General features: G+C 50.9%; 6 protein-coding genes and 1 non-coding gene across 18 annotated transcripts in view; 5 read left to right on the forward strand and 2 right to left on the reverse strand.

Moving 5' to 3' along the window:
- Positions 1–20,854: 20,854 nt before the first annotated feature.
- CAPZB (capping actin protein of muscle Z-line subunit beta) lies at positions 20,855–126,284 on the forward strand. 2 transcript variants are annotated; one of them, XM_055137530.1, is made up of 10 exons: positions 20,855–20,996; positions 73,586–73,675; positions 96,282–96,403; positions 100,469–100,582; positions 113,742–113,883; positions 114,399–114,515; positions 121,619–121,684; positions 122,173–122,249; positions 123,510–123,621; positions 125,442–126,284. In XM_055137530.1, the coding sequence occupies exons 1-9, from the start codon at positions 20,994–20,996 to the stop codon at positions 123,610–123,612; spliced, it is 834 nt and encodes a 277-aa protein (XP_054993505.1). In that variant the 5' UTR covers positions 20,855–20,993; the 3' UTR covers positions 123,613–123,621; positions 125,442–126,284. The 2 variants fall into 2 exon arrangements, with proteins under 2 accessions (XP_054993505.1, XP_054993506.1); XM_055137531.1 differs by lacking the exon at positions 123,510–123,621.
- Positions 126,285–127,490: 1,206 nt separating this feature from the next.
- SLC66A1 (solute carrier family 66 member 1) lies at positions 127,491–142,430 on the reverse strand. 2 transcript variants are annotated; one of them, XM_055137529.1, is made up of 8 exons: positions 142,330–142,430; positions 139,237–139,448; positions 134,891–135,020; positions 134,318–134,405; positions 133,564–133,706; positions 133,359–133,451; positions 132,791–132,976; positions 127,491–131,798 (listed from the first exon to the last, which is right to left on the reverse strand). In XM_055137529.1, the coding sequence occupies exons 2-8, from the start codon at positions 139,398–139,400 to the stop codon at positions 131,718–131,720; spliced, it is 885 nt and encodes a 294-aa protein (XP_054993504.1). In that variant the 5' UTR covers positions 139,401–139,448; positions 142,330–142,430; the 3' UTR covers positions 127,491–131,717. The 2 variants fall into 2 exon arrangements, with proteins under 2 accessions (XP_054993504.1, XP_004603730.2); XM_004603673.2 differs by lacking the exon at positions 142,330–142,430 and adding an exon at positions 141,742–142,008.
- A 147-nt stretch (positions 142,431–142,577) lies between these two features.
- On the forward strand, positions 142,578–149,257 carry AKR7A2 (aldo-keto reductase family 7 member A2). The gene is made up of 7 exons (XM_004603387.2): positions 142,578–142,952; positions 145,649–145,836; positions 145,977–146,081; positions 146,717–146,813; positions 147,040–147,139; positions 147,874–148,003; positions 149,021–149,257. Exons 1-7 carry the CDS (start codon positions 142,628–142,630, stop codon positions 149,180–149,182), a joined length of 1,107 nt encoding a protein of 368 aa, XP_004603444.1. The 5' UTR covers positions 142,578–142,627; the 3' UTR covers positions 149,183–149,257.
- A 1,065-nt stretch (positions 149,258–150,322) lies between these two features.
- Positions 150,323–156,387, reverse strand: MRTO4 (MRT4 homolog, ribosome maturation factor). 2 transcript variants are annotated; one of them, XM_004603386.2, is made up of 8 exons: positions 156,222–156,387; positions 153,963–154,021; positions 153,151–153,254; positions 152,513–152,594; positions 152,345–152,412; positions 152,022–152,173; positions 151,592–151,668; positions 150,323–151,491 (listed from the first exon to the last, which is right to left on the reverse strand). In XM_004603386.2, exons 1-8 carry the CDS (start codon positions 156,247–156,249, stop codon positions 151,336–151,338), a joined length of 726 nt encoding a protein of 241 aa, XP_004603443.1. In that variant the 5' UTR covers positions 156,250–156,387; the 3' UTR covers positions 150,323–151,335. The 2 variants fall into 2 exon arrangements, with proteins under 2 accessions (XP_004603443.1, XP_054994216.1); XM_055138241.1 differs by having other exon boundaries at positions 153,151–153,318; positions 156,222–156,386.
- Positions 156,388–156,522: 135 nt separating this feature from the next.
- EMC1 (ER membrane protein complex subunit 1) lies at positions 156,523–181,607 on the forward strand. Its single transcript, XM_055138240.1, has 23 exons — positions 156,523–156,674; positions 159,082–159,206; positions 160,461–160,526; positions 160,767–160,860; positions 161,434–161,562; positions 163,567–163,693; positions 164,139–164,288; positions 164,745–164,912; positions 165,498–165,569; positions 166,354–166,413; positions 167,356–167,478; positions 168,666–168,762; positions 169,133–169,255; positions 170,977–171,176; positions 171,522–171,671; positions 172,754–172,915; positions 173,362–173,481; positions 174,307–174,444; positions 175,129–175,302; positions 176,057–176,267; positions 177,989–178,073; positions 179,993–180,122; positions 180,303–181,607. The coding sequence occupies exons 1-23, from the start codon at positions 156,574–156,576 to the stop codon at positions 180,480–180,482; spliced, it is 2,985 nt and encodes a 994-aa protein (XP_054994215.1). The 5' UTR covers positions 156,523–156,573; the 3' UTR covers positions 180,483–181,607.
- Positions 181,608–189,346: 7,739 nt separating this feature from the next.
- UBR4 (ubiquitin protein ligase E3 component n-recognin 4) overlaps positions 189,347–279,096 on the forward strand; it is a 141,478-nt gene continuing 51,728 nt past the window's right edge. Inside the window, exons 1-67 of one of the 9 annotated variants that reach the window (XM_055140939.1) lie at positions 189,347–189,569; positions 199,499–199,596; positions 201,194–201,297; positions 201,876–202,005; positions 202,102–202,241; positions 203,060–203,162; positions 203,585–203,726; positions 203,883–204,007; positions 205,298–205,422; positions 206,308–206,367; positions 206,483–206,673; positions 209,175–209,274; positions 209,631–209,768; positions 210,724–210,841; positions 212,351–212,538; positions 214,968–215,127; positions 215,245–215,330; positions 219,495–219,664; positions 221,207–221,489; positions 222,920–223,055; positions 224,720–224,799; positions 225,418–225,546; positions 226,474–226,656; positions 228,604–228,726; positions 228,813–229,042; positions 230,255–230,376; positions 232,180–232,277; positions 233,401–233,558; positions 235,156–235,365; positions 237,449–237,550; positions 237,892–237,992; positions 238,234–238,432; positions 239,053–239,241; positions 240,315–240,378; positions 241,317–241,508; positions 242,392–242,462; positions 242,553–242,700; positions 243,335–243,562; positions 244,086–244,256; positions 246,240–246,422; positions 246,761–246,919; positions 247,441–247,593; positions 248,091–248,318; positions 248,651–248,808; positions 249,822–249,993; positions 250,345–250,546; positions 251,615–251,778; positions 252,220–252,436; positions 253,280–253,496; positions 254,209–254,241; positions 255,375–255,438; positions 255,865–255,999; positions 257,015–257,189; positions 257,865–257,948; positions 258,041–258,181; positions 259,378–259,499; positions 260,526–260,637; positions 262,648–262,778; positions 262,900–263,077; positions 263,538–263,642; positions 265,124–265,261; positions 266,006–266,180; positions 273,336–273,432; positions 274,089–274,196; positions 274,922–275,038; positions 275,968–276,177; positions 278,858–279,007. In XM_055140939.1, the coding sequence (XP_054996914.1) occupies positions 189,400–189,569; positions 199,499–199,596; positions 201,194–201,297; positions 201,876–202,005; positions 202,102–202,241; positions 203,060–203,162; positions 203,585–203,726; positions 203,883–204,007; positions 205,298–205,422; positions 206,308–206,367; positions 206,483–206,673; positions 209,175–209,274; positions 209,631–209,768; positions 210,724–210,841; positions 212,351–212,538; positions 214,968–215,127; positions 215,245–215,330; positions 219,495–219,664; positions 221,207–221,489; positions 222,920–223,055; positions 224,720–224,799; positions 225,418–225,546; positions 226,474–226,656; positions 228,604–228,726; positions 228,813–229,042; positions 230,255–230,376; positions 232,180–232,277; positions 233,401–233,558; positions 235,156–235,365; positions 237,449–237,550; positions 237,892–237,992; positions 238,234–238,432; positions 239,053–239,241; positions 240,315–240,378; positions 241,317–241,508; positions 242,392–242,462; positions 242,553–242,700; positions 243,335–243,562; positions 244,086–244,256; positions 246,240–246,422; positions 246,761–246,919; positions 247,441–247,593; positions 248,091–248,318; positions 248,651–248,808; positions 249,822–249,993; positions 250,345–250,546; positions 251,615–251,778; positions 252,220–252,436; positions 253,280–253,496; positions 254,209–254,241; positions 255,375–255,438; positions 255,865–255,999; positions 257,015–257,189; positions 257,865–257,948; positions 258,041–258,181; positions 259,378–259,499; positions 260,526–260,637; positions 262,648–262,778; positions 262,900–263,077; positions 263,538–263,642; positions 265,124–265,261; positions 266,006–266,180; positions 273,336–273,432; positions 274,089–274,196; positions 274,922–275,038; positions 275,968–276,177; positions 278,858–279,007 (9,693 nt within the window). In that variant the 5' untranslated portion in view covers positions 189,347–189,399. The remainder of the gene's footprint in view (positions 189,570–199,498; positions 199,597–201,193; positions 201,298–201,875; positions 202,006–202,101; positions 202,242–203,059; positions 203,163–203,584; positions 203,727–203,882; positions 204,008–205,297; positions 205,423–206,307; positions 206,368–206,482; positions 206,674–209,174; positions 209,275–209,630; positions 209,769–210,723; positions 210,842–212,350; positions 212,539–214,967; positions 215,128–215,244; positions 215,331–219,494; positions 219,665–221,206; positions 221,490–222,919; positions 223,056–224,719; positions 224,800–225,417; positions 225,547–226,473; positions 226,657–228,603; positions 228,727–228,812; positions 229,043–230,254; positions 230,377–232,179; positions 232,278–233,400; positions 233,559–235,155; positions 235,366–237,448; positions 237,551–237,891; positions 237,993–238,233; positions 238,433–239,052; positions 239,242–240,314; positions 240,379–241,316; positions 241,509–242,391; positions 242,463–242,552; positions 242,701–243,334; positions 243,563–244,085; positions 244,257–246,239; positions 246,423–246,760; positions 246,920–247,440; positions 247,594–248,090; positions 248,319–248,650; positions 248,809–249,821; positions 249,994–250,344; positions 250,547–251,614; positions 251,779–252,219; positions 252,437–253,279; positions 253,497–254,208; positions 254,242–255,374; positions 255,439–255,864; positions 256,000–257,014; positions 257,190–257,864; positions 257,949–258,040; positions 258,182–259,377; positions 259,500–260,525; positions 260,638–262,647; positions 262,779–262,899; positions 263,078–263,537; positions 263,643–265,123; positions 265,262–266,005; positions 266,181–273,335; positions 273,433–274,088; positions 274,197–274,921; positions 275,039–275,967; positions 276,178–278,857; positions 279,008–279,096) is intronic. The other 8 variants (XM_055140942.1, XM_055140940.1, XM_055140941.1 and 5 more) reach the window with 8 other exon arrangements.
- Positions 199,071–199,201, forward strand: LOC129405400 (small nucleolar RNA SNORA38). Its single transcript, XR_008630552.1, has one exon. It is a non-coding gene; the product is annotated as a small nucleolar RNA SNORA38 (small nucleolar RNA).

Raw genomic sequence — 279,096 nt, forward strand, 5'->3', positions numbered from 1 at the left:
CAGGCTCCACCCCTGAGACATGAATCTTTCAGTCCCGTGATACATCTACCAACTTCCTGGTAGAATCCTTATAGTTCGCCACCTAGAGCCAATCTCTCCAGGACCAGCTTGAATGATATTCAAATATTTTCATCTCTTCTTGATTGGTTCTTGCGTCTTCCTCCCTAATTGCCCTGATTCAAGCAGGAAAAAAATGACAAAATTATTTATTGGATTTTACTCATCCCTAACATCTCCGTAGGGACACATCTAACCAGCTTATAATCCAATTAAAGAGTTGGACCTCCCAATAAATAAAAATAACACATCATTCATTTCAACTCTAACAACAGAGACGACACACAATCCATTATAAGTCAAGCAATGAAGTGATGGGATTAAAAAAAAAAGTTGCGTTCTTCCAATTTGTAGCTAAAATATTTACATGGGGCACTGGTGCTCTGAGGCTGTGGTTTACAGAGCACAGTCTGTTCAAACCAAACAGTTCCTCTGTTCCTGATTTTGGAAACTCGTCAAGGAATCAGTGTTTACTTAGACAACTTGGGTCCCTAGAGGCTCTTGTACAGGCTGGATGCAGTCCAAGGAGAAGCCAGGGACCGGGAACATTCTTCTTTCTCCCCTGACCATTGAAAGGCAGACCTCTCCTCTCCCGGAGGACCTCTAGAGGGTATCCGGCCCGGCCTCCAGTCAATCCTCCAGCTCTGGAGCTGGACTGCGTAGACTCGGTTCTGTTCTAATATTGGCCCCTTGGCGCCCAAGCTAATGAGTAATCCTGTGTGTGAATGTCTTATTCATTGAACCCCCAAAGAGAGAAGGTAGGCTTCAGCGCAAAGGATTTGGTGTGCCGTAAGCGAATAAGTGACTGGAATTAGGCTGGAACCTAGTGCCGGGGGTGAGCCAGCTGTGGGAAAACAGAGAGCCTAGGAAGGTCAAGTCTGAGAGTTCAGGAAAACAAAATCAGCTGCTTTGACCCGCAGAGAGAAAACCCGGCCAACAGTATTGAAGAGCAGTATGAGGAGCAACAGGAACGCAGGGAGAAAGCACAGACCTGCCCTCTCTGTAAAAGAAATTGCTATCAGGGCTCTCCCTGAGGTCACCTGAAGTGGAGTGAGCTCAGTATGTGGGTGGGCCAGTGGGGATCAGCCTACAGAGGCTTAAGAGCCAACAGCCTTGATTCCCCCACTGTCACCTTCCTCTGCGGCTTTTCCCTGACGTTAGGTGGCTCTAGGGAGCCAGTCACCATCCCTGCCAGTGCTGTGGCTACAGTGACTTAGATCTTGCCTTCGAGGTACCGATCTTTCCTTCCAATGGGGTAGGTGAATCCCGACAGAGGCTTGTGATCAAACTGCACTGAAGTCTGCTGAGAGATTTGGCCTCCCGGGGCAATATATTGCAAGAGCATGGCTTTTGGGGTCTAGCGATGTGGATCCTGGCTCATAAAGTTTTGGACGACTTCCTTTACTTCTTTTTCTTTTGCTTTTTTGGGTCATACCCAGCGCTGCTTAGGGGTTTCTCCTGGCTCTGCACTCAGGAATTATTCCTGGCAGTGTTTGGGGGACAATATGGGATGCTGGGGATCGAACCCAGGTTGGCCCCGTGCAGAGAAAATGCCCAACCCGCTGTACTATCACTCCGGATTCTTCCTTTACTTCTTTAAGTCTTTGTCTTCCCCCATTCTGCCTTCCCTTGTTGCTGCTGTTGTGATGACTGGGGCTGGCACACGCTCCACTGTGTAGCTCGCACATGTGCTCCAACTCCAGAAGCACAAATGGACAACCACTGGCCAGCAAAGCAATGGATAAAGGGAAGGGAAGAAGGGGGGAAGGGAACCTCAAAAAAATCTGAAAAAAATAGATGATTTCTAAAGTTACATTATTTTGTTAGGAAGTTCAATTACTATTAGTCTTTGTCATGTAGTCAGTGAATTGCAAGGCTCTTTATGATCTGTGCATGCTAAAGAATGGTAGAGCCAATCCCTGTCAGCTTAGATGCTGGATTTAAAATCTAAAGTCGGGGCTGGAGTGATAGCACATCGGGGAAGGGCGTTTGCCTTGCACGCGGTCGACCCGGGTTCAATTCCCAGCATCCCATATGGTCCCCTGAGCATCGCCAGGAGTGATTCCTGAGTGCAGAGCCAGGACTAACCCCAGTGCATTGCCGGGTGTGACCCAAAAAGAAAAATAAACAAATAAAATCTAAAGTGCTGTTAGCCTAGAGTTCCTCAGCCTTTCGCCAACTGTGGCTCCCTTCCAAACTTCTTTCCTTCCTAAGAACCCCTGTTCTGGCCCCTTGTTTCATGCCATATTCCCTCCACTCCTCTTGATTTGATTTTCACCCATGTCCCCCTTTGAATATCCTGGGGGCCCTTAAGGCATCATATGGATCCCAGTTGAGAAACCATTTAGACATTAGAGAAAAGGGGCATTTGTATTGAAGGAAGCTGAAGAAAGGAATGTGGAAAAGGGCAGGGATGGGAGTGAGGGTGGGTGGGCTCTACCTATGCATGATCTTCCCCTTGGGCTAGCTTCTCTCCATCTTGCAGTGCTGGGAGATGGGGCCCTCCTGAAATGGAGAGTGCCAAAGGGAAGGCCCAGGAAGAATGAGGAGGCTCTCAAACAAAGTGCTTTCTTGACCATGGTGACAGCTGAGGGGTGGCAGATAAGGTACTGGAATTAGAATTTGGCCCCTTGGATATTTCTGCCTGACCCTGAATAAAGTATAAGCCCACATGAGCTCTGTTTTTCCTGTGACTTAAATGGGAAATATAAGAATGCCCACACAGGGCCAGACAGATAGTATAGTGGGTAGGGTGCTTGCCTTGCTTGCAACCAACCCAGTTCAATCCGCGGCACCCCATATGGTCTCCTGAGCATCACCAGGAGTAATTCCTGAGCGCAGAGCCAGGTGTAACCCTTGAGCATCACAGAGTGTGGCCCCAAGACAAAACAAAAAACAAAACCCAAATAAGCAAAATGAGAATGTCCACACAGAACTAAGCTCAAATAACAAAGAAACAAGCATAGAAGACCTGCTACATACCAGGCCCTGTGTCAGGCAATTCCCATGCCTGGCCTTATTTATTTATTTAGGTCTTTGGGACAAACCTGGGCCATGAGCAAGGCAAATGCCCTAGCCACTGTATGACTACTCCGGCCCCCATCCTGGCCTTATTTAATGGGCCACACAATCCCCCAAAGTGGGAATTTGTGGTTTCCATTTGATAAGGAAGAAGAGGGTGCTAGGGGGTAGAGGGCATGGTTCATGCTCACCCCTCCACATCTCTCTGCTTTGGAACTGTGAAATCCTGGAGAGCTATAAAGTATTTGTGATGAACTGAAGTTCTTCTCAGCTCATTACCTGTAGGCTTCTGCGAAAATTCTTTCAGCAGAAAAATTCTTTTAGAAAGGATTTCAGAGGGGCCGGAGCGATAGCACAGCGGGTAGGGCATTTGCCTTGCATGCGGCCGACCCGGGTTCGATCCTCGGCATCCCATATGGTCCCCCAAGCACTGCCAGGAGCAGTTCCTGAGTGCAAAGCCAGGACTAACCCCTGAGCATCGCTGGGTGTGACCCCAAAATCAAAAAAATAAAAAAAATAAAGAAAGGATTTCAGAGTTCATTGAAAAAATAGATTGGGGGCTTGGGCTGGAGCAATAGCACAGCGGGTAGGGCATTTACCTTGCACGTGGCTAACCCAGGTTCGATTCCCAGAATCCCATATAGTCCCCTGAGCACCACCAGAAGTAATTCTTGAGTGCATGAGCCAGGAGCAACCCCTGTGAATCACCAGTTGTGACCAAAAAGAAAAAAAAAATAGATTGGGGGCTGAAGCAATAGCACAGCGAGTAGGGCGTTTGCCTTGCATGCGGCTGACCCGGGTTCAATTCCTAGCACCCCATATGGTTCCCTGTGCACTGCCAGGAGTAATTTTTGAGTGCATGAGCCAGCAGTAATCCCTGTGCATCGCCAGGTGTGACCCAAAAAAGTAAAAAAAAAAAAAAGATTGAACATGTATTCCTTGTGCTGGGCATGGAGCTAGAGACTGAGCAGTGAATACCGCAGACAATTTCCCTTAAAGAAAACATATTCTCGTGTGGGAAGACTGGCAGATAAACCAAAAATAGGTAAATGTATATGGGGGCTGAGAGATAGTACTGGGTTAAGGTGCTTATCTTGCATACGGCCAACCCCAGTTCTATCCCCAGCACCACATATGGTTCCCCAAGTACTACCAGAAATGATCCCTGAGCAATGTTGGATGTGGCCAAAAGTATTAAAACAATTTAAAACCCATAAACAAGCAAATAAGTGTATAATACTTTTTTTTTCTTGGCTTGCCTTGGGGCCACACCAGGTAGTGCTCAATCAGGGCTTACTCCTGATCCTATGCTCAAGGATTACCCCTAAAGGGACTCAGGGGATAATATGTCATGCTGAGATCGAACTGGGCTTAGCCACATGCAAGGCAAGAATCCTACCTGCTGTACTCTCTCACCAGCCCTGCTTTTTTTGGATTGTAAGTGGTGGGAGAAAAACTCAAACAGAAGGGGATTGAGTCCGACATCATGTCCAACAGTCAGAGAAGGCTCTGTGATAAGGTTCTATAACTATGCTCACACTGATTTTTTTATTTTGCTTTTTGGGTCACTTGCGGCGATGCACAGGGGTTACTCCTGGCTCTGCACTCAGGAATTAATCCTGGTGGTGCTCAGGGGGACCATATGGGATGCTGGGAATTGAACCTGGTTGGCCGAGTGCAAGGCAAGCGCCCTACCTGCTGTGCTATTGCTCCCGCCCCTCACACTCAGATTTTAGGGTATTTGGGCTAGGCTGGAGAGATAGCCAAAAAGGCTGGGTATCTGCTTTGAATGCAGGAAACCTTAGCTCAAACCCAACACGATGTGGTCCCCCACCACTGCTGGGAGCAACACCCTGAACATGTAATCAGAAGCAGACTGCATACGCCACCGGTGTGGCCCCAACACCCCCACAAACGTAGAAAAAACCCAAACCAACCTGAGGGTCTACAAAAATATTCCCTCCTAAGGAGAGAGCTCTGGGATTGGGTTCAGCCCTATAGCGTGGGTCACTCACAGAAATTCTGGCTCCCAGGAATTGTCCATAAATATTTGCTGAATGAGTGAATGAACAATGTGGGCTCAGACCTGCTAGAGAAATGTCCATGTTCGGGCAGGCAGGGGAGTCTGGATTCAGTCCCCAGCAAGCTGGCTCTTCTGGAGAACCTTCTGGGTGCCAGGCACAGTTCCAGCCTCCCCGGTTGCAGAGCGGCACCCCCCCTTCCCCTGAGGATCCCCACTGGAGACTAGGGTTCAATGCAACAACTTGCATGGCTGGGCGAGAGGAAAGCGGAGAGAGCAAGAGTGAGCAAAGACTAAGTGTCAGGGTCGAAGGAGGGGGTTAGCAAGTGAACTGCCTGACGTTTTTCTTGGTACAGAAAGTAGTTCTGCTTGAGGACTGGGGCTCGCTGAGTCAGGGCTTCAAATAGAACACAGCAGGATAGGAGTAGCAGAAGTCATCTGAAGCAGATGGCGATGCCCCGGAGACAGACTGTGACCTGGAGGATGCTTCTCTCCCCGCCCTCTGGCCCAGGCATCAAGAGCAGGGGCAGCCAACCAAGTTCAGTTCTCTGGGGTCCCAATCCCCACCCCTCATCCAGGCCATTCTCTCCAGGATCTCCTCATAGTCCCACCCTCAGACTCCATGCCAGGCTCACGGTTTCCACTACCAAGGGTGTGAGAAGAACCATCCAGAATTTGCTCTGCAGCATTATTTCCATGCTTTTGGCCACACTTCTCCCTCAGCCCTCGAGACAAGACGCTGGGTCAGAACTGCCCTCGGGAGAATATGAAAGATTTGCCGGGGCTTTGTTCAGCCTCACAAAAGAAGGGGATGATTATTAAAAAGAAGAGATTCCGTATTCCATATTTACCCCAGATGACATTGCTGTGATCCCTAAAATAACTTGAGATCGCCTGGGTGGAACTTGCTCTTTCCTTTTCATCTTGCGATTTTGCAACTGTTTGTGGAGCTCATCACCATAGTGATATTATCAGAGCAGGTGGAATAAAAGGCAAGGCAAACCCTTAGGATGTGATTGGTTTTTCCCTTTGTACCTCAGAACATGACTTTTTCACCCCAAACCAGCTCTTTTATTTCTCACAAACACTTCAGTTCGCAGCTCCAAATCAGCAGCTTCTTGACTGAGTCCCAGATGCTAAAACCGCAGAAGTGGTCCACACTGGGAGGAGCGCTAGAAGGCCTTGCTGGGACTGAATTTCTCAATTAAAAACCGTATTTACCAGAAATCTCCTTGACTTCGGTGGAAACTTGGGCCAAAGTTTCAGGGTGTTGAAAGAGTCACCAAATAAGCGATGAGTATAAAGAAATGTCAGCGTTTGGTCCAAGGAATATGGCTATAGAGTTAGTTCAACAAATAAACACAGCTGGTGGGGGGAGGGGGCGGGGGTGAGCCTTTAGCAAACACTTAATCTTCTTGATTATTTTTTTCCGTAATCATCATCTTGACCCAAAGTCTTTGTCATAGCATTCTCATAGACTAGCTGCTGGGATTGTGAGTTTGTATGGCTCTTTTAATAGGAAATTTTGCAATAGGTGACAAAAGCCTTGACAAAATGATATTCCTGTAACCCCAAGATTCCCCCTTGTGGATTCTCAGACAATGACGAGGGATTTGAGCAGAGGAAGAGATACAAATAATTTAGTTACTAACTATGGTGAACGTTTCAAGGATCTGAACTTACATCATTAAGGAACTGTACTAAATAAAATATGGTCTTTCCATACAGGAGAGAGATACCAGGCTTCCATTAACATAACATAAGAAAGTATGTTTGCTCTTTTAAAATATGTAAGTAGAGAATGGAGAGATAGTATAGTGGGTAGGACACTTGCCTTGAAAGTGGCAGATCCAGGTTCTATCCCCAGCCCTGCAGATAATTTCCAAGCACTGCCAGGAGTCATTCCTGAACACAGAGCCAGGAATAGCTTCTGGGAACTACCAGGTTGTGGCTCCAAAAATTCTATCCCCCCATAAATAAAATGAATTAACCCTCTGATGGTCTTTGTGGACAGAAGTTCTCAGCTATTTCTTATTATCAGAAAGTTTTCAGGGCTATTTTGACATCTAAATGTCTTTCAGTGGGCCAGAGAGGTAGAGCAGCAGGTAAGGCACTTTCCTTGTATGTGCCCAACATACGTTTGATCCCTGGCACCACATACGGTCCCCACCTGGAGGGATTTCTGGGAACAGAGTGATAGTACAGTGGGTAGGGCATTTGTCTTGCATGCAGCCAACCTGGGTTCAATCCCTGGCACTCCATATGATCCCCTGAGCCAGTCAGGAGTAATTACTGAGCACTAAAGCCAGGAGGCAGCCCTGAGCCCTGCCACGTGGTGTGCATCCCAAACCAAACCAAACTGGAGTGATCCCTGAGCACAGAACTAGGAATAAGTCTGAGCATCACAGGGTGTAGTCAGAAACCTAAATAAATAAATAAGTAAACCTATTTGTTTGGGGTAGATGGAAAATAGTGAAGGAATAGTATGCTGCATGGAACCAATATTTAGCAAACACAGATTTCTAGCCACTTTAGAGTTTAAGGTCAAGGACATCCAGACTGTATATAATACATACCAAGAATCACTTGATACTTGGTAACCATGGTGAGTTTTGCTGGAAGGTCCGGAAGGGGGTTGTCCATAAGAATGAATGATACATGAGATGCTGCCAGGCTTTGGGTTATCTCACCGAAATCACAGCTGTATGTAAAGCTGTGCTGTCTCACTTTGAGGAAGCGAGGGCCTGGAGGTCTGCAGTTTCAGCATTGTGGAGGTAATGACAATGCTGTGGTTCATCAGAGATGCAGGGAGTCCGGTTGATCATGAGATTGGCTGAGATAGGAAGGAGAGCATGGGGATGGAACAACTGCACATTTATGGTCCCAAAAATCTTCAACCAGACTGGTAAACATTTAGGTTGCAGGCTGGAGAAAATGATAATGATTTTAACTACCTTCTGAGCACTTGAGGATGATGTTGATATGAAAATGAGGATTACAGGGTGTTATTATATTCAACCTCGTGGACTTGTGGGAAGAAGTGGTAGAGGTTCTGCAGTAATATGTAGCATAAATGTGCCGGAGAGAAAATTACACAGAACTCTAGAGTCTAGCATCATTGTGATCATCACTCAAACATCTAAATACCTCTTTGTTTGGGGTAATGTAGGGAAGTTAAAAAAAAAAAAAAGCACTGGCTTTGGACTCAGACTGGTCTCTATTCAAATCCACATTGCTACCATCTGGAGAGTTTGTGCACTTTGCTAGCCCAGCAACACTCGCTGGAGCTACCCATGGACTCTTACAGGTTTAAGCTCTCTCTCTTAAATGGACCATCTTATATTGAAGGTTAAAATGGGAACTCTCTTTTATAGGGGGACCACACCTAGCAGTGCTCAGGGCCTACTCCTGGCTGAGCTCAGGGCTCACTCCTGCTGAGACTTGTGAGGGATCATACATGGTGCCAGGGATCAAACCTGAGTCAGCCACGTGAGAGGCAAATGTCCTACATCTTGCATTTTCTCTTCAGGTTCAAGATTTTTAAAAAAATTTTAATCAAATGTGATGCATCCATTTCCCCAGCCTTTTTAACCTAATATTTTTGTTGTGCTTTGCTACTGTTCAGTGCTGTGAATTGTTTTCTGATGTTTTCTTTGGATCTTCTTTTATAGCGTTAGCAATTTCAGTTAATGTTTATGTATGGTATAAGGGCAAGATTTTTTTTTTCCTTCCTAAATGAATCTTCAATTGTTCTAGCACCATTAGTTGAAACCATATATTTGGGTTTTGGGCCACACCCTTCTGTGCTTAGGGTTTACTCCTAGCTCTGTGCTCAGGGATCACACCTTCTGGTGCTCAGGGGACCACATGTGGCTCTGGGGAGTGAACCCGAGTCAGCTGTATACAAGGCAAGAACTTCAACTGCCGTATTATCTCTCCAGACCAGGATGAGATTTCGGAAGGAGTTGAGGATGACTCCAGTTTATCTCCTCAGTGACTCGGCGGCTTGAAGTTTCTCTGCTCCCCATTTGACAGGCTTCACCCCTGGAGGGCCACACCCCAGGTACAATGGTAGTTGTGGACATTTTGACTCACAGTCCCTGCTCCAAGGTGTCCAGAGAGCATCGGAGCAGATTATAAGTGAAAAGGTGATTTGTTAAGGTTTACTGAGTACAGGGCTTCCTGGAGAATAAAGAACAGGATGACACACAACTTTTGGGGGGGGCGTCAGAAAATATGACGTGGAGGGGCCATGTTTAGCCTTGGACACATTGGGTAGGGCAGCTGAAGCCTGGCGAGAGGCAATAACCTAAACATGAATTTCTCTGAATATGCGTATAAAAACTCTGACAGCTGGGCAACATATGAGAGGTTTTCCTATCATTCCCAGCAAGATACTGCAGATGGTCAGGATACAGATACTTAGGCCCAGCCGAAGGCAGCTGTGAGTTCTTCTAGGTACCTACTGTAAAACACAAAAACAAGGCCCCAAGCTGGTGGTGTTTAAGCTCAGTCTAAAGCATCCTCGTCACCCCGGAGGTTTGGGAGACGGCGTTCGAAATCAGTGGCTTGCTAGTGGTCTGGCTACCTTCCTGTTTCTTTTTACATGTTCTTTCAAGATGCTGAGAATGGAAAAAGTTGATCTGAGCTGTCAAGTGTGTTCCTCTACAAGCCACCCAGTTCTGTCTCAAAGCAAATAGTGATTTTTCCCCCCTCTACTCAGTCCTGCTGGGGTTACAATCAGTAGAAATTTCTGAGGTTCTTCACCCCCACGCCTCACCCTCCAGGAGCCTGTTTTATTCACTTGCATGAGCTTACCCAGCATATTTGCTGCTTTCTTCTTTTCTGTTTTTACTCATTAGCATCCCTTCCTCCTTCTAAATCTCTTCTCCCCCTCTCCCCCATTAGCAGGGAAAGGTCCCCTCCCTCATTGGGTCTCTGTATCTGCCTGCCTTGGGGATGGGGGTAGGTTCATGGTGAAGCCTGATGGTGACTGAAACCATGAACTTGGATGCATTGTGTAAGGCTGCAGCAGAGAGAGAGAGACAGACAGACAGACAGAGACATAGAAACAGAGACCGAGAGAGAGCAGGAGAAGCCTCAGAGGAGCTCATGCGTTATTGCTACTGAGCAGAATGACTTTGTTCTCACAGCAGCCAGAGAAGCTCAGTTCCAGAGGCAGTGTTCTGTCAGGAGAGGCAAGCAATGGCAAGGAAGCAGTAGCAGAGGGTTTCTGGGAAGGGAGAGTGGGAAAGTGCTGGACGCTCCTGAGGAGTCAAAGACAGTGAGTGAGAAAACGGTCTTTGACATGAATATAGGACTGACTAGTAGAGGGACAATGGGTGAGAAGGGGTAGTTAAGAAAAGGTAGGAAATACAATTCTGTGAAAGGCAGGAGAGGGGCAGCTGGCCAGGGGCAGGGGTGTTTCCTTTTCTAATTTTTTTTTTTTGTAGGAGGGAGCCCACACCCAGTGGTGTTCAGGGCTTACTCCTGGCTTTGTGCTCAAGGATCACTCGTGCTGGGACTCAGAGGACCATATATAGTGCTAGAGATTGAACCCCCGGTGAGCTGTGTGCAAGGCTAGTGTCCTACTTGCCATACTATCTCTCCAGCCCCATTGTTTTCTCTTCTTAAAGGGTACATTGGCATATTTAAAACTATAGCAATTGTCTAGTGGAAATAGTTGAAAAAATTGGGGAGAGATGGGATACTTAGAAGTAAGTTTCTTCAGAGAAATAGGAGCCACAGAGGGACTATTGCTTACACGATTTCCCAAAAGTCCCAACTGTTCCCTTCATACAGAGTTTATTTTGATGAGTTTCCTCAGGGAGTACCGCCCAGGGTTAGAATTAGATCGCAGGCCCATCTTAAACCAATGACTACGGCCAAAGTAATACTTCAAGCTTTGATCATGAGTCTGGGGGTGGGGGTGGAGCCATTTCCATCAGAGAGGAATGTCTGGGGAGAAATGGTTAAGTCGTGAGAAAGAGAGGTCAGGCACTTGTGGGAGGTACCTCAGAGAGCTGTGCAAAACCAGCTGAAGGGTGGAGGAGATGGAGTGACCACGGGCATCCTTTCTTCCCAATACTCTTGGAAACAAAGACCTCGGGGCTGATTGCAATAGACTTTAGAATACAATGTTAGAATATTCAAGAAATATGTAGGGGCTGGAGCGATAGCACAGCGGGGAGGGCGTTTGCCTTGCATGCAGCAGACCCGGGTTCGATTCCCAGTATCCCATATGGTCCCCCAAGCACCGCCAGGAGTAATTCCTGAGTGCATGAGCCAGGAGTAATCCCTGTGCAATGCTGGGTGTGACTCAAAAAGAAAAAAAAATAAGATGTAAAACTCCTTGCTGATAGACTTTAGTGTAGCAATGGGTTAAATGCAGCTAATTGGAGAGTTCTCTTGTATCTGCAAAGACAGTAAAACATCTAAGACCAGTTACTAATCCCTGGAGATCCCCCAACTCAGGAAACAGGCCCAGACCTGTGAAATCAGATGTGATTTTTAAGGCAAGGCCAGCCTCAGCCTCCTGGGATCATTGTGCATTTACTAACCCAATAGTTCCAGCTGTAGGAACCTAGTTGCAGGAGGAAAGATAGAAACCGTGTCGGGCAGCTTCTGGGTCGAGCCTGCTTTAAGGTGTCCGGTGACGGCCAGTGGATGAACTGCATCAAAGATTCAGCCGATCATGGAAGCTGCCTTTTTCCCTCAAGTCACCTTCTTTCCTCGGGTGTTGGGGCTCCTTGGCTTGAGGCTTTGGCACCCCACTGCCTCAAAGCAGCAAGCACAGATGGACACCTACTGTGTGCAAGGTTCCATGCTCTGTGCTGGGGTGAGCAGAAGTGTCTAGTGTCTTTTGCTATTAACCAAATATTTTCCTACATATGGTCCCAATTTATTGTGAGACAGGGCTGGTCCCCATCCCCCCCTCCCCCATCGCTTTTGGACACACCTGGCAGTACTCAGGGGCTATTCCTGGCTTTATGCTCAGGAGTGACCCCTGGTGGTGTTTGGAGGACCATATGTAGTGCCTTACCTCCCATATTAACTTTCCAGCCCCCAGAGAACAAACTTTAAAAAATTTTATTTATCATTATTGGGAATGGGAGACTTCGGTAACATCCAACAATGCTCAGAGATCACTCCTTGGAGGTGCGTGGGGGGGACTCACGCAGTGCCAGGAATCAATCCAGGGTCAGCCATGTACAAGATGCCTTGCCCCCCACCCTCACCCAGCCCCCATACTCCCTCTCAAGCCCCCTGAGAACAGACTGACTGAGAAAGATCTAAGGGAGGGTGTTCCCACCACTTACTATCTGGGTGACCTCAGAAAAGCCATTTTTATCTAAGGCTCCACTTCCTCTTCTATGAGAAGTTCCTAGTTCAATGAATTGCTGTGAGGAATAGATAATACACAAAATAGCACATAATAAACATTCAATTCTGGGCCTGGAGCAATAGCACAGTGGGTAGGGTGTTTGCCTTGCATGCGGCCAACCCAGGTTTGATTCCCGACATCCCATATGGTCCCCTGAGCACTGCCAGGAGTAATTCCTGAGTGCAGAGCTGGGAGTAACTCCTGAGCAGTGCCAGGTGTGGCCCAGAAAATCAAATACTCAACCAAAGGAGCGATTACCTTTTCTGTGTTGGTTCACTTACACAATAATCCCTATGCTAGTGATACCTTAGTTCACAGACCTTTACTGAGCAACTGTTATGTTCTAGTTGGCTAAGATCCATAATGGCCTAAGGCATATATATTTTGGTTTTGGGGCCACGTCCAGTGAAGCTCATGGGTTCCCCCTAGCTCAGCACTCAGGAATTACCTCTGCCGGGCTCAGGAGACCATCTGGGATGCTGGGGATCGAACCTGGATCCACTGTGCAAGACAAGTGCCCTGTCAGCTGAACCCTCTCTCCAGCCCCTGAGCAGACTGGTTGGGCAAGGAGAGGGTTCCTGTGTGATTTTATTATCTCTGAGGCAAAGAGCCAGCTCCGCTGCTTAATGTGAAGACTGAGAAGGGGAATGAGGAGGAAGATTGGAAGATCATCCTGTTTAGGGGGATTGTCGATAGCAGCGAAACCTTTTTTTTTTTTTTGCTTTTTGGGTCACACTCAGCAGTGCACAGGGGTTACTCCTGGCTCTGCACTCAGGAATTAACTCCTGGCAGTGCTCGGGGGACCATGTGGGATGCTGGGAATCGAACCCCGGTCGGCTGCGTGCAAGGCAAACACCCTACCCACTGTGCTACTGCTCCAGCCCCAAAACCTAGTATTTCAACCTAAAGTAACACGAGTCACTTTTAATTTCCCAGCAGGGCTCAGACATCCTGATGCTGGTAGGGAGGGGAGAGTTGGGCTTAACTGGGCTTGGACCTGTATGAAGGCAATGGAGGAGCAAAGGAGTCAAGGTGTGGTATTGCAGGAAGTGAGTAAAGTGAGCATGACAAAGCTGGGTAAGGGGAGATGTGAAGGGCCCAGGAGGTAGCTCAGGGGGCTGGAGCACAGGCTTTGCAGGTGGGCTGGAGAAGCGAGCGGGGCTGGTGAGTAAGCCTGTGGGTCAGCAATTAGAGGCGGCCTCCCAGGCACCGCTGGCCTCTCCAAGAAGGAACTCTAGGCCCTGAGCAGGAAGATGAATGTGAAAATCTGGCAGGTTTGCTGGTGTCGGAGAGGTTGAAGAACTTCTGTGAGACTGTAATCAGGTTCAAGTCAGCTTTGAAATCTTAAGTCTGTTTTCTGAGTGAGTGCAGGGCCAGGCTGGGACATGGAAGTGGGCACCTGGGAAGGGGGGAGAAGAACCTTATTGGCAGGAAGAAGCCATGTGAGAAATTAAGATTGATGGACCCCGCTGAGGGAGGAAGTGAGTTCATGAGAGCAAAAGGGAAAAGTTAACGGTGGCTGGTGAGAGTGGGGGGTGGGGAAGGCACCTGCCTTGTCTACGGCTGATCCTGGCTCAACCCCCATGGTACTGCCAGGAGTGAGCCTTGAGCAGAGTCATGAGCCCTGAGCATCAAGTTCCATGGAAACCCTTCCCCGCACCCCCTAAAAAAGATCAGTCATCCCGTTGCTCATCGATTTGCTCAAGCGGGCACCAGTACTGTCTCCATGGTGAGACTTGTTACTGTTTTTGGCATATCGAATACACCACTTGCCAGGCTCTGCTGTGTGGGTGGGATACTCTCGGTAGCTTGCCGGGCTCTCTGAGAGGAGCGGAGGAATTGAACCCGGGTCGGCTGCGTGCAAGGCAAAGGCCCTATCTGCTGTCCTATCGCTCCAGCCCATACCCTAAAAAGATGGCAGATGAAATAATAGTATATATATACATATGTGTATATATGTATATATTTTGTTTCTCGGGTCACATCCGGTGATGCACAGGGGTTACTCCTGGCTCTGCACTCAGGAATTACTCCTGGAGGTGCTGGGGGACCATATGAAATGTTGGGAATTGAACCCGGGTTGGCTGCGTGCAAGGCAAACGCCCTACCACTCCAGCCCCAAACAGTATATATTTTAAGGGGGTTGACTTTTGAAAGGAGAAGGAGAAAGAGCCCTAAAAATCTTTATGGTCCTTACCTGTCTATTTAGTCCTGAGTATTTTGCTATGACTAATATTGGACTGGAGCAGTAACACAGTGGGTAGGGCATTTGCCTTGCATGTGGCCAACCTGGTTTCAATCCCCAATATCCCATATGGTTTCCCGTGCACTGCCAGGAGTAATTCCTGAGCATTGCTGACGACCTCCCTCCCCCCCAAAAAAAAACCTCTTGTGCACAGCCAGGAGTGTCCCCAAAACAAATTATCAAATGAGTGGGGTCAATCAGACTTAATTTGAGAAATGAACCATAAAACATTTTTAAAAACTAAGTGACTGGAGTAGACTGAAGAGAAAAAGATGGGGAAAGGGCCACCAGGATGGACTCCACGCAGGCTGGAATGTTGAGGGGGAATGCAGCTGCAAGCAGCAGGGTGCTGTCGGGAAGAATGAAGCTGATACACACAAAGCAGCTCAAACAGGGAGGTGGGACAGCTTGCTCTGGTTATGTGTTAGTTTTGAGTGCCCCCCTGATCCCTGCCTTTAAAAAAATTTTGTTTTCTTTATGGCCCACACCTGATAGTGCTCGGGCATCACTCCTTGGAGGTACTTGGAAGACCAGATGTGGTGTTGGGGGTTGTACCAGGAACAGCAGCATGCAAGGCAAGTGTCTTAGGCCCTGTACTCTCTCTCTCTCCCTTCGCAATGCTCTTAGAATGATGGGTTTTTATTTACTTTTTTGGCTTTTTGGGTCACACCCAGCAGTGCTCAAAAGTTACTCCTAGTTCTGCACTCAGCAACTACTCCTGGCGGTGCTCAGGGACCCATATGGGGTGGCGGGGATCGAACCCGGGTCCACCACATGCAAGGCAAATGCCCTTCCCGCTGTACTATGGCTCCAGCCCCTGTTTTCAAAGGGTCTTGAGGTGGAAAATGAAATGATGCAAGCTGAGAGTATGTGTGTGGGCTCCAGTCCCAGACAATCTGGCTTGAACCTGTTAGCTCCGTGTTCTCAAGCAGGTTACCAAATGGCTCCAATGCCTCAGTTCCCTCATCTGTCAAGTGGGAATAACAGTCCTACTGTCATCCGGTTTATCATTGGGATTAAATGAGCACACATGAGCTGTGACATGCTGTGACCAAGGTTTCTCTTCAGCCGTATTTATTGCAGTCAACAGATCAAGTACTACCTCTTCTGTAAAACTTACGCTCATGCCTTTGTGCCTTGGATCCTGGAAGGACAGCAGCCATTTTTGGCCTTCTTTCCCCCTTCTGATTCTCTCTGGTATTCTTGCTGGTTGCTCTTTATTTTTTGGCCTCCCCTCGCTGTGCTCAGGGCTTACCCCTGGCTCCCTGTTCGGGAATCACTCCTGGAAGTGTTCAGGGAGCCTATATGGCGCTGGGAATCAGACCCAGGTCAGCTGTGTGCAAAGCAGGCGCCCTCCCCACTGTACTATCTCTCCGGGCCCTGCTGGTTGCGACTTTCTTGGCCTTGTCTCTCCACATTCAGTCCTTGAGTGAGCTCCCCCAGAAGTCTTGGGCTTTTCAGAACCCCTATATATCCTTTACTAGCTGATGGTTGTGTTTGTTACCAGCTCCAGCTTCCACCCCTAACCCCAGTTACTAACGGGACATCCTCATTTATGTCCCCACTCGGCCTCTCAAACAGAACTTGATCTCACAGACACTCTAAGTCTCCCCACAATATTCCAGAGAGTCTCTTGCCCCTGTGCCTGGCTGTCTTCCCCGCGGCCCCTCGGAGGCGGTGGGCTTCAGTTTCCCTCCCTGCCCGTAGCAGAGCTCTCAGCAGCCAAAGACCTCCGGAGCCTAGCCACAGCCATGCTCAAGGCCCCTCTCCACACATTCGGACGAGCCTCACGCATGAAGGTACTGGCAGAGGAAGCCAGGTGTGTGGGAACCGGGGCTGACACCTCCAAGCCTGCTTGGATCAGGATTGGGCCTCTTCCGCCCAGATTCCCCATCTTCCGATAGCTGGCGGTCACACCCAGGGACTGCCCCCAGTGCCGTGTAATCCCACCAATGGCCAACATCTAGAGACTTTAAAACCAAGCTCCCGCCGGGGCTGGAGCAATAGCACAGTGGGTAGGGTGTTTGCCTTGCACGCGGCCGACCCAGGTTCGATTCCCAGCATCCCATATGGTCCCCTGAGCACCACCGGGGTAATTCCTGAGTGCAGAGCCAGGAGTGACTCCTGTGCATTTCCAGGTGTGACCCAAAAAGAAAAAACAAATAAATTAAAAAAAAAATAAAACCTAGCTCCCGGAAGCGCTCTTATGGCCTAGTTCTCCCTCTGGGGGAGCCTGGCAAGCTACAGAGAGTTTCCTGCTCACATGGGAGAGCCTCACAAACTCCCCATGGTGTATTCATATGCCAAAACCAGTAACAACAATGGGTCTCATTCCCCTGACCCTGAAAGAGCCTCCAATGAGGCATTATTGGAAAGGACAGTAGAGAGAGGCTTCTAAAATCTCAGGGTTATGACGAATGGAGACATTACTGAGACTGCTTGAGAAATTTGACAATCAAAGGGATGATGATGATGATGATTAACCAAACTACCCATAATCACTTCACTTCAATAACCACTTCACTTCACCCAAGTGAAGCTGTCCAGTAAGTGCCCAAAGTGCTCTCATGAGGTTTTCCTGATTGAACAGTGGAGGCCATGATGGCAGAAAAGTTTGCGTTTCATTTTGAAGAGAAATCCAGGTTTAGGGCAAGATTGCAAGATGTTTTAGGGGACGCAAAGCTGACAGGAAAATGCTTGAAGCTCTGCGTAGTCAAGCCAGCAAGGTCCTTGCAAGCATTCCTCACCAGCCACCCCACCTAGAGCAAAGAACTTCAACCAGAACAGACACAGAAGGAAGGGTGCTAGCGCTTGGCCTGCCCTAGGGGGCTGGGACCAGGACGTTAACCCTCGTTCTCTCTCCATACCCCAATCTGACCACTGGACATCACTCTCCAGATGCGCGGCATCTCGGAGAACTGTGTGCTCCTGTCTTTCTGGTTCTGGGATGGGCTGGACTACATCTTGTGTACTCAGAAGACTGCTTCTGGCTCCGTATTCCTGGCAGTGTTTGAAGGACTGTATGGGGTCAAGTTTGGGGCCTCTACATGCAAGAGCCCTGGCAGCCAAAAACCTCCATGCTCAAGGCCACTCTCCACACGCTTGGGTGAGCCTCACACATGAAGGAATCTACAGAGGAACCGAGGTATGCAGGACCCGTGGCTGATATCTCAAAACCTGCTCGGACTGGGACTGGGCCTCCTCCACCCAGATCCCCAGTTTTCCAGTAGCTTGGCAGTCACAACCACAAACTGCCCCCGGCACCATGTAATCTCATCAACGGCCAAGATCCAGAGACTAAAAAACAAAGCTCTGGGAAGAGAGTGATGCAGAATCTCGCACGGCAGAGCCTGGCAAGCTACCCGTGGTGTATTTGATATGCCAAAAACAGTAACAATAATGGGCCTCATTCCCCTAAATGCAACAGAGATGAATGGAAATGTTACTGGTGCCCCCTCAAGCAAATCAATGAGCAACGGGACAACAGTGATACAGTGATACCAATAATTAATCTGTATCAATAATCAAACTATCATTAACCAAATTATACCAATAACCAAACTATACTCTCCCTCCAATATTCCAGATCAATAAATGGCAACTCCTTCTATTGTGGAAACTAAAACAACAAAACCCCCGATAAGCATCATTCTGGACTCCTTTCTCCTCCTCATGGCCTCCATCAGGAGCCAAGTATCCAGAACAGGGATGTCTGGTAGCTGCCTGCAAGGTCGCTGGCCTGGTTAAGCCCCTGCACCTCCCTGCTGTGTCCTTGGGCTTGGACTTCTTGACCCACATTAAATGACTGACTGAGATCCTGGCACCTAGGGAGGCTCCATCCCTACCTGTAAGGTGCTTAAGAACATCCACCAAGTAGGAACTTTTTTCCCCTTGTTTTATTGGGGTCTATACCCAGCGAAGCTTAGGGCTTAGTTCTGGCTCTCTGCTTAGGAGTGAACCTTGGCAGGCCATGGGGGGACCTTATGTGGTGCAGTGATTCAAACCAGGGTCAGTCACAGAAAGGGAAGCATCATGGATCATGAACTAGCTCTCTAGCTCTTCTATCCAAGAGAAGAGCTTTTTTTTTTTTCCTTTTTGGTTCACATCCAGTGTGACCCAAAATGCTCAAGGGTTATTCCTAACTCTGCACTCAGGAATCACTCCTGGTGGTGCTTGGGGGACCATATGGGATGCCGGGGATCGAACCCAGGTCAGCTGCATGCAGGGTGACCGCCCTACCCACTGTACTATCAGTCTGGCCAAAGAGAAGAGCTTTGCTTTTTCCTTTTCCCCTTCTTTTTTGGGAAGGCAGCCAGGAAGGAAGGGAGGAAAAGAATAAAGGAGGGAGAGAGGGAGGGAAAGAAAAAAGAAGGGAGAGAGGGAGGGAAAGAAGAAAGGAAGAAAGCAGAGAGAGAAGGAGAGGAGGAAGGGAGAGGGAAGTTTTAGAACTGTTTAAATAAATTAAAAAAAAATACCTTGAGTACCGGAAGAACTCAGCAGCCCTAGTCCCCCTACAGTCCATTTGGAACACAGCAGCCTACACATCCTTCTGAAGAGCTGGGGCCAGGCCCTGTGACAGCTGCCGGGTGGGTCTCTAACTTTTGATCCCAGGGCTCCTCTGGCTCAACCTGGGCCTCCTGAACTCCTGTCCTCTGTTCCCTTTCCCCCTTTCTGGTCAGAAGTCAGTTATTTGGCCGCCTTCCCACCTGCTTATTGACTCCCCCCTGATTCTCCACCACATCTGGTCACCACTGGGCACTATTTCCTAGCAGCTGATTGTTTTCCTTCCAGGGTTCAAGATTTGCCACAGCATGATCTGTTTTGCTCACTCCCTGTCAACCGCACGTGGTACATAGTAGGTGCTGAATAAATACCAAGTGGAAAGACCAAGTGCCAATCTTTTGTCTGGATTCCTGAAATGCAGTGTCAGCTCAGCCATTCTTGTAAGTCTCACCTAAAAGGTTTTTGAGCAGGGAGCCACTTTCCTTGGTGCTCCACTGAAGCCTGGATCCAGGACCGGATCAGATTTGCACAGTGCTTTGCAGGTTACCAGGAGACCCAGGGAGGGCAGGCATTAATAGCAAGTCTCGTTTTTTTTTTTTTTTTTTTTTTTAACTTTTAGGGTCACACCCGATGATGCACAGGGGTTACTCCTGGCCTGGCTCTGCACTCAGGAACTATTCCTGGCGGTGCTCTGGGGACCCTATGGGCTGCTGGGGATCGAACCCGGGTCGGTTGCGTGGAAGGCAAACGCCCTACCCGCTGTACTATATCGCTCCAGGCCCAACTCTCCTGTTTTTGGACCGAGCTCCACAAATATTTGTTGAATGGAGAAGCTGGGGGGAGGGAGGCAGCCTCACTGGGCAGATAGGCCGATCCTCTGTAACATCTAGAAACACTCGTGGCACCTTTCATCCATGGGCCGAGATTCTGATGTCTACCTGGGTCGTCCCCAGCTTTTTAGCAGCGGTCAGGCTGGTTCGCCTGGGTTTTATCGTTTTTCTTTCCTGGTGTCCCCAAACCAGGCCTGGTGGACAGTTAGGTGCTCAATAAACGAAGCGGCCGGCGGCCTTCTACATGCGCCACCAGGCAGAGCTGCAGCAGGACCCGGCCGCGGGTGCCGCCGGCTGCAAGTGGCAGCGTTGGGCTTCCGTCCCCAGGTCCGCAGGGCGGGCCGCCCCAGTTCCGGGCGCGCGGCGGGGCGGGGGAGGGCGCTGGCCGGGTGGGGCGCGCAGGGCCCGACCCCTCCCTCCCGGCCTGCCTGCCTGCCTGGTGCCTCCCGCAGCCGCGCGCCGAGGTCGGCGAGCACGACCCGGCGGGCGGGCGTGCAGGCGGGCGGGCTGACGGGGATGCGCGCCCACCTGTGCGCAGCGCGCCCACCCGCGCCGGCCGCCGCGCCCCGCCCCACCCACCCGCGCCCGGCGGCCCCGCCCACAGACCCCGCCCCCGCGAGGCCCCGCCCCGCGCCACCGGGCCCGCCCCCGTGAGGCCCCTCCCCTCCGGGCCCGCCCCCCGCGCCGCGCTCCATACTTGGCGATGGCCGCGGCGGCGCGCGTTCATTGGCCGAGCGCGGGCTGCGTGCGGGGCGGGCCGGGCCCGGCCGGGGCGGGGAAGGAAGGTGGCGGCGGCCCGGCGCGGGGGGAGGGGGGCGCTGACCCGGATGTTCACTCCTGGGCACCGGGGGAAGTGGAAGCGCCGGGCCGAGCTGCGGGGGGGGAAGAGCCACAGACGCCGGGACCGGGACCGCCGCCGCCGCCGCCGCCACCATGGTAAGGGCCGCCGCCCCCGGACCCCCGGGCCCGGCCCCGGGCGCCCCCCGCCGGGGCTTCCCGCGGGTGGGGGCGGGGCGGGGTCCGGGCGCCCAGGTGGGCTGCATCCCTGCCCTCCTCGCCCGGCTGCCCCTCCCCGGCCCCCGCCCGCGCCGCGCCGGCCCCCGCGTCCCCTCCGGGCGCCAGGCGTGGGTGCCCCTGCCTCCCCCCCAGGACCCGGCTGGGGCCCCCGGTCCTGCTAGGCCGCGTTCCTCGCTCCCGGGCTCCCCGCCCCGCGGTCCAGGCCAGGCCTGCCCCGGGCTCCGGCCGGAATGCTCCGTCCCCGCGCCCTGCCCCGGCGCGGACCCCTCCCCCGGCGCCCCTCTCCCCGCACTGCTCACGGCTCCGCGGGGCCTGCCCGCTGCCCTCGGCCGGTGCACCCCGCGGCGGTGGCCGTGGCGGCCCGGGGCGCGGGCGGGGTGCGGGGCAGGGTGGTCCCCCCAGCCGGGCCGGCCCCGTGTGCCCGGAAGGCAGCGCCGCCCGCCCGCGCCCCCGCCCCGGGGCTGAGGGTGGGGACCCGCGCGCGGCGGCCCCGGGATGAGCGCACAATCGGGCCCTGTGTGGCCTCACGCCTCTGGGCGCGGGGGCACTAGGCCCCGAGTCCAACATCTGGCCCGGGCACGATGAACAGGCGCAGCCTCCCTTTTCCCCTGAACTGTCAGCTGGTGAGGGTCGGAACTGCTGATTATGGAGGATGTGCCGCGGATCAGGTGAGCCGGCACCTGCACCCCCCACCCCCGCCTGGCCTGCGCTCCCCGGGGCTCTCGGGGAGTCGGAGGGGTGGTCCAGGGGACCCCCATACCGGACCCCACCCCAGCCTCCCCCTGTCCTGCCTCCTCCACTTTGGAACCTTCTGCCCCGTAGACCTCTCAGGTTGCAAGGGCCAGGGAGCCCTGGAGGGTGAAGTGAGGCCCTCCACCCAGTGCCCAGCGCCGCAGATGCTGGTGTGTGGACTTTGGGCCGCCGGGGTTTGGAGGATCTGGGTTCCTTGTTTAATGAAGGGATGTTGCCCGGAAGGAGGGTGACTAATTCCGGCTTGCAAAGTTCTTTCCCGGGTGCCTCTCTGTGTATTGATTTAAAGCAGCTGAGCAGCTTCTGGAGAGAACTGACTGCATGGGGTGGGGGGGGGGGGGGGTTGACCTGGTTCCTGGAAGGGGAAGGACTTCTCAAAGGCAGCTTGGGGTGAGGACTTGAAAGGGAACTCAAGTTTTTAAATATACTCTTAGGGGGAGGGAGGTGGCTGGGCCGAAGGGATTGCTCCAAGTCTGCCAGGGAGAGGTGCCTTGCCTTGATCCCTTGGTGCCCGATCTTCCCCACGGGGTAGGAAGAGGAAGTGACCCAGGAGAGTCCTGCATTCACGTCCTATGTGGATGGTCGGAAAGAACCGCGGTAGGAGAGAAGGGCTTGCGTTTCTTGAGAAGGCGCCCTGCATGCTGCCTGCCCTGTCTGACGCCAGTGAGCTCACAGGAGCCTTCTGGGCAGTTGCTGTCCCCGTTGGGGGGGAGTGGAGGGTGCAGGGGTTGGGGTGCTTTGGAGTGTTCCCCTGGAAGGATGTCCAGCGGACCCTAAGCTTGTCCCAGGCTGCTTTGTGTCAGGTGTCAGTGACAGTGTTTACAAGGCATGATAATGGGGTACCCAGACATGGCAGCTTCTTATTGTCTGCAGTCCTGGGAGGCCCTTTGCCTAGGCGAGCTGGTGGGGTGAACTGTCCCAGTGCGGCGGGCATGGGCAATGTGGGCCGGAGCCCGGCGCTTCTCTTCTCTCCTCGACTGGCCCTCACCTAGAGCAGCACCTGGCCGGGAAGGAGATGGCCTGGAGTGTTCTCTTACGGGACGTGTCCTGCCCATGAACTCAACGACACTTGGATTTTGTACTCATCTCGGTAGTCCCCTCTTAGTAGTCAGTCGTTTTTCACATTAGTTGTGAGTGCTTCTCGTCAGACAGTTTGGATGTGTTAGACCAGCGTAAGCCCTGGGAGGAGGGCAGTACTGGCGTGGGTTCTTAACTCATTGGCAAATGCGTTGGGAAAAGGGCGGGTTATAGTGTATTTAATGGGTGAAAAGGGAACAGCTAGATCTATCACCCATTGATGGAAATAGTGGTTTGGGATTGAAAATTATAGGGGTAAATTTCACGAATATTGATGATATAAATTAAGAATGCATTGGGTTGGAGAAATAGTACAGGAGGTAAGGCCCTTGCTTGCCTTGCATGTCACCAAGCAAGTTCCACCCCAGGCACTGCCATTGGATCCACAGAGCGCCACCAGGGATAACCCCTGAACTCAGCCAGAGTCAGGAGCAGCCACTGAGCCTCTGGGTATGCACCTCCCTTCCCCAGGCATGGGCAACTGGCACTGATTAAAAATGGAATTATTTGCATTTCTTATCAGGTAATAATCTTATCCCGTCTTCAGTACTTTAGTTCCAACATACTTTTCCTAACATAGCTGTTAGGAAAGTTTCTAACTTGGGAATTTTCTTCCATCTTAAGAGTTAGAATTCTGAGGCCGGAGAGAGAGTGTAGAGGGTAGGGCACTTGCTTTGCATGCGGCTATCCCAGGCTCCGTCCTGGGCATCCCACATAGTCCCCTGAGCACTGCCAGAAGTGACCCCTGAGCATTACCAAGTGTGGCCCAAACACTTGGAAAAAAAATTAGGATTCTGGTACTGTACCTTGTAGCAATAAAGGGCTGGGGAGGTACCCTACTGGCTGTGCCCTCTAATTCATAGATGATTTTGTTAGAGGCTGATGGCAGAAGTTGTAATATTGTTGCAAGGTAAAACAGTATGGCTGGTTCTCCTGTGTCTTGTCTGGTCTCCTGGTGTGGGTGAGGTACTTAGCTCTGACCCCTCATGTGTATCATACAACCTGCTCATCTAAACCCAGCCGGCTGCTCTTTGTGGAATGCTCAGGAAAGAAGTAATCAGTTGTTTGAGATTAAGGTTCGAGAACGCATACGCTGGAAAGCAAATATTCCTATTAATAACTTCTTTCACATTCCATAGGGAAGGAATAAGGACAGATGAGGGAAGTCCTGGTGACTGGGCAGGCTTACTTTGGAGATTCCCGCTTCCCAGGCCGGGGCTGCCTCCGGCAGGCAGAGCCGCTGCCGCAGCAGCTCAGCCTCTCTCTGCTGCCCTGCCTGCATGGACATTGGGTCAGCTCTCACCGCTAGCCGGAGCACAGCTCGTGGGTGGGGCTCGGGGGCGGGTGTCACTTTCCCTAGCGTCCAAGGTGGAGAAGCCGTGTGTGATATGGCCCGAGAGACAGTCGGCACTCGTGCCCGCTTCCTCCCTGACATTTGGACGTGTGCTGTGCTTGTCTCCACGGCCACGTCAGAAGCCCGCCCCCAGGCAGGCAGCCTGTGAGGGTCGCAAGCTCATCTGGGCTGCCACCTGGACTGAGGAGCCTCTCCTGTGGTCCCGGGCCACGGAGGCTGAGGCTCCTGCCGCCTTTGCTGCACGTGCTGGGTCTCAGGGAGCACTGAGACTCTTTCCCCCATTCTCCTGCAACCGCGTCCCCCAGTGGGAGGGAGGGTGGCATCGCAGGGTGACTTACCTCGGGAGCAGCTCGAGCAGGGCCAGATTCGGTCAGGTTTTGAACCCAGGGCCTCACACAGATAAGTTAAGCTCTCTATGGCTGAGCCACTTCTTTGGCCCAGCAGTGCCATTTCTAAACTTGACTGTCCACAGATGTTGTCTGTGGCGGGCTTTGGACTTTAAGGGGCATCAGCCATGTGCCATGCACTCTGCCGGGAGCTTTAGTCTCTTGAACACTCCAGACAGCCTGTCCAGGGAGCTGAGCAGGCCACACAGGGAGGGAAGCAAGCCACACTGCCCAAGAAGTTAGGCCTTCAGAGCCTTGCTGCCTTGGGGTAACAACAGTACTTCCTCCTAAGGCCTTTGTGAGGATTAGGGGAGGTAATACACGTCAAGTGCTTTGAGCAGCACCTGGCACATAATTATGTCAATACTACAGTTATCACTATTCTCACTGGGGTACATGCTTAGTTCCACTGTAGCTGCTAAGTGGAAGAACTGGGTTTCCTGACTCCGAAGCTAAACCCTTTGCTCTTCGTGTCTGCTGCAGGGTTATTTGCAGTTTCTTTGCCTTTGGCCAACACCTTGAATGAAGAATGTCCCTAATAGAGCCTACAGCTCTATTTGCCCACAAAAAGACAGGCTTCTCTGTGTTTGGGGCTCCACACATTGCCCAGACCAGATGCCATATCTCATGCCTTGTCTGTGCCTGGCAGAGTCTCTTATGAACTGAGAGTTCCTAAGCTCGTCTAGGTTTGGGAGAGGGCAGGACTGGGGATGGGGCATTGAACCCTGTCACTTTGCCACTGCCCCCTGCCTTATGCCTGGCATTTAGAGGTGCTTCTGGAGCATAAGGGCAATGATTGGTGAGAACCCAGAGAGGTCTCTGATTGGTCTGAGAGGTAGGTAGAGGTGGGACGAGTTGGTGTATTAGGAAGAGTCATCTGGCTGCTCAAAATATGGACCTGGGTTGGAGTCCATCTGCCCTTAAGCATGTATCCTACGCTCCCTGGGCCTCATCTCATTATCTGGTGGGGTGATGGGAAAGAAGGCGTAAAGGAATTTGTGACATAGTACTTGACATACAAGTCATAGCCATGATTAGTATTTATCTTCATTCTTTTTTTTTTTTCATCTTTTTTCTGACCGTTACTCTTTCCAACCTTATTTCCTTCCCCCGCCTTACTGGTTGGCCTCCTGATTTCAAACCAGGACCCCCCATTTATGTGATTTTTACCTGTGGGCCCCTTGGAACAACCTTGGAGCCCACAGGGTCCACAAAGTCCCTGATTAAGAAATGACTAAGGGTCACAAAAGCTATAATCTCTGTCCTCGCACAGGGGAAGGGAGGCCAGTGAAGCTACGAATTCCAGTGTGATAGGAAGGAAGTCGTCAGAAAAGACCGAACAAGGGCCACGCATGTGTGTGGCTGGCATTCCACAGTTGGCCTGGAGGCAGCGCCTGAGGAGACCTTGCCCAGGGAAGGGGGTGGATGGGGTGCCGCATCAGTCTTGGGAGCTAGGGACCAGCCGTGGAACGGAGATGGTGGGATGCCGTGTCTTGGGAGTGAGGCCCCGTGCACCACCGTGTGCCCGAATCGCTTAGTGATGTTGGAGTTGGAGCTGAAGTTTGCTCTTTGTGCTGTGGAGCCAGTCAGGGTAGGGTAGGTGAGGGGGTAGGTGGAGATGGGATGGGCTGGCACCACGGTGGTATTTTAGGAAGAGTCACCTGTCCAGGGTGTGCGGGAAGGACCCATGAGGTTAAAGAGGTGGGCGTGGAGCCTTCCCAGGCATCAGCTGCGAGGCCAGTCTGCCCCACTGCCGCCATTGGTGTGGGAATGCCAGCGGGGTAAGAGAAAGGAAGGCAGAGTGCGGCCAGGGATCACCGGGGCTTTCCCACGGGGCAGTAGTTCAGACTGTTTTTGCTGTCTAAATCCTGCGTAGTGGTGGGACTGGAGAGATAGCACAGTACTTGCTTTATTTACACATGGCTGATCTGGGTTTATCCCTGGCACTCTATGTGGTCTCCTGGGCACCTCCGGGAACGATCCCTGAAGCACAGAAACAGGAATAAGTCCCGAGAACCACTTGAATATGGCCCCCAAAACAAAAAACAAACAAACAAACAAAATGAATCCTAGATAGTGGTGCTGGGGTGGTGCTTCTGCCGGGGATTTCCACCCTCGCCCCGTGACCCGCTGCCTGCCCAGCCGGTCTGTGTCTGCAGGCCGGCCCTATGTTCTCAGCTTGGACTTGACGGGGCTCTGGGCAGGGGAATTTCCAGGACACACAGCCTCCTGAGATCTGCAGGGACTGTCACCAACTCTTCAGTACCCAAGTGACCCTGTGATGCCCGCTTAACGCAGACAAGGAGACTGAGGCTTGAGCTCTGGACCCTACATGCTCCCGCCACTAGTGTTTCACTCCCTCGTATCAAACTGATGCCAGCATGCTCCCAGAGAGGTCTGTAAGAATTAGAGTCTTAAGGGGGGTAGGTGTGGAGCAGTAGCATGTAAGCACAAAATTAAGAATCTTAAGCTTAAATGGGGCAGTTGGGGGGGGGGGTCGGGGGAGGTCCTGGGGACCCTTGGGTAGCTCCTTGGGTTCAATCCTGGCACTGTCCAAAATAGTTCGGTGGAGGAATCAGGTGGGAACGTGGGAACAGGTGCATCTGTGGTTCCCGTGGCCTCCCGTGTAGCATGAATGTGGGACCAGAGTGGCAGAATGTCAGAGCGCAACCAGATTTGGGGTGGGAGGGATGGAGGACTGCTGCTCTTCCCCTTTTCCTGCTTCCTTCTGTTCCAGCCCACATTTCCAGCTTCTCTGGGAAACTGAAAAGGAGCTGTCTGCTTTGGTCTGCTGTGACTTTCTAGTGATAAAACTTCTGGCTCTGATGACTTCTTTCAAGGCCGAAGCTCCTGGAGTGAGTGAGCCCCGCACCCGATCACGAGAGGGTGTTGTGAGGCTTGAGTGAGTGTATATGCGCGAAGTGGGGGTGGTGCCAGGTGCTTGGTTTTCTAAAATTTTATTATTTTTTCTTTTTTTAAAATTTTATTTCTTTTGGAGGGACCACACTTGGCAATGCTTAGGGCTTACTCCTAGCTCCACAATCCGGACTCACTCCTGGAGGTGCTTAGGGACCACATGTGGTGCCAGGAATTGAATGCGGATTGGCCGTGTGCAAGGCAAGTGCCCTCCCCACTGTGCTATCTCTCCAGCCCTGATGCCAGGCACTTTGTCAGTGCACCATGGGTGTTGGCCATTCTTGCAGGTATTTTATTCTTGCGGACGGTTGGTGTTTCATTGAGCTGTCCCACTGGCCTGGAAGTGAGGGGTGCCAGCCAGGCTCGCGAGACCGCAGAGGGAGAGTCCCTTGCCCAATCTGTTGGCCATCTCAAGGGCTCACAGCCCAGTGTGTTATGGCCGTGGAGCTCTTACCACACTGGCTCAGACCCTGAACTTCTCCACCCACTGCCGAGCTTGTGACGCTTCCTCTTCTTGCCTGAACTCAACAGGACCCCTCTGCCTTGGGCTCTGCCCCGAAACCACCGTGGATTTCCTGTCTCGGGTTTCTGTCAGAAGACTCAGGCAGAGGACTCGTTAATTTGCCAAGTGAAATAACGAATGAAAATAAGGCTCTGAAGCGATGCCTGTGCACGTACTCTCTGCTGAGGAAGTGGATCTCAAGTAGCTTCCTGTTGGCATCGTGTTGCCACCCCTTCCCTTCTCCCTCTCGGCCAGGCCCTGCGGGTAGACAGGCAGACCGACAGACCGACGGGGGAGTTCAGCCCTGGGCTTGACGCATCTGATGTGGCTGTTCAGGCTTGTCCATCCTTCTGTTTGTCCATCAGTCTATCTGATCCTCAGTTCCATCCTCAGTCTCCAGGTTTCGCCCTGAGGTGGGATCTGGTTTCACAAGCGTGGACTTCCTGCTTGTAGTTTTGTGCGTAGAGCTGAGGGGATGTTTTGCACCCCTGCTGGTTGCCTTTCCTGGTGCAGAGGCTGGTCTGGCTGGGCCCCGTGGCCCCTGAAGGAACTTTTCTGGACTCTCTCGGCTCTGGCTTTGTGTTTCCGAGGGCTTGGCTTCTCCACTGGTCAGTTGTTTGCCTGGGAGCTTCGTGGTCAGTACATGGTCACGGGGCCTGGGTATGGGCCTAGCCCTGGTTCTCACACAGAGCTGTGTGACGGTAATCTTCACTATTATTATTGACGTTTTTAGTGTCACTAGGTTCCTAACAAGAGGGATGCTCATGTGGAAGTCTCTGCTTCTTATTGGAAGGCTCCTGGACTCTGGACTGCTGTGTTGTGTCCCGGGGCTGCACTGCTTCCCTCGAGTGCCTGGGAACTTTGCTAGTTACAGGCTCTGCAGACCTTGCACCTGCCTCTCTGGAATTAGTTGTTTGAAATGGTACCTTGGTGATCCGGGTTATAATAAAAGTCACTTCTGGAAAATGGCTTACTTTCCCCTCTCTGGCATGAGCGGCCAACCCTGGAGTACCAGCTAACATTTGGTCGCCAGAACCTTAAAGGGAGCGGGGCATGGTGCCTACCGCTGAGGCCTGTTAACCTTCCCCTCCCCTCTTCAGTCTCCCTTCCGCCACCCTCAAAGGCCACCTGTTCCCCAAGAATGCTTAATTTTTTTTATCTTTTTTTTTTCTGAAGGTAGTTTTTCAGAGATCCTCTCAGCTTTTACTAATCATTGTTGCCCTTGTGAAATGTTCATAAGGGGTTTAAGTTTTAGGGTACCTATTTAATTTTAAGCATATAGAATTTGGGGGCTTCGGAGTATAAGAAGTAGGCAAGTTAATGGAAAATGTGGAGGTACCAGTTGTGGAAAGGCATCTGGTCGAGGATATTGGAGTGGGATTCCTGGATCAGTCCCTCATGGCTGCTTAGGAACTGGGTAAGAATATGCTAGTTGCCTGATTTCTCTGAGCCTCAACTTCCTGGTCAGTAAAGTGGACATAAAATCTTCCTCTTCGCAGGGTAGGTTGAGAGGATTAAATAATATTCATGAAGTGCAGTTCAGGCCTCAAAGATTGGCACTTGATACAGGCTTATGATCTGCAGGAATTTCATCATTTGTGATGCAGATTAGCACTTTCACATGGAAGAAAATGAAATTGAATCTGAAAGTCTCCGTATTAAGGTATCCTTAAGTCTAAAATGCGGACAGGACAGGATCATCATACTGAGATCGTGGCCTTCCCAGGTCAGGTGCTTGCTCCGGGGCCTCTCCTTAAAGCTGAGCAGGCCTCTGTTGACCAGCATGAAGGACGGGTCATGCTCGAGAACTTGGCCTTGGCCAGACACAGCTTGTCACCCTCACTCTAGCCCTGGTTATGTCCCAGACCACTTGCAGATGAGGCAGTGGAGGTCTGCAGGTTTTAAAGTCTCATAGCTTTGTACAAGTCTCATAGCTCATTAGGGACAGAGGTGGTCGCTGACTCAGCCCTGGTCCCTAAGTTTTGATGTTAGTACACGCTGGAGGTTGATCCAAGGGTGTCATTTGTAAGGACAGGGGAAAGTACTGTATATTATGCGTTTTGTTTTGGTTTGGGGGCCACACTCAGACTATTCCTATCTCAGTACTGGGGTCACTCGTGGGCACCCTGGTAGAGGATGTGGTTAGAGATAACATGTATTCCATTCCTGGCAGTGCTTGGGGGTCATGCAATGCTGTTGCTTGTCTCCAGCTCTTTAAGCCCTCTCCCTGGCCTGCATGTATGTGTACGTGTGCATGTGCGTGTGCGTGTGTGTGTGTGTGTGTGTGTGTGTGTGTGTGTGTGTCACTCACCTGGCACACCCAGATCTTGAACCCAAAGATCGAGCCATAGATGCTTCCTGAGGTGACGCTGCTGAGAATGCGGGTCTGGGTGACAGCTATCCAGGGGAGCTACTGTGCATGGCAGCCTCTGGCTTTTCCTCTGGTCTGATTAGGTGATGTTCCTGGGAAATAAGTCCTGGCTTCACTTTTTATTTTTTCTTCTTTTTTTTAAATTAAAAAAATTAGGCCAGGGTTCATACACATCTCATATGTGAAGGAATACATTATCTCTAGGCACATCCTCAGCCGCTCTTCGTCATTCTTTCCTCCCAAATTTTGGAGTTGTTTTGGGGAGGCCTTTCCAATGGTGCTACCCCGGCCATGTTTGGGAGGCCATGCAGTTCTGAGGATGAACTTGGCCCCTCATAACATTTTCTTAACCACTCTGATCTCCTCATCCCTTTCTTTACAGAAAGAAGTTCTAGGCTGCTGAGATAGTATAAGGGTTAAGGTGTTTGCCGCGGGTCACCTCGCATCCTGCTAACCCTAATTCAGTCTCTGGCACTACAGTACAGTATGAACACCAGGGTGTGGGTCCAACCTGCCTGTTTCAAAGGTGGGGACTTTTTAAACAGATAACTTCTGGAGATGTTTAACTGCCAGCCAGAATTCTCATATTCTTTTGTGTACCATAAAACTGGCCCTGTTGGCCTTCTCTCCTGTGGCTGGAATCCGATTTCCAAGCTTGTTGGGTCTCAGACGGAGAACCCTCAGAAATAGCCAGAGTTTCCTCAGGATCCTGCTTCTGTCTTGATTCCTTATTACCTGGTGCATACTGACTGCTGAGGAAGATTCTCTTGAAATGACAGACAGTTACCAGGTTGCTCTGGCCACAGCAGCAAGGCCCTTCCGTAATGTGGCTGATGGCAGAAGATAGACCCAGAGGAGGTCCTGGGCACTGGTGTAGCACATACTGCTGCGAGTGCTTTAAGGGACTTGAGTCCTTCCAGCATCCTCTGAGGCATAGGATTAGCTGATAAAGCTCTAGGAGTTGAAGTGATTTGCATGTCACTGTCCAAGGAAAGGGAAAAAGTAATTTCCAAGCCTCAGGTGATGGAACCAGTAGAGTCGGTTCTGAATCAACAGGCACTTAGTTAATAAGGAAAGATGCTACACTTGCTGCTTGTTGCTTCACACATCCATCATTCTATGTCATTCCCAGAATTCTCAGTACAGGGTCCCATGAATTAGGGGTATAATTACTTTATGTAAATTGTTGATAAATGTAAGGCTGAAACTTTAAAATTAAAGCCTTTGTCTTTAATCTCTGCCATGTCATGTGATTTTATCGCTCACATGGTACTGTAGCTTGTTATGACCCAAGAGTAAGTCATGCCTGCATCTGGGTTGTGTGCATTTCAGAATCTGGACTCTACCCTCTTGGACAGTCTGTTGTCTCTTTAATTGTAGTAAACTTGGGCCTATTTGAAAATGGATCTTTGGGGCCAGAGATATAGTACAGTGGGTTCAATCCCCAGCAATCCATATGGCCCCCTGAGCACTGCCTGGATTGATGCCTGAATGCGGAGCCCGGAGTAAGCCCTGAGCACTGCTGAATGTGGCCCCAAAACTAAAACAAACAAACAAACAAAAATAATGAAGAAGAAAATGCATCTTTGAACATGGTTTCCCTGTGATGCATAAAGTGTAGAAGTGCGTCTGCACTTTTCACATGACCGTGTGAGAGAGCTTCGTGGTGGGTGTATTCCAGTCCCCCAGGAAGCTGGTAGGGACTGGTCCTCTTCAAGTCCTCTGGTCCTCTTGCAATGGCAGGTCCATAGGAGATGTGATGTACATTAGAGAGACACCGGAAAAAGTGAATGTCCAACTGTACATTGAAAATGGTGAGGCCTGTAGAGCTCAACAGGCTGAGCACACGTGACATTCTCGGTTGGAGCAGCTCCCTTCTCTGCATCCACCCACCCACCACCCATCCATCCATCCATCCATCCATCATCTACGTGCGCCAGTGTGCTCGCGTGCTCATGTCCACGTTCCCCTTCCTGTTTACCCCCGAGCATCTGTTCCTCAGGGATAGGCAGGGGAGTGTGGGCTGAGGGGGCAAGCAGTTTTCTCTCATGCCTCTCCCCATCTCTTTGTGGTCTCAGTGCTGTCTCTGGAACCAGGGGCTCACTGCCTGCCTTGGGCCCTTCCTGTCTGACCCCATCCTCGGTCTGCCCCTCTCTTCTGACCAGACCGAGAGACCTCCTTGCTTTCTTATAAAAATGGCCTGGTTTGTGGCTTAGCCTTTGTTCTTTTAGGGTTGGGAGTGGGGCATGTTCATCTTTATTCCAGAACCATTCATCCCTTTTTCTTTAAATCGTCTCACTTTTCAACTTATTTTAAGGAAAAAAAACTTAGTCATTGCCAGAAATGAAAAGCCCCACTCCCATTGTCGTCAGTAGAAAAGGCACATTGAAACCTACACAGGCTCCTGTCGAGGGCCGAGCGGGCTCCCCTGTAATTGCCTCCACAGGATTGGGAAGCCTCATTCTCTGGCTTCTTCCAGTACCCCTCCTGGCCTGACCCCTTCCCTGTCTCAGGGTCCCCTTGGACTTGACAGTATTGTAAATAAGTCTATTGTGTTTTATCTCGTTCACTGTATCACTGTCATCCCGTTGTTCATCGATTTACTCGAGCAGGCACCAGTAACGTCTCTATTACACTCAGCCCTGAGATTTTAGCAGCCTCCTTATTTGTCTTTCCCAACGATTGGAGGCTCTTTCAGGGTCAGGGGAATGAGACCTATTGTTGCTGTTTTTGGCATATTGAATACGCTATGCGTAGCTTGCCAGGCTCCGCCATGCAGAGGGATACTCTCTGTAGCTTGCCGGGCTCTCCGAGAGGTATGTATATACCTTTTGTATATACCTTTTACTGTGTTTGGGATATGAATACGCTATGGGAGCTTGCAAGGCTCTCCCATGTGGGCACTAGACTCTTGATAGCTTATCAGGTTCTCCAAGAGGGAGAACAAGGCTACTAGATATCGCGGCCACTTTGCGGCTGCACACTTTTGGGAGCTTGTTTTATCTTGTTAGAAAATGTAATATGTTCATCACAGAAAAGTTGGAGGAGATCAAAAAGGAAGAGGAAAACTGATCACCTGTGACCTTTGGCGTATGGCCCTTTGTCTGGGCATGTGTCAGAGCTGCTGTGTGTGATTGAGTTCAGTGCTAGCTGCTGTGTTTGTATTGTTTCCACAAGAATTTTTGTTGTTATAAGCGCTTCATAAACACTTTAAATGAGGGTTATTTCCTCAGGCTCATTGTAATTTGCTTTGCCTGCCCCGTCATTGGACAGATAGGAGATTCTTGGTTTCCTTGCCCAAGTCACTGCATCACACCTTTTCTGTGGCCTGACTCTGCTTGTCACACATTATGACTTGGCTCCTGAAGGTCTAGTTCTTGAGGGTCTAAGCACTTTCCCAGCGCACGTCTATGTCATTTGGTTGCTGCCCAACCTGAGTGAGCAAGTAGTGAACCATTGTTTCCAGGGGAAAGGGGGAAAGGTTCCCAGGATCAGCCAGTTGTGTTTAGACATCTGACAAACACATAACGGGACCAGAGAAAGGCATAGTATCAGCTCTGTGAAACGGAATGGCAAGGTCGGCGGTCAGAGAGACAGTACAGCACCTAGGGGTGTTTGCCTTGCATGTGGCTGGCTGACCCAGGTTCAGTCCCCGGCATCCCAGATGGTCCCCTGAGCCTGGCAGGAGTGATCCCTGAGCACAGACTCAGGAGTCTGCTCTGAGCACCGCCGGGTATCACCCGAAAACAGACAGATGAAAAAAACCAAAAGACAAAGTCAGATTTAGAGGAACAGTAGAAAAGTGGCTTTCAGCGTCAGTCGGGGAAGTAGGGAGAAGCTGATACGTGGATACGCACTTTGAGGTAACTTGAAGTCTGAGGGTCTAATGGGAAACAAGCAATGAGGTTGGCTTTTGTTTTAGGATTCCTTAGTGAACGAACATTGATGCAGTCAGTCCCGTGAAGTCAGAGCGGCAGCATGACTGAGCAGAGCTTCCGAAAGGCCTGTCCTCCTCAGGCAGCTCCCAGCACTGCTTGTGAGCAAGGGTCCACACTGCAGCCGGGGCGGTGTCAGAAGATGGGGCGTTCCTGGGCGGTCCCCCATGCACTCCGGGGCTAACTGCCAGAAGGATCTGGACAGCGGGACTGGCCATGCTGCAGGCATGTGACGGTCAGGTTTTCTCTGGGAAGGGCATGCATGTTCACACGGGTGGCTGAAACAGGCGGGACTGTGCTCCCTGCGACTCACCCTTTCTGCTCCACACTTTGGCACATGGCCCAGAGGTGCTGTGAGTGTTGGTTCCAGGCAGTTGAATGTGCAGCTTGGGAACCGCCGGTGGTGGGACTGTCTGCCTGGCTGTGGCCCTGTTTTACCTGCCGCATGAGGTAGAGCTGTTCACTGCGCTGATGCACACAAAGAAAAGGTTTCTTGGGCCAGATTGGTAGTATAGCAGGTAGGGCACTTGCCTACATGTAGCTCCTGGAGCACTGCTAGGAGTGATCCCTGAGCTCAGAGCCAGGAAGAAGCCCTGAGCACTGCCAGGTATGGCACAAGACCAGAGGAAAAAAATGAATTAAAAAAATTTTTTTTAAAGACGTTTTATTGGATCACCGTGAGATACAATTACAAACTTGAATGATTGTGTTTCAGTCAGACAGTGCACGAGCATCCATCCCTCCACCAGTGCACATTTTCCACCACCAAAAATGAATACATTTTAACGCACTCTCCATGCAAGATTTGTTTTTTCTTTTATGGGGGGGTGGATGTGAGGAGAAACATGATTCTTCTAAGAGTTTGTCCCATAATTTTCTTTTAAGTCGGTGTTTGTTGATCGGAGTTTGATAGGAGGGAGGGTTTGGGGAGTGACATTTTTATTCTGCCTGAGAGCAGGTGCTTCAGCCTCTCTGGAATCTCAGCTGTGATCGTCACCCTTCGGGGGCTTCCTGGGGTGGGGAGGGGGTCAGCCCTCCCGAGGGCCGGTGTTTGAGCATTTCCACAGCACTTCCAGCTCCGGGCACAGTATCTGAGCTGGTTAGAAAACACGTGGGAAAGCGTCAGGAGGTTTACCATGAGTCCTGAAAGCACACAGCTGGTAGTGCGGGCTCTTGTGAGCTGGGGGGCTCTGACAGGTACTGGAGGTCACATGTGGCGTCTGAGATTGAGCCTGGACCAGCTGCATGCAGAGCAAGCACCTTGTCCCTGTGTCGTCTCTCTGGTCCCTTGGCTCTTCCCCGCTTCCTGGCCGAGGTGGTAGCTTGGGTGCGTAGGGAGAGTAAGACGCCTCCATCCTTCCTCCTCCCCTGCCCTGATGTGTGGATGTCGTTGTCCCAGCAGGGCTCTTGCTCTGGGCAGGAGACTGGAAGCACACGTCTCTCACGCCTTGCTCCCAGCACTGACCGTGGGGGTGGTCATGCTGCCTCTGCTCTCCAACATCAGACTCCGGGGGCTAAAGCCTGGCTCCTGCATTGGCGGCTTCAGTGGCCTCTCGGGGCCTGACTCCGGGGAGGTTAATGGAGCAGGTCAATGCCTGCCCTGTACCTTCCTGGCTTGTGATGGTGTCGTCCTTATTAATGAGGTAACACGGATCGGATGGATCGGAGTGCCTGGAATAGAGTTTAGCATTCAGCAAATGTGAAGTGGTGGCAGGGGGCCTGGGACAGGGAGTGCTGGCTTGTGGAAGGAGAAAGACGGATGGTTCTCTGTGTTCGCTTCCGTTACTTCTGGAGGCTTTCCATTTCTGTCTCTTTCCGTAGCTTTTCAGGCCTGGAACTTCCCAACAGGCTTCTGGCATTGAACCACACTGCCCCAGCTGAGCCAGTAAACAGATGCTCCCCTGGAGCATGGCTTTGGGCGAAATGCAGCTCAGTTTAGAACAGGTAATGCTCACATTTGGCAAGTGAAAATAATGAGGACTGTATGTTCGGTCCTCACCCCTGTATGCATGGTCTTCTAAGTTTATCACTTACCCAGCTTTTGTTGTTGTTGTTGTTGTCTTTGTTTTGGGGCCACACCTGGTGATGCTGAAGGGTTATTCCTGGCTCTGCACTCAAGGATCACACCACCTGGGTCGGCCGCATGTAAGGCAGACACCCTACCTGCTGTACTGATTCTCCCAACTTACCTAGGTCCCAACTTACCCAGCTCTTAAAAGCTGTTTCAGGTAAAACATGATAATAATGTTAATGTTTATGGTATCAGTGTACAAAATTACCACCACCTCACACCACCAAAGTGTACAAGACACCCCACCACTACCTTGATAGTACTTCTGGTCCACTCCCCCTCCCCCCCTCTCTGTAATCTTGAATTTTATAATCCGAGACTAAGGGTTTATCATCTTTATTTTAATGTAGGAGTACTGCTATTTATTCAGCAACTGATTAAGCTAACTGAATAGGCAGGAACTCCACATTACTTTAAAAAAATTTTTAATTGAGGGGCTGGAGCAATAGCACAGCGGGTAGGGCATTTGCCTTGCATACGGCCAGCCCGGGTTCAATTCCCAGCATCCCATATGGTCCCCTGAGCACCGCCAGGAGTGACCCCTGTGCATCGTCAGGTGTGACCATAAAGCAAAAAAGAAAAAAAAAATTACTGAATATCCATGAGATAGATCATTACAAAGCTGTTGACAATTGGGTTTCAGTCATACAGTGATCCAACACGTGTTCCTCCATCAGCGTACATTTCCCACCACCAATGTCCCCCTTTTCTCTCCCACCATCCCCATATACCCCACACTGCACGAGGCACACCCCACACCAGCCTTCCTCTAAGGGTTTATCATCTTTAGATGCCATCTATTCCCTCTTAAAATTTTATTTATTTATGGCTTTTGGTCCACACCCTGCGGTGTTCAGGGTTTACTTCTGACTGCGCTCAGAAATAACTCCTGGTGGACTTTGGGGGACTATATGGGATGCTGGGAATTGAACCTGGACTGCTAGATGTAAGACCTTACCTGCTATGTTCTCTCCAGCCCTATCTTCCCTTGTTTTGGTAATCTGTATACCACAGGTGAGTGAGATCATCCAATATTTGTCCTCCCTGATTTATTTTGCTTAAACCTCATCCAGTTCTGTCAAAGTTTCAGAGAGCTGCATGACTTTATCTTCCCCTACAGCTAGTAGTAGTTCATCATGTACGTAAACTGCTTCTCCTTTTCGTCCTCTTCCTTCTCCTCCTTCCCTTTCATCTGAAGCAAGATTTTATTGAATGAAACTTGCTTAGAAAAATGTGACAAGAGAGAAAAAGAGGAAATTCTTGATCCCTAGGTAACGAGTGTTGTTATTTCTGGAGTGTCTTTGTTTATATATTTTTACATGCTGAATGTTCATTGTGAGCACAATTTAATGAGTTTTGGGAATCCTGTACCAAACACCATAATTAATAGTTACTACTTAGGAAAGTTCCCTTGTGCCCTTTTGCACTTATCCCACCCTCCCTTAGCGGCTCCATCTCTTGACACCACTAACCTGCTTTGCCACTGGTTTTGCCTTTTTTGTTTAACTTTGCAGAAATGGGACCACTCAGTCATCATTGGTGGCTTTTATCACTTCGGTTTGGTTTTGTTTGAGGGACATTCATGTTGCAAGTGTTGATTCTTTTTCCTGCTGTGTAGGACTCCACAGTTTAGGCATGCCACGGTCTGTGCTCCAGTTGGTGGACTTTGAGTTGCTTCCTCACTCTACTTATTTTTTAAAAATTCCTCTCCCCTCTCCCTTCACTGTTGTCGATTGTTGCAGTGACTGGTAATGCATGCCCTCCTGGCTGCATTGTGTGTGCATCTTTAGCAGTGCTCATGAGGGCATTGCACATTAAACTGTGTTGCTTGCATTCTGCCGTGGGAGTCACTGAGATTTGCTCCTCCCCATCTTTTTTGGTGAGGTGCCAGGGATCGAACCCAGACTTCACACATACATGCAAGTCAAAAGGTGCTCCACTGCTGAGCTATATCCTGACATGCATTTTTGAATGTTACGAATAATTGTGCATAAATCCCTATGAATAAGTTTTCTGTAAATATCCATGTGTAGCAAACTTTGTTTTCCTTTCATTTTTTATATAAAGGATGGGAAAGTATACAAATGTTTTTGCACCCTGTGATTTCTTTTAAAAGAATTTGATAATACAGGTGTGAAGTTTTTTGGGGGGGAGGGGGCATACCAGGTAGAACCAGGGCTTACTCCCGACTCTGTGCTCAGGAGACAAAATGTCATTCTGGGGATTCGAACCAGGGTTGGTTGCAAGACTAGCACATTAGCCCCTGTCCTATCTCACCTGCTCCTGTTCTGGGTCTTGACCTAATGGGTTCTTGTTCTGTGAACTTTGGAGGGGGCCAGAAAGAGGCTGGACTGGGCTTAGGTGGGGTCATACAAGTGCTCTGGCATCGTAATGAAATGTCCAGGAAATTAGCTGTGCACTGCTCATATCCTGTTGCAGAAACCACAGCTCCTTCCGAGGAGGGAGGCTGCAGGGCCCTGACCCGCCCTGGAGAGCGCTGTGGGGCAGCATTGTGAGTTGGGTGTTGCCACACTCCCCATGTCTCCAGCACCCCCTCATGATCTGGGGTCCTGAACTTCAGGAGGAAATTTAAACTTGGCCTTAAAAAGGAAGGCTAATGAGGTAGTTCCCTTATTCGTCTGGTGTTGGCTGTTATCAGGGGGAAAAAAGTGGATCAGGAAACTAAGTCTGCAGTTGAATAGAAATTACATTGTTTGCGTCTATCTTTGCTTCTACGCCTGTGCTGTCTGCTAGCTCCTAAGCCCTAGAGATGTGACCAGTGTGATCATGGAACTATTAATTTTGTTGTTGTCTTTGGGCCACTCCTGGTGGTGCGTGGAGCTTACTCCTGGCTCTGTGCTCAGGGATCACTTCCGGTAGTGCTGGCGGACCATATGGGGTGCTAGGGATGGAACCTGGGTTAGTAGCATGCAAAGACCGGCCCACTATCCTATCACCTTGACCCCATCAGAAGTTATCTAACTTACCTTTCTCAGGCCTGGATTTCCCTAATCTGAAATGAGGATGATGTGCTAGATGGGCTTATTTTTTATATTTAAAAAATGTTTTGACTTTTAGACCACGCCCATTAGTGCTCAGGGATCAATCCTGGTAGGGCACAGGGATCACTCCTGGTGGGGATCGGATTGGTATGTGGTGCCGGGAACCAAACGGGTTGGCTGTATACAGTTAGCTGCTGTACTGTCTCTGGCCCTTAGGTGAGTAAAGGGGATCTGTAGCCCAAGACCAGGGGCCCTGGTTGGACAAAGGTTCAGAAACAGCTCTCAGCCACTGGCTGAATAGTAGTTCTGGTTGAAGATAAAGGAGGCACTGGAAGGTTGGACTGAGCTGGGAGGGACATCCAGTAGCCATCGAACTCGGCCACACCCTCCTACAAAGCTCCAGTGTTCGACTCTGCGTCCTAGGTTTCCTGGTGTGGCGAAAGGTTTCTGCCTTTTGAATTTGTGGTGCAAAGTGCTCTAGCCACCGAGGGGTGGATGTGTTTCAGAAACTCAGGCCTGACTTTCACCGCTCGAATTTTTTCTCTTTTTTTCGGAGTTTCGTGTTTTGGGGTCACACTCATTCATGCTCAGGGGTTGCTCCTCGTTTGGGGTCTGTGTTGCATGAGGAATACAGCCTTGGCCTCCCACTTGTAGAAGCATGCCTCTTAGTTCTGGGAGCTGTCTCCCTGCCCACGTGGGCTGTGTTGCCTATCAGATATCTAAGTACATTTCTCTACTATGGATCTAGAATTCTGAAGGCTTTTAGACTGGTTGGCTTGTATGCACACGTTGGGGTGGAGGTATTTTGATATGTCAAAAAGTAGGTGGTATATAGATAGGGAGGGCTGGAGCGATAGCACGGCAGGGAGGGCATTTGCCTCGCACACGGCTGACCCGGGTTCAATTCTTCCATCCCTCTCAGAGAGCCTGGCAAGCTACCGAGAATATCCCTCCCTCACGGCAGAGCCTGGCAAGCTCCCCGTGGTGTACTCGATATGCCAAAAACAGTAACAACAAGTCTCACCGTGGACTTACTGGTGCCCACTCGAGCTAATCCATGAACAATATAGGATAGGGATGAACTCTGTAAATACATGAAGTTACTAAAAACATTTTGATTATGAAAATATTTTTTTACATGAACCTGCCATTTTTATAGACAACTCGTAAAAATTGGTTGTTTAATAAGAGCTCATTGTGGGAAGTTTGGATCATAAAAGGAAAAAATAACTTGTAGCAATTTTGTTTTTGGGGATTTTACTTTGTTATTTATTTATTTATTTAGAGCCATACCTGTGGTGCTTAAGGGTTACTCTGGTTTGCACACAGGAATCACTCCTGGCAGTGTTTGGGGGAGCATACGGGATGCCGGGGTCAGCCCTGGGTTGGCCACATGCAAAGCAAGCGCCCTCCCTGCCCCACTGTCATTCCAGCCCCAAATTCACTTTTTTTTTTTTTTTTTTTTGCTTTTTGGGTCACACCTGGCGATGCACAGGGGTTACTCCTGGCTCTGCACTCAGGAATTACTCCTGGCCGTGCTCAGGGGACCATATGGGATGCTGGGATTTGAACCCGGGTCGGCCGCGTGCAAGGCAAACGCCCTACCCGCTGTGCTATCTCTCCAGCCCCCCAAATTCACTTTTTATATCTTCGTTTCATACATACTTGTGACTTTGGATTGCTTATAGACTACGTGTAATTTTATCTTATTTTCTAAAGATTATTTAACTGTACAGTGAATTTTTATTCCACATCTATTGGAATGGCCAGCCTCCAGCACGCGAACAGTTCCAGATGAGGAGGACAGCTGGAGCCGCGGGCCTGTGATTCCGAGTGGTGGCTATCCTGGAAAGGTTTGGCAGGTTCTTAAAAAACTGTGTTTAGGGGCCGGACCGATGGTACAGTGGCTAGGGTGTTTGCCCCACACATAGCCAACCTCGGTTCGATCCCCTGCATCCCATATGGTACCCTGAGCACTGCCAGCAATAATTCCTGAGTGCAGGGCCAGGAGTAACCCCTGAGCATTGCCGGGTGTGGCCTCAAAACCAAAAAGACCCCCAAAAACCAAAGCCACAAAACTTAAGTATGCACACTCTCAGCATGATCCAGCAATTGTATTCTTCAGATTTACCAGAGGAGTTGAAAACTGATAATTCGCAACAACCTGCACTCAAATAATATATTAATCTTCATTATAACTTTCACTCTAAAACTTAGAGGCAGCCAAGATGATCAGTAGATGAAGTAGGTAGGTAAACAAAACATTACAGCATTAATGTACAACACTAATAGGAAACGAGCTGATTTATGCATGTTATTCAGTGAAATAATTCCACCTGAAAAGTCCATGCGCAGCAGTGTAACTTCAGTTATATGAGATTCTGGACCAGGCACACGTAGTCAGTTAAGAGACCAGTGTTTGGGGGCAAGGATGCATAGGTAGAGGACAGAGGTCTTCTCAGTGAGCATGTTTGTGTGATGCTTGGGTGGCTCGGTGTCACCCATGGGTCTGAACCCAGAAAGTAAGCAAGAGTGGACCCTCACGAACTCTGTGGGCTTTGGGGAACAATGTGGTGTAGATGTATCAGTCATAACCAAGTTATGTCTCTGTTATTGTATAGTTAAACACACACATAGATCAAGCTAAAACTGCGCTTAAGGAGGCTATTACGGTGATTAATAACACCTAAGGGTTTTTCTTACAAGGTGACAGCCACCGTCATTTCCGACTGGCCTCTCAGAACTGAGACAGGATCGGCACAGCAGTGGCCCCCTCGTGCTCTGCCGTGAGCTGCTTCCCGAACAGCGCGCTGTGATTATGGTCTTTGATAAAAGTTTCCTTATTGGGATTCTTTTGTCGCTCACCCAAGAATAAAACTTTGCCAGAGTTTGAACACTTTCAGATCTCTTGACAAATACCATCCCAAGTTGTTTCCTAATTACAATGCCACCGTGATTCCTGGTCATAATGCCACTACAACACAGATGGCTGAGTATTGCTTCCTTCTCAACCTTGGGGGTTTTCTCATTTAATTTGTAACTTAATAAGCAATAATTGGGGCCGAAGAAAGAGGAAGGCACTTGTCTTACACGCAGCTGACCTGGTTTGCACCTCTGGGTAACACACCTGGTCCACTAGGCCTAAGCCCTGAGCACTGCCGGGTGTGGCCCCAAGGCCAAAATAATAATAGTAATGGTTATAGCTGATGCCTTGTTTTCCACTGGGAGGTTCACAAGGATCAAGATTTCTGTCCCTATTTGTGTTTGCCAGTTGTACTTCATGTCATTTCTGTACACTTATTGAGCCTCTGTGTATATGTGCTTGTAGCAGATGAGGAGATTCTAAGTGGAATTGTGAGAACAGCACTCCCCAAGCACACGCAGTGGATTACACAGTGCCCCCTGAGCCGGCCTCTGAGCCATTGTTTGGGGAATTAGCAGTGCCTCATTAGTGCCCATCAAGGCGGGAAGCAAGTGCTGCGGACCTTGTCTGCGGTCCCCAGGGCTCCGGGGTGATTTCAGTGCCATCTTCTACCTACTGCAGCTCCCTGAGTTCTGCTGAAATTTGATCACATTGCTGTATGGCTAAAGGGCCTAATTAGCCATAAACCTCAGGAAATTCAAAAATTAAAGAGTCCATTAATCTCAAGCCCCCGCCCTTGGTGAGAGACTTTAATTCCCCTTTGGTTTTGCTTTGTTCCAACAAGACTTGGATAAAGTAACAGCATTTTTTGCTGGAGATGCCTGTTTTAAAGTATCTCTTTAAGCCTGACCCTCTGCTTTTCCCACTTACTGAGCCTGACTGTGTCTGGAATGCTGGTCCTTACTCCCACTTCCCAGATTTATCTGGCTATGCTCAGGGCTTACTCCTGGCTCTGCGCTCAGGAATCACTCCTGGCAGGGCTTGGGGGTGGCATGGAGTGCCTGCGAGGCAAGCACCGTACCCACTGTTGTATCTTTCCAGTCCTTCCTGTTTCCCGAATGAAATCCTAATTCATTCGGGAGAGTATAATGACCCCTACAGGTGCCTCTTGCACCGTCTGACCACGGGGAACAGTTTCCTTGTGCCATCACATGTTGCTGAAGTTGGAGACGAAGCATCCCCTGCCTTGGCCCTGCATTAGTGGTTTTGTACGCAGTGTCTTGGATTCTTGTGGTCTGGGAGATTCTTATTGTAGACTCTTCTTTTTCCCCTTCCCAGGTCACCTATGTGGGTAGCCCAAGGGAAGCAGTCTGAGCATGACACATGGTTAGACTGTTGACACTTAGTGACAGCCAGGGCCTGGGGCCCTGCAGTTCAGTACGGCACAGGCACGCAGATGGGGGCGGTTCTGCGTTCCATCAAAAGTAGTTTGCTTGTGACCTGGGGCACCTGTGTGGAAGGGCACTCAAGACTGGGACTTGAGCGGGTGGTGTTGGGAAGCCCTTTTTCCTGTGTTCCAGGGAACACAGAGACCTAGCTTGCTTGCGTGCTTTATCAGTGTATCCCGGAATGCCTGATCTGCCTTGGGTTTGCTTCTGAGAGGTTTCATTAGGAGCCAGAGATTCTTTTTATATTCCTTTTATGTCTTAGAACCCTTGCTCTCTCTGTTTGTTCCATTTACGGCTATGGGCTGCTCTTAAAATTGAATCCTGCTTATGAGAACCCTATAAAAGGCAGGAAATTGGTCTTTAATTTTTCTTGTAAGTAACTGGTTTTGCGATTGTGACCTCTTGAGGTTTGGAAAGAAAGCGTCTGCAAAAGCCTGAGTCCATGCATCTCAGGCTCCCAGCTCTTCTGGAAGGACTTAAGCTGAATGGCACGTGGGGTGTCATCGTCATCAGAGCCATCTTGTTCTCTGAACAACTTTCCTAGGACTGGTTGCAAATCCAGAGGTCCATTGTGAGAAGTGACCTGGCCAGAGAGGCCTGTGACGTGGTGGCTAGGACAGACGGGAGGGCACTTGGAACTTTGATGACCCTGAATGGACTCAGCCCTGTGGGTTGGAGATGAGGAGTGGGGATGGTGAGGGGTTCCTGCTTGTCTGCAGGGAACGACCCACCAGAGGGACACGCCGAGATCCTCTCAGAGCTGTCTTAGAGATGGAAGCTGTTGGTGCAGCCCTTGGAAATAGAAATGGAAACCGACCATCGTCACCAGAGTCAGCGCAGTCCTGACCGCTTTGGGCCCTTGGATGTCCCGTGCCGCTTTAGCCATGGCTGGTGTCTTGTTAATACATTCAGCTCTCGGCCATACTCAGCACAACTTGACCTTTTTCTACCTCCTAGGTGGACCCTTTGTCTCCGCCTGGCAGGGGTACCCTGGCCTGCCCAGCAGGCTTTAGCCTAATCCTCCTCTGGTGGGAGCTGAGCTCACCTCCTGCTTCTCCCCTGCTGGGCGGCTGTCCTTGGCTGAGGCCTGGAGCTCTCTGCCCCCGGGGCCCCTCGACTTCCTTGCTGCTTGGTTTGCAGTTTGGCTTCCTCTTTGCGGAACATTTGAACTCCCTCGTGCAGCCCCTGCTCCCCACCCTTCTCTGTGCCCAGAGCTGATCTTTCCCTGTGGTTCCTGCTGACACGCGCACTTTCTGTCCTTTCCGACCAGTGGAGCTCCTGGCGGAGGGGGCGCTTCCAGAACCCACTTTGAAGAAAGAAGGGTAGCTCTCTGGGCCCCCGTGCTTCCCCTTTTGCCTCCAGCTCTGAGCGCAGCTCCTTGAATGTGTCCTTGGAAGGAATGTGGGAGTCGGGACAGCTCCAAGCTGAGGGGTGCAGCTCTGGGTTCCCTCTCGGGCCTTTGTCAGCCAAGACGATCCTGTGTGCCTCACAGGGCTGCTCGGGACGTGCAGGTGTGAAGGTGCTTTCTGAGCGGGGGAGGCCGCCCAGGCAGGGACACTCCCCGCCATCCGCAGTGCTCAGGCCCAGAGTGCTCGGCAGCAGCAGGCCACGGCGCTGTCGCTGTGGGGAAGGGCCGGTTTACGCACCAAGCCCGAGTTCCCTGACCCTGAGCTCTCCGGCCTTTTGCAGTAATTCCCAGTGACCCATATCTGATAGTGCAGAAAATAGCATGGGGAAAAGCCCTCAAGTAACAGTTGCTTGACCTACTGTGGTCTTTTCATTTCTGCAGGGCCTCCCCCTTGCCCAGCGAGTGCTCCTACTACCAGCCACGTCCCCAGCCCTGTGGGGGAGCTTCAGAATGTGGCGCTGTTCCTGGGGGAAATTGGCACAGACTTGCTCTCTGCCCTCGTACCCACCTGAGGGGCCCGCCTCACGCTGGCAGTGCTGGTGTGGCTGGCAGATGTGGCAGAGGACGGTGGGCCTGGCAGCCTCACCTGGCTGCTCTTTGGCTGTCCCAGCCAGGGCTGCCAGGCCCTGTCGCTGACCACTGACCTGCCCTGCCCTGCCATCCTCACAGCTCAGCGAGGACCTGACCCTCGCAGGGTGCCACACAGATGTGTGGCCTGTCCTGACGGCACCCCTGGGTGACAGCCCAGTGCTGCATTTGGATCCTGCATGCTCCATTTCTCACTTTTAGATCTGTGAAATGGGAGGGGGTGAGCTCCTGCTCTGAGCCCCCAGGAAGAGGCCCAGGAATCGTTGGCTGCTAACGCTTCAGCGACATGGGTTCAGCCCCGACTCCCCAGAGTGGACGGGACAGGTCCCTGCTTCCCTGGGACAAGGTCATCAGCAGGTAGTTTCCGGGAGTGAGTGCTCCAGGGAGAGACCAAGTAGGAGGATGTGCTCAGGCCAGGCACAGAAAGGAGGCCCTCCCTGGGAGCGTGGTGCCAGGCCACGGGGCACGTCATGCCAGGACCATGACCCGGGCTGCAGGTGTCCAGCCGTTCCAGTCGTCAGCAGCTACAGGGCTTTCAGAGGGTGTGCGAACTCTCGGTGGTGCAGACCGGGCTCCTCTCCTGCCATGCATGCAGGTGGGGCGGCCGGAGAGTGAGGCTGCCCAGTGAGAGAGGGTGGTGGACAGACAGGCCGCCCTGTGTGCAGGCTGGCCTGGCTCCCCCCAGCACCGGCCATCTGTGTGCAGCTGAGGGGTGTCTCCCACAGGGGCAGCTGCTGCCGGCCTCCTGACCCTGACCTACCCCCACACCTGTGCTTTTTTCATCCCTGCAACCCTGGGCCTGCCTTCTGCCTTGCAGTGTCCTTCTGGTGGTGGATGGCCTGCCAGGACCAGGAGCCGGTTTGCAGCCCCTTCTCATTCTACATGCAGTTTCACTGTTGCATTTTGGGGGGTCACACCCAGTGGTGTTTAGGGGCTGCTCCTGACTCGCTTCTGGGGGCACCGTTGGCGATTGGAGTTCAAACTTGGGACCTCCTCCCTGCCAACCTGTTGGGCGTCCCTCCTGGCCTCCTTTTCTCCTCTCGATGCTCATGTGTTCTCTGGGTATTTGTTCCAGCAGGCCCAGGAGCCCCCAAGAGGACAGCACACCCATGCTCCTGGGACCTGCAGTCTTGTGGGAGAGGTGGACAGACTCCAGCCAGGGAGAAGTGGAGACAGTAGCCATCGGTGATTTCCTGCTGTGCCCAGACTGCCCAGGGCAGAGACTGCTCTCCCTCCTGTCCCAGCCTGTCCTGGGAGGGAGTGCTGTGGTCCTGGGGCCTCTCCGTCCTTCCACCACATATTGGGAGAGGGAAACAGCTTTCAGGTTTTGCCAACTCTGAGATTGTTCAGTTCCATTTGTAAAAGACCTCTTTTATGCCACCCTGTGGCCTTTTCATTTTTTCCCCCTTTTTTTCTTTAATTTCTTTTTCTCTTGCCTCCAGTCTTCCTGGTTTCTCTGTTTTTTTTTTTTTTTTGTATCCTTTGCTCCTTTTTCCACCCCCCCCCCCACCCTTGTCCCACCATGGTGCTCGGGTTCTACCTTGCTCGGGGGACCATGCGTCCTTGTGGGTGGAGCCTTCTCTTAGCTTGATGAGTGCTCTGTCCGGCTCTGTCCTCTCCTTGCTGGTGCCGTGACCCAAACCCAGAATCTGTGGATAGTTCTCTGGGAACTCATGCTGACTCTGTGGGCACTTCTGAGCTTTTCAGTTGCTGTGTTTGATGAATTCTTGGATTAAAAACACGGTTAAGGCCAGAAAGTAACCTGGAACAGCTGGCACTAATGAGGACCAGCAGAACTCCCGGCTCAGAGCCGGGCGGGTGCATATCAGTTTGCCCTGCAGTGGGACATGTATCCAGCAGTGATAACTTTTGCAAACTTTCTAATTCACCAGTCTTTCCTTGGCACCAGATGAGAGTAGGTCTAGCATGCAGGAATGAGTCATGTAATAGCAAAGATAATCTTTATGAATAATAAACATCCCTTTCTATTATTCCAAAGACAAATATTGGTGGTGTCGCTGGGTTTTTCATAACCTTTTGTGGGCTTTTCCAAAACAAACGTGGTATCTGTATTTTAGATACTTTTCCCTCCCTTGACCCTTTATGCTTTGGAAGTACGAGATTTTTCCAACACAGGCCTAAATATCAACTGACATCGGAAAAGTAGAGAATAATGTTCAAAAAAGGTTTTTCCTTCAAGTCTTCTTGTGCCAGTTTCTCTCTCTGGATCCAGCTCTCTTGCTCGTGAATCTTCTTAATCTGCAAGTGCAGTTCTTCCTTTAACAAGTCAAATGGACTTACTCATTTATAAACCCATCCTGTAAAGCAGCATTTCTCACCTGGGGACCGTATGGCACCTTGTGGGTTCCCAGGATATTATAGAGAGTCATATTGTGTAAATGGGGTTGGGGGCGTCATGGCATTAGGGGACTGATCTGAAGGTCAGGGTGGCCGCAGGAGAGAAGCAAGGTCAGAGGTGGCCTTGGTGAGGAGAAGGCTGAGGACCACTGTTCCTAAAGACCCACCGTCTAATTGATTGAAAATTTTTAGAGTGAAAGTTATTTCTGCTGCATGGATTGACCCTGGCAGGAAGTCCGTTTTTTTTTTGGGGGGGGGGCGGAGAGAGTCTTGGAAAACTGGGTATGCCACTCCTTGCGTGCCAGGAGGCATCCACAGAGCTTGCTCCTGCTTTGAGGTGGCTGTGGGTGGGTGCCTTGGCTGGCAGGGTCTTGTGGGACCTGTGCCCCTGACCTGTATGTAAATGTGCCCTTGTTCTGTGCCGTCCAGACTGAAACGCATGGGGATGCTGCCCCTGGCCCATCTGAGCCTTCTCTCTGGGATACAGGGACAGTGTCCCCTGGAGAAGCGCAAGCTGGAGCACACCCCTCTCCCCACCTGTGCATGGCTGTGCAGGGGAACAGCAGCACCTGCTCCAGGTCTGTCAGCATCACTCTGAGTCAGAGGCCGTTGGGTGATGGCACCCAGTGGCCCCAGTCTCAAGTACGAGCAGTACTGAGAACCGCCTTGGAAGTGCTGTGGTGTGAAATGCCCCTCCCCTCCCCTCCCCTCCAGACAGACTTCCTGCCTGTCAGTCCACACAGCAGTGTGCTGCAGTACGCGTACCCCTTCCCTCGCTTTGGGGGTCTGGACGCATTGGAAAGGAGACGGTGATGAGGAGTGTCCGAGTGGTGGTGTTCTCCTCAGTGGTTGTCCTGGTCTGAGGGAGGTTGGTAGGGAAAGTAGCAGCCGAGTTAATGGTACCCATAGAGATTAAACTTAAACAGCACGGCCCTCAAAACCCCAGTGTGTTGACCAAGTGACAGCTTGTTGCAGACTAGAGAGTTATGCTGGTATGCTGGGTAGGTGTCCTTGAAGGGGGATGAATGAAGGGGGATCATTTGTAGTGAATGGAGAACAAAAAACTGTTTTAGGCAAGAACCTGGGAAGCTCTTGGCATCTTTCTTTGGTTTGAATTGTCACAACTTGTCACTGAGTCTGATTTTTGTGGTTTTGTAAGCAAAAAATTTTTGACTTTTTTTTCTACTGGGATTTGGGGATTTAAGAAGTTGCTGGAGTGGGAATTTAGCCTCTAAAACCCCTTCAATTTAGGACAGTAAAAGTAGAAAAATATTAATCAGGGGCCCCCGGTGCAAGCTAGAAGTAGAGGAAGCAGACATACTGCTTTCAAATTGATTTTGCAACTGGGAGTAAAAGGTTGAGCTGTTTTGAATATAACCTCTTTTTCCATAGCCTCAATGAAGCAGTGGGGATTTATTTTAAAAATAATAAGTGGAGGGGCTGGAGTGATAGCACAGCGAGTAGAGCGTTTGCCTTGCACGTGGCTGACCCGGTTCGGTTTCCAGCATCCCCTATGGTCTCCCGAGCACTACCAGGAGTAACCCCTGAGCATCGCCGGGTGTGACTCAAAAAAAAGTGGATAGTTATTATTTTAATAATTGCTAATATTAATGCTGCTAATATTATCTAGCAATTCCATTCCAAGACATCACTTTAAAGAACATAAATGCTGGGGCTGGAGAGATAGCACAGCGGGTAGGGCGTTTGCCTTGCACGCGGCCGACCCGGGTTCGGATCCCAGCATCCCATATGGTCCCCTGAGCACGGCCAGGAGTAATTCCTGAGTGCAGAGCCAGGAGTAACCCCTGTGCATCGCCAGGTGTGACCCAAAAAGCAAAAAAAAAAAAAAAAAAAAAGAACATAAATGCTAATTTGAAAAGAGAGATATAGATCTTTGTTCCTTGTAGCACTGTTTCCATCAGCCAGGATATATAACAGCCCAGGACCCACTAACAGATGAGTGAAGAAGATATATATGCACAGTGGATTGTTATGCAGCTATAAAGATGGACTCTTTCCTTTGGTGCAACATGGATGGAGCCGGAGGAGGTCCTGCTAAGTAAAATGAGTCAGAAATAGGAAGATAAATAGCTGATTGTCTCAGTCCTATGTCGTATATAAAAAGACAAAGCAAGAGGACAGTGTCCAATAAAAATAAACCCACAGAGATTGGAGTGACAGTACAGCGGGTAGGGTGCTTGCTATGCATGGGCTGACTTGGATTTGAGCCCCACCACCACATATGGAACCCGAGCCCCTCTATGTGTGCACACTAAGTCCTGAGAACAGCCAGCTGTGGCTCAAAAACCAGGAGAAAGTGAAAGAAAAGAAGCCAGAGTGATAGTACAGTGGTGGGGTGTTTGCCTAGCATGTGGCTGACCCAGGTTCGGATCCCCATGTGGTCCCTCGAACCAGCCAGGAGTAGGCCTCGAGCACAGCCAAATGTGGCCCCAAAGCAACAACAAAAGAAAAGAAACTCTCAGACTTCAGCTGTAGCCCCGAGAATACCAAAAGGGAGGGAAGAGGCTGGGAGGGGAGAGGGAATGTGGTGGTGGCGGTGGAACATGCTGTGAAAATACACTCCTAAAACAATTTTTACCAAAATGGCTGTCTAGCTTGCAAAGCATGTACACCGAGCCCTTGGGCTATCTCCCATGCCCTGCTCCCATTCTTAAGGGAGAGTGTTCAGACCTGATAACTAATCGCACCGGCTTGGGGCAGTGGTGCATCAGCATGGTGCAGGGTCTGGCAGAGGCCACCGCGCAGACACCTCGCAGAGGGCATTCGAGTCCCTGGACTCCTCGGGCCTGTGCCAGTTAGTCGTACCTGCCTCTGCCAGTTTTCAGCTGTGCTCTGGCCCGAGTGCATGGACCCTGACCTTAGGGTGCTGATCCTGGGCCATGTCTGTTAAATTGACCTTCCAGCTGGATTGCTGAGTCCACAAAAATCTTTACTGAGACCAAAAAAAAAACCACCTGTGTTTCCTTGCCCTTCTGTGAGTACTTGGTTCCTTCAAGGATTACTTGGTCCTGCTCAAAGATTTTATTTTAAATTCAGTGTTTTTTCTGCCCTACTTTAAACCCAAATAGTGGATGATCCTTACTCTTTGAAAGAATAAAATTTTATTTGCTCACAGTAGGAGTAAGTTTTAGTGAGGATTAATGTAGGGGGGCACACTTTGTGTGTGTAGGTAGTGGCAGACACACACCATAATATGTAGCAGTTGTGACCTTTTTAAGAACACATTCAGAATTACCATGTTAAATCTGAAAAATAAAGTGAGATGATTTTTGCGTAATTCAGGCCTTACTGAGAAGTGCTAACGAAATCAAGCTACTAGGTATGTAGCTCAGTGGTAGAATGTGTGAGGGTGACACAGTCAGGCCTCAGCACCCTGTATGGCCCCGGGTGCCCCACCAGGAGTGACCTCTGAGCACAGAACCAGGTAGCCCTGAGCACAGCTGGGTGTGGCCCCAAAACCAAAAAATCAAAACAAAACAAAAAAATGCTGAGAAATGTTATGGCCAGAGATAGTGCAAGGATGAAAGCACCTGCCTTGCATGTGGCTGGCCCTGCTTCAGGTCCCAGGGTCCCCAAGTACTGCTGGGAGTAGCCCCTGACTCGAATGCTCTGCCCCTCAGAACAGGAACCTCGGGCATCTTCATTCTTAGTTTTCTTCTTATAGTGTAGGGCTTTTCAAAAATTGGTTATCTTCTATACCCAGTTAGCTAAGTTCACACACAGCCATTCTGCCTTTAAGGACTTAGAACGTAAGGTTGAGACTCCTCACCTTCCTGTGGTTGGCCCCCACCCGACCCCAGGTGTCTGCCACGCAGTGGCTGCGTGCGTGCGTGTTTGTGGTAACGTGAAGGGGATGGCTTTAGGAAATCACGTAGGCTTTTAGGAACACTGGGTTTCCAGTACAGAATTGCAGTTCTTCCCGAGGGAGTCTCACTCAGGGCCTTTCCCACCGCAGAAGGCACTCCGCTCTGGCTCAGGCTGCCCCTTTCTTCCCCTGCTGGCTGTCATTTTACCTTTGATATGCCCATTTGGCTTTTTTTTTCTTTTTTCCATTTCTGAGTCACACCTAAAAGTGCTTGGGTGGGGGCGGGGACGAATCCAACCCAGGACGCCCTGATGCGGAGTGCGTGCTGCTCTCCCTCCGTGCCTTCTCCCCGGCCACGAGCCCCGGGCCATTTGCTTTGCACCCCTGAGGCCCTCCAGGTTGCCAGGGTCGGCTTTGAAGTTTGCTGAATGAGAGCAGTGTTCTTCCTTTCCCTGCCCACGGCACACCTTGAATGCCCCAAGATGTCTGGGCACTTGATCTTTGTTTATTTTTTTAAAAACCAAATCCATCACAGGGTGGAGAAACATCCCTCGGCCAGATTCCCCTTGGACCAGCCAGGCCTACGGTAGCCTTTGGGGAAGGCTTGAACACTTAGGAGGGAGCCAGTCTCTGAAGGGGGAGGGCTCGGGGAGTGCCCTGCCCCGTGCCTGTCCCCGTCCCCCTCCCAGGGCCGAGGGCTTTACAGACATGCCAGGAAGAAAAGCAGCCCTCTAGCTGGCCCAGGCCGGTGCTGTCTCTGAGCCTTTGACAGGCTCGGCCCTGGGCTGAGTGTCTTGTCAGGCTCCTGCTGTCCTGTATCCGTGCCGTCCACCTCCCGCCCCCACGCCCTCGCAGTGTCTGGTGGTCCTCCCGTGCGCTCTCGAGAGCAGCAGGGCACCGAGCCCGGCAAGCGTGGTGCTGGCCTGCCCGGGACCAGCAGCACCTTCCCGGCCCGCCGGCTGTGAAGCTGTGCCGCATCCCTGCCGCGAAACCCCGCGGGGGCGCGTGGAGCGGCCTTTCCGTGGCCCAAAGACCAGTGTGCCCTCTTCCTGCTGCCCCTTCCCGCCTCCCACTGAGCAGGCGTCCATCAGCACGTGGGACCCAGCGTGTGGATGAGTTTCTGGTCTCTAGTGATCAAGATTGGACCCCAGGGCCTCTAGACGTGCACAGCATACGCCACTCCGGGGAGCCACATTCCTGATCCCCAAATGCATTTTTTTAAATTTTAATAAGGAAAAAGTTCATTTTGTAAGTCTTGCTTCTTAGAAGTCACCTAGGAGAACAGACACCACGTAGCAGTTGTGGTGCCTGTGAGCCGTTTTCCTGGGTGGTGGGATGGTGCCAGGGTGCCTGCACTTTCTGTAATGTTGGAGCTTTCTACAGACAACCCGGGTTGAAATCGGAAGGAAGGAATAAAGTGGGGTCATTTTTTATTTATGGAAAAAGCAAAACTGTTTAGAGAAGATTTAAAAAAAAATAAAAAATAGTCACTCAAAATTTCCTTGTCTTCTAAGTGATTTTATTTTTATAATTTTTATTTTGTTTTTCTTGGATTTTTTTTTTTTTCTTTTTGGGTCACACCTGGCGATGCACAGGGGTTACTCCTGGCTCTGCACTCAGGAATTACCCCTGGCGGTGCTCAGGGGACCATATGGGATGCTGGGATTCGAACCTGGGTTGCCCCAGTGCAAGGCAAACGCCCTGCTGTGCTATCGCTCCAGCCCTGGAATATATTTTTTAAAATAACTTTTGCACCTTAATTTTGCATCCTGTTTTTTCTTGTTGGTATCTTGTGTTTTTCCCAATTTAAAATGCTTTTGCCTGGGGCTGGAGCAAAAGCTGTGTAGCCCCCTATGCTGAAATTTTTTTAGTCATTTTTTTTCTGCAAAAGTTTTGTGTAAGGTTTTGTAGAATTCCTTAAAAATTCTAAGGGGGGGGTTATATCTGAAACATTGGGACTGTTTTGGGAAAGTTGCTTCCTTGATTTCATCTCTGAATTTCATCTCCTCCTCACAATTCCTTATCATGGTGCTAGCCTTGGGTCTGGATTTCCAGGCACAGACTGCTTTTGTCAGGCTAGAAGTCCGGCAGAGGGAGAGTCAAGCCCTGACCCCGGCCGTGACCCTGCCCTGGAGCCCTCTGAAGTTTATCTGCATCTTCTTCATCCAGAGAGGAGAGGCATTGTTGTATTTCCCCCCAAAACACTACTCTTTGGGGGTCAGGAGAGGTACCAATGGGGGCTAAGGCACTAGCCACGGAGGTGGCTGACCCTCGTTCAATCCCTGGTTACTCATATGGTTCCCTGAGAACCGCCAGGAAGGAATCCTGAGCACAGAGCCAGGAGTAAGCCCTGAGCACTGCCAGTGGGGCCAGACCCTCTTGTCTCTCCCCACCTCCCCAGTAGTTTCCTTTTGTTCTGCTTTTGTGACAGCTCAGATGGGTGAGAAAATTCTGTTGTCTTGTCTGCCTACAGAGATTTTGGGGGTCAGATTTAAACCAGAGTTGCCACGGGCTAGGAGCATTGGCAGTGTGCAGACAAACTGGGGGTTGGGGGGACACGCAGGCTACCAGGGAGCAAGGTGAGGCTTGCTCTCTCGCACACGCACACGCACCCACCCACATCCACGCACGCACGCCATCCAGGGTTCTTCAGTGGTCAGAAATCTGGATGGGAGTTTTCTTGCAGGTGGGACGTGTGGGCCTGAAGATGCTTTGCTGGGGCCCAGCTGTGCTTGGGGGTCTCTCACACCACATCTGGCCTGGCAGTGAATTCTCTGGGCAGCCATGTGAGTGCCCGGGCTTGAATCTGGGTTGGGTGCCTGCAGGATCCATCTCTGTGGCTCCTCAGCTCGGTTGGGGTTTGTTTTGCTTTGTTTTATAATGCGGAGTAGTTTTATTGAAATTCAGTTAGAAAGGTGTGAGGGGAGAGAGGGAAAGAAGCACATGTTCCCGCGAGAACAGTCTTACCCCGAGAAGAAAGAAGCAAGCAAAGAAGCAAGCAAGTGACAGCCGTTCAAGGCTTCAGGAGCGAGCCACAGAGTTCTTCTTGGAAGGTGTGGCGGGCGGGGGATGGGCACACCTGCTTGTTCTCGGTCAGGACTTACTCCTGGCTCTGTACTCAGGGATTGACCCATGCCATGCAAGCTCCAGACTTGCTGTTGTTATTGTTGATTTTTTGTTTTCTGCTTGTGTGTGGTGGTGTTGGTTTTTCAGTAATGCCTGAGCACAGATGGGAGAGGGGGACACCCATCTGTGCTCAGGCGTTACTCCTGGCTCTGGGCTTCGCGAGCCCTGCTGGCAGGCCCGGGAACCATGTAGGTGGCCAGGGATCAAACCTGGGTCGGCTGCGTGCGAGGGAAATGCAGACTGTTGGTCTAGCCCCGGATCAGAGATGTTTAAACCGGGATGTTATAAACAGGGCTGGAAGGGGTCTGAACCTACCACGTATTTCCTTCAAACTGTAGTGCCTGTGACCATTTCCCTGGGGAGGTGGCACTTCCTGTCCTCCTGGAAGGTCAGAACCATGGCAGATCCCCACCCTGCCCACTATAAAAAGTTTGTATTGAAATTTATTTAGAAACATGTGAGGTGAGAGAGAAAGAAGCGCACGTTCCAGAGAGACCACAGGCTTTAAGATCTTGTGTCTTCCTTAGATAGGAAGGTCCGCAGCCCTTGCTGAAGTCTGCCCCTCGCCCGGTGGCCTGACTGCTCTCTGTACCTGTCTCCACGTGTGGCTTGCTCAGATTCAGTTTGAAGTTTGACTCGTGAAGTTCTGACGGTACTGTGGATCAGAAACTCGTATGAGCAGTTTTGTATTGCTATCTTGCTGGCCCAGAGTGGGGCGTACTAAAGTGACTCTTGTCTTGCTTATTCTAAAACTAAGGAATAGATTGGGTGCCCCAGGCAGGGTTCAGTGACTGACCGCGCCTCTCCTGCAAGTGTGTGACCTTGAGTTTGGTCCCCAGGGCAGCTGGTGTGCGCCGACGGTGCTGTGCTGTCAGTACCCAGTACTGTGTATGGAGTCCAGCGTGTGACCCCTGAGCATCACGAGAGGAAGGGGGCGGGGCAGGGCAGGGAGGGGAATGGCTTTTTAAATCTTTCAGTAAAATTAGACCTGCTCATTGTAGAGAAGGGCATAATTATTAGTGGGAGAGGGAGGGTCCTGACACCAAGGCAGTGCTGGACATTCACCCTCAGGTCGCTGGAAGAATGAGCGCAGGTGGTGAGGACTCCTTCTGTTGGTGTCGCTGGTGTGGCCGTAGCCACCCGAGAACAAAGGGCCTTTTTGGGTTCTGTGGAGAAGGCTGCCAAACTAAAGCCAGAGAAGCGAGACTTTCCTTAAACAAACCCGAGGGGTAGATGCTCGAGGGCTGGGTGGCATCCTTACAGGAAACCAGTGAGAGCAGAGGCGGGGGGTGGGGGGGAGTGGAGGACCCTGAGTGTTTCCAGTTCTAAGCACCCGGCTGCTGCCCAGCTTCGTAGAGCGTTTCCTTTCTTCTGGAAGGGATTCCCTGGCTGGAGTGCCAGTGGAGAAGACTGCCCAGTGTCTGTCAACATCAGACTCGTTCAGATGGGAAGTTCTGCACAGCCTGGCATCAGACGGCATCTGGAGCATAATGCACGGGGTGGTGCCTCATTGATGCTGTTTTCCACTTTCTTGTGGCCGCACTCGGTGCTCAGGGGCTAGCGGTTCCCTCTCGGTGCTTGAGGATGGCTCCCGGCGGGGCTCGGGAAACAGCACTGTATGGGATCAGACTGGCCTCTTGCCTGCCAGCCAAGCTCTCAGACCCCTGAGCTCTCGCTTTGCCTTTACTGTGGCGGAGGGAGGCGGGCGTGGGCAGCACACCTGGCCACGCTCTGGGTGCTATTCCTGGTCTCCTGACGGGGTTTTCTCCCAGTGGTGCTCAGGAGACCGTGCAGGGCTGGGGATGAAACCCGGCCAACTGCGAACAAGGCAGTGGCTTTACCCTTTCACTCTCTGTGGCCCCCTGGAAAACAGACTGTGGGGAATTCAGGCGTACAGCAGACCTGTAGCCCAGCCTCGGCAGTCACCCTCCCGACCAGTCGTATTTCCTCTCTACCCACCTACCCCGTCTTCTCCTGGCTTAAGTGAGTCTGAAGCCTCTCATCTGGTTTCGTTTTAATGAGCAGTGGATCACCCTGTTCTGAGAACAGTTTTCTTCCACATTCCGTACTTTGCTGAGGTCTAAACCACAAGAGCGACTGCTGACTTTTGTGTTTTAAAAATTGTCGGTTTAAAAATTCCCTAGCCTTTCTCATGATTAAAAAGAATAATGCGTGCCTGTCCTTAACTAAAAGTCACAACAAGTTTTAAAGATAATAAAGCCCCCCCAGGCTTGTCCTCCCGAGGCTACCCCGAGTGTCCTGTCTGTCGCACAGTTCCAAGACTGCTGTGATTGTGCTAGTGTGAGCTCTGTTGTGTGGAGCCGGGCGGATCTGACACTGGCCCCTCTTGGCTCTAGGGCTCTGGTGCGTGCTAAGCCCCTCCAGCCAGCCGTGCGTGGTAGGGCCTCTGCGGGGGGTGCAGGGAGGGCGCTGTGTTGCCGGCCCACCAAGCCAGAGGGGCGTGTCTGCCTCAGCACCTCCTTTCCCGCACATTGCCCGCCAGACTCTAAGGAGAGGCTCAGGCAGACGCACCCGTGTGCGCCCGTGTGTGCCACACGTCCCTGCTGCTGCATGCAGGAAGGGGTGCACTCCAGACCCCAGCTGGACACAGACCGCACAGCGCAGAGTACGAGCTGCTGGCCAGAGAGCTCCGAGGGGAGGCTCCCAGTTAAGAGTTCCCAGTCCTGCTTTTCAGTTGTTCCTTTTGTTTTCTAAGTACATTACTCATGGAGTACATGGCTTTCAGTGTAGTGGTCTCCCTCTAGGACATAGCTCAGTAGAGCTGGATGCCGTCATGCTATCTAGAGTCTACTTCTGTGTCCCCCCCCACTCCCCGACCCAGGGGACTTGAGTTTGGACGTTTGAACTGTGCCTTCTCACATGTCTGTTGGTCCAAGAAGCACACAGACCAGCACAGGGCAGCACGTTGACTTTGAATCTGGTGCTTGCCGTCAGCACAGGTGGCCTCTAGCCTCTGGCCAAGCGGAGATAGACCCTTTCACCGTGAGGGAGGGGTGGGTTGAGGTGGAGGAGTGACATTTGGAAAGGCACAGCTCAGTCTGCACCAAGAGCAGGCTGTTTTTACACCATCTCTCCCCGCACCTAAAGCACGGTCATTGCAGGGGTATCTTTCAGTGAGGTGTTTGCTGAATGATTGCAACTCGCAGCATTTTTCTGTGCTCTTCCGGTACTGTCAGTAACTGCAGATGCTGACGTTCTCCGTGTCCCAGACCCGACAAAGGATGTGTAGGGCAACCAGAGAATCTGCCGAAGTACTGGTGTCAGGACTTGAATCCTTCCAAAATTCACTTCAGAAACAAGTGGAGGCTCCTTCCCCTCCCCAACATTCCCCTGGCCGAGTCTAACAGGAGTAAGATCTAAAATTAGCAGTGTTGTGTCAGCTCTGCTCACCTCCACACCAGCGTGATGGTGCGTTGTCCGGGAATTGCACACGGTAGCCTGCAGGGCAGAGGTGGAACTTGAGTGTTCAGCCAGGAGGTGCGGGCCAGCTGCAGGCATTTGAAGGGCTGTTGCATGGACAAGAGCTGCCCCTCTCGGCAGGGTTCTGGCTCTGCACGGGGGAGAGCATGCTGTGTAGTCGTCAGGGAAAAAGGTGCCTTGGGACATGCTGGTTGTGACCAAACAGTCGAGTTTGTGTCTCTGTAATGACCGGAAAGCCCAAGGGTTTAGGGAGTTTGCAAGGTGGAAGTGGAACTCTGGGGTCAGGCCTGCAGCCTCTGGTGGGGAGTGGGTACCGGGGTGCTGTGACATTATCGTCATCATCGTCTAACAGCGTCATGTGTTTGAGCAGGACCCCTCACTTGGGCAGTGTCCTGTCACCACATCTGCCTGGACAGTGTGGTACACGCAGCAGCACCCACGCAGTGGAGGGGGTCATCGGGCCCGGGGTCTGAGTGTGGCTGACTCAGCAGCACCAGCACACAGTGAGGGGGGTTATTGGGCCTGGGTTCTGAGTGTGGTGCATGCAGCAGTGCCCGTGTGGTAGAGGGGCTATCATCCGGGTCTGGGGTGTGCAGTCTCGGGGTGATTCCCACAGCCTCTCTAAACGCCGTCGTGGACATGGGACGTCTCAGTATTCACACGTCCACGGGCCTTGCTGTGCTGCTGAGCACTGACACGCCTCGGGATGACCCCTCTTCCCCCTCAGCACCCCTCACTTCCGGATCGAATTCTCCCCCTACCTCCGCTTTCCCAGGGCCGGGGGCTGAAGTGGCGGGCGCTCTCAGATTCCCGTCCTCTCTCCAGCTGGACTGAGCTCTGTGGCCTTCACACGGAGGTTTAAAGTGGACGCTTCAGTCCTTTCAGTCTGATGCTGTCACAGAGCATCTCCCTCCCGGCACGCCCTTCTGCCCGAGCTCCCTGGTCCCCAGCCTGTGTTCGGCCGTGGTTCCAGCTGGCAGGGCTGGAGCAAGCGTTTCCGTAAGCATTCCCACGGCCCTTTCAGTGAGGGGCGTGACCTTGGAACCCGGTGCCCATCCCCTCCCCTGACATGGGAGCGGGTGGGAGGTAAGAACAATACCGGGGTGGGTGGCTTCCCTATCTGTCACTGCTGGACGCTGAGCACATGTCGCCATCCAAACACTGGTGCTCTCTGGGGATCCAGGGGTTGAAAGGGGAGAGTCAATGGAGTTCTGCCTTCCTGTCTGAGTGGGCTTTCCCAAAGGGGGTGGGAGCCTTGGGAGTGTGTGTGGGGGGGGGGGGCGGGGGTGTTTGCTTAAAGAAGGTAGATTTCTGGGGGTTGCTGGGTGATTTTTTTTTTTCCACAAAGGGTGGTGATAGGCTAGATAAATTTTAGAACTCCTGTTAGAGGAAGGAGCCTCGCGTTCAGCCCCTCTGCTCTTTGAGTGCTCCTGGACCGCCTCTCCTTCGTTTTGGTCACGGAGTGTATAAGCTCAGTCTAAGAAAATTGGCAGACTCAAGCAAGGATGGTTTTTTGGTTTTTTTTTTGTGTCATGAGCTCTCCCGCTAGTGTCCTGAGGCTGTGCAGAGGTCTCTGGTGAACAGTTGACTTGGCTTCTTTGGGCTGTTGGGAGAGCAGGGGATGACGGACCCTTCCTAGCTCTGGAATCCAGAAGTGTCTTCTGTGACCTGACCTAGAAGGCGCTCACTGCCCTCCTTGTCGTTCCCTGGTCACTTCCCCAGCTGTTGATTTCTCGTTTCCTACCAGGTCTCGAGCCTGTGCAGAAGCCGCCCAGGTTTCCCAGGCTGGCTGGTGTCTCTATATTCACGTGATCTTGAGGCAGGAAATCTCTGATGTTACCTTTTCTTTCCCTGTTTGGCATTGAGCAAACATCCCACTCAAAAGCTCATTTAGGAGCGTGTTCGGGGCTCCCTTGCGTACTGCCTAGCCTCGGCCAGTTTCCATCTGTAGGTGAGGACTGTGCCAGCTGGGTGTGACTAGGGTATAGCGGCCCTGCCCTGTGCTTCCGTGCTAGCATCTTTTCCTCCAGTGTTTTTCCTGACCTATTCTCAGAAGCAGGTCACAAAGCCCTTTGACCTGAGCCAGAGTGATATTTCCTGTGGGGGTGGGGGGGTGGGGGTACACCCAGCAGTGCTCAGGGCTGACTCCTGGCTATGCACTCAGGGATCACTCCTGGTGGGGCTAGAAGGACCGTATCAGGTGCCCAGGATAGAACCTGGGCCAGCGCCCTGTCTGCTGCTCTATCTTCCACCCCTCAAATGTATTTCTCTGACTGAAGTTCGCAGAGGACTGTTCCTCGCCATCCATCAGAGCAGTAGCAGAGAGTTTGCAGGCTGGAAGAGGTTTCTCTTCCATGGTCAAGGAAGCCACTGTTCTGGGAAGCTGGGAAACCGAGCGCCCAGAGTCTGAAGCAGTGGTCAGAGAAGGTATCCTTTCATGGCCGCTTTGCCCAGGACAAGCCTCCTGCCTCACCTGGCCGCTGTAGACCAGCTGTACGCTCCCGGGCCTGATGGGCTCCCAGTTACCCGTGTGGTGGACTTACGTGTCCTGCATTGTTTCTTGCACTTGGCAGGTGACTAGCAAGCCTTTGTTTTGGAATTCTAGATGGTAAGAGTTTTACCTTCTCCTCTCCCCTCTGCTCTCCCTCTTCTCTGTTAACATGCAGAATTTATGAAGCAGTGACTCATGTCCTTAGCTGTGCTAAGGTGCTAAGTGCTCCATCAGGATAACTCTGTCTTGATTCTCAGAATACCAGTACAAAGTATGTGCTGTTTGACTTTTAAGTTTTTTTTTTTAGGCTGGGCAAGCCAAGAATCAGAATAGCTCAGAACAGCTAGAACTTGGTGGAGTTAAGGTAGTTAAGGTTTGGATACAGACTAGCTATCTCAAAACCATCTCTTTAGCATGGGCCAGGTTTAAACTTCTCCTTGCAACCCCTTTTTTACCTGGGATTTTGTTATACATACCACAGCTATATAGGTACATAAAAATATACAAATCAAAGCGTGTACTGATAGTAAATTGCAAAGAAATTTATTTTAGAACAAAATGTTCATGACCCCCATCCTCAGCCATGATCTAGGGTCAAGAAGCTGGGTTTTGGATGTGGCCAGAAAGGTAGTACAGTGGGTAGGGCATTTTGCCTCATCTGCGGCACACTCAAGTTCGGTCCTGGCATCCCATATGGTCCTTAAGCACCGCCAGAAGTAATTCCTGAGTGCATAGCCAGGAATTACCCCAGAGCATCGCAGGGTGTGGCCCCCAAACAAGAGCAAAACTAAAGAAGTCAGGTTCTTGAGCAATGGTCTTCAAGCTGTGCTAGCTTGCAGGAAGGCTGATAGCCACTGGGCTCTGCATTGGTTCTGGCTGCGGACCCTTGGGGTGCTGTGCTGGGCAGCTAATAGGCAGGAGGACACATACAGCCTCATCTTGTTTTCGGTGTCTTCATTCCCACCTTGAGAAGGATCGGAACACTGTCTAGGAATACATTTTTGCCTTTTTGGTATTGCCAGGGGTTGAACCTTTGGCCGTGTGTGTGTGTGTGTGTGTGTGTGTGTGTGTGTGTGTGTGTGTGTGTGAGAGAGAGAGACAGACAGACAGACAGACAGACAGACAGACAGACAGACAGACAGACTGCTTGCTGTCCACCTACTGGCAGGGTGGTTTGTCTTCATTTTCAGTGTTAGAAATGTCATTCTTTGACATCTGTCTACCCGTCGGTCCTGTAAACTGGAAGTGGGCTGAGGGAGGGTGTTGGGTTAGACCTGCAGCCGCTTCCCAACTCCTTCAGTTGAACCAAGCACTGTGGCTCCTCCTGTGCCAGACTGTTAGCGCTTCGCCACAAGTGAGGGCAGGAGAGTCCGCCTGTTGCGGGGCGCGATGCCCTCTGGTGTGCCCTGAAGGGCGTCAGCATGGGAAAGGGCTGCCCTCCAGTGGGCTGGGGAGTCTTCCTCTGCTCAGACACTGCTGTCCCGATGTTTATGCTTGGAAGCCTGGGAAGAAGCATGCCGAGTGCTTGGCTGGATGCATGAGCACTGTGCTTTCACTCCTCCAGTCTCCCTCTGGACACAAGAGACAGTACGGCCCATAGGAAGCTCTCGGCCCCTTCTCAGCACAGTGCTCGTCTCCCCAGAGTCCCGTCCCCCTCCCATCCAGCCCCGTTCTTTGTTTGTGTGCGCTGTTTGCATGTTGGGCCCAAGATCTCCCCACATGCCGCTAGGAGCTATGTACACAATGTCATTGGCATGTATTTGTGGTGAAGTGTTAGAGATTTTATCCAGGCTGTTTAATAACTCAGATTGGGAGAAGGTTTATGTGAATTGGCTGCCTCCGCTTTGAATAAGGGAGTTTACTTTTTTTTAACTTTCATCAGTGATCATGTGGGCAGTTTTTTTCTAAGCCTTTATTTTTTAAACTCCTAGTTAGAAGACAGCTTTAATTATCTTTGACTTTCACAAAAGATTCACTGAATTTCTTGTGCCATCAAAATAGGAATGGGCTGATGGTGTGTTGGGCATCCTGAGGGCTCTCGAGATTGCCCCTAATTATGTGTCTAGCTGGTTGACAAAGTGGAGGGATTATTTGCTTGTTACATGAAACCAGCCAGGTTCATGCATGGGCGGCAGCAGCTACAGACATCTGTGAGACTTCGTGATCAGACACTAGGTAATAGTGCTTTTGATCTTCTGAAGGGGGCCAGAGAGGCTGTCCGAGAAGGCCTTAGTGTCCGGGGCCCTCCACACGCCAGCGCCGGTGTTTCTGGGACTCCGCTGCAGGGCCCAGAGTGACAGGAGATCTGCTGGTAGATAGGATTCCTGGAATTTGTCCCGCTTGCAGGAGAGATTTGCTTCTCCCTCCTGATTTTGTGACCTAGCAAGTTGTTCTCTCACAGTCATTTGAAGTTCCTTTATTTGACTGGGATGGTTTCACCTTCCCTAGAGAATGGTCGAGGGCTGCAGACCTGTGTATCGTGTAGTGACCTCTAAGTCCTCTTCTGGCTCTGGGCTGAGTCATTTAACTCTCCGGGCCTCGGCTTACTTCTCTGAGCAACAGGAGCTCTCCCGGAGCCCCTGGCCGGCTCCCTAGCACCCACACTGGCGGGCCTTGCTTCTGGGCCCTTGCGAAGCCCCGAGCAGGTGTTCATTTTCCTCCCCTGTGCTAAATGAAGAATGATCAGTTTGGAAAATAAACTTTTTTGGGTGATATTTAAGTATACTTAAAAGTGACATTGTTGCACACTTAACAAGTGTCATTGTTAAGTCTACTAATAGAGGATTTCTTTTAAAATGTCAATGGAAATAAATAGAAAATTTCTTTTCAAGTTTAAAAACATTCTTGGGGCTGGAGCGATAGCACAGCAGATAGGGCATTTGCCTTGCACGTGGCCGACCGGGTTCCCAGCATCCCATATAGTCCCCCAAGCACCGCCAGGAGTAATTCCTGAGTGCAGAGCCAGGAGTAACCCCTGTGCATCGCTGGGCATGACCCAAAAAGCAAATAAATAAATAAATAAATAAATGAATAAATAATTCTTGAATTTTGATTACCTGCTGTCGGCAGATACAGAACACTAGAATATAGAATAGATTTGTTTTCTGGTCCCAGTTTACTTGCTCTTTACTTAAATCCTAATTAGTTATGGCTAAGCCTGGGCCTTACTTCCTCATCTTAGAAGAGCTGGCTGATCAGATGGTTTCTGAGGTCAGTCTGAGCGTTAACAGGCCTGTGACACTGTTTTGAAATCTGGAGAGGTGAAGGGAGGCACGCCCAAGATAACGCGCTCCAGTTCCCCCAGCTGGCCCCGAGCAGGGCCAGGAACAGTGCGTGAGAAATGTGGGCAGAGATCGGAGCATTGTATTTGCCAGTTGTCAGATGATGGGCCTGGTGGGGGTCCCCGCCAGGGCCCCCTCTGCTCTGCTGTAGGTGGCAGCAGACAAAGGCTGCCTTTGCCTTTAGGTTTAGAGCTGGTTGGGAACCACGTTTCAGTGCCTAAAGCAGGGATGAATAGAGTTGGGGTGTGGGCGGCAGCGGGTACCTGCCTTGTCGGGGCAGCAGGAAGCGCCAGAACAGCCTGTCGGAAAATGTTCTGTGATCTGCAGTTTGCAGTTCGGGGGTGGAAACATTGAATCTCAGAGACCTGAAACCTTTCTGTTTTTCTTCCTTTTTTTCTTTTTTCTTTTTTTCCCCCATTTTTTTGTGGGGACATACACGACAGTGCTCAGGGATCCGCCCTGGCAAGCGTGAGGGGGGTTATATGGTGTCAGCTGTGTGCAAGGCAAGTGCCCTCATCTGCCTGAACGATAACCTTGGGCCCCCAAACATTTTTTTTTTTAACCCACTCTGTGGCAAAGATAGAACTTTATTTTCTGAGAATGATTCATTTTGGGTTTTTCTTTCTCTGGAGTGATGTGTAAGGGAAAAGTCAGCTGGTGGCTGTGTGTAGTATTTGACCCAGAGCCCACATGTATGTTGCTAAGTTTTGTTCCGAAATAAATGCACCAGGGAGACGGGCAGTTGAAAATCCCGTTGCTGGTTGGGACGCGAGGGTGGCTTAGGCACTGAGGCCTGCCCCGTGTGTCAGTTTGACGGCCTTAGAGGGGGCTGGGGATACGAACAGAGAGACGGTTAAATGGCTGAACTATTTCCTGGTCAGGAGAGCACTGAGTCCGGGAGTGCTTCAGAAAGGAAGCCAGCCAGAAGGTGACAGTAGCGTCCCGAGCAGAAGCAGGAGGGGCACAGCCTGTGAGGGTGGGCGTGGAGGGGTTGCCTGAAGGCGCTCTCGCCAGGGCTTTGGGGGAGACGCCTCCTGCTGGGGAGGCCAGGGCGGGGCCCGGGGACTGCTGCCTTCCTGGAGGCAGAAGTGCTCCTCGCCCATCTTTCTCGAGACTTCATGGCAGCCTGAACAGAAAACCGGGGTCAGCTGAGCCACCATCAGTAGGAAAGGCCCAAGGGCAGGCGCCCAGAGCCTGGCATTGGAAGCCCGCAGATAGGGCACACACGCCTGCCGCTCGGGCTCCAGCAGGCAGTGAGGGCACGCCTCACAGCGCAGTGCAGCGCTTCCCCGGGCAGTGCGGCCTGGGTAGCCCCCTGCAGGTTAGGGGGAGCAGAGGAATGGTTATTCCTTTCTCCGTGCTTTCATGGTTAAGCCTCTGTGAAGTGGTGAAGCGGTGACCTTTATCTGAGAAGCGTGTCCATGCTGTCCACCCCTACCTCTGAATGTCACTACAGGTGTCCATGGACCCCACACATGACCCAGCCTGGTTTTCCTGCTGAGCCTCCCCTCCCTCCCTCCCTCCCTCCCTCCCTCCCTCCCTCCCTCCCTCCCTCTCCCCCTCCCTCCCTCCCTCCCTCCCTCCCTCCCTCCCTCCCTCCCTCCCTTCCTTCCTTCCTTCCTTCCTTCCTTCCTTCCTTCCTTCCTTCCTTCCTTCCTTCCTTCCTTCCTTCCTTCCTTCCTTCCTTCCACAAGAATCAGTTTTCTCTTTCCCTAATCCATAATAGATGAGAAAGCAGCATGTTAGATGAGGAGGTGTAGCCGACCGGCTGGCAGAGTGGAACCTTGTAGAACAGGCCGAGGGCTTCTAGTGGCCTCCCTTCCCTGGGAGAGACGTACCCAGAGCCCCTGGCTTTGTCTCCTCGTATAAACACCCACTGTGGACACATCTTAGTGGACCTTTCAGGATTTAAAATGCTGCTTTGGTACTTGGGAAGCGCCCATGCCCTCCTGCATGATAGTGGGGGCCCGGCTGCACTGGGACTTCCCAGGCGTGGAGCAGGCTGGGTCCTGTGTGTCTGGCCCCTGCCAGAAGCTCCTTGAGGACAGGACCCTGTGTCGGGTCGCTGTGCTCGCCCGTGATGCACACAGACGCTCGGTGGCAGAGTTACGTGGAAAGAGAATTGGGGCCATACAGAACACCTCTCAGCGGGCATGGAGGGTTCCGGTGCAGATGGTGCCTGGGCCGTGCCCTTGGAAGACTCAGCGCTCCGCAGTTAGATGGGGCAGAACCTGAGTATATTCAGGGTCTGTCCAGAACCACATTTCTGTGATCTTGACAGTGTTTTTCTTCCAGATTAAAAAGGCATGTAAAGTGATGGTTTTCACAGTGATCAAAATAACACTGACCCAGTCTCAGTTTTTAGAAGCCCACTGGACTGCCGTGGTGCTAGGCAGAGGTCCACAAGCCATGCAGGCTGGATCTTCCAAGTGGACCGTCCCTGGGGCTCCGACCACTTGGTAATAGGTACCGGGGTTTCCCGTGGGAATAGAAAGCTGGGGCGAGGGGGGGTACTCGGCTGGTTGGGAACCATCTTCTGCACATCATCCTTGTGTCCCCCACCCCCCACCCAGGCCCCTCCACCGAGGAGAGGCTTTTTTATGAGCAAAATGTGCAGTTTTCCAGAGTGACCTACAGATAAATTGTTGGCAGGCAGGACTGGTGAATCTTTCTGCAAATAGCCCCCAGCACGAATTGTTCCTGAGCCCACATGGCAGAAAACAGATCCAACTTTTAAACAAAGTTGCTTGTTGAGTCACAGATTATACAAGACAAGCTGTAGTTAAATGAGACTCCATAAATTGTGATAAATCAGACTGGGCTCCAGTGAAGTTTACCTTTGTGCTGTCTCAGAATTAAGTATTTGCTAAGCCTCTCGGGAATGTAAACGAGTCTTGATGAACTTAAGGCAAACTCGAAAGGCCTTGGAGCTCTGGCCGGTTGTTTATGTCTAAAGGGATGCCATTAAGAACAGATCTGCCTTAACTAGTCCCTGCAGCAGCCAAGCACGACTTCTGCTTGGAAATCTGAGCAGTTTGAGTTACTGCTTGTCCTTGAAATTGCAAATACCGTGTAGTAAACGGACCCGCGCCCCGGACAAACCTTCTGTACTCCGGTGGGGCCTTGGCACCAGCCTCTCTCTCTGTGACCCCTCCTGTGACCCCGTGCTTCCCTCCTGATTCCCGGGAGGCACCTGGCTCTGTCTGTCCGCCATGGAACGGTCTTGGGAACTGCCCCCGCTCCCCAGGCAGACATGCATCCTCAGTCTGGCTGCGCTGGCGGCCGCCTGCTCCGTCCTGCCTGCCTCTGGTCCGACTCTCCGGCCCCTGGAGGCCTTTCAGGACACCCCTGGTACTTGCCACGTGCCCAGCGGCCTGAACTCAGTGGCTTTCCTCTCTCACAGGCGCTCTGTGTGTGTCAGAGAGGCGGGAGGGCTCTGGGGCTCAGGTTCAGGGTGAGATCACTGAGCCTGGACTCGGGGGCCTGCAGCACGGGGGAGGGGCTCCTCCCTGTCGCAGGGTCTCTCGGTGTGGCTTTCTTCAGCATGTGGCCTGCAGGTGGCCACACTTCGGCTTGGGGGACCCCAAGAGTATCTGTGGGGGTCAGAGGAAGGGGACAGGAGGTGAGCAGAGGCACGTGGCTTTGTTGCCAGTCCGGCAGGGAGCGTGGGGAACTCGGGAGGTAGACTGGAGAAGAGTGTCGGCGCTGCTCTGCGCGACCCACCCCAGCCACCAGCGCCCAGGGAGGCACTGTGGCCCCATCCCCTCTCACAGAAAAGGCATTTCAGGAGGAGGTAAGGTGACGAAGCAAGGTCGTTCCAATTTAAGTTTATGTAGAAAGATGTGGGGGGAGAGAGAGAGGGGGGGAGAAGTACAAGAGAAAACAGGCTTCTCCATAATGGAGACAAGCAGGCCAAGAAACACAGAGACAAACATGGGTTTGGAGAGCAAGCTCCGTTGCTGGGGAAGAGCTCTTATTCTATCTTCTGCTTTTGTTTTGGGCCACACCTGGTGGGGTTACTCCTGGCTCTGCCTTCAGGAGTCACTCCTGGACGTGCTCAATGTCCAAATGGGATGCCGGGGTTGGAACCCAGGTCGGCCGCATGCAACCCCCCTCAGGAGGAGCTTTTATACAATTCTTCCATATGATTTTTTTCCCCCTGGAGTTTTGTGTACATGAAATTAAAAATTAACCAGGGCGTTGTCACAGGAAAGCACTGCCCTGTTGATCTCCTAATCTCGTCCCTTGCACTGTAATGGTCTTTCCATGGTCTCGGGTTCTTCTATAGCTTCTCCTTTTCCAAGAATTCCACCCTGCCACACCTGGTGATGCTGGGACACCCATGGAGTTGCAGGGGCAGGGGTTGGTGTTGAACCCAGGTAGACTGTGCGCAAGACAAGTTCCCTACCTGCCTTACTATCTCCCGCGCCCTCCTCCTCCATATTTTGACGCCCTAAGACTTAGTGATTTTTTCCCCATGTTGCTTTTGATTCCTCCTTAAATTCCAAAAGACAGGGACTTTGTTATGTTCACTATTCAAAAATAGTGCTTGTCACCTAGGAAACATCCGTGTAATTATGGGATGACTAATTGAATGGGCAGAGAATTCTGGAGTGCGAAGTGGTCATTTTACTGTTTACCTTTCAACCCAGAACCCCCTGCAGTGCTGGTAAAGCTCAGTTTTCAGAGGAAGTGGGTCCTTTGAGTTTTCAGGAGCCCAGCATGTAAGTGCCCTTTGTCCTGGGATGACAGTGTGCAGACTGCAGGGAAATGTGAAGAAGTCACTTGGTAGAAGAGCTTGGAAAACTGCCACGTGCAGAAGAGCAAATGGGTGTAAGTGCAGCTTGGCCACACTCACTTCTCTGCTTGCACGCATCTCGCTGCCTTGGGATTGTTTGCTATTTTGTGGGTGGTTCTTTGCGATTTGCAGAGATGTGTCATTCATTTGGCCTCGTTCAGGGCCCTGCCCACGGTTGCTCTCTGACCCCAGCTGTAGAGTTGACACCCAGCTTCAGGCCTCTCATGGGCTGGGCTGGCTGAGCACAGGGCAGGGACTCCCACTGACCGCACCTGCCTCTGTGACAGGACCAGGGCCTTGTCCTCCTAGGAGGGACGTCTCAGGAGCGTCTAGGCCAGATGCGCCCCTGTGGGGTTGCTGAGCAGCTTGTTTCACTGACATCCAGCGATGGGCCAGACCTGGAGCCCTGAATCCCAGCTCCTGCTCTCCTGCCCCTGGGCTTGTTTTGTTTCTAAGACCCTTAAGAAATAATTTAGTAAACAATGATAGTGGAACAGAACAGAAAGTCCAGGAATAAACCCAGGTTATCAATAAACTAGGTCAGTTAATTTACATCAGGGGATCCAAGAATGTACCACAGGCTGAGGATAATCTCTTCCATAAATGATCTTGGGGAAAACTGGACAACCCATATGTGAAAACTAAAAACGATTTATCTCATACTACCAAGGAATATAGTGACCTAGACACAGCATCATCATGCAAAGACTATGCCTTTACATCCCCACTTCATGCAAGTTTGGTGAACATCAACTTTCATCTTCTCTTAAAACTACTCTACTGAATTTTGGAACAACCATCCTCTTATCTCAACCAAGAAAATGTGAAAAAACCTTCCTATCTTGGTTTGAAGTTGGCACCTGCACTCCCACCCACCCTCCACATTCCTGTCTGTGTCGCGGGGCCAGTGGCACTAATTACGGAGCTTGACAGTGGTGGCAGTGAGCTCGGTGTCCTGCAGCGTGCTGCCTCACCCCATCATCGCCCTGTTCTACAGTCTCGGGCTGTGGCTCTCAGCTGTGACTCGCCCAGGGTTTCTCTTTCTCTGGTGCTGTTTGCTCCTGGAGCCCGCCGGGTTCCTGTTAGCTCTGATTGCACCAGCAGCTGCAGGTAAACTCTGCTCTGCCTCACTCGGTGAGGTCGGCTCATCACAGGTTGGCCTGTGTTCTGCCTTAGCCTGTAGCTTTGTGTCTCTTGGCTCGTTCAAGCTTGTGTTGCCCCGACACACATTTCTTTTCCTTCTTCCCTACTCACATCTTTCTAAGGAAACTTTGTTCAATAAAAAATATCTTGCTTCACTAAAACAAAACAGAAAAACCCAAGTTGAATGGTAGAGATCTAGTTCCTTGAGATTAGCAGTGAAGATTTCCGATGACAAATATCTTCAGTTACAATTGATTGAGATTGATGCAAATGTGGGTTTAAACTTTTTTATTTATTTATTTATTTATTTATTTTTGTATTTTGGTAGTGGCCTCAGCTACAAGTAGAGGTCTGGAGGAGACCCTGTATATGGGCAGTGCGGGCCTGAGCAGGCTCCAGGGAAGGGTTGAAATACCGACTTCCCATGTTGACCTTCTCGGGTCACTTTCAGCTTTTCCCTTCCTGAGCAGTGATATGCTCTTCAGCCTGTAGTCAGCTCCGAGCCCCAGGGTGTTCTGGGCTCAAGCTGCAGTGTGGGTAGGCTTTCTAATATTGAAGTGTGTTTTCCTGTTCTCAGAAAATTGTTACTGTCCCACTGAGTATACTACAAAGACCAGAGGATTTGTGCTATTGGGCGTAATCTCCCACTTGGAACTGTCTCTGAAATGTCTCTCTGCCTGGGCGGTTTTCTGGGGTTAGGTCAGAGTCTAGGAGTCTGCAGTTGCCAGAAATGAAACTTATTTATTTATTTTACTTATGGGGAAGTGTTTGGGGCCACTCTTGGTGGTGCTCAGGGGCTGCTCGAGAACAAGCTCTCTGCGCTTGCCAGGGATCAAACTGGGGTCGGCTGTATGCGAGGCCAGAGCCTTACCTGATACTGTGTCTCTGGCCCAGGTAATTGGAAACCAGGGTTTCTTGAACTCAATGTAGTGATGCTTTGGGCCACATAACTCGATTCTGTACTTTGTATTGTAGGAAATGTGGCCTCTCACATTAGACGTTCATAGTTTCCCCTCCCCAGATTCGGACAAAAATGTCCAAAAGATGCGTCTGTACATTTCCAGATGTCTCCTGGGGGTTTGTGGGGAGGGCAGCCTCAACCTCTGTTGAGAAGCCCTAGTTCACAGTTACAGGCTCACGGCAGATTGAGCAGAAGGTACAGAGACCTTGAATGATCCCTGTCTCCTTGCAGTATAGCCTCCATGCTATTAACTTCTCCCACCAGAGGGAATCAGTGACTCGACATGCAAAGTCCATAGTGTTATGAGGGTTCTCTCTTGGTCTCCTATATCTCATGGGTTTGGACAGATTGATGACACAGATCCACCGTTATGATGTCATGCTGAGTAGTGAAAGTAAATGTTCTGCCTATTTGTCCCTCCAATAAATGAACTTTATGTTCTGCCTATTTGTCCCTCCAGTTCACGCACACTCGCGCGTGCTCACACATACACACAGAGATTCATTCACATTCTAAAAGTCGTCTTGGTTGCTTCCGAATTTTATGAATAAAACTGCTAAACACATCACATGCAGGTTTGTTGTGTGAATGTGTCTCCAACCCCTTTGGGCAATACACCACGGAGTCCAGTGGCTAGACTGTTGCAGAATAACCTGTTTTGTCTTAGAAGAAGCTTCCAAACTGTCTGAAAGTGGCTAGACTGTTCATTCCACCCGTCCACTAATAATGAGCGTTTCCTTGCTTCTCTTTTCCACACCCTGCTTCAGCACTTGGTGTTTTGGCCACAAGGCCTGAGAGCCCAAGGGTGGGGATGGCCTGAGTGATCCCTGGCAGGACATGAAACAGTTCCACCCCCACCCCCTGCACAGTGCCAGGACTAGCCCTGAGCACGGCGGGGTGTTTCCCCCCAAAAAAGTTATTGCTCCAGAGTTGGCCAGAGTCAACTGTTGGAATCGGCCTGTGATGTGACCTGGTTGTTGCTTTATTTTGTTTGGTTTTGGGCCACACTCAGTGGCGCCCAGGACTGAACCTGGGTCGACTGTGTGCAAGGCAAACATCCTACCTGCTCTGTTACTGCTCCAGCCTGCCCATTGTTGCCTTAACGTGCGTTTCTTTGCTGGCCTATGAAGTGAAGAATTTTCCTATGCTTGTGTGTATCTTCATTGTTGAGGGTTGTGTGATACGGTTTTGGCCCATTTTTAAGTATTTGTTAACTAGATTCACCTGAGTTTTCCCTTTTTGTACAGCCAGCATGGAGCTATTCATGGAGATGGACACTGAGCTTCAGTCTAGAGCAGCAGGGGAGACTGCAGGACTGCATTGGGTGGGGCCAGTGCTGTAAAATACTTGTATCTTAAACTTTATTAAACATGTATTTACACACACCCACATACAGAGAAATATTGCAAGTCAAATACAGGTACTCTAGTAGCCCTGTGAAATGAAAACTGCCTCTGTTAGAGGCTAAGCACTTGCCCGAGGTATCCGTCTGGGCCGATTATCTGCAGAATAGCCGTCAGAGAGGCCTCCTGGTGGGCAGTGTTGGCCCCGTAGTGTTCCTCCTTGGTGCTCCAACACGGAGCATCCTCCCTGGCACTACTCTTTGTGCTTTCCAGCCTTATCCCTGCTCGGTTCTGCCATCATAAGCGGTTGCACACTTACAATGACCTGTGCTTGTGGCTCTCAGTTTATATTTGCAGGGAGAGAATTATCAGTACATAGCATGCAGTTTAAAGAGAGTGTTGAGGGGCCGGAGTGATAGTGCTGCCGGCAAGGCATTTGTCTTGCATGAGGCCAACCTGGGTTTGATCTCAGCATCCCAAATGCTTCCCTGAGCACCGCCAGTAAATTCTTCAATGCACAAACCAAGAGTAACCACTGCGCATTAGCGGATGTGGCCCCAACCCACGCCCAGCCGCCATACCCTCGCAGACCCCTGTGGCAGGATATTGCCCTGGTAGCCCCCTTTCTACAAATGTGGTTCTGCTCTTGGGTTCCTAGGTGAGGACCTGGCACCAGGGAAATGTGCCACCCCTGGCTGATGCACTGGAGCCCAAGAGTGTGTTTGAACCTGCTCTTTGTCTTTCTGTGCCTGACTTGGGACACATCGAGACTCGTCGCCTGCTCTTTGCATCCAGGTGACACAGGTTAAGCCCGACATGATGCCGGGCCATGCTCAGTATGGAAGCTGCGTGGAGTCTGTGGCTTAGCCTCTGCCGCCTGGCAAGATGTGTTTGGAACAGAGCAGCTCTGAGCTCTCTGCCCACGTCACCCTGGGCCGTCTGGTTTCTCCGCACTGGAGGAGAAGGCTGCAGACACCCTGGGCAAGCGGAAACCTCGTGGATGCTTTCTACAGGGGTGTTTAGGTGCTGGCTGTTGGCAAAATGACTCAGACACTTTTTCTCCTTTCAGAGTGACCAGCAGCTGGACTGTGCCTTGGACTTAATGAGGCGCCTGCCTCCTCAGCAAATTGAGAAAAACCTCAGCGACCTGATTGACCTGGTAAGTACTGTGTTCCAGTACTTTCCTGTGGCCTATGTCTCGTTTTCTGTGAAGAATTCAGAACCCACGGAAAACTTCCTCTCTGCGGCCAGGCACCACACCTGAGTCCAGTGTGCTTGCTGTGGCTGTGGTTGTCTTCCAGAGCTGCCTGTTGCTCAGGAGCTCAGGCTGGTCAGGCAGTCTGGCTCCTGGGACCCGGCTGGCTTGGTGGTGGTTTCCAGCAGCTCCACTTGGGCCTGGCCCTGCTGCCACGCAGGAGTGTGTGTGTGTGTGTGTGTGTGTGTGTGTGTACCTCTGTGTGTGTCTGTGTGTGTTGGGAGGGAGTGGGGTGGTGGAGTTTGGTGGTTTCCAACAGCTCCACTTGGGCTTGGCCCTGCTGCCATGCCTGAGTGTGTGTGTGTGTGTGTGTGTGTGTGTGTGTGTGTGTGTGTGTGTGTGTGTGTGTGTCCAACAGCTCCACTTGGGCTTGGCCCTGCTGCCATGCCTGAGTGTGTGTGTGTGTGTGTGTGTGTGTGTGTGTGTGTGTGGTGGCGAGGTGGGATGGTGGAGGTGGCCCTGTCTGGAACTTCGGCAGCTTCCCCTCAGGTGGGAAATGACACAAAATGCTAATGTTGGCTTTTAGAAAACTTGCTGCCTGAGAGTAACTCGCTCCATAGTATTATTTGAGAATGCTCAGAGTATTCCCCCCAAAATCCATGAAACTGGGAGAAGTATTGAGAATTCAAAGAAAATCAGTCCCCAAGCACCCTCCCGAGTTCCTGGGTCAGTGTGCCAGTGTTTCTGGTGGTTCTGGATCATGAACCCGGGCCCTCCCTTTTCACCATGTCCCCTGGCTGCTTGGGTGGTAATTATCAGGTGGTTTGGGAGCTTATGTGTTCCCGATGGCTTTATCCCTTGATAAAGGAATAAGGGGAAGGTGGAAGATGACTGCAGGTGAGTGGTGTTACTCCCGGGTCCGCCTCCATACAGCAGCCTAGAAAGGTCTGTTGTTTCTGTGCCAGAGTCCAGCCTGCTGGAGTTGTGAACTCGCTCTCACCTATGGTGATTTGGGAGGTTTCGTGGGCTGGAGGGCCCTCACGACAAATGCTTCTGATGGAAGTGCCTAGAAGAGTGGGGTAGAGCCTTGGTCCAGTTCAGGGGGCACTTAGTGTTGGCTTATTTAAAGAAGGCGTATTTCGTGAAGGTGGAGGTATATGCTAGGTTTTGCTTGGTTTTTCTAAAAAGAGGGCAATAGTGGGTAGGGCGTTTGCCTTCCATGCAGCCCACTTGAGTTCGATCCTCGGCATTCCACATGGTCCTTGAGCACTGCCAGGAATGATTCCTGAGTGCAGAGTCAGAAGTAACCCCTGACCATAGCCGGGTATGACCCCAAACACAAAACCAAAAAAAAAAAACAAAACCGAGCAGTAGGCAAGTAAGTTTGGGGCCCTCTGGAGTTGAAGGTAACTGTTAGATGGCGGGTATTTCACCTGAGTATTAAGGCGCAGCAGGTGGGGTGATGCCGACCATTCTGCTGTGCGCTCAGCCTGTCACGAGCAAGGCCTGGAGGGACCTCAACCCCTGCAGGGAACTGGGTGCAGGAAGGGGCTTTGGCAGGCAGACTACACTTGGACGTTGTCTCTGTTCTTGTAACTTTCCCATGGTTTGGTAGAAAGGATTGTGTATAGAGTCAGGGCACGAGCATATGAAACTTGGTCTGGGGGGGAGGGGAGGAGGCGGAAATTTGCTCTTTGTTGGCAAAGTGACTTTCTGGGACGGCCCTCGGGGAGTGAGTGAAGGTGAGAAAGCGGCCGGTTGAGTGAGACCAGCCCTCTCTCCTGCTCTCTGTGCTGCTCGAAGCCTCTCGGCAATAGGGCTGACTTCTGGTTTTCAGCTGGTGACCCCAGCCTGTCACAGAGGACTTGGAACGATGTCTGGAACTAGGTAGGCTGGAGGCTGCCGTCAGAGTCAGAAGGAGCCCGGATCTGATGTGGTCACTGTGGGCACCAGCCCACTTGCTGACCTTGGAGTGCAGCGTGTTGGGCTGAGCACTCGATGGAGTGGCCTTGTTTTACCTCCCAGCACTCCCGCAGGGCCAGGCTCCAAGGTCTGGTCTGGGGCCCGCTCGAGTCTTTGTAAATTTCTCCTCCAGAGCTTTTGGGTGTAGGTGGAAGAGGTGGGCAGAGTTGAAGGTCTGACCACCTTCCTGTCAGGTGCTGAGGCTGCGGCTGCTTTTCACGGCAGTGTGGAAGTGTGCTTGGCTGAGTTTAAGCTCGGTTTGCCAATTCAGTTATTACTCTGTTTTAGAAATAAACCAAACCTGGAAGTAAGAAATGATGAGTAAATTTTTCTCAGTAGACTCATGGTGTTTAACAGGCTATTTTGTTCTTATGGCAACTGGCGTGATCCACTGCAGCTGTGTGCTGGCTCTGGGGTTCCCTCCTTACTCTCTCTCCCCGAGTTGAGCACAGAGCTGTTTTCATGGCAACCCGGTCAGCTGGGTCTCTGGCCACATACGCCGCGTGTCCCTGGGCTCCTCGTGAACTCAGAGGGTGGCTGGTGAGGGGAGCCTCAAGAGCCAGCCTTCACCTTTGCCAGATTCTGGGTGTGGCAGGTGCAGGTTTGGTTTGGCACCAGTTGAAGTGCTACACCGTATCTCCCCCAGAATATGTTGTGGGTCCTGGGGAGCAGTGTCAGCACCGTCTTGTGTGGGGGTGGGGAGGGGCTGCCGGCCCACGCTGGGTACCTGCTGGGCTGAATACCCCTGCGTGCCCAGGTCTGAGCTGGGTGCTTCTAGCCGCACTATTAGTCTTTGCAGCACCCTTTCACCTGAACACGGGTTTAGACTCGGGAAAGTCGGGGCTCTTGTGTGCCCAGGGTCCCAAGGCTCGCTGTGTGCCGTGAGCCCAGTCGCTGGGACCTTCTAGGGGAAAGGGTCCCGTGCCCCGCCGAGGACGTTTCACCCAGCGCGACACAGTCCAGCCGGTTCATCCTTCCCAGACGTCACTCCGACCTGCATGGGGAGAAGTCGATTTATCAACGTTACCAATGCAAGTAGATGTTTTTCTAGTTTTAACTTAAAAGTCACACAGTTTTTCAAACAGTTTGAGACTGGAAACACTTTTCTTTCTCCAAATGGAGCCTCTTGGGACTATTCCTGTGGGTTGCTTCAGGGGAGCTGGAAGAGAGCTGCCTTCTGGGTGAGGTGGAGGCCAGTCACGGGCCTCTGCCCTTTACCCTAGACGTGCAGTTCCGCCTCCTCCAGACTCACAGTGCTGCACCTGGCGGTGGAGGGGGTTAAACTCCTCCGGGTCATAAGGAACCTGTGTTCTGCCCTTTCAGTCAGTCCCGTGACCACCAGCCACCTCCTAAGGCTGCAGGAGGCAGGAACGATCCCCGTGTTCCTGAATGGGCTGAGGAACCAGTATTCTCATTAGTCTTTTAGTTTGAGGACTAAAAGTATGAGGACTGTCAGAAAGGCAATGAAGCATGGCTTTTCAGTAATCAGCACCTCCCAAAATGTGACTCATTAAAACGATACTGTCATGCTAGGGTCGACTCCTGGCTTGGTGCTTGGGGTGGGGGAGTCTTTCCTGGTGTGTGGTGGACCATGTAATGATGGTCTTGCATGCAGCCCATGTGCTCAACCCTTTGAGCTGTCCCTGCCTCCCTCCCTAGGCCACTTTTAGATGAATGATCTTGCCCTGAGGATTTTGCTTCTTTGCCCTATGTCATAGGAGAAACAGTTAGACTGGATTTGTCCTGGATTCTTTTTCTTTTTCTTTTGAGGGAGGGGCAGTTTAGCCACACTGATGGTGCTCAGAGCTTACTTCTGGCTCTGCACTCAGGAATTACTCCTGGTGGGTTTGGGGGACCATAGAGACACCTGGAATTGAACCCGGTTGGCGGCATGCAAGGCAAGTACCCTACCCACTGTAGTGTCTCTCCGGCCTCTTGTCCTGGACTCTTGACCAGCCCTGGAAGTTTTTACTGTTTTCCCTGTGAGTGGCCACTTGTCATCTTCTCTCATTTGCTGGATATGCAAAGTCCTTCCATTCATGTAGGTCGGTCAGTGCCGAGTCCACTGCTGGGCCTCAGAAGTCCACCTGCAGTTTCTCTTTCCTCCAAGCTGTGTTCTCAGGAAACTCACACTGTCCATGTGAGCCTGGGGGTCTGTCTCCAGGTGCTCAGTTCATGTAATGTGTGATCAGTTCCCATATTTTGAAAGTAACAGAAGCACTGCTCAGTGCAAATTGCAGTCATTCCTACAATGTTTGCTTGCCTGCCTGCCAGCCTGCCTGAAATAATGGAGAAGTGGTTGCTTTCAAGAGAAGTATCCAATTTTAAGGACAAGAATGTTAGGATTTCTCCACATTCCCCTTAAAGGGACTTGCCTTGCTTAGATGTTGCGGCCAGAGGGCCCGAGGGGAGTTGATCCCGCCCTTCAGTGGTCTGATCTCAGGGACTCTATAAAAAGAGGCGTGGTGCATGCTTGGCCGCCAGATTTATCATGTCGGATCAGCTTTCATTTTCCTTTCCAGCATCAGAGCTTTTGCTGCATTGGGACTATGATGCATATTCCAGTTGGTGGGAAATGACCTTCCTTTGCAGATGGCGAAAACATCACTTTATTATATATTAATCTAATTGTCCTAGAGCGAAGCCAGCTGAAATGCGTTATTAAGCGGTTTCAGAAATACCCACATGTCCATGTGGGCCAAGAATCACATGCGGCTAAGATGCTCCCTCGGCTTCCGGACTTGGCCCCCCTCTGGCTGTACTCTGCACACCAGCAGCACCCATTTGGAACCTCTCTGCTTGGGGGGTGGGTGCGAGTATATTGCGAGTATTATATATTCCCGGGCTGAGGAAGGAGTTTGTCTCTACAGATTGTCTCTACAAATCTCTGAGAAAACCCATCGTTCCTTCCCCTTTTATAAGAGCAAACCAAACATATCCTAAGATCTGCTTAACGAGACCAGAGTTTCTTGGCTTGTAAATGCCGACCACTTTGTATTTAATTCCTTCTCTCTTCTTTGTGATCAGCCTCCAGAGATCCAGAGGCTCTTGGTTGTCCCTGGCTTGACTCAAGTGAGGGAGTGAGGCGGTATCAGCTCCGGGAGAGCACCCAAGCCTTCCCGGCCATATCTGTGAGTTGGAAGAGCCAGAGACATCCTGATGCTTGATCGGTCTTCATTTCAGCACATTTTTCTTTCTAGCAGCCAGAGTTGCCCTCCAAAAATAGATGGGACTTCTAGCAGCCTCTTGCCCCGCTGGCGTCAGCAGTGCCTGTACTAGAAGCAGCTTGCAGAAGTTGTCTGTTCTGGACAGCGTGAGGAGCTTGAGGCCTGTGCTGACACTTTGTCCTTTGGTGTATTGAGGTCCTGCGTGCACCCAGGGGCCCAGGAAAGGAGGTGGTGGGGAACCCGTGGCATGGTGTGCTTCTGACCGTGAGGCAGGCATCCTGCGGGGCCGGCACCAGGCCCGCTTTGTGAAATGATGGCTTGTTGATAGCTCCTTGATAGCATTGCCTGGTTTCTACTGAGCATTGCCACACAGGCTTCTAATTGCTGGGCCAGTGAAAGCAGGAGATTATTTCGCCAGTGACAGCTGTGACTGAGCCGTCAGTTTCAGTTCTGTTCCTGGGTGATGAAATCTGGATCCTGTAGCCCCGGGAGCAGATCCACCCTGCCCTCAGGAATCTGCAGGCAGGTAGATCCAGAGATTGGCATTTCGTTCTTGTCCTCTCGTGCCAGTATTTTTTCCTTCCTTTATTTTTTTATTTTGTTACCATGAATTCCAGAGTTACTCTCCTAGGGTACAGCATACAATGTTCCAACACCAGTTCCTTCACCAGTGTCTACTTCCTGTCACCAATGTCCCTAGTTCCTTCCCGCCCATCTACCTGCCTCTGGGACAGGCATGATTTGTTTTGTGGCCACACCTGGTGGTGCTCAGGGATCACTCCTGGCGGGACTGGGTACCATATGTGGTTTTGGGGATTGAACCCGGGCTGTGTGCAAAGATAGATGCCTTACCCGTGGTACCATCTCTCTGGTATGACAGGCACTTTTTAAAATAAATTTTAGGCTCTGTGGTTTGCAGCCCTGTTAACTGATAGGGTTTCATGCATAGCACTGCGTCGCATTTCAGCACCTTCCCCACCCTCCGAGTGATCACTTCCTCCCACCATGGTAGTGATCTCTTTCCTGTCCCGTCCCACCCCCTTCCTCCTGCAGTTGAGAGGCGGTATTTAACTTGCCCTCTCCCTGGGCAGCAGTGTAGCCAGCCCAGCCTCATGTGCATGGTCCCTGGATTTGCGTCCCAGCATCACACACAGTCAGTCAGCCAAATAGCTGAGTACCTCCTCTGTACTTGACACTGTGATCAGCCCTGGGGGGAACATAACCTGCATTCCTCAGCCCTCTTTCCACATAGAAGAATACAGGACCCTAAAACTGGGTCTTTCACAGAGGAAACTGTGATTGGCTTCTCCCACCCCTGCTGGTCCACTGTGAGGAGCTGTGGAAATGAGGGATTCTTCCAGCAGTGTTTGACGTCTGCTGGGGGCCGGACCCCTGGCATCCAGGCTGAGGCCCTGTGCCCTGCTGACACTTAGTGGGGGGTTCAGGAGTTTTCAGAAGGACCAGGGACCTCTTCATACTCCGTATGTATGATTTTCTTAATTTTCAGTTTTAGGGGTCGCCCCCTCAGTGGTTGCCCGTGGTCTGGGCAGGAGGGTCGGGATCCGGTCAGGCTCCAGCACGCACTGCAGCCCTGTGGGCGTCCCTGCACCAGGCTCACTCTTGGGCAGCGCTGAGTTTCTGCCCTCCTTTGACGTGTGGTGACTGCCTTCACCTGGCATTCTTCTTCTTCTTTTTTTTTTTTAAACCCAACAATGCTCGGGCTGTTCCTGACTCTGCACTCAGGGGTTATCCTGGTGGTGCTGGGGAACCATATGGGATGCCGGGGATCAAACCCAGGTTGACTGTATGCAAGGCAAACGCCCTCCCTGCTGTTCCGTTGCTCCAGCCTCACCTGGCGTCTTTCACTGCTTTTCAGGTTCTTTCCTTGAAGTGCTCCTGACTGTAGGGGAGAGCAAAGACCTATCTCTGTAGTTTCAAAGACAAATTCAGAAGTGATTTTCTCAAGTAGAGTGTCTTTTTGTCCTAAAAAAAAAAAAAAAAGTATTTCAATTCATAACCTGTTCAGTTGCAAGAATTCTGACTGGAGTGCTTTCTTAGCAGAGCCCTAAGTCGGGTTTATGCCCCTGGACAGTGGGCCCTAACTTCCTGGGGCTGTGTCTGTGGCATCTGGTGTGGACAGGCCCCTTGGGGCAGGGCTCTTGTCAGAGTCTCTCCCTTGCTCCCTTGCTGCATGCAGAACGCCCAGAAGCTGCGCTTACTGGCTCCCACGGGGATGGATGCAGTGCTCAGAGCCAGTGCAGTTCGGAGATGTGGTTCCATCACTGGTCCCTGTGGGTTCCTGCCCCGACTTGCGGGGGGGACGTGGCTTCCACTCTCGTTAGTTACAGGGTCTGCAGAGTTTTCTGGGCAGGGCATTGTCTCTGAAGCCAGGGTAGGGGGATGGCTCCCACAGTTGGTGATTGGACAACCCCCCTGCACGGGCTCTGCTGTCTGGATGTCTCGAGGCTTATTCGGAGCTTTCCTGCAGGCGACACTGCTGCAGTTTTCCATTTACAAGGGGGAGAAGCATTTCAGCCAAGGCCTCCAGCAGTATTTTAATGAACTCCATTCCTTGGAAAGTTGTGGTGAGCCTTTTCATGCAAGCCTTTTGCTCTGACTGGTCTGCAGCTGTGGAGACTAAAGCAGCCCCCTAACCCCCAACTCTGTTCCCTCCTGGCACCGCCTCTGCAGAGGGAGGGGTTCTCTCACGCTGCCAGCTGAGGTGGACGCCTGAACCGGGTCCTCTTCTGGGTCAGGGAGGCCCTGCGCCATCCTTCTGAAGCGCCACCAGTGTGATTTGCCTGGAGAGGAAGGGGGAGCCGCCATGGGCCCCCCCTTCATCCTGACCTCCTTTTCCAGATGAGGCTGGAGCTCTTTGGAATTCTGATGAGGTCTTTCATATGCAGAATAGCGAGCTCTTTATGGTCCAGTTAGGAGTGAGATGAATTAATTGCCTCCTCCGAAGCAGGGAGAGAGTTAAATCTCAGGGAAGCAGATGAATGAAGGGAAAGGTACGGAGCCCGTGGGCTTGTTCCTTGGGGAGCACACGGTCCCAGAGACTGGCCTGACGGTTCTCCAGCAGCTACTGTAGACCTCCTAGGACTTCCTGGGCTTGGAACTCTGCACCGACAGGTCACGGAAGATTACCTGTGTCTGTCACCTTCAGTGTCAGCCACCTGGGGGACTTGGAGGGGCTTTGCAGAGGAGATTAAAAGTTTGAAATAGGGCCAGAGCAACAGTATGGCAAGCAAGGTGCTTGCCTTGTATGTGGCCAACCCAGGTTTGATCCTCCACACCCCTGATGGTCCCCCAAGCATTGCCAGGAGTGAGCCCCTGCGGGCAGAGCCAGAAAACAGGTCTTGAGCACCACTTATGTACAGTTCAAAATAGAAGTTGTTTGCTCTCAGCTTTAGAATTTGGCTTTCCCCTCTTTTCACTGTCCATAAAACTTCTTTTCACAAGGAGCCAAGTGAGAGAACAGGGCATAAGGTGCCTGCCTGTGTGCCGCCAACCCCACTGCCATCCTTGGCCTGGCATATGGCCCTGAGTACAGAACCAGGAGTGAGAGCTCAGCAGCACTGGGTGTGCCCCAGTCTTCTTTTCTTTTCTCTCCCAAATGTGTACCAGAACAAAATTAAAGCTCTCTGAAGCTTCATGAGCTGTGAGAAGCACTTCCGGCCACGGGCCTTGTTAGTGCTACATTCTGTCTTACACCCTTCCATCCTCACGGGCACTTACGGGGTCCTCTGGGAAGCAACCGGGAACGTTCCCAGTTAGAGAAGTGGCGAGTAAACTTCCAGAGCCACACCTTGTACCTGACCGGCAGAGTCTGAGCCTGCCTTTGCTCCGCTCAGAGTTGTCTGCCGGATTGTTCTCACAGTTGCACACTGCTGTGTGGGGCCTGCAAGGCTCAGGGCCCTGGAGGGGGAAAGCAGGAGAGGTTTGTGGGCTGGGCAGGATAGTGGCATGAAGCTTTCAAATACTTTGGATTTTCCGCCTACTTCCGGAAATGAAACACCAGCAGAGCTCATCTTGAACAGGAAAAAGCTAGCTGTAACACAGTGTGTACTAGCTCCTAACGAACTAACTTGAACGTACATGTAAGCATCAGAAGGAAGGACGTTGGTGTTTGATATTGAGATGGAAGCTTTCTTTTCTTTTTGGTGGCCGGGGTAGGGAGGCACACTTGGCAGTGCTCAGGGGTTACTCCCGGCTCTGCACTCAGGGATTACCCCTGGTGGTGCTCCAGGGGCCAGATGGGATGCTGGGGATCCAACCTGGGACGGCTGTGTACAAGGCCGTGCTCTGTCTGCTAGACTGTTGCTCCGACCTTGAAATACAAGTTTTCTTAAAGCATAGAAGCTCAGTGCCAAAGCAATGCTTTTTGACCATATACATATTCAGCTTAAAATTTTCTTTTCTTTTTTCTTTTTTTGGGGAGGGGTTTGGGTCACACCTGGCGATGCACAGGGGTTACTCCTGGCTCATGCACTCAGGAATTACTCCTGGTGGTGCCCGGGGGAGCATATGGGATGCTGGGAATTGAACCCGGGTCAGCTGCGTGTAAGGCAAACACCCTACCCGCTGTGCTATTGCTCCAGCCCCCAAATTTTATTTTCTTTTTAATTGACTTGAGAAATGAAACCAGAAGGGGTGACTCTGAGTCTCCTTCCCTGCGAGCCCCTCTCAAAGGCGCTGAGTCCTACCCCGTTCAAGACATAGAAAAACAAAGCCCAGGGTTTCTTTGAACCAAATGTTTCTCTCACTCTCATGGAATTCACTTTGGAAATTTTGGTTTCCTGGAAAGGTTTGTGACTTACACATCAGATGACCTGGATACTGGTCTCTCTTTTGGCACTAACCATCAGTATGGTGTTGGCCAGGTTTCAAAGTTTCATAACCTTTCGGGGGAAATGGCATAGAAAAGGGCATCTTGACCCTTTTTGCTAATGATGTAAGATGGGACAGGTTGGGAGGAGAAAGCATGGTGTGTGAAGCAAGTGTTGCTGGGATGAGAAAGCCGGGGTCTAGCTGTGGCCTGCCGTGACTGCCAGGTCTCTCTGGGTCACAGGCTTCTCCTCTGTGAGGACCAGATGGTCTCTATCTCAGTGACGAGTCTGTTGCTGGAACAGAAAGATCATCACCATGGATACACTCGTGTTGATGTCAGGACTTTTAGGATCCCCTTCCACAAGGAGGGACTTCTGTTTCTCCGTGTCAGATCCTAAGTGGCCTTTTGGATGTTCCTGAAAGTCCTCCCTGAACAGAACGCACCCAAGCCTCAGGGCCTCCGACCGCCTCCATGGCTGAATGACACTCCTTTTCTCGCACATCAGTTGTCTCACACCAGCCCCCGTTCTTCCCTCTGCCATAGGGCTCTTGGCTCCCTGTCTCAGCCCCGAATGCATCACTGCCCTCATCCTGCAACCCTGAGTGCATCTCTGTCCCATCCTTCCAGCCCTGAGTGCATCTCTGCCCCTATTCTCCATCCTCCAACCCTGAGTGCATCTCTGTCCCATCCTCCAGCCCTGAGTGCATCTCTGTCCCAGCCTCCAGCCCTGAGTACATCTCTGCCCCTTCCTCCATCCTTCCAGCCCTGAGTACATCTCTGCCCCTATCCTCCATCCTCCAACCCTGAGTGCATCTGTCTCCATCTTCCAGCCCTGAGTGCATCTCTGCCCCATCCTCCAGCCCTGAGTGCATCTCTGCCCCATCCTCCAGCCTCCAGCCCTGAGTGTATCTCTGCCCCATCCTCCATTCTGCAACCCTGAGTGCATCTCTGCCCCATCCTCCAGCCTCCAGCCCTGAGTGCATCTCTGTCCCATCCTCCATCCTTCCAACCCTGAGTGCATCTCTGCCCCATCCTCCAGCCTCCAGCCCCTCCATCCTTCCAACCCTGAGTGCATCTCTGCCCCATCCTCCAGCCTCCAGCCCCTCCATCCTTCCAACCCTGAGTGCATCTCTGCCCCATCCTCCAGCCTCCAGCCCTGAGTGCATCTCTGCCCCATCCTCCATTCTGCAACCCTGAGTGCATCTCTGCCCCATCCTCCAGCCTGCAGCCCTGAGTGCATTTCTGTCCCATCCTCCAGTCTTGAACTGGAGTCCATGTAATGCTGACAGCCATTCCCTGGTGGCCTTCTGAAGCCACGTCAAAGTTGGCATTAGTTGTGCAGATCAAGCAAATGGATGCTTTCCTGCTGGGGTTTCTTGTTCGTTTGTTTTTGGTTTGGCACCACACCCAGTGATGCTCAGGGGCGAATCCTGGCTCTGCACTCAGGAATTACTCCTGGGGTGCTCAGGGATTCTGGAGATCTAATCTGGGTTTGCCGTGTGCAGCGCAGGCGCCCTACCCATTGTACTGTCTCTGCGGCCCCTTGGCTCCTGATTGCTGAATGGGGCCTCTCAGGTGCCAGATACGGTTTTAGATCGTTTGCATAATTTAAATTGCACACTGCAAGCTTAATTTTCCAACCCATGTTATTGATGAGACAGGTTTAATGAGTTGGTCGGAGTCTCTGGTACCAAGTAGTAGCAGAGTCAGGGTCTACCTTGGGTCTACCTTCTCACCGAGGCCCTTTCATCTCCCACCCTTCTGGGTGTGCCCACAACCTCCAGGCACAGGTTTTGCCTTGTCACTGTACGATTGCCTTGTCACTGTACGGTTGCAACAGACAGCAGTACAAGAACCACTAGTGCCAGGGAGAGGTTAGACCGTCTTTGTTGGCTGCCGCTTTCCGTAGCCCACATAGCTGGGATGGTGATGGAGGTGGAAATGCCCCTGGTGGCGGTGGAGGTAATGTGCCTTCCCGTTGCTGTAGGAAGAAGTCAGGGCGAATGGTTCGCTCTCTGCCTTTTGGGCGTCATTGGCACTCATCGTGCCAGACATCAGAATTCTGTAGTCCAGTGGTTGAGGGGTTGCCCTTTGGTACCGTTGTTGCTGCCTTCTTGAGCCTGTCATGCCCACTGTTCAGGCTCCTTACCAGGACCCTGTCAACCGGCTTGTGCACAGAGCCTGTCCCCGAGAGGCCTGCCCCCGCCTTGTGAACCATTGCCGACCACGTTCTCGATGCTTCGTGAATAGAAGAGGCAGGAGCAGCCCCTGGCCGGCTCCAGACCTGCGGGTCCCAGTGGGCCCGTTATCTTTTATATCATTGAAACCTTCACGCTTAGACGGAATTGATGTTCCAGATGGTGGTGGTAGGAGTTCTGTCAGATGGAGGCTTTGGAGTAAGTACCTGACAGCAGGCTACTCGAGGACAGCTCCAGAGCCAAACCCAGAAGAGATTTAATTATCGTTAATCTCCCTCTCCCTCTTCATGGAATGTAGAGGCACGCTTAATTACGATTGAGTGGCAGCTACAGCAGCGCTCCAGGTTAGTGGGGAACGAAACCCTTGAGATTTGCTGCAGGCTGGGAATGATTATCTTTCATGCAAGGTTTTCCTTCCTCCTGACTGTGCTGAATCTCGGGGGGCTGCAGAGAAGGGCATGCTCACTTGAGGCCTGCTTTCTGCTGCTTTCCCATCATCCTCAGTCCTCAGACCTGCTGGACCAGCGTTCTATTTCCAAACCTTGCCACAGCTCTACACCGAGACGCTCACCAGGGCTTGGCTTAGAGAGCACTCCTTGTTCCATGTGTGTGGTGGTTTCGTTTGTGTGTGACTAGCATTGCCAGGCCATGTGCCCTGTGAGCACCTGTGGAGGGTGGCGGTGCTCACTCAGGTCCCCGGACCCTGGCCCTAAGGCAGATGATCAGCATTAGTTAATGTTCTCACAAGCCTGCCCAGCTTACTGACTCCAAGGAGCGACTCTTGAGACTGGGAGGACAGTCTCTGAAGGCGGACAGAGCGAAGGCAGCTTCCTCCAGGGATCGAGTACTTGGAGAGCCCTGACGGCCTTTGGAGTCTCAGGAGGTGTGAATCAGCTGGATGTGGATACAGCGCAGTCACCCTGAGCGAACCACATAGGTTCTGCCTCTGTTTGCACATCAGTGCGGTGGCGAGGAAAACAGCCTGCCTTCTCCAGGAGGGCTGTGGAGACCCTGGCATTGAACCGCCTGCCCGTTTAGCCAAGAATTGCCAGTGGGGCTGGGTCCAGGGACGTGGATGAGCACTGTCACTCCCCACAGGACCTGGCAATGCTAGTCACTGGATACTGTTTTGGTGGCACCTCAAAATAAACAATACAAAACACAGTCACGGGGCACTGCCAGGGCCACTCACTATCTCTTACTGCACTGGACATCTGTGTCCGAGGCCTTCTGAATCATCCTGAAGTCAGTCTGCCAGGTCCTGGTGCCTCGGCAGATGTTCAAACTTCCTGCCTTGTTTCCTTTCTGTGCCCACCCCACCCCCATGTCCGATTAGTGGGCCCTAGTCATATCATGCGCCCCCCCCCACACACACACGGTTCACACCTGTAGCCCCTTGTGCCACCCCACCGTCCCCGACCGAGAACCACTTGGTTTCCCGAAGGAGTGAGAGCGGGGTGTCCTAGCTCTTCTCATCACAGAGTAGAGAACTGTTCAAGAGGGCTCCCCGGGGGCTGCCCTGAGCGTCTTCAAGGAAGAGAAGAGGCGTGGTGTGGGTGTGGCTGCAGGGGAAGCCGCTGTCCCGCCTCAGACAGTGCTCCACAGAGTCCCTCTGTGGAGCTGGGCCCTGATTTTTTTTTTTTAATTTTCAATTTATTGAATCACTGTGAATTCCAAAGTTATTCATAATTGAGTTTCAGGGGAACAAAGTTCCCAACACCAATTCCTTTGACAGTGTCCATCCACTTCCCTTCATTTTCCCACTGGATTAGAGATCACCTCTGCAACGTGCAGGATTCTTAGACCCACTGGAAATGTGAGTGTCCTGTAATACGCACACAGGCTAAAAATACGGTCCCTAAATCCAGGGCGTATGTGCGGCGGGTGGTGTGAGGAATGCCTGCCACTTATGTTTCTGCCTGAAAGCACCTTTGACAGGAGTGCGTGCCTGGGTACTGGCACTGTGACTGCCCGAGGAAATGGGGGTTCCAGCCCATCTGCTTCCAGGCGGGGAGGGCTTGGAGTGGCTGTTGGCTCAGGACAGACCAGGTGCTTTATCCTTGGTGGGCGTGTTAGGCCAGATTGGAACGTGCCGATGACTCCATCACTTCCACATTCTTGCCATTCCCGAGACCGCGGGGAGCTTTGCTGATGCTCCGCAGGCCTGGCGCGTCTCCCCTAACTCGAGGGCCTTCCAGCTGCACACACGGCTCCGCCTGAGCGCCGCCCCTTGTGTTTGTGTCCAACATTCCGTCTTTCCAAGATGTCTGCCACTCAGCGGATCTCCTTGAAAACCCCACTTTAGTTTGGGGGGAGATTTATTTTCTTCCCCATTTTCTTCTGCCAAAGTGCAAGCGAGAAGACAGATCTTTGGGACTGTTTGTGCAAATGCTTGTTGGTCTTGTGGTCTTCGTGGTTTGTGGGCCACGCTCAGAGTGCTCAGGGGCCTTAGCTGTGTTCGGGAGTGACCCCCGGTGAGCTTGGGGACCGCCCAAGGTACTGGGGGTTGAGCCAGGGTCAGCTGCCTGTGCCGCTCGTGCCCTCTGTGTTGCGCTGTCTCCCCGGCCCCTACCCTCTTGCCTGTGGAGCCCCCAGCAGCTTTGGGAGACAAGTCGGTGTCTGGACTCGGGTGGCCTCCAGAGGGGTGAGCGACTTGAGGAACGTTTGGAGGAAAGGAACAGAAGGGCTCAGTGCCCGGTGGTTCAGTTTAATGAGCAGCAATCCTGCAACCCCTGGACTGGGAATCAGAGCTGAGGCTCAGGGGTGGTGGCAGGGGCTGAGCTCTGCAGAGTGGGGAGGACACTGGGTTCCTCCCTTGGAGCTGGAAGCGCAGTGTGAAGCGCACGCAGACCCTCTCTCGGCCCGGCCCTAGCAGAGCTTTGCCTTCGGTGATCCGCGCGCCCTTGCATCTCAGTGCATCTCAGACACCGGGCCGCGGCCTCGCCTCTTGCTGGTGCACCGGGGAGCAGAGTCTGCAGAAAAGTCTCGGGGAGCCCAGGCGTCCCCGTTAGACCCCAGGAGGCGGAGACGTGAACGTCGGTCGGAAAGAGAGTCCCCTTGTCCAGCACAGAGGAGCAGTGAACATTCCCTTTCCCAGAGCTGCCCTGGAGCCTGCCGCTCTGGGCTGGCAGGCCGTGGGCCCGGGTCACCGCCTCAGCACACATCTGGTTTTGGAAGCAGATGAAAACGCTGGCGGGGAGGGGAGCCTGCCCGGCCTGCTCGTCCCTGACATTTGAAACAGGCCAGGAATGTGGGCCAGACAGGGAGGAGCCGGAGCGCCCCGCGGGGCTCTGTCATGGAGGCCGCCTAGGCCCATACCGCCCACTTGAAAGCCTGCTGAGGGGCCTGGCCGGGCCTGGCCTGGCGGAGCTCCAGGTGCCCCTGCTCACTGCTGGGCCCACTGAGGTGCCGTGCTCCCCTCCTGAGGATTCTCTCTCCCTCTCCAAGTTAGCATTTCAATTTGCGTGAGCTTAACTCTTTTCTTGGGGAGGGGGATGCACCCAGTGGTGTTCAGGGATCACCCCGGTGGGCTCAGGGGATAAGTGGTTCCGAGGATCAAACCCAGGACAGCCCTGTGTAAGGCAAGCGCATTACCAGCTGTACCATCTCTCCTGGCCCCATTTGAAAAATAATTTTTTTTTATTGAATCACAATAAGTTACAAGCTATCATGTTTGAGTTTCCATCATACAATGATCAAACACCCATTCCTCCACCAGTGCACATTCTCCACCACCAATTCCCCAGTGTACTCCCCTTTCCAACCCTCCCTCTGCCTCCATGGCAGACAATTTCTCCCATACTCTCTCTCTACTTTGGGCATTATGGTTTGAGAGATACTGAGAGGCCATCACGTTTGGTCCTTTATCTACTTTCAGCACACATTTCCCATCCCGAACTATCCCTCCAACCATCATTGTCTTAATGATTTCTTCTCTGTCCCAGGTGCCTTCTCTCCCAGCTCATGAGGCAGGCTTCCAACTGTGGGGCAGTATTCCTGTCTGGCCCCATTTTGTATGAGCTTCCCTTTTCACCCTGGTCCTCTGTCCGTTTTGGTGGATAGTGTTCTGATGGGGACATGGTGGGGGCGTATTTAGTCACGTGCCCTCTGATGGGGCGGGGGTGTCTCTCTGATGGGGGGGTTAGTATTTTGTCACGTGCTCTCTGATGGGGGCTTGGTATTTAGTCAGGTGCTCTCTCACGTACTCTTGGTCACAGTGGCTGGACTTGTGTCCTGGGGTGCTTGCTGGGGTCATACTCGGCATGTGGGTGGCCAGGGATCAGACTTGCAGGCCCCGACATAGACAGCAAAGCATGCTCCACACTAAGCCATCCCATGCTCACTGAAGTGGATTTCATTGAGAGCCGTCACATTGGTTTTCCTTCCTAACGGGCCAGAGTGGAGAGGCAGAAGCCCTTGACCCTGGAAGGCCTCGTCAGCAGAGGGGACGTCAGTGACTTGGGAGAAACTGACCCCTTCCCCAGTGGGAAGAAACACAGATTTTTGTCTGTGTGTGGCATGTTCTGTAGCAGGCTGGCTCAGTGAGGTCCTGACAAGTGCTGATAGAGGCAGGCCGGCGAGAAGCCTGGTAGCTAGCCAGCAAGACTGTTGAACCCACGGAGGAAAGAACGCCTCCTCCTCTCCTGTAAGGCCGTGTGGGTGCTGGCCCCACCCGCACTCAGATGCAGGGACCAGCATTTTCACATGGCAGGTGCCCGTGGTGGCCTGGGGCTTGGTTGCCTGTGGTCCAGGCACTTTGGAGGGGCTGTGTGGTGGAAGGAACTGGCCACAGGCCTCCTGGGCAGCTGGAGTGGACCCTGGTGGTGCCCAGCGCTGGGCGAGGGCTCCGTAGGTGGTCATGAGATGTTGGTGCCCAGGGTCTGGAAGGCTGCTCGTCTTCCGGGAAGTTCTCTCTTCCTCCTAGATCAGGGCCCATCCCCCGTGTCGGTGGCATGGCTGTCCCCTCGGCTCAGCCTGACGCATGCCAGGCTGCAGCTCCCCCTGGAGGAGTGCAGAGCACAGTCGGTGCAACTTCCCGGCCAGGTGGCCTGTGCCCCCGCGGAAGCTCATCTGCTACAGCCGCCTGTCCTGGTTCTCGGAGTTCCCTTCTGCAGTTTCCCACACGTCTCAGCCACGGCACAGCCTGTGCCGAACCTCAGTGATGGGGAAGCGGCCGCATGTGTCCACCCCGACACTCCTGCAGGCCTAAGAGAGGGCCTGTCTCGGGCTCCTGGTGCAGAGACGCCTACACCGTGCACTGCTGGGGAACTTTTTTCTTCCTGGGTCTAGAAATGCCTCCTTATGTTGGGGTCAGGTACTGGGGGTCAGGGGTGGGCAGCAGCGTGCCAGGAGAGTGGCACTGACTCAGGGGTGGGACCCTGTGGGCCTCATTGCATGAGGTTCTGTAACTCACGGGGGCCTGTGTCTTCGTCACTATGTTGGAGTCATCTGGATTCTCGTGGACACGGCAGGCTCAGGTGTCAGTCTCGCTGTCATCCCTTCACGTGAGCTGCTGGCCTCGTGCTTGGACTCTGCTCCAGTAGCTCCCCGGGCCCCATCGAGCAGTTGCTGTCGCCAAGATCATGGCAGTGCCTAACAGAAAGACCCTCTTAGTCACATGGATTTTACCTGAGGAGTCTGAGGATGCAGCCAGTGCAGCCCGGAAGCACATATGAGGGGTGACCCCGGAGACGCCCCGGCTCGTGGTCCACACTGGGCTTCAGCAGGCACCCTGAGGACCCGCAGCAAAGGGAGAGCACTCCGGAACCTCCAGGTCATTGCCCCGCTCACGCTAGCCTTCTTCCTGTCCACGGGAAGCAAGCCTTTCTACAGGACTAAAAAGAGGACTTTGCAGGAGAGTTCTGCCACCCTGGGAGAAGTAAGGGGTGTTTCCCCCGCCTCCCACATTTATACCGGCACACAGGAGAGATCTGTGGAGAACCTGATGTGTCTTGGAGGGCCTCTGGCAGCCCCCCATATCCTGGCTGAACAAGAGCTGCATTTGGACTCTGGAGGTCTTGGCTGGAAGTACTCTAGGTGTGAGGAGGTGCAGTTCCAGAGATCACAAGCCAGCATTCATCCAGCATGTCCGAAGGCCAGCAGGAGGCTGCTGGCCAGGAAGGCGTCCACGGGCTGGATGTAGATTGCGGGTGGGGGGGTGGTGAACTGGTTTTCAGAGCTGAGGGCGGGCTCCCCAGGAAGAATGCTTTGGGGGAGCTCAGCCTGACAGCGGGCACCTTCCCCACCAGCCCGCCCTGCCGGCTCCTCCCCCGTGGGGCACGCAGGGCATTGTGGGAGTTTGTGTCCCACCTGTGCTGGCAGGCCCACTGGCCTCGTGGGCTTTACAGGGCTGAGGGTCGTGGGGACAGCGGAACCTTCTTGGGGTTTTAGTGTCTTTCCACTTGGTCTTGTCTTCTGTCCTTCCCACCCTCCGTAGAGTCAAGCGCTCTGGGCCCTTGTTCCGAAAGGTGAGGTCTCCGTGACCGTGCCTCCCGCCTCCCAGGCGTGCAGGCGGTGTTTGGACTTAGAGCTGAGTGCAGAGGCCTTGAGTTTGTCCCGTGTCAGTGCTCAGAACCTGCCCTGCTCTGGGCGGGGTGACAGGCACAGTTGCCCACTGGCATATTCTGGGAAAAGCCTTCATAGGCTACTTGGTTAGCCGGTGCTGAGCAGCTGCCATCTCGGGGGAGTGCGGGCCGGGCACCACCGTCCTGCGTGCCGCCTTAGGAGGCCCAGGGGTCACTCTCACCCATGCCTACGCTGCGTGCGGTGGACCTGGAGAAGGGTCAGCAAGAGCTGCCTGGCTCCTGCTGCCGCGGGGGCTGTAGCCCCTTTCCGCGTGCTCAGCTCCTGGTCTGTGCAAATGGGGGTCCTCCCTGTTCCCCTCTCCCCTCTCCCTTCTCCCGGGCCCTGGGGTTCTGTGCTTCTGGAAGAGCTGGCTCGGAGCTTTGGGTTTTAGATCCTCGTTCCGTGCCGCCCTCAGTAGCAGCAGGCGCCGGGCAGCTTCCCCAGAGAGGCGATGGCACCACCGCCCAGGTTCTGGGTCAGCTGTGGGGGTCCTGCATGTCGTCTGCAGGGGCTCTGTGAGTCGGTGGCTCGTGGCTCCCCCGGGTAGCGTGTGCATGTGGTACTTGCGGAGTGGAAGGGATTTCTTGGGAGGCATCCCTGTCGGAAGACTTGGAGCTGCAGACCCGGTGGGGCTGAGGCGGCAGCTGATTTTCAGGTGGGTGTTCTCCAGGGCACCGTGCTACAGATGATGTTTCAGGCCCCATCAGGTGTATCTCAAGATCGGTGTTCTCGAGTGTTCCCCTCACCCCCCAGCCCCAAGAAAATAGGGGAAGTTTGGGGCTTTGGGAAAATACTGGGAATTGTAAGCATGGCCCCCTGCTGGCCACCTGGATTCCTTTGCTGCCGGAGTTGATTCCACCCGCGTGACCCAGGAGGGTGCAGCCTGCACAGGGCCTGTTTCCACTCTTATCTCTCCGGTGGTGGGCTCGAGGCCAGCGGGCACATCAAAAGGTGGAATGTGTTCGTTTGGCCATTTTTTAAAAACTGAGGTACAAGAGTGCATTTCTTACAGGCTGGAGCCGTGGATTAGATTATCCGTGGAGCCGTGGCGTTGAACTGGTCTGGTTTTTGTGATGTGTTTTTTTCAGGGTTCATCTCAAGTTTCTTTTTCTGGTTGAACAGTTTTTTTCAACATTAATAACTAATGGAGAAGGGGAAGAGGCAAAGTAGAACCATATGGCGGCACAAGCACGATCCTCACTTGTGGCCGGAAACTTCTGATTTGTATCTGTTTTCATGTGATCAGCTGCTGGGTTAGATAGTAGAAAAGTTCTCAGTTTGGGCCAATAACAGGAGTGGATAGACGTTTTTCGAACTGAGTTGCGCTGTATCTCACATGTGCTTTCTTGGCCATTGGCAAGTATCTCGGAGGCCCTGATGACCCCTTCTTTATTTTTATTTTTTGTTCTTTTTTGTTTTGGGGCTACATCTGCAGTGCTCAGGGCTCTGCACTCCTGGTCACTCCTGGCTCTGCACTCAGGGATCACACCTGACTGCGCTTGGTCCCCCGTGTGGGATGTCCGGGTCGGACGTGTGCAAAACAAAGGCCCTATCCATTGTACTGTTGCTCCATCCCTGTGACCCCGTCCTTAAATGGGAGTGGCGACCCTCTCCGAAGCTGGGGTGCTGCAGGCAGAGAAGCAGGTGGTACCGGGAGCTGTTGCTCGGGGTGCTGGCAGGGCCCCACCCTGGCTGCTCCCCTCCGCCAGGCCCTTGCTGGTGCCCTCCTGGTCACTCTCACCTCTGCCTTCTGGGGACTTTCTCCTCCCCGCCGTCCTTCCCTCTTCCCTCTGACCTACCTGTGCACCGGGTGGGAGCGCCCGTGGCAGAGGGTACAGAGGAGAAATGGATGGGGCCTCTGAGTGTCCTGGCCAGGGCCGCTGCTCATTGTTCCAGGTCACTGAGAATGAAACTGGAACCCCACAACTGGGGTCAAAGGCTGCAGGGCAGTTTGGACAGGAGCCATCGGATTTGGGTTGTCAGCAGTCCTGTGTTCTGGCAAGAGGATGTCTGTGGCTGTGGAAGGAGCTGAGCCCATGACACTTGTCCCCCAAAGTGAATTCTAGGGCCTGTCGTGCATTCAGATCCCCGTGCATGGTCACGACCCACAGATGGTGCGCTGTCTTCCTGTGTGTCCAGCTCTTTCCTGGGAGGTCTGCTCCCAGAGTGCGCCTTCCTCCCAGCCCTCTCTGCAGCCAGGTGCGGGGCACAGGGGCGTCTTCTCTCTGCCAGCTTTTTTATTGTTGTTTTGACGATGCTCAGGGGTTACTCCTGGCTCTGCACCCAGAAATTATTCCTGCCAGTGCTCAGGGGACCACATGGGATGCTGGGGACCAAACCCAGGTCAGTTGCATGCGAGACAAGCACCCTACCTGCTGTATTGTCGCTCCAGCCCCTTCTGCCTGCTTCTTGGACCTTGGCCTGCGTTATGATTCCAGGCTCAGTATGGAAACTGTGAGGTGAGAGTGATACCTAAGCACCTGCACGGTGCCCCTGAACTTCATGAGGGCAGTGTTCAGCAAGGCTCAGCAGAATGCACGGTCTGTGGGAGACACTTGGAAATGGTGGGACGCAGGGAATGTCAACAGTGTCAACAGAGGCAGCTTTGAAATGTGTGTGTGTGTGTGTGTGTGTGTGTGTGTGTGTGTGTGTGTTCACAGGCTGTTGTGGCATGGAGATTGAACTCTGAAGTAAGCAGGTGTGGAGACAGTTTCTGCAAGCTGCAGTGCAGAGTAGCAGCTATAGTTGGGCCAGGGAGGGCCTTACTGGCATCGCAGGCGCCTCAGGTGCCAGCAGAAGTGACTTGGATGGCTGGCGCAGGCCACTGTGGCCTGAGGTGGGGTTATCCTTGCCTCTGTCTTTGTGGTGGTCGGGGGTATCCTGCTGTTGCTGTGGGCTCTCTGCTGAGCTGCTCTCCTGCGTGCCTTTGCCTCATGATTTAACTTTTCCATTTGGAAGGGTTATTGGTGTGGTTGGCAGCCAGCTGCCTGGTAAACGATACGGTGAGGTCTCTGTAGCCCAGGCAAGTGAAATGAGTAAGTCAGCACATTGGAAATGCAACACGGAAGTGACTCAAGCCCTGAGGAATCCTTCGCTGAAAGCCCTGCCATCCCTTCCTGGAATATTTCGGTGGAAATTGATGTTTCGCAGGGAGCAGTGTGGGCAGTGGCCAGGTTCCTGGCAGGGCCAGGTGGCGCATGGAATGACTTTGCCCTGGGATTCCGCTTGTCCATCCCGGGCCATGGGGCCCTTTCCTCCTGAGGCCACCCCGTACGGGACGCCCTGTGAGAGGCCCGCTGAGGCTGGTGCGGGGCTGCTGCAGTGAAGTTACCTTTGCAGCAGGTAGGGTCAGTTCTTCGGGCCAGGGCGGTGACGCTTGGCCAGGAGCCTGGAAAGTGTCGGAAACACCACCCAGCCCGGGAGCCTGTGGGAGTTCTCTGGCACGGACGGGTTATTCTCGGAGTTCTTTGCATTCCTATGTATTTAAAATGTTTACCTTCTTCTTGGGACTTCAGCTTGTACTTTGCCCACCAGAGACCAATACCAGGCATACAGATACTTAAATGTGCTGGACCACCCTGGTGGCCAGGTAATTAACGCTGCACACGGATTTGGAAGGAAGGCTGGCTTGGAAGTCACGCTCCGCTGTAATTCAAGAGCAGGTTCCTTTGTAAAGGGACACGGTTGGTGTCAGACACACGTGGAGGGAACAGAATGGACTCGTGGTCCTGGCAGTGGGCCATGGACCAGATGTAGAAGATGCTGACCATGATCTGGCTGCACTCACCAGCCTCAAGGGGGCTGTTGTCTTAACCCTGTCTCTGTTCTCCCTCCCGTCTTGCCGCCAGGTCCCCAGTCTGTGTGAAGATCTCCTGTCTTCTGTTGACCAGCCACTGAAAATCGCCAGAGACAAGGTGGTGGGGAAGGATTACCTGCTGTGTGACTACAACAGAGACGGCGACTCCTACCGGTGAGTTCTGCCTCCCAGGCAGGGGCAGCTGGCCTGGTGCCTTTGAGGGAGACCCCGGGCAAATTGCACTGGGGTCTCGTCACACTCCTATAAGCTCTGTGAGGGGCTGGACACTGGGTGTGCATGTACCAGGCAGGGATCCTGGGCGAAGGGCGGGCCTCTGGCCCGGGGACATTTGAATGCTGCGCAGTCCAGAGAATTACCGATATTTATAAGGAAGACTCTCCTGTGGCCGCTGTGCTGAGCACGGTCAGTCCTGGGCCATTGCATCAGTGATGGCTGGCCTAGAACAGCAGACCAGGCCACCAGGCGGCTCCTGGGAGTAGCTGCATGCCCCCTGCCTGTTTTCGGTCTGAGGGGAGCATGGCAGAGACTGGACTGGGCTCTGGGAGGACCTACTGACGGAGGTGTGATGTCTGAGCCAGGTTCTTAAGGGGCTCTGGGAATTTCACTTTTTAAAAAGACGGAATTCCTCAGCCAGTCTGGAGTTTGGTGATGGATTGCCGGAGTCGGTGCCTGGCGTGTGGTAGAGGAACGTGGTCTGCTTTAGGCCTCAGAGGCCGCAGACCCAGGGCAGGGGCTGAGGAGAAGAAGCAGGAAAAATTACCTGGAGAGAAAAAGTAATGCCCTACCTGGATTTCCAACCAGTCCTGCCGGTTGAGGCAGGGAGACTTTGCCAGGGCGCTTACGCTGCCAGGTTTCCCCGTGGGTAAGCTCCTGTGCTCTCGAGGCGGCCAGAGGGTCAGCGAGTGTGTGCTCCTGCAGGCCGAGAGGGGGCAGAGGGAGAGGGAGAGGCTGGCCCTTTGGCCTTGAGACTGGGGGCTGGAGGCTGAGGGGACTGGGAGGGCCCGGGCAGGGCAGAGGTGGTCCTGCAGGGCCTTGAAGGCCAGGGCGAGGGGACTAGGGCTTGGCAGCAGGATTGAGTGTGTGCTCAAGGAACTGGCGTGTGGCACTGAACAGCACGGAACCTGGGAGAAACCGCCAAGATCTCACGCCTCCTTGTACGAGCCGGGAGCGCTGCTGTAGCATGTTCCGTTCTAGCGTCACAGGAAAAATGGACTGGAGACCACTTTGTCCTTCTCTGTGGACTGTGGGTGAGCAGGCCGGGCTGGGGCCTGAGCGGTTTGTCCAGGTGAGGAGGTCTCCAGCTGCTGGCTGCAGGTGCCTGTGAGGTGGACACGGAGCTGTCTCGGGGGCTGTGGTTCCGCCCAGAGCTCCTGGAGGTGGTCTCGGGAGAGATGGACATACAGCTGTGGGAGCTGCCGTGCGGAGGTGGTGGAGGGTCAACCTGGGCTCCGGTTTCTGCTGGGGTAGTCGTGGGAGATACCCACATCCAGCCCTCGCCAGGGGCCAAGGCCCTGCATGGTCAGACCGGGGACACCGCACCGGAAGATAGGCACTCTCATGGAACGCTCAGGAGCGGCTTCCTAAGGTGGAGGGGTCCCGAGAGGAGTCTTGTTTAGCCTCTTTAGGACACTTCTTTTCTCGCCTGAAAACTCCGGCTTGCTGAGCACAGCAGCTGTCGCTGCAGTCTGTAGAAGGCTGGGGTCATTGCCATATCCACGCCAAGGCCAGGCTTCCCCCAGGACTCGGTACCTACAGCCCCTTCAGGTCACGTCCCCCACCCCCCTGCTCCTGCCCGGGGGTCCCCAGCCAGAGAGGAGCCCGAGCGTCACAGTGCAGGCCTGCCTTTCCTTTTCCCTTCTCGGTATAAAACTTCAAGGTCTTTTGATTTTCTGCACACATTTCCATCCTAACTGTGTTTGATCATTCACTTAAATAAGGTCCTTATGGTGCAGCCGTTGCCAGCAGCGCTGTTTGAGACCTGTTAGCTGAAACAAAAAGCATTCTCGGAGGGGAATGAAAGGCCTGACTTTTGAAATCTAAGCGTTCCTGTCCATCTGTCTTTTTTCAAATAGCCTCCATTTAAGCTCTTAAATGTGTTCTGAGTGCCCCTTCCACTAAGAATATTCTGGCTAATGTTATGATTTTTCCCTCAGCTACAATTACCCCGGCTCCAGTACGAACAGCTTGAAATGCTGTCGTCTGAGCCAGGAGAACTGTGAGTTACGGGCTTCTTGAGCATTCCAGACCGTGGGTCTGCAGGGGAGATGGGCCCTTGTTTGTGATCTGGTCGTCCGGGGCCAGTGGTCGGGGTGGTCCCTTCAGACCGCAGGCAAGCAGTGCAGTTCCCTGTGGAAGGAGCATCAGACCCGGGACTGCTGTGGAGAGCTGGGGAGTCTGGGTGGGGGCCTGGGACCCCCAGATACCGCCAAGGAAAGGTGCCAGCACCCCTCACCCACGTCTGTTTTCCCTCTGGCAGAGGCCCTCACGAGTGTTGGATGCTTCAGCATCCTTCTGCAGGGCAGGCGGGATGACGTCCTGCCGGGGTCGTTGCAGCACCGCCAGCAGAGTTCCTGCGGCCCTTTCTTTTATCCCCAGCATTCATTGTGCCGGGACGTGAGGGCTGAGGCGCAGTGGGGAGGGGGCACCGTGCCATCTGCGTGATTCGGTGTCTGTTGGGGAAGGGGATGCTCTTCTTTGGGGGTTGGGGCAAGAGTCAGTCTCATGTCCTGACCACATTCTCATGCTTAATGAGCGTGTATGTAGTTGTGCGCCAGCGAAAACAAGACAGAGAAGGCTCTTACCCACTTGGTGGTGCCTGTATGCTGGGGGTAGCCGTTTGACTTGTTCGTAGGGCAAGTGAAATCAAATGCGAAAGGTGGTCCCTGCGTCCCAGCAGCCCCTGGAGCTGGTGGCGGCAGTTTGAATGGCTCTGGTGCAGCCCTCTGTCTGCAGGAGAGCCCTGTGAGGCGGCCCTGCTTGGCACTGGGATGGACATGCCAGCCGAGCCCGATGGTAGAGGCACCCCAGGTGGTCTCTTCCCACCTGCCCTCCCCCAGCTGGCAGTCCGGGAACTGTGTGGTCCAGTGTGAGTGGAGAGCTGACCGTTGGTCAGGGGCCGAAGGAAGAAGCCCGTCCCTCAGCCCTCTTAGAGCGTTGGCCGCAGTGCACTGCAGGTGGGGCAGTCTGGTGGGAGGAGAGGTCCCCAGCTGAAGGCACCGGGACTCCCTTCCCTGTGGACCAGTGGCCGAGCCAGAGCCCCTCTCTGAGGGTGGCTGGAGACCAGGGTGCCAAGCATCAGCGCCCACGAAGGTGAATGTGCACGTGGTGTGTTACTCCTGGCATAGAGGGGCGCAGAACCCAAAGCACGTGCCCGACAGGCGTGCGGCCACATGTGAGGCCCCAGTGCTGCCGTGCCTCCGGGGGTAGGAGCCAGGGAGAACATCCTTCACAGCAGCCCCATGCACACATTTCCGTGGGTCCCTGCCAGGAGGGTGGGGTGCGGGCAGAGGACAGGCTTCTCTCCATCCTGTGTCACCCTCTCTGTCCTCTCCCATTCTGGGAGCCACCTGCTGGCGCTGGGACCCTCCCCTCATTAGCCCTGCTCGGGCGCTGACGCAGTGCTTTCCTGGTGGTGCAGCAGACAGGGAAGCCTGCAAGTCTCTCCTGGGAGCGAGAGGCCACTCCTCCTCCTCGGCCCTGCACGTGGGAGGCCTCCGCGGCTCAAGCGTCCCCATGCTGAGTCTGGGGCCTGCTCTTAGGCCAGCAGCGCTCGGCTTAGCCCTCGCTGCGTGAGAAAGTCTGAGCAGTGGGAGGCTACCCGGAGGAGAGGGGCAGCTGACCAGCACGTTAGAAACGGGCGTACTAACAGAGTCTAGGGGAGGAAGGGAGGGACGTGGACCGAAAGCCTACCCAGCCATACTCACTTCGGTGCTCGGTGGGTTTCTGTCCTGGGCCCTGTGCGTCGCACGCGGAAACCTCACTGTGCCGAAGGCGCTGAGGTGCAGTGATACCGGAACACTTGCTGGAAGTGCCAGCGAGAGGCGGAACCGGGGCTTCTGGAGCTGTGCTCCACACATAGGGAGAAGGTCGAGTTGGAGCCTGGGAAACTCCTGTGGGCTGGCCGGGGGCTCTTCTCTGAAACTGCAGGCAGCGTGGGCTCCCAGCTCTCCGGCCCCGTCCCCCCGGAATGATTGACATTCTTTCCTGTCCCTCCTGCAGGTCACCGTGGAGTAACAAGTATGACCCTCCGCTGGAAGACGGCGCCATGCCTTCCGCGCGGCTGAGAAAGCTGGAGGTGGAGGCCAACAACGCCTTTGACCAGTATCGAGACCTGTGAGTCACTCCCTCCCTGTACACCTGGGTTCAGAGTTCTGATGTTTTGATAAGTAGGTTCTGGGAGTTTGATAAGTCCAGGCCAGGCCCTCTCTCGAGCCTGTCAGCCGCCAGGCGCTCCAGACGGAGACGCTGCACTCCCAGCACCGGACCGCGACGGCTGACGGGTCAGGGACCAGGCGCCAAGGTGACGGGGTGCAGCCACACACACACTGAGCACACGCATGCCCCGCGTCCAGAGCAGACCAGCGCGGGGCTGTGGAGATGCCCCAGCGGGGAGCCACGTGCTTTCTGCATCACCTTAGAGCCCCACCAGCCTGGTGGCCAGCTGTCCTGGCCGTGTTTCCGACGGAGAAGTCAGGTGTTTGAGGCAAGAGCCCGAGCCAGGAGTCTTTTCTGGCCCCACACCTGGACTCTCCTGGAGCGCAGGCCAGTCACTGGGCGGGTCACAGTGAGCGCCTTCCCCAGTGGCGCACATGGCCTGGCCTGTCTGAGCTATCTGTGCTGGACTCCTGTGCCCTGGACCTTGGTCCTGCTGTGGCCAAGCCTTTGGCTCTGTCAGCCTTGAGTTCCCCTCTCTCTTGCTCCCTCCACCCCTCCATAAGGAGGGCCACTGCACTGATGACCCTTGCCGCGAATGCCCCTGATGGCTCTCCTTGGACATATTTCTGGTCAGTCCGGTTCTGTAGTTAAAACCTGGCGAGCCTGCGAGGACACAGCTGCCCTAAGAACACAGTTGTCTAGGAGGGTTGGAGCACTTGGACATAAAGGACCAGGGAGTAATCATCATAGGCTTCCTGGGCTCTCCGTCTCAGCCTTTTTTTTTTTTTTTTGGCTTTTCCTTCTTTATTTTTCTCCTATCATTATTTTTTAAATGTATTTATTGAATCACCGTGAGAACAGTTACAAAGCTTTCATGTTTGAGTTTCGGTCATACCGTGATCAAACACCCATCCCTTCACCAGTGCACATTTTCCACCACCAAAATCCCCAGCATACCTTCCCCGATTCCACCCCTACTGCTGCCTGTATGGCAGATAATTTCCACATTACTCTCTCTACTTTGATTACATTCAATATTTTGACACTAGTCCCTCCGTAATTATTTGGAATTTTCCCCCAACACTCAGACCCACCGAAAAGGCAACGTTAGACAGTTTGCTTTCTATTGCTGGTTATGAGTAGCATATGATGTCATGTGGCCGCACAGTCTTAGAATTCTAAAATTTTAATAATTAGGGTCTGGAGAGTTTTCTGCCAAGAGCCGCTCGGTTCTGAGATTTGTGTGTCTCTGGGGTCGTGGCCGTTAAGGAGTTTAATAAGTCGCCAGGAACTGTGGGACCGTTCGTGGGTGTCATCTCAGGGTCCCATTGGGGCGGGGGAGAAGGACCAGCTCCTCCCCTATCCTGTGAGGCGTGGCGTGTGCCATCCCTGCTGGCCCATACCTGGGTTTTCCAATGGGTTCTGGAAGATGGTGGCCGCCAGGATTCCTGGGGAACAGGCGGAGGGACAGCACCTGCTCCTGTCTGGAATGGCCCAGAGAAGTTGCCCAGTGCGAGTTCAGAAGCATTTCTGCCAAGAGCCACTTGGTTCTGAGATTTGTTTGTGTGTCCTGCTTTTCATTCTTTTTCAAAAACTTAAAAAAAAAAAATTAGGGGGGGGTCACACCCAATGGTGCTCTCAGGGGTTAGTCCTGATTCTGCACTCAAGGATTGTTACCGGCAGCCTCAGGGGACCATATAGGATGCTGGGGATCGAACCCGGGTTGGGTTACACACTGTGCTATTGTTCTGGCCGTGCTTTTCAGCTTCTTTTATTCTACCCATTCTTACGTTGCCCTTTGAAAGTGCACATTTTGAGGTTCGGAGGTTGGGGTTCCGCCTCAGGCTGTAGTTCCCCACTCCCAATCTGGGATCACCTGGGAAAATGGGAGTCAGAGAAGCGGTATTGTAGCTCTGGACTGCTGCGGGTGTGGTCGGACGCAGGGGAAGACTCACTGTGAGGATTCCAGGCCTGGGACCTGCAGGGAGTGGAGAAGGTTCTGGTACCTCAACACTGAGGCCAGCGCAGCCCTGGGGGCCTCCGAGCATGGCCCAGAGTGGCCCCCGTGGAAGGAAGGGAAGACTCTGAGGGCCCTGCTTTGCAGACGGCTGGAATGGCATTTCCGTTCACGGCAGATTTGCTCTATTAATTCAATAGTCAAGACGTTTTCTTGGAGCCTGTATTATTATTATTATTTTTTTTTAATTTATTTTTTCTTTTTGGGTCACACTCAGCGATGCACAGGGGTTACTACTGGCTCTGCACTCAGAAATTACTCCTAGCGGTGCTCAGGGGACCATATGGGATGCTGGAAATCAAACCCGGGTTGGCTGCATGCAAGGCAAACGCCCTACCCGCTGTGCTATTGCTCCAGCCCCAGAGTGGCCTGTTTTAAATCTGACACTCAGACCACAAATACCTCCACTTGAGCAGATGCGTGAAATACAAAAGCATGGCTCTAAGGAAACCTCAAACAGATAGCTTGACGTGCTCCTATCACCCCGGAAAATATAACTTTTTAATTCTGTATCTAGGACCAGAGAGATGGTTAGTTCAGCGGACAAAGCATGTGCTAGGCCCAGGTTTAATCCCCAGCACGGCAGGTCCCCTTGGCACTTCCACGTGTGGCCCCCAAAAATTCAGTGTCTCTGACTTTCAGTGTCTGATATAATTATCTTATAATTATATTTAGGGGGTGGGCCGGGCCACACTTGGCAGTGCTTTGGGCTGCTGCTTGCTCTGTCCTGGGGGCATAGGTTGGAGCCCTCAAGCGGGGTGGGAGGGACGGGCCCTGCCTCCTACATTTGTGGCATGTGTTCTTGCCTTTGAGTTGTGTCCAGAGCCCACCGGGGTCCAAATCATATTTAGGCTTTTCCTCTGGGGATGCTGCCTGAGCATTCGCAGGTGGGGCTGGGGTGGGAAGGGAGGGGACTCGAACACAGGACAGTGGGGAAAGAACTGGTGCTGTGTCCGTATTTGCCTGAAGGTCCCGCAGACCACCCCTGACGCCCACTGTGCGTGAACTATACCCAGAGCAGCCCGCTCGGGTACCGCTGGGAAGTTGAACCGTGCGATAGCATAGTTTACTTGTGATTGTTTTTGCGATTTTTCACCCAGCCATGTGGCAAGAGGCCAATCTAGCAGTGAACCCGGAATTCCTAAGTGGAATCAGTTCATGTCGGTATGGTAATACTGATAATAAAACAGCAGTGATGATAGCATCAGTCACCCGCCCGTGACTCTGTGGGCTCTGTGTATTGCCCCAACGCCTCGCTCTTGTGGGCTCTTCCAGACGGCCTGCGAGAGAGGTGGCGGCTTCACCAGAGCTAGAGGCACCAGCCTTGACACACAGCTCTGAGTGGTGGCACTAGGGGAGCAAACCGCCCTTCTCTGCCCGGAACCCACTCGTTCCTTCACTGCACCAGCGCTGAGCATTGCCATGGGGAGGTGCCCCTAAGGCACGGAGGGGACCTGGTCCCAGCCCTTGGGCCCTCTGTGGACACGCCCCTCGCTCCCCCACGTGCCTTGCCGACTAAGCCCTCCAAGGCCTGTGTTTCCGGGTGCCTTGTCCTCCGCCTCTCAGACAGGAGCTGCTGGCGTGTAGAGTGCGTGCTGGTGTCGCTTCCTGCCTGTGGGGAGAGCAGTGGACAGGCCCAGACCCCGAGGGTCGGGACAAGCTTGTGGGGATCCCAGCAGCGTCGGTGAACTGTGCCCCACCGAGGAGGGCAAGGGTGTCCCGTGTGCCCTGCATTACGGCAGCCACAGACCACCAGGGTGGTGGACAGAGCTGGTACCGGCCAGCCCTCGCATTAGAGCTGACTGAGGCTTAGCTTCGCCGAGATGGACTATGAGGGATGAACACCTTCACGCTGACCACACGCCATGGTGCTGGTATCCCAAGGCTGTAGCTCCTCCCTCTTTCTCCTCCCTCCCTCCCTCTCTCCTTTCCTCTCTCTCCTCCTTCCCTCCCCCACCCTCTCTCTCTCTCCCTCCCTCTGTCCCTCTTGTGGGTGAAGAAGCCCTGGGAGCAGGACCCGTGGCCCCAGGTGGCAGCAAGTGGAGACCGTGGGAAGAGGAGCTTTTGTGCCCTGCGTGTTCTAACACACTCCCTCCTGACACCTTTATCGAGCACCTGTTGAGGGTGTGACCCAAAACATCCCTGTTTGTAGGTTAGAATAGCAGTTTGCTGAACATACTTAGAGGATGGGCCCAGGTTGCCGGGGTGGGGCGCCTGCGGGAGCGTCTCTGCCCTGCCCTTCCACAGCCCCTCCCTGTTCCAGCTCAGCTCAGACTTCACGCTGGGCGCTGGGCGCGGCGTGTCTTGCCATAGCTGACCCTGCCCGCTTCAGGCCCTGCCCACGCTGGCTCATCAGTCGTCAGTCGGTCAGTCTCACAGCCTCGTGGCTTTTGAGAAGAGCCTGTGGCCCAGCGTGGCCCTCGGTGGGGCCCTTGCAGCCGCCAGAGCAGCTTCCTGCCTCGGGCCTGAGCCCAGGCGGGGGCTGTGACCCCGAAGGTCATTGCTCTAGTCTCATCTCCCAGGGAGGATGAGCAGCCGTCCCTACTCTTGCTCGTGGGGTCTCACCGGTGCCTCTGGGCCCGGGTTCTGCCAAGACCAGATGTTGTAACCGAAGGGGCTGGCACCGCTCTTCCCCGAAGATGATTGCTCCCATCTGGCCCCGACGCCTGCCCCTGCTCTTGGCTCGCAGCGGATCTTACCTTCGAACATGCGGTTGCAATTTATTGGCCTTATAAGTTAATTTTAGTGGGTGTGCGATTGATTGAAATCAAAGCTTAATGAAGGCCAGAGTTGGAGGAAGGAGGGAGGGAGGAGCCGGTGGGAAGCATTTGGAGTTCTTCCTTGCTTCGGGTCCGAGATAATCTTCAAATGCTCTAATTAGCTTCTCTAATCAACCCTTCTGTCTGGAAGAAGTTTGCAGAATGAAAGGAGGCTGGCAGGTCCTCCGGGAGTGACCGTGGTCCCTAGGGCCTGGGCCGTTCCTTGGCTCCCTCCCCTCTCTCCCCTTGCTGGGCTCCTGTAGGATGCGGCTGATTCTGCTTCCGTTGTGACATTTGAGCAGCCAGCAGTGGCCTGGGAAGGACAGGGCATCCTCATTCACGTGAGAAGGAGTGTGACCCTGCTTCCCTGGGCCCTGAAGCCCTTCTCCCAGGACCCCAGCCGCCAGCGGGGTGGTTGCAGGCCTTCATCCTGAGGGATCTTGTGAATCTCCCGATGAAGCAGTCACGGGCGGGGGTGTGGCCCAGTAGAGGCCTTGGGTTCCGGAACTCAGTCTGCTTCCCTCCTTCCCCCCTTCCTTCTCTCCCTCTCCCTGCCCTTGCCCCTCTCCTGCCACAGCTGGCCTGCAGGACGGGGAGGAGTGGGCTCTCCAAGGGAGCGCCTGGGCAGGCCAGCTGCGGCCAAGACCGCGACTCCTGGACACCTTGGAACATCCTTTCCAAGACAGCCTGGTTCTCTCTGCAGTGATGGGGGCAAATCCTTCATTCTCAGAGTGTCAACTGAGAACACACCAGGTGGTGAAACTGCGGGTCTAGGCCTCTGAGGGGTGGCGTCTGTGTAGACGGGGCGTGTGAGATGCACTTGGCAGAGAGCCCAGGGGCAAAGTACGTGCACAAGCCAGTAAGTGCTGTGCCGGACCGGAAACCAGGAGCTGGTGCAGGGGAGTGGGGCGAGAGGCGTTTCTGACCTTGGGTGGGCACTGGGGAGGGCATGTGCTTGCAGGACAGTGGCTGCCTGGCCAGAGGAGACACCCTTGGCTGGCAGCTGCTGCCCTGTAGGGGAGGCTCTGGTGCAGCCGCTCCAGCGTCCTGCTTATGGGCGACACATCGGCAGTGTCCCGCTTACAGCGATGAGCCCCTGGGCGCCCGGCCAGCGAGCCTCCCGGGTGACAGCTTTGGACATGTGCTGTCTCACCGGCCGGCCCCGGTGCGCCTGGCGGGTGCCTTTCCCTGGCCGCCCTGCACTCCTCCTCCTGGCAGAGCCACGGCCTGCTGAGAGCCCTGAGTGCTGAGCCATAGTGCACTGGCCTGACTGAGGTGGCCTGGTCAGTGAGTGCGGCCAGAGCAGCCGGCCAAGGTTCACGTGGCTTTGGGAGCACAGGCACGTGGGTCAGCCTGATGTCGCCTGAGGAAAGGGTCCCCTTTGGCTGAGTGAAACTCGTGGTTGGGGTCCCCTGGTGCTTCCCACTGCCGGGCCCAGCTGTGCCGAGCCCCTGGCCGGGAGCCAGACCTGCTGCAGACGGGTGAAAGCAGCACGGCGGGAGTGGGAGAGCTGCTCGGAAGGTTCTGGAGTCGAATGAAACCCGGACCCTCTGTGTTGGCCCATGGCTCTCACCCTGCCCAACGCGACAGTCCCCAGGAGGGTTCTGCAGCTGCCCCCGCAATGCACTTTGTGTGCCTGGGGCAGCCTTTCAGCACGGAGCCAGGCCTGGGGGCGCTGCACAGGCTTTCTCAGAGAAGCCCCGCTGCCTCCTGCTGGAGACTCGGCTCAGCGTGGGGGACCCAAGTTGGCCTATGTCGAGCTGCGGTTTTTATTCCTGCTCGGTGGTGGGGACGCTCTGCAGTGCTGGGCATCAACAGAGGTCGCGCGCGAGGTCTGCACGCCAGCCGTGTGCCGTCTCCCTGCTGCCTCTTCGGAGGCCTGAGCAGAGAGGCCCCATCAGCCTCCCTGAGCCGAGGCCCCCGTCTGGGCAGGACCCCGTCTGCCCCAGGACCGCTTCCAGTTCTTGCAGCCGCCCCTCGTAGTGGGCTTCCCAGGGCCTCCCCTGCAGGCCTTGGTCCTGGCGCCCGCGGTCCTGCTGTCCAGGCTGCGGCGCCCGGCCTGCGCTGTCTGGCTTTCATCTGCGAAGGGAAGTTCAATGGAAAACAGGAGTGTGTGGAAAGCGAGTTCTCTGCAGGCGTGACCCCCACCCCACCCCACCCCCAGTCAGCAGCGTTAGGTACTCTGATTTGCTCTGACGTTCTTGAGTGGCTGGAACCAGATGGTGCAGCGTCACGCTTTGAGCCCCCGAGGGCCAGGGTGAAGACGCCCACCGAAAGGGGAGAGCCCTGTTTCCCGGGGAAGCTGCCCCCTCGCCGCCGCTCCGGGTCTGCCCCTCTGACTTGCCCCTCGAGGACAGTGGCCTGGCTACACCTTCCTCTCTCTTTCCCAAACCCAGCCACCTCGGCCGACCCCGGGGAGGCCCGCCCTGCCCGCCTGCGTTCCACGGGGTCTGCCCCGCCACTGCAGGCTGTACGGTGGGAGGACGGGCTGTGAGGTGCAGCCAGGAGGGCCGAGGTTCCCGTCTCGGCCACATGTCAGCATCCTCCTGCCTCTGTCCGGGACCCAAGTTGTGGTACGTGACATGCCCCACCCTGGCACTGAGCACTCGCAGAAACGGCAGCTCTTGAGCAGTGGGGGTGGCACTGGGAGTCCAGAGGCCTTGGTTGTCACCATCCTCCGGAGCTGAGGCAGGGGCCAGCCCAGTCCGGGTGGACAGCCTGGCAGCGCACCCACCTGCCAGAAGCCTCGTGTTTCTCCTCGGTAGGGAGCTCCATGGGGCGCTCAGGCCAAAGCTCTTCACTGCCTGCTCGGGACACCGCCGGACACCGCTGTGTCCACTGGCCGACTCGAGCACACGTTCTCTAGACCGTGGGGTGGGCAGGGGAACAGTGGGTCTCAGCCCCCAAACAGGCGGGTTTCGGCAGTGAATCTGGATGTGACGCCCAGGTGCAATGTGGTGAGGCGGTGACGAGCCCTTCCCGGCCCTGTGCCTGCGGGAGGAGCTCCCAGAGGGGCTGGCAGGGAGGCTGACCCCGCTCCCCAGCGCCCCCTGCAGACGCCGGGCCCTGGGGCAGCACCGTGACCTAATGTTGACGCTTAGCTTCTCAGTGGGCCAAGTGGGGGTGTGCACCCTGCAAGGAAAGAGGCCGAGTTCCAGGTGCCTTTCATCCTGGGGCGGGGCTGCCTTGTTCCCACCCGTGGGCCCAGGTGCTGTCTCCTTCGAGGTGTGAATGTCAGATGACTGAAGCACAGCCCTGCCGCTTCCCTGTGGCCGGGACAGAGCAGGGAGGCCCGTGGGGAACAGCCTCAGGCTCCACGTTTACACTCCTCGTCTCTGTTCTGGGATCACTCGTCAAGCACGGGGCACCTGTATGAATCTCCTTGTTTAATTGCACTCTCACCCCAAACTATTCTTTCCCGTCTAACTGGTCATTTCCGGGGCTGGAGCAGTAGCACAGTGGCTGGGCTCTTGCTGTGCACGGGGCTGATCTGGGTTTGATCCCCGGCACCCCATAGAGTCCCCTGAGCACTACTGGGATCAAAAGTGAAACGAAAAAACAAACTGTCATTTGAGCTGGCGCCACGTGCAAATTCTCTTCTCTTCCTCTCCCCCCTCCCCCCCACCCTAACGGTGTCTCCAGCCCCGGAGTTGAGACCACGCATGGTCTCCCCACAGCACCTCATTCGGCCTCCAGCACGCTCCTCGGAGTCTGAGTCCTGTGGTTTGGAGAGTCGGCCCACATAGTTTGGGATTTGATTCTTTACTCGCTTGGCTTCTGCCCTGCTTTGATGTGTGTTTCCACTGCAAGGCACGAGCTCCTGGCTGCGATACAGGTACTAATGGCATTCAGCACCGCCAGGACGCATGGAAGATGCTGGAGCCTTGCTGACCGCAAATAAAGATTTGAGTGGAAAGTGACATTCTTTGGGGCAGTTTCATAACAGCACCCAAGAGGAACTATTTTGTCTGTGACCCTCATGAGCTCAGCGGGTGTCCCTCTGACTGCCCGTGGCCAGGTAGCCCAGATGCCTCTGCTCTCTCTCAGCCTGAGGAGTGGTGAGCTGGGCCCTGGCAAGGAAGTAGAACCACGTGTGGTGACTGAGTCGTCCTGGGAGGACTCGTAGGAGCCTGAGAAAGCCAGGAAAGGGGAATCTGGGTCCCCCTGAGCCATCTGTCACTGTTAACCAGAACACGTAGAGAAGGGACAGTAAGTTGTTTCCCTCTAATCGCAGAGGCCGAAGGAAGTCGTCCTTGGGGTCTATAGGGATCTCTCAGCTGCTGGGAGCTGAGCCTTCTGCCTGCTCCTTCCCTGCAGTGCTCACAGCTGCCCCCGGAGCAGAGAGCAGGCGGTGGGGCACTGGCGTAAATGAAAGTCACTTTGATGTCACGGTGGTATTTTTCAGCCCCTGCTTATGTCAGCGTTTAGGGGGCAGTCCCGAGTTGTCTGGGTTGGGGGTGGCTGCCTGTCTCAGCACTGTCAGTGTCATGCCCGATGCCCGAGATCATGTGTGGCCACCGTTATGACCACTTGAAGTGGGGCCAGCTCACTGAAACAACATCTCAGGGACCTGGGGCCTTGCTTTCCTTCCCCAGGACGCTTCTGTAGAGTGTCGTTGGCCCCCCTTACCTGCGCGCGCGTGCATGTGGTGCCTGGCTTATTCCCCGGGAAATGATGGGAAGGAACTCAGGGAAAGCCCGTCTCAGACCTGCTCCATACTGTTTGCCCAGGCCAGCTGCAGCCCCCAGGTGGCGTGACTGGAGATGGGTCTCTCCTGGTGGCGCCTCAGGCTCCATCCACCTCAGCTTCTGACAGGCCTGTGTCTTCTCTTCTTTTCTGAATGTGAAGTCGTGTATTTCCTGTTGTCTCTCCCCTGCACCCTCCACCCCAGGCCTGTGTGTGCAGTTACCGAGTTAAGTATCTGAGCGGACGCTGATACTTTGAGCTGGAGCGTGGTTTCAGGGAGGAATAACAGCTCCAAGGGGAGGAGGGTTGCTGACATGCTGAGCTTTCCTCTTCGTTGGTCCAGGCGTAAGGGTCTGGCAGTGGAGGGCAGACGTGAGCCGGTGCCGGAGTGAGTGGGAGCTTATAAGGACCGGCCCCGCCCCACCAGTGGATCTGCTTTTGCTCCTTTGTACCCAGGGCCGAGGGTCCCGGGTCAACCAGTCCTAGGCAGTCTCTGAGACTTGCACTTGCCTCGGCATCCCCTTCCTTCTGCAGGTGCCGGCACCCACCCCGTGGGCCCTGCGGACACAGGGAGGGGCAGTTCAGACGCTCTCCGTGAGAACTCGCTCCTGGGCCGAGCACACTGGCCCACCTCCCTTGACCCTTGGGGGCCTTGGACTCTGAGATGCAAGGCGGAGGCCCAGGCCAGGCCAGGTTAATTCCACCAGAGACACTCAGCCACGCGTGATTGTTCATTCACAGCGACGGGCAAGGCCCACGAGCTAGGCGCTGGCGCTGGCAGAGCCACCTTATTGAAATAGCATGTTAGCATTTAAACAATATTAATACTATTTGACTCATTAAATACACAAAGGCCAGTTAAAGTGTTTCCATGTGTGTGCTGTTAGTTCTGGCCGGCGACTCTTCAGATGGCTTTATGTGGTTTCAGACAACATTTTAGCACATTCTTAAAATACCCACAAAAGCCTTTATGTAAAAACTCATAAATGTGAACCACATAAAAATTATTTTTTCCTGTTTCATGTCGTTATGATCAAAGTACAGTAGGTAAGAATAAATTTTCAGAAACTGGTCGAGGTCCCTCTGTAATGAATGCTTCACGCGCAGAGCACAGCTGTAAACCGGGGTGGGGGACACGTTGGTCTGTGCCCCGCAGTCACCTTGCAGGCTCGTGTTTCTGAGACATTCTAAGCGGCCCTTTCTGATCACTCAGCCCCTTTGTCCTAGAACGCCAGGCGGAGGCGTGTGGCCCTCCAGGCCCTGGAGATGCTTTGGGTGAGTGGGACATGAGTTTGTTCTTGAACCGCAGTGGTGCTGCAGCCAGGCCCGTGGGGGCCAAGTTCCTGCTGGTCTGATCCCTCGGTGGGAGCGGCCCCAGGTGAGGGCCAAAGCGCGCTGTGGGCTGCTGCTGCCACCGGGTCCCGGCATGGGGGGTGCCGGGGATTGAACCTGGGTTGACTAGGTGCAAGGCAAGCGCATTACCTGCTGTAGGAGCTCTCCAGCCCCAGTAAAAGTCAGACTCTGAACTTGGGGTCTGCACGAGGGAATGCCACCCCCGCTGCTAATACAGTCACGGAGCACGGATGGGGGCAGGCAGGAGTGCCTCAGTGCCAGGGAGAGGGCTGAACTTTCCCCCGCTGCTGCTGTGCGGACCGCCACAGGGAGGCGGAGCCCCTGGACAGAGATGGGAAGGGAGTTTGGAAAATTGGGCTTATGGACTAGGTTGATTTATGAAGTAATGGGCTAGTTGAAGACTTTCTCCTTTTCACATGTTCTTGCAGTAATTTCTTTAATCTGAGGGCAAAGAATAGTGAGCCACATGGGAATATGACTTGAGCTGGCGTCTTGGCCTTTTCTGTGTCAGGCACTTAATGGGTCTCTGGGCCTGGTACACGTAGCCCTGGAGGATGCCAGGGAGGAGCTGCCCAGAGCTGGGCCCTAGGGGAGGGGTGCCGGAGTGGACACGGGCCCATCTTCTGAAAATGTCGGTGCCCTGGTTTCCTTCCTCTGAAGAACAGGGAGTGATCTCAAGGGGAGGGACTAGAGGGGCCCACTGTGGCCACTCTTGCTCCCTCCGGGACATCTAGGGACAGAGATGAGCCTGTCTGGATCAGGCCCCTGCATGGCTCCTGCTGTCTGACCCATGCTGGGCCCAGGGACTGGCACCGGGTGTGTCCCGCCAGCAGGATGCTGTAGGCCTGAGCAGGGCTGTGCGGGCTCCAGGAGAGTGGGGCGTGGCGGCCGCGGGACAAGCGCAGGGCAGCAGGCCTCGGGAGGGACTGGGGGCACCCGGGGTCGCAGTGGGCCCAAGCAAGGGAACCCAGAGCTCGTGGCGGAGGGTGCAGGCTCTGTACAAAAGCTTGTCGGTCTGAAGCAGCTCCACATTTAGAAATTGCCCCGAGAGGAGGACATGGGGTCTGGAGTACCCTTCACCGCGTCCTCTCAGCGTTGGCCTTGCCTCTCTTTGGTGCTTCTGGTCCCGAGAGCAGGACTGTGGCCCCAGGGGGAGTGTGTGTCTCTCAGAGAAGAGCAGAGACGCGCAGGAGAGAAGGGTTATGTTTGCTGCATTTGTTCTTTCCCGAGTCGCCTCTGAGTTTCATCGGGCTGGGAAAGGTAGATTGTCCCTGTCCTATAAAGTCGCAGGAGCCACAGCGCTGTGGGCAGCACCTCCCAGTGGTTGCTGGAGGCCAGGGGTGTGGCTCAGAGAGGAGGGCTGAGCCCGCACAGGGCCACTGGGTTCACCCGAGTGCCGGGCATGGGTCTGGCAGGACGACCCTTGCCTGTGACTCCCAGGGCCCCTCTCTCTCCACCTTCCACGGGCTCCTGCCTCATTGCCTTTTCTCTTCTGGCCCCTCCCCTCTACTTCTCTCCCCTCTCCTCCGGCCTCTCTTCTCATCCACTCTCTCTTCCCCTCTCCTGTATTTGTGTGTGTGTTTGTGTTTCGAGGCACACCCTGCTCAGTACTCAGGGCTGACTCCTGTCTCTGTGCTTAGGGATCACTCCTGATGGTGCTCAGGGCTGACTCCTGGCTGTGCGCTCAGGGATCACTCCTGGCGATGCTCCGGAAACCATTTGGGTTGCCTGGGTTGGCCACCTTGCAAGGCAAGCGCCCTACCCAATGTCCTGTGGCTCCCACTCTCCCCCGGCGGCTTCTTTCCCTCTTGCATTTGATCTTGATGAGGGAGTTTCCGGTGTTGCTGCAGACCTGCGGACAAGGTTCCGTCTCAGGCACAGCCCCGTAGTGTGGCTGGTGCAGGCCGGACTCGAACCCTCCTGTGCCTGGGCTCCGGGGGACTGGGCCGGGGAGGGCTGGTCACGTCGCTTTAGTCCCCAGGAGAGGGTGCCCGGGAGTGGGACCCGCTGAGTGTGCCGCATGCTGCACGCTCTGCCTAGGTCTGGAGGAAGCAGAAGTAGCCTCAGGTCAGTCAGCGCGCCCCAGGCCACAGAGCCAGAGGCAGAGCTCAGACGCACAGGCATCTCGAGGCCTCCAAAGCCCAGGTTCTCTCTGTGACCCTGGGAGATGCTGCAGCCCCCTAGCCAGCCACAGCAGATGAGGACACACCTAAGGCCTGCAGCCGTGCTGGGGAGGGTGCTGAACCCGAGGTGGCTGGCCCGTCACTGACGCGCTAACGGGCTCGAGCTTTGTCTCCTGCAGGTATTTTGAAGGCGGCGTCTCATCTGTCTACCTCTGGGATCTGGATCATGGCTTTGCTGGAGTGATCCTCATAAAGAAGGCTGGAGATGGATCAAAGAAGATCAAAGGCTGCTGGGATTCCATCCACGTGGTGGAAGTGCAGGTGCTGCTCCAGCAGCTGGTAGCCAGGCCCCGCTGTGTGACCGTTGCCTGTTCGATGCTTCCTGGAATGGGAATACTGAGATACATTACCCCCTGCTAATTCCTCACTTGCCCCAGACCTCTTTGGATAAAAGTCCTCCTAGCAAAGTAGTCATTGAGATAAAGATCCCGCAAGAGCCCATTAGACGCGATCGCAGGCTCGCCCCCGTGACAGCCAGTCGGGACTTTAGAAGCAGGGGAATGTGGGTACAGTGGGTAGGGCCTTGCACGTGGCCAATCCGGGTTGAGTCCCTGACACCACATACCATCCCCAGAGTGATCCCCGAGTTCAGAGCCAGGAGTAAGCCCTGAGCATCACCGGGTGTGGCCCCAAAACAAAGCACAAAAAACGAAGAAGCGGGGGTGGGCTGGTAACGTCTTCAGAAGGGGCGTAGGGTGATGCTGGCTTCAGGCCCGTGTCATGAGGTGGGCTGGGGAGGTGCCACTCAAGTTCCCGTCTCTGGCCTTGTCTCCCAGGAGAAGTCCAGTGGCCGCACTGCCCACTACAAACTGACCTCCACAGTGATGCTGTGGCTGCAGACCAACAAATCTGGCTCGGGCACCATGAACCTCGGCGGCAGCCTTACCAGACAGGTGAGTAGCCTGTGCGCAGCGGCCACGGAGGGCGTGGCTGCAGGATTCTGTCCCACAGGTCTGTGGCTCCTTGTGCCTGAGACGCCGTGGGGCGGTGGGGGCAGAGCACCCCCCCCCCCAGTGTGTCTGGAGGGGGTCTGAGGACGCCGGGTTGCCAGTGACTGGCAGAAGCGTAACTCAGACTTGAAGAGGAGTGGGGGTGTCCACTCTGACTAGGTCAGACTGCTCCGTGGCGTCTCTGCCAGGCTCTTGTCTCCATGCGCGCCTCCTGGCTGTTCTTGGCCGATGTCTTCCTGCCTCCAGTCCTGGAACAAAACTGTTCTTTCTCAGGGGACTGCCCCTGACCCAGGCGTCACACTCGCCAGGCTGGGCATCTTGTCCACCCAGAGTTCATTCCTGGCGTTAGGTAGTGTGCTGGTGTCGGCGTCAGGCTGCTGGACCCTGGGGTGGTGTGTCCCCAGAGGTTGCCGAGGCCGCGTCTGACTTTGGAAGGGAGGAGGCAGAGTGGTGGTCGAACCCCTGAGGTGGCCTTTGGCTGGAGGGGGGAGCGGGATAGCCAGAAGGAGCAGAATCTTGAAAAGGGGAGATCCCGCTAAAACAGGCTTACGAGTGGGCAGGTGGCCAGCTCGCCAGCTCAGTCTGCACCCCTCCCCGCCCCACAGCAGCCTGGCACCAAAATTCTCCGTGCAGGCCCTGACACACACATACACACACAGCAGCCTGGCCCCCTCCCCGCCCCCTACACCAACACCCATACACAGAGCAGCCTGGCACCAGAATCCGTTCGGGCCCTGGCACGTCCCTGTCCAAAGCTCTGGACCCTCAGCTGCTTCAAGGAAAAATGAAGTCTGGGACAGAGAGATACGGCGGGCAGGGCGCTTCCCTTGCACTTGGCCAGCTCAGGTTGATCCCTGCCGCCACATCTGGTCCCTGAGTACTGTCAGGAGTGATCCCTGGACACAGAGTCCAGAGCACTGCCAGGTGTGGCCCCAAAGCCAAAAAGAAAGAAAAGAATGTGAAGTCAGGCTTGAGCCCCGGGGTCTTGGCCCTGAAAGGGCCCGGCAGTCCCCTTGGCCCGCCTCCTGCCCTGACAGAATCCTGCCACTGTGCCTGCAAGGGAGCACGTGCAGCTCGGGATGCCGCCCACCCTTCCACACGCACAGGTGCCCCTCGCTGCCCGTTGGCACCCAGGCCCTTTCAGGAGTGCTTATGTCTCTCCTGAGTCTGCTTTTACTGGTTTCACCCTTGACCGTTTCTCTGCACTCTGGGCTCCCAGACCCCGGTGTTTGCATTCCTTCTGGCTTTGTGACTTGCACATTTGCTAAGGTGACAGTGGCTGGATGGGTGGTCGCTCAGAGCCGCGTTCAGAGCTCTCTAGCATGATTTCCGCAGGGCAGAGCATTGGCCAGGCAGACAGACTCCTCTCGCTCCCACAGGCCTCTCTCCGCGATCGGTGTACTGCGTGTAACGCCTGGGCGGAGTGGGAGTGTCCCTGCCCAGGGCCCTGTGTCCTTATCCCCTGTCAGGGCTCCCTCCAGCCCAGGCCTCGGGTCCTCTGATGCTGGAAGCAGGGCTTTACTCCGTCCTCCTCCTGTCCCCGTCTGTGGTGCCCAGCAGCCCGCTCGGCCCCGCCAGAGACCTGGGGCCCTGTCCAGAGGCAGATTCCCCACGCGATTTCTGCGCACATCCCTGGAACGGAGGGGCTGGAGGTGCGGCCCAGCGAGGAGCAGGTGTCCTGTATGTGTGCGGCCCGGGCTGACCCCACCCACCAGAACAGAACAGAGACAGTGGCTGTGTCCTGACCAGTGCTCCTGCGCACCTCGATCTTGCTCACCTGTGCCCACTGTTGGCAGCGTCTCGGGCGGGCCCTGGAGGTGGCCCGAAGGCCAAAAGTGGAGCTTGAATAGGAAGAGCTGCGTTCAGCAGAGAGCTGTCAGCGTGCTTTGACCCCTGTGAAGGAGGAGGTCAGAGGCAGAGTCCAGGGGGCTGGGTGTTTTCTTTGCACTCGGCAGACCCTGGTTTCATCCCTGGCACCCAGTATGGTTGCCCTGAGCACTTTTGGGTGTGGTCCCCAAACAAATAAACAGACCCTGTGTAGGAGTCACGTTTAAGACCCTTGAGCTCACCTGGGGGAAGGCCTCGACCTTAGCTTATAAGAAAGGACAGGGGCCAGAGAGCTGGTGTAGCAGGTCAGGCGCGTGCCTCGCACACAGCTGGCCCAGGTTCAGTCCCTGACACCACATACGTCTCCCAGGCCCCGCCAGGAGTAAGCCCTGATTTGCCCCCACCCCCAAAAGAAAGAGCTCAGGGGAGCTCCCACCTCCTTCCCTATTACGGCTGCACATGTGCCTGGTTTCTCAAAATAAGGCCCTCAGGAAAACTGGCAGGAAGTGTCAGCTCAGGGGCCAGACACTGCTCACCCTCAAGTGCCCTTTGTGTGGGAGGCCCTGAGTCAGACCCCCCAGGATTGGCGGGGCGGGGGGATCTGTTTAGGAGTGCCTCCTTTCAGTGAGCTTGTTAGATTCTAGCAGTCGCAGAAGCATCTGCGCGTATTTGAAGAAGAGCCAGTGGGGAACCCAAAGTTTCCCCTCTGTGTCGGGGGCCTGAGGGGACTCCGGCTCCCTGGGGCAGAGCCCGCCGTCCCGCAGGGAGAGGGCCCTTGTTTTCCAGGAACCACTGAGCCCGCAGGAGCCGCCCTACCACAGCCTGCCTCCCCCGCACCCCGCCACCTGGGCAGCGGTGGAAAATCCTAAATCCGTATCCGGAGAATGTTTCCTGCACACTTACCCTCCCAACTGTTTATAGTTCCACCCGGTCTATGGTGACCTGGACGAATACTGAACCCACAGCCTTCCGAATAGTCTAAATCAGAGCTGTCATCCCAGGGCCGGGCCCTGGTTCCGGCTCGCTGGGAGCCGTGCCTCCTGCCCAGCCAGGCGCAGGCCTGACGCGCGGCTGCCCTCGGCGCCCGGCCGGGCCCGGCCTTGTTTGGACGGCCTTGTGCTCTCGGGCTTTCACGAGGAGATCCATGCTTCTGTCATCATCCCCGCGGCCTCTCCCATAACTCATCTGAGGCGCATTAGAGCCGGGGCCGGTTTCCAACGTAAGTAACTGCAAAGGGAGGGCGGGGGAGGGGGACAGATCTAAGTTAATGATGCGCAGCTTCTGAGCAAAACGGGAAGTGAGGGCTGCGGGCTCAGTTATGTGTCCCAGATGAGCCCTGGAAAACTCTGTGGTTGCCTTGGATGGGAGATGAAGGGGTTCCCGGAAAGTGGAGCAAATCAGCGATAAAGAGTGAACATTCAGGGCCGCGCCAGCTGTCTCCTTGGATTAGACTGCGAGCGTGTGAGTTGCTGCTCCCATTGCACAGGTGAGGGCACGGAGGCTCAAGCCCCGAGAGGGTTCAAACCCAGACTTGCGTGTCGGCCTCAGGAAACAGGCTGCTTTCTGCCACGCCTGCATTTCAGGATTTACTCCCCCAGGCCTGGCCTTTAGTCGACGCCAAAACTGCTCACTGTCCCGGTGATCTCTGGAGAGCCTTTCTTCCCTTAAGGCTGGGGCAGTACAGGGACCTGTGGCCCCAGAAACAGGCAGAGGGAGTGAGGCCGAGCAGTGGAGGCCCCTGGAGGGGGTCCGGCCACCCCTGGGGTGCACTCAGCATTGCCTCTGCGGTGCCTCTGCTTGGCTTGAAGGTTCACTCTCCTGCGGGAAGCACAGCGTGAGCTGTGTCTGGGCTGTTGAGAGGTGCGCTCTGCCCGGCCGGCGAGAGGGCTCGATGGGACGGGCCTGGGCTGGGAGTCCAGGCTAGCAGGTGATGGCCTCGGGCCAGGAGTAGAGAGGGAGGGACACCCGCAGGCTGCGGGCGCTGTGTGCCAGGCTAGAGGGTCCCCCGTGGCCAGCACCGCTCCAGACCATTGCTCGGGTTCAGACCACAGCAAGCAGAGCACCAGGCTCTGCCCCCTCGGCACCCACCCCATCCCTTGCCATCTGTGGGGTGTTTTTGTTCGTTTGTTTTGGTTTGGGGGTCACACCTGGCAGTGCTCAGGACTCACTCCTGACTGTCGGTCTGCTTGGGGGGCTTGGGAGACCGTATTGGGGTACCTGAGATCAAACCCAGGTCAGCACTGTTGCCCCGGCCCTCCTGTGCCGTCTGGCCCAGGCTCGCCTCCCGGTGGCCGTCGGGGCCCTCCCGCTTCACACTTGCCTCAGCAGCCGGTGTCTTCTCGCGGTGAGCTCAGCCTGGAGCCCCCACGGCCTGATCATGGGGGTGTCGGGGGCAGGACTGCAGATAAGACGGGGCCCCAGGAGCGGGTCCCGCGCAGGGAGGAGGGCGGGAGATGCCCTTGGCAGGCGGCCAGGCCGCCCCGCGGGAGGTCGGGAGCGGGGAGCATCGTGCGAGCCAAGTACCAGAATGTGGAGAGGAGGTGGCTTTGAGGTCACTGCTCTGGGGGGACAGCTGGAGACGTGGGAAAGAGGCGAGACCGTGAATCTCGGGAGCGAGATCCAAGGTTTCCCATCCGGCCGGGCCTGCAGATGTTCCTGGGATTTCCCCCCTCGCATTTGGAGCTTTTATAAATGAAGGTGGAATGTGTTGTCGAGTGGTGGGTGAGGCCGAGCACTTCGGAGTGGCTGGAAGGAGGTGCTGCCGGCTCGGCCGCCAGCCCAAGCACCCAGAGACCACAGGGCTGCGAATCCCAGCGCCGCAGAGCGTAGATGGTGGGGGGTAGAGGGAGCCCCGCCCAGCCCACGCCGCTCCAAGCATGCTTTCCCGGGTGGACCTGCAGCTCCTGCCACACCCACAGTCCTGTGCTCCGGGGCCACCTTTGGAAAGAAAGGGGGTGTGAAAACAGTGCCCCCTCCCACTGCGGCCACCCCGTCAGGAAGGCAGGCTGGAGTGGGTGGGGGCCAGAGCTCCTGGGGACAGGGCGGAGGGTGGGCGAGGCACCGAATTTCCAAGCCCGGCCTTGTGGTTTGTCCTTGGTTTTCATAGTAAAAAACAGGGATGAAGTTGAGCAAACGGAGAGGTCTCATGGAAGAAAACAGGTTTTGGAATGTTCCAGACCTTGGTCCTGATCCTAGCCTAGTCACTTTCCAGCTGTGTGACCTGGACAGGCCACTTCCCTCTCTGAGACCCAGTATTCTCACCCTGCATCCTGACGCTGCTTTGGCGAGGCTGTCGAGCGCAGTAGAGACCCATTTTGGCACGTGGTTTCTGCTCAGTAGATAGTGGTCACAGCCACGGCCATGGGCTAAGTGTCCAGGAGCACACATGGTTCTAGGCGCAACCAGACTCCTAAACTGGGCCAAGAGATGACTGACTGCCTCCCTCAGGATGGGCAGCAGGGTCCCCGCCGCCGACCCCCGGCCCCGCTCAGCAGCTGGGAGGCGCCACCCTGCGGGGGGAGCCGTCGTCCCCGCCAGCCCACACTGCAGTGTGGGTGTCCGTGCAGTGGGCCCGGAGGGGCCTTCGGGGCCCTGGGAGGTTTGGACAGAGAGACCTGCTTGCCATTGCTGTGTGGCGTTGTCGTCATTCTTGCCCCCGCTCCCAGCTCCAGGCCACCGAGGGGAGGAGCTTAATGGGGACCAGCAGGCTGGGCGCTGACTTCAGTCTCATTTGGAACCTCCTGGTGGAACATCTGTGCAGCCACAGCACATAAAAATGTTTGCCTTCTGGCAGCCACTTTTATAAGGATGTAATAATATATGCATTGCAAAAATAGTTTTGTTTGTGGCGGGTCAGCCTTGCCAGTGGGCTGACCCTGACCAGGTGTGGGGGTTGCCGGCAGGGGTGTGGGTGAGGAGGGCTGTGGAAACAGGCTGTGCTATGCCAAGTCCTCCTGCCCCTCCAGCCAGCTTCCTTCCCTCCCACATCCCTGCTCGGCCCGAGCGCCCCGTGTCGGGCTCTCCGCTCTCTCAGTTTCCCCCCTCCACCCCCTCAGCCGCCTTGGCCCTTCGCCTCATTCTGACGGGGCCCATCAGAGCGCGGCGGGACGTCACTTCCCCCGTGGGCCCAGCTTGGCTTCCCCGGGGCTGTTGCCGCTCCTTCAGTGCAGGGGTGGGTCCCATCGGAGTACACTCTACGTGCCCCGATGCTCTGCCCATGAGCGGCTCCTTCGAAGGACACAGTGCCCTCTCCGTTCGGGGGTCTGTGGAGCCCACTGCTCCGGCATGCAGGGGCAGGCGGCGCGCACGGCTCCCCGAGTATGCTCCTGGTTGGCCGGGAGGGCCTGGGGCAGCCAGCAACCCCTCCCCAAGTGGGGCAGCCTGCCACAGGGCACGAGCACTGTCCTGAACTCGCCGGGAGTGCGGGACTCTGCTCATACTCTTCCTGCTACCTCCGCGGGCAGCAGATCACCTGACAGCTTTGCCGTAGCTCGGGTCAGAGGTGGGGGCGTCCCTATGAAGACTGAGTGGGAGCGCTCTGAACCCGGCAGCAGTGGCCGGTCTGTCGGTTAGCCCCGTGTCTGGTGACCCTTACGGCCAGGTGTGCCCTGGGGCTGTCAGCCGGTGCTGACGACCCTTAGTGTGTCGGAGTTGGAATCCCCGGAGGCTGGTGTCTGCTTCCGAGAAGGGCGGGTGAGAGGCTCTGTTCTCGACATGTGCCCGTCGGGACCTGCCACGGTCCCCGTGAGGCTCGAGGTGAATCTCCAGCTCTGATCTTCCTGCTGTTACGGAAACTGGGTTCTCAGTGGGACTGGACTAGCGGGGGGAGGGGCACAGGGGGGCGGGTTTGTTGGGAGTCAGACCTGACCTGGCTCGGGTTTGGGGGGAGGGGACTGGGGCCCCAGCCCTCTGGGCTCCTTTTCCCTGACTCCCGCCAACGTCTGAGGCTGCACTGCGGTGGCTCCTGGCCGCACAGCATGGCGCAGCCGAGTCCCCTGGCCGCCCTGTCCCTCCAGCGCCATGGCAGACTCCAGGGGGCACCTGGAAGGGGACCCTCTGGCTGCTGGCCAGCACTCCGTGGCCTGTACCTTCCGCAGTTTGTTGCCTTAGTTCGCCGTGCAGGGGCACTGGCCCCGCGGGCAGCGGGCTCCGACCTGCCAGCCAGAAGGCTCCTGCCCCTGACGGCGGCCCTGACTGGGGAATCTCTTCATCTTTCGCAGATGGAGAAGGATGAAACTGTGAGCGACAGCTCCCCACACATAGCCAACATCGGGCGTCTGGTAGAGGTGAGTGGGGACAGTCCCCTGGAAGCCAGATGAAGCCCGCTGACCTCTCGGATCACGTTCCCGTCCAGCCCAGCCAGTGACCACATGCTTATCCCCATCCCCCGCCTGGTGCACTCAGTCGGAAAGCCTTCCCTCCGTCGCCTTTCTGGAGGCCTGGGAGCCTTGAACGTGGGGGCCTTTGCAGGGGTGTCTGGGCAGCTCCTTTGGGCTCCGTTTGGGGGGAAGGAGGTGCTCTCGGGTTTCACGGCGAGGGGTGAGGCCCCACAGGGTGATGCGGTGTAGACCACCTTCCAGTAACGGGCAGCCCCGGGTTGGCTTCCGCCCTGCCCCGAGAGGAGCCTGGGCGAGAGGCTGGGCCACACCGGGCTTCCCGGGCTGTGGTGCAGGCGCGTGCCTCCCCCCTGTGGTGGCGGTGGGCACTGCAGGGGCCGCTGGCGTGGCTGGACCCTGCGCCCTGGCGGCCTGCTCTGACTGAGCTTCCTTCCCAGGACATGGAGAATAAAATCAGGAGTACGCTGAATGAGATCTACTTCGGGAAAACAAAGGACATCGTGAACGGGCTGAGGTAACGTATCCAGAAAGGACAAGGATTGGATGGATCCCTGGGTGACGCGACAGAGTGGCCAGAGCCTCCGAGTGCTTGCTGGCGAAACAGCCCAGTGCCTGCTGCAGGGGGCGTGGCCTGTTGGGGTGGTCACCCCTGGACTCGACTCCTGCTCTCAGGATGGCTTCGTCTTGTGTGGGAGCCCCCTCCTGCTGCTCTCCCCTTCCCCTGGAGCCACTGAGGCAGGGCACGGGCCCCAAAGTCAGGGCTGGGCTCCCGTGCCTCTCGGTCACCTGAACTCTGACCCCTGGGAGACCTCCTTGTCCAGGGCGGCTGAGCCAGACATTGCCCACAGAGTCCAGTGTGCACCCTCTGGGTCCCCCTGACCTACTCCCCCCACCCCCACCCCCCTACCCCTGTGCCTCATCCGCATCCCTGGAGGCGACCTGGGGTTCGTTGCTGTTGTTTTTTTGTTTTTGTTTTGTTATTTGTCGTTTTGGGTCACACCTGGCGATGCTCAGGGGTTACTCCCGGCAGTGCTCAGGGGACCGTGTGGGATGCAGGGATCAAATCCGCGTCAGCCGCATGCAAGACCTACCCTGCAGCTCCTGCCCCCAGGGGCTCGTTTGTTTGCTCAGTAGACAAGTCTGCTTCCTTTTCACTACTGCTGGTCAGCACCATGCTGGCCTCACCTGCTCCTGTGTTTGTTTCGGGGCTGCAGCGTAGTGCCCAGGTGCCCCTCCCCCCTGAGCCCCCTTCAGCACCCACCTCTCCTTGACATCTTAAAAACGGCTCAGGGAGCCCTTGTTGGACTCTCCCTTTCTGCTTGTCCTGCATGGGGCTGGTGGCCCCGGGGCTCAGCATTCTTTGGCCTCTACTTTTCTTGGTGGGCGTTTGTGCTTGGCCAGTGATGCTTGCAGGGCGTTCCCGGAGCCCTGAGGTGCTGGGGGTGGCCCCAGCGCCAGCATGTAGCTCCAGCCCTTGGCTCTACGCCCAGTGCCTCTGGGAGGGATGGGAAGAGCCCCTTGGGCCCACTGCACTGTCCCCCACCAGAACCCTCCCCCGCAGCGGTTCCCCCCACCCTCTCGTGCTGGGGCTGATGGGGGAGAGGGGTCCAACCCTGGGGGTGGGCGTGAGCTCCCCGCCCGCGCGGCAGCCCGGCCGTGGCCTGGGTGACGTTGCCCTCTCTCTCCTGCCTGTGTGTGCCTTGTATCTCCTCTCAGCTGTCACCTCACCCTGTGCCCTCCCCTCGCTGCTCTCATCTCTGAACACTCTCTGTAGATCTGTTGACGTTATCCCCGACAACCCCAAGTTTCAGCAATTGCAGAGGGAGCTTTCCCAAGTGCTGACCCAGCGCCAGATCCACATCCAGCCTGATAATTAGCCGACCCAGGTACCCTGCCCGAGAGGCGCCAGTGCCACCACTAAACAGGACTCACCAACCGGCCGAGACCCCGCCAGTCTGGCGCGTACCGTGTGGCTCCCTAAACCACCACTAACCCGTGGGGCTAACGGCTGTGGGCAGCCATGTAACCCTTAGGCTCAGCCCCACATGACATGGCACGTGTGTGGGGCGTGTGCTTTACCCGGGGGTGGGGGGGCTTTGCTCCCGAAGCAGCTGCTCGTCTGTGCCGCTCTGGCCCGCCTCCGAGCCAGGGCCCTGCTCGGGCTCCCGCCCCCCACAGCCGGTGGCTGCTGCCAGGTCCTCCCTGCTTGCCCACGAGGACCCCAGACGCCAGATGGCCCCCTTCTCAATGGGAAAGGGACCGTTTGGAGTGTGCCACTCCGAGTCTGAATGGCTGAGCGGCGCCTGGAACCCCCGGGCCGGGCCGGGTGCAGCCCAGACTGGTCGCTGCTGGAGCTCTGGGGATCAGCCTGACTGGAGCCTCTGACGAGCTGCGGCTGTGCCCCTACTCACCTTGTGCTGGTTGATCCTGGCTGACGGCCCCGGCTGCAGCTGTGGCAGGGACAGATGTTACGCAGGCAGCAGCCTGGGGAGGAGGGGGGAACTGACTTTAAAAAAAAAAAAAGGTGTCTGGCAGCCCCGGGCTAGGCCAGACCCAGAGAGGCCTGGTCTTTGGGTGCCAGCCAGACCCAAGGGAGCGGTTGGCCTGGGACCCTCCTGCTTCCATCAGCACGGGGGGGGGGGCGGGGAAGCCCCCTCCTTCTTTCAGGGGTGAGGGTGCCATTTGGGACACACAGTGGTGTCGGGGGCTAGTCCTGGCTCTGCACTCCTGGCCGTTGTTGGCCGTCCTTGAACTCCAGGGAGCAAGCCAAGATTGGCACAAGCAAGGCAAGTGCCTGAGCCCCCCTCCACCATCTCTCTGCCCAGGAGACCCCCTTCTTCAGGTACTCGGGATGGTGCTGTGTGTGCTCCCACCCCTCTGCCTTTCGGATGGGTCTGAGGTCTTGATCCTTGGCCTTGGGCCTCTGCAGCAGACCCCGGTGCCGACTCGTGGTTGCTTGGCTGTGACCGTCCCGAGCTCAGCCCTCAAGGGCCCTGCTCCTCGCCCCCTCGCTGCCCCAGCCTCTTGCTCTGACTCAGAAACTTTCTCCTGGGGCGGGCCGGGGTCCTGCGCTGCTTCTGTCCGAGGGGCGAGGTCATGTTCCTCTCCTGGGGAGGCTCTCTGGAGCACTGCAGTGGATTCAGGACACCTGGAGACTCAGCCCAGAGCACTTCTCAGAAATGGGAATTTTGCAAGCATCAACCATGTATCTTAGGGAGATTATTTTAGTTCCGAGGATTCTTTCAAAGTCTTGTCTCTTGCTCCTTCCTCTTGCCACTTTGCAGATAACTTTCCACTGATTGTTCTCTAATTTGGTACAGGGGTTGGCCTGGAGGGGCCAGAGAGATGGTACAGTGGGTAAGGCACTTGCCTTGCACGTAGCTGACCTGGTTTGATCCCTGGCACCACAAATGGCCCCTGGAGCACTGCTGGGTGGGACCCAAAGGAAAGAAAAGAAAGGTAGCCTGGAAAGCTGTGGACTTTTTCACTCCTGACTCCTTTCGTTCTCTGATTTTTCTCTCTCTTTTATTTGGGGGCCGATTCCCTGGTGCCCGGTTTTCATTACCGGTAGTGCTTAGAGAACCCCTGGTGCCAGGAATGGAACCCCAGCCTCCCACTCCACCAGCACCAGCACCCTCCCTGCGGTGTGGCACCCGCTGCCACCCTCTCCCCGGGAGCCTGCCAACCATTCTTCTCCCCCCGACAGGTCTGTGCAGACTTTTGCTGACAAATCAAAACAAGAAGCTCTCAAGAACGACCTGGTGGAGGCTTTGAAGAGAAAGCAGCAGTGTTAGACCTCTGCTTCCCGCTAACCGGACACCATGCACTCGTTAGAGTCCTTTCTTAGAAACTCGTTTTCTGCTCCCTCTCCTCGCCCCGCTCTCCCCACAGGTCACGTAACAGCTCGCATCACGATGCACAGCCAGCGCCTTGGCTCCCCAATAAAGCCTGAGCACCCTCCTGTCTCTGAGGCCATACTCGCCACCACGTTCGCTATCGAGGCTCGCGGTTTCTGTAGAGACCATGTGTTTTTCGTTTGCCTCCCGTCCCTCCCCGGCCCCATTTATAGGCATCAAAACACTGTCTGCCGCCCCTCCCCGCTCCCGCCTTTTTGTTACATTGGTGTAAAAAATGTAAAACAAAAAAATTTTATGAACTGTGGTGTGTGAAAGATAGAAGAAAAAACTGGAAACCTGATTCCATGTGTGCTTGGGAGTTGCTTGGGGCGGGGGGCTGTGGGGGACGGGGCGGCCTGGAGCGGGGAGGCCCCCAGCATCGCCCGCACACTCTGGCCCTTGTCCCACGGAGACCAGCGGGGGGCGGGAGGGGGGCGGGGACCTGCCGACCGTTCTGCTCTTCTGGCCAGGTGCTTTTCTGTCGATTTTTATGGAATGCAAAGGAGTTTTTTTTTGTTTGTTTCGTTTCGTTTTATTTTGGTTTTTTTTGTAAAGCTTAAAAAAAAAATCTACATCTTATACTTGAGCTTCCATACTTAAAAAAAAAAAAGAAAAAAACACACAAAAAAAATAAAAACAAACTGGGACGCAAATAGCGTTGGTCTCGTGTTTTTCCTCGCCCACCAAGCACGTACACCCAGACTGCCGCCTCGTGGGACACTGCCCCACCCCCAACCTCTGGGGTTGTGGTGGCCCAAGCGGGGCTTCATGCAGAGGTGCTGGGTGAGGTGTCGCATCCAGTCCTGTGGCCAGAGGTCACAGCCTAACCCTGAGGGGGATGGGTGCCAGGCCGAAGCATACTCTTTGTAGAACATGTTTTGAGGCTGTGCCGTCCATGGGGGCAATGGGTTGCCCTCACCTGAGGTGAGCGGTGGTAGGTGCCCCGCCCTGAGGCTCGCAAGACATTCCCTCAAAGTGCCCTTTGGTGCCATCGGCAGAACGGGAAGAAGCTGTGGAATAGGTGGGTGGCAGGAGCCTTCAGCCACGCTCGCTGGGCACCCCGGGCCAACGGTGGTCTTCATCCTGCAGAGTGGCCCCCTGGAAGCTTGCCCTAGGCGTGGCCTTCCCAGGCAGCCTGCTGGGACCCCGCCTGAGGGGCTGCTGGGGCTGCCATCCCTAGGGGCCATGTCTCTGTCATTGGTCCCCACCACCAAGCACCGCTGGGTGCAGAGCAGGCACCGTGGCATGCACCCGTGAGCTGCCTCCGTGCCGCCCCCTCAATGCAGTGCCGTCAGGGTACCCCTCTCGGTGGCCCTCGGCACCCCTTGATGTTTCTTCCAGAAGGATATCCGAGCAGACAAAACTCCTTCCTGCTGACTCCCCCTCCTTTCCGAGTACCTCCACCTGCCCGTAGCTTCCTCTCTGACCGGCATACAGAGTGGGCAGCTCCTGGCCACCAGTGACTCAAGGAGGCAGGTCAAGCACAGGTCAGCATTCACCTTGAACCCTCATGGCCAACGCAAGTGGCCTGCAGGTCTCCCACTGGTCACTGCAAGAGCCCAGGAGGACCAGCCCCGGCGCCAGACTTCACCAGGGCCCCAGAGACAGTACAGGGATGAAGGCACAGGTCTCACATGGAACAGATCCAATTCTGGTCCTCAGTGCCACACAAGGTCCCCCAAGCACCCCCGGGAGTGACCCCTGAGTGCAGGTCCAGGAATAGCCCCTCAGTACCACCGATGCAGCCCGACAACCAAACCACCCTCTCCCAAAATGTTCATTTTCACTTTCACTCATTTCTTAGCCTTCAAAAGGTAAAATTCAGACTATAAGGAACCAGGAACTCAAGAAAAATGCAGTTTCTGAAGTTTGTGCTCTACTTAGGTTTTATTTGAACTGGTTTTTACTAGTTTATTTTTGGTCGCTATTTCGGGAAATGACACTCCGGGTCTCACACATGCCAAACCTGTGCTCTCACTTGTCTTTCACATTGTCTGTTCGGTAGGGTTTGTTTGGGGGCCACACCCAGTGGTACTCAGGGCTTACTAGGTGACCCACATTAAAGGCAAGGGCTTGACCTTACATTATCTCTCTGGCCCATGTATGTTCAGTAAGTCTAATAAACATTTCCAATTAGAGGGTGTCTGTAGGACAAGGAAGCGCCTTTCATGGGGTGTCTCTTCCTGAATGACCCATCCATTTTGAGGGTCCTATATACTAAGACATTAAAGTATTTTTCACGGGGTTGGAGCAATAGCACAGCAGGTAGGGCATTTGCCTTGCATGCGGCCAACCTGGGTTTGATTCCCAGCATCCCATATGGTCTCTGAGCACCGCCAGGAGTAATTCCTGAGTTCATGAGCCAGGAGTAACCCCTGAACATGGACAGGTGTGACCCAAAAAGCAAAAATACATTTCTCACACAGCTCCTGACAATACATTCCATGCATTCTGGATTCTTCCCATGATTTTCACTTTTATTTTTGTGTGCCAGGCAGAGTCAGATAGCAGAATTGCCAAGACCACACTGGCTGCATTTGACCAGGAGCTGGGAGCTGTTCTTAGCCAATGCTATTCCTCCAGGACGTGGCCTGACTCTTAAATATAACGTCACAGGCAGGAGCAATAGTACAGCAGGTAGGGCACTTGCTTTGCACACAGCCTACCCATAAGATTCCCGGAGCACCTCTAGGATGACCTCTGAGCATTGCCAGGTTTGGCCCAACTATGCTACAGAGCTCTCGATCCCTGTCTCTGATGGGAGAACCTTTTCAGTCTGGAGTCCGTGCTCTGTTGAACGAACAGACCACGCCTTATGTTTATCTCATCTAGACTCATCCAGTGGATAAAATACTTTCTCTCGTACCTAATCACTCTTCCTGACAGATCACACCCTTTATAATAGTGGTAAATGCCCACAGGTTGTGGAAGGCCTACAAAATCACACGGCCTGGCCCTGGTACACGGGGACAGATACGGATGCTTCCCATTGACTGCCCATGACCCCTCCGCCTGTATGTCTGGCCTGCAAATGATATTACAGATATGCAAATGGGCTTGGCAAAATAAGGCTCCCCACGCCTGCTGTAGAAGGACTGTCCTTCAGGTACAAGTGACTGGAGGAAACTCCAACAACTGGAAGATGTGATGGATGTGTTTTCAGGACCAAATAATTTCCTGTTCACATTTTAATGGCTAGTTCGGTGTTCAAATACTTTTGCTGAACTGTAATCCACACACAATTCGCCCATTTAAAAGTGTACAGATTTGGGAGCCAGAGATAGGGTGGTTGCCTTGCATGTGGTCAACCCCAGTTCAATCCCCAGCACCATGTATGTTTCCTGAGCACCATCAGAAAAGACAGCTGAGCTCTGAGCCAGGAGTGGCCCCTGAGCACAGCTGGTGGTGGACTAAAACCCCCAATAGAGTGCCTACTTAGGGTTTGAGATGAGTTCAAGAGCTATTGCATGCTTTGCATGTGGGAGGCCCTGGGTTTGGTCCCCTGACACCGCATGGTCCCTTGAGCATCGCCGGGACCAACCCCCAAGCACGGAGCCGGAAGCAGCCCAAGTGCACTTCCTGAAGCCCCCAAAGCAAAAATAGAACGGTAAGAAGCTGCTGCTTGCGTGCCCATCCCCTCAGCCTGAGACATGTTTCTGGCATCCACTGTTTGCCTTTCCCAAACATTTACTGCACGCTCCCTGTGTACCAGGGGTGTGAAGACAAAGGGGCCTGGCCAGCGCATTCGGGAAATGGTGCGGGGGCGGGGAGCATTTATTACGAGCAGCGGCCTGTGGAGCAGGCGCAGGTGCTGGGCAGAGCTGCTGGGAGGCGGCTGTGTCCTTGGGGCGGTCACAGGGCTGGGACTCTGGGCCCCAGGTAACGGCTGACCGGGTCCACTGCAGCCTTGGGCAGCTCTGCCCCGCCTGCCTCTGCTCCCGGGGGCCTTCTGAGAAGCCGCCCACAAAGAAGCAGTGGACTAGCTGGGAAGCACAGCACCCTGAGAACGGAAACTGGTCTGCGGGGTGCGGGCGGGGGTTCCCTACTTCATGCAGAGGAAGGGTCTAAGGTGGGTTTCATTCCTCCACGCCACACCTAGAGAAAACCACCCCTCTCCCGGGGTGGGGGACAGAGGGGAAACTCCCTGCCAGATCCCAGGAAAGCCTGGTTCCTTCACTGCAGGCAGGCCCCACCTGCAGCAGACAGGGTGCTGCCAGCTGGACTCTCCTGCTCTCCAGGCGGCCCCGGCAGCTGTGGGGTCTGGGGTGCCTAAGGGCTGCGCTCATTCGGCCCCACAAATAGGCTTCCCGGCCGCCATCCGCACACCCCCTGGCAGGGCCTGTCTCCCCGGTAGATGGGGCTGCAGCCTGCATGACGAGAGGCTGAGCCTGAATGTTCCCGCCGGGCAAGAACTCCCCCAGAGCAGGGAGGCTCCCCCAGAGAAGGGAGGCTCTCCCACCCCCTGAATCCTCCCGGGATCTCCAAGCGGGGAAGGGAGTCTGCCACCTGGCCGCAGGTGCCCGGCCTGGAGCACGGACACAGATTAGCCATGCAGCGGAACCAGGCAGGCCTGGGCCCCACCAGCTGGGGGTCGACTCTGGGGCGGGCACCTTCTGCTGAAAATTCTGAAACAAAGGCCCACGCTGGGCTGGAGAGACGGTGCAGAACAGGGAGCCCAGGTTCTGCACGTAGGAAGCATCCTGTCTCTGGAGCCACCAGACCAGCATCAAGTGTGTCCCCAAAACCAACCAAGAAAGGCTCACCCTGCCGCTGGGTGGTGCATGCACACACCCACACCCGCCCGCCCAGCCCAGACGCTCCGGCCCTGGGGTGGTGGGTCAGGCTGGCAGAGGGGAGCTGGGCCCTTTGTCCTCAGGGCACTCAAGGTCAAAGCCCACGGGGGCAGCGGACTCAGACTGGGTCAGGAGAGAAACTAAGTTGGAAGCCAGGAAAGAGAGCTCCGGGCTAAGTCCCGCCCTCCACTTCCTGGTGTCTAGACACTTCCCTTTCTCTGCAGCCATCTCCCACTCACCCTACACCATGCCACCTCCCCTGGGAAGCTCTCCCTGGTCCTCGGGGAGATCTGAACACCCCTCTCTCCTTCGATTTTTTTTTAGATTTTCAAATTTTGGTTTTGGGACCACACTCGGAAATGCTCAGGGGTTACTCCTGGTTCTGTACTCAGGGACCACTCACTCCTGGGTGGTGCTTGAGGGGATCATACGGGATGCTAGGAATCGAACCCAGGTTGGCCACCTTCAAGGCAAGCACCCTGCCCACTGTACTATTGTTCCAGGCCTCCTCTGATCATTCTGATGATGACCAAATAAAAAAGAAAGGTCTGGTGATGACCTTTATTGAGCTCTCACTCCGTGACAGACCCTAGGGTTGAGCTCTGCAATACCACCATCTTATTACAGGAATGAAGGAAGCGGTTGCGATGCCATCCCATTATACAGATGGGAAAAGTGAGGCCCAGAGCAGCTGAGACTCACGAACCCAGTTCTGAGCCCCGTCTCCCAGAGCACAACAACATAGGGGCCTGATGGGTGGCCTCACTGTCACCAGGGGTGGAGCCGTCATAGAGACACACACTGGGGAGGCGGCAGGGACCAGGCAGAGCTGCCGGGCCGACTCTGTGCCCTCCTGCTCAGCACCCCACCTGGGACCTAGCGTGCAGACCAGATCCCTCCCCGCTGCTGTGTCCCTGGCAGCTGGGGGAAGGAGCGAGAGAGGCTGGTCACAGGTACCCTTTACTAGTCGTCCGGAGTCCGTGGGGCCGAGCAGGGCACCAGCCGCGCCATCCCGGGCAAGCGGGCGGAGTGAGGTAGGTGAGCCGGGGGGCACATGCTTGGGCTCCTGCAGCGGCCCCTCTGGGAGGCCCCCAACAGTGGAGACTGAGCCTGAATCCCTGGAGCTGAAGGTTCTCAGGGGCAACAGGGGACGCGCTGGCCTGCCGGGCGGGGGGCAGGCGGCACAGGGCCTGCCCGGTACTTGGCCCCCGCAGCACCTCTCTGGTCCACGCCGCGTCCTTCCTGGAGTGGCCTCTGGGAGCTGCTGTCCTCCTGGGCCAGCCTGGGTCCTGGTCAGCTCTGGAGGAGAGGCCGGCGCTCCGAGGAGGTGGCGGTGGGGTCTGTGTTCCTGTATATCAGGAACTGGATGGAGATCTGGGGGAGCCGTGTCAAGGTCACGGTGAGCAGAGGTGGTGGGGCCCGGCCCGCACTGCCTCCCTCCTCGTCTCTCAGCCCGCTCGGGCAGGGAACGGGCAGCTGTGCCCTCTGCTCACTGGCGCCCTCCGTGAAAGCTGCCCCGGGGCTCCACCCGTGCCAACCTCCACTCACCTTCCACGGTCAGAGTCTGGGCTTCCTCCCCCCGGCCCTGAGCCCACGGCTTCTCCTTCCTCCCTGCAGCCTGGGTATCCAGCATAGCACTCAGGCTGTCCGGGGGCACGCGCCAGAGCGTCAGTCTTTCTCTGCGGGCACCCGGCACACGAGGGACGAAGGAGATCCCCGAATACTGGCCTGGTCAGTCAAACCTTTCCTGAGTGCCCACTGGGTGCCGGTCAAAAGGCTTTGGCGACACCTTTGCTTAGGTGGTCATCCCACCATCTTGGTGGGACAGTGGCTGTAGGGGCCCCACACAGATGAAGATGCAGGAGCACAGAGAAGTGAATAGTTTGTCCCGTGTTGCAGAGCTCGGAGGCAGAATTCGAACCCACTGCATGAGCTAGGTCTAGAACATGCCTCCCTTTCTGAGTGGGTGGACTGATGCATGCATGGATGGGTGGGTGAGAGGGTGGGTAGATGGATGGGTGTGTGGATAGATGGGTGGGTGGGTAGGCAGAAGGTGGGTGAATGGGTGGACAGACGGATGCACGGATGGGTGGCTGGGTGGGTGGGTGCAGGGGTCGCTGGCTGACGGGTGGGTGGGTGGGTGGGTGCAGGGGTCGCTGGCTGGCTGGCTGGCTGGATGATGGGTGGGTGGGTGGATAAAGGAGTGGATAGAGGGGTGGGTGGGTAGCCGGATAACAAGCAGATGGGCAGGATGACGGAAGGGACAGGAAGATGCACGACGGAGGCGGGAGGGACAGGTGGACGGGCGGGGGGCCAGGCGGACCCTGCGTGGGAGAGGCCCCACCCCGGGCCCTCCTGAAGGATACGACGGTGTCCAGCAGCAGCACGCCCAGGCTGCCCACGAGCCAGGGCAGGTGGTGCAGCAGGTAGCTGCCCTCGCTCTCGTCCTCCTCGGGGTTCTTGAGCAGCACGCTCAGCCCGTACAGCGTGTTGCCCAGCATGACCAGGGCGAACAGCGAGTAGGAGACGCCCTGGGTCGACTGCCGCAGGAACTGCAGGGGGGAGGGCCGGCACGTCAGGCGGGACCCTGCGGGCCCTCGAGCCTCCGCGTGCCTGGGCTCCTGCTGGGGCTTGGCTCACGCCCGCCCTTCTGCAGCCGGAACCGCATCCCTGCCACCGCTGCCACGCCCAGGACCCTGCCGGCCACCACTCCCCACCCCCCCTTATCTGCCTCACAGGTGCCTCTCAGGGCATAACAAATGCATGCCCATTTTCCAGAGACAGAAACTGAGGCATGGAGGGAGGTCAGCTGAACTTGCCCGCAGTGGGTGCAGACATCCAGACTCCACTGCTCCTTAACCCCAACACCCACCTCCCCTTCTTCCACAGAACTTCCCCCAGCTCCCCCCATCCTGCCCCTGCCCCGGGGCTCACATTGGTACGGATCTGGGGCAGCCTGGACAGCAGGTACAGCACGCTGGACACGGAGCCAATGACGAAGCCAATGATCTCCTTCCGGGTGAAGGGCTGAGGGCACGGTGGGGGGTGCTCAGTGCAGGGGCTGAGGAGGGGCCCCGAGCAGGGTGAGTGCCCTCCACCCTGTGCCTGGGCTTCTCCCCGCATCCCGCCCCACGCTCACCTTATTTCCCGGCTCCACCGACAGGAGCGTGCGGCCCCGGAAGACCTCCGCCGGCGCAGTCCTGGGGTGCGGGACACTCAGCAGTGGGGCAGCACAGGCCATGGCCAGCGTGAACAGGAGCACAACGTTGATGGGGGTGGACACTGGACACGGGCAGGAGGAAGCTGGGGTTAGTGTCTCAGCCGCCACCTAGAACCTGGGCCCCGAGTCCCAGCCAAAAAAAAAAAAACCCAGGTGGCTGAGTCACTGTGTGATCCTGGGCAAATGACCTAACCTCTCTGAGCTGGGCCCCTCCTCTGTCAATAGACTGAGCAGCAGGATCCCTCTCCTGAGCTGGAGAGGTGAAGCCAGGAGGGTGAGGGCCAGGGGAAGGTCAGGAGGGAGCTTCTTTGGAGCAGAAATGCAGATGGGTGGGACACCCCCGCTTTAGGCACCAGCTCCTCGCGGTCCTGTGAGGCTGCGGGGCCGGCATGCGGCCCCCTGCTCGGGGCGCACGGGAGGGGCCACAGCAGCAGGCAGGAAGCTGCCCCTGCGGTGCGGCCCAGATGTGGTCCGGCCCGGATGCCTCACTGCCCTCGCGACCCTATCGTGGCGACGGGCTGATACACTGATGGGGCTCAGGCTTCCAGATAAGGCCTGTCTGAGGTTTGGCTCACCGCCAGCAGGGGGGGAATCCTTCCCCCTCCCCGGGGCCCGGCTGCCTCCCAGCCCTGCCCTGTCCCCTGAGCGCCTGGCGGGGGGCCAGCACACTCACGCACAGACGGGCGTTTCTTAAACTTGTAGTGGAAGTACAGCGACAGCATCAGCAGGTCGGCCAGGACGTAGTACACCGCCGTGTAGGTCTGCAAGGGAAGCGGAGAATCGGGGCTGCGGCTCCGCTGCACCGCCAGGCCTGGGGACACGGCAGGCACGGGCGCTGCGCTGAGTCCCAGGACTGTCCCCCCTCACCCTCCCTCCATTTCCACGTCTGGAAAGGAGGGAACCAGAATTGGGGGGATCCAAGTGCCCACCCAGGGCAGGTAAGGGGGCTGCAGTGCCCGCCAGCAACTCAGCGGGTAAGTGGCCCGAGGGGCAGCGGGGCATCAGGACCGCCTAGCGGGCATCAAGCCAAAGGTGCCCGGCTGCTGCCACAGCTCCAGCCACAGGCGTTTCCTCCCCCCGAGTCCCTGGGCCTCCCACCCTACCCCAGGCTCCTTTTGCTGATGGGGAAACTGAGACCCAGGGAAAGGCCCGGCAAGGGAGAAAGCGCTGCAGTGTGGCACCCTCAGACGCCAGACGGATAAGTTGGGATCAGGGAGCCCCCCCACACCCCCTGCCTGGGGACCACCTGCAACGGCAGCTGATCCGCGAGGAAAGAGCCGATGAGATTGCAGGAGTCGCCTCCGATCCAGCCCAGCAGGAACCACAGCGACAGGGCCTGGTCCATGTTGCCGGCCTTGCAGGCCTTGATGTACTGGCTGCAGCAGAGGGGCGGGAGGTGATGTTCAGGGGAGGTGATGTTCAGGGTCAGGGCGGGGAGGCCACCCTGCAGAGACACCCAGAAGAAGCCACCAGGGCAGGCAGAGCCAGCAGCGGGTCACAGGAGCCAACCCTTCCAGCAGCCAATCTTCAGGAACCTTTCTTTGCCCTTTGCCCTTTGCCCTGAGGAGGAGTCCTGCCAGGGCTCTTGTCCCACCTGGGCCGGGCGCCTTTCCAGAAAGTTCCTCAGCAGCACTCAGGCTCTCCCACACACCTGAGGAAACCTGGGTTCTTCTGGTGGTTTGGGAGCTTCTGGGCCTGCTGGAGGCTGCCCTCCACCCCCCGCCATGGTGCCTGGGGACTGCCCCTCCCACTGTCCAGGGACCGGGCAGTGCCAGGGACTGACCGAGGGCCCCAGAAGCACGGCACTACTCCAGCCCGCTGAACGCCCCCCCTTGGCCTGGAAACTTGGGGGTTGTAGAGGGTCTCTGAAGGTCTATCTCGAGGCCTAAGAACGACATCATGGGCACACTGGGGTCTCTCCCCTGTGGAGGACACGGCGGGTGGCAGAGCCCGGCACACCCAGCCTGTCTCTGGGAGGGGGATGATAAAATGGGTCACCTCTGCCCAGAGAAAGAGCGCCGCGGGCAGGTCCAGGCACTCGCCTTGTGTGCAGCTGGGTCAGCATTTTTTTTTCTTTTCTTTTTTTTTTTTTTTTTACTGTCTAGGATTAGGCCAGTTAATAGTTCTGGCAGAAATAATTTTCATGAGATAAAGTTGGATTTTCCATGTAACATGTAATTTTACATACACAATGTGAACATTTTACATCATTTTGACAAATGTGGGTCAGCATTTTGTAAGGTCCCTGACCCCTCCGGGTGGGATCCCTGGTGCCGGGCCAAGGGTGAGTCCTCAGCACTGCCAGGTGTGGCCCCCAAACAACAACAACAACAACAACAACAACAACAACAACAACAAACCACCGAAGGCAAATGCTCCGGAACCCAGCCCTCCCGCTCTGGACTTCTGGACTCTCATGGGTGCCCATGCGGGACCCAAAGTGGTGGCAGGGTCTTGGGCATGGCCCTGAGGGCTGCGGGTGACGTTGACAGTGCCACACGCCACCTTGCCAGGTGTGCTCGGCTGAGGCCAGGCCAGCGCTAGGGCCTCGGGCCAGGACCCAAAGACCCTCAACTCAGACACAACTGCCATTTTCTACTCTAACTTCTTTTTCCCTCTTTTGGTTTCTGGGCGACACCTGGCTGTGCTCTGGGATCACCCCGGGCGGTGCTGGGGTCTCTCAGCCGAGTCGGCCACATTCAAGGCAAGTGCTGTACCCGCGGCACCATCTCTCCGGCTATGTTCAAATTTCTTTCTAAAATCACCTACCTGTGCTTCCCCTCCCACCCACTTTTGGCCATACCAGGTGCTCATGCTCAGGGAACCATACGGAGTGCTGGGGGCCAAGCCGGGTGGGCCACATACAAGGCAAACACGCCTCCTGCTGCGTCATTTCTCCTGCCCCTGCCTGAGCTGTCTCTAGTTGGAGCTACGTAGTAAAGCTGGGGTGGGGTGAGGGGGCGCTTGGTGTCGCACCCAGTACGGCTGAGGATGGATCCCGGATGCTAGGCAAGTGTCCCACCACCTGAGCGGTCTCCCCAGCTCTCATCACGTGACTTTAAAAATCAGCCGCTCCTAAATGGCACTGACCCAAACGACCACCTGAGCCAGGAATGAAGACAGATGGGCCCCCGCCCCCGACTGCTCCCTTGGGAGTGTTCCCCGTCTCAAGGCCCCCCTCCCAGGTCTGGCTGCTCGGGAGTCACTCGACCCTCTGAGGGCCCTTCCCAACCTCCACCTTGCCAGTCTCCCGCAGCCTTACTGCGCCCCTCAGTGAGACCCCTTGCCCTCCTGAGCTGCCCCTAGTTCTGCGCCCTCTCGGCCCCTGCCCCCTCCAGGCCCACTTTCCCTTCCTCCACCCCAGACACTTCTATTCCCACCCCGCTCAGCAAGGATCACTTCCTCCTCGGTGCCTTCCTCTCCTTCCAACGGACACCCCGGACACCCCGTCAGCCCCTTCAGCAAAGCTGGCGACCTTCAGCCTCCAAGGTTCTTGTTTGTTGGGGTTGGTTGTTTTTGTTTGGGGGCCACACCCAGCGCTGCTCAGGGCTTACTCTGGGCTCCGTGCCCAGCAATCACTCCCAGCAGGACTCGGGAGACTGTATATAGAGATCGAACCTGGTTGGCACATGCAAGGTCAGGACCCTACCCTCTGTACGGTCGCTCTGCCCACCTTCGGACGCTTCTAAAGAAAGACAAGTTACCTTTATAACTGACTTGAAAGACTTGGCTGTCAAACGAACAGAAGTATACATCTGACTTTTCCCAGAGGAGGAAGAAGAAATAGAGGATTTGGATCAACTCTGTCCACGAGGGGTTGGATCCGAACACTTAATAGACGGAATTGCATAATATAGAAGGCAAGAGATCTGGAGAAGATCGTGAGGTGGGGCCAGTGCCCAGGACAGACCTGGCACCAAGAAGGCCCTTAAGGGAGGGTTCTCCCATCACCGACTCCCCCCCAACCCCCGCGACTGGGCCTGGGGCGCACGCTCCCTCTAAGGAGGTGGCATCACCCTGCAGGTGGCTGACCTGGGTTGGATCCCCAGTCTCCCGAGCACTGCCAAGAACGATCCCTGAGCTCAGAGCTGGGAGGAAGCCCTGAGCACCGTGGGGTGTCACCCCCAAACCAAATATATATATAAATAAACACAAAACCCCACGGAGCTGGAAGGTTATACCCACTAGGGCAGTGATAATGGAACCACAAGTGTTCTAGAGGAAGGAGAGCTGACTCGTTGCTTCTGGGGGATCTGAAACATGTTCTGAAACTGGCTGTGGGGATTTTCAAATGACTCCAGAGACTGACACCACGGCCACACAGTCCAATGGGCTCAATGCATAGCCTGTAAAGCAACTCAATAACACTTTTTTTTTTTTAGGGGGGTTTTGGGGCAGTGGGTAGGGCTCACAGCTGACTCACATCACTCCTGGTGATGCTCTCGGGACCCAGTTGGAGTCGGCTGGGTCTGAGACTAGTTCCTGAATCCATGTACTATTTCTCTAGCCCAAGAGATTAGGGGGCGGGGGGATACACCCAGCCGTCCTCAGGGGTTACTCCTGGCTCTGCACTTAGGGATCACTCCTGCAGGGTTTGGGGGACCAGATGAGATGCTGGGGATCCAACCTGACTCAGATGCATGCAAGGCAAATTTGCTATACTATTGCTCTGACCCTAATGCTTTTTTTTTTTTTTTGCTTTGTTTTTGTTTTGCCATACCTGGCAGTGCGCAGGACTGACTCCTGGTCCTGCACTCAGGAACTGCTCCTGGCTGTGCTTGGGGGACCATACAGGATCAAGCCTGTGTGCATGGCAAAAGCCCGACCTGCTGTACTATTGCTCCAGCCCCAAGACATTTTTTTAAAAAATTATTGCCAGAATATATTTCCTAACCTATTACAAGGCTTGGTGACCTCTGTGACCTCCCCTTTGCTGGCCCCCCGATGGCCCCCAACCCTGTCTGTCCACAAGCCTGGCAGACACTGTGGCCAGCCCCCTGAGCTGACACCCATCCCTCCTCATGCCAGCCTCAACTCTGTGAGACCGGCAACAGTCCCCTTCACAGTGGAGAAAACCGGGTGCAAAGACCCCTACTTACGACTGACTATTGAACTCACGTCTATCTGAATCCAGAACTCAGACCCTGACCACATGCTGTGGAGTGGGCTGTGTTCCCTGGTCCCCCCCTCACACTGGGCCTCCACTGGACTGTCCCGGGACAGAGGCCAGATGTGCTGCATCCAGCCCACACCACCTTGCACCCCTCTCTGATGAGCTATGCAGCCTAGAGTGGCTGCTTAGATTCTCTGGGCTCCATCGTCTCCTGAAGTAGGAATCATCATTGTACCCATTTCACAGGACCTTCTTGATCATTAAACAAAGCAAAGACATGTCGAGTGCTTAGTTCACGGTGTTTTGTAAACAGGAGCTAGTGATACTCTTGCTGTGTCTCTGTATTAGCTGACACAAGCCAGGCGCAGGGTGGGGCAGGGCCCTCCCTGGTGAGTAGAGGGTAGGAGGAAGCACCCAGGCCCTTGCAGGCTCCTGGCCACACAGCCAGTCCTTCCCCTCCCACCCTGGCCGCAACTCACGGAAAGGTAGATGCCGCGAAGCAGAGGATGGAGATCAAGCCCAGGCCCACACTGGCCTCATCCCAGCCGTCCTTAGCACACTCGCCGAACACGTCCCATATCCACTGGCGGGATCCATTGGGGCAGCTGGAGAAATTGCTGGAGCCCAGCTTCTTCCAGCCCATGGCCACAGCTGACCGAAGGGCACTGCTGCAGGGAGGCGGGCGAGGGACCTGCAGGTACAAAGGCCTTCAGCCTTGGGGGGCTGGATCCCAAGCCTGTCGCCAACCTCCTCACCGGGCACTGACCAGGGTGCAGGAGCAGAGGAGACAGTCACTATCGAGCACATGGACAAAAGCAAACTCTGCCCAGCACTGCAGCAAGGGCGCCAGCTCTGCACCCGGGACCAAGAGCCTTCTCCCAGCCCAACCACTTGTGAAAGCCATCACTCGGGCCAAGGACTCAGCCCCTCTGTGCCTCAGTTTCCTCAGCTGTAAAAAGGCGATGATGAGAGTTAGCCCTCCCCTGGGGTCCCCTGGGTTAGAATGAAGGGACAAGGAGCTGGGCCAGTGTTTTATAACTGGGAGTCACTCTGCCGAGGCCAGGAGCATCACGGACACTATCTGCTTCCTTATGTTGACTCACACTTGCATGGGGCTTAATTAACACGAATGGCAGTGCCAGCGTCAATGTGTTATTAAGGGAGGGTTGGCCCCAGTGTAGATCCCATGGCGAGTGAACACTCAGGGCTGCCGGCCACCTCCCCGTTGTCACCTCACAGCTAGCAGTGGCTCGGACAGAGCTGTTCCTGGGGCCTCTGCAGAGTGGCTGGAGCGTGGCCACCGCAGAGGAAGGACTCAAAGGGAGCATGGCTGGAGTGGCCACTGCCAGGTGGGCAGCAGCTCCTGCAAGTTCTCAGCTCTGTGCCAGGCATCGGGCATGCCCCTGTGCATCCGGGTGGCACATCAGCTCCCTGACATGGAGGTCCTGATCCGCCCAGGGACCCACAGAGGTGACACTTGCCCATAAGAAAGTGGCAGAGCCACACGTCAAACCCCCACCTGGATGCACACGCGGGTTCCCAGAAGTCCCACATGACTGAGCGCTCCTGAGTGTGGCCCCGTGGCCACACACACACACACGCAAGAAGCAGGCTTCCCCTTGCCCTGGGGCGCCGAGCTGCGGCTCTCTCCAGCCATGTCCAGGGTAGGCTCAGGTGGGAGGCCCAGGATCACCACTAAGCCACGCCCTGTGCTCCGCACTGGGAATGTGTGTGAAACGTGACCCCCCCAGCATGACTGGAAGCCCCTCGGTAAACAAGGCTTCATCACCTCTCTCACCCCTTCTGCCAGCTGGGCACACTGCCACTCTGTCTCCGGAGAACTACCTCTCCCCACCCTGAACCTGCTGGTCCCTGGCCCCTGGACCTGCAGCCTGTGGACTGAGCACATGTGTGCTGCCAGAAGCCCCCCGTGTCCCCGCCCATGGTACTTCGCTGGAGCTGTCCCAATGGACCGTCGCTCTGGCCCGCCCCTGCTTGGCTGTGGTGGCAGCAAGCAGTGAGCCAGGAACCTCCCCGAAGGAAAGGAAGCAAGTCAGCATCTTTGCTCAGGAAGCTCTCCTCTCAAACATAATGGGGGGTTGTTTGTGTCTGGGGGAGCAGAGAGGGGGGTGAGAGCACCTCAGGTCACAGCAGTAGCTCCAGGGTGGCTGAGAGCCTCCTTCTGCATGTGCCCTCCCACCTGGATGACCTTCAGCACAGCTGAGGTGGGAACCGTGGGCTCATGTCGTGTCCAGGGGCCACTGCAGGGGAAACGTGGGGTGCAGGAAAGAGCCGAGTCTTGGCCACCCCAGGCTGGGGAAGTGGCTCCAAGGGCTGGAGCACACGCATAGTATGGAGGAGCCGTGGGTTTCCTCATCAGCCCTGCATGGTCCCCAAGCACCACGGGGAGCAAGCCCCGAGCACCGAAGCTGGGAATAGTCCCAAAGCACTGCCAAGTGTAATCCACATCCCCTGTCCCCAAAATACCAACATCACTTCCGACGAAGTTCTTTGGTCCCCGGGCCCCTAGACTGTGTTCTGCACCTCTGTCTTCTTATAAACTTTGAACGCGTCCCTGCAGCTCCTCACCTCAGTACACTGCCACCCTCACAATCCCCTGTGTGTGGGGGACGCTGTCCCCACTTCCAGAGACGGCTGAGGGCACTTGGGCAGGCGAGGAACCTGGACCCAACCACGGATAAAATGAGGACAGGGCCAGAGAGCACCAGCGAAGGCGCATGACTGGCATGCAGATGGCCCCAGGTCAGCCCCCGGTACTGGTGACCCCTTCCCTCCCTCCCATTCCTCTTCCTGCAAAGTTAGACGAGATCAGCCAGTCCAAAAGGTTAGAATTATGCTTGGCTGGCACTGAAGCACTATCCAGGTGTGACTGTTCTGTTCTGGGGAAATCAACCCTCCCGCAACTCCCTTACCTCCACCCCGTCCCTGGTACGCAGCAGCCAGTGTTACATGGTCAGTGTTACCTGGACCAGCCTAGTGACACGCTCCTGTCCTCATTACACCTCCAGTCTGCTCCCACCAGGGTCTCCAGCGGGGAGCAGGTGATCTGAGACCCGGGAAGGGAGGAGCATCCGGGCTGGGTCCCTGGCGCCGCCTCCAGACCTCCCGAGCTGTGGCCACACTCCGTGCCTGTGACTCAGCCCAGCGCCCGCAGCCTGTTTGGCGGGATAATGACAGGGCAGCGGCAGGGAGCAAGCGTCTGGATCCCGGGAAGTCCCTCCTCCAGCGTCCACCCGGGGAAAACTAAACCCCTCAGAAGCAAAAAGGACGGAACCAGGAGATGAAAAGGGAGCCCAGACCCCAATCCCTGGTCAGGCCCGACGGAGAGGCCGTGCTGAAGGTCCCTGGGGAGGGTGGGGGGACGCCGAGGACACGCGCCCTCGGGGCATTCCCAGCCGGGCCCAGACCCTCGCGACGGAACCTTGCACGGCTAGACAGGCAGATTCTCCCCAGGCCAGTCTGCGGGCTGGAGGCGAGTGCTGGAAAGAGGTGGGCGGGAGAGCCCCTGCCCGCAGCCGCCGCGATTGCCCCTAGCCTCAAAGCCGGCTCACCAAGTGCAGGTCCACCGCAGCGGTCGGGCTTCTGGGTTCTGCCTCCACCGCCTGGGTCAGCTGACCCGAGGCCCCGCCCCACCCCGCCCCGCCGCGGCGAGTCCCCGCCTCTTGCGCCTCGCTCTCTGCCGACCGCCCCCGGGGGCGTGGCGAGCGGGCTGCGCGTGCGCGGGGCGGAGCCGCCGCTCCCCGGCTCCCAGCTGCCCAGCGCGGCTGGTGGGCGTGACCCGCGACGAGTGGGCGTGACCCGAGGCCGGTGGGCGGAGTCCGGTCGCCGCAGCGCGCAGGCGTCGACCTCATGTTGCGCGCCGCATCCCGTGCCGTTGCCCGTGCAGCTGCCCGCAGTGCCAGTCGTCCCGGGCCGTCCGACGTTCGCGCCGCTCCCTCCGTCGCCATGTCCCGGCCATCGCGGGCCGCCTCGGGCGGCCCAGCGCTGCCTGGCACCGTGCTGGGCACCATGGAGATGGGGCGCCGCATGGACGCCCCGGCCAGCGCCGCGGCCGTGCGCGCCTTCCTGGAGCGCGGCTACACCGAGCTGGACACGGCCTTCATGTACAGCGACGGGCAGTCTGAGAGCATCGTGGGCGGCCTGGGGCTCGGGCTGGGCGGCGGCGACTGCAAAGGTAACACCTGGCGGCGTCCTCGGCCAGCCCTTGGGACCGACCCGGCGGGGCGCAGCGCCCGTGCGCCTGCAGCTGGTGAAGCTCTGGAAACCCTCAGAGTCTCAGGCCTCGTCCTGTCCAGCCTCCACAGTGCTTTGTCCTGGGTACCACCCTCTGCGCTTCCTTTTGGGGGGTTGCTGCCCCGAGCCGAGTGCATGGCTTTCCAACCCCCGCCCCCCAACCCCGTTCCATCCTGGGCCCCCACTCCGCTCTCCAGAGAGCTCTGTGTCCTGCCTGATACTGTGGCCCGGTACTGTGCCCCTGTACTCTCCCCTTTTTGCACACCGCCTGTGCGCTCCCTGGTCACCTATTCCTCATCATCTTAGTCTTTATCAGAACTTAGACTTTGCTCGGATCACTTGGCAGTACTCTTGACTCTCGGGAGTGGTGTAGACAACCGCGGAGGTGGGCAGGCTGTATGCTAGGAGGCTAACTTCACTATTCACTCTGGTTTTGGTTTTTAGGTCCCACCTGGTGGTGCTCAGGTTTTACTCCTGGCTCTGTTCTCAGGGGATCGCATTCCAATAGGGCCGTTTTACTGGCTGTATTATCTCTGCAGCCCTTGGTCCACTCCTATGGCCCTGGGGCAGCTTTGTTCTGGGCTGTAGGAGGGAGGGGGCCGAAAGGCCCTCGGGGAACTCAGTCTGGTGGTGTTGGGGTGGGGGCAGTGTTGAATGTAAGAAATGATTGCTGGACAGCCCAGAAGAAGAGGGAGTTGGAGGGACACTCGGAGAGGGCTGGCACTGGGGCAGCCACATAGGGAAGGTCAGAGAACCCAGAGCTGGGCCTCCATGAACCAGTCGTGGTTTGCCAGGCAGAGCATGACAAAATGGGACGTTGGGGTTTAGAGGGCTGGGCTTGGAAATGCCAGGTGTGTGGGCGCGTGATGGAGTGTGAGGGACAGTCTGTTCCCCATGGCCTGATGCCTTTGGAGCACCTGAGGAACGTGGCTGGCATGTTGGGGGGGAGGGAGAGGGGAGTCCGTAAATGTTAGCTTTCTGTTGCACTCGGCCTCCTTTTCCACTCTCAGCTCTTCTTTCCCAGCCCACAGGGTGGCCACGGGGTGTTGTGGTCTGACTCGAGTTCTCCAAGATGCATAGCCGGGGATGTCTCGAGGCCGAGAGTGACCCTGTGGAATTTGGAATTTGGAGCCCTGGACAGCTCACCGGGCTGCCTGATTTTGTTTCTCAGTTAGATTTCCCCCTTCCTGGGAGCTGAGCATTCGCAGGGTCTAAGTCCCCGTGTTGGACTTGAGACCAGGCTCACACCAAGAATGTTGTGGGTGGAGAGACGAGGAGATAACGGGGGAAACCCAGCGGAGCAACAGTGCCTGTTTGCTTCCATGTCCCAGTGGTCGGCCGGCTCCACCTCTGGCTCGGCTGGTCCCGCTGGCTTTAGCAAGTAGGAAAGCTAGAGTCTGGTTGTGCCCATCGTTCCAGACAGCTGGGACTCCTGTGAACACCCCCACAGCGACCTTGGACAGTGTGTTTCTGCTGCGGGCCTGTGCTTCTGTGACATGGGAGGATCAGGGAAACCGAAGTTACCTTCTGCTCCTTTGGCCTTTGTGCCGTCTCTCCAATTGGTGTCTGGCTGGCCCAGATTCATGCAGCTGAATTGTTTCCTGAATTCTTACGACAGCCTCTTGTCTTGCCTGCCTAGTCCCGTGCCTACCCCCAGAGTTCTTTTTCTATAATGCATCCAGGTCGGCTTCAAACCTTTGCAGGTTTGAGAAAACTCTTGGGGACTGGGTCTGTGCCCCCCTTTCTCCCCACGCCTCCTGGCCGGGGGCTGTTGCCCGGATAACTTAAAATTGCAGGGACAGACTCTCCTCCACCTGTGTTTCCTTATCTTTGTGACTTTGCCGGTGTTCTCATTTTACTCATTCTTGGAGATTCAGCTTTCCAGGATGTCACCTAGTCTAGACTCCTCCCCTGGAGTTCCCAGGCTGGCTGCACACTTCTCTTCAGCACTATTCTGTGTGACACTTAGCCTGTCAGCAGCACCTAGATTGTGACATCAGTAGCACGTGAGTTCCTTGAGGGCAGAAAGCGCTTGTGTCTAGCTCAACCTGAGAGTGCCACCTCTGATGTGAGGCGGGCCTGATCTGGAGGCTGATCACAGCATCCCCTGGAGATCTCATGTGGGTTAACCTTCCTGACAGCGCTGTGAGGACAGCTTATGCCTGTTTTGTAGATTAGGGAACTGAGACCCAGAGAACTGAAGTAATGTAGTCAGGGTCACAATGCTAGGGTCACATGGCTTGTAAGACATCTCTTAGTGGGGCAGAGAGACCGTATAGTGGGTCTTGCATTGCACATGGCTGACTTGAGTTCTCTCCCTGGCACCCCTTATGATCCCCCATTCCCCACCAGGAGTGATCCCGAGCAGAGCCAGAAGTATGCCCTGAAGATTGCTGGGTGTGACCCAGAGACTGAAAAAAAAGTCCAAGGGGAGGGAAGTGACCCAATGGGCTAAGCACCTGCTTTGCGTGTGGGACCCCCAGGTTTGATCACCTGCACTGCATGGTCCCCTGAGCACTGCCAGGAGCACCCTCCCAACACTGAACTGGGAGTAGCCTCTGAGCACTGCCGGGTGTGGCCAAGACACTGGAACTAAAGAAGAAGTTGTCTCTCAACCGTTTCATTCTCCCTTCAAAGTGAAGATCGCCACCAAAGCCAACCCCTGGGACGGGAAGTCGCTGAAGCCAGACAGTCTCCGGGCCCAGCTCGAGACGTCGCTGAAGCGACTGCAGTGCCCGCGGGTGGACCTCTTCTACCTCCACGCGCCCGACCACAACACCCCTGTGGAGGAGACGCTGCGCGCCTGTCACCAGCTGCACCAGGAGGTGAGCAGGGGCCTGGACTCTGCCCTTCCCACCCGCAGAGAGCATCGACAGCCGGGCACGGACCCTGCTCCCGGGACCCGGCCCCCTCCTCCCTTCCTGAACGCCTGTGAGAGGTTCTAGCCTTGGCTTCTCCCCTGCAGGGTAAGTTCGTGGAGCTTGGCCTCTCTAACTATGCTGCCTGGGAGGTTGCTGAGATCTGTACCCTCTGCAAGAGCAATGGCTGGATCCTGCCCACGGTGTACCAGGTGAGGGCCAGGGCTGCGGGGCCCTCATCTCTGTCTCTCTGCCTCCTGCCTGCTCCAGTTCTCCTGGCCCCATCCTCCCTCGGCCTCCAGTTTCTCTCCCCCGCAGACCCTCCCCTGCTCGCAGCCTGTCGATGGCCCCCGGTGCCTCGAGAGTGTTGCTCAAACCTCTCCCCAGGGAAGGGTGAGCTCCTGGGCACTGCTCATCCTGGCCCCGCAGAGTTCCCTCCTTCCTGCCCGTCAGCCTGGCGCACGCCTCCTGGGTCTCATCCCGTGAAAGCCGTCCCCGCAGCCCAGCAGGGCCTGCAGATCTCGGAGCACTCGGCACGTCCCCCTCCGAGCTGCTGCCGTGGCCACAGGGCCCGCATGACCGTTTCCACTTGAGCCTCTTCCCTTGGAGCCGGACTCCCTGTTGGACTGCTCCTAATTTGGAACCCGGTGTCCAGCCCATAGTCAGCCCCGCGACAGTCTGTCCATTTGGTTTCCCTTGCGTCCCACCACGACGCCCCCATCCCTGGCACCATCCTCTGGGCCATTGTGGTCCAAGTCCTGGGTGTTTTTTGACGGAGGTTTTGAGTGAAGACAGCTCTCCCTTCCCTGGACATGTGCACCTGTCCAGCTGGCCCTTCTACCTGCAGGGCATGTACAACGCCACCACCCGGCAGGTGGAAACGGAGCTCTTCCCCTGCCTCAGACACTTTGGATTGAGGTTCTACGCCTACAACCCCTTGGCTGGTACGGGCTGCAGTGGGGTTCCCTCCCACCCCCTCCCCACCACCAGTGGGAGGCATTCCTGACCCAGGAGATTTCTGTGGGAGATCTGGGAGGTGAGGAGGGCTTTGACAAGAGGCTGGGCTGTCTCCCCCTCCCCTCCTGGGTTGTCCCCACCCCCACATCTGCCACAGCACAGAGCAGCCTCGGAAGCAGTGTGGGGGAGGGGTCTGATGGCTGCCCTCCGCAGGGGGCCTGCTGACCGGCAAGTACAAGTATGAGGACAAGGACGGGAAACAGCCTGTGGGCCGCTTCTTTGGGAATAACTGGGCGGAGACCTACAGGAACCGGTGAGTTGGGGTGTGCCAGGATGGGCGGGCTGGAATGGAGGGCCCCTCTGTTGTGAAAGTGAGGCATGCCAGACACTTCCCGGGGCTCAGGCCCGCTTGACTGCCTGGAACCTTCTGTCTTGATTCCTGTGGGCCTCACCTATCCGGTGGTGTTTCTTGCTTTTTTGTGGCCTCCATGAGGAAATGAAGGTCCCAGGACCTTGGGCCAGGTCAGTCTCTCAAGAGAAGTGCTCCTTGGATGTCCCAAAGGGGAAGAAAGGCAGGCAGGCTCAAGGGATAAGGTGCTTATCGTACATGTGGCTGACTCTGGTTTGATCCCCCACATCCAGCGTGGCATATGACCCTGAGCAGCCCCAGGAAGGACCCCTGAGCGCAAAGCCAGGAGTAGCCCCTGGGCACTACCAGGTGTGCCCCCAAACCAATGCCATGAGCAAACCTTGAGTTAGGACTTGGGGGCTGGGCTGAGTCCTGCTCCAGTTCTAGTGCCTTTTGATATACTAGGGGAAGGCAGGCATATTTGATGTTTCTCAGAGTAAAGATGCCGTTAGGGTCTGGCATGACAGCATCTGCGTGGTTTTGCTACCCCAGATGGCGGGACACTCTCCCCTCCTTGCCGTATTTGAGGTGGACACAGCTTTTCCAGTTACTTGGCTAGGGGCCCTGTAACCCCACGGTGGGGTGGTGCCTGTCTCAGTGCCCCACTAGCTACCTCTCCCCCCACCCCATCCACCCAGTTTCTGGAAGGAGCACCACTTCGAGGCCATCGCCCTGGTGGAGAAAGCCCTGCAGGCCGCCTACGGCTCCAGCACGCCTGGCATGACCTCGGCCTCTTTCCGCTGGATGTACCACCACTCCCAGCTGCAGGTGAGCCCTGCCCCGGAGTGAGTCGAGGCCACACTGAAGGGCGGGCACATGGTGGATCTTGTGTGTGGCGCATGCAAGACCCTGGGTTTAATCCCTGGCATCACGGAACAGCGGGGTTGGGGGAGTGGTAGTATAGTGGGTAGGGTGCTTGCCTGGCATCCCATGGTCCCTTGAGCACTGCCAGGAGTGACCCCTTGAGTAGAGCCAGGAGTAAGCCTTGAGCACTGGTGGGTGTGGCTGAGAATTAGATTTAGGTGACTTCTAATAGTACCTTCCTCTTAGGTTTCTCTCTGACCTGGGCAGGCCTCCTGTTTTTAGTAGCTATCTGAGTGGGAGGCCCTGTAATAAGAGCAGTAACAGCGTCATTTTGATGACTGCTTAGGCCTTACCAGGTGTGACTGACTTAGCATGTTGTCAATAAGTGGGAGCTGTAACTGCGTTGAAAATAAAGAAGAGGGGCCGGAGCCATAGCACAGTGGGTAGGGCGTTTGCCTTGCACTCGGCCGACCCGGGTTCGATCTCCGGCATCCCATATGGTCCCCCAAGCACCGCCAGGAGTAATTTTCCTGAGTGCAAAGCCAGGAGTAACCCCTGAGCATTGCTGGGTGTGACCCAAAATGCAAAAAAAAAAAGAAAATAAAGAAGAGTCTGAAGTGGTCATGTAACTAAGCTTCATTTACAGAGCAGCCCGCTCTGCGCCTAGGCCTGGGGATGAGCAGTGTGGGGAGAAAGCAGAGGATCTAGTGTCACAATTAACAGTGACTGAAGGCATTTTCTCTAGGTGTAATCAACTTCCTGTGCCCTCTGGGGGCTGGGGAGGTGGCTCAGAATATAAGCCTGTGGGAGGCCCAAGTTCACCGTCCAGCACTGCAGGATGACCAGAGCAGATGCTGGGGGTGGGCCCCCCCAACCAAAATCTCAAGCAGTTCCCCTGTGGGCAAGGGCAGGAACATTGGGAGGGGTGTGTATCGTGGGGCTTGCTCGGGTGCAGAAAGGAGTTGACATCTGTCCTTGCAGGGTGCCAGTGGGGATGCCGTCATCCTGGGCATGTCCAGCCTGGAGCAGCTGGAGCAGAACTTGGCAGCAGTGGAGGAAGGTCCTTTGGAGCCATCGGTGGTGCAGGCCTTTGATCGGGCCTGGGACGTGGTCGCCCACGAGTGTCCCAACTACTTCCGTTAGGCCCCAGAGGGGCTCAGATTGCCAAGTTTTTCTGTCACGTCTTTACTCTGAAAACCAGTCTTTGCCTTAAAACGACCTAGTGTGGGCTTTGTTTTCCATTTCCTGTGCTGGGGTGAGGGGTGCTGGCGTCTAACTCGGGGATGTGAGATGTGCTCCACCAGGAGCCGCACCCCTGCCGAGTGTGGTTCCTGATTGTCTAGATCCCTGGTGGCTCCATTACCTCACAGGTTGGGGCTGAGCCTGAGGTGAGCACCTCCTGTCTGAACAATGCAAGCTCTCGGCCTGCCTGTAATGCAGGTTGTCTCCTCTGCTTCTGCCAGTCTCTCTCCCACCTGGGAGTCACTGCTGACAGGGCAGAACCAGGAATAGCAGCGTGCAGAGTTACCAGGCTGAAAACCGCTATTCTCAGGCATGGCTACTGGGTGTCCCCCCAGCCCGAGCGAGCTTGATCTGAAGGAGAGCCACATGCCTGCTTTCCTTAGGTAACTGATGAAAGCACTATTAGAGCAGTGCCCCCCACCTCCATACCACCAAAGAGTTTTCTGCATGCCATGGGTCAGTTTTTGTGGGGGTTTTGGCCATAACTAGTACTGCTCAGGGTATACTTCCTCCTGGCTCTGTGTCTGAGTGTCATTTCTCCCAGTTCTCAGACCACGTGATGTCATAAACCAAACCCAGGCCTCCTGCATGTAAGAGTCCCGGCGCTCTGAGCCCTTTTTTACAATTTCTTGAAGTAGTTTTTTGCCACTTTTGTTTTAGCTAAAGCTACTTGTCACCTTGTCATCCTCAAGATCCTTCCTTAGTTCCGGGGTTGGAGCTTACAGTGCTGGATATCACAGCAGGTGGGGAGCTTGCCTTGCCTATGGCACCACTAGAAGTCGTTCCTTTTTTTAAAAGTATAACATTTTATTTGGAAGTTTGGAGACTGAGGGAAAGAAACTGCTCAAGAGAGAACGTGGGCTTCACCATCATGGAAAGGGAGCCCCAGTACACATGCCGGTATTAAAGTATGAAGTTAGGAAAGTCCATGTCTCGAGGGGAGATGTGGGCGACACACGTGCTCAGGTAACATGTGCCAAGAGTCACTACTGAGTGTAGATCCATGAGTAGCCCTGAGCATCATGACATGTGCTTCAAAAACCAAGAACAAAACAACTGTTGAATATATTATCCATCAGAGAAAAGTAAATCCAAACCACAACAAAGGCTACTTCATACCTATCAGGACAGATTAAAAAAAAAAAACAACTTGGAAAAACTGAAAGTTCATACACTGAAGTGGCAGAATGTAAAATGATGCAACTGCTCTGGAAAGTAAGCTGTCAGCTCCTCAAAAGATCCAACAGGCCAGAGAGAACTCGAAATTAACAGACAATGGCTTGCACGAAGCCAGTCCTGGTTTGATCCCTATAACTGCACATGGTTCCCCAAGCACTACCAGGAGTGATCCATGCGCAGAGCCAGGCATAAGCTCCACACCCTGTCAAGTGTGGCCCAAAGCCCACATACACACACACAAAAAGTTACCATGTAACCCAGCAGTTAGATCTCTTAGACTTACTGTTGGGTTTTGGGACTGTATCTGGCTATCATCAGGGCTTAGTCCTGGCAGGCTCAAGGGATCACGTAAGTGTCAGTGTCAGGGATCAAGTCTGGGGTGGACACGTACAAGACAAAGCACCCCACCTTTGTCTACTACTGCCCGAGGTTTTCTTGCTTTGGGTTATTTTGTGATTGCTTTATAAATTTGTCTATTACTTGTCACATCTTTTTCCAGTCACTGATGGGCACTTGAGTTGTTCCCCTAAGCTTTTGCAAAATGCTGCAGTCCGCACTGGGATGGGGTGGGGGGTGTGCTCAGAGGCTGAGCACCCCCAGCAGAGGGTATGCCCGGGCATGCCTGTGTGAAGGTGGCTGGGCCTGGCCTGCCCAAGGGGCTGGAGCGCTAAGTGGGAGGTTTGTGTATGGAGAGCCCCGAGATCACACAAAAGAAAGGCTAGTTCTTTTCTGAGAAAGTCCGTGTGCAGCCTGCAGGGAGAACCCTGCTCATGAGGTTTCATCTTTGAGAGCAAGTCTGTCCCTAACGTCCTGCCGTGCCTCAGACACAGGTGGGCACAGTCCCATCCACAGGAGCACAGAAGCTCCAGCGCACATCAGCTGTCGTCTTCGTCCTCTGACTCATCTGCAGACTCGGGCGCGCTCTCTGGCAGCTCGTCCTCTTCTCCCATCTGCTGGAACCGCCCCGATTCCGCATCCCACATGTACTGTACAGTCACCTTGAACTCTGCCATCTCGTACCCGAAAAGCTTCTGCAAGAGACAAAGGCAGTAAGGGGCCCAGGGTGGAGAGTGCAGTGGTGTGTGTGGTGCCCGGGCCCGCTGGCCACCGTGGGTACAAGTGGCTACTCACCAGGACTCGGGCCTGCTCGGGGGTCAGCACGTCGCCCTCCTTGCACACCTCATAGTCGGAGAGCAGGGTCACCACACCTGCAGAGAGGGGTCCACAGTCACTAGGTCACCCCCCCCCTCGCCCCTGTCCCAGGGCTCGGGGGAGCTCCGCGGCCTGGGAGGGTTTTGGGAGCCACAGTGCCCTCTCACCCCCAGGGTGCAGTATCCAAGCTCTGAATTCTCATCCCCCATCAACTTTTGCCCCCGTGATGGCGGCACCCCCCTTATCTCCGTTAAGTGCCTATTTTGTTTTTGAGTCATATGCAGCAGTGCCCAGGGGCCAACCTAGGCCTACTGCCCGCTGAACTCTTTTCCCACAAGAACACAGGAAGTAGAGGCCTGACTGGCAGGGAGAGGTGCTCTCAGCGCCAAGCTGGGCCCTTGTCTTATACCTCTCTTGAGGGCAGTGGGCAGGCCCAGCTGCCTGAGCTGTGGCTCCATGGAGTGCGGGAACTGCTCCAGTGGCCCTGGGTCCAGGCTCACGGTGAAAGTGGCTTTGTTTCCGGCCCGGGCATAGTCCATTTCGGAGAATTTTGTGAACCACCTTGAGGAGGAGAGAAGAGGTGGGAAGGGAGGTTCCTGCCTGGCACCCCAGCCCGCCTGCAGTCAGGCTCCCTAGGCCCCCTCCTCACCAGGGACAGACTAGTCCCAGAGCACCAGGACCCGTACAAACCCCTGGGGATTCCTCCCCCTCCCGCTCCTCGCAAACACTCACTCGTTCACTTCCTCTTTGGTTCGATTGGTGAAAAGGAGACCAACTTCCCCTCTCAATTTCTTGCTGACCTAAGAAAGTGGGGTTGGGTCTGCGTCGGTGTCACTGGAGCAGAGGGGCTCAGGCAGGGACCAATTCCGTCCCGGGGAGGGGCAGACACCAAAGGCTCACCTGGTGCAGGTTGTCTTTGTACTCGTCAGCTGGGCTTCGACCCAAGGCCACCATCATCACTTTGTTTTTGCCAAAGAACATTCTACAGAGAAAGGGGTATTGCCGAAGGAACAGCCCCGCTCCAGCCCTGGGCCCCTCCACCTGCCCAAGCTTTTTTTTTTTTTTTTTTTTTTTTTGCTTTTTGGGTCACACCCAGCAATGCACAGGGGTCACTCCTGGCTCATGCACTCAGGAATCACCCCTGGCGGTGCTCAGGGGACCATATGGGATGCTGGGATTTGAACCCAGGTCGGCCGCGTGCAAGGCAAACGCCCTACCCGCTGTGCTATCACTCCAGCTCCAGCCACGCTGTCTTAGCCCGGTTCCGTGGGATGATCTGTCCTGCTTCACACCAAAGGCCGCTCAAGCCTCTCTATCCTGGTGTGTAACCCCAAGCACACGCGACACTCCACACAGAGTACGCAGGGCCTGGTATGCCTGGTGTGACCCCCGGCTCTCCTGGCTCTCTGGGAGTGGGTGGGGGGATGGGTGCAGTCCTGGACCACTCCTGATGGGGCTCAGGGGACCACATGGGGTCCTGAACCCCAGCGGGTGTGTGCAAGGCAAGCCCCCCACCCCCTCTCAGGCCCCAAGCTCACCGGCTGTGCTTCCAGGCATTGCGGATGTCCTTCAGTTTGCTGTTCCTCATGTTGGCCACGGAGAAGATGAAAAGGTACTTGTAGGTGTCCACACATTTCCGAAGCTGTGAGACAATTCAGGGGGCACTGGAGTCCAGGGGGCAGGCACACCTGCTAAGTCCCCTGCAACTGCACGGGCAGTGCGGAGGGTGTGTGTGTGGGGGGGTGTCTTCACCCCACCCAGGGGTCAGGCCTGGCTGCCGTCAGCAGCGGGGTGGCCCCCTCTCTGCTCTGACTCAACCCTGGGGCTGACCGAGCAGCAGCTACTCGAGGCTACTTGCTCCAGGGGGAGGGAGCTCAGGCAGCGGTCACAGCCCGGACAGGGTGGTCTAAAGGAAACAACGTTCCTGGGGGATGCCCACTCGGCCAGCTGCAGCCACCCAGTACTAGGCTGGTGCCTCTTCCGACTGCAGGGATGCCCTCGTCCGTCCTTGGGCAGACTGAAAGCCGCCTTCCCATCCCCCAGGGCCAGCCTAATGGAGCCGTAGGCTCGGTCTTTGTCTTTTTCTTTAAAGCCTGCTGACAGGGGCTGGAGCGATAGCACAGTGGGTAGGGCGTTTGCCTTGCCCGCAGCCGACCCGGGTTCGAATTCCAGCATCCCATATGGTCCCCTGAGCACCGGCAGGAGTAATTCCTGAGTGTAGGACCAGGAGTAACCCCTGTGCATTGCCGGGTGTGACCCAAAAAGAAAAAAAAAAAAGCCTGCTGACAGCCTCAGCGCATCTCAGCAAGCACCTGCGAGGCCCAGAAGCAGAGCGAGCACAAGGCCTTACCTCTTCTATCAGGTTCTGTTTCAGTTCCAGGCCCTTCTTGGCAGTCTTGGTGAGGGACACTGACAGAAAAAGAGGAGGAGTAAGGGTGACACAGCAGCACTGGAGCCTAGAGACACGCCCCTTCACCTGGGGGCTCTCAACAGAACCCAGCCGAGAGAGGGAGCTGAGCTAGAACGTTATTCTCAGGGTCCTCAGCACACCTAAATCTTTGGAATTCCCGAGCCTGTCACAATTGGATGATGCTGCGCGCTCTCCTAGCTGACCTGGAAATGCACACTGAGGTGTGGGGGTGGGTGGGGCTTCCTGCTCCTGCAGCAGACCCGGCCAGTGGCAGATGCAGGCTCCCAGGGGCCTGGAGTCAGGAACCAGACCAGGACTGCGCTGACTAGAGTCTCCGCCCATGCCAGGCGGTTATGCCTCTCTGCAGGGGGTTCATCCCTGCATTATAACGGCAGCTTCAGGTCCAACTGCCCCTTCTTCAGACTATGGCCCCAAACAGTGTCCAATCATGTCACACTGAACAGAGCATTGAGGGTTGTAAAGTCCTGGGTGTCCCCCCAGAAGAGGCTACCCTCCTCCTAACCCAGCCCAGTTTTCACATCCTTTCATAAGGGTTACGCACAGGAAGGAAATGGACCACTCAGGAGGCAAACGAAACATAGCATCCATGCTAAGCTTCCCTGCATGCTGCCACCATGTGGTCCATGAGCAGGATATCTCACTTGGATTACTGACCTTAGTTTCCATTCTTGTCATTTGCTCCCATGCTCAAGAAATGGACAAAAAGTTTTTATTTTTAGGACCACACACGTCTGTGCTCAGGGCTTACTCCTGGCAGGACTCAGGACTGAGCCCCAGGTGGCTGCATGCAAGGGGCTAGCCTAGGGGATTGATTCCCCAGCCCTCCACATCCAGAGCACAGTGCCAGGTCCCTGAGCGCAGAGCCAGGAAGAAGTCCTGAGCATTGCCAGGAGTGGCCCCCCAACAAAAATGAAACAAAGTCAAGGGGCTGGAGAGTCAGTACAATGGGCAGTGTGCTTGCCTTGCACACGGCTGACCCAGGTTCCATCCCAGGCACCCCACTGGGAAGTGAGCCTTGTGCAGAGCCAGGAGTAAACCCTGAGCAATACCATGAGTGGCCAACCTCCAGCCACCCCCCAAAGCAAAGTGAAACAAAGTCTTTCCTTGGCTCTCACCAGGTCCATCCCAATTTTAAGCAGAGTCCTGTGAGGCCTTGCCCACTCCGTCCTTCCACCCCCTTTCTCTCCCTCTGCCCCCACCACACTGGCTCCTGTCTCTCCTTTCTTGGGGGCTTGACTGTATTCCCTCTCCATGAAACATCAGCACCCGCTAGGTAACTTATGGGTCACTCCTTCCTTTCCTCAGGTGTTTCCTCATCTGTAACTTCATCAGAGATTTCCTCTGGTCATTTATACAAAACAGCACTTTCTCTCTTTTAAAATTTTATTCTGCATTCTGGGCCACTCCTGACAGTGCTCAGAGGAACAAGTAGTAAAGGGATCAAACCTCTCACAAAGCCAAGCAAATGCTCCAGCCCTTCCGGGCATTTCCCTGCCCCCTCTCCTCTATCGACTCCAGGGTCCTCCTCACTCCCATCTGACTGTTGGTATTGGGGAGGGAGTTTCCCCCTAAAATCCCCAGCTCCCCGTGAGCTAGGCCTTTCCTTGTTCTAACTGCTGTAAAGCCCCAACACCTCGAAAGGCTGGATTGATTATTCGCTGCCTGAACCTACTCGGGAACTGGGGTTGACAGTTTAGGGAGTCTGGCCCGGCCCTGCGAACATCCCAATGTTGAGCAGGCTCAGCAGAAGGAACTTCAAGTACAAAACTCCAGACCTCGAGGGAGATGGCCCAAGGGGCCGGAGCTCATGCTCGGCACGTCAGGGCCCTGCATTCCAGCACCGCCACCGCTGGGTGGGGACCCCCTCCCCAAACTAGAAAATTCCCCCCAGACCAAAAAGATCTAGATATCAGCATGAAACTGCGTGGAAGGGAAGAAGGAAAACAAAATCAGGCGAGCTGGGTGGTGAGCGTGTAGCCCAAATACAAAAGTCTGATAGAGCCGAGGGAAGGAACTGCGCCGGAAGAGAGATCGCGCGCAGTTTTCCCAGCCCGACGGCTTGGGAAAAGCCTCGCAAGGGGCAAGGCAGCGTCTGCCCCCGCGCTCAGGCCGGTCCCCCGGCCCCTCTCCGCGCTCAGGGTAGCCCACGAGCCCCAAGCCCCCTCCCCCGGCGCCCACCTTTCTGGTCCCGCTTGGACTTGGGCATCGCGCTGCAGACACGTGCGGCGGAAGGTCCGGCGGGCTGCGAGGACCCCGGCGGCGCGGGGGCTTCTGGGACAGGCGCCGGGGCTGCCCTCGCGCGTGCCTGACGCGCCCCGTCCCGCCCCGAGGCGGCCGCCCGCGGTTCCCGTGCGCCTGTGCGCGCGTGTGCGTGTGCGCCTGTGAGAGCGAGGAGAGGAGCGGGCGAGACTCCAAGACTAGAGCGCCGCCCCGGAGGCCGGCCGGCCGGCCCCGACTCGGTGGTAGCGCGGGGGCGGGGCCGCGCGCGGGGCATGCCGGGCCGGCGGCGGGCGGGCGGGCGCGCGGCATCATGGCGGCGGCGGCGGCCCTGCGCGTCCGAGTGTGGCTGTGGGCTGCGCTGCTCGCGCCCGCGGCCGCCGTCTACGAAGACCAAGTGGGCAAGTTCGACTGGTGCGTGCGCGCGGGGCCGCGGCGGGCGGCGGGCGGGCCGGTGCGCGGGGCCCGGGGCTCGCGCGCCGCCTCCGACGCCGGCGGGGCTCCCTCTCGCTCGCCCGCGTCTCCCACGCAGGGTGGACCTCGCGAGAGCGAAAGCAGAAAGGGTGGCAGCGGGGCGTGGGAGAGCCCCCCGGGGGGACCTTCGGGCACGGCCCGGGCTGGCTGTGCGGCTCGCCCGCCCGTGAGGCCATCAAACCCGCCGGGCAGAGGTCGCGGTCGGCGCCGCCTCCCCCTGCAGGCGCCCGCCGGGGACCGCCCGTGCTCCGAGCCCGCTCGCGCTCCGCCACGCACGGGCGTCACCTGTGTCCAGGGTCATGAGTGGGGTCCTGGGTTCATATGCAAGCCTTGGACAGACGCGTCCGCCCATGCCCGGGTCAGAGCCGGACCCGACCCCCCCCTCCCCGCAGTCACATTTGCTGGGAGCTCTAAGGGCTGTCACTCACTCACTCTTACTCTCCCCCCCTCCTTTCACCTCCCGCTTTGCACCGCCCTCCTCCCTTCCCTGTCCTCTCTCCTCTCTCTTCCACCCTCTTTGGACCCTGAGCTACGGAAATGGCTTACTCTTGTTTGAATCTCAATTTTGCCATGTAAAGGTGTTGTGATCTTGGGGGAAAATCACCCGCTGTCGTTGTCCTTTGCTTTATGTGTAGAATGTGTTTAGTAAACAGTCCGTAACCTCCCAGGAGAGGTGTAAGGATGAGTAAGAATATCTTTAAATGTCTTCGTGTGAGACCTGGCTCATGGAATGCAATCAGTAAAGGTTGTCTGTTATTATTCTTCAGGAAGCACTTTATTCCCCAGAGCCCAGAATGGATACCTCCTCCTTAGTGAAGTATTTTCTACGTTAGATAAATGGTTTCAGGTATTTGTTGAGTGTCTTATGTGGCCCAATCATGGTTCCAGCTGCTGTGGATACAGAGGTAGAAGGGAGCTCATTCTAGGGAGTCAGAAACATGAGAATGTGAAATGTGACAGTGTGACAAACGCAATTGAAGTTGCATTTTTGGTCAAGTGGGCAAATGCTAACATCATGAAATACTGTGCATTACATATTATGCATGGTACTGACAGATACCGGCTATATGTGATCACAAATTGAAAATGAACAAAGGTGGAAGAAGTAGTACAACAGATAGTGTGCGTGTCTTACATGCATCTGGCCCCAGTTAGGGTCCTGGGACCCCTTGTGGTTCATGACCTCCACTAGGAGTGATCCCTGATCACAGCCAAGAGTGACCCCCAAACCCAAAAACAAATGGAAAATAAACACAAATACACCAGCACATTAAAAAGTTTATGGTTAGTGGTAATTTTTTTGTTTGTTTTTGGCCCACACCTGCCAGTGCTCAGGGCTATTACTCTTGGTTCTGTGCTCAGGGATCATTCCTAGTGGGGTTGGGGGGACTATATGGAATGCCAGTCTTTGAACCCAGGTCAGCCAAGTACAAGGCAAATGCCTTACCCACTGTACTATCCTTTCCACCAATGTTTTTGGGTTTTACTGGTGCTTTTGTGTGTTTATGTGTGGTGTTTAGGTGCTTGGAGGTTGCCCCTGGTGGTGTTGCACTGAACCGTGCAGTGCCCGGCTGGAGTCAAATCTGGGACTGCAGCGTGGGAAGTATGCACTCCAGCCCTTTGAGCATCTCCCCAGGCCACTTATGTATTTGTAACGTATTTCGAAATGAGCGGGTATCAGATTTCTCAATTCTGGGGTATAACTCAGAAAGCATTTTGTGGGGAGAGAGGTGTTCTTTAGTGGTGCGCAGGGGCTACTCCGGGAAGTGCTGGCCCCAGGGATGTGGTGGGTTCAGGGAACCATATAGGGGATCGGGGATGGAACCCAGGTCAGCCACATAAAAGCCAAGTGCCTTAACTGCTGTACTCTGCTATCTCTACTGCCCCCCACTATAGTTTTTTAAATTTTGGTTTTTGGGCCACACTCAGCAATGTTGAGGGGTTACTCCGGCCTTTGCATCAGAAATGACTCTTGGTAGTGCTCGGGGGACCATATGGATGCTGGGGATTGAAGTTGGGTTGCCCTCATGAAAGTCAAGCACCCTACCTGCTGTACTGTCTCTCAGACTGCCAATTTTTCTCTCTTAAAAACAAAAATGGATTGGAGGTTGGGGAGATAGCTCCTCTGGCTAGAAGACACACTCTGTATTCTGGTACCCAGGGGTTCCCCTCCCCCCTCCAGGAAAAGGAAAAGTGTTGCTTTTAGTGGAGCTCTTCCTTAGCACGTGCTTCTCACACCTCAGGCCCATCTGGAGTTGATGTCCTGGTGCACTGGGCAGTTCTTGGCCCTGAGCATTTGGGGCATTGGTGGCTCTGACTCCTGTGTTCCCTGTGTTCTTTTCTGCAGGAGACAGCAGTATGTCGGGAAGCTCAAGTTTGCCTCCTTGGAGTTTTCCCCTGGATCTAAGAAATTGGTGGTGGCCACAGAAAAGAATGTGATTGCAGCATTGAATTCTCGGACCGGGGAGATCTGTGAGTGGCTGTGGTGGAAACCTGGACACCGGCCATAGATGCAGAAGGGCCTGTAGTTGGGGCTAGGGAGGTGACTCGGAGTGTTGGAGTGCACACCTTATCACTGGGGGCTCTGGGTACCACATCCAGAACTGCACGGTCCCCAAGCACTGCTGGAAATGACCCCCCAACCCAGGCGTGAGTGACAGGACAATGGAGTGGGTAGGGCACTTGCCTTGATCCCCAGCATCTGCACGTGTTCCATATGATCTCCTGAGCATCACCAGGGGTGATCCTTGAGCACTGTGCCAGGACTGAGTACTTCCACATGTCATCCCAAAACAAAAAAAGAACCAAAACAAAGAACAGAATTTCCTGTGGTTTGTGACAGGTTAGAGAAAAGTGGATCACGAGATACCTCTCTTGGGCCAGAGAGGTCGTACAGTGGGTAGGGGTCAGTGCTTGCCTTGCACACAGCCAATCTGCGTTCAGTCTCCGGCACCATGTATGGTTCCCATAGCCCTTTGGGAGTCATCCCCACGCACTGCTGCCTTCCCCACCCCGAACAAAAGAAAAGGGAAAAAATAAGAGAGAGCTCTCTTAGAACAGAGGAATATCTCCAAGGGTGGAACACAGGCTTTGCAAGGGAACTTTGAATTTCGTCCCTAGAACCTCATATTCCTCAAGCTCTACCTCATTTGACCCAGAAAAACAAAAAAACCCAAAAGGTGCATCTCTTAGGGTTGCTGATACCTTAGAGTTGCTGATAGGTTTGGTGTGTTTATTTTTTGGGGGGGCAACACCTGGCAGTGCTCAGGAGCTGCTCTCAGTGTGCAGAGCCCAAGGGTCCCTCCTGGCAGCACTCAGGGACTTTGCATGTCTGGGGCTTGGTGTGTGGTGCCCTTTGCTCCCCCTCCCCGCCCTGAGGGCCACCCCGAGTAGGATTCTCTCTCAGACTGGCCTTCCTCGCCTTTCATTCCCTCAGCTGGAGGCCTTATGCCTTTCAAAATAAGGTCTTGTCACAGGGCCCACTTTGTGTCATGTGTGTTTGCTGGGGTGGCCGAGGACCACGAAGTGGGGAGACCTCAGGTCAGGGCAGCAGAGGCTCCTCGCCACCAGCACCCCTCATCCTCCTGGCCTGGGGAGTGGGAGTAGGTGCTCCTTTCCTTCCCTGGAAACCAACACTGCCGTGCAAATGAAGACCAGGGGGGAGGGGGAAGCCCCTCTCGCACCCGTCTCGGGGTCCTAGTAACACCTGCCTCTCCTGTCCCCCAGTGTGGCGCCATGCTGACAAGGGCACGGCAGAAGGGGTTGTGGACGCCATGCTGCTCCACGGACAGGGTAAGCAGCGCCTGTTTCCTCTTGGTTCTGGTGTAGGCTTCCTCTCCTCATTCTTTTTTTGTCAGAGTGTGTGGGGTTTGGTGGTGGGTGAGAATGGGGCGTTTCCACTTGGAAAGAAGAGGGATGCAAATGTCTTCAGTCTGCACTTGTTCTCCCGGGATCAGGCCCCTGCTCACAGATCCTGGAGGTTGCAGAGTGCCGGTCTGAGAGGTGACTTCACCCAGGTCGTTTCTCTTTCAGATGCCATCACGGTGTCCAACGGTGGCCGGATCATGCGTTCCTGGGAGACAAATATCGGAGGCTTGAACTGGGAGATTACCTTGGACAGCGGCAGGTAGAGAGGCTGGACGCACCGTGCATTTGGGTTCACTGGGCTTTGCTGGAACACAGATGCATGGGCAGCAGCTCCAGGCCTTTCGCTTTTCCTCCAGGACCTGCTTCAAAGAGCACTTTCTGTCCGCTCTTTGCTGTTCTGATGGTTAGGGGACGTGTATGGCTTCTGCAAGCTTTTGTTTTATTTATTTTTAACCAAATGGGGGCTGGTGTTGGGCCACATCTGATAATGCTTGGGGGCTCCTCCTTTCTCTGTGTTGAGGGGTTGGTCCTGGTGGTGCTTGGGGGATCATGTAGTGTAGGCGATGACCCCGCAGTCGACTGCGTGCAGGGCCGGCCCTTCTTCGCTGTACTGTCTCTCCAGCCCTTTAAATAATTCAGCACCTCACCTTCTCCCCCAGAAGGAGGAGAGCACCATAGTAGATGCGGGGGTCATGGGAAGCTGTGCTGCTGAGTGGGTGGGATGAAGGTCCAGGTGCCTGTTCATGCCCTCGGCTCCCGTGTTTGTGCTCCGGACAGTGTGTCCTGCAGAGGCTCCGAGGCACCGGCACACTCATCGAACCCCTGTGCTCAGTTTCCAGGCTCTCGGGCTGGTGGGCCTGCAGGGTGCAGTGCGGTACGTTGCCGTCCTGAAGAAGACGACACTTGCCCTCCATCACCTCTCCAGCGGGCACCTCAAGTGGGCAGAACATCTCCCCGAGAGGTAAGGCTGTCTCCCCTCCAGGCTTACTAGATCCTGACCCGAGTCCTAAGCTCCTGGCACCCCTGGGGCTGAGAAAGCTGATGGGTCCGGATGAGAGCCGCTAAAGCAGGGCACCGGCTCCTGCCCCAACAGTGCTTGGGGCCTTCGGACCTTTGCTCCAGGGCACAGGGAACCTCTGCTTCAGGCTAAGGGTGAGAACAACTCAGGAAGAGCCTAGGGCTGGTTGCTGACGCGTTTGAAATAGTTTCCAGAGGTGCGGACAGTGAAAAGCAGCTGGGAAGGAGCGGGCTGGGGGCTGCAGGAAACAAAGCGCTTGCTTAGGTCAGTGGCCCACAAAAACGGTCCTGCCAGTCTGCTGACAGCCCTGCCACTGACATCTGGCAGTGGTTTCAGCTGCTGGCTGGGGCCAGGGTGGGAACCACTGACTTTGCTCGCCACTGGGCTTTTCAGAGATTAGGGGCATGGAGCAGAAACTCATTCTATTTTCTTATGAGGGGAGTGGGGTATTTGGGCCGCACCTGGCAGTACTCAGGGCTTGGGTCTGGCTTTACATTCAGGGATCACTCCTGGCATTTGTGGGGGACCATATGGTGCTGGGGATCAAACCCGGGTCTGCTGTATATAACGCAAAGTACTGCTGTACTAGCGTTTTTGCCCAGAAACTCAGTCTTTTTAGTTTTGATTTCTCTTTTGGTTTTGGGGCCACAGCCAGTGGTTCTCAGTATGTGTACTATTGTGCTGACCCCAGAGACTCATTCTTCCGGGGCCTAGTGGGTGGCATCTGTGAGCATAGCAGGCCTGTTGCCATGGGTATTGTGGGACGTGTAACGTGTCAGGTTTACCTTTAGGGGGCAGTGGTGTAACAATGATTGGTGCCCTTGGGCCTGTTGGTGAGTGAAGGGTTGCTGCTTCTACCTGGTTTTTGTTTGTTTGGGGGCCATAATCTGAAGGTGCTCAGGACTGAGTCCTGCTCTGTGCTCAGAGGTCATGCCCAGCAGTGCTCAGGGCTCTGTTTGTGGGTCACTGGCAGGACTCAGGGCTTACACCCGGCTCTGTTCACAGAGGTAACTCCTAGTGGTACTCAGGGGCTGAGTCCTGGCCCTATTCTCAGGGATCCCTCCTGGTGAACTCGGGGGACCGAATGGGGTGCTGGGGATTGAACCCAGGTCACCCAAGTGCAACACCAGTGCCCTGTCACTCCAGCCCCCTGTACCTTTTTATGAAAAACTAGAAGTTGGTGCTTTTTTTTTTTTTCCCTCCTGCCTGAGAGATGCGATTTGTTGTTTGGGTTTTGGTTTCTGGGCCAGATCTGCCAGTGCTCAGCGCTTATTCCCGGCTCTGTGTTCAGGGCTCATCCTGTGGATGCTGGGGGGGACCATATGTGGTACTGGGGATCGGACTGGGTCAGCATTATGGAAGGCCTGCATCTTAGCCTCAGTGCTATCTTTCTATCCTGAGAAATTGGGTTTTTAATACGTAAAGTCTCAGTTTTAAATGTTAGCAACTGGGGCCAGAGATAGTACAGTGGGTAGGGCAGTTTTGCCTCGCACTTGACTGACCCAGGTTCAATCCCCGGCATCCCATATGGTCCCCCAAACACTATCAGGAATAATTCCTGAGCGCAGAGCCAGGAGTAACCTCTGAATATCACCAAATGTGACCCAAAAGGCAAAAATAAGTAAACAACTAATTTAAGAAAACACGCAACAGAGCGGGAACAGTAGTACATCAGGTAAGGAACTGGCCTTGCATGCAGATAGCCCAGGTTTTGCCCCTCTACCACATGTGTCCCCTTGAGCACTGCCAGGAGTCATCCCTGAGCCTCACCAGATACATTCCCCAAACCAAAAAGACATACCCAGAAATCTGTGAGCCAAACCACTGACTTGGGGGCTGTTGATTTGTGGCACCTGGCTCTCTTCTGACAGCCTGGTTTGGGAAGTCACCGAGGTCGGCCCTGTCCGGTGGCTGACCCTCTGTCCCTGCCTTCCCCCCTTTTCTCAGTGACAGCATCCATTACCAGATGGTGTATTCCTACGGCTCTGGGATGGTGTGGGTCCTTGGAGTGGTTCCCTCCAGCCATGTGAACATCGTCAAGTTCAACGTGGAAGACGGGGAGATTGTTCAGCAGGTACGAGCAGACCCCTGGCTGCAGGAGCCGCGAGCCTGGGGCTAGGGGTGGGCAGAGCCCGTCTCCAGTGGGGACCCTGCGCCACTGCCAGGTCTGTTTCTGTTCCCTGGCCCCGGTCACTTGTGGGCAGTCTTCTCATCCAGCCCTTTGAAACTGTTTTTGGAGTGTTAACGAGACTGCATTGATCTGTCATTGCCTGAAAAATAAACCCACACGTGGCAAATGCAACAGACATGCTTGGCTGAGCGGCAGGCATTGATAGTGACCTGGTGTGCTTTTTCCAGTGGCTGGAAAGAAAAAGCCTGGCTGTCTCCGACTTTGAAGATCCTCGGGAGGCGGACTCCTGGGAGCAGCCAGGAAGCATGGCTTCGGCCCTTGGGTGGGCTGTGCTGGCGGCTCAGAGAGAGGGTGTGATGCCTCACTGCTCTCCCTGTCTGCCCCACAGGTCAGAGTCTCCACTCCCTGGCTGCAGAGGCTTGCTGGCGCCTGTGGCGTGGTGGACGATGCCGTCCTGGTGTGTCCTGACCCCAGCTCCCGGGCCCTGCAGACCTTGGCCCTGGAGACGGAGTGGGAGCTGCGGCAGGTCCCCCTGCAGGTGAGAGGCCAGGGCGGCGCCCCCTGACCACAGACCTTGCCCCCACCCAGGGCTACAGTTGCTTCTGGAGCCCTGGCGGGCTCTGGCCAACACAGGAATTAGAAGTGGGCCACTTTCCTCCTTACAGAGCCTGACCGGGAATTTGTGGGGCCATCTGCCGTGACCTAGTTTCTTTCACAGGCAAAGTGGGGCAGAGGGATGTCTGGGACGGAGCAGTGACTGGTTCGCTTCCAGCCCTCCCCTCTCATCTCTCTATTGACTGTGGTTTTGGGTCATGCTTGGAAGTGCTCAGGGGTGACTCCCAACTGGGTTCAGGGGTCACTCCTGGCAGGACTTGGGGAACTTGGGGGCTGTATTCAATATTGGGGGTCAAACCAGGGCTGGTCTGCGTGCAAGACAAGTGCCTTGATCCTGTGTGCTCTCTGAAGCTCCCTAACTTCCTTTCTTACCTCCCAGCCTCTTGACTTAGAATTTGCAAACGGATTCCAGCCCCGGGTGCTGCCCACTCAGCCAAACCCAGTGGATCCTTCTCGGGCCCAGTTCTTCCTGCAGCTGTCCCCCAGCCACTACGCCCTGCTGCACTACCACGAGGGGGTTCTGAGTCTGCTCAAAAACTTCCCCCAGGTGAGTGTGTGCGGCGGGTTCACGTGGGGGCGGCTGGGCAGTCAAGCCGAGTCTGGATACTAGCGAACCTTGCTTTGCTTTTTGCTTTGTTTTAATTTGGGGGTCACACCCGAGGTATGCAGGGTTACTCCTGGCTCTGCTGTGGGGAATTAGTCCCGGCGGTGCTTGGGGACCATACATGGTGCCCGGGATTGCATGCGAGTCGGCCATGTACAAGGCAAGTGCCCCGCCCGCTGTACTGTCTCTCAGGCTCTGAAGCCTTGCTTTTGAGTCTCAGATCATGTGCTCAGAACAGATGTTTTTCCCTAAGTAGTTTACCAGCAGCGTAGCCTCAGAGCAGAAATGGAAAACTTCCGAGAACAGCAAAGGGTCTTTGAGAGGGAGAGTAAACATACGCATTCACCTGAGTCCACGGGACAGGGGACCATCCCTGTGAGCTTCCCTCTAGCCTACTCTGCTCCCATTTGCCCTGGTGCCCGTGTTCTGAAGTGGAGAGAGCTTCACTCTGCCCTGGAGGGGAGCCCCAGGAGGGGTGAGCTTCTCCGGGCTACGTTTTAGGGCTCATGGCTTTTTGCTTTCTGCTAGACTGTCCTCGTGAGTGTTGCCACCACTGGAGAGAAGACCGTGGCTGCAGTCATGACCTGTCGGAGTGAAACGGTGAGTGTCTGGGGCAGCAGTCAGTGCCCCGCTGTCCTGCTCCCTGCCAGGAGCCCCAGGGACACAAAGGCAGGCAGAGGTAGATGTGAATGAGTCCTCATCGCATGTATAAAGAGCACAAGCACGCTCATGGGGGACACTGAGATGGTACGCATTGACTCACGCTCACACTATAGTGATACTGACGTGACATTCATTGGACACACACACACACACACGAATGACGCAGATGATACACACTGGAGTGACTGAGATACACTATAGTGACACAGGCTCACTGGGACACATGGTCTCACATGCTGCAGTGACACATGGATCACATACACACACACACACACACACACACACACACACACTGGAGCGACAGTGAAATCACACACGGGAATGACAGCTCTCACACACATACACACACTGAAGCAATACCGAGAACTATCTCTCACACACACAGAGGAGACACTGAGATATCTCTCTCTCTTTCTCTCTCTCTCTCTCCCTCTCCCCCTCGCCCCCCTCTCATGCACACACACACACACACACACAGTAGCAACAGTAGAACCAGCACACACACACACACACACACACACACACACACACACACACACACACACACACACGTAACCCTGGGATGACAGTTGTTGGCTCCTTGGGTCCGCATAGGGCCCGGAGTGAGCAGGGAGACTTGCCTTCTCCCTAGTGCTTAGAAGACAGAGAAATGAAAGCATCATATTGAGGACAGGGCTTGACCTTCTGGCTGACTCTTCTCCTTTGTGCTCTTGCCCGGCAGAAGCCAAGCAGTGCTGAAGAAGTGTCTGTGGGGAACTTGGCCGAGAAGTCTCGACCACAGGTAGGCTCTGCTGGGCGGTGTGCATGCTCGGAGACTTCGGAGCTGCCCAGCTAAGTGAGGGGCACTTGATGGCTCTTAAGTGCATCTCCTAGAGTTCTGGACTCAAAGAGGGTTTTGGTGTTTAAAAAATTTGGGCCACACCTCTTGGGCTGGGGCAGTAGGGTGTTGTGCACTGGTGGTTTGGTGCTTGGGGGCACTCCCAGAGATACTTAGGGAGTCCTGTAGTATGTGCCTGAGATGATCCAGGGCTTTCATATGGAAAGCAAGTGATCAGCCATTTCCCTGGCGGGGTTTTCCGAGTACTATAAATCAGACCATCACTGGGGCCAGAGAGAGAGTACAGCGGGTAAGGTGCTTGCCTCGCATGTGGCCAACCTGAGTTTGGTCCCTGGCACCACATATGGTTTGGTTCCTCTGAGCACTGCCAGGAGTGGAATCTGAGCACAGAGCTAAGAGTAAGCCCTGAATACAGCCAGATATGGCCCTAACACAACCACCTCTACCCTAAACACACACACACACACACACACACACACACACACACACACACACACATTCTCTCTCTCTGCAACATTAGGAAGTAGAAGCCTTGGAATTAGATGGGCCTCAGTCTCCCCATTCCTTTGGGATACTGGTGGGGGCTCTGAGTGGTGCTCTGTGCAGTTCCTCCAAAGCTGAGTGGCCTGAGGCAGGGTTCTGTCCCGTCCCTCTCCTGCTCTTTGCAGGACATTGCTTCACCTGCTTCTTAGCTTCTCCCTGCCACAACGTCTGCTCCTAACGCCAGTGCAGATTTGGTCCCTGTATGATCCAGGTCCCTTATTTCAGCTGTGAGACTGAGCTTTCTTTACTCTGCGTGGATGTTCCCTTCTGGTGTTTATTGCCAGTCCTTGGACTTCCTTTGGGAGATCCCTCCTGTTGACGAGTGCCTGTGTGTCCCTGTAGGACTCGCCAGCTTGCTTTAACCAGACCTACACCATTAACCTCTACCTGGTGGAGACAGGTCGGCGGCTGCTGGACACCACCATCACCTTCAGCCTGGAGCAGAACGGTACTCGGCCAGAGCGGGTGAGTTTGGCCTCTGTCTTAAGGCCCCGTCCCTGCCTTGTGCCCCAGAGGCAGTGAGTTTCTGAGTGTAGTTTGGTCCCTTTCAAGCCACTGACTCGTCATTTGTCCCAATGAAGGACAGTCGTGGATGCTTTAGCTGTGCCGCTGACCGCTGCACCAGGTTCTGTGCTTCTGAGCTTTGAAAGAATCATGCACTAAATTAATTGGGGGGGGGGGCTTCCTTCAGTAGTGGGAGTGGGGTGTGGGAGGTCGTGCAGGGCCAGAGATTATATCTGGGGACCTGTGCACAACAGGCATCTGCCTAGCCCTCTGAGCCACCTGCTGCAGCAGATATAACCCCACAATGATCTGACGATGTGGTTATTCCTGCCCTTGGTTACAAACAAGGAAGTTGCTCAGTAATTCAGGACCCCATGCCAACTCTCAGGCTTCAGAAATTCTAATGTCTTGGCTTGTGTTCTGAAAACAGGTTTGCCTCTGCAAACCTGATCATGGTCCTCAGCCTCTCTGTGGATTTTTCACCTCCAAAACGGAAAATCTGTGGTACCTGAGAGATCGTTACAGGGGTCAAGGTGCCTCCCTTACACGCGGCTGACCCTAGTTCAATTCCCTGCACCACATATGGTCTCCTACACGCCACCAGGAGTGATCCCTGAGCAACTGGCTATGGCCCCCAAGCTGAAAATAAAATGGAAAGTCTAATTTTTCCCTTTGGCCTGCTTTGGGTGTGTGTGAACAGAGCTTGATGAATGGCGTAAAACTAGAAACGTAGGTCGGGAGTTCTTTTTTTTTTTTTTTTTTTTTGCTTTTTGGGTCACACCCGGCGATGCACAGAGGGCAGCGGTTACTCCTGGCTCTGGCTCTGCACTCAGGAATCACTCCTGGTGGTGCTCGTGGAACCATATGGGATGCTGGGGATCGAACCCGGGTCAGCCGCGTGCAAGGCAAACGCCCTACCCACTGTGCTATCGCTCCAGCCCCATAGGTCGGGAGGTCTTGGGTGGAGCCAAGGCACCATTGTTGTACTTGGTCCTGAGAGTCTGGGAGTCTAGGTAGTGGCCGTATTGTCCCCCCGTCAACTCTCGCCCTAGCCTGCGCCTCCACCAGTTCCTAGTGTTGCAGCTGGGTGCCCTGGGAGACCTCCCTGGACTCCCGCTCACCACTGTGGTGCTGACTATGGCCCACAGGTGTACCTCCAGGTGTTCTTGAAGAAGGATGACTCGGTGGGCTACCGCGCCCTGGTGCAGACGGAGGATCACCTGCTGCTTTTCCTGCAGCAGCTGGGTGAGCAGACCTCTTTTCACTCCGGGTTTCCCGTCAGGCTGCTGGGGGACTGGACAGGCTTCTGGGATGAGTGCAAGTGACGGGTGCCCCGATGCTCTCCCACTCTGCCCCTCGGTCTCTTCTTGTCCATCCCATGTCCTGCACCCCCCAGGCTGGTTTTGTTTGATTATATATTGTGCTGGGGCTAGGACCCAGACTCATTCATGCAAGGCATGTATTCCACTGCTGAGCCACAGTCACCCTTCACAGGCATGCTCTCTACCCTGACCCACACACATGATACTGGGATCGGGATGATACTGGAGCCTCCCAGAATGTCCCTTTGTGAGAAGGGGGCGGCAGGCCGAGAGTGTAACCGGGGTTTGTGCAGCAGGGAAAGTGGTGCTGTGGAGCCGGGAGGAGTCGCTGGCCGAGGTGGTGTGCCTGGAGATGGTCGACCTGCCCCTAACCGGGGCACAGGCCGAGCTGGAGGGAGAATTCGGCAAGAAGGCAGGTAGGCACAGCAGGTGGGCGGCAGGGCTGCTGGAGGGGGTGCTGGGGAACGTTTGGTCGCTGGCTCACAGTGATTCGGACTGGCTGTGTGACTCTGCCAGTCTGTCCTGAACCAGCTCCGTGTTTCTCTTTTGCTGTGGCCCTGCAGTTAATGGGGCCTGTCTGTTTGACAGGCATGCTCTGAGGTCAGGGATGCTCTAGAGTAGGAGACTTTTCACTCTGTAGAGTAATAACTCTTATACCTGAGTACCTCACATCTGTCAGGTTACTGTGACAGTCGTACTGTCCCCAGAGTGACTGTGACAGCTCCCTCATGATAGGGCTGGGTCGATCCTGTCGTCAGAGTCCAGTGCCTGGTGCCCAGGAGATGGGGCTCTCACTCTTCGGGATCCGTCCTGCCTCCCCTCTCCACCCCATACTCCCGTCTCCCTCCCAGCCCTCGTGTGCTGTCCCAGGGTTATTTATGAAGGGCCTGCTCTGGGCCCAGTGCCCTGCTCGGCACTGCACGTTTTCTTAAGCGGAGATAATTAATTCGATGTTACTATTTATTTCTGCGGCCTGGATCCAGCAATTCAAGGTAAACTATGCTTTCTGGCCCCTGGCTGTCTGCTGCCTGCCCACATGGCTAGCTTCTGATTCGTTGCTTTTCTTGACCCGCATCACTCAGGGCCGCTGCTGTGTGCGAGGCCACTGCTCTGTGGCTTGTCCCAGGTGCTGGTCGCCTCTTCCCTGTGCTGAGGGTGATGGGATTGAATCCTGGGCCTCACACTTGCGAATGATGGGAGAGAGGAGATGCCTGGGAACTGCTCTTGCAGTGAGAGCACTTGGAGTCCCCTGTACCTGTGAAAGGTGTCCCGCAGGCATCTGAGCTCCATGAGAGTCCAGCTTGATTATTGTACAGATGAGAACCAGGAGGCCAGAGGGTTCGATACCTCCCCAGGGTCACTCAGCCAGGAGGGGGTAACCTGGGATTTACGCCCAGGTTTGCCAGACCGTTAGAATCCAGACAGTTTCTTCCCTGTGCTGCTTGTACACTCGGAACTGGTGGCAAGAGTTGGTCTGTTGGATCAGGTTAAACCTGCCACCAGACAGAAAGGGAGCAGTGAGACAGTCTTCCTTTGCTTTTGCTTTGGGCCACAGCCCATAGTGCTCTGGGGCTAACCCTGGCTCTGTCTTCAAGGGGTCACCCCCAGAGGTGTGTGGGCGGTGGCAGGGATCGAGGCAGACCTCCACGTGCACAGCATGAAAGCATGCACTGTGTGTGTCCTTGGCCTGCTGGGCTCTGGTTCTGGCCCGATTGTGGGAAATCGAAGCACCTGTTCCCAAGACATGTGTGTGGGCACTCCTGCACCCACATTCTGTGCCCTTTTCTGGGTGGGTCATGGCACCTACATTTCAGCATGTGGGGCTGTGTGTGATGGGGACAGTCACTGCATGGTGGTCCGCTGCATGGCTCTTCCCTGACCGCTTGGTCTCCTTGTTCCGACGCTAGGCAGGGCAGGTCCCCGGAGACAGGTGAGTGGGTCTGGGAAGTCGCTGCTGGACTGGGCTGTGCCTGTGCCTGTTTGTGATACTGGCCCTCAGGCACAGCACAACTGCGTGGGCTTGCCGTGGGGGCTGGGAGTGACTGAGCGCCAGAGGACAAGACCCCACGGTAGAGAAAGGAAACCGCCCTCGCTGGAAACACCGGCCCTCACCTCGATGCCTTTTCTTCGACACCAGATGGCTTGCTGGGGATGTTCCTGAAACGCCTCTCTTCCCAGCTCATCCTGCTGCAGGCGTGGACTTCCCACCTTTGGAAAATGTTTTACGACGCGCGGAAACCTCGCAGTCAGATCAAGAATGAAATCAACATCGACAACTTGGCCCGAGACGAGTTCAATCTGCAGAAGATGATGGTGATGGTCACTGCGTCAGGCAAGGTGAGGGTTCACGCCCCTCGTGTGCACCTTTGAGATTCCAGGCGTGGGAAAGCTAAAGTTGCGCTCGGGGGGCATGTGTGTAAGCAGAGACAGTTCTTTTGAGTTTCTTGAAGCTAGCCAGTAGTTTCTTTTTATTTATTTATTTATTTATTTATTTTTGCTTTTTGGGTCACACCTGGTGATGCACAGGGGTTACTCCTGGCTCTGTGCTCAGGAATTACTCCTGGCAGTGCTCAGGGGACCATATGGGATGCTGGGAATCGAACCCGGGTCAGCCGCATGCAAAGCAAACACCCTACCCGCTGTGCTATCACTTCAGCCCCTAGCCAGTAATTTCTCTTGCAGCTTTTTGGCATTGAGAGCAGCTCCGGCACCATCCTGTGGAAACAGTATCTTCCCAGTGTGAAGCCAGACTCGTCCTTTAAGTTGATGGTCCAAAGAACCACTGCCCACTTCCCCCACCCGCCCCAGTGCACCCTCCTGGTGAAGGACAAGGTAAGTACCCCAGCCACTGAGGTGAACCAAAGAGGTGTGGCTTTTGGGTATTTTATTTTTATGCTAGGGCTCACTCCTGGCTCTGCACTCAGAGATGGTGCCTGGCAGGGCTTGGGGACCCTATACAGTTTTGGGGATCAGATCCAGGTTAGCTGCGTGCTAGATTCCCTACCCTCTATTCTCTCTCCAGCCCCTGTGTTCTTCTCTGTTCGGAGGGATGAGGGATTCAAAGCTGTTTATGAGTGCATAGTAGGTAGAATTTTCTGGCTTCGTTTTAGCACCGGTAGGAAGTTTGTTGGTCAGCTCTCCTGGAGTGGCTGCCCTGTGGTGGCTGACCTGGTACTTGGCCCCTTTGTTTTGATGCCCCGGGTCTGAGCGTGTACCCAGTGCCTCCTATGTGGGAGGTATGCACTGTACCCGCCCCCCCCCCCAGCCACTCCCCGGTGCCTGCCATTGGACCTTTTGACATGCTCCTCACTTGTCTTTGTTAGTTTTGGTTTTCACAGCAGCTTGGTTCTTTGTTCTGTTTGTTCTTTTGTCTTGGGGGCCGCACCCAGCAGTACTCAGGGCTTACTCCTGGCTCTATGCTCAGAGATCACTCCTGGTAGTGCTGGGTCGACAGCATGTGGTTTCGGGGACCACACCCAGGTTGGCTGCATGCAGGCTAATGCCTTACCTTCTGTACTGTCACTCTCGCCTGGATTTTTTTTTTTTTTTGATTTTGCTTTTGCTTTTTTTTGGAGGGGGAGGGGTTACAGCACAGGGGTCACTCCTGTCTCTGCACTCAGGAATTACCCCTGGCGGTGCTCAGGGGACCATATGGGATGCTGGGAATCGAACCTGGGTCTGCCGTGTGCAAGACAAACTCCCTACCTGCTGCAATGTCACTCCAGCCACTTGTTTCTTTTTTTAACATTAGCCTTGTGGACCATTCACCTTTAGCCAAGACTTGATTTTTCCACTTAGGGCATAGATGAAGGTCATCCCTCATGTTGGGCGGAAGCTCCAGCTTTCCACACTGACCCTGGGAATCTGCATCCTTTGTGTTTGGTAGCGCCTGACGGTGTGACTGCCTCTTTCAGGAGACGGGCCTGAGTTCTCTCTATGTCTTCAATCCCATCTTTGGGAAGTGGAGTCAGGTGGCACCTCCAGTGCTAAAGCGCCCCATCTTGCAGTCTTTGCTTCTCCCTATCATGGACCAGGACTCTGCCAAGGTGCTGCTGTTGATCGACGATGAGTATAAGGTACACTCAAGGGGCAGGAGTGCATCCAGGTGGAGTCAGAGCAGGGGGAGGGGCGGGCTGGGAAGGGGATGGTGTCTGCAGGGTGTCTCTGCACACCTTGATTGCTGTTGCAGAAGCAACAAGCTTCTTTTTCTTGAAGGGGTTATTGAGCCTTCCCTGACCCTTTGCTTTGGGATTACTCCTTGCAGTGCTCGGAGTATTGTGTGGATCTGGGGATCGAACTGGGGCCTCCTGCGTTGCAAGGCAGGGGGCTCAGCCTGTCGAGCTGTATCTCTGGCACGCCATTTCTCAGCAGAACTGCATTTTAGTTCTGGTTGAGTAGAGTAGGCTTGAATTAACTGTTTCCTTCTCTTGGGTGAGAGCTGATAATAAGTGTTCTGGAACTGCTTAGAGATTCCTAACCTTGTCCTTGAAATCTTTCCTTGTACTGCCTGTGATTTCTGAAGGTCACCGCTTTCCCGGCCACTCGCAACGTCTTGCGGCAGCTGCATGAGCTTGCCCCTTCCGTCTTCTTCTACCTGGTGGATGCAGAGCAGGGACGGCTCAGTGGATATCGTCTTCGAAAGGTGGGGAAGTGGTGTCCCAGCAGGACCCTTGGTCTACGGGATGTGGGTGTTTCTGTTTAGCTAAGAAGTGAATGGATTGTTTGTTTCCTTATGAGCTTGCCTTGGCATTATTCTGATGCCTGACTCAGCATCAGTAGTTTGTGTTTACTGAGACAGTAGCTCCTGCAAGACAAGTACAGTTCTGGGCGCTGCAGAAGGAACCATGCCCAGTAGACAAAATCTCTGGATTTCCTTTCTTCTGGGAGTGGACCGCACCTGGAGTGCCCAGAGGGGCTATTCCTGGCTTGGTGCTTGGGAGTAGCCACTGGCAGTGCTTGGGGGCAACATTCAGTGCCAGGGATTTGAGCTGGGTATTCAGACGGGGGCAGGACAAAGGCCAGAGCCTTACTCCTGTGCCCCCTCCCAGCCCTGGAGCTTTGATCTGCTGTTGCAGAGGGATGTTTCCTTGTTCTTGGGAGGGTGGAAGATACGTACGAGTTTATAAATTAACCAGGTTCTCTACAGGAAAATGGTGCCATGGAGTGTCTCACTACTCCTGTAGTTGTTCTCCACTCCTTTCTTTTGGCACAGCAAGCTTCGTACCTGCTGTATTCTCACTCCAGCCCCCAGAGGTTATCTTTCCTTTATTCCCACCTTGCCCCTAGATATCTTTCTTAATCCAGCTCTGCCTTCCCAACCTCATCAGTCTGAATGCTTCCTGCTAATTTTCTAGGAGGTGTGATCTCTGTCCTTGTACTAGAAGCCCAGGGCATGTCCAGTGCCGGCTTTTCCAGGGCTAAGGGTACCTTCCTCACGGCAAGTGCTGGCTCTCTGCCCCCGCCCTAGGATCTCTCCACGGAGCTGAGTTGGGAGCTGACCATCCCCCCTGAGGTGCAGCACATCGTCCAGGTGAAGGGGAAGCGCACCAGTGAACACGTCCATTCCCAGGGCCGAGTAATGGGGGACCGCAGTGTCCTCTACAAGGTATGGCCCCATCTGGCAGCAGGCAGAAAAGCTAAGGATTCGCCCTCTGGCGTTAGGATCTGGGAGATGATGTTCAGTGAATAACTGAAACCATTTGTTTTTGGAGTTTGAAATGGGTGTAAGAAACCCTTCTACAAGAATTGTGATTGGGGCCAGAGTGATGGCACAGTGGGTGGGGCACTCACTTGCCTTGCACCCAGCTGACCCAGGTTCAATCCCTGACATTCCATATGGTTCCCAGATTCCCTCCAGAAATGTTCCCTGAGCATAGAGCCAGGAGTATGCCCTGAGCACTGCTGGGTGTGGCCCCCAAACCAAAAACAATAAAAGAAGGGCTTCTGACCAAGCCCCTTCCTGGGCGTGCCAGCCGACCCTACCTTTGCACCCGAGTAGGCCCACCGTGGAGGGGGAGCGCAGGAAGTGCCATTGCGGTTCTATAGCTTTCTCCTTCTCACTCTATTTTGTTGTTGTTGAGTTGTTGTTTATTTACAGCGTTCTTTCAGGAGGTGTGTGTGGGGTGGGGGGTGGGTTTTGGGCCATATCTTGCAGTGCTTGGGTCTACTTCCAGCTCTATATAGGGAGTCATCGTGTCTGGAATGGAACCAGACTTTGCATGCATGTAAAACAAGGGCCTTATCCCTTGTATGTTTCTTCATCCCTGAAGCTTTCTCTTCTTGTCCCCAGAGCCTGAACCCCAACCTGCTGGCTGTGGTGACAGAGAGCACAGATGCCCACCACGAGCGCACCTTCATCGGCATCTTCCTGGTGGACGGTGTCACCGGGCGCATCATCCACTCCTCTGTGCAGAGAAAAGCCAAGGGCCCTGTCCACATCGTGCACTCGGAGAACTGGGTGGTGGTGAGGAGGGGCAGCCAAACCGTCTCCCCAGGGGACCTGGAATAGAACAGTGGGCAGGGTGCTTGACTTACTCTCAATTGATCAGGGTTCGATCTTCTGTCACCCCCATGTGGTTCCTCAAGCCCCGCTGAAATGATCCTGAGTGCAGAGCCAGGGGTAACCCCTGAGCACTGCTGGGTGCTCCCGAACAGTGGGACCATTTTAGAAAAAATATGTGGCCCAAAAGGGAGGGAGGGTGATCAAGGGGGAGTGGGTAAGGAAACAGGAGTGGGTTTCCTTAGGGCAGGGGTGTGGCTCAGTGGTACAGCACTGGCCTTGCGTGTGTTTTGGAGCTGTCATGTCCCGGTTGGCAGCAGAAAGTGCTGACTCGGGCGAGCCTAGGGAGTCAGCCTACTTCGGTCGGGTGCTAGCGCTTTGATTTCCTGTATAGACAACCTGGAACTAGTGACTTAAGTTCTCTAGAATGTATCATTTCCCAGATCGGGATACAAACAGCCTACCAGGAGTGACCCCCGAGCGCAGAGCTGGGAGTAAGCTCTGAGCCCCACCCGGTGCAGCCCAGCACCCCCCAAACCAGAAGACAAATAAAAGAAAGCCCCCTAGAGTTTGGTGGCAAGCAGGGAAACTGGGGTATCGTTTAGCCACTCTCTCCTGGCTGTGGAGGTGTGGGCACAGGGCCTTCCGTGGCTGTGCGCTCTGCCCAGTGGCTACAGCAGCTCGGTCCGGCCTCAGCCGCCTTCCTCTGTCTCTGCAGTACCAGTACTGGAACACCAAGGCCCGGCGCAATGAGTTCACTGTGCTGGAGCTCTACGAGGGCACCGAGCAGTACAATGCCACCGCCTTCAGCTCGCTGGACCGCCCGCAGCTGCCCCAGGTCCTCCAGCAGTCCTACATCTTCCCCTCCTCCATCAGTGCCATGGAAGCCACCATCACGGAACGGGGCATTACCAGTCGGCACCTGCTCAGTGAGTGTCGGGGAGTCTCGGCGGTGAGGGGTCCCCTCGGGCAACCAGAGTGACCACCAGAGTGGGAGAATAGTGAGGAGGCCGTTATGCCAGCAGAAAGGGCGTCTTAGTTCACGTTTCTACCCGTAAAAGAGATGTCTTTCTCAGCCTTACTTCTTTTCTATTTCGAGGTGGGTAGGCAGGCGGGCTGGTCTCCTAAGAGGTGCTCAGGGTTCCTCTGGGCCACTCCTGGCAATACTTGGCCAGCTGGGCTATGCGATTCAAGGTGGTGCTGGTCCATTAGGACCTCACTCAGCGGTGCCTTGGGGTGGGCATGCAGTGCCAGATCGAACTCTCCTTGGTCCTGTTTCTGCTGCGCTGCTCGCCTTCTTTGTCTTGAGTCTTCACTGCACGTAGGAAGTGGAGCCCTGATGTCACTGCTAACCTGGTAGCCTGGCCCACGCTGCAGACTGACAAGGGTTAAGTCAGCTCCTGTAGTCTAAGTTCAGGACGTGTGATTAGTGAACAGGCTGCTCTGGCTTGTTTTCTTTCGTGTGTTGGCTTTCGGTTTAAGGGTCATACCTGGCTTGGTGCGCAGGGGACGGTGCAATGCTGGGAATGTCGTTTGGACCTTCAGTGTGCGGGGCCTGTGCTCCAGCTCACCAGGCTCTCTCTCCCACCCCCGTGTAGCTTCTTCCCCCTAGGGTGGCTGGCTGGGGCTCTGACGCACACTTGGGATGCTCTTAGTGTCAGTTAGGGGTAGGTGGTGCTCATGTTTGTTTCTCACATCCAGCGCCATTGTCCCTGAAGCCGGCACTCCCTGGACCCCAGCACTGATGCGGCACACGTGGCTGGGGTTGGTTAATGGCAGGAAGCCGTGCTTCGGGAACTAAGAGATGACTCATAGGGCCAGAGCACAAGCTTTGCCTGTGGGATCCCTGGGCTCGATCCTTGTCACTGTGTGGTCCTCCGAGCACCACGGGACCAGCCCCTGAGCTCTGAGCTAGGAGCAACCTGTGAGCACTGAGACGGGGATAAGCAAAAACAAAGAGAAAGCTCCATTAGGTTGAGGCAGGGGTTGCAGGAGATTTTAGTGGCCTGCTGTGATGGCGGGGTGGAGAGAGGGAGGGAGGGGGAGGGGGGAGAGGGAGGGGGAGAGAAAGAAAAAGAAAGAAAACAGTGGGTAGGGACCTTGTCTTTCACGCTCCAACCTGGGTTTGATCTCTGGTATCATGGTCCTCCGAGCCTGCAGGAATGGTTTCTGGGAGCAGAGTCAGGAGTATACCATGAGCACTGCCGGGTGTGCACCCCACCCCCTCAAAAAAAAATCTTATCAGCCTCCATGTCTTCAGTCTAGGACTTAACTTTCTGGTTTTCTCAGAACATGAGAAGAAATGTGTGGCAGAAGATCGTGCTGCAAGGGATAGAGTAAGCACAGAGCTAGGAAGCCCCTGAGCAGAGTTGGGGATGCTGCCGGGCATTGCTGGGTCTGGTCTCAAACCTCCAACCCACTCTGCCCTCCCCCTCAACAAAAAGGAAAAGGAGAAGCCCAAATCTCCATTCAGACGCCGGCATGTCACTGGCTTGTTTTTGACGAGGAAGCCTGGCTTGTTTTTGACGAGGAAGCCTTATTGGTCCATTTTTCAGTTTTAAGTATTTTTGTTTCTGAGTCGGTGTTTCTGTTCCCCAGTAGTCTGGTCTGGGACATGGGCACTCATGTCTGTGTCCTTCTCTCTGTGCAGTTGGGCTGCCTTCCGGAGCAATTCTTTCCCTGCCCAAGGCTCTGCTGGATCCCCGCCGTCCTGAGATCCCAACAGAGCAAAGCAGGTGAGTTGGCTCGGGGCAGTGCTGAAGGCTCGGGAGCTTGATCCTGACCTGCTGGCACAGTGCGGCATACTCAGTCTCCTGTGAGCAAGCCGGGAACAAGCCTGCCAGAGGCCCCGTCCTCACGGAGCTCACCCTTGGAGGGCGGAGGGACAACAAATCAGCGAGGGATACAGGCTGTATAGACTAGAGAGTACAAATAAAGGGACGGAAGCATTGGATGTCTGGGTAATATTTAGGGCTTTATTTTTTCGTTTTTCAGTTTTTTTTGGACCACACCTGGCTATGCTAAGGGCTTACTCCTGGCTCTGCGCTCAGGGGCCACTCCTGGTGGGGCCTGGGGAACATATATGGGGCAGCTGCATGCAAGGCAAGCGCCCTACCCACTTACTATCATTCCAGCCCCATGGGTTGCTTCTGAGTGGGTAGCCTGGGACAGCTCTGAAAAGCTGACTTGTAAATAAAGACCTGATAAAGGTAAGAAGTTAGCCTTGGGGGTTGCAGAGATAATGCAGGGGTTAAGGCGCTTGCCTCATCTCCTGTTGACCCCTTTCCGCGTATGGTCCCTTGAGCACCACCAGGAGTGACCCCTGAACACATTGCCAGGAGTAGCCCCTGAGCATGACTGGGTACACCCCTACCCCCAATGAAGTTAGTCTCTGGATATCTGGGAGGAGTTTTACAGGCAGAGCGAATAGCCAGTATAAATGCCCCGAGTCTGGCTGGCTAGAGGGAGCACTGGGAAATGAGTCGGGGAGATGCTGGGGCAGTTACGTGGGGAAGCCAGTAGCTTATATTTCCAACCATCATCTGTGTGTTTTGCCTCTGTCCTGGCTTTTTTCTTTAGGAACTGTGGGCAGGGCGGGGAGACAGTTAGCTTTGTTTTTGTATATCAGGAGAGGGGGGTGGTTTGGAGAGAGGGCAGATTAAAGCTGGGGAAGCCCCTGGATAATGGTGTTTTCTGTAGACGAGGCACCCTTACCATGAAAAGCAGGAAAAGGGGCTGAACACACAGAACAGGGCTAGTAAGGCACTTCCCAGGTTCAGTACCTGACATCATAAATGGTCTCCTGAGTTCTGACAGGAGCCATCCCAGAGCATAGCCAAGTGTGAACCCCAAGCCCCTTCCTCCTCCCCCCGATTGGAAAAAAAAAAAAATGCCCATAGGCATTGAGTGGCTCTCTGTGTAGGTTTGGTTTTGATTTTTATTTTTGTTTTTGTTTTGTTATGCAAGGCAAGCGCCCTACCCACTGTACTATCAGTCTGGCCCTTGTATATAGGGTTTTGTTTGTTTCATTTGGGGGCCTCACTGGGGGATGCTCAGGGGTTATGTCTGACTCTGCACTCAGGAATTACTCCTGATGGTGCTCAGGGACCCATAGGGGCCACTGGTGTGCCAGGCGCCCTATGTACTGCACTATTGCTCCGGCCCCTGTATGTATGTTCAGTGGCCCTGGTGTTCTTCAGAACCCTGCTTTAAATTCTGGTTGACTCTGGGTTTGATTGTTTTTGTGTTTCTTGCTTTTTTGGGACATGTGTGAGAACAGGAAAGGGCTTATTTCTCCTGGCTCTCTGCTCAGGGACCACTCGTGGTGGTGTTCAGGGGACCATCGGGTGTGTTGGGGATCAAGCTGAGACTGGGTGCATGCATGGCAAGCACCTTACCCACTGTATGACTTCTCTAGCCTCCTGAGTTATTCTTTGCGATTTAGAGCAAGGCAGGAGCTCCTGTTTGCCTTGCTCTCCATCCAGCGTTCTCTCTTGCAGCCCTATCTAGTATTCAGCTCTTGACTCTTTCCCTCTTTTCAGCAGCAGGAACATTTAAGGCTGGGTAAGTGGCCTGGCAGCCTCCTGGCACTGAGAAAGGGCAGCCAGGAGAATCCTCTTACAGCATTTGTGAATGCCGATCTCCTGTTTTACAGAGAGGAGAACCTAATTCCATATTCACCAGATGTCCAGATCCATGCAGAGCGATTCATCAACTATAACCAGACAGTGTCCCGTATGCGAGGTATCTACACGGCTCCCTCGGGCCTGGAGTCCACTTGTTTGGTGAGTCATGCCAGCCGCCCAGCCTGCGCCCCTACCCCTTGACCACCCAAGCCACTGCCACTCTTGGTTCCTCTCTGGGAAGAGCACGGAGGGTTCTGTTTCCTTCCTCCTCCTGAGTCTGAGGAGATGGTGGGTCAGCGGCTGCCTTTCTTACCTAGTTCTCCCTTCCCTGCCTTCCAGGTCGTGGCTTATGGCTTGGACATTTACCAGACTCGGGTCTACCCATCCAAACAGTTTGACGTCCTGAAGGATGACTACGACTACGTGCTGATCAGCAGTGTCCTCTTTGGCCTGGTATTTGCCACCATGATCACTAAGAGACTGGCACAGGTGAAGCTCCTCAACCGTGCCTGGCGCTGAAGACTTGAGACGCCCCCTCCCCAGCCAGAGAGCAGGAGGCGCCGAGACCCAGCTCAGAGACTCTGGCTGCAGCTTGATGGGTCGGTGTTAGGTCGAGTCCCGATGAGGGCCCTGGGGAAGTGGATGGCCTTTCCCAGAGTCTCCTTTGGGACCTGCCTGATGCCTGCTCTCCAGTGGAGCCTGCACTCCCGCATCCCATGGCAAGTCTCAGGAACTTGAAGGCCTTTCCTTGAAGCTCCAAGGCTCTCGCCATTTTTCCTTTGGGGCCCGTCCATGAATGATGTTTTTCTTTCCTTTTTATAAATCAAGACCCTCAACAGATTTTTTTCTTCTCTTAGGGAGGTCTGTTGAAACTGATTTGTTTCCCAGGTTTATCTAGAGCTCCTTCTGACTCTTTCCTTGTCTCTTGCTTCAGAGTCGGAAGGGAATCCTTATTGACAACACCTTATAGGTGCATTTACTGTTTTCCACTGGGGATAAAGACGATCCATCCTTAGCTAAGGTATTAGGACTGGTCCTGCCCCTCATGACTTCTCTCCAAAGTACTTATAGGGAGGGTTGAATCTGGTATCAAAACTTGTTTAATTAAGCCTCTGTTTCATGTTATTAGAAGCCAAGTTTGTAAGAGCATCTGGGTTTGTTGGTCACTCCTTATGTGTTTTACTGATGAGACATCAGAGCTGAGGCCTCTTTAGTCACTACTGAATTATCTGGACCCTTTAGAAACCTCAGGGGAGGAGATGTAATCTGCCCTTCTCGCGGTACCTCATAACCACTCGTAGGCTGGTCTGGTCGTCTTAAAACCTAGAGGAAGTTGTCTTTGTTTAAGAACCTCGTTATTTATTTTTAGATATAAATTAATATGTGGATCACTGTGTTTCTCTTAAAATGAGCAGATTTAAAATCTGATTTAACATTTGCAGCTTTAAGAAGGCAAAAGGGATGAGGGTAGGACTCTGGCAGGGGTGGATGTGGGTTGCTGATCGGCTGCGCTCTTGTCTCTGCTACAGATGAAGGAGATCCTGGAAGTTTTTCTTACGGGTTTGGGGAATGAGGGAGTCTTGCTTTACTGTGAAGAATGATGGAGGTACACCCACGTGTCTGAATAAAGCAAGTGACAAATGATACTGATAGTGTCCTTCTTTGTGGTTTAAGAATCTCTACGTCCGCCTAGAGGCTTCTTTGCATCAGAAGGGACAAAAAGCTGTCCAGAAATGGAATTCAGTGTGTTCTAGACAAGAAAGCATGTCAAGTGGGTCATATGAGTTGCATTACTTAGATACAAAAATTTGTATTTTTGTATCATAGACTGATGGTAGATTATGGCAGAAAAAGGAGAAAAATGAGAGTGGGGTTGGGCCACACTGTAGTACTCACAAATCACTCTTGGCTGTGGTTGGGGGAACCAGGTGTGGTGGGTTGAACTGGGGTTAGCCACATGCAAGATGAACACCTAAACCTTTGCACTCGCTCTTTAACCCAAGAATTACTCTACTTGTAATTCTACTTGTAAAGGTAGAAAGATTTTTAATAAATAGGTGTTTGAGTCACTCCAGAAAAGATAGATGCCTGTTTCTCCTGACTCAACGCATGTTTGCTTTCCAGTGACTTGGCAGGGGCTGGGGTTGGGCGCTCAGTGGCAGGAAGTGGCTACTTTCCAGATGTGCTGCCCACACATGCCATGTGCTGTGTCAGGGCCCCCTGGTACCACGGCTACATGGACGTGCTCAGCACATAGCCAGCAGTGTAGAAGTCCACTATTGAAGTCGGCGTCCCTCTCGCCCCCTGTGAAAACTGGCCAGCATGTGTGTGCGCACCACAGTTCCCCTGGAGAGCACCAGGAGCAGACTGTGCCAACACCACAACTACAGTGTGTGACCCCTGGGATGCACTGGTCAAAGCACGTTTGACCCCTGGCCCTTGTAACAGCAGGAGCAGTGGAAAGCAGTGGCTGGGGTGCTGGTGGGGAGAGAAGTGACCTGGCAGAGGTGAAGACATGTAAGCTAACAAAGCTGCCCTAGTTGTGAGGAAGCGGGCGAGAACCCTGGGACGGTCCCACATGAATATTGCATGCTGCCATCTTAACTGTTGCGTTGCTGCCTGTCCTGCTGACGCAGCCCAGTAAACCAGCCAGACCCTGTGTGCATTTCTCTGTGTGCCAGAATTGAAATGGATAAGCCTAATGGAAGGCAAGTATCTGCCTGTCCTCCCCCCTTCGCTTTTAAAAAACATTTTATTGAATATCCCTGATATTAATTACAAAGCTGTTCATGATCGGGTTTCAGTCACAACGATTCAACACCCATCCTCCATCAGTGCATACCTCCCACCACCAATGTCCTCTGTCTCCCTTCTACTACCCCCCAACACTGCCCCCTCTCCCCAGCCTGCAGGCACTCCTCCCTCTCTCCTTTTGTCCATTATGGTTTGCAGTACAGGTACCAAGCGTTTGTTCAGGGCAGGTACTAAGAGGTCATGTCTGTTCAAGAAGGTGAGGCCGGAGTAGCTTTTTTACCTGGGTGGCAGCTTTGGGGTGTGGATGCGACTGCCCAGGCTTCTGGAAGTATAGGGCTGTGGGGAGGGGGGGGGCGTGTAGCCCATCCCGACCATGAGAAAGCCTGGAGATTTCAGTCACAACCCACATACTCAAATTTTCAGCAGATACATCTCAGATCCATCCTGAGATGGCAGTCTGGCCAGGGTCACGGCAGCATTTGGGGTATCAAAAAGCCTGAAGGCACCATCAGGCTGCTGATGCACTTGCCCTGTGGGTACAGGTTGACTTGCTGGTGGCACTTCACTCCCTAAGTGAGGTGGTTTTTTGTTTCTTTTATTTTTTTTTTTCTGAAAACTTCGAGGATAAAATAGTAATGTAATTATGCCTTTTCATAAAATTGTGGGTCTGGAGTGATAGCACAGTGGGTAGGGCATTTGCCTTGCACGCGGCTGACCCGGGTTTGATTCCTTCATTCTTCTCAGAGAGCCTGGCAAGCTACCAAGAGTATCACGGCCACATGCAAGGCAAACGCCCTACTCGCTGTGCTATCACTCCAGACACTGGAGGTTCTCTTTTGGCCCCATCTAATACATGGCCCTTATCAGGCTCTCTGATTTCATATTACTTTTGGGTACATGGGCCAAACTGCCATAGCAGTACTTAAGAGCTTGGACTTCTGGCTCTGTGTTCAGGGATCACTCCTGGTGATGTGCAAGGTAGTGCCTAATTCCTGTATTAATCCTTTAGCTTCTTCATTTTTTTGTTTTGGGGCCATATCTGGTAATACTCAGGGCTTGCACTTGACTCTGTGCTTAGGGATCACACCTGGTGGTTCTCAACGGACCATACAGGATACCGGGGATCAAAGCTGGCGTGGCTAGATGCAAGGCAAGGGCCCCACCCCTGTACTATTACTCTGGCCCCTCCCCCATTTAAAAATTACTGTTTTTATTGAATCTGGGGAAAGTAGAATGGGTAAGGCACTTTCCTTGCATGGGGTCGACTTGAGTCTCCAAGCACAGAACCAGGAGTAGCCCCTAGTACCTCTGGAGTGGCCTAAAATTCCTATGACCCCCAAAGACATTCTTTCATTTAACAAATTTTGGATATAACCATAAGGTATGTAATTATATTTCTTACCTTATAAGGTGTAGTTACTTTGATCCATTTATATATTAGGACTGCTGTCCTAATGATGTTTTCCACATTACACATTATAGTATATCATTCACTGAGCTTTATTTTTTTCTTTTTTTTTTTCCTTTTTGGGTCACATCCGGCAATGCACAGGGGTCACTCCTGGCTCTGCACTCAGGAATTACCCCTGGCGGTGCTCAGGGGACCATATGGGATGCTGGGAATCAAACCCAGGTTGGCCATGTGCAAGGCAAACGCCCTACTCACTGTGCTATCGCTCTAGCCCCCTTATTCACTGAGCTTTAATTTCTATGGCTTATTTACTATGTACAGTAAGTTTGAACCTTTGAGCAATATTCTTATTTTCCCATCCACTAATAACCATTTCTTACAGGTTTTATTTATCTTAAGCATCGTAAGTGGAGATCATACCAAAACTTATGTTAGTCTTATGTTAGTCTTTCTGTTATGACTAACATCACTTAGTGCAATGGTTCAAGGTCTATCCATGTCATCACACATGACAGGATATCCTTGTCATGTCTGAGTCACATACTGAGTGACAATAAAAATGTTTGGTGTATATGTATATCATGACCTTTTCAATCTTTTCACCTGTTGATACCATCTGGATTGTTTCCCATCTTGGATTTTTTTTTTTTTTTTGGAGGGGGCGTCACACCCAGTGATACTCAGAGCTCACTCCTAACTCTGCTCTCAAGAATTACTGAGAAACCATATGGGATGCTGGGGATGGAACTTTGAGTTGGCTGTGTGCAAAGCACACACCCCTTGTATTATCACTCCAGGCCCCTATCTTGGCTGTTGTGAGTAGTGCGGTCATAAACATGAGAGTGCAGATAGTCCATTGGAAGTCTGTTTATGTGAGGGAGAGTTAAAGGGTTAAGGCACTTGCTTCCTTGCATGCTGCTAACCTCAGTTCAAATCCTGGCACTGGATAGAGTACCCTCAGTACTGCCAGAAGAGATCTCTGAGCACAGAGCCAGAAGTAACCCCTGAGCATCACTGTGTGACCCCAAAACCAAACCTAAATATGAAAGTCTAGTTTCTCTGTGTGTAAGTTGAATTGCAGGATTATATAGTCGAGCTTTTGGAGAAAAATCAAGCTGTTGTTTCCCTTTTCTTAACAGCCTCACCAGCACCTGTTGCTTTTTGGATGATACATTTTTTTCATTTTAGCCAGATGATGTCATTCCTTCTCCCTGACTTTAATGATTGCTAAACTCAGGGCTGGAGCAATAGAAGAGCAAAGAGAGTGCTTGTTTTGCCTGTGGCTGACCCAGGTTTGATCCTTAGCACCACATATGATCCCCCAAATCCCACCAGGAATGATCTCTGACTGCAGAGCTAGGAATAAGCCCTGAGCACCGCCCTAAAAGCAAAAAGAACAAATTTTTTATTCCTGCATCTTCTCAATTGTTTTTTCATTATATTTATTTGCCTTTTTCTTTTCATACTCAGATCTGGCTTTGCATCCCAGGATCTTTTTTTTTTTCTTTTTTTGCTTTTTGGGTCACACCTGGCGATGCACAGGGGTTACTCCTGGCTCTGAACTCAGGAATTACCCCTGGCCGTGCTCAGGGGACCATATGGGATGCTGGGATTTGAACCCGGGTCGGCCGCGTGCAAGGCAAACGTCCTACCCGCTGTGCTATCCCTCCAGCCCCAACCCCCAGGATCTTTTTGTGGTCTTCAGTTTTAGTCTAGTGATCATCACCTTATGAGGTGAATGCCTCCACGGACAGTCGTGCCATTGACTTTCTCCTGCTGGACTCAATGTAGATGACGTATTTCTTTCTCTAAACCTGGACAACTCTGCCAATTTGCTGACCTTTGTAATGGCCTCACCCAACCTGGACATCATTATACTTTCAGACTGGCATGGATGCACATTGTATTTTTCTTTTTTTTAACTTTTTGGGTCACACCCATCGATGCACAGGAGTTACTCCTGACTCATGCACTCGGGAATTACTTCTGGTGGTGCTTGGGGGACCATATGGGATGCTGGGAATTGAACCCGGGTCGGCCGCGTGCAAGGCAAACACCTTACCCGCTGTGCTATAGTCCAGCCCCTTGCACATTGTATTTGTCTCAGCTCTTTGGAAAGAGAGGAAGACATAATCTTCCTGCAATGTGGAAGGTGCATTCAAGTATCATTTGCAGTTTCTGCTCTGATCAGAGTCATGAAGGGTTTGAACTGCAGCAATGGTTGAATAGGGAAGAGAAGTTTTACTGTTTTCAGACTGAGAGATAATTTACCTCTGAAGTGTATGCACCATAATATACAGCCTGGAAGTATTGTGTGCCCAGACTTCCGTGAAGATGAACATTTCCAGCTTTCCTCACATGCTGGGGTAACAAGCAGCTCAGATAGAGTAGGGACCACCAAGAAGAGGGTATTAGGTGGGCCCGCTAGAGATGGGAGATAGGGCTGAAAATAGACTATAGATTGAACAAGATGCCTACTTAATACCTCTATAGCAAACCACAACACCCAAAAGGAGAGAGGGAGCAAAAGGGAATGCCCTGCCACAGAGGTGGGGTGGGATGGGGGGAGGAAAGAGTGGGGATGGTGGGAGGGATACTGGGAGGATTAGTGGTGGAAAATGGGCACTGGTGGAGGGATAGGTTAAAAAAAAAAAAAGAACATTTCCAGTTTTTAGCACATCACATGCTTCCTCCTACTCTTGCTTCTCTACTTGATCTTCATTCAGCTGTTTAGCATTTTTCACTGTTTCCTATTTCATGACTATATCTCATAATTGTGTGAGAGAGAACATATCCAAGAGCATATCCATAAACAAGACCTCTGAGATAAAGAATGAACCTCACTTGCCTTTGTAAAGTTAATTTTTGGCTTTGGGCCATTCCTGGCAGTGCTCAGGGATTATTCCTGGCTCCGCACTCAGGGATAACTCTTCTTTTTTTTTCTTTTTGGGTCATACCCGGCAATGCACAGGGGTCACCTCCTGGCTTTGCACTCAGGAATTACTCCTGGCGGTGCTCAGGGGGCCATATGGGATGCTGAGAATCGAACCTGGGTCGGCCACGTGCAAGGCAAACGCCCTACCCGCTGTGCTATTGCTCCAGCCCCTGCAGGGATCACTCTTGGCTGTGCTTGGGGAACCATATGGGATGCTGGGGGAATCAATTTTGGGTCAGCCACGTGCAAGGCAAGTGCCCTATCTGCTGTACTATGATTCTAGGTGCTCTAAAGTTGATTTCATAGGTTTTTCCCAAACTCCCATTTGGAGCTTTCTATGTAGATAAAAGCTCAATGCTAGTGTTGTAGGTGGGAGAAATGATTCTTACAAAGTGTGAGTTCCCCAGGATACTATTGAATTTTCTTACGGTTCATCTGATTCCTGGTTCTCTTGCCAGGTTCTCTTGCAAGCTGAAGTGAGGAACAATGAAGGTAGCTTGAGAAAAGAGTGCTTACATTTCTGCTCAATCCACATGGGTCATTTGAGCAAGTGCCTGGGTTGGGTAGTGCTGGTAAAATCTGCTCTGAGCATCTATGAGCATCTACATGGCATGAACATAAATGGTCCACCAGCCTCGGGAGGCAGCTGTTACACTGCACCTGAAATCCACTGGATGCTCATGGCACAGGAATAGATATCTACCCCCAGATTCTCTTGGAACTGTGGATGCAGGATGGACAGAGGAATTGTCCTTTGCAGGAAAAGCAAAGTCAACCCGACTTCTGCCTACAAGATTTTTCAGGATGGCTGACTTTCCTTGTAGAAAAGAATTCCAGGAGGAGACAGATAGTGAGGTAAAAATTTTATTTAGAAAAGTGTAAGGAGAAAATAAGAGACAGAGTCACAGACAGAGACACAGAGACAGAGCATATTGCTGGTCGTTATTTGGGCAGCAGAGGTGTCCATTGTCAGTTTTCAAATTTATTTTAGTTTTTTGCCTGGCAAGCCATTTGGGATTAGGAAGGAATCAGTGTTTTACTTCTAGTTAGTAGTTCATAAACATTTTGGGGCTGGTGAGATGGCTCTAAGGGCTGATGCAAGCTTTGTATCAAGGGAGTCTTGAGTTCCATCTCTAGCACTGCATGATCCCCCTAATCTAGAGTATTCAGTAGCCCCCAAACACTTAAAAAAAAATAAAAGGAGGTGGGGGAAGGTTACTGGAGAGAGTACAGAGGGTAGGATGCTTGCCTTGCATACGGCCTAGCCATTTTGATCCCAGGCACCTTATAGCCCTGGAGCCCCGCCAGTAGTGATCCTGGAGCACAACCGGGTGTCGCCTCAAAACAGGACTAAAAAACAAAACCAAAATGAGAAAATGAAAAAGATCCCAGGCTCCAGCCTGCAAAGCGCGGGCTCAGTCCCCCTGGGCCTCTTCTCTCTTTCTCTCACCTAGAGATGCACGCTCTTACTCCTACCCCCGGATCATTTTATTAGCGGAGGTCTCGACTTTACCTCCTGTGAATAAAAGCTCGGCATTCTTCCATTGTTGGCGACAAAACAGGGAAAAATGGAACGTCACGCGGCGAGTCGCTAAGAGGCGTGCAAACTCAAACGGGAACTATGAGGAGGAGGGCCGCCGAAACACGAGCGGGCTTGGCCCGAACCGAGTCGCAGCTCCACAGCCACGCAGTGCGCGCGGGGGGCCCGCGTCCGTGCCGTCCCCGCGCCGCTCTCGAGCACCACCCGGCCCCACTGCCTCGGCACCCGGCCCGGCAGCGGTGTGCCCCCTCCCCCCAAAAGACAAAGCTAAGGCCTCGGGGAGAACCGCGACAGCCGACGACTGCAGCCGCTAGGGAGGAAGCGCATGGGGTCGGACCGGTAACATCTCGCCTCTTCTTGTTATCTTAGCAGTCTCGGACGGATGCCCTTCTCCCTGCCGACGCAGTTGACGCCGCCGCCGGCCGGGTCTCACCAAGCGAACCCAGACCCCCGGCCCAGCTCACCCGGGAGCGCAAGGAACCGCTCATAACTTCCGGATGGACGCCGCCGTGCGCAGGCGCGGCGCCTAAGGCCGGCCCCGCCCTCCGCGCAGCGCCGCGCAGGCGCAGCTCCGCCCGCCGCCGCCGCCGCCGCCGCCGCCGCCGTCGCCGCCGTCGCCGCCGTCGCCGCTCCCCGGGGCGGGAGTCGAGGAGGGCCGTGTCCGCGCGTCGCGCGCTTTCTACGTCACCGGCGTCGCGTAGAGTGACGCCGCGACCGCGTCACTTCCGCCCCTCCCGGGAGGCGGCGCTGGGCCGGTGGCAAGCCCCCGGAGGGAGCCGCAGCAGTACGACGGAAGATGGCGACGAGCGGCGGCCAAGAGGCGGCGGCGGCGGCGCCCGGGGCCCCGGCGACGGAGGCGGACAGCGGCCCGGGCTGGGAGGTGGCGGTGCGGCCCCTGCTCTCGGCGTCCTACTCCGCCTTCGAGATGAAGGAGCTGCCGCAGCTGGTGGCCTCAGTCATCGAGAGGTACCGGGCGGCGGCCCCCGTCGGGGCGGGCGGCGGGAGGGGCTGAGGGGGTCCCCGAGGGGCTCCGGAGACTCCCGGCCGCGACCTCCGTGTGTGAGGGGAGGTGCCCCCGCCGGGCGCCAGCCAGCCGGCCGGGCTTCCTCTATCCCGCCTCCCCGCGGGCACCGCCCGTGCCTCAGTTTCCCCGCCGGTTCCCCACCCCCGGGAGGGCGCGGTCCCGGGAGGGCGTGGCCGGGCGCCCGCTGGAGGCCGCCGGCCGCCGGGGAGGGGCCCGCGGGCCGCCCCCGGGGGTAAGGTCAGCGCTCCGATGAGTTTGCATTTCTCGGCCGCACGCGGCGGCCCGGCCCGGCGCGACCTGGCGCCCGGCCCTCGGCGGAGACGCGGCCGCACGGTTTAGTAACGGTCTCCCGGCGGGGCCGTGGGCACGTGCAGGGCCGGCGGGACGGCGCCGGGGAGCGGCCTGCGGCGGCCTGGGCCGAGGGGGCCGTTCCCCCAGCCCCCAGGCAGGGTGGTGGTGCTCCTCGCCCTCTCGCGCTCTCTCGCTGGAGGACCTGCAGACGCTTCCGAGCGGGAGTGTTTTGGGGTTGCTGGCCCTGAGCGCCGCCCGCGACGCCCGGGGAGAGTTGTGTTTCCAGACGGCTCCCAGGAAGGCGGTGACTTAGCGCGAGTCTTTCATTAGTCTGATGGTCGACTTGCTTTTTAAAAGTCTGACTTCCACTTTTTTTCTTCCCCTCCTGCCCCCCTTCTCACACCCCCCCCCCCCGCTCGCTTTCCTTTTTCTGGTCAGATTTCTGGTGCTCAGTTTCTTGCCAGTTGAGTCATTTTAGCACGGTACGGACAAATGTATACTAAATGTTATCTGGAAGGCTAGAAGTTGTTACTTATTACTCAAGGGAGGCCCACGGGTCGACCTTGGGCTTAATGTGCTTATTGTTAGGGGTGTTACGCTTTGGATGCATTTCGGGGCGGAGCTCACCCGCCACTGGGTGGGGGCTGCTCCCAGCAGCGCCCCGTGTAGGGGTTTCTCTCTGTGTGGTTCTGCTGGGGACCTCTGATCATGCGGTGCGGGGGTTGCTTGCTTCTGTGTGCAAAGCATATGCTCTAACCTTTTGTTCAGACCGTCTCCCCGCTCCTGGATGCACTTTAAAAAAAGAACAAGATTGTAGGGGCCAGACAGAGAGTGCAGGGTTTAAGGCACTCGTTTGTGTGACTGACCCCAATTCCATTCCCAGCACCCCACTACTGCCACAGAGCCAGGGGAAGCCCTGAGCCCACCACGCTAACCATGCTAACTTTACAGTTAACTTTACTGGTGGGTTTCCCCCTCACACCCCCCTCACCTTTTTATTAAAAATGGAGGTACCGTGATTTAAATACTGTTAATGGTAGTTTCTTGCATATATTAGTCCAACACCACACCCACCTCAGTACCTGTTCCCTCCACCATGCCCCAGGGACCCTTCCATCCCCTCCCTACCAGGCAAGCTTAATTCTCTAGACCAACTTGCCTGAAAATGCTCACCATTTGTCATTCTTCTACTGTGTGTATCTTTTTTTTTTTTTCCTTTTTGGGTGACACCCTGCAATGCACAGAGGTTACTCCTGGCTCATGCACTCAGGAATTACTCCTGGCGGAGCTCGGGGGAACATATGGGATGCTGGGAATCAAACCCGGGTTGGCCTCGTGCAAGACAGACTCCCGACCCTCTGTGCTATCGCTCCAGTCCTTACTGTGTGTATTTTTTGTTTGTTTTGGGGATCACATCCAGCTGTGCTCAGGATTTACTCATGGCTCTGCACTCAGGAATCAATCCTGGCTAGGCTCAGGGGACCACGTGGGGTGCTGGAGATTGAACCCGAGACACCTGGGAGCAGGGCATCCACCCTCCCCACTGTACCATCTCTCTGACCCCTACTGTTTGTTTACGTCCCAGATATGAGAGTGATCATTCTGTGTATGTTGCTCTTGATTGACTAAACTCAATGTGATATCCATCTAACTAGTTTCATCCACATAGATGAATTTTTCTGTTATATCATTAGAACAAAATTGTTCTGAAGGTATTAATAAGTATCAGAGCTTGCTCTTGAATTAGTGCTGTTTTATAAAACAGAAGCCAGGGTTCTTGAATGCAGAGCCTTTACTCAGTCTTTTGCGTGCCAGTATGACTCTCCTGCCCTTTTATGTTTGGATAGACATTAGTGGAAATAGTTTGATCTGTTGACACCCTTCCATACAACTATTTGCTTTTATACTATAATGAATTGATTTGCACCCATTAACTGGCTGAGATTGATTATAGTATTGTTACTAAAAATTTAATTTATAACAGTTAAGAGGCTGTCTCCAACCTGTTGTAGGAATCTCCAACCTGTTATAAGAGCCCAAACCAAATACATTGAAATGAGGTTTGAATTTTGAACTTAGATCCCTCCTGCATCTATAATAGCTCAGATAATCAAGAGTTGCCTGTTTCTAGACACTAGTAAAACCTCTCCATGATTTAGGAAAGTTCAAACTGAGTTGTTCAGTAACAAACTTTTATGGCAAGGCAGGATCCTTGAACTGTTTTTTGTTTTCCCTCTGCTGTTTAACTTTGGGGCTCTAGAATGTGTCCGCTTTAGGTTCTGTAAGAAGAATATTTTGTTTGTTTGATGTTGGTTTTAGGGACACACCCCAAAATACTCAGGACTGCTGCTCCCTGCTCTGGGTTTGGGGTTTGCTTCTCATGGTGCTCAGGAACAGACACCATGAGGGATTGAGCCCAGGCATCCTGCATGGAAAGCATGTGCTCAGCCCACTGAACCATCTCTCCAGCCCTGCAAGTTCCTTATGAGAAAGTGACTAAACATTTCAGGTATTTGGTTTGGTGTAAAGCAGAGGTCAGCACACTTGTTCTGTAGAGAAGAGATGATATTTACTTGCTGCCTATGTATTTTTATTTAATTTCTTTTTTCTTTCTTTTTCTTAATGGTTTTGGGACCACACCTGGTGGTGCTCAGGGCTTACTCTTGGCTCTGTACTCAGGGATCACTCCTGGCAGGCATGGGGGACCATAGGGGTGCCAGGCATTGAATCTAGGTCAGCCGCGTGCAAGGCAAACCCCCTCTCCACTATACTGTCTCTCCAGTACAGACTACTCCCTGGCCATGTAGTTCTCTGGGTGGATAAATCAATATAGCTCTCTTTCTTCCTTCTTCTTGGTGCCAGTGATGGAACCCAGGGCCTTTCATGTGCAAGACAAGTGCTCAGCCTGCCTCCAATCCCAATATGATTCTTGATTGGCAGAGCCAACCATACAATATATAAAGAAGTGGATTTGGGGGCTGGAGCGATAGCACAGCAAAAAGGGCGTTTGCCTTGCACACACCCGACCCGGGTTCGAATCTGAGCATCCCATATGGTCCCCTGAGCACCGCCAGGAGTAATTCCTCAGTGCAGAGCCAGGAGTAACCCCTGTGCATCGCCAGGTGTGACCCAAAAAAAGCAAAAATAAATAAATAAATAAAGTATAGTGGGGCTGAAGTGATAGCACAGTGGGTAGGGTGTTTGCCTTGCACATGGCCGACCCAGGTTCGATTCCCAGCATCCCATATGGTCCCCCGAGCACCGCCAGGAGTAATTCCTGAGTGCAGAGCCAGGAGTAACCCCTGTGCATCGTTGGGTGTGACTCAAAAAGGAAAAAAAAAAAGTGGATTTGACAGTTCTAGACCTTATTTATTAATACTGAAGTGTAAATTTCATATTATATTGACTTGTGCAAAATATTTTTGAATTACAAAAAGTATAAAAATCCTTCTAAGGCTGGATTTTGATGAGGCATTTGCCTTGTTAGTGGCCATCCTGGATTTGATCCCTGGCACCCTATATGGTTCCCCAGGCACTGCCAGAGGTAGTCTCTGAACTCAGAGCCAGTTCTGAGCCCTGACCACTGCTGGCCCCAAGACAAGCAAAATCTTTTAAAATGTGCACTATACAAAAACTAGTGAGTGGTTGTGTTTGGCCTGCAGACCAGTCTGTCATCCTTTGGTTTAGAGGGTACAAATTAGTAACTTTTTTCTGTAACTTTTTTCTCAGGGGACCCTAAGAATAGAACCCTAAGGATAGAACCTGGGTTGGCTGCATACACGACAAACTCCCCACTTACTGTACTATCACTCTGGTCCCTGGAAGTATTTCTTGATTATAGAACCTATATAATGAGTGTAGCACAGTTAAGGTGTTTTGGGGCTTTCTTTTTAGTTAATTAGCTCATCACAGATTTTTTTTTTTTTTTTTTGCTTTTTGGGTCACACTTGACGATGCACAGGGGTTACTTCTGGATCATGCACTCAGGAATCACCCCTGGCCATGCTCAGGGGACCATATGGGATGCTGGGATTCGAACCCGGGTCGGCCGCGTGCAACGCAAACGCCCTACCCGCTGTGCTATCTCTCCAGCCCACTCTAAAAATCTTGAGTGGGCAAATGTCATACTAATGTCATCATCTTTTGAGATTGTATTTTGTAGGACATAAATGTATGTTTGACCCACAGAAACAAAACAAAACACTTACCAACAGATAATATTATATGGGGCTGAGGAGATGGTCTAAGTGCTTGCTTTGCATGCTACATATCCAGGAATAGCCCCTTAACACTGTAGGGTGTGGCCCCAAAATCCACTCCCTCCCTCCAAAAAAAAAAAAAAACACCACTACCACCACCACCAATGATTTCCATATAATTGTGAGCTTGGCTATTGTTACTAGTTGATATTTTTATATTTTAGTGTCACATTCATGTCAGGTTTGTCAAGAATATAAGGGATATACAAGAGCTTTCATTTCTTTTTCTTTTTCTTTGTTTTGTTTTTTGGGCCATGTCCTCTTATGCTCAGGATCACTCCTGGTGGGGTTTAGGAGGACCATGTGGGATGCCCCAGATCAAACCCAGGTCAGCTATTGGCAGAACAAGCCCCTACCTACTGGACTATCTCTTCAGCCCCCAGAAGAGCTTTCATTTCTTTGGTTAATATATAGTAAATATTTTGTGACATATGGTAGGGGCTCAGTAATTGTATCACTGTCCTCATCACTGTCATCACTGTCGTCCTGTTGCTCATTGATTTGCTCAAGCGGGCACCAGTAACGTTTCCATTGTGAGACTTGTTACTGTTTTTGGCAAATTGAATACATCACGGGTAAATGTATATGTTGTACTAAACAAGTTCAGTATGTACTCATGCTGTTTCATTATTGGAAGCATAATGGATTCGTGATGTGGAAGCATAATGGACCAGCGTGTGGAATGGTCTCATATGTGCCGCCAGGAATATATCCTAAGTGCAGAGCCAGGAGTAACCCCTGAGCATCACCAGCATCTCCAAAAAAACCAGATCTACAGAGTTTATCAGAGAGAGAAGAGAGATGAGATGATCCTTATTCTTTATTTGCTTTCTTAGATATTTATCTCTTACTTTAAAACCAGTTGTCCCATGCCAGAGAGATAATACAGTGGGTTGGGTGCTTGTCTCACATGTGGCTGACCCAGGTTCGATCCCTGGCATTGCCTCTTTTCCCCACCCTGAACCAGGAATGAGCCCTGAGGGAAGCCAAGTGTGGCTCCCAAATGAAAAGAAACAAAAGCTTTTTCTTGACTCTCCTCAGTTCTCTTTTTATCCTCAGCCATTTTATATTTCTGACCTGGTTGTTTGCCTGTATGTTCTACATAATATTTATTTAGGTATATAAAAACTTCAGATCCATGTCTTTCTCTTGTGTTTGGGACCAGAGAGATAGTACAGTGGATAGGGCAGGTGCTGTGAATCCTGGATCCCCAGAGCCCCGTATATTCTCCCAGGCTTGTTAGGAGTGAACTCTGAAAACAACCAGGAGTCAGCCCTGAGCTCAGTTGAGGATTGGAAAAAAAAAAAAAAAGAGAGAGAGAGAGAAATTGACTGACTCAAGACATTTAAAATTTTTACCTTTAAATCTATTTTTTCTTGCTCTGTGTTTTTCTTGCTGCTAATTTCTTCTTTCTTACACTTTTTTTTTTTTGAGGGGGCTGGTGTTTGGGCCACACCTGGCGGTATACGGGAACTGTATGTGGTGATAGGTTTGGGAATTAAATGGAGTCAGCTACATGCAAGGCAGGCAGCTTACTTCTGTACTCTCTCTGGCCCTATTCTTACCCTTTCTTTGCTTTGTTTCCTTTTTTTTTTTTTTCCCTTTTTTGAGTGGGGCCATCCTTTGATGAATTACTATTTACTGGATTAGTTTTTTGTTGTTGATTGTTTGGACCACACCTGGCTATGCTCAGGGCTTACTCCTGTCTCTGCACTCGGGGTTCACTCCTGACAGGGCTTGATCTGGGTCAGCTTCATGCAATGCAAGCATCTTTCTAGCTGTATTATCCAGCTGTATTCTGCCCTTGTCAGATTCTTTTGGGTGAGTTGGGCCACACCTGGTGTGGTGTTCTGGGGCTATAGCTGGCTTTGTGCTCATGGGCTACTTGGGCACCATGTGCAGTGCAAGGAATCAAACCAGGGGCAGCTGCATGCAGAGCAAGTGCCTTAACCCCTGTGCTCTGTCTGGCTGTTGGTATCTGTCAGATTTTTAGGAAACGGGTCAGGTAAGAAAATACGGCAGGAAATCCTTATTAGGTGACTCTGACTCACTTTAAACTCAAGAATTCTGTCATTGACCTTTAGGCTACAAGTCCACTTTTTTACGTAAGGCATTTTAGAGCCTTTTTTTTGCTGCTCCAAGTTTATATTTACCCTGAGTTGTAAGAGGAATTCAAGTCTTTTTTCCCCTCCCTATGTCAATATACATCTTTCCCCAAAGTGCATTCTTCTTTTTCTTCCCCTTTTGTCTTTGTTCTGTGTCACATAGGGTGGTGTAGGATCTGTTCTGGTTGGGTAAGTGGTGCCAGCTCTGCTAGTGATGCTGGGGGAACCATGTAGTGGTAGGATTGAATACAAGGCTCCCTCATGCAAAGCACATGCTTGAGCTTTTTGAGCCATCTCCCCAGGCCTTCTGGTTTCTTTAATAAATTAAGGGAGTTGTATATTTCTCGGGCAGGAAATGGGTTTCTTAAAACATATGGGACAGCGTTGTACCAGACAATTGTTTTATTTCTATATTTGGATTTATTTAGTTATTCAAATTGGAATTTAAAAAAATGAAAGAATAAGCTAATCCATTGGGCAGGAAGTTTTCCTTTAAAAAGTGGAAGGGCCAGCGGCCAACCAGGTTTGTTCCTTGGCATCCTATATGGTCCTCTGAGCCGGTGTTAAGGCATTGATTCGATTCCCTAGCATCACACACTGGTCCCCAATGCACTGCTGGGCACAGCTCACCACACCCCCCTTCCCCTCAAATAAAACAAAGTGGGAGTAAACAGTTCTGAACTTTTGAAATAAAGCAGAGAATTACATACTAGGAAAAACCGTAGAAGATGGAAGTGAATGAACCACAAAGTATATTAGGTAGACCATGGGGGAATTGGCAAGGGTCTTTACTGATTGTACTGGACCCTTACCATGTGGCAGTCACCAGAGACTTTGATTTCTGTGTGATATTTAAAGGCTTTGATTGCCTTCTTTTAACCATCTGACAAATAGGTAATTACTTTGTCACCATCTGACAAATAGGAAAAAGTAATTTTTGGTGAGTAGTAAGATGAGCACGATTTTCATATTTTACTAGATTTGGTTTCGAGGCCACACGCAGTGGTGCTCAGGACCTAGTCTTATAGCTCTGTGCTCAGGGATCAGTTTGGTGGGGTTTGAGGATCTTAAGGGGTGCTGTGCAAGGCAGGCGACCCACCCTCTGTACTACCCTCCAACACCCTTTGATTTATTTTTGGACATGTTCGAAGCGTTAGGAGGATTTTTCCCTGCTCTGTGCTTGGGAGTCACCCCTGGCAGTGCCTGGGGGGGCTCCACGCAGATACAGGGATTGAACCCTGACCGCCCACATACAAAGCATGCACTCAGCCCTTAAACTTCTCAGGCTGCCTTCGGGATACCAGACTCTTTTAAGTGTTGTTTGAGGCTCCTTGTAATGCTCAGCTTATTCTCTCTGCTGATTGGCAGGAATGGACTGTTTACATTCCACTTCTTAGGCTTATGCTTCATGCTGGAGAAATAACTCACTTAGAAAACTACTGGCTTGTTGCTCTGGTTTTCTATTTAATAAGACATATTTCAGACTTTTTTTTTCTTACTTTATTTTTCGGTCACTCCCTGCAATGCACAAGGGTTACTTCTGGCTCTGCACTCAGGAATTACTCCTGGTGGTGCTCAGAGAACCATATGGGATGCTGGGAATCAAACCTGGGTTGGCTGCGTGCAAGGCAAATGCCCCACCTGCTGTGCTATTGCTCCAGCCCCTATTTCAGACTTTTTTCGAAGTCTCTGAAATATACACTTTTGGTTTGTCTTATAGTTCCACAAATTGTGGATGCAAGTCTGCTTTTATCAAGGAAAGAAGTAAATGTATCTTTATAAAAGATCCATTTAGACTTCATTGGGCATCCAGTTTTCACAAGAGGGCAGTCCTTCCTCTAAAGACAAGGAATCTGGTTAAAAATCACTGAATTTTGAGGCCAGAGCTAGAGTACATTGGGTAGGACACTTAACTTGCACACAGCTGCCTTGGGTTCACTCCTGGCACCCTGCATGGTCCCCCAAGCCCAGTCAGTGATCTGTGAGCATAGAACCAGGAGTAAGTGCTGAGCACAGCCAGGCATGGCTTCCCCCCAGAAAATAATCATTGATTTTGCTGTGGATCTGCATAGGGAAATCTTGGACCTTGGTACCAGTGACTTTTTATTTTTTATTGTTGGTGAGGCCATGAAACTCATTCGACCATTGATTGAATTCAGTCACAAGTTTTAAATTTTATTTTTTTCTTTATTTTTTTATTTTTTTAAAAATTTTTTTATTGAGTCACCATGTGGAAAAGTTTTAAATTTTAACACCAGTTGACTTCATCCCTTTTATTCTTTTATTGGGATGGGGTCACATCCGGCAGTGCTCATGGGTTAGTCCTGGTTTTGCACTTGGGAATCACTTCTGGCAGTGCTCCGGCAACCATGGGATGCTGGGGAATTGAATCAGGTTGGTTGTGTGCAAGGCAGGCGCCTTACCTGCTATACTAGCTCTCTAGCCTCCCTTCATATATCCTTTTAAATTTAAATTTAATTTAATTTAATTTTTTTGCTTTTTGGGTCACACCTGGTGATGCACAGGGGTTACTCCTGGCTTTGCACTCACAAATCACTCCTGGCAGTGCTCAGGGGATCATATAGGATGCTGGGAATCGAACCCGGGTCAGCCGTGTGCAAGACAAACGCCTTACCCGCTGTGCTATTGTTCCAGCCCCCCTTTTTAAAATTCTTGCATTATGGACTAAGCCTTCTTTGGTTTTCATAATGGGTGTTTATTGTTTTTCATTTTGATTAATCAGAATATTTTGAGTATTTTCTGTGCCAAAAGAATAGTATGTGGTTTTACCTCCTACAAAGGCGTGTCTATTGTTCCCTGTCTTTGGATACGTAAGAACCGGAGGTAAAGAAATGTGGACCTGAAGAAATTTGGGGCCAGCTTGCTCCTCGCTGGCTCAAGATCAGCAGTCCCACATGGAAAAAAAAAATAGTATGTGGTTTTATTAGCTTGTTTTTGCCATTTAACAAACTTGCATTTATAGGTGCATTTCAAAATATTTCCTGTTTATTAGTCTGTGCCACTTATTAAGCCTTGATACCTTGAGCGAGGTTATTTGAGTGGCTTACATTATATTTTCTCAATTTTGAATAGAGATGATAATAGTGACTAGCCATTAGGGTTGTTACAAGGATTCAATCAAGTACATCCTCTAAAAGTGGTATCTAGCATGTTGTAAATACTACATAAATGTTAATTGAATTAATTTCTTTACAGTGAATCAGAAATCCTGCACCATGATAAGCAGTATGAGCCATTCTATTCATCTTTTGTTGCACTTTCCACACACTATATTACAACAGTTTGCAGCCTCAGTAAGTATTTCATTCTTATCCCTTTCTGTGTGCTTGTTGTATAGGGACATTGTGTATCCTCTTATTCTGGTGTTTGAACAAGTTCTAATGAGGCCTTTATTTAAAACCTATTCATCAGTGCCAATCAGATAAGGGCTATAGAAATTTCCTCCCTCAGTCAACCAATTAGGATTTTAAAAAGTGGGTTTGGATACCTGCTTCATAAACCCAAAGTTTCATAAACTCAAAGCTTTTTTCTTTTTCCACCTCTGTAGCAGAGCTCACTTAATCATACTTGGCTAGTTGTGTGGGCCTGACGGTCATGTGCTTACTCCTGGTGGTGCTGGGGGACACCAGGGCTATGTGGTGGTGCTTGTGCAGGGTCATGTGATAGGGCATCAGACTTGGGGCCTCAAGCTGTCTCTTTGGCTCCAAACTTTCTTACCTTCTTAATGAAAAGTATTTTGTTGATGTCACAGATGCCATTACTTTCTTGGGGTTGGCATTACTAATTAGGGATTAGAGGTAACTAACCAACACTATATGCCTTGTTTGGATTTGGTAATTTAATGAATTCACCTTTTCTGTTTATTTTTATTTTTTAGCATTTGGAGGGATTTCCACTTCCGTTCCCCATATTCTTACACTTTTTTACTCCAAAAGTTCAAGTTATAAGTTTTCAGTTGTTATTTTAACATAACAAAAAGTATGTTATTATTTTATGATTTTCTGGATTTTTGTATTTTTAGTATATTTTTAAAATCCTAACTTGGAGATCTCTGAAGAATTAGAATTTTTGCTTCTTAGAAAGCCTGTAAAGTTGTTGAATAATCTTGTGATACCTAATGCTGTTTATTATAGGTCCTGGCTTTTAGTTAAAGAGTCAACTTTTATTTTGATGAAAGCTTATGTAGGAAGTCCCTTTGAAAAACTTTTAGAACCTACGGTAAAGCAAAGGTATTTAAAGACATGAACTCTGGAGTCAGATTTTCTTTTTCTTTTTTTTTTTTTTTTGGTTTTTGGGTCACACCTTGTGATGCACAGGGGTTACTCCTGGCTCATGCACTCAGGAATTACTCCTGGTGGTGCTCGAGGTGCCATATGGGATGCCTGGAATCAAACCGGGTTGGCTGCGTGCAAGGCAAACGCCCTACCCGCTGTGCTATCACTCCAACCCCTGAAGCCAGATTTTCTGGGTTTAAAAATACCTATGTGATTCAAATCTAGGACAATTAATGAACCACTTCATGGTTTAATATTTCTTATCTTAAAAAAAAGTAGGAAGAGAGGGTATAATAGGATATTAATGATATCTACATCACAGAATTTGTTTAAATAATTAAATGAATTAATCTATTTGGAGTGCTAGGTTCTTATTGTCATGTAAATATTCTGATGGTAATTTGTTTCTAATAAATGTAAAATAATCTAGAAGAAATGGATGGTTTTCAATGTCAATGGTTTGTTTGTCCCTGGGCTGTTGGATCTAAATAATTATCACAGTGATATTTGGAATGTTGGACACAGTTCAGCTCAGTACTATTTTTGATCTGTTTACTGTGAGGTTGAAGTGACTTCCCAACAGCATGAAATTGAGTAAAACTTGCTGTCTTTTCAGTTCCCAGGAACCAACTCCAGTCTGTCGCAGCAGCCTGTAAAGTCCTGATTGAATTTTCTCTCTTGCGTCTGGAGAATCCAGATGAGGCTTGTGCGGTGTCTCAGGTGAGAGTGTTGGTTCCATTAATGGCCCCAATTTTGAGGTAGGATTATGGTGAGAATTTTTCAAGGGTTTGCAAAGTTCCTTATAAAAGGGGCCAGACAAATAACATTAGTTAAATGAGTGAGATGCTATCTTTGAGATGAGTGTGTGACTCAGGTGAAAAACGGACTGATCATCAGTTGGTTCCAGCTCATTGTTACCACCAGGAATGGAGTCTGAAAGTAACTGCATCTTGTGAATTGTTGAGAGAAATAAGAAGTTTGTATGGGGGGCTGGAGAGATAGCACAGTGGGTAGCGTTTACCTTGCATGCGGCCAACCCGGGTTCGATTCCCAGCATCCCATATGGTCCCCCCGAGCACCGCCAGGAGTAATTCCTGAGTGCATGAGCAAGGAGTAAGTCCTGTGCATTGCAGGGTGTGACCTGAAAAGCCGGGGGGGGGGGGGGAAGTTTGTATGGGATGACATATATTTAAAAGAATTTAAAAGAATCTGTAGCTTCAAATTAAAAAAAGTACTAAAGACAGTGTGATAAATATGCAAGCCAGGTAAAAGATGTACTTGATTTTTGTTTTTTCCAGAAACACTTGATTCTTTTAATCAAGGGCTTATGTACTGGATGTAGCCGGCTAGACAGAACTGAAATTATCACATTTACAGCAATGATGAAATCGGCTAAGCTGCCACAAACTGTGAAGACACTCTCAGATGGTGGGTGGTCCTTTATCAACCCTGGTTACCTGTCCGCAGCCCTGGCTAGATTTTTCCTTCTTATTTAGTGGCGTGCTCCTATTTTGTCTTTTACAGTGGAAGATCAGAAAGAACTGGCCTCACCAGTAAACCCAGAGCTGAGGCAGAAGGAAGTACAGATGAATTTCTTGAACCAACTGACGTCGGTTTTCAACCCTCGAACTGTAGCACCTCCACCTGTCGGTCTGCAGACGGTAGTGAGTTACTTCAGTTGAATGTTCTCATCTCTTGGGATTTGTTAGGGAATAATACTAGGAAAAGGGAAAGGTACATTTTATAATTGTGGTGCAAAGTCATATCATTGCCTGTGGTAGGAAAAAAATGAGAGGAACGCAAATCAAAGAAATAAAACATGGGGTTAGAGAAGAGTACAGTGGGTTTGGTGCTATACTTGCATGCATCTGACCTGAGGTCTATCCCTGGCATCTCATGGTTCCCTGAGCCAACACTATGGGCGCAGAGACAGGAGTAAGCCCTGAGCACACCCTCCCCGCCATCCCCAGTGTTAAAAAATAAAAAGAGAAAGTAAAACTTGAGTCCATAGTTATAGTATAGGGGTGAAGGGATGTGCTTTACAGGTGGCCAGCCCTGGTTCTGTTCTCAGCACCACATGGACTCTCACAAGTTACAGGATGCAACTTTGAAGCCCTATTTAGCTCCTAGTACTGCCAGATGTGACGCTGAAGGCGTTTGAGCACCCCTGGGGTGTGGCAGGTGCTGAGCTCTGTGGTGCTGAGGAATGAACCATAACTTCCTGTATGTGATGCATGTGCCTTGCCTATCGAGCTGCCTCTTTAGCCCCAACATACATTTCTAAAAGCTTGCTTTTATTTTTCTTCTCAGGGAAAAAAATGAATTTTAATTTCCTTAACAGTAGAGAGGAATTTTTCCACATTAGCTTGGTAATCTGAAGAGTATCCTAAATATGTTCAATTTAGGTTTGGTCTGAACTTTAGGCTGCAGTCACTAGATGGTAGTGTCTAGATAGACCTTCATTTCCTTCATTTCTCTTCAGACGGAAGGAGAGGGAGATGAGCAGTCATCCACAGATCAAGCCTCTGCTATCAAAACCAAGAATGTGTTCATAGCTCAGAATGTGGCGAGTCTTCAAGAACTTGGTAAGATGCTTATGTTTAAAAATCTGGTTTCTCGGACAAGAGCCTGTAGCATAGTGGGTGGGATGCTTTCCATTCACACAGCTAATCCAGGTCTATCCCTGACCCTGCCAGTAGTGATCTCTGAGCACTGCTGGGTGTAGGCATCCCCCCTCCAACCTCCCCCCACCCGAACAAATCAAGTTTCTGTTTCCAAATTTTCTTTTATGGGGGGCACTCCCAAGTAGTGCTCGGGAGTCCCCATGAACAATCTGGGAGATACTCTGGTTTGTCTTTGTGGGCTAAATGTGAGCTCTGCAGGGCTTAGGGGCTACAAGTCTTCCTCCTTGGGAGACCATATCATGCCAGAGGTCAGATCCCTGCCCCTACATGCCAGGTAGAAGATACAGGCCTATTTGTAAAGTTGAGACTTTCTGTTAATATAGGTGGCTCAGAGAAGCTATTGCGTGTGTGTTTGAACCTGCCATATTTTCTGCGCTACATCAATCGGTTTCAAGATGCTGTAATGGCTAATTCGTTCTTCATCATGCCTGCAACAGTAGCTGATGCCACCGCAGTTCGCAATGGGTAAGGTAGTTAAGGATGCATATGTTTCATATTCTAACATTCTTCTCAAAAAGAATATAATTTTTATTGTGTAACTTTAAAAAAATTTTAAACTCTCACATTATAGAAGCAAGTTCTTTAAGATGATATTTGTTAATCTTCTGTGTTATATTACAGTTTTCATTCACTAGTGATTGACGTAACCATGGCCTTGGATACTCTTTCTCTACCTGTGTTGGAGCCTCTTAATCCTTCCCGACTGCAAGATGTGACGGTTCTCAGCCTAAGTTGTCTATATGCAGGTGCGAAGTTATTTCTGATCTTACTTTCTCAGTCAAGCACAGGTATACTTTCTGGAAATAAGGAAATCCTTCTGAACTCTTGCTCTACTCTAATACAGAGTATTACTACTACAGAGTATTAGAGTAGAGCAAGATAATACATATTTTGTGCTAAAGGAATACTTAAAGGGCTGGAGTATATGCCCGGCGTGGAGGCCCAGGTTCAATCCTAGCACTGCCTGGTTCCTGAGCACCATAGCACTGCAAGACCCATGCATCACCAGGCTGAGTCTCAGCCGGAGAGGCTTCTGTGCTCCCTGAACACTGCCTGGGAAACCCCAGAATACAGGAAAACTAGAATTTTATTCCTGAAGTAGTTGATGTACGTATGTATGTTTTGAGATCGTACCTGGGCTGTGTTCAGCTTATTCATGACTCTGCTCAGGAATCAAACGTGGCTGGGCTCAGGGAATCATATATGGTGTTGGGAATTGAATCCAGGTTGGCTTCGTGCAAAGCAAGTGCCATACCTGCTGTAAGACCTCTCCTGTCCTTGAAGTGGTTTACAGAAAGACTGAGTAGATTGTACCAAGTTCTCATGTACAGCCCTCAATTTTCTACCACAATAAAGTATCCCTATAATTTCATTCTGCATTAGTGTGGTACATTGGCTATATTTGATAAAGCAATATATTGATATTGTTACTAATTATATTAGGGTTCATTCTTTGTGTTGCATAGTCCTATTGTTTTTGACAAGTGAATGGTCATGTATCCATAATCATATCATACAGAATGGTTTAACTGTCCTAAAAGTTTTCTATTCTTTTTAGTAGTCCCTTTCCCTCACTTTTGCCAATCCCCAGTAATCGTTGATCTTTTACTATCTGTATAGTTTTTTCTCCTCCCCCCCCCCCCATACCATATAGTTGTGGCTAACTATACACTGTGTAACCTTTTCAGAGTGATTTCTTTTGCTTAAAAAACATTATTTAAAGGCCTGGAGTGATAGTACAGTGGATAGGTGCATTGCCTTGCACACAGCCGACCTGGGTTCCATCCCAGGCACCCCATATGATTTCCCTGAGCACCGTTAGGAGTGGTCTTTGAGCACTCTCAGGTGTGCCCTCCCCCCCAAATAAAAAGAATATGCATTACATTTAAAGCCTTCCACGTTTTATTCCCCCCATTCTGGAATTGGCTGAGTAATCTAATCATGAAATTACTGGAGTAGGAAAATTTGTGATTGAGTTTTTGGTGAATTCTTGGAAACATTTTATGATTGGAATTTGAAATTTTTTCTTCCCCCAGGTGTGAGTGTGGCAACCTGCATGGCTATCCTTCATGTGGGTAGTGCCCAGCAAGTACGAACAGGGTCCACAAGCTCCAAAGAAGAAGATTATGAAAGTGATGCAGCTACAATTGTTCAGAAATGTGTAAGCCAGACCTCTGGGGATCCATACTGAACCTTAGTTGTTCAAATGAGAGAAGATGGACTATTCCACTTTTCTTTCTCAATTTATAGAAGGGCTTGAAATACAACTTTCCCCTGAGTACTAGGTCAGAGAGGTAGACAGTCAGTTTGTTTATTTGACTGACTGGTCCTTTCAGAAGGCACTGAAACTTTTTGATGGTAAAGGACTTTGTGGGAAGAGAAATTGTTCAACAGATAGATGCTGGCTAATACCACCAGTGGCTCACCCTTGAATGTGACTTAACACATCCAAGTAGTGCTTGTGTCTGCATGTTAAGAGCTTAGTGAATGAGAGTGTACTTTTAAATTATTATTTGCTTTTTTGATTTTGGGGTCATATATGACTATTCTCAGGGCTTACTTATGGTTCTGTGCTCAGAGATCAGTCCTGGCGTTGCTCAGGGTCCATTGGGTGTGCCAGGGAGTGAACCTAGGTGGGCTGCATGCAAGACAAGTGCCCTACCCACTGTACATTTACATTTCTACCCTCCACCCCCTGAATATATTTTTAAATGGAGGTATAATAATGAGGTAATCGAAAATTGTGACAACTCTAGGGGTGGAATATTTGTGGTAGAAGATGATCTAATGTTGGCCTGAGTTTACCTGGGTGAGTCTAATGGGTGACTAGAATACCCCAGTAAAGGTAACAGTGACAGGTAAATGAAGTTGGTCGATGCTATGTGAAGATCGAGAAAAGGGTAATAGAGGTGTTGATTAAATATCCTCCTAGTGACTTATGAAAATGTAACTGTTCAGCCAAATTCATTTGGCTTGGATTTAGTTTTTAATGAAATATGTCAACAATGAAAGAATTGTTCAGATTCTTTTATTTGATGTTGGACAGCTTGAAATCTATGACATGATTGGACAAGCAATCAGCAATTCCCGCCGGGCCGGTGGAGAGGTAAGAAGCCTGTCTATGCTATGTTCCTGTCCTGTTGATAGAAGGGACTTGGAATACACCTCTGAGATATGAAGAATCTCTGTGTTCATATTTTCCTTTGTATCTTTTCTAACAGCACTATCAGAACTTCCAGTTGCTGGGTGCCTGGTGTTTATTAAACAGCCTCTTCCTCATATTGAATCTCAGTCCTACCGCATTGGCTGATAAGGGCAAAGAGAAAGACCCACTGGCTGCACTCCGTGTCAGAGACATCCTTTCTCGTACAAAAGAGGGAGTGGGATCCCCAAAACTGGGGCCTGGGAAAGGGTATGTGTCTACTTCATTGCCACTCATGGTTTGTTTTCTTGCAATTGTACGTTGATGGGGATCTAAATTTTTCTCTTCCTTACATAAATAGAAATGTAAGTTTCTAGGTAGCCTCACTACTGAGTTTATTAAATAACTGAGAGGATTATAGTCTTTATTATAGCTATGTGATTTTTGGCTAAATTATTTTCTCTACTCTTCGTCACGTGTAAGAGGGAGAAATGCCAGTATAATGTATATTTTAGGACTTTTAAGAAGTCTAAATCAGAAAAATTCTTCTGTTTTGTTAAACAGACTTAGGGTTGGTTATTCATTTACATATATAATCTGTAAAGTGATAGAATTCTGTTGTGTCCTTCTCAGTTGCTTCGTAAAACATTTGCAGCTCTTTTGGTAAAGTCTGGACAAGAAGCCAGCCGTGCTTGGTAGATAAAGAAAGGCCATGAATTCTGGGTGGCTGGGGATTTGACTCAGTGCTAGAATATATGCCTGGAGTACACAGGCCTAATATTGGTTACTGGGAACTGCATGGCTTTCCAAACTCCACTGGCTTTATAGCCCTGTGGCTCCTGAGCCCTATGGGGAGACTCCCCCCCCCCCAAAAAAAAAAAAGAAAAAGAAAAAGAAAAGCATACTGACAAAGAATTTTATTATTTATTATTATTTATTTTGGTTTGGAGGCTATGTCCAGCGGTGCTCAGGGTGATCCTGGTTCTGAATACACGGGTCACTCTTGGCAGGGCTGGAGGGATCATACTTGTGTCTGGGGAGTGAATCTGGGTTGACTGCCTGCAAGGCAAGTAACTTCCTTGCTGTACTGTCTCTCTGGCTGAAATCTAACATTTTTGTTTTGGAGGTACATCCGGTGATACTCAGGGCTTGTTCTTGGTTCTATGCTTTAGATCACTCTTGGGGGGTCATATAGGTGCCAGGGGTCAGATCCTGCTCGGCTACATACAAGGCAAGCTTCCTACCCACTGTACGATCTACCTAGACCAGAGTTATTACTTTTCAGTCTTACTCTTCTCAACAAAGTGATTCTTTATAAATTCTCAAAATTTTTGCATGATACAGTAGCTTTGATGTGAATTTAAATGATCCTTGGATTTGGAAGAATTTCTTCCAATACATGAATTTTTCTTTTCTTTTGGGGGGTGTGTTGGGGGGATACCCAGTGATGAACATTCAGACTTAGTCCTGGCTCTGTGCTCAGGGATCACTCCTGGCAGGGCTTGGGAGACTATCGGGGATTGAACCTGGATCAGCTGTGTGCATGGCACTTGTGCTACCTCTTCCACTCTCTGACCCCTGGTAAACTAATTTCTGGTTTTGTTTTGTTTTGGGACTATACCTGATAAAGTTAGGGTTTACTCCTGGGTTTGTGCTCAGGAATCACTCCTGACAAGGCTCAGGAGTATATGCCAGGGATCGAACCTGGGTATACTGCATGCAAAACAAGTGCTCTACCAGTTCTATCTCTCGGGCCCATTACATGAATTCTTAACCTGAAGCCTGTGAATTGCTAGATAATCTACAAATAGCCTTCAGGGAGGTTTTGAGCTTCAAAGTTTATAATCTTTTTTTTTTTTTCTTTTTGGGTCACACCCAGCAATGCTCAGGGGTTACTCCTGGCACTGCACTCAGGAATTACTCCTGGCATTGCTCAGGGGAACCAGGTGGGATACCGGGAATTGAACCCAGGTCAGCTGCATGCAAGGCAAGCACCCTACCTCGCTGTACTATTGTTCCGGCCCCTAATTTTTGTTTTTTAAATGTAGGACTATTGTTATTTATTCAACCATTAATTAAGCTGATTAAATTGGGCATATAATAATTTATCATAAAATTGAAATACCACAAGCATAGAGTTGCTCATCTCATGATAACTCAGGGATAAACTGTGATGCAGTTTATTTGAGAGCCTATGGAAATGATCAAATATCAATATCAGCTGGAGCACTGACAGAATTACATTGTGCTTTACCCTTCTGTCATATCCCACCACTTTTCCCTTTTTACAAGATCTTATATAAGTATTCTCTTGGGGAATCCTGCTTTGAAAAATAATGGGGTATGTTTATATTTAACTTTCCTGGTGAGTCTGTTAATCCATAGGGGAAGTAGTCAGATATGCATATGCTTTTGAACAATTTCAGTGCATTCTTTCCTTGTTTATTTTGGTGTCAGTGTAGCCTCATGTGTGGAATGGGCTTCTGGTTTTTTCTTTTTTTTTTTCTTTTGAAGTCTGAACTCTGTACCTGATCCATAGTGGTCATTTCAGTGTCTTATGTTTGTGACCTGGAATGGAACCTAAACTCTTCTTAAAGTTGAGACAAGTGAGCCTGGGCTTACTTGAGGCACTCCAAATTGGGTATGAGAGGATTTCTTCTTCTCTGGGGAAAATTATGGCATATAGGACCCTAATATGGCAAGATTATCTCCTTTTTTTATAGCTTGTCTTTCATTATGCCTTATCTTAAGATTTCCTTTTTCCTTTGTAGGCACCAGGGATTTGGTGTGCTCTCCGTCATTTTGGCAAACCATGCTGTGAAGCTGTTAACATCTCTCTTCCAAGACCTGCAAGTGGAGGCCCTGCACAAGGTGAGGAGGGTCCCTCGGACTCACACATCAGTGGCTTTTGGGCAAGCCAGCCAGGACATTGATCAGATGATTTCATCCTTGGTTGTCTCATTAGTTTTTTTTTTTGTTGTTGTTTTTTGTTTTTTGTTTTTTTTTTTGTGGTTGTTGTTGTTTTTTGCCTTTTGGGTCACACCTGGCCATGCACAGGGATTACTCCTAACTCTGCACTCAGGAATTACTCCGGGCGGTGCTCAGGGGACCATATGGGATGCTGGGAATCGAACCCCGGTCAGCCGCTTGCAAGGCAAGTGCCGTACCTCTGTGCTATTGCTCCAGCCCATGTTGTCTCATTAGTTTTTTGTTGGCATTGTCTTCAGGGTTGGGAGACGGATGGTCCCCCTGCAGTCCTGAACATTATGGCACAGAGCACCTCCATACAAAGGATTCAGCGGCTGATTGACTCTGTCCCACTGACGAATCTGCTGTTGACATTACTCTCAACTTCCTACAGAAAGGTTAGTGTGGCACCACTGATAATTTGGGACCTCTTGGGTAGTATAACCTCAGAATGAATGTGCATAATAATCTTTAATGGTTTTAGGAATGAGAGGAATTGTTTTCTTTTTTCCTTTCTCTTCTTTCTTCCTCTTTGTTTTTATTGCAATGATGAGGGCCTATACAAATGTGCTTTTAGTGCTTGTACACTTGTTTGTGGACCCAATAGTTGTGGTGGTACTGGGGATTCATGCATACAGTGGTGGTGATGATGCAGACTTGCTACAGTGTGCCAGAAATTGTATACTTTGTTGTGGTACTAGGGATCATAAAAGCAGTGCCACCCAGATCACACTCTGCATTTGACTGGTGGCACGTGAGTTCATGGTTTCACATTTGGAAGGGGGACACGCTACCACAGAGCTATCTCCAGGGTCCTAGATGAATTCTCAATTGGCTTGAGTCATTTGTCACTGTTATGATTTGTGTGTGTTGAGCGTTGGGGGCGGAGCTGGTCAGAGGGTGTACTTGGCAGTGCCCAGGATTAGCTAGTTCTGTGGGTTAGGGTCCACTTCCAGTAGTTCCTGGGGGACTAGACTGTGCTGGGGACTGAGCCTGGGACTTCAGCTTAAAAAACATACACCCCAGCCCTTTGATCAGTTTCCCCAATTTGAGGCTGGGGCTCCTTGATTTGTGATAATTAGCTCCATGATTTATTTTAACTGGTGTGCTAAAGTATAAATTAGTGGTCATTATGGGCGATACCTTTTTAATTTGTGTTCATATCTCTGGACTTGGAGTGTTTCTATTGGAGAAAATAACGATAGTCCTGAAGGGAGTGGGGGCTCTCAGAAAAATTCCCTGACTTAGAATAAGAAACTCAGACATGGAGAAAAAACGTTACATGCGGTGGGCAAGATGGTGATGGATGGCTCCATTTTGTGGTCATTAATTACAAAAACCTCCATTTCCTAGGCGTGTGTCTTACAGCGTCAGAGGAAAGGTTCCATGAGCAGCGATGCCAGTGCCTCCACGGATTCCAACACCTATTATGAGGATGATTTCAGCAGCACGGAGGAGGACAGCAGCCAAGGTAGAGGCCTCACTCCTCTCTCCCAGGAGACAACAGGAGGTTCCCTGCTAGGTTCCTTAGTTTCCTAATTACCATTTTTTTTCACCTGTCTAGAATGGATCTTGATTATCCGCAGTCAGAGTTAACACTGTTGAAGAGTAGGTTGTGATGCTGTATGTTGACAGCTGAGTAGTAGAAAGATCAGCACAGCCATTCTTTCCTTTCAGAACTTTATTTTTTAGTTAAAAAATTTATTATTGAATCACCGTGAGGTACAGTTACAAACTTATGAACTTTCATGTTTGCATTTCAGTCATACAGTGATTGTTTACATCCCTCCATCAGTACCCATTCTCCTCCACCAATGTTCCCAGTATCCCTCCCACCACTCCCACCCTATCCCCACCACCCCACCCTGCCTCTGCGGCAGGGCATTCCCTTTTTGTTCTCTCTCCTTTTGGGTGTTGTAGTTTACAATAGAGGTATTGAGTAGCCATCATGTTCGGTCACTCAATGACCGAAAGCAGACATTGCTTTTGGCATGCATCTTTCAACCCGAGTGTGTCCTCCTAACATCCTCTGCTTGGTGTTCCCTTCTCTATCTCAGCTGCCCTTTCCCCCAGCATGTGAGGCCAGTTTCCAAGCTGTGGGCAAGACCTCCTGGTCCTTATCTCTACGACTCTTGGGTGTTAGTCACCCATTCTGTTACTTTATATTCCACAGATGAATGTGATCTTTTTATGTCTGTCTCTCTTTTTCTGACTCATTTCACTTAACATGATACTTTTCATGTTGATCCACTAATATGCAGAGTTCATGACTTCATCCTTTTTAACAGCTGCATAGTATTCCATTGTGTAAATGTACCATAGTTTCTTTAACCGGTCATCTGCTTTTGGGCACTCTGGTTTTTTCCAGTTTTTGGCTATTGTAAACAGTGCTGCAATGAACATACAAAGGCAGATGTCATTTCTACTATACCTTTTTGCCTCCCCGGGATATATTCCCAGGAAATGTCTCGTTAGCTCATAATTTCTTTCCATTCTACTCCATTTTGTGAATCCAAAAGTTGATTGTGTGTGAGGTGTGTGATTTGACTGTTTTCAGAAATTTGTGGTTTAGGAAAACAGGATAAGAAGCTCTTTTGTAATGGACAACAAAGCAAAACTTAAGTTCCTTCATACTCTAGTTAGAAGCGAGAGGGAATAAAGGTTTGGATCCTTGGTTCTTTATAGTGTGGCCTATGGCAGCAGAGTCCAGTATCATGAGAGGTATGATTCCTACAATGAGATTTATAATTTATAAGTAATAAGTATTACCTTACTCTTAAAAATGTTTGAATTCTTTCCAATTAAAGTCAAGTTGTTTCTCGACCTTCTTTGGGACTCTTTAAACTGTCAGTTTTACTGAGATATAATTTATATATAATAAAGGCTTCTATTTTATGTCTTTCTTTTTTACTTAGCCACTTTTACAAAGCAGATGGACTGAAACATTCCAAATTTTTTTTGTTACTTTTCCTTTGTTCAGATGATGACAGTGAGCCTATTTTGGGACAATGGTTTGAAGAGACCATCTCTCCCAGTAAAGAAAAAGTGGCACCTCCACCTCCTCCTCCACCCCCTCCCCTGGAGAGCTCACCTCGAGTTAAAAGCCCCAGCAAGCAGGCCCCTGGTGAGAAAGGCAACATTTTGGCCAGTCGCAAAGATCCTGAGTTGGTAAGTGGATTTCTGAAGTTTAGGAGAAAATGAGAGGGGATGAAAAGCTAGTTATTATTATTATTTTTAAGCTTTTTGGGTCATACCTAGCAATGCTCAGGGGTCACTCCTGACTCTGCACTCAGGAAGTACTCCTGGCAGTGCTCAGGGGATCATATGGGATGCTGGGAATCGAACCCAGGTCGGCTGCATGCAAGGCAAACACCCTACCCGCTGTGCTATCGCTCCAGCCCAAAAAGCTAGTTATTTTATCTAAAACATTTGTGGGCTAGAGAACCGCAGTGTTTAAAAATGTGTTTTGCTTAGAACCTTAGCATATTTTGTTGGATTAAATAGCTTGTACTGGGGCCGAAGTGATAGTGTGGCGGCTAGGGTGTTTGCCAACCTGGGCTCGATCCCCGGAATCCTCAGGTGGTCCCCAAGCCTGATGGGGAGATCTATGTGTAGAACCAGGAGTAAATCCCAATCTTAAGTGGGTGTGGCCCCAAAACAAAATAATTAGCTCGTACTCCATTTTCTTTCTTTTTCTTTTTTTAAAATTAAACCATAGTGAGATACACAGCTACAAAGTTGTTCGTGATTGAGTTTCGATCATACAGTGTTCCAACACACACACTTTTACCAGTGTATATTTTCCACCACCAGTGTTCCCAGTTTCCCTCCCCCTTCCTTCTCACCACCCCTGACGGCCTCTGTGTCTGGTACTTTTCTCTGCCTCTCTATTTCTCTTTCCCCTTTATTTTGGGCATCATGGTTTGCAATACAGATAATGAAAGGTTATCATGTATATTCATTTAGTTAAAGGGATATACATTCAACATTTAGTTCTTGTCCAGAGTGATCATTTTTATTATTGTCATTCTGCTCCCTTCTCTATCCATATTGCCCTTTGACACACACATAACCCTCCCCGCCCCTTTTGTGACAAGCTTCCAACTGTGGACTATCCTTCTGGTATTAGTCTCATGCTATTTTTTTTAATATCCCACAGATGAATGCCATCATTCTGTATCTGTCCCTCTCCTTACTCATTTAACTCATAGCTCATACCCCCAGTGTTCTCAGGTTGAGGAGTTGGCATAGCTTTAGGATTTAGAAGTAAGTTTGAATACTACTTTGGGACCTTGGAAAAGAATATTAATTTCTCCCAGCTTCAGTTTTGTCTATCATGTGGATTGATTGTACTTGTTTCCGGGGTGTTGCAAAGATTTAAAGCCCTTAGCATATGTCTGGAACATCATGATTCTTGCCGTTTGTTCAACCAGTGTTTATTATTGATGACCTACTTTGTGTCAGCTGTTCTTTTGAAGCTGTTACTGAACGGAGGTAGAATCCTTGCTTTTGTATAGTTCAGTTAAGGATGTGAACAATGGGTAAATAGTCTCCTGAGCACTTTGAGCAGTGATCCCTGCACAGGGCCATGACCACTGGGGATGGCCCAGGAACCAAAGTTAAAAAGAATGTGATATAAAATTCAATTCAGTTGGGGCTGGAGTGATAATACAGCAGGTAGGGTGCTTACCTTGCATGTGGCCAACCTGGGTTCAATCCCCAGCATCCCATATCGTCCCCTGAATACCCCCAGGCATAATTCCTGAGTGTAGAGCCAGGAGAGACCCCAGAGCATCATTGGGTGTGCCCCTTTTCCTCCCAAATTTATAGTTCAGTTTATTATTTATTATTATTTTAGGGTGGCAATACTGGGAATACTCAGGTCCTGAGTACTCAGGTTCTTGGGGGCCATCAGGGCTACACCTGGCAGTACTCACAGAGCTATGTGGTACTGTGAACCCACCCAGGCCCTCACACGTACCAGATGTGCGTTCTGCTTGAGTCATATTCTTCGTCCCTTTGTTATTTTTCCAGGGCCTCATACATGCAAAGCATGCTCTCTGTCACTGATCCATGTCCTGCCACTTTAATAAGTTAAAGAATTTTATTTATTAGGGCTATTCCTGTCTGTGCAGGAGTGACTCTAACTCATGCTCTGGACCATGCACAGCGTCATGGTCAGCTGTATGCAGAGCAGTCGCCTTCACTCCAGTACTCCTCTGTGGACAATTAAATTTAACAAAAAAGTAAACTGGAATTCTTTATGTACATAGTGATAGTAGAAACTTCAAAATTGAATAAGCCAATGATGTAGTTAGGCAAAGAAAGATACGAATTTAGAAAAACAAATATTTTTTGTGGGATATTTCGTGAAGTCTTTTGTATTAAGGTGGCATACCATTTGTGTAACTGTAGAATTTTGTAGAGCACATGATCAAATTTAAACATTGTCCCCTTGTAGGGGATTCAGAATTCATTCTCTTTATCATATGAGATTTATTGGTATATTTTATTTCTTATTTATATTCATGATTTTTAGAAACTCTAGGCTCATAAACTTGATACGAGTTTTTTTGTTTGTTTGTTTTTATTTTTAGTTTTTAGGTTTGGCTTCCAACATTTTGAACTTCATCACCTCTTCCATGCTGAACTCCCGGAACAATTTTATTCGAAATTATTTGAGTGTATCTCTTTCAGAACACCATATGGCCACCCTGGCCAGTATTATTAAGGAGGTGGACAAAGATGGACTTAAGGGTCAGTAGACAGTATATATATATGGTGGGTTTTTCTTTGTGGAGATTGGCTTTGGGCAGGGTGGTGTGATGGGTCAAAGTAACTCCTTGAAGGTTGTTTTTCTTGTTTGTTTACAAGGTTCATCAGATGAAGAATTTGCTGCTGCTCTTTATCACTTCAACCATTCTCTAGTGACTTCCGATCTTCAGTCACCTAACCTGCAGGTATGTGTACATAATGAGCATAAGGCCCATATCTTCTCTTGGAAGTGCAGGTCCATTTACTGAGAAGCAGTTTTTCATGAATCCCTTCACTGAAAAGAGTCAGTTTGAAAGACTACTGGGGCCTAGGGGATGCTTCAGAAGCCGAGAGTCTTGGGTTTGGTCTTGGGTACCGATTGCATGACCCTTCCAACCATTGCTGGGAGTTGCCTTAAAACAAAAACAGAACCAGAATGTGCCAGTGTATCCTTCTACCTTAATTAGAAAAATTTCAAGAGAAATGTGTTATTTTTGTTGTTGTTCATTGTGGGCCACGCCTGATAGTGCTTGGGTGCTACTCCCAGCTCTGTGCTCGGGGGTTGCTCCTTAAGCTGCTGTAGGGCTATGCAGCTCTGGGAATCAAACCTGGACCTCCTACATGCAAACATGTTCTCAGTCCATTAAACCGTCTCATGTCCAGAAAATGTATTCCTTATTCTCAAGTACTCAGTAAACTTTTTTAAAAAAGGAAATGCTATTAAAAAAAAATTGTGATGAGGACCGGAGTGATAATACAATGATTAGAGCATTTGCCTTGCATATGACCAATTTGGGTTTATCCCCAGCACTGCCTCTGGTCCCCGAGCACTGCCAAGAGTGCAGATCCTTGAGTGCAGAGCCAGGAGTCAGCCCTGGACCATTGTTGGGTGTGGCCTAAAAGGAAAAAAAAAACAACTCATGATGATTGTAGATAAGTGGACATAAACAACCAATGCAGTTTCTTAACAAAACATGGATGGCATACATCATTAGTAATCTGAGAAACAAAACTTTAAAAGATTCCATCAATTGGGGCCAGAGCGATAGCACAGCGGGGAGGGCGTTTGCCTTGCACTCGGCCGACCCGGGTTCCATCCCTGGCATCCCATATGGTCCCCCAAGCACTGCCAGAAGTAATTCCTGAGTGCAGAGCCAGGAGTAATCCCTGAGCATCGCTGGGTGTGACCCAAAAAGCGCAAAAAAAAAAAAAAAGATTCCATCAATTATAGATAGGAGGGTTAGAGGAATGTATAGTGTTATATAGGATGCTTGATCATTCCGCATAGTCCCCTGAGCACCATCAGCAGTAATTCCTAAATGCAGAGCTAGGAATAACCCTGAGTATTTTGGGGGGTGTTCCCAATCCCTCCCAAAACAAACAAAAACACCAGACAAACCCAAATATTCAAATATGGATTACAGAGGCTCTTCTACATACCTATTTGTAAACCCATCACCAGGTTAAAACTTAAGTTCTTGACTGTGAGCTTTTTAAAATTTATTTATTTTGGTTTTGGGCCTTGTTACTGTTATAGTCGATGAACAACAGGAGGATAGTGCTACAGTGTGCTACAGTGGTTTTGGACCACACCTGGTGGTACTAAGGACTTATTCCTGATTTTGTGCTCAGATCATTCCTGGCGAAACTGGGGCTCCATATATGGTGCTGGGGTTTGCACCCTGTTTGCTACATGAAAGACAAGAACCCTGCCTGCTATACTATCTTTGGCACCACCTTTACTTCTTTATGGGGGGGCAGGGATTGGGCCATACCTCACAGTACACAGGGCTTACTGCTTGCTCTCCGCTTAGGGATCCCTCCTATTGGGACTTGGGGGATGTTTAGGGTGCTGGGGGTCAAACCCAGGTCAGCCATGTGCAAGAGAAGTGCCTAGCTCTTTGTCCACTGTAGCATTGGTTTTCAATTTTTTTCAATTCCTGAGGATTAGAGTTTGTGTATGGTTTCCTAGCAGTAATTGGGAACCCAGCCTTTCAAGTGAAAGTGCTCCATCCAGCTCTTTGAGCTCTCCACAGCCCACAAAATTAATTCTTAAAACCATTACCAAATAGCTTGGTATTATGGAAGTGAATTGTAACATTTGGAAACAGTTCCTAGATTCTATCACTTTAGGAGAAGGTGCAAGCCCTTGAACTGTGACTGGATTCTAGGAAATTGTTTTGTTTTGGGGGGGCCACACGCAGCTGTGCTCAGAGCTTACTGTTGTCTGCACTCAGGCATCACTGCTGGTGAAGGTCAGTTCTTAATGTTGCACCTGGCAATTAAACCTATGTCTGCTGCATGTACCCCAGCCCTTTTTAAACCTGTCTCCCAGTCCCATCTCTATTATTTTGTTACTCATTTATGTTCATGGTCTTCAGTAGTCTTCGATTGTATATAGTTAGAGTATTCTGCTAAGTCACTGTCTTGCCCAGATCCGAGATTATCTGGAGAATTTTCAGTTTGTAGACTTGGTCTTTCCTGCCTAAACTTGTATAAAAATGGGAAGAAATGTTTTTTCTTCAGAGAATGGGATTTAGCAGACTCCTGTAATGATGTTACTATTTTAGCATTTGAAACATAATTATAGACCTTGTATGGACACGTAGCCTCCCGGCTCATAACTGCTGACTGTGGCAGAGGAAATAATCAAATTAATCAAATTTTCCTTTTCATTCCATTTCTTTTTCTTTTTTTTTTCTTTTTTTTTTTTTTTTTTTTGCTTTTTGGGTCACACCTGGCGATGCACAGGGGTCACTCCTGGCTTTGCACCCAGGAATTACTCTTGGCGGTGCTCAGGGGACCATATGGACCCGGGTTGGCTGCGTGCAAGGCAAACGCCCTACCCACTATGCTATTGCTCCAGCCCCTTCATTCCATTTCTAAACATGGAGCTTTAAATTCTTCCCCTAAATTTCATTGATGGGAGGAAGTGAAGGAAAATTAGTATCTGTCCGTTACTGGGGCTGGTGAGATAGTATAGTGGATGCAGAGCTTGCCTTTTATGCTGCCAACCCGGGTTGGTTCATTTGCTCCATCTGTGGTTCTCGGAGCACTACCAGCGGTGATCCTTGAGCACTGCCAGGTATGTTCCTAAAACAAAAAGAATGTCAGTCTTTCAGTTCAGCCTGGCTTTGTTGGGAGAACTAGTAAAATAAAACCAAACCAAAAAAAAAGAGAGAGAGATTTTGTCTTTTATTTTTGGGTTTATTTTTTTTTGTGGGGGGCTGGGGTATAATTTGGGCAACACTGGACTGTGCTCAGGGCCTACTCCTGATTCTGAGTTCTCTCTAGTCACTGAGTACCCGGTGCTTAGTAGGTCCTTGTTCATTTCCTTAAACCTCGGTATTTTCTTCACTGGTAAGTAAAGCACATACCCACCGAGTATGTGAGCTATGAGCATATAGGTGACTAATTATGTACATCATGAACTAGTCTTGACAGTTCGATTTGTTTTATTTTGGGGGGCACATGAGTGTTTATTTGGGGGGCTGCAAGCTCTTTGTTTTGGGGTCATTCCTGTCTGGTGCAAGGGATTGAACCTAGGCCTCCTGCATGCCACGCATGTGGTCAACCTGTTGAGCTGTCTCCCTGGTCCATGTTTGACATTTTGAATGGTATTTCCAAGGAAAGACGTCTTCTATAATGTTTTGTAAGAATATAAATTTATTTGGCAGAGTTACAATTTGTTCTGTGTCTGAGATAATGATGATTTGTGTTTTCTGAAGCCAAATGAGAAAGCACCTTTCTTTGTTCTCCTTTGGTATCTTGCTCTGTGTGTGTGTGTGTGTGTGTGTGTGTGTGTGTGTGTGTGTGTGTGTGTGTGTGTAAAGGTAAGTCGAAATTTAGAAATCTGAAAGTTAAGCTTCTTTGAAAGACATGGTTCAGCTGGAGGCAATGAACAAAATTAATTTTAGATACCTTGACTCAGAATATCTCTGCTAATACTATTAATACAAGTTGTTATATTATGTAACTGATTATGAAAGAAAAACTGTTAGCCAGTATAGTGATCCAAGGTATTTTCTTTTGAAGGCACAGACTTTTCATGATCTACCCATTTAGAAAAATTTCTCAGTTCTGCTATTCTCAGCGTATTACTTTTTTTCAAACACTATCAAAAATTAATGGGGTTCTAAGTTTTTATTTGTTTTTCTCCTTTGTTAAGTGAAATGATTTTCCCCCCCAAGCTACTTCTGAACTTGAGTTTCTAGTTCCAGCTTTCTTTAAAGCATTTCCTTCCAGATTGAAAGGTCACATTATAGAGCACTGGTCCAGTGTATTGAATGTGCATTATAAACAATATACACATTGTAACCGTTTGGTCTCCTTTCCTATCTTTGCTAATGTTCTCTTGTCTTGCATGCCAGAGTACACTGCTGCAGCAGCTGGGAGTTGCCCCTTTTTCCGAGGGCCCGTGGCCCCTGTACATCCACCCTCAGAGCCTCTCTGTGCTTTCACGCCTCCTGCTCATCTGGCAACATAAAGCCGGCGCTCAAGGTGACCCCGATGTGCCTGAATGCCTGAAAGTTTGGGACAGGTGAGATACCCACAAGAGGAGTTCTGTATAGAAACTTATATGCTTTTTCAAGTTTATCTTATTTGTGGTAAATATGTGACTCTGCGACAGGTTTTTGATAGTGTTTGAAGTACTGAGAGTGGAATGAGAGGAGTTGGAAGATGCACTGTTTACAGAGCTGAAATACATCAGCTCTGGTCTAGAAACTGTCTTTCACACATGGGAGATTTCAAGGCATTTATGAAATTTTTGCCATTTTTGTGTACATGGTTAGGAGTGTCTAAAGCAATTTATTTTCCTGAAAAGCTTTGCTGGGGCCAGAGCTAAAGTATACCATGGGGGGCTCTTTCCTTGCACACGACCAACCTGGTTTGATCCCTGACATCCCTTAACGATCACCCTGAATACTGCCACTAGTAATTATTGAGCATCACCAGGAAACTCACACACACAAAAAAGCTTTTTCTTTTGACTCTTTTATTCAGATCAAATAAACTCTACTGTTGAATTTGAGAAATCACAAATCTCCGTTGAATATCAAAGACCTGTGCTGTTTTTTCTGGTGGAATCTTACAGACAGGGCCTAGGAGATAGGGATATTTTGATGGAGATCCTTATTAGAACATAAACCTCTTTCTTTAAGATAATGGAAGCAGTTGAATACATTTGGAGGAGTTGTAGGTGGGGGGTTGGGGGTCATAAAAGCTTTTCTGGGGGAAAAAAACAGCAATTAACCTTTCTGATTTTGCTTGGGTTCACATATCGAAATGCACAGTAACTTCTGCCTCTGTACTCATAGATCACTCCTGGCAATGCCAGTAGACTATATGGGATGCTGGGTTCTGAACCCAGGTCAGCCGTGTGCAAAACCAAGCTGACCTCCTGTACTATCTCTCTTACCCCGCTACCCCCGCCCCAAACTTAAGACCCTAATAATTTCTCAGAATAATGTATAATTTTCATTACTTTGTATGCATCGGACTTATATCGTGCAGTGATCTTGTACAAACTTGTATAAACTAGAAACATTTTTTTAAATTCTCTTTACTTTTCCAGATTTGTTTTATTATTGTTGTTGTTGATACTATCATTATCATTAGTTTTAAAGCCACACCTGGCTAGGCTCATGGCTTACTTCTGGCTCTGTACTCAGAGATCACTCCTGGCAGTACTCAAGGGATTATCTAGAGTGCTGCAGATCCACCCTGGGTCATCTTTCTGCAAGGCAAATGTCTTATCTACTGTACTAGCTAGCTCTCTCACCTATTAAACAAAGCCCAACCACTGGGAGTTTGCAGTACTTCCCTTTGTCAGAAATGGCACAGTGAATATTAATACAATTGCAAAAAAGCTGGGAAAACTGAAGGATTCTTGGAAATACTTTTTGTGGCTTTATCTGACATACTTAATCTTGTCTAACTTGTATCCTTTAATGTCCCTTAATTTGGTATCTTAATTCTGGGATTTATGAAGTTTAACTTTATTAGCACTTAATATTGTAACTCACTTAGTATGTTCTGAGTATATTCCTCATCAGACCTACTTTCTTTTTCTCTGTGGTAGGTTTTTGTCAACAATGAAGCAGAATGCTCTCCAAGGGGTGGTGCCCAATGAGACTGAAGATTTGAACGTAGAACATTTACAGCTGCTGCTTCTCATTTTCCACAATTTCACTGAGAAAGGCCGGAGGGCTATATTGACCCTTTTTGTGCAAATCATCCAGGAACTGAGTGCCAGCATGGATGCCCAGATGCGCTCTGTGCCTCTCATCTTGGCTCGCCTCCTTTTGATCTTCGATTATCTGCTTCATCAGTACTCCAAAGCCCCTGTGTATTTGTTTGAGCAGGTACAGATGAACACAGTCTCTTTGCTCTGCTGTCTGTTATTTAAAATTTTAACCCTTTAAGTAGTTACCAAGACCGAAACCACAGTGCTCTGCTTTTTTGGGGTATTTGGATATTGTAGCCTTAGGAGGGCCACTGGGACTTGTGTTTATGTACTTATATTTCATGTCTAGCCAGAACCAACTATTGGATTTGATCTACTTGTTAAAAATTGGCTTAGAAGTATTGTTTTCTTCCTTGAATTACTCTGCTTTGACAACTTCATGTAGCACAGTGTCCTGTACTTCGCCTTGGATGAGTACAGTTGAACTTTGATAACTCAAGGCAACCAAAAATCATGAGTTTTCACTCCCCCAAATCTTAACTACAGCCATTCTTTTGCTATATGCAGAGGATAGATATTTCAAAAACCCCCTGTCCCCCCATCATCCCTCCATCACCCCTCTGCACATACTTAGAATTAGTAAAAGCCTCAGGTTCTTTGTATATGAGGATCCATGCAATTCTTATCCATGTTATTCAAGGATCAACTGTATTTGTTGAGGGGCTGGAGTGATAGCACAGCAGGTAGGGTGTTTGCCTTGCACGCGGCCAATGCAGGTTTGATTCCCAGCATCCCACCCATATGATGCCCTGAGCACTGCCAGAAGTGATTCCTCAGTGCAAAGCCAGGAGTAACCCTTGACCATCGCCAAGTGTGACCCAAAAAGCAAAAAAAAAAAAAAAGTGTGTGTTGAGTGGTTGAATGAAGGTTGGACAGAAATTTTTAATTTTGTTCTTTGACCATACCTGGCAGTACTCAGGGCTTTTGGCTCTACACTCAGGGATCACACCTGACAGTGGGGGATCATATGGGATGCCAGAGATTGAACCCACATCGGTGGTGTGCAAGAAGCAAGTGTCCTGCCCACTGTACTCTCTTTTTGGCCTTATATTTAGCAGTTCTTTTGTTTGTTTGTTTTGGGTAACAACCGGCGATGCACAGGGGTCACTCCTGGCTCTGCACTCAGGAACCACCCCTGGCAGTGCTCAGGGGACCATATGGGATGCTGGGAATTGAACCCGGGTCGGCCGCATGTAAGGCAGATGCCCTACCCACAGTGTATTTAGCAGTATTTAAGATCTTTTGGAGACTATTTTGTGGTGTTGGGTAGGGCAGGGTTAGATATTTTGGCTACACTTGGCATGCTTAGGGCTTTCTCTGGCTCTGTGCTCAGGGATCACTCCTGGCAGGGTTCTGGGAATCATGGGGTGCCAGAGATGGACCCTGGGTCGGCTGTGTGTAAGGCAAGTGTTCTATCTACTCTACTATCTCTGCCGCCCCATGAGTTACCCAAACTTTGTTCTGCCAGTTTGTTAGCATGCCAGAGTAAGATAGTGGGATGGTGAATGTATTATCACTTTTTTGACTTGAGTATGTGTTTTTCGAAAGGTGCAACATAACCTCCTAAGTCCTCCTTTTGGGTGGGCGAATGGATCCCAGGACAGCAGTAGCCGTCGGGCAACCACACCTCTCTATCATGGATTTAAAGAAGTAGAAGAGAACTGGTCTAAGCACTTTTCATCAGGTCAGAAAGAAGATTGTCAGTAACAGGTTGACTCATGATACTCTGATTCTTGCTGGCGGAATTGAATTTAGATCTAATAGACTCCTTAAGAATCTTTGATTATTTGACTTAGTTGACTCCCTCTAGATAGCAAATTCCTCAGGATTTAAAGCGTTTTAGAAATATGCTGAGGATATTCTAGATTTACTTACAAAAAAAAAAAACTGAAAATATTTGAGATGCAGGAACTTAGAATCTCTGTATGCCCTTAAGTTGCGGGTTGTGGGTTCCTGCTACTCGGAATAATTCTCTTAGGTATGTATTTCAAACCCCCAGCTAAATTTCTTTTCAGTCTGAGTAAGTTAATGGGAACTGTGATATTTTCTCCAGCTTTTCTTAATGACAGTTGTTCATTCTGGTATTTTGCTTTTGTTTTGTTTGGGGGCCCATACCTGATGGTGCTTATGGGACACTGTTGGGCTCTGTGCTTGGGGATGATCCCAGCAGTGCTCAAGGAGCCATTTGGTACTGCATGTACCTTAAGTACCCTGACCCCTGTACTATCTTCTGACCCTACACTGTCCATTCTCTGGGCCCGAGAGTAAGTGAAACAGGTAAAGCGCTTATCTTGCATGTGACCAATCCAGGTTCAACTCCTGGCACCTCATATGGTTCCCCTGGGCCCTGCCAGGAGTGATACCTGAGTGATACTGAGTTCAAGGAGTAAGCCTTGAACATTGGCGGCGTAGCTCCCAAAACAAAGCAAAGCAAATTCCTGTACAGTTGTCTTTTATTCTGATGAGATACTGCTTGTTTTAATTTTTAATATGTTTTGTCTCATACTGAGGACTGTTCAGTGTTAAGTATGTTTCTGTGGAAGCTTTCATCACGCCTCCCTCAGCCTACTATGAGTCTAATATCACTGGGACGGCTTATTATGTAGTCCCTCTGAACTGGGGAAATAGCATTCCTATGTAATACCATCAGTGTAATGATAGAGTTTTGCTGATTGATGTGATGATGGTATTGCCCTCCAGTTGATTCTTAGAATAGTGCCTCTGAACTGGGTTGGTTTTGCTTCCACCCCTAAAATGGGTATTTGGCAATGTCTGGAAACACTTGGCTGTTAAAATTAGAAGGTTGCTGCTGATATTAAAATGGGCAGAAATCAGGATGTTGCTAAATAGTCTATAGTGTAGGCTGCTTAAACTTTTCCATTTGCAGCCGTGTAGCCGTGTGTGTGTGTGTGTGTGTGTGTGTGTGTGTGTGTGTGTGTGTGTGTGTGTGTGTGTATCTGTGTCTGTGTGTCCGTCCGTCCGTCCGTCCTTCCGTCCATCTATTCATCCGTCTATCCTGCCCACTGTACTGTCTCTTGTCTGAACAAAGCAGTATAGGTAAGGGGTGTCAGAGACACTCTGATTCATATTGTGTCCGATTATCGTATGCAGCAGCCTTCTACTATTGGCTCTTTTTTTTGGGGGGGGTAACACCCCAACACAATACGGATTTGTGTCTGATAGGTTAGGAAGGTAGGCTGTAGTGCACAGGATACTGCCACACACAGCAAGAAATGATCTGAGCTAGAATGTTAGTGGAGCCAGCTTTGGGGGACCATGACCTAAAGATACTGTTTTATAGTTAATATTTATTGAAAAGAGTTGAGAATAAAGTACTCTCTTTTTCAGATGCTGTCCCACAACCCAGATTCTATTGTGTCCTGTCTCCAGAAGCTTCAGAGGATGATTTGAACCGACTCGATACAGTGGTATCAGGATTTTAAAGCCCCATGTTTTATCTTGTCAGATATTCTCCACCAAAATTAGCCTCTCCAGAGGAGAGGGGATTACTGACTTCTGTAGAGAGAGAATGGTCTATATTTGCATTTGAATTTATTCTTAAAATATATTTTCTTTAGTTTATTTATTGAGCTCGCTTTTGCAATTGGGGATGTTCTTCTTAGTGTTTGGTATCTCTAATAACAGTAGTCTTTAAAACTATCTGAGCATTTGTTCCATACAAAATTTTTGGTTTGGGTTTAGGCCACAGCGAGGGGTGCTCAGGCCTTACTCCTGGCTTAGGAATCACTTCTGGTAGTGTTCTTAGTACCATATGTGTTGCTGGGGATTGAACTCAGGTTGGCCTAAGTAGCTTGCCCACTGTACCGTGTCTTTAGTACCCGTACAAACATTTCAATGGGGAGAGCATGTTACTTATAGTAAAGCTTTTAGTTCTGTGCTCTCACCGCTAGTCCATAAACTTAATGACGTCTCTAAATGGGAGCCTACTGCATTGAGAAATTAAATGAAGTTAAGAGATGGTAATTATTAACTGGGTTATAAGGATATTTTTAAAATTAAGGTTTTTTTTTTTTTTTTTTAATTAGGCTTGCGATGTTCTTTTCTCCAAGCTTATCAAGTATGATGAGCTTTACACTGCATTGACAACCCTTCTTGCAGCTGGCTCCCAGCTTGATACAGTCAGGAGAAAGGAAAATAAGAATGTAACAGCTCTGGTAAGGTTATGGACCCCTGTGTGAATTACAATGAGCTTGGGATGTGCTTGCTAATTTGGGAGCAGTGCTACCAAGAATGCCTTCTGAGTCTAATCCGTTATATAGTATCTGTTTGTGACATTTACAGACAGAATAGTATTTCTATCTAATTTGCAGTGTTTATATTTATTTTGGATATAAGTTTTTCATTTTTATAGAATTGAAAGTGTGTCTTTTGAGAATTACTAGCCACTTAAATATAGTATCTTCTATGAATACTGATTGATGGCTGATGTTGAGACCTCATACTTAAGTCTTTTTCTGGGGATTCATAGTATTTTTCTGTGGTCTCTGCACCTCTGAAGCCATAGAAGCAGTTTAAGATACAGAAAAGATCAGCTGCTAGCAAGTTTACTGAGGAAAATGTCTCCCTCCTTTGGTTAAATGCTAAATTATGGAGGCGTTGGGTTTTCTTAAGACCAGGTTTTTGTGTATAGGGGAGGATTGTGTCACACCTGGCATTGCTCAGGACTACCTCCTGGCTCTCTATTCAGGAGTCGCTCTAGGCAGTGCTTTTGGGGGCTGTATGTGGTGCTGGGAGTATGTATTTGCCTTATACCAGGGAGCACCTTGCCTTGCTGGCCTCCCCTCCTAAGAGCAGCCCCCTCTGAGCGCATTTTTATTAATCTTGTCAAATTTTTAAAAAAAAACAATTTCTATTTTCATATATAGAGTAGTAGTTGTTTGGAGACCACGTTCAGTTTAAAAAGTGCACTACTTGTTATGATATCTCTTTGGCCCCATTAAGCATATTTTTTAGAATGAAATCCAAGTCTCAGCTGAAAATTGAGGCTCCACACAGCTCTGGTTTAACTGTTCTGTTTGTAGTAGTTCTTACTGCATAAGAGATCATAAGGTAATACCAGTTGCTGCTTTTGCTTCTTCTAGGAGGCCTGTGCCCTTCAGTACTACTTCTTGATACTTTGGAGGATACTAGGAATTTTGCCACCATCAAAAACTTACATGAACCAACTGGCCACAAACTCACCTGAGATGAGTGAATGCGACATCTTACACACTTTGCGGTGGTCTTCCCGCCTCCGAATTAGCTCCTATGTCAACTGGATAAAGGTACCAAACTCTATTACACAGAGCCTGGCGTTGAGGGGCATCTTTTTGTAATTTTATTTATTGTAATTTCAGAGTTGGTCTTTACTTTATGATCAGCAAAAGAACAGGTACTACATAAGAGGAGTTTTTTACACTTTTGAGTAGGGCCTGTGGTTCTAGGTCTCTCATTGTTGATATGTAATATTCACCACTTGTGGGGCTTGGAGAGAGTAGAGCAGGTAAGGCATTGGCTTTGCATGTGCCCAATCCAGATTTGATTTCTGGCATCCCATATGCTCCTTTGAGCAGCGCCAGTACTGATTTCCAGAGCCAGGAAATACGCCCTCAGCTCCGCTGGTGTGACTTCACTGGTGTGAAAATTACATTCATCCCTTTACCAGTCAATAAAGGAGCAATATCATCATACAAGAGGTGGACTCTACAAGAATATTATGGAGCCAGAGGAATAGTACAGTGGGGAGGGTGTTTGACTGGCACGCAGCCGACCCCTATTTGATCCTCGCTATCCCATATGGTTTTCTGAGCACTTCCAGGAGTAATTCCTGAGTGCAGAGCCAGGAGCAATCCCCAAGCATTGCTGGTGTGGACTAAAAGGCCAAAAAATATATATATTATAATAAGATTTTTATCTACAGCCCACTTCTTAGGTAGAATAATAACAGGCCTAATAATGGCTCATTGTTTTCCCCTCTACACGTTTTGTGTGTTTTTTTTTTCTTTAATTTGAAGTACGCTGATTTTGTTTAGTGGGTTTCATTCACACAACATTCCAACACCAGTCTTTTTTTTTTTTTTTTTTGCTTTTTGGGTCACACCCAGCGATGCTCAGGGGTTACTCCTGGCTCTGCACTCAGGAATTACTCCTGGCGGTGCTCGGGGGACCATATGGGATGCTGGGGATCGAACCCGGGTCAGCCGCGTGCGAGGCAAACGCCCTACCCGCTGTGCTATCGCTCTGGCCCCAACACCAGTCTTTTTTTAAAAAAAAATTTTGTCCTATTTATTTTTATTTTGAGGCTATACACAGTGATACTCAGGGATTTATTTCTGGTTCTGCACTCAGGTATTATTCCTCATGCTGCTGAGGTACGCCAGGGTTCAAATGTGCTTGGGTCACATAAGGCAACCATCCTACTCACTGTACTGTCTCCCTCACCTGCATTTGACCTTTTTGGTTTTTTTTGCTTTTTTGTTTTTGGGCTACACATGGCTATGCCCAGAGGTTACTTCTGGCTCTGCACTAGGAATTATTCCTGGCAACGCTTGGGGGACCATATGGGGTGCTACATGCTAGGCAAGTGGCCTATCTACTATACTGCCGCTCTGGTGCATTTGTCCTTTTTGAAGTGAATTTTCAGAATGTAAAAACCTTTTAATTGTAATACACTTAAATTAGTAGACATTTGAAATTCTTCATGAGTCTGCATAGGCACATATTATGACCGGTGGGCTCCATTCAACTCCAAAATTCCAAGTTTAGCAAGTATCAGCAAACTGGCACCTATAATTTTGTAGCAAGCATACATTTCCAGAGTTGTGGAATCTTGTTTCTATAATAACCAAAGTTCTTGATGTAGCTGAAGCACTCCGATATTTCTGGGACACTAAGATGACTGCTAAGCACCCAAGCCTTCTAACCCCCCAAAGAGAAGCTTAGCAGCCAGGGACAGAGTACTGACCTATTCAGTGATCCAGAGGGAAGCAGTGAGTATTCCGTAACCTGAGCCAGTCCAGTGTAAAGGCACAAGGGTCCCGTCATTCTGTTTTGCTGCTGTTCAGTCTTGCCAGGCCATGCCAGGGCTACATGTGAGGTGCATTATGAATGTCTTAGTGGGCCAAGGAGTATGTACAAGACAGCGTCATGACACCCTGGGGAAAACTTTCCAGTGGCTTAAGAAGGATCTATAATGTGTTGATTTCCTATTTCCTCCTCTTCCCCCCAAATAGGATCACCTTATCCGACAGGGAATGAAGGCTGAACATGCTGGTTCTCTCCTAGAATTGGCATCTACTAAGTGCAGCTCAGTGAAATACGATGTTGAAATTGTAGAGGAATACTTTGCTCGCCAGGTATGTTAGTTTTGAAAACAGTAACAAAATTTGGCTTCTGCTCTAGGGTTTTGCCACAGCTAATTAAATCTTGTGTATTTTTTAAGATTTCATCATTCTGTACCATCGATTGTACCACCATCCTGCAGCTCCATGAAATTCCTAGTCTGCAGTCCATCTACACTCTTGATGCTGCTATTTCAAAGGTCCAAGTCTCTCTGGATGAGCATTTTTCTAAGATGGCTGCTGAGACTGATCCTCATAAGTCATCTGAGATAACGAAGAATCTGCTTCCAGCCACACTGCAGCTCATTGACACCTACGCATCATTCACAAGGTTCGATAGGCTACCTGCCCAGAGATGGTGGAAAGGGGGAATTTTGATTCTTGGGTGGTTTTCAGGAACTTGAAAATCCTTCAAAATGAGAAGTTTTACATCTAAGTACTGTTTAATCTTTGCAGGTTCCCAGTGACTCCACATTTTACAAATGTTTACCTCTTTATCTTAATTTTTTTCCCCCTCTTATTAAAAGATTGTCTAACATGAAGGAAGTGAGGGGATTTTTGGATAGTAAAGGAGTAAAGGGGAATTCTAATTTCTATACACCTTTAAGTACTTTTTATATTTTTTACTTGTAGGATTTAAGTAATGGAACCTTTTGAACACTCATTTGTTATTAAGATTAAAGTCTTAGTGCTCATTAAATTTTATGATATATTGATTAATTTGGTAAACTGATCTGAGTTGCCATCTGAAGGTAATGGAGCTGACGACAGGTTGTCCCTTTTGATAGTTTTCAGAGTCCCTTTCTGTTTACCTGCTTATTCTGATTTCTGTAGGAGTTTACCATTGGGCTCTTAGTTTCTGAGGCTTTCCTGTTATGAGACTTGGATTATTTTAAAAACTTATTATTTTAGCTTAAATTACTTGCATTATAGAAAGGGCTATTACTTGAGGCAGAATTTGTGAACAGATAATAGCAGAGACATAAGTGACAAAGACAAGTGTTTGCTATTTGCCAGTGCTCTCTAAGTGCTGGGGGAGTAGAGAGTAACAAAGCTGACCAAGTCACCCTCTGAGAGATGGTGGGCTCTGATCTGACCTTAGGCCAGTATTTTCAGTTGAGGTTTCATAGATTTTTTTCTGGAGAAGTTTGGGAAGTTCTGGGTAAATTAACTTAGTTATTTTTTAGAAAGTATACCTATATATGATATATATGTATATGTACATATGTGAAGTATTCTCTAATCTTTTAGAGTACATAGTTTTCTGATTGGAGAGAGGTGGAAGGAGAGAGGAATTGATAATAGTAGTCAATGTTTCTCAAATTTATTTGTCCTGGAATCATTTTGGGAGTATTTTAGAGAATAGGATATTTTAGGAAAGAATTGTTCTTGGAATTTTCATGATGTATCAGGGAAAGACTGGCAGTATTGACTCCATTTCATGGATTAGGAAACTCAGGTACAGGTTTTCAGCTTGTCTAGGGTTGGTTTCTTCTACGATGGGACGAGATTCCTTCATCTTTTACATCTGCTTTTATTTTAGAGCTTATTTGCTACAGAACTTTAATGAAGAGGGGTCCACTGAAAAACCTTCCCAGGAGAAATTGCATGGGTTTGCTGCTGTCTTGGCTGTTGGCTCCAGTCGGTGCAAGGCAAACACACTGGGTAGGTGAATGTGCTCTTGAAAGATAATTTTTGTACTGGTGTTGCTACTACTACTACTGTTGCTTTTGGCCCTCACTGCTTACTGGATTTGCTATTTGGAACTTCTATATCAGGCATTGACAAAGGTCTGTCTGGATTTGATTTTGTTTTTTGAGTCACACACAGCAGTGTTCAGGTTTTATTCCTGACTGCTCAGAGTTCATTGCTGGCAGAGCTTGGGGAACCGAATGTGGTGCTGGAGATCACAACTGCATGCAAGACCAGTACCCTACCCACTGTACAATTGCTCTGGCCCTGGTTTTTGAAAAATTTAAAGAACTTTCTCTTTGGTGGTGGGGCAGGGGGTTACACCTAATGGTGCTCAGGACATCTCTGCATTAAAGAATTATTCCTCCTTCCAGTGCTCAGGCAACCATATGGGATGTTAGTGGTCAAACCTAGGTTGGCCACATGCAAGCAAGCACTTGTCTGTTGTACTATTGCGCTGGCCCTGGTTTTTGTTTTTAGTGTGTTAAATTTTATTTCTCCCTTTCTTTTTCTTTTTGTGGTGACTGGGTGGTAACCGTGCTCAGTAGAGTTTATAGATTTTTGTCTCAGTGCTCCTGGGGATCATAAACTTCCATTGATTTTACTTGCACACACTCAAATGATGTCTGTTCATGAACACACTTTTTATTGTGGTCTCAGGATCGCATATGCCACATTTGGGGTGGTGCTAGGGATGGAAGTTGAGACCTCATGTTGGTAAGGCAGGCAGGTGCTTTGCCATTTAGTTATTCCCTCGTCCAGGTTGTTTATTTTGATCATCAGAGTAATCCTATGAACTAAGTTGTTACTATCCTGTTTTAGGAAACTGAGACTTGAGAATTTATTTGTTCCGAATTCCTTAGCTTGAAGCTAGTGGAGTTTGGATCCCAAGCAAGCAAGAGCAGTTGGTTCTAAAATGTTTTGTTATTACCACACATTTGGTCTTTTTTTTGTAGAGGTTAGAAACATTAACAAGCTACTGTTTTGCACCTGGAAATACCTCTTCCCTTCTTTAGGGATGATCTGGTCAGAATTCTGTATAGGGATAAGATAATACGCAGGACTGAATTAATTGCAGTAGTAACTTTTCTTGGAATTTATAGCCACTTGTAATTTTAAGCTTGAATACTTTGGAATATTCATATATTCTCACTTATAGAAATAAATTCTGGTACTTTAATTGCTGTTCCTTCCTTCTTTTGTCTCTGGGCCACACTTAGCAGTGCTCAGGGTTTACTTCTGGCTTTGAAGTCAGGGCTTACACTGTTAGGCTCGGGATTCTTAGGGTGCTGGGGTTGGAATTCAGATCAGCTGCATTAAAGGCTAATTGTCCCTATTTTGAATATTTTAAATCGTATTATAAATGAAAAATATTAGAATGTAAAAATAATGGGAAATACGAATCTTACATTGAGATTGTTAGCTAGTCAGCAGTTAGCTGGTTCCTGGTTATAGTTATAGTCTTATTATTGAAATAACCACCTAAGATCTCATAGATATTATGTTGGTGATCTCACTGTGACTTCATGGGGACTGGGGGGCAGTTGGACCACACAGGATGTGCTCAAGGCTTGCTCCCATTCCCCATTGCAGTGCTGGGGATAGAACCTGGATAGTCCACATGCAAGGCAAGCATCTTAGTTGCTGCACTATCATTAGGCCCTCATAGTAATTATTTTAACAGCTTGTGTGATAGTGTGTCTGAATTTGGACTTGATTTTAAATGTTTTCTGTCTGTCCTCTCTTATGGTTCCTTGTCCTTTCTCTCACCTCCAGGTCCAACACTGGTTCAGAACTTGCCATCATCTGTGCAGACTGTGTGTGAATCCTGGAACAATATCAACACCAATGAATTTCCCAACATTGGATCCTGGGTAATTGTCTTTTTAACTTTAGGAATAGAAATCCAGACCACTAATTCTGTGTTCTGTTCCTTTGGTTTTTTTTTTTTCTTTCTGTGTTCCATTCTTGTGTTCTTTAGACTTAAACTGGGTACCAAGAGACTGATATGCTACAGTCTTTTTTTTTGTTTCTTGAAGTACTGAAATGCCACCTCATAGTTCTTTCACTGAGAAGTAACCCCATTTATAGTATAATCACTTTATTACTGTGAGCCTTAGTTTCTTCATCTGTTAAATGTTGGGATAGGAGAATCATACTAAGTGTAAAGTGCCTAGTAAATTTTTTTGTTATAGAATTCTAAGGAAATGTTCACCAAATTTGGGCCCTCCCAGTGCTACTTGGGGACTGAGGTTCCTCATGGTGACTCAAGTTTAGACCTTAGACCATATGGCCCAGTGTTCAGTTTTCAGGGGCACTGGTACTAGACCCCACCAGAACTTCATTGGTGGTGCTGAAGAGCTATGTAGAGCTAGGGATCAAACTCAGGCCACCAGCATGCAAGCCACATCTGCTGCCATTTGTTTGGTCTGTCTGCACAGTCCCTTTGTCAGAATTTTATGGAGTAGCTTTTAAGTTTCTCTAGACTTTTAGAAGTCCTGTTGAGTCTTTTTGTCAATTTACTTGATTTTTTATATGCTCTACTTAATTTCCTCTATTCCGTTATTGTAGTTCTTTAGAAAAGGCAAATAATCATCTTGTTATCTCAGCTTTGTAATCATGATGTCTATTTATGCCACCCATCCATACTATATAGACAATTAAAATTTTTGTAATAGAAACCAAAGTGTATTGCAAAATCCAGAGCAGTGATTTTATAATTTCATAGTTCAATATGGTATACTTGATTAATTGAAATGGGTTTTTTAAGCATATTAATTTGTACTGTCTGTGGTTCTTTATCTGCTTCCTTTATCTCCATCCCATTTTTCTTCTCACAGTGGACTATTTTCCAGCTATGTGCTAGCTTGAGACCATTGTTTGTAACCCTTGGTCGAGTTCTAGTTTATGTCATTCTGACTCATTTTTCCTCCATATGACTATTTTTTCTCCCTATTAGACATTCCACCCATTTGTGTCTGTTTTGCCTCCTTTCAGCGCAATGCCTTTGCCAATGACACCATTCCTTCAGAGAGTTACATAAGTGCTGTACAGGCTGCTCACCTGGGGACTCTGTGTGGTCAGAGTCTGCCTCTGGCGGCTTCCTTGAAGCACACCCTGCTCTCACTGGTCAGGTTAACTGGAGATCTCATTGTGTAAGTACTTATTATTAGTCCCATTGGCTTCTGTATTTGAATTCCGTTATTGCTAGTGGAGGATAATGCAGGTATTAATGGCTATATAATAATGGCTTTCATATGTGCATCTAGAGTAAAGAGAGCCTATTGCTTTAGTGTGTGTTAGCCAGAATTATGATTATGATTATTATTTAATGAATCACCGTGAGGTACAGTTACAGACTTACAAACTTTTGTGCTTACGTTTCAGTCATACAATGATCAAGTACCCATCCTTCCACCAGTGCCCATTCTCCACCACTGATCCCAGTATCCCTCCCACCACCTCCAGCCTGCCCCCCCCCCCACACACACACCCTGCCCCGCCTCTGTGACAGGGCATTCCGTTTTGCTCTCTCTCTCTCTTTCCTTTGGGTGTCAGTGGTTTGCAATAGAGGCATTGAGTGGCCATCATTCGGTCTGTAATTTACTTTCAGCATGCATCTCCCATCCCGAGCGGGCCCTCCAAGCACCTTTTACTTGGTGTTCCCTTCTCTATCTGAGCTGCTTTTTCCCCCAGCATGTGAGGCCGGTTTCCAAGCCGTGGAACAGTCCTCCTAGTACTCACCTCTACTATTCTTGGGTGTAGCAGAATTATTTTTTAATAGAATTTTTTTGTGCAGGTTGTTTTTTTTCCCATAAAGGTATGTTGACTTTAAATTATGTTATGATTTGGACTGCCCTTGGGTTTATTTTAAGGTGATTATGATGAGTTTAGAATAATATTTCTCCAGAATTATTTTGGGAGTTGGACTTTTGCCATTATAGAAACTAGAGCAGACCAGTGAACAGATTATTTTGCCTTTTGTTGTTCTTATTCTTATTCGGGACTGGAGCGATAGCACAGTGGGTTTGCCTTGCACGAGGCCTACTTGGGTTCAATTCCTCCGTCCCTCTTGGAGAGCCCGGCAAGCTACTGAGAGTATCCCGCCCGCACGGCAGAGCCTGGCAAGCTCCCCGTGGCGTATTTGATATGCCAAAAACAGTAGCAACAAGTCTCACAATGGAGGCGTTATTGGTGCCTGCTCAAGCAAATCTATGAACAACAGGACGACAGTGCTACAGTGCGATAGTGCTATAGTTGTTCTTATTCTAGGTATTGATCGCAGGGCCTTAGACAAGCCAGGCAAGTTCCTTAAAGCTGTGCTACTACTTTGTGGACTATATAAATTGGTCCACATTTGTCATATTGGTTTTGGTGCTGGGGATGTAGACCATATATTTCTGCATGTGTAAGGCCATTGTTTAGATCTTTAGTACATGCTCTCGCTGGATACTCATCCAAAGTTTTGATAACTTTTTTAGAAGAGTTGTCTGCAACTTGCTTAGGTTTCAACTAATTTTTAAGAAATATTCTAAAATACAGTTTTATTAATCCATTATTTTTATAAATAGATATTTCATTAAAAATGTATTTTGCTTCTGATATAAGAAAGAAGAATCTAGATGTATAACTATACTTATCTACAAAATAGAAATGAAACTGGAATAAAATCCCTTCTCATTGAATGGTTGCATTTCCCTAAAATATTCGGGAAATATTTTCACTAACTGGGTTCTGTTTTCTTTGCTATAGTTGGTCCGATGAGATGAATCCACCACAGGTTATCCAGACACTGCTCCCTCTTCTTTTGGAGTCAAGTACTGAGAGTGTTGCTGAAATCAGTAGTAACTCCCTGGAACGCATCCTGGGCCCTGCAGAGTCTGATGAGTTCTTGGCTCGGGTTTATGAGAAACTGATCACTGGTTGTTACAACATTCTGGCTAATCATGCAGATCCCAATAGGTGAGTCAGCTTGAGAACAGTTAACTCCCTGTGACATTGCACCAACCTTGGCATTATGTGGTGATTTAATTCATTATTATGTAACAGAATGGTTCTGTATTTCTAATTTTTAAAAATTTTTCTTTTGGGAAGGCCACACCCGGCAATGATCAGGGGTTACTCCTGGCTATGTGGTCAGGCATTATTCCTGGTGGTGCTTGGGTGACTGTATGGGGGCCACTGTATTATGGCATCAGCTCTGGTTCTGTACCGTTTTTTTTTTTGTTTTGTTTTGTTTTGTTTTAGCTGGGGTTGGGCTTACCACACCTAGTGGTGCTCAGAGGTTTCTCCTGGCTCTGAGCTCTGTATTCACTCTTGGCAGTGTTCAGGGGACCGTATGGGGTGCTGGATATGAACCTGGGTCAGCTATATGCAAGATAAATGCCCTACTTTCTGTACTATCTCTCTGGCCCCATAGGTAGTTTGTAATATTTCTGTGAACACACTCTGGGCTGGGTAGTTGTTTTTCAAATTGGGTAGTTCCACTATATTTTCAAACTTGGTAACAAAGTTCATGTTAATTTAAATGTATTATAAACAACAGTTGAGCAAATTGCAGTTTTATTCCACTAAAATCTTCAAATTAAAATTGCACAGTGTCAGGATTATCTGTCTTTGCTTATTGTAGAATCCTGGTTTTCATTTTGGGTTTATTTATTTTTCTTCCCTCTGTCGGTCTTACCCTTGTTTTCTTCTTCTTTAAAAAAATTTTAAAAAATTTGTTTTTACTTTATTTAAACCCTGTGGTTTACAGTGTTGTTCCATATTATAATTATTTCAGATATTAAATGTTCCAACACCAGTCTTTTTTATTTATTTTTATTTATTGGGGGGTCACCCAGTGATGCTCGGGGGTTACTCCTGGTTCTGCACGCAGGAATCATTCCTGGTTGTACTTGGGGACCATATAGGATGCTGGGAATCGAACGCCCTGCCTGCTGTGCTGTCGTTCCAGCCCCACCAATCTTTTTAAATTTTTATTTTTTTATTTTTATTTTTTGGGGGGCCCATCTTTTCTTTCTTTCTTTTTTTTTTTTTTTTTTTTTTTTTCTTTTTGGGTCACACCCGGCGATGCACAGGGGTTGCTCCTGGCTCTGCACTCAGGAATTACCCCTGGCGGTGCTCAGGGGACCATATGGGATGCTGGGAATCGAACCCGGGTCGGCCGCGTGCAAGGCAAACGCCCTACCCCCTGTGCTATTGCTCCAGCCCCATGGGGGGCCAATCTTTTCTAAAAAGAAAATATAAAGAATATAAATTGAGACAGTTTTGCTATGAAAAAATGATTTGTCTAAAGTACTGTTTTCAGGGTATGTGATACTGCCCTCAGGGGCTGCTGGCTTGATCCTTAAAGGGCACTTTCTTTTTGTCTGCTTCAGGAAGGTAGATTTCTCATGGGACATTGAGTGTTTTTTTGGTTTTTGTTGTTTTTCTTTTTCTGAAAAGGGGTGGTAAGTTAGCTAAGTTTGGCAACTAATGGTCTAAAATGTTCTTTCCCCCAAAAAATAATAATTGCAAAATTAGGGTATAAGCTGAATTGTAAAGTTTGCTTCAGATATGTTACTTATAGTTGTCTAGCAATGAAACAAAAATTGAAGAACTATTATTACTTTGAAATAATTTTAAGATCCTAGCAGTGATCCTTTGAACATTGTCATGGATTATAAGTTAGCTCATATTGTAGTCCTTTCTTAAAAATTGAGTGTTTTCTTAGCTTTATGCCAAACTTGAGCAAAATAGTTGAAAATTGCCCTCAGGGGGTTAATAAACTTAAGATTTTTAATAGTTTTAGGAAGACAGTGATACAGACTTTGTATTATTAATTTGCTTTAGTTATTCATTTTATTCATTCCCACCCAGGGGTGCTTAGGGCTTTTTCTTGGTTCTGTGTACTGTCGTCACTTGGACAGGGCTCAGGAGACCAGATAGGGTGCTGGGGGGTCAAACCCAGGTCAGCTCTGTGCAAGGGAAGTACCCTACTTGCTATGCTATCTCTCTATCCCTCAGACTTTATTTTTTTAAAATTTTTAACTTTGCTCCTCAGCGGGCTGGATGAATCCATCTTGGAGGAATGTCTTCAGTATTTAGAAAAGCAACTGGAAAGTAGCCAAGCTCGTAAAGCTATGGAAGAATTTTTCTCTGACAGGTGAGTCACTTTTTTCTTTTATTTTGTTTTCTTCTACACATCTTAAGTAGCTTCTGAAATTTCTTGTCTATGTTATTTTCAGTTCTTCCCACATCAGTAAATTTCTAGATATTCTTTCTCAGAGAATACTTGTAACTGTCTATACTCTTAAGAGGATTAGGCTAATTGTTGACCCATGAAGTTACTGATAGAAGAGCTGATTTTATGCACACCTGTTGTTGGTTCACAAATTGTTGACCAGCCAGTCCCCAAGAGATGAAATTGTGGTAACTTAGACTTGGATGCCTGTTAATGTGAGGTGCTAATTGATCTTTCTTTTTCTGCCCTCTCCTGCTCCCTAGTGGAGAACTTGTGCAGATCATGATGGCAACAGCCAATGAGAACCTCTCTGCTAAATTCTGTAACCGAGTTTTGAAATTCTTCACCAAACTCTTCCAGCTGAGTGAGTGACAGCTTTTGATAATCTTCTTATGGGAACTTTGATGTCCAGCTAATACTGTGCATATCTTCTGCCTGAGTATAACCTATAGCTTAAAAATGCAAACAAGTGGAGAGAATCCTTCAGAGAAAGTTTGAAAGTTGAAAACTTGCTTAAAATCTTCCCTATTTCTGTGGTTCAGAGTTTGTGCCTGTTTCCTCCCCTGCCTTTCTTCGTTGACCTTAGACTCTTGGTCTGATCCTAGCTGAAAAGAGCCCGAATCCGAGCCTTCTGCATCTCTGTGGCTCTCTGGCACAGCTGGCTTGTGTGGAGCCCGTACGCCTGCAGGCCTGGCTCACTCGCATGACTGCATCACCTCCCAAGGATTCCGACCAGTTGGATATGATTCAGGAGAACCGGCAGCTCTTACAGTTACTGACTACTTACATTGTTCGGGAAAACAGGTAGAAAAGAAAATTGCATTCATACCCAGTATTCCTAACTTCAAAAAAAAAATTGTGCAGTGTCATTTCTGTACCTCCTGTCATCGACGGAAGGAATCAGTACTATTCCTTCATTTGGGGTGTTGGTGGGTGAGGGAGAGGGGGGACACATTCTGAAGTGATGCCCTGGGGCCCTAGTGTCACTCCCTTTAATATTGTCCCAACAATATAGCTGTGACAATTTCTGTGGTCATGACCGTGCTGCACGACTGGCGGTGCTAGGGGCCATCAGCACCGTACTTGGTGTTGCCCAGAGGCCATCAGGGCTGCACTAAGTAGTGCTGGGCTTGGCCCGATAGTGGCAAGGATCAAACTCAGGTCTTTGTGCTTGTCAAGCATGTTCTCAGAAACTTTGAGCTATCTCCACAGCCCCTACCTCTCTGATTTTTCCCATGGAAAAATCTTTTGCAATGACCTGGCCTATGATTTGCCACATAGGTGTATGGTTTGTATTCCAGTAGTCCAAAACTGGGCTTCTGTGTTTTGATGTTTAAAATTTCACTGCGTCTTTTCAAATTTAGGAGTATATCAAGGAAGATTCTGGACGAGTACTAACCAGTTTGCCGTTTCTTTTCTGTTAGCCAAGTTGGAGAAGGCGTATGTGCTGTACTTCTGGGTACCCTGATCCCCATGGCAACTGAGATGCTGGCTAATGGTGATGGGACTGGTTTTCCTGAACTGATGGTTGTGATGGCTACCCTGGCCAGTGCAGGGCAAGGTGCAGGGCATCTTCAGCTTCATAATGCTGCTGTGGACTGGCTGAGTAGATGGTAAGAGGCTGATGTTAGAGGAACCCAATGCACTGACCCCATTGCTCTTAGTGAGAAAGGGGTGGTTATTCGTAGCTTAGAGATAGTATAAAAGAAACTTGAATCTCTACCTGTTTTTGGTTTGGGGACCATACCTGGTGGTGCACCTAGCTTACTTCTAGCTCTACGCTCAGGGGTCACTCCTGGCAGGCTCAGGGTGCTGGAGATTAAATTTCATTTGGCCACATACAAGACAAGCTCCCTACCCGCTATACTATCACTCCAGGCCCAATGAATTCTACCTTTTTATCATTGAAGGAGTAGCCAATACCTCGTTTTACTTTTAATTTTTTTAATCATTTTGTTAGCTTTTTTTTAATTAGAAAGATACTTAAAAATGTTGTATTTGAGGGGGCTGGAGTGATAGCACAGCAGGTAGGGCATTTGCCTTGCACACACCCGACCTGAGTTAAAATCCCAGCATCCCATATGGTCCCCAGAGCACCGCCAGGGGTAATTCCTGAGTGCAGAGCCAGGAGTAACCCCTGAGCATCACCAGGTGTGACCCAAAAAGAAAAAAAAAATGTTGTATTTGAGTGACACCTAACTGCTTAGGGCTTACTCCTAGTTCTGTGCTCAGAGGATCATTCCTGTGGGGCTCTGGATCAACTATGTGTAAGGCAAGTGCCTTGCTTATTATTCTATCTCTTGAGCCTCTGTTCACTTTCAACTTAATGATTAAATCTTTTTTTTTTTTTCCCAAGTTCTAGAAATTGAATCCAGTTCTCATACATTTAAGTAAGGCATGAATTTTACTGTTAAGCCACATTGTTGTCCCCAGGGACTGAACTGTTATGGTTTCCTGTTAGAATTTGTAGAGAAAGTGAGGGCCATAGCAATAGTACAGAAGTAGGGCGCTTGCCTTTCATGCAGGTGACCTTGATTTGATGCCCGGCATCTCATATGTTCCCCTCAGCACTGCCAGGATTGATTCTTGAGTGTAGAGCCAGGGGTAATCCCTGAGTTACCCCAAATCTCTAATTCTATGTTCCTCCCTTTTCCTTTTTTTTTTTTTTTTTTTTATTTTGGGACAGCAAGAAATACCTGTCACAGAAGAATGTGGTTGAAAAACTGAATGCCAATGTAATGCATGGAAAGGTAAGAGGAATGAGTGGTGATGATGCCATGGGGTGGTGATTCCTACCCCTGTGACCTCTTTCTTAAAGCCTTGTGACCTGGCCACCCTGTCTAAGATCGGGCGTACACACCTCAGAGTTATAGTGCAAATCTCAACCCCCTTTGGACAGTTAGGAAGATATAGGCAGGAAATACTGTGGGAAATACATACCCAGTAGCATCTTTCTGAAGATACATTAAATTTCTGCTATTTTAATATACTGCTATATGTTGTAACACTGGCACGCACTGCTGCTTTGTAACTGTACTCACTGTGCTGGTAAGAGGGGTCGACGCTGCTAGAAGTCTCACATTTCAACATTTTCCCAAGACCCATCTCAAGCCTCTGACATTGGTGGCTACAGCAGATAACTGGCCTCTAAGGCCTACCACCTTCAGGTCTTTTTTTTTTTTTTTTTGCTAATCTTTATCCTTTTGGCACTGAGCTGTCAGAATGCAGAGTGAAGGTATTAAGAAATCTGAAGCTTTGATGCCAGACTGTTTATTTTTACCAAGCATGAGCTACCTGTAGTGATATGCGGCAAAAGTTGTCATTTAGTCTCTGAGGCTAGTCCTTCCCTTCTGAACTAATTTAAAGCTCAGCAATTTAAAAGTTTCACGCTTTCATTTACATATAGATAATATGTCTTTTGGGGCCTTGGGCCAAAAATCAAAAATACTGAAAGAGTAAAAGTTTGCAACTTACAGTGAATGACTATGCTCTCCATATTATTTCCTGACTTGCTGAATACGGTTATATTGTGGAAAGTTAAGGAAACAGATAATTAAAACCTGTGTTTATCCTTTGTTCTAATAACATCCCTTGGCTTTATTAGTAGAAACTCGAGAAACCAGTCAGATAATAAATTATGAGTTGTGGAGAAATGACTCTCCTGTGGTATGGTGTTCTTCTCTTGTAGCACGTGATAGTCCTGGAGTGTACCTGCCATATTATGTCTTACCTGGCTGATGTCACCAATGCTCTGAGCCAGAGTAATGGTCAGGGCCCAAGTCACCTCTCTGTGGATGGGGAAGAGCGGGCCATTGAGGTTGACTCAGACTGGGTGGAAGAATTGGCAGTGGAAGAGGAAGACTCCCAGGCTGAGGATTCAGTAAGTACCACATAACTACCAAGGTAACTGTTGACTGGCTCTTGCAGAGCTAATACCAGCAGGCCTCTCTCTGGCTCTGTTTTTGTTTTTCCTTTTTTTTTTTTTGGGGGGGGGGTCACACCCGGCAATGCACAGGGATTACTCCTGGCTCATGCACTCAGGAATTACTCCTGGTGGTGCTCGGGGGGCCATACGGGATGCTGGGAATCGAACCCAGGTTGACCGTGTGCAAAATGCCCTACCCGCTCTGCTATTGCTCCAGCCCCTGGTTCTGTTTTTTTAGCCCTGGTGACCTTCGATACTCTTGTGATTTTTATTGCTTTCTTCCAGTGTAGAATAAGCCACAGAGGTCTAATTTCTTGAGAGACAAAAGAACATTTTTTTTAATTATTCTTATTAGGTTTTTATGCCATCCCCAGCAATTCTCAGGGCTCTCCGCACTGAGGGATCACTCCTTGCAGTGCCTGAGGGACCACACGGGATGCCAAGGTTCAAACCTGGGTTCACCTCCTACAAGGCAAACGCCCTACCCACTGTACTATTGCTCTGGCCCCTGAATCTTTTAATAAGACTATATCATTTCTATGTACGGCTACTTTCCCCTGCAGTTCCTCATTTTCTACATACAAAGTTATGTTTCAGGAATAAGTTCTTTATGGGGTCTGGTGTGTTGTCCTTGTAGAGAAAGTGTAAGGTGAATATTTAACCATAAGACCCTAAGGTCTTCTGAAGTTTCAGCTCATTTATAACCTATCTGCCATTTCCAGTTGGAGAAGCTTACTCCTCGTCATTACTTTGCATAGGGTATTGAAGCAAGTGTAAGTTTTAGTGGATGCTTGTGTGGAGGAATATATTTCTAATCTAAGGGATGTTATCTTTGAAGGATGAAGATTCTCTTTGCAATAAATTATGTACTTTTACCATCACTCAGAAGGAATTCATGAACCAGCATTGGTAAGTGCAATTTGTCATTTCAAGTAAAAGTATTCCCGGCTTTAATTGTTAGGACTTTTGACTTCATTTGTGGCTTCTTATTCTTTGTAGGTACCACTGCCATACCTGCAAAATGGTTGATGGGGTAGGTGTGTGCACGGTGTGTGCCAAAGTGTGCCACAAGGATCATGAGATTTCCTATGCCAAATATGGATCTTTCTTTTGTGATTGTGGAGCTAAGGAAGATGGAAGCTGTTTGGTAAGAGACTGGCACCTGGGTATGCTATAAAGGTGACTTATTGGTGACAGGGTAACATTTGTTTAATGCAAAGTGGGAAATACCCTATCATCTTGGTGAGCTGCATCTAGGAGTAAGTTCTTTGATTCGCTGTATCATCAAATAGGGCCTAAGCTTTGGGGATGCTGGATTTGGGGCCAGAGTGATAGTACAGTGGGTAGGGCATTTGCGTAGCACATGGCCAACCTGGTTTGGTCCCCAGTACCATATGTCCCCAAACTCTGTCAGTGATTCCTGAGTGCAGAGCCATGAGTAAGTCCTGAGTATTGCTCGATGTGGCCCAAAAACAAGAGCAGAAAAGATGGTGGTCGGGGGAGGGTTTGGGATGTTGGATTTGTAGGTTCTTAGAGATTAGTTCTATGGTCAGTTTTTTTCTCAGACTTCACGCAATTTTAGATATCATAATTTTGGTACAGTTTATTCAAGTGGATTTAGTATAATATAATAGGCAAATACCATGAAGGTCAGAATCTGCATTTCTGAATATCGTTTAAATGCTTAGCTAATTTTTTTCTCTGAGCCAGATTTTCCTTGATCTTAGTCTTCTGTTGGGTGTGTGGCAAAAGCTTTGACCTGTTGATGCTGTGTGCCCTAGGCACTAGTGAAGCGAACGCCTAGCAGTGGCATGAGCTCGACCATGAAGGAGTCTGCGTTTCAGAGTGAGTCCAGGGTGTCAGAGAGTCTGGTGAGGCACACGAGCAGCTCCCCTGCTGACAAGGCGAAAGTCACCATCAGTGATGGGAAGGTTGCCGATGAAGAGAAGCCCAAGAAGAGCAGCCTGTGCCGCACAGTGGAGGGCTGCCGGGAGGAGCTGCAGAACCAGGTGGGGCTCCAGGAGTGCCCGGGAGTGGGCAGGACCCAGGCCTGGTGCCTGAGTACAGGAGTCAGTCAGCTGTGCATACTCAGCAGGCTGTTCATGACTGCCTCAAAGTGAAGGGGTGATTACTGGAGAAGGTGTTGATGGTATGGAATAGTGGGTTGATAATCTAGTGAACCCTCCCGAGAAGGACTCAGCTGAAGCACAGAAAAGAGAGTGAATTAAGTGACTATTTTCTGTTTTCCCGAGGATGAGAAAAAGCATCTATAGCATTTATTAATGCATAGAGAGAAGTTAATGGTGGGTGTGTTTAGACTTTATCATGTTTATATGAAATCCCTACTGTGGAACTCTTTCTCTGGATTTAGCAGAACAATGACAGGTTGTCTGGAATCACTTCCACTCATACGGGGTAAAATTTGAATTTCAAATTGGAAACGGGAAATTAGGTTCAGACAGACTACTACAAAATTATATGTTGACACCTTATTTTTATCTCCCTCCCCTTGTGTGTTTGGGTTTTTTTCAGGCCAATTTCTCCTTCGCACCTCTCGTGTTAGACATGCTCAACTTCCTCATGGATGCGATTCAGACCAACTTTCAGCAGGCTTCTGCTGTGGGAAGCAGCAGCCGCGCCCAGCAAGCCCTTCGGGAGCTGCACACGGTGGACAAGGTGGTTGAGATGACAGACCAGCTGATGGTGAGTCATCAGAGTCCTGAAGTTATGTGGGCATAAAGGGCCAGCAGATTGTCCAAGAGCTCTGAGGAGTCCACTAGAACTGTTAGTCCAGACGTTCAGAAATCACAACTAGCATCCATTGGGACAGGTAGCATTTGAGGTGTCTTCCAAAGAAGGGAAGTCAGAGATGATGTGTGCCACCCGTGGAGTCAGTCTTCTTTTCAGTTCATGAATTGCTAAGAAGTGAAGAATTTGGCCTTTCTGAGCAATTCTGATTTGTAAGATGCTACCCCATAAATAAAACAAAACTTCCTCATTACGTGTCTCCATAAGGTACACCAGGAGTACCTCAAAAATGAATGCTTGTCATTTTTTCTTAAAGGTCTTGAGGTAACTTTTAACTATGACTTGAGTTAAAAGGTGAATATCATTTAACACTGAAAGCCACTTCTCGGCGCCAGACCTGGCGTGGCCTGCTCTGCTTCCTGGGCAGCGGGGAGAAAAGTTTCAGCAGTTCTAGAAGGGAGGTGTAAAAATGAACAAGGAGGAACAGGAGTAGCTATCACAAGATGATTCTTACAAGGGAAAAATATTCTCTTGCAATTGTGCATACACAGATTCACATATATTCTGATATTAAAAATTAGCCATGGTTTAGACCACTGATGTTTAAATGAAAGAAATATATATTTAGATTAAATATGAAACAAGTATTACTGTGATCCACCTTGTTGCTGGCCTTTATTTTATTAAATAATAATAATAATTTGGCTTGGGTGTCATACCTGGCAGTTTTCAAGGGCTGCTCCTGGCTCTGTGCTTGGAATTTCCTCCTGGCTGTCTCGGGACCATATGTGACGCTAGGAAAGGAACTTGGGGTTAGCTGCATTGTAAGAAAGTGCCTTAACCTGTGGACTATCTCTCTGGCCCTAGATGCTGTCTTCTGGTTTTGCCAGGTTAGATCAATGAAAAAAATTTTCCGTATCTTGCAGTGATTCAATAAAAAAATTAAAAAAAAAAAGAAAAATATTTTTTGTTTATCAATCATTGCCACCATATTACTTAAAAGGGACGTTTTAAGGTTCTTTTAAAAGCCAGTACTTGACAGGCCTGGAGAAGGAGTACAATAGGGAAGAAATTTGCCTTGCATATGGCCAACCATGTGTGACCACTGGCACCACATTTATTCCCCCAGCCCTGCCTGGAGTGACCCTGCAGCACAGAGCCAGACATAAAGCCTGAGCACCGCTGGGTGTGGTCCCAAATTAAACAACCAGCAAAACCCAGTTTTTTTGAGGACACGGGTATAGTTCAGTGATAAAGCATGTTCTTAACATGAGGCTAGTGTGGTGCCAATTTTAGTCTTGGCATTGTACCATGTGTTCTAGTACAAATCCCAGAAGCTGTGCTGCTTGGGATTCTTGGAACCAAAAGGCTGTCTCTAGTACACCAGAGCCAAGTGTCTGTAAGCACCACAGAAGAGGCTGGAGAGGTGGTGTAGAGGCTAACATGCTTGCCCTGAATATGGGCTTTCCTGGTTTGATTTGTGATCTCGTGTGTGGTCCCCAGAGCACCGCCAAGAGCGAGTAGATCCCAAGCGTAGCAGGGACTTACAGAAACAACTAAGCACTTACAGAAGGTGTGGCGACATTGCAGCAGAGAGTGCACAAGCCTCTCGGTGAGCACTGCAGTCAGAAGTGTATGCCAGCACCAGCAGAAGTGTGCAAATCCTGGTGAGAGTGGATGGAGCCACATGTGTGCAATCCCTTGTTCACACAAAAGATAACAAAGGGAAGGGGGGGGGCACAACTAGTAATTGTTATACTTACAGGATTAACAGTTTTGATATGCTAAACAGTCTGCGAATTGAAGATCAGAATTCTTTGTTTTTGAATGACTGAATTGTGAAGTATATTAGTCGAATGAGTATCAAGTGAATCAACTTGATTTTTTTTTTTTTTTTTGTCTTACTACTGCTTACTGTTTCTGCCCCTTCTTTGCCAGGTTCCCACCTTAGGCTCCCAGGAAGGTGCTTTTGAGAATGTCCGGATGAACTACAGTGGTGACCAGGGCCAGACTATCCGGCAACTGATCAGTGCCCATGTGCTCAGGCGGGTGGCTATGTGTGTGCTCTCCTCCCCCCATGGGCGCCGCCAGCATTTGGCTGTCAGCCATGAGAAAGGCAAGGTAGGTCCCCCAAGTACTTCCCTCTCTCTTCAGGTCATGTTTTCCTTCAGTGCTGAGCCAAAGATAACCTTGCTCTGGATTATCATTTGCAATGTAGTCTGTCCCAGGGATTTATAAGAACACTTTGGGGACAGAGCACAGGGGACTTTGCTCACAAATAGAGTGGTGTAGTTTGAATTGAAAACTCATTATGAGTAGAATGACTGCTTCTAATTTGTAAATTCTTCAAGCCCACAGCAAAATCAGTGAGTTGTTAAAGACTAACCTCAGACAGTCTAGCCCAGTGTGCTTCTTCTGGCGACGACAAGGCTTAAAGAATAATCTCTGTTTCTTTGCAGATCACTGTTCTGCAGCTCTCTGCCCTCTTGAAGCAAGCAGATTCCAGCAAAAGGAAGTTGACCCTGACCCGCTTGGCTTCTGCGCCAGTCCCCTTCACTGTGCTGAGCCTCACCGGGAACCCATGCAAGGAGGACTACCTTGCCGTTTGTGGGCTGAAGGTGACAGGCTTTCTCAGCTGATTACTTGATCTACAGGTCCAGATCCTTCCCACCTTTTCTTCCCTGTTCTCAGTGGGAAACACTTCATTCTCTTTCTCAAGATTACAAGCGTTAAGATTAAAACTTAAAAAGGTATTGGAGAGGCTGGAGTGTATGCAAGAAGCCTGGGTTTGACCCCCAGCACTTCTGAGAGCAAACACCAAACTGAGAATAGTCTAGCACCCACCCACCTCCCCTCAGCACACCCATACACAATCAGTGCTGGGTGGACATGGCCCTAAACAGATAAGAGGCATTGGAATACAGAAGGGATATCTGAATTTTTTTCCTAGACATTTCAGATTTCTCTTGTGATGGAAATAATCTTTGTATTACTAAAACCTGGCTCTGCTAGTCAATTCTCTCTGTAGTGCCTGAAGGCTGGAGACAATAGGAAAGAAAAGTAAATGCCAGAACTCTGAAATTAGTGAATGATAAGTCCCTTGTTAACTGTTCTTCTTCTTAAATTGTTCTGTGTCTAGGATTGCCACGTGCTGACCTTCAGTAGCTCAGGCTCGGTTTCAGATCACTTGGTATTGCACCCACAGTTGGCAACAGGGAACTTCATCATCAAGGCTGTGTGGTTACCTGGCTCACAGACTGAGTTAGCCATCGTCACTGCCGACTTCGTCAAGGTATTGTTACAGTCCTCTGATGAGAATGCCCTGGATGGTTTTGCTTTTAAGTCGAGGATGTTTGATTTCCATTATATGCTCATTTCTCTTGGCAACTAAAAAATACATAATACATCCTAACCTTTTTTTTTTTTTTTACTTTTGTTTACACTGCTGTGTGGTAGCTTTTTGTATGTAGTCAGTATAACTGATTGTGATTCTCCCTGACTGTACTAAGGGCATAGGTATTACAGAACGTACTACAGAATTTATTGTAGTAAGTACAAGTAGTAAGTACAAATTGATTGTAGTGAGTAAAGTACAGAAGTTTCCCCCCTTCCCTACTCCTTTCTTGAAGGGAAGTGAAAAGATTCTGTATTTGTCACTTAGGAGGTGTCTGTGGAGTGGATGATGAACGCCCATTACTCACCTGGTGCAGTTCTTTAGATTTACCAGGATACTGTGGGGAATGGGACGGAAATAGTAGTCCTTTATTTCGTATGACTTCCTTCATGCAGATCTATGACCTGTCTGTTGATGCCTTGAGCCCAACCTTCTACTTTCTCCTGCCAAGCTCGAAAATAAGAGACGTTACTTTCCTCTTCAACGAGGAGGGGAAAAACATCATTGTGATGATGTCTTCAGCGGGGCACATCTACACCCAGCTCATGGAAGAGGCCAGCGGCGCTCAGCAGGGACCCTTTTATGTCACTAACGTGCTGGAGGTCAATCACGAAGACCTGAAGGTCAGAGCAGATGTTCCTTTTAGCACTTGTTGCTTCTGTTTGCTCATGTTTGCTTCTATTCTGAATTTAATGTCAGTTCTACTATAGTGGTATTGTTTTAGCGGTATTGCTGTCTTTCACTTGCTAGCAAAAAGCTAATCTTTTTGAACAGAATTAGTTTTACTTGGGGTTCCTTTATTCTCCTGGCACTTTTAAGGTATACTATAAATGCTGGTGCTTAAGAATATGGGTGCACCTAATCAAGATATACAAGGAATAATCAGCCAAACTGGAAGCTGGTATCCCAGGCAACCTGAAGATTTAATGCAGTAGTTTTGTCTTTGTCCCAACAGGACAGTAACAGCCAGGTGGCCGGTGGTGGTGTGTCTGTGTACTATTCCCACGTGTTGCAGATGCTGTTCTTCAGTTACTGTCAGGGCAAATCATTTGCGGCCACCATTAGCCGGATGACTCTGGAGGTGCTGCAGCTCTTCTCCATCAACATCAAAAGGTGGGCTGTGAGCATCTGATGTTGAGCTTCCACAGTGCCTGCATTCAGTAGCTCTCCACCTCCTTCCCGAGTTCTGGAGTTTGTTAAGCGTCTGGTGAAACGTAACTTTTCTCTGCAGTCCTCTGACCTTCCGTGTTAGATATTTAAAAATCAAGCATGCATTCTTGACAGGGTGTCTCTGCATGGTTTATCCTTCACCGTGGATAACCAGAGCCATATAGGTCGAAGCCCTGTCTTACACTGGAGGAAAAGCTGTAGGAAAGGCGGGAAATGTAATTTTAATGTGATATGTGAGTTTTAAAATGGGACTATTAAAGTTTTTCTGATATTTGCCCCGCCAGTGAGTTCTCTTTGTTTTTAAATGTTATCAGTTTCCCCTCCTGGGGAAATTTCTCAGTAAATAAAATGTAGTGGGGTGGCTGGAGCGATAGCATAGCAAAAAGGGCGTTTGCCTTGCACACACCCGATCCGAGCATCCCATATGGTCCTCTGAGCACCGCCAGGAGTAATTCCTCAGTGCAGAGCCAGGAGTAACCCCTGTGCATCGCCAGGTGTGACCCAAAAAGCAAAAATAAATAAATAAATAAAGTGTAGTGGGGCTGAAGTGATAGCACAGCGGGTAGGGTGTTTGCCTTGCACATGGCCGACCCAGGTTCGATTCCCAGCATCCCATCTGGTCCTCTGAGCACTGTCAGGAGTAATTCCTAAGTGCAGAGCCAGGAGTAACCCCTGTGCGATGCCGGGTGTGACCCAAAAAACAAAAAAAAAACAAAAGTAAATAAAACATAGTTTAGAATAAAACTGAGACATGTGGTTAGATAATTGAGTCCTTTACTACTCCCAAGGTTAAATTCTCAGTGAAGATGGGCTTTAGGTGAGGAGAAGAATCATCAGAGGGCCAGGGATTTGGCTTAACAGTAGGGTTCTGGGTTCTACCCCAGGGAAGTGGGTATGGGGAGAAAAAGAATAAAAGAGCTATTCTGTGATGATTGAAGCTAGTTTTCCCTCTATAGTTCCAACGGTGGCAGTAAGACATCTCCTGCCCTTTGCCAATGGTCTGAGGTGATGAACCATCCTGGCTTGGTGTGTTGTGTCCAGCAAACTACGGGTGTGCCGTTGGTGGTTATGGTGAAACCAGACACTTTCCTTATCCAGGAGATTAAGACTCTTCCTGCTAAAGCAAAGGTCAGTGTTAGGTTCTCCCTGTCTTCTGTCATTTGGCTATGCACCTGCTTTATTTTTTATTTTTTGTCTGTTATGTAACAGCAAGTCTCACAATGGAGATGTTACTGGTGCCCGCTTGAGCAAATCAATGAACAACGGGATGACAGTGCTATAGTGCTTTACCTGTTATGTCACTTTGCCAGCTGATTCAGTGCTGAGAGGTCTAAAGGACTTCAGCTGCTTTCTTTAGATGGGCTGGCTTTGCCTTCCTTTTGCACTGACATCCCTGACGGACATGAGCCCAGTTGCTTCTCTAACTCTCCGTAGCTGTAGGTGTGGGAACTGTCATTAATCTGTGTGCTCTGTTCCTAGATCCAAGACATGGTTGCTATTAGGCACACGGCCTGCAATGAGCAGCAGCGCACGACCATGATCTTGCTGTGTGAGGACGGCAGCCTGCGAATCTACATGGCCAATGTGGAGAACACCTCCTACTGGCTGCAGCCCTCCCTGCAGCCCAGCAGCGTCATCAGCATCATGAAGCCCGTGCGGAAGCGCAAAGCAGCTGCCATCAGTAAGGCCCGCCTCGGCAGCCGGGGGGGGGGGGTGGGGGGAGCGGCACTTCACTGTCTTTGTGTTTCAGATTTATTTTCTTGAGGTGGTATGGTTTGCCTTAGTTTCTGTATTACTGTTTTATGCTTGCAGTGTCGACCATGGCCTGTGCCCAGTGTAAATGACCCTTCACCACCAGCCTTCCCAGCCCGCTGTGTTGGGGAACAGTGGGCTCACATGTTTTATAGGGAGAGAAAGCTGATTTCCCAAAGGCAGGGCCGAGGTTCCTGTCACAATGTTTTGTAGCTTTTAGAGACACGTTGTACAGATGGCAGGCATTGTTTCCTTGGATCTTTGGGGGGTAATTTTCTCTGTTTAGGGAGAATGGCTCATCTGACATGGAGGATCAGGAAGGGCCTGACTGAGGAGTAGATTCCTTTGTTTGGTTCCTCTTCACGTTGGAAAATCAAGAGCCTATCTTTGCTCTCAGAGCTGGAAGTCTCAAGACTTCCAGGATTCTTGGGGAATGAGAGTTGAACTTAGGATGGTTCATTCTCAGTACAAGGCATTGCAGAGGTCATCACAGTCCCCTAAATTTATTGTAGAGTTTATGTTTGAGATAATAGTTTAGTTCATTCTTCTGTAACTTCTGCTATTTGCTTGTTTTTGTTTTGGGGCCACACCCAGCTGTGCTACTGGCTGTGCACTCAGGAATTACTCCTGGAAGTGCTTGGGAGACCTCATGAGATTCTGGGTATTGAACCCAGGTGGGCCACACCTGCTGTATTATCGCTTTGGGCCCTCTACTGTTTATTTTAAACATCTGAGAGGTCTGGTTGTTACAAACTGTACTTAGTACTGATACTCGTTCTTTGTCTTGTGAGGTCATGTTGTGGTTAGGGATAATGACTAATGAGTAGGTAGCCACAGGTTACTTACTGATGCAAAAATCATAATCCAAGTTTGCCTCGAAAAGTTTGGGTATGTGAATGTGAGTTGCCCGGGAGGGAGTTTAGCTGTGGAATGGGCGAGGAGGTAAGAAGGACCGCATTTAGTATCTTCTCTGACAATCCGCTCCTGCTGTCCATAGCAACCCGCACGTCTAGTCAAGTGACCTTCCCTATTGACTTCTTTGAACACAACCAGCAGCTGACAGATGTGGAATTTGGTGGGAATGACCTCCTGCAGGTCTACAATGCACAACAGATAAAGCACCGGCTGAATTCTACTGGCATGTATGTGGCTAACACCAAGGTGAGGACTGCCGTGAGTTGAGTTCAGTTTCTGGAAAAACTCACATGGTGTGGTTTAAGAACACAGCTCCTTTCATAAAACAAGAGGAGCCTGTTGGAACTATATACGCTTTAGTCCTTGACCCTTGATTTTAGCTGAAAGGTCACTGGAAGGGATTCATATTCTCAGGCAGAAGCGCCCCTGTTCCAACATTATTAGCAAGGTTACTGTGTGGAGAGCGGCAGGAGGGTAGGTAGTGCTGGAGAAGGAGGAAGCCTGACAATTACGGGTATCTTCCCTGCCTTGTTCCTCTATTCTTGGAAATCAGAGTCATTACTGGTGAAATTGAAAGGCAAGGGTCTTGTTTAGGAACACATATGGGGACACTGGGAAGAAGGATTAAAATTGTGCTGTTAAGAGCTTGTATGCATTTCTTCCTATGTGTGCCTTTCCTCCTTTCAGCCTGGCGGCTTCACCATTGAGATCAGTAACAACAACAGCACCATGGTGATGACAGGCATGCGGATCCAGATTGGGACTCAGGCCATCGAACGGGCCCCATCATATATTGAGATCTTTGGCAGAACAATGCAGCTAAACCTGAGCCGCTCGCGCTGGTTTGACTTTCCCTTCACCAGAGAAGAAGCCCTGCAGGCTGATAAGAAACTTAACCTCTTTAGTAAGTCCCCAGCCCCTGACACAGTCTCTGTCCACATCAGGATTGTAACTTTCCTGGCTCTCTAGTATCTGAAAACCCAAATGCTAGAGCTGTAGTATTTGCTCTGCTGGTTTCTGCTGCTGTAGAACTTGGAACTTCATTTGAGATAGAAAAGAAAGTGACAGGGAAGGGTCACAGTTGAAAACGGGTGAAAATAGGCAGAACTCTGTTGTAGTGTTCACCCCTGTAGGGTTGGGTCTTCCTGGTGGGGCTGCCTGCGCGTCCAGGCAAAGCGGACACCTCTCTGGACATACGCAGTCCAGGGCTTTTGTGCAGTACACAAGAGGGCCTCGTGGTACAGTCACTGAGAGCTGGACCATAGTGCCGCACCTGGTGGAAAACGGAATCCTCAGCCTTGGTAAGGCTGCCATCTTCGCTACCGTCCACTGCCCGCCAGTCTGCTATGCTTTCTCCTCGTAATACTTGCTGTCGGTGTGACCAGCAGTACTCTGTGTTTTGAACGAAAGGGGTGCTGATAGACCCATGTGAGTCAGGTGGGGTGCAGTGCTGAGGGTGCCAGAGGGCCTCCCATGATATCAAGGGACTCTTCTGAGTAATAACTTCTCAAGATTAGTAACAAGCACAGCGCCGTGTTGATGCCTTCATAGGCTTTTGGTCATGGTCACTGTTTCTGCACATCACAGCATCTGGACAAGAGGAAAGTGCTGAAGTCTCGGGAGTCTCTCCACGGCTGGTACCCACGGGCTTTGCTGCATGCCCATACTAGTCTGGTCTTTTTCTGGAGGTAGTGCTGCTGGTTCTTTCATGAATGTGCTTCCTAAAGGCTTCTCTTGCTTATTGCAGTCGGGGCCTCTGTGGATCCAGCGGGTGTCACCATGATTGATGCTGTAAAAATTTATGGCAAGACTAAGGAGCAGTTTGGCTGGCCTGATGAGCCCCCAGAAGAGTTTCCTTCTGCGTCCGTCAGCAACATCTGTCCTTCAAACTTGAGCCAGAGCAATGGTACTGGAGATACTGATTCAGCCGCTCCTGCTACCACCAGTGGAACTGTCTTGGAGAGGTACTGGCGCCGGTGGGGCTTGGCTTCAGTTCTCGCTATTTTCCACTCTCCTTTGAGAGAACCAGCCACTAATAACTGCCCCTAGTCTAGTTTGTGATTTTCACGTTTGTCACACTTGAGGTTTTCTCCATAGTCTGAAAGTGTGCTCCAGTTGTCTGCTCCAGGCTCTGCGCTGGGGCTTCCGTGATTTCTCTTAATGCTCAGAGAACCTTTGGAGTGGCCAGAGGCTACTGACCAGGTGTTACTATAGTTTCGGATCAAGTCTTACCAACAGTTAAAGGGAAATTCTTCCTGTTCTGATTTCATCATCTTTCTCTGCAGCAGCTACTTCTGTGGTAATGACACTGCTGGCAAGATGCTATCTGCGGCATCTTGCGGCAGTGTTCAGAGCCTCCTACGGCTCCCTCCAGTGGCCTTCTTCAGCATTGCGCTTGGCTTCTTTGTGCTAGGTAGCTGCTGGTTTGCCGTGGTAGATGAAGTAACTCATAATGTAAGATGTTGTGTTTCTTACATTGTAAATCATAAGAATAGCCTGGCTTGGAATCACTGCCTACAACTAGCAGCCTTCCCATCTCCCTTCTCTCTCTCTGTCTCTCTCTCTGTCTTTGTCTCTCTCTCTCTGTTCTTATAGTTTGCTTAGGATGTGTTTCCAGGTTTCTCTGAGCTTCACATTTTTTTCCTTTTTTTTTTTCTCCTTTGCTTCTCCCCCAAGTTCTGAAACTGAGTCCCTAACCAAGCTGGACCGGTTAGTATGCACTCTTTTTCTTTTCTCTGCACGAGTGAGTGTGTGTCAGAGAGCAGTGTAACCAATGGCGTGGCTTGGTGTGGCTTCTGTTTTGTGGAAGAGTCCTGCTTTCTGTTCTGCTCATGTGCATGGCCGCAGAGCTATCCTGTGTAAAAGTGGAGTCTGCAGAGGGCTGTACGTGTGCGCTTGGTGTTGGCCGTTTCAGACTCTTTGCTTTCTCTTCCTTACGCCATTCCTTTCTGCTCCTTCTCTGTAGTGAATGAGAGGGGTGTGGGGGCAGTGGGAGTGGGCACACTGAAAAGCACTAGCATCTGGAAAGCTTGTTCTGAGCAGTGTTGTTTTATGCCTTAGGTCCCTCTTTACTGCTTTCCTCCACCCCGTGACCTTTTCTTCCCAGCTACCTTCTCGGTGTTTCCCTTTTTTGTCCAGAGCTTCAGCCTGTCAGTATGATGGTGTACCAGAACACACTTACAAGAATAAGCCCCAGGGAGCATTGTATTTGGCGCCCTTCAACAGTGGGTGTCTCCTTCCTATCCTAAAAGAAAATTGCTTCATTTCCTAAAGGTGCTTTATGGTACCCCTTGAATGTTGGCGATTGGCATGTACCTGATAATCCGGTTTGTTCTCTTCCCCTTATGTAGGGACTCGTAGTAAGTGCCTTTGTGCATTTTCTCAGAGGTGTAAGTAAAGTACAGCTTTAACCTTCCCTGTCTAAGAAGTTGACTTTAACCTCTCCCTTTGTGTGCCTTTGCCTACTTACTGATCTCTGGGCACCTGGACTTGGGTTCCATTGCATCAAGGCTGTTAAGCCCAACTCCGTGATCCCTGCCACAGGCAGCCGAAAGAAGCACGTTTATCCTCTTTGAGAAGGAACAGCCCTGTCTTTGAATTACGGATTATGAGTGCTGCCTCGGGTTGATCTCCAAGTCGGAGCCAGGTTTTCTTCTGGCCTGTAACACAGGGAAACGATATGCATGGTGCCTGTGGCACGTCTTATTGTGCTTTGATTTTTGTATTTGGCACTCATTAGCTGTCCCCAAGGTCTTCCTGACTAGAGTTTACGCCGGCTAAAGCACCAGGCAGAGAGAAGGGTTGTTGTTGCTGTACTCAAGCCAGCTTTTCTGTCTCCCTAGGCTAGTTGTGAGTTCCTTAGAAGCCCTGGAAAGCTGCTTTGCTGTTGGCCCAATCATCGAGAAGGCAAGTACCTTTTCAAAGCGCATAGAGCTTTCTGAAGAGGCTGGAAGTCAGTGGAGTCGACAGGGACCCTGAGGTGTCTCAGCTAAAGAACATTAGTAGCATAATCTAGATGGCAAAGAAACACCCACTTGTCATCAGTTTTAAAACTTTATGGCCTACTTTTAGGGAAACCCATATTAATAATGTTTTATGGCACCAGATGAATGTTGGTAATGTTATAAACAGATGAATGTTAGACTTGCTCTCTGCCCTGTTACAGTAGGGAGGATTATAACTTCAGAAATGTCTGTTTTGTTCTTTGTGACTCATGGAGTATAACCTCGACCCGGAGCCTTGGCGGGAGGTAGGGGGAGGGTAGAACAGAGTGTGGATTGTCCATCTACATGGACCCCGGGGTCAGTGGTAACTGTGCTGTCTTTGCAATAGGAGAGAAACAAGAATGCGGCACAGGAGCTGGCCACCCTTCTGCTCTCCCTGCCAGCGCCTGCTAGTGTCCAGCAGCAGTCCAAGAGCCTTCTGGCCAGCCTGCACACCAGCCGCTCAGCCTATCACAGCCACAAGGTAACCGCTCCCTCTCAGGGAAGCCGTCTGGAGAAGTGGCAGTTGTGGTACTAACAAGTAAGAGCATGTACAAGTGTGGTGGGGGAAGGAAAGCCTGGAGCTTAAACTCCCGCTATTTAAAGTGTATCCTGAGAGAGGAGTGCTCGTCATTTCTCAGAACTGCGGACAAGCTAACAGGCCACTGCTTTTTTGTTCGTTTTGCCAGCCTAAGAGGCTATATAAGATGTAAGGAGAAGGGGAGATGTTCGTGCATGGGTGACTTCTCAGAGGAAAAGACCAAGAAGAGGAGTTTCTTTGCTTTGGAGCTCAGTATTGCTGACACATCAGGACTGAAGCCGGGGACAGCCCGACACCCATGCTTGCTTGTGAGGAAATTGTTGAGAATTCTGAAGGCAAAATCTAGGGAGAGAGGGAGTCCCACCTAAATGGTGAAAGGCATCTGAAGGTGATAGGTTGAGGGCAAGTCCCATTGATGGGAAATGTCAGTTCAGGTCCACGAGGAGTAATCTGACCAAATGCTGTGGATCACTTTTGTTCCTCCGTTGCAGAGAATTGAGAAATGTGAAATTAACCTGCTGAACCTCTCAAGGAAAGACCTGTTTGGAGACACAACTTTTGGTTGATAGGAATGTACAAAGAAATGGTTTTATTATAGCAAAGTATATTGCAGTTCTGGGAGATGGGGTGGTTTCTAATTTTTCTGTCAGACTTCGATAGTGATGTTAAGGCTTTTGATTTCCATACGCATATACACAAAAATTTAATGTCCATCAGCTGATAGATTTGCTCGAGGTAGTTGGTATGATTAGCCTGTCCTCTTCTCTCTCTCTCTCTCTGTCCTCTTCTCTCTCTCTCTCTCTCTCTCTCTCTTTCTCTCTCTCTCTCTCTCTCTCTCTCTCTCTCTCTCCCTCTCTCTCTCTCAGTCGTGTTCCTGACAAACAGTCAGCTGCCTTCCTCTTTGTTACTGGACACAGCCCTTGCTTTTGGCTCACCTTCTGTGATCCTTTTGTTACAGGATCAGGCTTTGCTGAGCAAAGCTGTGCAGTGTCTCAACGCATCCAGCACAGAAGGCAAGGACCTGGACCCTGAGGTCTTCCAGAGGCTGGTGATCACAGCTCGTTCCATTGCCATCATGCGCCCTAACAACCTTGTCCATTTTACGGAGTCAAAACTGCCTCAGATGGAAACAGGTGAACTTGGCCTATGTGGCTATGGTCCTGAAATCTGCTCTGTGCGCCTTCTGTGCATCCTCTTCCTGTTCTCCCTGACCTCAGCTGACTTCATGCTCTCGCACACAGATTTCTCTCTTGGTTTTTATACTTTCTGGAACTTTCGATATGAGAGTTACAGTATTTTAAATAGCCTTTGCCGTCCTTACCCTTGAATTATTGTTGAGTTATTTAGTGCTCTGAACATCACCCTTGAATTATTGTTGAGTTATTTAGTGCTCTGAACATCAGACATAATCTCTCTCTGAAGTTACTACCTTTTATAGTCTTTGAGGTGAAGTTAAATTTGGGCCCTGGTACGAGCTGTTCTCTTGCCAGTATTTTAGTATGTATAGTGACTTTTCTCTGTGCTTGATCCTATTTCTTCATCTCATGTGGATGCTACACTCATTTTGCCTTTACTAATACAGTCCATTGGTGCCGTCTCCGCTCTCTGTTACTTGCATGCTTCCCTGTGCTATCATCATCCTGTTCCTCCTTCCAGTATCATAACTCCCTAAAATTCTCAGACGTTCCCCTGGTCTTTAGACGTGAACATTTGGACCTGAGATCTTTTAAATCTGTGGCAAAGATCCTGAATGCTCCCTTTTACTTAACTCTAACCTACCAATGTTTTCTGTGATATTCCTTTCCCAGACTGTTTTTTTCCTAGATGTGCCTGCTGGAGTCTAGGGATAGTTGGCATATTGATTGGGGCCCCACTTGAAACTCCCTCCCCAGGCAAGCTTCCTTGACCTGAGTTATTAACCTTAAAACAAATTAACTTCCATCTCAGATTTACCGTTGTTAATAATTTTCTTTGTCCTGCTTAGAAGGAGTGGATGAGGGGAGAGATCCTCAGAAGCAGTTGGAAGGAGACTGCTGTAGTTTTATCACCCAGCTGGTGAACCACTTCTGGAAACTCCATGCCTCCAAACCCAAGAATGCGTTCTTGGCACCTGCCTGCCTGCCAGGTATCACCATGTTACAAAGGACACTTAAATCTTGATACACAAGTGAAGCCTTGTGGAAATTCTGTCTTTGAGCAGATCAGACCCTTGGGCTGTAGCCTTCATCGTTCATTTCTTACAGAATAGGGCCGTGGAAGTTTGTGAGATCAGGATACTTTTCCTGATATAAGAAGAGAAGTGGGATTCCTGTCCTCGTGGAAGTTTGTGAGATCAGGATACTTTTCCTGATATAAGAAGAGAAGTGGGATTCCTGTCCTCTGTCTCTTCATGTGGGGTTGCATATTTCACGTAAAGATACTTATTTGTGCATGTCCTTAGTGGTGGTGTATGTATGATTGTTTTGGAAAATCTTTGAAGACTTCATCAAAGGCAGTTCAAAAGGTAAAGGCTAAGCTTTAGCCTTGTGAATTGTTTAAGTTACTGCTGTCTTTGGCATCTGACTCTCACATTTCCAAGGTTTTTAGGTGAAACAGTGAGATCCGAATAGCAGTCTAGAAAAGCAGAACTTCTTGTGTTCAGCGGTTACTTGGACAGTAAACCTCAGAGGCATGTCTAGGTCATACTTATCATTACCTAAGGTTTGGGGATAGTAGGAACATCTCAACTGTGTTTTGGTTTGGGGACACACCTGGCAGTGCTCAGTGGCTATTCCTGTCTTGGTACTTGGAGGTCACTCCTAGCTTAATGCTCAGAAGTCACTTCTAGTGATGCTGGGGATTATGTGGGGCCAGGGATCAAACCCCGACCACCGCATGCATGGCACGTGCTGTAGCACACTGAGCTCTCTCTCTCTGGCTCTGCCCTGCCTTTTTGTTGTTGCTAGCGAGACACACCTTAGGGTCTTGCAGTGCCAGGGATAGAACCCAGGACGTCATACATGTATGTCATACGTTTCTACCATTTGACTCACATCCTTAAATCTCTGACCCTGCCTTTTGAGATTCACAGAGAAGAGCCAACTACTTGTTTCTCATGTAGGATAGATGGAGAAACTACTAAGGGAAAGTTGGAAACTGGGAAAATTTTAGTAAATAATGCCAAAAATCTAGTTTCTATGTGTATTTTGCCTTATTTTGTCTCTGTGTGTCTTTTTTGTTAGCTTGACCTTTATGTGAGGGTTGTTACTATTAGATTCATTTGTAGTTTCTATTAGATTCTCAGATAGTTGGAGTTTTTAATCTCATGTTTTTCTTCTTCAGGACTCACACACATTGAAGCTACTGTCAATGCTCTGGTAGACATTATTCATGGCTACTGTACGTGTGAACTTGACTGTATTAATACAGCATCCAAGATCTACATGCAGATGCTCTTGTGTCCTGTACGTATCATTACAACCCGGAAGTTTCTTACTAGCCTGTGGTGTCCTGGAAAAAAAATTATTTTGTTAAGTTCATAAGCTAATTAACTAAACTTAAAGGAATGTAATTAGGGGCAGTGTGTGTGTGTCTGTGTGTGTGTGTCTGTGTCTGTGTCTGTGTGTGTATGGAGGTGAGAAGAGATACTACAACAGGTAGAGCGCTTGCTCTGTGTATAGCTGGATCCCTGAGTGCAGAGCCAGGAGTAAGCCCTGAGCATACTGAGTGTGGCTCAAAAATGCAAAATAAAATGTAAATCAGAAGAATGTAATGGGAAGTAAGCATTTTGAATCAGTAAGAGCTTTAAAGTTTTATTCTGCGTGAGAAAGATTTGGAGAGGGGATAGACTTTATCTTTTTTATTTAGAACTGAACCCATAGGAAACTAATCAACCATTGATTAAATATATGTATATCAGCAAAATTTTTGTCTTCGAGCCACACCCAGTGGTGTTTGCAGGCTACTCCAGGTGCAGTGCTCAGTACCCAGTAGTGTTCAGTAGACCAAGTGAGGCCAGGTGTTGAGCCTGGGGCTTCACACGTGAGCTCCAGCCTTTAAGCTATTTCTCCAGCACCTCATCAAGGTAATTTTTCAGTTACACTGTTACAGGACCAAGTGTGAGAAGTAATGCTTTTTCAAACACAGAGCTAAGATGAACCTAGTGATTAAAAAAAAAAAAAACATAATTTATCTGTAGAAATCCAATACCACCTCAGAGCCAATCACCTGCTCTGCCAATCTGTTACCAGGAATGGGTAGAAATATTTAGTGACTCTGTCTTACTGTGGTAGGTCAGGAAGGGGGTGACTGTTTGCCACCTAAGATTAGGTAAGCCTTCACATGAATGTCAATGATTACTGGGATGGCACCTAAGATTAGGTAAGCCTTCACATGAATGTCAGTGATTGACCAAAAAAGAAAAGAATTTTATTTTATAGTGTCAAGGATAGTGCAAAATCTAAGGATGACAGCTTCCTTTCCCACCTCAGGATCCTGCTGTGAGCTTCTCTTGTAAACAAGCTATAATTCGAGTTCTAAGACCCAGGAATAAGCGAAGACATGTGACATTGCCTTCATCCCCCCGAAGCAACACTCCAATGGGTAATGTTTGTATGTGTGTGTGCACAGGTGTGGAATTCCTTTCCTTGGGTGCAGGTGTGTGTTGGGATGAAGTTGCTGCAAAAGTTAGAGCTTTAGAATGTGCTGGCCTTGTCCAGCAGATTAGATTATATGTCTTTTGCTTCACTCTGTCTTACTCAAGTAGGAATCAGAGGCAGCTTATAAAAATGCATAGAGTAAATAGAATAAAATCAGAGTCATGGAAAATAAAATTATAATAATTACTCAAGTCCTTGGGTTCAGAGAACCAAGAATCTCTGGGTTCTGCATGGTTATTCCTATATTTGGCTGAAAGCTTCCTAAGGACTATGGCAAAATTCATCCAAAAGAAAATAGTGACTGAAAACAAAACAAAATATTTTCTAGGCAAAAGAAACTTCCTGCCTCAAAAACTATTCATTATCAGTTTCATTGCCTAAGTGATAGTAATCTCAATGGGTTTTTTTTGTTTCTTTGGTTGGTTTTTCTTTTTGGGTCACACCCAGCGATGCATAGGGGTTGCTCCTGGCTCTGCACTCAGGAATTACCCCTGGTGGTGCTCAGGGGACCATATGGGATGCTGGCAATCGAACCTGGGTCAGCCGCGTGCAAGGCAAATGCTCTACCCGCTGTGCTATCCCTCCAGCCCCCTCAGTGGTTTTAATGGGCAAGTTTTTTCAGTAAATTTCGTAAGTATTTTTCCTCATGACATACTTCTACTGTCTGTTGCAAATCAAGGATATAACAGGGTTATATACATACACACATGTATTGGTTTGGGAGCCATACCTGATGATGCTCAGGGTTTACTCTAGGCTCTGTACTTGTGAATCGCTTATGGTAGTACTCAGGGATTATATGCAGTGCAGGGGATGGGGTTGAACTGGGTTGGCCATATGCAAGGCAAGTGGCCCACCTGCTTTATAGAATCTCTTGCCCCAAAGGCATAACAGTTCTACAAAGGATTTAATTATTAGCATTGTAAATGTAACTCTGGTAACTTGATTCAAAAGTAAATTTCCTCTGAAACTCCCTTGTGATTTAAAATTTTGTACTATATAAGGAGTTAAAAGAATATGTAAAAATAAATTGACTAATTATAGTCAGCTCATTAATACATAGGCATAGTTGATATGAAATCATCAATGAAATATTTTGCATTAAATTTTGTTTTGTGCTGGCTTCAAAATCCATGGTGTAGTTTATACATTATACATTTCCATTTGGAATGAGCCTCATCTGAAAGACTCGGGAGCATTATGTGGCTAGTGATTACTGTAAAATGATAGTGCATACGTAGAGAAAATATATGTAACTTCTTGTCTCCTTGATAGTCTTCCTTGGATATTTGTCTTATCTAACAATATTCTGAGGAGTTAGGCCCCGTTGTTGGCCTCTTTTCTCTGGTGAGAAGATGGTGTATGTTTCTAATTAAGCCTGTATTCATACCCATTGAGTAGAGTAAGGCCTTCTTTTGACTGGTGTCTAATGTGATTTCTCCCTTATCAGAAGGCCTGGTTCGTTCACAACCAAGCCAGCCTGAGAATACCTTGGTTTTCACTGTAGTTTTGGTTTTTATTTATTTTTTTTCTCACCGTAATTATGTACTGTGAAAAATGTTACTGACCCTGTTATTTTGGAAAAAACCATGACAGATCTCAGAAAAAAATAGCGGTTATTTTCCTGTTTGTCTAAGGTTTCCTGGGAGTCGATCAGAGCTTGAGGGGCCTATAGGTCTTTCCCTCTCTGCTTTAGGGAAATCCTTTTGGAATCTAGAGACTTCTCTCCCGTCATTTGGAAAACTTTTCCTGAGGGGGATAAGCAGTCACTGCCAGCCTCATTTTCTCAGCCCTGCTCTGTTCAGAAACGAGAGAACATGGCCTCCCTGGAGTTTGCCTCTAAAGCAGAGGGTACTGGCTGATAGCTTGTCTTGGGTGTTTGTTCTTACCTGACTTGCCACACTACATACTGAGGGAGGAGTACCTTCAGGTGACTGGGGTTTCTTTGACTCAGGAGACAAGGATGATGATGACGATGACGATGCAGATGAGAAAATGCAGTCATCAGGAATCCCAAATGGTGGTCACATCCGTCAGGAGAGCCAGGAACAGAGTGAGGTGGACCATGGAGATTTTGAGATGGTGGTGAGTCTGAGCCTGTAGCAGGAGAGGGCCGGAGTCTCCATGCTCTCCTCTAGCTCTTGTTCAGGGAACTTCCCAAAGCTGCCATTTACCATAGGTCACTGACAGAGCTTTCTCTCTGCAGTCTGAGTCGATGGTCCTGGAGACAGCTGAAAATGTCAACAATGGCAACCCCTCTCCCCTGGAGGCCCTGCTGGCAGGCGCAGAAGGGTTTCCCCCCATGCTGGACATCCCACCTGATGCAGATGACGAGACCATGGTCGAACTAGCCATTGCCCTGAGCCTGCAGCAGGACCAACAAGGTAGAAGGCCATGCCAGAAACACAGTGGCCCTTTGGCCATGCACAGGAAAGAGGGTTTGGAGTTACTGATATCCAGCTGACTTAACTTGTCCCCAGATTTGGGGAGAGGTTGATCTGGGTGACAGCTGTGCAGAGATACAGGTGGAGAGTGAGAGGGATCATGGGATTTTCAGTCTGGGAGCCAATTTCATAGTTTCTGTTAGTTTTTGGGATTATTTTCCCCAGAACCTGTTAGATTCCTCCATTCTATGCCTTGTCTGAGCTGAAACCTTGTCTGAAACCTTCCACCATCGCTGTAACCAAGCTTGGTGGGTGGACAGCAGTGGCTGTTGACTAACCTCTAGGCTAGCAAGAGTCACATGCTGGTGATTTTAGATTCCTGAGGGCAGCAGGTGGCCAAAGCAGCTCTGTGGATGGGGTCTGGAGGGGATACTGTGCTCACTCTCCACTTGTTTCCCAGGCAGCAGCAGCAGTGCCCTGGGCCTGCAGAGCCTGGGACTGTCCGGCCAGGCACCCAGCTCTTCCTCTCTGGACGCAGGGACCCTCTCTGACACCACAGCATCAGGTAACTGTCCACAGCAAGAAGCACGGCTCAGGGCTGCAGGACCCTCAGGCCTGTTTCCGATGCTGTGAGATTGTAACGGGCAGCTGCTTTGACAGACCATTCTGGACTTCCTGCTTCTGCCTTTGCTTTAGAAGTCTGGGTGTGGAAGACATAGTGATGCAGCTTGGCTAAGGCACTCATGGCTCTGCTTTCCTGCGCTTCGCATGCTGCCTGGCTTCAGCTAATTCTCCGAGGAAAGGCCAAGAGAGCAGCATGCTGTTGTTCAGGTAGAGAGAAGGCTTATGCAGTAGCTCGTAGGGTGTTTCACCAACTACTACATTTTAGACCGTATTCAAAGAGAGTCAAGGGAGAAAAGCTAATAACTTTTAACATTTGCTCGTTTGCAAATAAAAGTGAAGTTGCCAGAGGCGGAGTCAATGTTCAGGTCAGAGATCTGTGAGCTAGGAGGTGGGGATTTTGTAGACCATACAAATGAATAGAAAAACTCCAGACCTCATTTTTTTTACGTACAGTCTTCTTTATGATTCTGATTAGAAAAAATATTCCAGAGTGGACAATTGAACCAAATGGTGGAGGATGGAATATCTGATAATCACTAGGAAGGCAACTCTTGCATAACTTAAGGGTTGATTTCCAGACTTCCTTGTGTTTGTTCTTTCCTTTGGGGAGTTTTGTCCCTGACACATAAGTGAGGGAGAAAGTGGCATCGCTTCTCACTTGCCATGGCTTTTTGCTTTTTCGGCCTTTTTAGTTGCTGTCATTTCAGGCTTGGAGGTCGCTGTTGTGCTGTGCCAGTCGTGTTCCCACTGTGCTCTGTGGCTGTCTTGGCTTTCCTCCCCCATGTTTCTCATCCAGCATTTCCTCCTGTCTCAGCTCAGCCCTGATCCTGGATGCTGTGGCTGTCTCTGGGGAATTTCCTTGCTTCATGATTAGCACCTGATGAGGATGATTAGGAGGTGTGAAATTTTCTAGTGGGCTTCTATCTGGATCACCTGATTAAAAACACAAATAAGGTTCATTGAAGAGCTCAAGAAAAATGATTTCCTAATAGTGACAAATTGATCGTGGGAGAATCTTACTAAATTTCAAGAGTTCTGTACTTTGAATGGTCATCCCCGTTTTCTGATCTCAGCAGGTGTCAGTAACACCTAGACAATGGTGTCCACCAAGCGTTTCAGCTAGAATACTGAGCGTCCATGTCACAGATTCATACTGAATCTCTGTACTGTTTTCCTTGCTCTGTAGTACATCAGCGAAGGAAATGCCCAGTGAACTGGGTTTTTACTTCTGTCTTAAGTACTGTTTGCAATGCACTGTGTATAGTGTTTGTTCTTATTAGTGATTAACCAGCAAAGCAAATCTTTCCCTTTTTTCTTTGATGACAGGATTTATAAACTGCATTTGTCGTCTGCATTATATGGTTTGATGCTTTCACCCCAAGGAGGGGTTTTTACCTGTAACAGCTCTCGTTACTCTCTCAGCTCCAGCCTCAGATGATGAGGGCAGCACAGCAGCAACTGATGGTTCTACCCTCCGGACCTCTCCTGCTGACCATGGTGGGAGTGTGGGCTCAGAGAGCGGGGGAAGTGCAGTGGACTCGGTGGCTGGCGAGCACAGTGGTAATGTGGCTGGGGTCCCAATCTTCTTGGGCAGAGGGTGGGGGTAGTATTGGAAGCCTTGCCTGGGCCCTGGGATTGGTTTCAGCAGAGAGAAGTTTCAGGAGCTCATTGGAAGTCGTAGGGAATTAAGTGATCGTGCTGGAGCTTCAGATGTTGTATGAGGTTAATGTTGAAGTATTTTATAGTAGGCTTTTCATTATCTGTTAGTGGAAAACAGTGATAGGCATAATCCTAATTCATGATGAGTTTGAAACAATCACGGTATTACCCTGAAATCCATCATGCTGTGGCTTTGATTCCTCTGTTGAGGGAAAATATTTATCGGCCCAGCCTGTTGTTACTGGTCCATTATGCTAATCTTGCAGACTATCTTCATAGTCTCCTAGCTTATATGGTAGGCTCTAGGCTGAGAAGCATGACAGACCCTGCAAATCAGTCAGTGGTTAAAATTGTTTATGGAGATTATGAGGAGCTGATAATTTCTAGGTTCCCGTTAGTAAAGATTGTTCTGGTAGGTGAATCTTGTATCCTGTAGAAGGATGAGTGGCTGCCATGAAAGTGACTTAGCGTAGTGCTGGGGGCCAAAATCTTGACTGGGGGCCAATCCTTATTTCGCTTCACGTAGAATAAAAAAAATGCCTAAAGCTACCATTTAACTGTTACTGACTTTAGAATCGTTAGATTCCATGCTTGCTTTGTGAATTGATTGGGTTTTTTTTTTTTTTTTCCATCATTTCTCTCCAGTATCTGGCCGGAGTAGTGCTTATGGTGATACCACAGCAGAGGGACATCCAGCTGGACCAGGAAGTGTCAGCTCAAGCACTGGTGCAATCAGCACCACCACCGGCCACCAAGAAGGAGATGGCTCCGAGGGAGAAGGCGAAGGGGAAGGGGAAGGAGATGTCCACGCTAGCAACAGGTCAGGATCCAGTCAGGTTCTGAGACTGTCCTATGCGAAAGTATATTGTTTTGTTTTGTTTGGGGGCCACACCTGGCAGTACTCACGGCTTATTCCTGGCTCTGAGCTCTGGGATTATTCCTGGTGGGCTGGGGGACAGTATACAGTACCAAGGATCAAGCCCAGTTTGGCAACATGCCAGCAAACAGCCTGCCCACTGTTCTATAGTTCTGGCCCCATTTTTTAAAAATTTTAACTTTTTTTTTTTTGTCTTTTTGGGTCACACCCGGCCATGCTCAGAAGTTATTCCTGACTCTGCACTCAGGAATTACTCCCCTGGCAATGCTCAGGGGAGCATTGCCATATGGGATGTCGGGGATTGAACCCTGGGTGGGCCGTGTGCCAGGCAAACACCCTACCCACTGCACTATTGCTCTGGCGCCATTTTTTTAACTTTTATGGAGAAAACATTCAAATGCCTTTTTCCTCCCCTTCTTCCCCTTCCGGAAGTCCTAGTTTTTTTGGCACATAACCTCATTACTCAAATCTTTTGCTTCATTATTACCCATTAACTTATTTTGTAGCATTATCATTGTAAATAGCACTGTACAAAGCTTCATGGTAATATTTACTAAATATATACTAGAAATTTCTCCCTGCAGTGAACATCTGAAATGTGGCAATGCACTTGACAAAATTTGTCTATAAAATCCATATATAAAAGTAATCTATAAAATCCATTTTCAACTTCAAAAAATTCTGGTGGTGTTTAGAAATGGACTGATAGAGTAAATATATTTTTAAAATGTGTTTTTTACCAAGAAGTGACTCAAAAAATAAAAAGGAGGAAGAAAAACATAATATGTTTGTGGGTGAGAGAAATGGTATAGAAGTTAAGACACTTGCTTGCCTTGCCATGTCACTGGCACCCACTCAATCCTTGGCACCATAATGGTCCCCTGACCCCCTCGTGGAATGACCCCTGAGCCAGGAGTAAGCCCTGAGCAGCAATGCTGGGTGTGGTCTGAAAGACATAGGGGAAGAGAGTATGTGTGCATGCACGTGTACACAATTGTCATAAAATATTAAATTTATTGAGGCTCACAGGATTACATGAATGCCAAAATAATAGATCGTGTGTTTATGTATACATTTGTGATAATGTTAAATTCCTTGAGGCTCATAAGTATCACATTGGTGTTGATATAATAAATCAGCATTTTGAACAGAAAGATTTCTATTAAGAATAAAAGAAAAAAATAGAATAAAAGGTCACTTGGAACAGAACAGCGGCATTTTCAGAGAGCATCAAAAACTATTCCTTGTATGCTTTGTGTTTTCCTGCTTCAACTGACTTGTCTCTTGGACACCTCTTTGATGAAGATGTCCTCTGGCTCAGCTGGTGGTGTTTTGTGGAGTTTGCTTTTTAGCTTCTTAACATAAGTGGATTTTCTACTTAAATCTTTTCTCCCCTCTCAGTATGATTTCGGAGTTAAATCCATGTGTTTAGATATAATGTGGTCTCTTAGGTTTTATTTTTAAATTTACTTACTTTTTTTTCTTTTGGTTTTTGGGCCACACTGGTGATGCTCAGAGTTACTCCTGGCTTTGCACTCAGAAATCACTACTGTCGGTACTTGGGGAACCATCAGGGGTGCCAAGATCGAACCTAGTTTGGTTATGTGTAAAGCTAATGCCTTAGCCACTGCACTGTCTCCCCAGCGCCTGTTTAAGACTCTTTTCATCTCGTTTCCCTATGCTTTAATTGAAATAGTTAAGTATTTTTATATTTGATACTCTTGAATTTATGTCTGTCGTATACTTTGTGCTTCTAATTCATTAGTTCTGTTCATTTCTGTGCTTTTATTTTGTGTTGATTGGCTACTTTATAAAGTTTTTACTTCTCAGCTCTTAAGTTTAGATGTTATTCACTCTTTTAACTTTTTAGTGGTTTTACCCATTGTGTCAGTGGGCATACACAGCTAATACAATATGAAGTTAGTAAATCATTTTTTTCTTAGAAGATTATTTCTCCCTTTTTGTTTGTTTGGGAGCCACATCCAGTTGTGCGCAGGGTTTATTCCTGGCTCCGCACTCAGGAATCACTCTTGGAAGACCTCAGGGGCCCATGTGGGGGTGCTGGGGACTGAAAGTTCCTGACCCACTATACTGTCTCTTCAGCCCTAAGCTAATATTTTTATGTCTTTCTATTTATTTATTTGTTTGTTTGTTTGTTTGTTTGTTTTTTGGGTTACACCTGGCGACGCACAAGGGTAACTCCTGGCTCATACATTCAGGAATTACCCCTGGTGGTGCTCAGGGGACCATATGGGATGCTGGGAACCTGGGTCAGCCGCATATAAGGCAAACGCACTATGCACTGTGCTATCACTCCAGCCCCTTATTTTTATGTCTTAATTGGGGTTGGAGGTTGTTGGCTACATCTGGCAGTGCTCAGGACTCATTTCTGGCAGTGCTCAATGTACCATAAGGGGTGCCGGGAAGCAATGAGCACCTTACCTCCTGTAATGTTCTTTATTCACTCTTTTGGCTTTGTTTGTAGTTGGTGTATGTGTGTGTGTAGGGGGGTTTGAAAGGAATGTTTGTTGATTTGGGGGCTGGACCTGGTTGTACTCAGGCTTAACTTCTGGGATCACTTTTGGTGGGCTCAGGGAAGCATTTATGTGCCTTACCTGCTATGCTGTCTCTCTGGCCCCTGTAATTTTGTATTGCTTCTCTTGCACCTCATCTCTTCCTAATTCCTATTCATTGTAATCCACACACAGCTAGCCTAATTATTCGGGTTTCAAAAACAAGGATGTGTATGTATATACATATATATATGTGTGTGTGTGTGTGTATATATATATACACACACACACACACACACATATATATATATACACACACACACACACTGGATCGATAGCACAGCAGGTAGGGCATTTTCTTTACTCGTGGCCGACCGGGTTCAATTCCTCCATCCCTCTCAGAGAACCCAGCAGCTACCAAGAGTATCCCGCCCACACAGCAGAGCCTGGCAAGTTCCCCGTGGAATATTCAATATGCCAAAACAGTAACAACAAGTCTCACAATGGAGACATTACTAGTGCCTGCTTGAGCATATCGATGAACAGTGGGACGACAGTTTTTTATATATATATATATAAATATGTATATGTATATATATAAACCTTTGCTTCATAAATATTTAGCATATATGTATTTTATATATAATGATTGTACATATTTATAGGATCATGCCTGCAGTGCTCAGAGGCCATTCCTGGCTTTTTGCTCAGGGTGATCTTATGATCTTGGCAGTGCCTGGGGGACCAGTGTGCAGTGCTGATGGTTGAACTGGGCTTAGCGGCAAACTAGGCAAGCTCCCCCTGTTTTAATCTTTCTGGTCCTGCCCTCCACTCCCAGTGTGCAGGTCACTATATTTGATAAGAACCTTTATTTAGCTCAGTCTTTTGTTTTTTAGAATGGCAACATTTATTCAAATAAGGCTGTGCTATTATTAAAATTTCATCATTTGGAAAGTATTCTCAATCCTTGTTCGGATATGAAATAAGTGAAATTGTGCCTAAAGGATATGGTATATTGGGGCCGGAGAGATAGCACAGTGGATAGGGCGTTTGCCTTTCACATGGCCTACCCGGGTTCTATCCCCGGCATCCCATATGGTCCCCCAAGCACCACCAGTAGTAATTCCTGAGTGCAGAGCATCGCTGAGTGTGGCCCAAAAAGAAAAGAAAGAAAAAGATATGGTATATGGCTTCTTACAAACGTCCTTTTATAAATAAGCTGAAGCAGGAGCAATTAACTAATGATGAAAAGGAATCCACTACTTCCCTTTTGCCACACCAGCTGCTATTGGTGGGCTACCCCCAGTGGTGTTATGGGGTCCCTTCAGTGGGCCTGATGTGGTATTGGGGATCAGACCTAGCACTCTGCATGCCAAGAATGCACTTGAGCCCTTTGAGGTGTCTCCCCAGACTCAGAAATACATTCTTTAGGCAGGGGAAGTGCTGGATTGTGGCCATGCCTAGCAATGCTTGGGGGTACTTCTAGCTCTGCTTAGGGGTGACCCTGAGTGACAGTGCATGGGGAGTTATATGTGGTGCTGGGATTCAAAATGGAGTCATTTTGCATGCAGGGCAAGTTCCTTAACCCCCATACTATCTCTCTAGCCCTGAAATACATTCTTAATCTGTTTAAAATTTTATGTCCCAGGAGACTGTCACCAAATTATTGATAAGATCCTAATTAATTTTCATTTGGTTACCTTGAATTCACTTTTTTACTAGAGATCAGAGAACATGTTTAGTACAGAATTCTAGCTATTCATCTGCAGATGAGGTAAACTAGATAAACAGAGTAGATGAGGAAAATTGTTCCAGTATGCAAAGGGTGGTGTAAAATTGGATTTTATAGTATAGTAAAGAAAATTATGTAGGGGAAAGGTTTGAAAGGGTAACACAGTGGCTGACTTTCCTAAGAAATTGATAGAAAATGAAGTGGGGCAAAGAATTAGGTTACTCTGCAACTGATTGATGTGCAGTCCCATTAGGGCTGTAGTAGAACAAGCCATAATTGAAAGATTAGTTTGTTCCCCCACAAACAGATAGCTAAGGCAATCTTTGGGAAAAAAGAAGATGAGTGGCATCAACTTCCCCAACTTCAAACTCTACTACAAAGTAATTAAAACAGCATGGTATTGGGCTAGGAACAGACCTGCAGACCAATGGAACAGAGTTGAATATCCTGTCACAGACCCCCAAGTATATGGCCACTTAATCTTTGACAGAGGAGCAAGAAATGTGAAGTGGAACAAGGAAAGCCTCTTCAACAAGTGGTGCTGGGAAAACTGGATAGCTACCTGCAAAAAAATGAACTCTGACCTCTGTCTAATGCCAGGCACAAAAGTCAAATCAAAGTGGATTAGAGACCTCAATATCAGACATGAATCTGTAAGGTACATAGAGGAAAATGTAGGCAGAACCCTCCATGACATTGAAGCTAAAAGCATCTTTAATGATGAAACAGCACTGACCATGCAAGTGGAAGCAAACATAAACAAATGGGACTGTGTCAAACTAAAAAACTTCTGCACTTTCAAAGAAACAGTGACCAAAATACAGAAAGCCCACAGAATGGGAAAGAATATTTACCCAATATCCATCTGATAAGGGATTAATATCCAGGATATACAAGACACTAGTAGAATTGTACAAGAAAAAAACCTCCAACCCCATCAAAAAATGGGGAGGAGAAATGAACAGAAGTTTCCTCAAAAAAAAAAAAAGAAAAAAAAATATATATATGGCTAAAAGGCACATGAAAAAATGCTCCACATCGCTAGTCATCAGGGAGAAGCGAATAAAAGCAACAGTGAGATACCATCTCACACCACAGAGACTGGCACACATTCAAAAGAATAGAGCAGCCAGTGCTGGCATGGATGGGAGGGAAAAGGGATGCTCTTTCTTATTGGTGGGAAAGCCAACTTGTCCAGCCTTTCTGGAATACAATATGGACAGTCCTTCAGAAACTAGAAATTGAGCTTCCATATGACCCCGCAATATCACTTCTGGGACTATATCCCGAGGATGCAAAAAAGCACAGTAGAAATGATATCTGTACCTATATATTCATTGCAGCACTGTTCACAATAGCCAAAATCTGGAAACAACCCAAGTGCCCTAGAACAGATGACTGGTTAAAGAAACTTTGGTACATCTACACAATGGAATACTATGCAGCTGTTGGGAGAGATTAAGTCATGAAATTTGCTTATAAATGGATAGACATGGAGAGTATCATGCTAAGTGAAATGACTCAGAAAGAGAGGGACAGACATAGAAGGACTGCACTCATTTGTGGAGTATAGAATAACATCACATGAGGCTGACACCTAAGGACGGTAGATACAAGGGCCAGGAGGATTGCCCTATAGCTGGAAGCCTGCTTCATGAGCAAAGGGGAGAAGACAGATGGAATAAGAGAAGGGATCACTAAGAAAATGATGGCTGGAGGAACCAGTTGGGATGGAAGATGTATGCTGAAAGTAGATAATGGACCAAACATGACCTCTCAGTGTCTGTGTTGCAAGCCATAATGCCAAAAAGTAGAGAGACAGTAGGGGGAATATTGTCTGCCTTGGAGGCAGGGGGAGGGTGGGAAAGGGGGGGTATACCGGGGATATTGGTGGTGGGGAATGTGCACTGGTGGAGGGGTGGGTGTTTGATCATTGTGTGACTGTAACCCAAACATGAAAGCTTGTAACTATCTCACGGTGATTCAATAAAATTGAAAAAAAAAAAAAGACAACTTTATTTAGAATGAGTAAATCAAATTGCCTGAGAAATATTAAAATTTCCCTATTCCTAGGTTTTCTGTGCCATCAGTTGGTTTGGAATTGTTTACCTCCCTTTCAGCCTATATTATGCGTCCTTTCATGTAGCTGCTATAACCAGTCGCCACAGCTTTAGTTTTCCCTTCTTCTCTTCCCACTGTTGATACAGTTGTGAAGACCTGTTCACAGACATGCTTGGAGGTGGTGCTTGCAAATTCTGTTGTGTTCGCTGAGGTCTTACTTCTTTCAATTGCAGGTGCTGGCACACATGCTGGCGGCGGGAGGGTGGGAGGGTGTCACACTAGCATTAGCTGCCAAAGTGCTCGTGCAGTGCTAGTCATCGTACTGGCTGGGGGTTGCAGTCCTGGCCTCAGAGTCTATGCATATGCATTATTTTAATTGTGGTGATTTTTGGTGGGGGGGTGCTCCACTTCATTGTAGCTAAAGTATTGGATAACAGAGCTAACAGATACAGAGAAGCAGAGTTGCTGGGATTCTGCTTAATGCATGTGGCAGCACCAGAGATTGAGCTCATGGCGACTGTTGCTTACAAGGCAAGCATTGTAGCCACTGAGTCATCTGTCAGCCCCTGTGGCTTCTTTTCAGTCGCCTGGAGCCAGGGATTGAACCCAGGGCCTCACACATGTAAGGCAAAGTACCCTGCTGCTAAACTGCATTCCCACAGCCCCTGTAACAGTTTTAAAATGCTAGTGTTGTTCCTAGGCTCCTTGTTGACCTTGGTGCCAGGTGGAAAGAACTGTTTTCTCGGAGTTGGAATTTGAACTAGCTCATGTTTCCTGTACTTGGCCTTTTAGGCTGCACATGGTCCGTCTGATGCTGTTGGAGAGACTGCTGCAGACCTTGCCCCAGTTACGAAATGTTGGAGGTGTCCGTGCCATCCCATACATGCAGGTACCCCTCAGATCCTTGGGTCTGTTGTATTAGCGTTGGACCATTCCGGAAGCACGCCCACATTTCTTCTTCAGAGGCTCTGCAAGACTTTCTTTGTAATTGGGTCGGAGAATAATGAGATGTAGTTTTGAATTGCAGGTCACAGCCCTTCGTTTTATAGATGAGGGGACTGAGAGGCAAAGTTTATTTTAATGTCCATAGTCTTCCAAGCTAGTTATTGACAGAACACGAATGAAAACCTATTCCAGATAGTATTAGTCTATAATGCCTATGTACTGGCTTTGGAATGAGATCCAGTACTGTTTTTTCCATCATCTACTTTCCTTTTATTCAGAAATGTTCTTTTTAATTCTTAGCAAATAGCCAAGTCTTAAGCCACTTGGTTGGAAATACTGTAGGTTGGTCCATTGGTTTTCTAAGTTTTTTGCAAATTATTTTGTAACACCAAGTGGTACATGTGGCAAGTACCAAAATTTGAATTTTGACTCTGGAAACTTAAACTTGGAGGCTTAGAAACTTTTCATGGATTATATTAGTTATGATTGACAAGGAAGCCAGGAATTGGGATTAGGATTTCTTCTGAAACAGTTTTTATGTTTAGGTAGTTAGTCATTAGGGATTAAAAGAATTCAGATTTTATCTCTATTGCTTTCCAGGTCATTCTTATGCTCACAACAGATTTGGATGGAGAAGATGAGAAAGACAAGGGGGCCCTGGACAACCTACTTTCCCAGCTTATTGCTGAGCTGGGCATGGATAAAAAGGTAACATTTGAATGTCTCATGATGCGAAAGGCAGATTGGTTGCACTGTTTCGCTCCTCTTTTAGAGGAACCTCTCCTGGCTTTGGGATGCAAGAGTAACCATTTACTGAGGATTTCAGTTCTGTTAATTCAACACAAGTGATTTTGGTGAGCCAGAGAAATGGTATAGGGTTAAGGCACATGCCTTTAATGCAGCTAACCCTTTTCAGTCCCTGGCACCACACAGTGCTCTAAACACCATCAGATATGGCCACTAAGCACCACTAGAGGTGACTCAGGCACAAACATCCCCAGGACCTGTTGACTGAGAACCACTGGGAGGGGCCTTCAGGTCTCCTGAATGCCACTTGGGAGCTCCCACCCCACAGTGTGCCCCCTACACTCCCCCCCATCCCCAGCAAATGAAAAATGTTTTTTATGTAACTGTCTTAGGTCAGATTTAATTTGGATCTGAACATAAGTGAGGAACAGGACAAAAGTACAGAAGTACCTGCCCTGTTGAACTTTTTCTAGCTGTATGGATAAAAACATGAAATTAGTTGTCTGTCTCTTGATTTGGCTTCCTCGGTGTATTAGTCTTTAGATAATCTAGACATAAGTATCGGAGCTTGTTTTGTATCTGATTCCATCTAAGAAACATGTATTTAGTTATGATAGGCTGGGGGGAATCTTACTTAGTTATTGCCTCCAAGTTAAAATGTGAGCTCTGCTTCTGCCTCCCTTCAGGATGTCTCCAAGAAAAACGAGCGTAGTGCCCTAAATGAAGTCCACCTTGTAGTGATGAGACTCCTAAGTGTCTTCATGTCCCGAACTAAATCAGGATCCAAGTCTTCTATATGTGAGGTATGAATTTTTATTGCACTTGTATGGTGGGACAAGGGGTCGGCGAGACAGTTGTCTGATTGGGGTCAGACTGAGGGCATGGGGAATACTGCTCTGCTAGAAGAGAGTCATTGCTCGAGAAGACTCAGGTTCTTAGTGGTTATCTCAAGAGCAGATGCTACCTTTTCACAATCCTGCCCAGGCCTGATCTTGGCCAACAGCCCCTCCAGTGGAGGGGCTAAAGGGTTTGGAAGTATTATTATTGGAAAGCAGGGTCTGTTCTGCAAGGTGCAGTGGGACTAAGAGGATTCCCCTACTGTCTGTTGCTATAAGGTATGGTAATAAAGCAGAGAGAAAGCAGGGTGTATGTGGTGGAAAGGAGATTAGCACAGAGCGGAGAAGGTAGAAATGGAGGCTGAACTGCATCCAATCTTAATGAGCTTATGAGCTGTGGGTTTTGCTGGGATTTGCAAGGCCCTCGTAATGGTTTTATTTACAGTAGCTTTTCTCCTGCTTTTTTATTCATGTGAGTAATCAGCCTTTCTCCTTCGGAAGCTGGTTCTACAGGAAGAGCCCCCACTGGGCGAGTGGAATTCCTTGAGCTGTCCAAAGTGGGCACAGTGAAGGGTTTCAGCCCTTGAAAAGGACTGCTTTTCTAGTTGCCCAAGGAAAAAGAACAAACCCATCCCCTTTAGGTGGAAAGGTCTGTAATCCTTGCCTCCTTTTCCTCTGGCACCTGTGTGTTGGAGATTAGAGCTGAGAACTAGTTTTTGTTCACTCTCATGGGGTTTGAAGAGGTTGGGGAAATGTTTGAGTTGGTCCAGAAACTTGTGGCTGAAGCTATGGAATAATTGCACCTCCATAACAGCTAATTCTAGGACGGTTCTGTGTAGCCTACCTCCCAAATCCTCTCCCTGTTCTTACACACTGTTCTTTCCTTCTCCCCCCAGTCATCTTCCCTCATCTCTAGTGCCACAGCAGCAGCCCTGCTGAGCTCAGGGGCTGTGGATTACTGCCTGCACGTACTCAAGTCCCTCCTGGAATATTGGAAGAGTCAACAGAATGATGAGGAGCCTGTGGCTACCAGCCAGTTGCTGAAACCACATACTACTTCTTCCCCACCTGACATGAGTCCATTCTTCCTCCGCCAGTATGTGAAGGTAAAGCCTTTCTTCTGGCCTCACTGTAGCGCTGAAGGCACTGAGGTGCTGCAGGAGATAGCTGGGTACTTGATGGGTCTTATTTTCAGAAAGTTTGGTCTTCTAAACAAGCCTGTACAAGTGATTCTGATCCCTATCGTTAAAACAATCTTGAAGAATTGAAGGGAATCAGGCAGCATATCCTTTCACGCTAAACTTCCTAGAAAGAAATGAAAAGGCATAAGGTAGCAGTGTCAGTAGCATGTTGTGTTCTCCTTGTAGATTAGATACTGCCTTTCTGATTAAGAGGTAAAGGACTTTACAGGTTTAAGAATAAGCTAAAGAACCTATTGAAGAGGTTCTTTAACACAAGGGTTCAGAAGTTGGGCTTTCAGCACCCCATGTGTGCCCTGAGTACCACTGGGTTTTGTCCAAAAAGGAAAAAAAGTTGGGCTTTATGATCAGGTGAATTTGGGAATAAATCATGGGGAACAAGTGAACCCACGTACTAACCACAAAGATGGGAAAAGTTCTGTGTAATTTTAGTCTCATTTGTACAATTTGAAAAGAAGGATGGATAAACATGGCATCTACTTTTTTGTTTTGTTTTATTTATTTATTTATTTTGTCTTCCTGGGGGATACCTGGTGATGCTCAGGGATTACTCCTGGCTCTACACTCAGGAATTACTCCTGGCAGTGCTTGGGGGACCATATTGGATGCCAGGTATCAAACCCAGTTCGGCCGTGTACAAGGCAGACATCCTACCCACTGTACTGTTGTTCCAGCCCTGGCATTTGCTTTTTAAAGGTGCTAGTGGGTTTTGAGTGAAATAGGCAGAAGTAAGCATGGTGCTTTCTAAGCTAGTGCTCTTTAAATTTTAATTATTTTGCTCCTGTTCCTTTTAAGACTAGATGGTAGAATGAGATGGGTAGGACTAATTGTACTTCTTACTGCATTCTCAGAACAGCTTTGATAGTATAGGAATTAGCAAGCAGAAAATGCTACTCTTATTGTATTCCTCTTTGAACATTTTGGTAGCTTTCTATAACTTTTAAACCAAATAGTTCTTGGTGGATCCAACTACGTACTTAACTCTTTAGGTTTTGGGGGACTTTTTTTGTTTTGTTTTTTTGGCTTTTTAGGTCACACCCAGCCAATGTTCAGGTTACTCCTGGTCCTGCACTCAGGAATTACTCCTGGCAGCACTCGGGGGACCATTTAGGATGCCAGGGATTGAACCCAGGTCAGCCGTGTGCAAGGCAGATGCCCTACCTGCTGTACTAGTGCTCTAGCCCCTACCTAACTCTAGCTTTAAGACCCACACCACCCTGTGTGCAGGTCAGTTCTCAGACTCCTGATGTATTGTTCTGCTTTGTATACATGGCCTCCTGAAATTCTTCCCTCTCCTTCCTATGTGTAGCTCTTCCTTTCTCTTAATTCCTAGTCCTTCAGTACCCATCTCAGGCATTGGATCTTGTGGGAAACATTCTCTTGCACACCCTTCCCTGCACTTCAGTCTGTTCTCAGAGCACCCTCTGCTCAGAGTTTTTCTTTCAAACTATCAGTGAAGACCATGTTTTATTCCTTTTACACCCACCAGTGTTTGATATAGATCCAGTAAACTGGTGATTGAGTATGAGACGTTCCCAGAAAACTCCTAGACTCTTCCTCGAGCTACCCTGTTCCTCATATCCCTTTGTTACTCTGCCACTTCACCTGGTGAGAAGCCAAGATCTCAATTGAGCTTAGTGATCCTGCTCCCTTGGATTTGCATTTAAACATTTTTATAGGGGCCACTCACTATAAAATTGTTTATAATGGAGCTGGGTATTGACCTCTTGACTTGCACATGTTAGGCATGGACTTTACCTCTTGACATTTTGGTATGGCACTGGTTTACTTAAATATTTGTTGTAATTATGGAAACAAGAAACTTTACGGAGGGGCCAGAGAGTGCAGTAGTAGGAGTGCTTGCCTTACCATGCGGCTGACCCAGCTTTGATCCCCAGCAACCCCTATGAGTAATTACTGAGTTCAGAGCCAGGCTAACCCCTGAGCATTTCCTGATATGGCCCAGAAACAAACAACAAAAAAAGCTTTCAAAATTTAAAAAAAAGAAAAGAAAAGAAATTATGGGAGGGGCTGGAACAATAGCACAGCAGGTAGGGCGTTTGCCTTACACGAGGCTGACCTGGGTTTGAATCCAAGCATCCCATATGGTCCCCTGAGCACCGCCAGGAGTAATTCCTGTGCATCTCTGGGTGACCCAAAAAGCAAAAAAAAAAAAAAAAAAAAAGGGAAATTTCAGTTTTAGGAACTACAAAACATTTCTCATTTGAAGCCAGAAATCTTTGCCCTCATTTCATCTGGGTTGTGTTATCATTGCCCCACCCCCAGCCCCATTTGAACTCCCATTTAATTCAGGGTCAGAAACCAGAGTAAATGCTAGAACCTTAACAGTAGGAGATTTAACAGTAGATAAAATCTGTTTATCTACTGTAATCTTTGCAGTAATGTAAGAAAATTGCTGCCACAAACCTGGCTTTGTGATCAGTCATTTAGTGAAGACCCTGACTTTGAAAGGAGCATTTACTAACTCCCAGCATGAGGGGTGCCTAATGAGCAATAGAGCTGCCTTTTTCCTGTTTGTCATCATGGGAAATGGAATCTTGGGTTCTCATGAAGTGTTCTTCCTCAGGGTCACGCTGCTGATGTGTTTGAGGCCTATACCCAGCTTCTAACAGAGATGGTACTAAGGCTTCCATACCAAATCAAAAAGATCGCTGACACCAATTCTCGAATCCCGCCTCCTGTCTTTGATCATTCGTGGTTTTACTTTCTCTCTGAGGTAAGTAACATCTCATGAGTGCCAGTGAAGGTGATGAGGACACAGGGCTGTGAGCAACCTCTGTGGTCCCGTTCCTCCTAGTTCTCATG

This window comes from Sorex araneus, chromosome 5 (assembly GCF_027595985.1).
Source record: "Sorex araneus isolate mSorAra2 chromosome 5, mSorAra2.pri, whole genome shotgun sequence".
Classification (NCBI taxonomy): domain Eukaryota; kingdom Metazoa; phylum Chordata; class Mammalia; order Eulipotyphla; family Soricidae; genus Sorex; species Sorex araneus.

Bases quoted from the DNA above. Each gene is read 5' to 3' on its own strand.
- MRTO4 (XM_004603386.2), bottom strand. From the start codon at position 156,249: ATGCCCAAGTCCAAGCGGGACCAGAAAG. The intron at 154,022-156,221 runs GTGGGCGCCGGG...TTTTTCTGTCAG, and splicing joins GTCCAAGCGGGACCAGAAAG to TGTCCCTCACCAAGACTGCC. The intron at 152,174-152,344 runs GTGAGTGTTTGC...CTCCTCCTCAAG, and splicing joins ACCAAAGAGGAAGTGAACGA to GTGGTTCACAAAATTCTCCG.
- AKR7A2 (XM_004603387.2), top strand. From the start codon at position 142,628: ATGTTGCGCGCCGCATCCCGTGCCGTTGCCCGTGCAGCTGCCCGCAGT. The intron at 142,953-145,648 runs GTAACACCTGGC...CTCCCTTCAAAG, and splicing joins GGGCGGCGGCGACTGCAAAG to TGAAGATCGCCACCAAAGCC. The intron at 145,837-145,976 runs GTGAGCAGGGGC...TCTCCCCTGCAG, and splicing joins GTCACCAGCTGCACCAGGAG to GGTAAGTTCGTGGAGCTTGG.
- SLC66A1 (XM_055137529.1), bottom strand. From the start codon at position 139,400: ATGGGCTGGAAGAAGCTGGGCTCCAGCAATTTCTCCAGCTGCCCCAAT. The intron at 135,021-139,236 runs GTGAGTTGCGGC...CCTCTGCTGCAG, and splicing joins TTCGCGGCATCTACCTTTCC to CCAGTACATCAAGGCCTGCA. The intron at 133,707-134,317 runs GTGAGTGTGCTG...GCCCGTGTCCAG, and splicing joins TAAGAAACGCCCGTCTGTGC to TGTCCACCCCCATCAACGTT.
- EMC1 (XM_055138240.1), top strand. From the start codon at position 156,574: ATGGCGGCGGCGGCGGCCCTGCGCGTCCGAGTGTGGCTGTGGGCTGCG. The intron at 160,861-161,433 runs GTAGAGAGGCTG...CCCTGTGCTCAG, and splicing joins ATTACCTTGGACAGCGGCAG to TTTCCAGGCTCTCGGGCTGG. The intron at 174,445-175,128 runs GTATGGCCCCAT...TCTTGTCCCCAG, and splicing joins ACCGCAGTGTCCTCTACAAG to AGCCTGAACCCCAACCTGCT.
- CAPZB (XM_055137530.1), top strand. The intron at 100,583-113,741 runs GTGAGTCACTCC...TGTCTCCTGCAG, and splicing joins TTTGACCAGTATCGAGACCT to GTATTTTGAAGGCGGCGTCT. The intron at 114,516-121,618 runs GTGAGTAGCCTG...CATCTTTCGCAG, and splicing joins GCGGCAGCCTTACCAGACAG to ATGGAGAAGGATGAAACTGT.